This window comes from Haliotis rubra, unplaced genomic scaffold (assembly GCF_003918875.1).
Source record: "Haliotis rubra isolate DU_JTF1 unplaced genomic scaffold, ASM391887v1 Scf249, whole genome shotgun sequence".
Taxonomy (NCBI): domain Eukaryota; kingdom Metazoa; phylum Mollusca; class Gastropoda; order Lepetellida; family Haliotidae; genus Haliotis; species Haliotis rubra.
The window spans coordinates 259,553-536,529 of NW_025766547.1; the positions used below are offsets into that span (position 1 = coordinate 259,553).

At 40.8% G+C, this 276,977-nt stretch overlaps 2 protein-coding genes and 1 non-coding gene across 6 annotated transcripts; 1 reads left to right on the forward strand and 2 right to left on the reverse strand.

The window, feature by feature from the left end:
- Window positions 1-41,292: 41,292 nt before the first annotated feature.
- LOC124279263 (polycomb complex protein BMI-1-A-like) lies at window positions 41,293-146,084 on the reverse strand. Of its 4 annotated transcripts, none has more exons than XM_046715080.1 (10): window positions 145,803-146,084; window positions 98,799-98,916; window positions 51,111-51,207; window positions 49,731-49,786; window positions 48,334-48,381; window positions 46,944-47,046; window positions 45,937-45,997; window positions 45,507-45,605; window positions 43,880-43,960; window positions 41,293-43,497 (listed from the first exon to the last, which is right to left on the reverse strand). In XM_046715080.1, the coding sequence occupies exons 2-10, from the start codon at window positions 98,911-98,913 to the stop codon at window positions 42,748-42,750; spliced, it is 1,410 nt and encodes a 469-aa protein (XP_046571036.1). In that variant the 5' UTR covers window positions 98,914-98,916; window positions 145,803-146,084; the 3' UTR covers window positions 41,293-42,747. The 4 variants fall into 4 exon arrangements, with proteins under 4 accessions (XP_046571036.1, XP_046571038.1, XP_046571040.1 ...); XM_046715082.1 differs by having other exon boundaries at window positions 46,944-47,043; window positions 145,803-146,083; XM_046715084.1 differs by having other exon boundaries at window positions 45,937-45,982; window positions 46,944-47,043; window positions 145,803-146,082.
- Trnal-uaa lies at window positions 105,830-105,912 on the reverse strand. The gene has a single exon. It is a non-coding gene; the product is annotated as a tRNA-Leu (tRNA).
- Window positions 146,085-213,337: 67,253 nt separating the features above from the next.
- On the forward strand, window positions 213,338-273,018 carry LOC124279255 (telomere-associated protein RIF1-like). The gene is given in 37 exon segments (XM_046715073.1): window positions 213,338-213,450; window positions 214,970-215,098; window positions 216,082-216,246; window positions 217,764-217,905; window positions 218,425-218,519; window positions 219,005-219,101; window positions 219,103-219,192; window positions 219,833-219,922; window positions 220,350-220,485; window positions 220,745-220,896; window positions 222,394-222,478; window positions 222,701-222,881; window positions 223,260-223,372; window positions 223,864-223,922; window positions 223,924-224,022; window positions 224,736-224,819; window positions 225,628-225,701; window positions 226,643-226,823; window positions 228,580-228,684; window positions 236,386-236,535; window positions 238,408-238,507; window positions 238,744-238,886; window positions 242,577-242,765; window positions 243,758-243,984; window positions 244,563-244,668; window positions 254,282-254,467; window positions 254,992-255,071; window positions 255,550-255,636; window positions 256,867-256,954; window positions 257,233-258,694; window positions 258,696-261,574; window positions 264,819-264,914; window positions 265,535-265,600; window positions 266,806-266,984; window positions 268,071-268,306; window positions 269,439-269,576; window positions 269,831-273,018. Coding segments are annotated over 36 exon segments (8,862 nt in total). The 5' UTR covers window positions 213,338-213,450; window positions 214,970-214,985; the 3' UTR covers window positions 270,220-273,018.
- The last annotated feature ends 3,959 nt before the right edge of the window (window positions 273,019-276,977 follow it).

Below are 276,977 nucleotides of genomic sequence, written 5' to 3' on the forward strand. Positions count from 1 at the left end.
TGTGTATTATTATTATAATTATTTTATTCATTTCATCCATTCTTTGTTATAACCTTTGATTTTTAGGTGAGGTGGGTACGAAAAATAATCATAAATAACAGTTGAGTATATCCTGCGTATGCTTGAACTACCGCGCAAAAGAAATAATGGGTTGGAAATTTTAATTCGACAAAAATTACAAACTCCATCGAGACAACTAGGCTGCGAAACAGTGGACGGAACCCTGCCAACGTTAGGTCCTGCTGCCCGTATCATATGCATCGCCACCGAATAAGTATTTGTTTCTCTTCTGTTTCCTTATCATCAAGCATCAAACCAGGTATTGATTACTTTTACCCGTCTGTATATTTGAAGCAAACGAAAAGTACGAAATGCGTACGAAATATTACACGTAACATGTATCCAAATGAAAGAAATTGTAAGTGCCAATATTTAAACTGTCTTTCGAAAGGAATTACAAGTGCAAGATGTAGTCGTTAATTCTACATGCATTTGCAATCGACACGCACTCGATCACCGCTTGAAGCAGTAGAACAGTTGCACAAACATGTCAGAGCAAATGATTGATGAAATCTACATCGCTCCATCACACGCACGTTTTTCACGTGCTTTATCTTTGGCGTCTATCGGAACTACTGAAACCCGCCCGGACCGCTTTAGTCATTTGCGGCTGGTATCTGTAAATAACTTTCAGAACACACGTTGAAAGGCAATATCAATTTTCGCTTAGGAATCTATGCTCTTAATTATTTTTGTTTGAAAAAAAGCGTTTAGGTTTTCATCAGAGTGTAAGCAGTTGAAGATGATATGAGCTCATGGAACACTAAATTAACACACAGGTATGAAAATACTGCTTTTATATTTATACATCAGGATGTCTGAGACACAATTACATTGTATAATTACAAACATGATAGAACTCCACACAAACTGCATTTTATAGTTTTTGTCCCTGAATCCTATAGTGGGGAAAAAGGTAATCTCTCTGCTTTTATTATCATTCTTTGCTCAGAAAGGAATATATTATTTACACCCACCATTAATGAACACGTATAGTTCATCGTTTACCAATACCGTCGTCATGATTGCAATATTACATTTATTTTGGAATTTAGAATAGTATGAACTCATCAAGAGACGCAAAATGCGATATTATACTATTTCTGCAGAGATACACGTCTATGAATGTAAATAGCCTGCATGTCGGACGTTTGTTCTGTAAATAAATAATTTAAGATTCAAATAAGTCTGTATCATGCAAACAATTCAAAGATACAACAGCAACAAGACAACGGGAAAGTGTTGTAGCCGTGTCGTAGTCGTGTCGTAGTCGTGTTGCAGCCGTGTTGTAGCCGTGTTGTAGCCGTGTCGTAGTCGTGTCGTAGTTGTGTTGTAGTCGTGTTGCAGCCGTGTAGTAGCCGTGTTGTAGCCGTGTTGTAGCCGTGTCGTAGTCGTGTCGTAGCCGTGTTGTAGTAGTGTCGTAGCCGTGTTGTAGTCGTGTTGTAGTCGTTATACATGTATTTGTTACTGGGTAATTAATACTTATCTAAAACGCTCAATAACGATTCAGAAACATACACTACCGCGCGTGCGTACGTGTGCGTTCATTTGTTTACTTTTTATAATATGACTTCTTTGATGGGCATTTTAGAAGTTGAGTTGATGAAGAATGATGACAATTGTTATGGATATACAACTTCTTTTATTCTGTGAATATTCTGTGAATTCACAGAATAAAAGAAGTTGTATATCCATAACAATTGTCATCATTCTTCTTTTTATAATATATTTACACAAGTAAAAAAACTTGACTACACTGTGACACACTATCAGTGGGTTGTTATAAAATAAAACTTTTTTTTTTATTCGTGACGAGACAGCGATACATTTACACGGCTACAAAAGAACTACCTGTACATGGACCACCACCACCCCTCCCCTCCCCCCAGCATGTTTAACTTATGAAGATCTCTGAAGCGAATTTGCGAAAACAAATAAAAACTAATCTTTGCATTTTGCTTGCCGTTCAAGCGTAAAATCACGTTATGTCGCTTTTTTAGTTGCAAAGGTAATTAGGACTGCATGTAGAAATGGAGACAGATATCTTTATAATGTGTATTACGTCAAAATGGAATATTTATGCACGTCTCTAGTATAAACATCCATTAAATCAAATTTCAACTGTTTACTTGATCCGAAATAAACAACCCTGCAAAGTAAAGTACAACTTATCTGAAACAAAGAAGAAGTGGTTATGTGAATGTAATGTGTTTCATGTTGTGTCATAGTTGTGTTTTGGAACTCAAGTTTGCAGTGTTTCGGCGGATGTTTTAAGCCGTGTAATTATTGTGATGTTTTTGTAAAATTAAAAAAAGTGAATACTTTCTTTTGCCCGTCAATGTGTTACATGTAATTACATTTTTGTATATACACACAGCTAACACTAAACCATTTCCCTTCCTGTTTCGTGTTTTTGTATTTAAAAGTAAACAAAGAGTTTAACCATATGTTTACGAAAACTGAAAAAATCGACGTCTTTGAAAAACGTTAACTAAAAATATCTTCATATGATCCACGCATTGAGCTAACAGATATACAGTCTTAAAATCAGAAAGGACACAGTAACCTCTCACTTCAAAGTCTGTTCCCTAGCCTAAATCAGATTTTTTCCCATTTTCTTAAACAAATATTGATTGTAAATTGTTAACCTCCCCCGCCCCCGATGTAGCTCCTATTGATGCAATTTCTCGGGTCATCTTAAATTCCCTTCCCTGCAGGCTCGTGTGAGTCCACAGACAGGAGTTTAACAGACAGGAGAGTTCCGTCTGCTGAGTTTAACAGACAGCAACTCCGATGGGATTTCAACTTGTAAATTTCAACCCAGACGGAAATAGTCAATATCAGGCATCAACACTATCAGGTGAGGAGGAACTTGGCTTGTTAATAAGTCCCCTGGCCAATGTTTGGCGTACAGATATTCCTGTTTTTGAGGTTTTCGTGTAGCTTAAACAGCGGCTAATTTCTTTTTAAGGATCTTGTACGTTTTTGTCCAAAACATAGTCAAAGCGAATTCTCCATCTAAAATTCAAAACACGTAATTAGGAGAAACTGGTATATCAATTTGCCTTGAACATTAGTTTAGCCCCAGGTCTAACCCTGCATATAACTGCCACACGAGCGAAACGAGAAAGCACGTGCCTGTTAATTTATCGTATGTGTACTTGGAAGCTTCGTTGATTCTTCAACTTCGCCTAAATAGGATTCCGGTGTTCCGCCCAGGATTGTAGAACCGTCTTTGTGTGGAGTAACACTGAAAACTATGGCCTGGAGTTACTGGCGTTTTTTACTAAGAATTTTTAAGAATGTTGTAAAAATATATTGGAAATAACGGTCTGAATTTTACATATGAATGTTAGTTATTTTTTATTATTTCAGTTTATTTTACAGCTTTTAAGGGCATAAAGGCTGAATTCCAATGAAAGGAAATCCTTTATGATTCCCAAAGATTGTCTATATACATTAATGACAGAAAATATAATACATGCAGCATTCCACACACAGACACACACACACAGACACACACACACACAGACAGACACACACACACACACACACACACACACACACACACACACACACACACACACGTCTGAAGATCCTTAGTACAGATATAATTTCTCCAATTCTAACCGGTTTCACACTGTCAATGTGGTCATCATGAGAAATGAGAAATATAATTATATATATGAATAAAATAAATATTTGTGTGTGTAATAAATATTAGCAGAAAAATTGAAATATATACATTATCACCATCACTGATGGTACCTTATCTGTATGCACTCTGGATGATACACATGTTTGCATTTCAATTGATTTAATAATGTATAAGCACATTATTGTTAAATATTTAAAACATGGAAATGTTAAAATTTAATAATGTCAGAAAATGGGTAAAAATATCAATATCCGTAAGTACAGCTGATAAAAATGTTGAAAAGTAACGAGTGAAATTTCATTTATGAAATCGTAACGAACGAGAAGCGAAATACATACAGACATCTGTGGATGTAACGCTGTTATATTCATTTTAATACATATATATAGCTAGTAATTACTTGTATCTATGAATTGTATTGTGTGAACTTACCTTGTATTAATCAGGAAGCAGAAAAAATATCATGTTAGAATGGTATGGAACACGAAAACTCATTCACAGCTTTATTCGAGTGAGTGAGTGAGTTTGGTTTTACGCCGCTTTTTGCAATATTCCAGCAATATCACGGCGGGGACACCACAAATGGGCTTCACACATTGTGCCCATGTGGGGAATCGAACCCGGGTTTTCGGCGTGACGAGCGAACGCTTTAACCACTAGGCTACCCCACCGCCCCTGCTTTATTCGATCACACAATAGAAGCAATGATCCAGTCTTATACCTGTACACATATATGTCATTAGGCTCAACACACAGTATCGTAAATAGCGTACCGTACAAGCAGTTGTTTGGTTGAGTTTGAGTTAGGTTTGACGTCACATCGGCATTATTCCAGCCATATATAGAGATGAAGTCTGCATTCATAAACATTTTAAGTACAAAGTCCAAATGAGCTTTATTTTAAAAACGTATATATTAATTACATTCTTATTTAAAAACAGAAAATGTCTTTTGGAAGGGGGCTAGGGACACTATTTACATATATAGTGAGTGAGTGAGTTTAGTTTTACGACGCACTCAGCAATATTTCAGCTATATGGCGGGGGTCTGTAAATAATCGAGTCATTTACATATAAAACTTTGGTTCCGATGTCAATATTTCTTTAAAACGGAATCCTTTGTAATAGATTTACCGGAAAGGGAATTAGACCCATTAACGAAAGTCGAATGTATTTTTCGGAATTAATCCATCCTGACCTATAAGATGTGCTATTATTTCATTGAGATGTGTCAGTGAGTACCATCTATCTGTACTGTCTACATTTTCGGTATTGTTTGTTGACAACAGTTCGTAGTGATATTCCCTTAGTGAGTTAATATGGCAGAAATGACGTATGTTTATTGCTCCCGTGTGGGGAGTCAGATTTTCCGATGATGAACGATCGCTTTCTCCGACAGCTACCAACCTGTTCACACTTTAAATGTCTGTAACAATCTGGGTTGCATCTCGGTTGCATCACATGCTTAGTCGGCACATTTGAGAACAATATGTCTGAACGATACCGTGATTCATAAACAGCAGATAAAAGCGACAATGTCACGTATCACGTGATGATCACGTGGTCATATGGTTTGCTCCTACGTTCATGAGTCAGTGAAGCTGAGACTGACTGACTGGGTTTAGTTTTACGCCGCTTTTAGCAATATTCTAGCAATATCACGGCGGGGGACACCGGAAATGGGCTTCACACATTGTGCCCATGTGGGGAATCGAACCCGGGTCTTCGGCGTGACGAGCGAACGCTTTAACCACTAGGCTACCTCACCGGCCCGAAGCTGAGACACATGTCACGGGTTGAAGATGATCTGTGTATTTGTTTGAAGGGTCTGTTGTTGTTGTTGTTGTTGTTGTTGTTGTTTATCAGACAACCCCGTTTAAAAATGTCAATTTATTCTTTTCTTTCCGTGGTTTGTTATGTTTCGTAGAGCCAAACTCTGAAAGACTAATGGAGTTGATATGACAGTTACAACCACAACAACTCATCTACTAGTACAACCAATACCATCACTGCTACTAAAATCACTACCACCATCACCTACACTACAACCATCAACAACGACAACATCGACACTACCACAACGACTTCCTCGACGACCGCCACGACTACCACAACCACCCTTAGGATTTACTAACAGTAACACAAACACTACCACCATCATTTCTAACACTACCGCCACTAACACTAACACTACACTACACTACACTACACTACACTACACTACACTACACTACACTAAAATCAAATACGCTACACTACACTACACTACGCTACACTACAATACACTACACTAAACTACACTACACTACACTGCACTGCACTGCACTGCACTGCACTGCACTGCACTGCACTACACTAACACTAACACTAACACTAACACTGCACTGCACTGCACTGCACTGCACTGCACTGCACTGCACTACACTACACTACAATACAATACCACTGCACTGCACTGCACTACACTAACACTGCACTAACACTAACACTAACACTAACACTAACACTGCACTGCACTGCACTGCACTGCACTGCACTGCACTGCACTGCACTGCACTGCACTGCACTGCACTGCACTGCAATACAATACAATACAATACAATACACTACCACTGCACTGCACTGCACTAACACTGCACTAACACTAACAACTGCGCTGCACTGCACTGCACTGCACTGCACTGCACTGCACTACACCGCTAACACTAACACTGCACTGCACTGCACACTAACACTGCACTACACTAACACTGCACTACACTGCACTGCACTGCACTGCACTGCACTGCTACCGCACTGCACTGCACTACACTACCACTTTCACACTGCACTGCACTAACTGCTACCACTACACTACACTGCACACTACACTACACTAACACTGCACTGCACTGCACAACACTGCACTGCACTGCACTGCACTGCACTGCACTGCACTGCACTACGCACTACACTACACTACACTACACTGCACTGCACTGCACTACTGCACTGCGCCTCGCACTGCACTGCACTGCACTGCACTGCACTCCACTGCACTGCACTACACTACACTAACACTAACACTCTGCACTGCACTGCACTACACTACACTACACTACACTACACTACACACTGCACTGCACCACACTAACACTACACTGCACTGCACTACAGCCATACACTACACTGCACTGCACTACACTGCACTACACTGCACTGCACTGCACCGCACTCTTGCATACACTGCACAGCACTGCACTACAACTACACTGCACTTCACCGCACTGCGACACTACACTGCACAGTTTCACACTGCACTACACTACACCACACTGCACTACACTACACTATACCTGCTGCACTGCTGCTACACTGCACTACACTACACCGCACTGCACTACACTACACTACACTGCACACACACTGCACTACACACTGCACTACACTGCACTACACTGCACTCACACTACACTACACTACAATACACTACACTGCACTACACTACACTGCACTACACTACACTACACTAACACTTCACTACGCTACACTAACACTACACTACACTACACTACTGCACTGCAAACACTACACTGCACTGCACTACACACTACACTACACTACACACTACACTACACTACACTGCACTACACTACACTACACTAACACTAACACTGCACTACACTGCACTACACTACACTGCACTACACTACACTGCAACTACACTACTACACTGCACTGCACTGCACTGCACTGCACTACACTGCACTGCACTAACACTACACACTGCAACGCTACACTACACTGCACTACACTGCACTACACTGCACTACACACTACACTACACTGCACTGCACTGCACCACTGCACTGCACTACACTACACTACACTGCACTGCACTGCACTGCACTGCACTGCACTACACTACACCACTGCACTGCACTACACATAACACTGCACTACACACACTACACTGCACTGCACTGCACTGCACTGCACTACACTGCACCTACTGCACTGCACTGCACTACACTGCACTGCACTACACTACACGGCACGACACTAACACTAACACTGCACTGCACTGCACTACACTACACTACACTAACACTAACACTACACTGCACTGCACTGCACTGCACTGCACTGCACTGCACTGCACTGCACTGCACTGCACTGCACTGCACTGCACTGCACTGCACTACTAACACTAACACTAACACTGCATTACCCACCTACTCCACGAAAAGCACCAGCACTAAAAACACTTCACAACACTATTTATACTTTACCAACACTATTTACACTTTACCAACACTATCTACACTTTACCACTACTTACACTTTACCACCACTACTTACACTTTACCAACACTATTTACACTTTCCACTTACACTTTACCAACACTATTTACACTTTACCAACACTATTTACACTTTACCAACACTATTTACACTTTACCAACACTATTTACACTTTACTTACACTTTACCAACACTATTTACACTTTACTTACACTTTACCAACACTATTTACACTTTACTTACACTTTACCAACACTATTTACACTTTACTTACACTTTACCAACACTATTTACACTTTACTTACACTTTACCAACACTACTTACACTACGGTGTGTTGACCTTGCTAATGCCACATGGAAACCCAAAAATTCATACCAAGAACACAATGTGAATCATACTTTAGATGAGTATATTTTATCCAATCATTTATCTCTTGTACATCAGGGAGTATTGAAAATCACTATTTATTGTTACCTAAAAACCCTTTCGATCAGTAGTCCAAGACACGACAAGATACGGTCATTATCCTGACGATGCAGCCCCCGTTATATAAACCATATCACCAGATGCATCAGCTTAGCCAACCTCCTATCTATCCAATTCGGGATATCCTTCCGAGAGTGAAAGTAGTCCCCGGAATTTCTATGACGTCATGCGCTGCCGATTTTACTCATTGCCGGGGCTGCGCGATGGCGATAACAGAACTTTGATCCTTCATTTTGCTTCAGAGTTATGCCATTGTTTATTTGTAAGGTCAGAGTTTATCAGGTCGTGACCCCTGAGCTATGCTCTCCAGATTAGAAAGTAGGTAGTTGCGATACTCATATTGATAATAAAATCCCCTATAGGACGTAATTAGGACTGTTTGCATGTGTGAAGTTTCTTAATGTGTTTTTCGTTAAGTTGATTTATTTATTTTTCATATTAACCGCGATAAGGTTTTCTATGCGTTATGTTTTCAATATAAGACGCTCTCTCCAGAGCGCCATGTTACGTTCAGCGGTTAATTAACTACGTAATGATGGCCTGGATCGAATGACAGGGATATCGGCTCCAGTGACGTCCATTTCCTCCGCCCTGCAGAGCTACACTTCTTAAAATTACTTTTCATTAAATTCAGTTTATACGTTTTTATATGTTTGATTGCGTTACAGTGTAATGTGACGTTTCACTTCCTGTATCATATAGTAATGTATACGGTACTCCCATTGGGTACCATTTGATATAGGCACGGATATTACGATCGGTTGAGTCTTTCACATGATGAAGATATGTGTTGTATGTGATGAAGATATGTGTTGTATGTGATGAAGATATGTGTTGTATGTGATGAAGATATGTGTTGTATGTGATGAAGATATGTGTTGTATGTGATGAATATATGTGTTGTATGTGATGAAGATATGTGTTGTATGTGATGAAGATATGTGTTGTATGTGATGAAGATATGTGTTGTATGTGATGAAGATATGTGTTGTATGTGATGAAGATATGTGTTGTATGTGATGAAGATGTGTCTTGTACGTGACGAATGATGAAGATGTGTCTTGTAAGTGATGAAGATATGTGTTGTATGTGATGAAGATGTGTCTTGTACGTGATGAGTGATGAAGATGTGTACATGTTCGTGGCGAGTGATGAAGATGTGTGTTGTATGTGATGAAGATATGTGTTGTATGTGATGAAGATGTGTCTTGTATGTGACGAATGATGAAGATGTGTCTTGTAAGTGATGAAGATATGTGTTGTATGTGATGAAGATGTGTCTTGTACGTGATGAGTGATGAAGATGTGTCTTGTTCGTGGCGAGTGATGAAGATGTGTGTTGTATGTGATGAAGATATGTGTTGTATGTGATGAAGATGTGTCTTGTATGTGACGAATGATGAAGATGTGTCTTGTACGTGATGAAGATATGTGTTGTATGTGATGAAGATGTGTCTTGTACGTGATGAGTGATGAAGATGTGTCTTGTTCGTGGCGAGTGATGAAGATATGTGTTGTATGTGATGAAGATATGTGTTGTATGTGATGAAGATGTGTCTTGTATGTGACGAGTGATGAAGATGTGTCTTGTATGTGATGAAGATATGTGTTGTATGTGATGAAGATGTGTCTTGTACGTGATGAAGATGTGTCTTGTTCGTGGCGAGTGATGAAGATGAAGTGTGTGTATGTGATGAAGATATGTGTTGTATGTGATGAAGATGTGTCTTGTATGTGATGACGACTGATGAAGATGTGTCTTGTGTATGTGATGAAGATATGTGTTGTATGTGATGAAGATATGTCTTGTGATGAGTGATGAAGATGTGTCTTGTTCGTGGCGAGTGATGAATATGTCTTGTATGTGATGAAGATATGTCTTGTATGAAGATGAAGATGATGAAGATGTGTGTTGTATGTGATGAAGATATGTGTTGTATGTGATGATGAAGATGTGTCTTGTATGTGATGAAGATATGTGTTGTATGTGATGAAGATGTGTCTTGTATGTGATGATGAAGATATGTGTTGTCGTGTGATGATGAAGATATGTCTTGTATGTGATGAAGATATGTGTTGTATGTGATGAAGATGTTCGTGGCGAGTGATGAAGATGTGTGTTGTATGTGATGAAGATGTGACTTGTACGTGATGAGTGATGAAAGTGTGTCTTGTACGTGATGAAGATATGTGTTGTATGTGATGAAGATATGTCTTGTATGTGATGAAGATATGTGTTGTATGTGATGAAGATGTGTCTGTACGTGACGAGTGATGAAGATGTGTCTGTACGTGATGAGTGATGAAGATGTGTCTTGTCCTTGATGAGTGATGAAGATGTGCCTTGCACATGATGAAGATATGTCTTGTATGTGATGAAGATATGTGTTGTATATGATGAAGATGTGTCTGTACGTGACGACTGATGAAGATGTGTCTGTACGTGATGAGTGATGAAGATGTGTCTTGTACGTGACGAGTGATGAAGAGTTTATATGTGCCTTGTACCTGATGAATATGTGTGATGAAGATGAGTCTTGTACGTGGTGAAAATGCGATTGCTACGTGATAAAAAGTGCCTTTAGCCGCGCGTGCGTTTAAGTGTTTGCATGTCGTCCTAGCTAATGGGGGCGGCGGGGTAGCCTAGTCGTTAAAGCGTTGGCTCGTCACGCCGAAGACCCGGGTTCGAATCCCCACAAGGGTACAATGTGTGAAGCCCATTTCTGGTGTTCCCCGCCGTGATATTGCTGGAATATTGCTAAAAGCGGCGTAAAACCAAACTCAGTCAGTCAGTCACATACATGGAGCCAGTCAGTCCCTGTTTCATCCTCCTTATGCCTAAACCAGGCAAGGTAACAACAAGTACCGTCTGTTTGAGGCCGAGGTCGAACCACCAATCTAATTCCCTCGAGGCAAGCGTTCCTTCGTCTGTATCACAGATGGGTCTGAATCAGTTTGAGCTCATGAGTTTCGATTAGAGTTTTAAAAAACACAGAAAAGTTGAAAAGGCTATTGAAAAGCAGCACTTAGGTACTTAATAATGTGTTGACATTCATCAAAGCCCACAGACATCGGCCTGTCATTTCATTGTGGGACATGAAGCTTGTTGATCGACGCCACAGGGCATTGTGTCTTAAAGGTTTAAAACCGCTAATCTCCCGCTGACCGCCATTGCTGACCCGACCTGTGGTATGTCACCTTGACCTTACAGAGGTTGTGATTTCGCCTTCGGGGCAAGAGAGTTCTATTTCCGGCAGAACGAGAGGCCATTATTAGTCTCCGTCTATTGTGGAGAGGGGAGCTGGAAAGGGGGAAGGGGCTATTTGTTCCCCTCTTTCCTCACACACAAGGGTGATAAATTATCGAATGAGTGTACACAACAGCTTGTAAATTACCGTTATAATCGTTTAGGAGCAAATTCAAACCTGTAGTCACGAACGCAAAAACTTGTAGCTTTTTATGAATATACTATCTCTGTTACCTTGCATCAATTTGATAATCAACAGTTAATTATTCAAATTATGAAAATGTTTCTGACATATGATTATATGTATGTACCAATTTCTGTACTATTGTAAAATGCTTAATCGTTATAAAGGACAATATTTGTACGAATTTCATCTCTATTTTAACTGGAAAAATTATCACTAGGAATATTATATTTGTTGATGAAAAGTCTTTCTTAAGCACCATTAACCCCAAAAGAATTCCTTCAGACCTTATCAAATACTTTAAAGGACACCGACCGTAAGTGCTTTATTGATGTCGTGCATATTTAATCATTTAATTGTTAAATTTAACACTGATGAAAAACGATAAATGAGACTTTACAATATGCGATTTTGAGCATCACTTATGCATGACAAATATCCCTTCAGCGATATATTGACAAACATATTGAAAACGCGTCAATGAAATGTAGTATGGAGCCTACAAGATCGAGTTTATTTCCGTCAAAACTAAATTATGCAGGATTTTCTCTCAAATTAAATAGGGTTCACTCAGGACAATTACGATTAAGCACGGTATTAAAGAATGTTAATACCGCATCTCGCAACCCTTTTAGCTAAGCAAATAGCACGAGCATTGTCGTTTAGAACTTTCTTTGAAACACAGGAGATCATTATGACGCAACGGTTGAGCTAGGCTCAAGGCAGTTATTGTATTAATATTGATTTTGCCTTGCATTTACTTTTATCTTCGAAATTTTTATCTGAAAGTGTTGCTGACACAACTACTGTTTCAAAATGAATGCAATTAATTTGCCATATATTCATTATAGTTAAATAATTATGTTTAGAGGGGAATTTGTTCTGTTTTTCATGGATTTTAATTTTTTGTAATTTTTCACCTTTTTGTTTGGAAGCTGGATGGTTGAGAGATTATGTAAGAGTGTACTTGAAGCATCCACGTGTAATGGTGCTGATGCTGCCGGTGGCGTCGTCCTGATGGGGTTGCGAGAACATGTATTTCAAGAACGTCGGAAGGTGAGGTGAGGTGAAATGGGGGTTTAACGTCGCACTGGAGAATATTTTGCTCATTTGACGACGTGCATGCGTGTGTATGTGTATGTGCGGCTGCTTGTACTAGCCCAGACTGAAGCTGGTTTTATAGTGCTAGCCCACTGAGATACCATCCCCACTCAGACATATAATGCTGACACCGAGCCGACCAGTCCTTGTACCCATTAATGCCGAGCGCCAGGCAGGGACCAACAAGAACCATGTTTTAACGTCTTTTGGTATGACGCGGCCGGGGTCGTCGGAAGGGTTTGTTGATATTGTTGTTCGTTGCCATACTCATCAATATCACAGCTATTAGAAGTTGGTCGTTCATGAGTCTTGATCGTGGGTGTTTTATTGGGACTTAATAATTTTGCTAATTTCCCACGCTGCCGGAATGTGATGACACTCACTCCACCACGTCAACGACCTGACCGTCCCCATACAGGGAGTTGCCACGTATAGGAACATGGTTATTGAGGAATTTTCATGACCGTTTTTTTTAAGGTTTGGAATTTCCGGTGATAAGATGTTTATGATGATGATGATAATGATGATGATGATGGTGGTGGTGGTGACATTTTGCTATTACAGTGTTTTCTCCCAAAACAATAGAAATGGGAGACGTGTTGTAACTCTCTGGAATTTTCTAAAAGAACACATGACCTACTATGTACTTCCTTTAGCCAGACGCACAATAAGCAGACGACACCAAGTAGTTGGACACCCGGTTGTCAGACACCTACTTGCCAGACATGCCAGTGGTCAGACACCATGTAGTCGGACACCCAGTTGTCAGGAAGTGCAGTGATCAGACACCAAATAGTTGGACACCCGGCTGTCACACACCCCATAGTCAGGAAATGCAGTGATCAGACACCATCAAGTCGGACGCCCAGTAGTCAAGAAATACAGTGACCAGACATCCAGTAGTCGGACACCCAGTAGCCAGACACCCAGTAGTCAGGAAGTGCAGTGATCAGACACCATGTAGTCGGACACCCAGTAGTCAAAAAGTGCAGTGATCAGACACCAAGTACTCGGACACTCAGTAGCCAGACACCCAGTAGTCAAGTAGTCCAATAGTCGGACCCAGTGCAGTGATCAGACACCAGACACCCAGTAGTCAGAAAGTGCAGTGATCAGACACCATGTAGTCGGACACCCAGTAGTCAAAAAGTGCAGTGATCAGACACCAAGTACTCGGACACTCAGTAGCCAGACACCCAGTAGTCAGGAAATGCAGTGTTCAGACACCATGTAGTCGGACGCCCAGTAGTCAAGAAATGCAGTGACATCCAGTAGTCGGACACCCAGTAGCAAGACACCCAGTAGTCAAAAGTGCAGTGACAGACACCACTCGGACATTCAGTCAGACACCCAGTAGTCAAGTGCAGTGATCAGAGTCGGACACAGTAGTCAAGAGTGCAGTGATCAGACACCATGTAGTAATGGACACCCAGTAGCCAGACACCCAGTAGTCAGGAAGTGTAGTGATGAGCATGCGAAATGACATGACTTAGCTAACACACTGCAGGTCCACGCTATAGTTACACACTGCGGGTCCACGCTATAGTTACACACTGCGGGTCCACGCTATAGTTACACACTGCAGGTCCACGCTATAGTTACACACTGCAGGTCCACGCTATAGTTACACACTGCGGGTCCACGCTATAGTTACACACTGCAGGTCCACGCTATAGTTACACACTGCGGGTCCACGCGCTATAGTTACACACTGCGGGTCCCACGCTATAGTTACACTGCAGGTCCACGCTAGGTACACACACTGCAGGTCCACGCTATAGTTACACACACTGCGGGTCCACGCTGTAGTTACACACTCCGCTACCGCGGGTCCACGCTACACTGCAGGTCCACGCTATAGTTACACACTGCGGGTCCACGCTATGGTTACACACTGCGGGTCCACGCTATAGTTACACACTGCAGGTCCACGCTATAGTTACACACTGCAGGTCCACGCTATAGTTACACACTGCAGGTCCACGCTATAGTTACACACTGCGGGTCCACGCTATAGTTACACACTGCAGGTCCACGCTATAGTTACACACTGCAGGTCCACGCTATAGTTACACACTGCAGGTCCACGCTATAGTTACACACTGCAGGTCCACGCTATAGTTACACACCGCAGGTCCACGCTATAGTTACACTGCGCGGGTCCACGCTATAGTTAGCTTACTGCGGGTCCACGCTGTAGTTACACACTGCGGGTCCACGCTATAGTTACACACTGCAGGTCCACTACAGTTCACTGCGGGTCCACGCTATAGTTACACACTGCGGGTCCACGCTATAGTTACACACTGCAGGTCCACGCTATAGTTACACACTGCAGGTCCACGCTATAGTTACACACTGCAGGTCCACGCTATAGTTACACACTGCGGGTCCACGCTATAGTTACACACTGCGGGTCCACTCTATAGTTACACACTGCGGGTCCACGCTATAGTTACACACTGCAGGTCCACGCTGTAGTTACACACTGCAGGTCCACGCTGTAGTTACACACTGCAGGTCCACGCTGTAGTTACGGACCCCTGAAGATCCGGGATAGAATAGGTCTTCAGCAACCCATGCTTGCCACAAAAGGCGACTATGCTTGTCGTAAGAGGCGACTAACGGGATCGGGTGGTCAGCCTTGCTGACTTGGTTGAAAAATGTCATCGTATACCACTTGCGTAGATCGATGCTCATGATGTTGATCACTGGATTGTCTGGTTCAGACTCGATTATTTACAGACCGCCGCCATATAGCTGGCATATTGCTGAGTGCGGCGTTAAACAACAAACAAACAAATCACAATCACAGAATATGCCTTCAGCCCCGTTCTATCCGACACCACCTTATTTGAGAGAATTTCAGTACAATTTGAAATAATTTAATCAAAACCCCATCGAAATGAGGTTTTTGTCTATGAAGCATAAACTGCAATTTCGGAGAAACATGATTTATCTGTGGATAAATTCCTTTCTCCGCAAACACAATTTGAACATTCAGAAAGAGGGTTTAGCCAGTCTCCATAAAACCTCTTAAGTTTATAAACCTTGAATAATACTAGAGGAGATTGAGCCCCGTCACGAGAATTATTAACATGCCAAATCCTCGTCTGCGCTGCATATTTGAATAAACGTTTTAACAATATTTAATTTTGAAATGGGGCAATGCTGGGAATTCTAAGAAACAGATTAAGTGTTTCTTTCAAGATTTCATTACGAGATGCCAAGCTTTGGGTTTTCTTGAAAATACATCTTAGAATTGACGTCATCGTTGTCATGGTAACGGAGATGCTAAATGTTTTATTTATGAGATTTTAAAATGCTGTTCCTGCAGCCGAGTGCATCCCACTGTCTATACAAAGATTTCTGAAATCATCCTTTTGTCGATATCCTTGTCGCGGTGCTGAGAATGTGTTATATTGTATTTCATTGCTTTGAATCGCTGGTGGTGATGATGTCACTGGGGTTATCAATTTAATTTTGACGTTTATAAAACAGAATTATATTTATTGGTAATTGCAGCTTTGTCAGCTTCGACGTTGTTGGATTTAGACTGACCACGCCGTGCTGCATTTCACCAGAGATTCTTGTAGTTCGCTCTCTTCCCCACCTCCACACCCTCTCCGCTAGTGCTGAGCAGCACTCCCCACCCCTCCAACAGACACCCTGTTTCTCCTCACCTCCCCGCAACACCCCCCTCTCCACCTATGTATTACCGTGCATCGTGAAGAACCCGTCACTCCCTTCCTCTACCCACCCCACACTCTCCCCTCAACTAGACGTTCACCCCTGTCCCCGCCCTTTGTGACACTCCCTACCACATTGCTGTCTCACATCGCGTTCCCCTCACTCACCCTGTCACACCATCATCACTCCAGCACACCCTCACGCCCCTCCCAATCCTTGTAGAATCTTCCTCCACTGAATCGCCTCTAATGTCCATCCTTTCCCTGCCCCGTCTCATCCGCCTCCCTACGTTATCCACTGACCACACCCATGCCTCTGCCCCACCCCTTTACCCACCGGCCTTACCCTCATCGCTTTTACTGTCCCTCACTGCCCCTGTGTCATATTTCCCTCCCCAAGCATTTATTCTACGCCAACACAACCGTACCCGTGTCGCATGTACTGCCAAAACTACGAGGCATCAGTCTCTGCCAGCACCCCACCCCTACCCAGCACCCTGACCCCCATCCAACACCCCGACCCCCACCCAACCTCCATCCACCCCTGACCCCCATCCAACACCCTGACCCCACACACAACCCCGATCCAGCCACCCCGACCCCCATCCAACACCCCGACCCCTACCCCCCCACCCAGCACCCGAACCCACCCTACACCATTTCAATCTTTTCCTCCCACTACTCCGCCCGCATCAATGCTTTCTTCACAGATGACTTCCCCTGCCAACGAATTGTGACAATCTCCGTAACTCTGACAAATTACCCCCTCCCTCCCCACTCTCCCTGCGACTAGCCCGGGGGACAGTAATCTCCCCATCCCTCACACCACAATTGTCAGGTTTTTACTCGCCAGTAATTGCTGCCAGAACGAGGGACGTCGGACACGCGGGTGATTGATATCCTGGGCTGGTCACTGGGGCAGAAAACACGTGTGATTGTCTCTTTCTTCACTGGTCACTGCAACGTATCGATTTTAGGATTAAGGACCTGTGGAAAACTAGGGGTTAAGAAAAGTAAAATGACCTTTTGTGTCCACCCCAAACAAAAATCGATGTATTCATCCTGTGCATTCTGAAACCATTTCGTTGTGGGTTTAAGTTTCCTTTCAATTTCAAAATATGGATTGTTTAGTTTTTCATTTCTTCATTCTTCCTTTAAACACGCATTCGTTCGTTCTTTAATCCTTCATTCTATCTTCGGAGTCTGCAGTCATCCCTTTTTATTCTTCCTTCCTTTCTAATATATACTCATGCCAATAATGATTTTCACCCCCTTCAATTTTTTTAATTGGAGAGGGGGTGTGAGGTGTGTGTGGGGTTGGGTTGGGGAGGGGGCTGACAACCATTATTGGCATGAGTATATTATTCACACAGTCATTCTTTACAACACGAATAGTCAAAGCTTTTCGGTCAATTTGTACGTATTTTGTGGTTTATCATTCACTAAACAATTAGTTCATTTTTTCAATTAGGTACATGTTGTCTGTGAATATCATAATATTTTTCCATCACAACATCAATCCATTTATCTTCGTTACATCCCTCCTTCCTTGGTGTCTTGCCATCTAGTATCCCATTCCTTCTTTTATTAATTCCTACCATTTCATTTATTCTTTTATTAGTTTCTTCGTCACATCAGCGCACCCGCTCATACCGTCATCACTCTATTTCCTTACATTGAGAGGAATTTGGCGTACAGTGACAAAGTGTCTGGGCCGTCATCAATTTTAGTGTTTTTTATGTCCACTTGTGTGATCGCGGAAGACGGGTAATATTGTTGAACGTTTTTCTCCAGAATTCCTGGCTCGGTGTGAGATGATTGGATTGCCAAGTCACGACATGTAGCAGACTAAAGCTGAAACTTCGACTCCACATGGAATTTGCGGAACAGTCAGGTATCTGCCCGCGAGATCATCTAGGTGGATCTGGGACAGGAGGTTCTACGATCAGCGGTTCGCCATTACTGGTTGTCATTTCATATTTGTGCAGGTTCCTCTTGGAGACATTGGTGCCAAGATGGGGTTGGATGAAGGAGCGGTCGCAGAAGTGGGAGATGGATTTTGAAATATGAGACGGTTGAGGAGTTGGGTAGGGGTTGTGAGGGGGTTGTGGTGGTTACGTGGGTTTTGTGGCTGTGTGAGTGGTCTGTGTGTGACGTACTCTGACGGATCGTCTGTCATACAGACCCTGAAACAAATATATCCAAGAGTGTCTAGTCTGGAATGTGTGGCAAGTCTCGAATTCCACAGTTTCAGGAAAATGGGCTCTGGACTCCTACTCTTTATATTTTATTATTATTGTTTTATAAACAGTATTTTTTCCAGTAAAATAGGTTCATTTCAGAGACTAGATGTTAGTCTGTCTGACGGATTGAAATAAGTTGGGAATTTGTGAGAGGTTGTGAAGTGTGTGATGTGTGGAAATGACGGGGGATGTGTGAGGGAGGTTGTTGAACGGATGGGGGTTGTGTGTGGAAATGTCGGGGAATGTGTGAGGGAAGCTGTTGAACGGTTGGGGGTTGTGTGTTCTAAATGTCGGGGGATGTGTGAGGGAGGCTGTTGAACGGATGGGGTTGTGTGTGGAAATGTCGGGGGATGTGTGAGATAGGCTGAGGGAGGCTTTGATCGGATGGGGGTTGTGTGTGGAAATGTCGGGGATGTGTGAGGGAGGCTGTTGAACGGGGATGTGAAGGAGGCTGTTGAACGGATGGGGTTGTGTGTGGAAATGTCGGGGATGTGTGAGGGAGGCTGTTGAACGGATGGGGGTTGTGTGTGGAAATGTCGGGGATGTGTGAGGGAGGCTGTTGAACGGATGGGGGTTGTGTGTGGAAATGTCGGGGATGTGTGAGGGAGGCTGTTGAACGGATGGGGGTTGTGTGTGGAAATGTCAGGGGATGTGTGAGGGAGGCTGTTGAACGGAAGGGGTTGTGTGTGGAAATGTCGGGGGATGTGTGAGGGAGGCTGTTGAACGGATGGGGGTTGTGTGTGGAAATGTCGGGGGATGTGTGAAGGAGGCTGTTGAACGGATGGGGCTTGTGTGTGGAAATGTCGGGGGATGTGTGAGGGAGGTTATGGCCCGGGAAAGCGAAATCAGGACTAAACCTCCTCAATTTAGGTTTCGCTTTCGCGGGAACGTTCAAGCTACAGTTAACATTGAATTTCGCGTTCCCGGGACTCTCAGTACATAAGAAAAACAAAGAAGTGTGAGTCGTCGTCTGATACCGTAGTCATGGTAGAAATTTAATATATAAATAACAATAAATGTTTGAGCCACAGACTGTTCACCGATAAGTCACATGGATGGATCATGTGGAGGTGGAATTGAAAATATCGTGCATAGACAACTTACATCGTTAAGCATTCATTGACGTAATTTGTTACTTATTATATAGGGCGATAACAACCTAAAACTACTTTCACTTGTCAAATTTTGATTCACATTTGATATTTCGGCAATACTAGACAACTAAGCACAAAAGTTTGTTCTTCATGACACTAAATATAACAAAACTTCTCTTGGATAAAATTTTGCAGCAAGCTAAAATGCACAGAATACGCACTACCGACATTGCAAACATGCCGCCATAGAACCAGATGTTTGCTTCTGACGCTGCACTTATAACTTACTGCTGTCTTAATGTAGGTTCATACTTATTGTAAATTTAGTGTTATTTAGAATACCTGCACAGATACACCTAGATTTAATATCAAATTTGAAATCGAATGTCGGCGACAGCAATTGTCCCAGTTAACTGAGAATTAGTGAGATCTGCTCGAACAACCGTCTTTGCGCGGTGGATTAAATAAAATAGTCAAATAAGTCAAACAACAAACACATTTTACTACAAAGCTCCAATACTTCTTTTCTCGGAGGGTTTTCCTACATCGATGCTTAAACTTGTCACAGATCAAGCGCTGAAACTTGAAACAACTGAAACTTCATCTCAGTTAAGCGGCTAACAGATCGAATATTGGGGTCGCGCGCTAATCTGAAGTACGGTAATAGCAATTCGCTTTCGCGGCACTTCTAGCACAACTTTGGTTTTCGCTTTACCTGGAATAGGGAATGTTGAAATTTCGCTTTCCCGGGCCGACACCGTGAGGGAGGTTGTGTAGGGGTGGGGGTGGGGGGTTTGGTTTAGCGTTAGGTGTAGTAAGTTGTGTGGCAGATGTTTGGATGGTCGTATGTGCGGTTGTTTTGGGGTATGTACACATATTTGAGCGTTTGTGTGGTTGGTGCTGTGAGAGATTGGGTGCGGACTTGCGTGAGAGGTCTGGCAAGGTTGCCCGGAGGTTGTGAAAGGTGAGATGTTTGTGTTGGTTTGTTTTCTGGGGTTTTGTGTGGAGTTGTACGAGGGATCTAGCCAGCTGGCTACACTTTGGTCAAATCCAAACAGGTTTCCAGTCATTTAACTGAAGTAATAGGGTACATATATATCTAACAGTGAGTACTTACAAACTTGGAACTACAGCCTGGGGACCAGACCGTGGAGCAAGGTAACTCCATACCACTCAACCAGTCATAATGTTGTTGTTGTTGTTATCGTTGCTATTATTTCTAGTAGTAGCAGTAGGAGTAGTGGTAGTAGTAGTAGTGGCAGTAGTAGTAGTAGTAGTAGTAGCAGTAGCAGTAGTAGTAGTAGTAGTAGTAGTAGTAGTAGTAGTAGTAGTAGTAGTAGTAGTAGTAGTAGCAGTAGTAGTAGTAGTAGTAGTAGTAGTAGCAGCAGTAGCAAGCAGTAGTAGTAGTAGTGGTAGCAGCAGTAGTAGTAGCAGTAGTAGTAGTAGTAGCAGTAGCAGTAGTAGCAGTAACAAGTAGTAGTAGTAGTAGTAGTAGTAGTAGTAGTAGTAGCAGTAGTAGTGAGCAGTGAGTAGTAGTAGCAGCAGGTAGTAGTAGGAGTAGTAGTGAGCAGTAGTAGCAGTAGTAGCAGCAGCAGCAGCGGCAGTAGTAGTAGCAGCAGCAGTAGTAGTGAAGTAGTAGCAGTAGTAGTAGTAGTAGCAGTAGTAGTAGGTAGCAGTAGTAGTAGTAGTAGTAGTAGTAGTAGTAGTAGTAGTGGTAGCAGTAGCAGTAGTAGTAGTAGCAGTAGTAGTAGTAGTAGTAGTAGTAGTAGTAGTAGTAGCAGTAGTAGTGAGTGGTAGTAGTAGTAATAATAATAGTAGTAGTAGTAGCAGTAGTAGTGATAGTCGTCGTAGTAGTAGTAGTAGTAGTAGTAGTAGTAGTAGTAGTAGTAGTAGTAGTAAGTACCTGCTTGAACAGTTGCTTAGTATGAACTAGGGATGTTTCTAAGTCTGACGAGGTAGGTACATGTAGCTATGTGGGGTCGGGAGTACGGGAGTGGGGGGACAAGCGGAAGGTGGGGGATGAGAAGCAGTATTGATTGATACGGACAGGGACGCCCCGGAGGGTACCTTGACGTCAATAACAGAAAGGGGACTATTTAACCGAGTTACAGGAGTATTATTCTCGGGTAAACAGGCTGAAAAAGTGTCGGGTTATGTTAACGGGTATTGGAAGGGCGTGGCCAGCAGGATTCGATGAAGACTGATAAGCGTCAGTGTCAGGAGTTTTGCCTACGACTGAGTTCCATCTACAGACACAATATATTTAATTAAACGCAAATCTACTGCGCGTAGGTAACAGAAAACCTGTCAATAAAAGTTGTGTCAAGAGTTTATCTGGCTGGACAGAACGGGTCATGGGGGTAAGTTGGGGGTTACGAAGGGTCGGAGGGGGGTCATTGTCTGGTAACATGGGGCTGAATGGACGGGGCGGTCCAGCCAGAGGATGGGTGATGGGGGTAGTGAGCCGAGGAGAACTAGGGTGATTGTGAATAATGTGAAACAAAATATACGACTTAAGGGTAGTAATCAGTTGTTTACGACGAGGAGACGAGATTCGTGGGAAGTCACGTCAGGCAGCGTTCGTTTGGGAAAACAGGACCACGTCTGAAGACTGATCAACGCGTTAAATCAAGTCTATCCAGCATCGTCAAGGGTGGCGTTTATTCAAAACATAATGGTCTCTTTTTAGGATGATGGGAACTCATAGTGAAGATAACGATATTGGAAGGGGTAGAGGGCGTTATTTGTGACAGTCGGGAATTGTTGTCTATCAATATTCTTTACTAGAACATATCCTCAAGCCGAGGGAAAGGAAGTCCCGTGGGATATAAATATACCGGAACATAATCATGTCAAATAATGTACGTGGGCCTAAAGCCTTGTTACGAAATAACCTTGAATAATTATACGAATAATGCAGGAATCGTTCAAACCACTTGAATACACAATAACTAGTTAGACAGAACTGGTCAAAAACTACCGAGGACTTGTGCAACGATTACAATTTCCATCTGCAAGTAACTGTTCTGCAGAGCATTCTTATACACTACATTTATTGTTTACTTGTCGTACTTTGTTTATATAATGTGTATTATTCGATTTATCATATAGTTTAAATTTCATAGCTTCTGTATTTAAAATATCATGAATAAGTTGCAGTTTTGAATAATATTTGGTTGACCTGTGTGTTTCAACGTCGTTATTTATTAAATGTTTGCACACTGGATTAAATGTGTTTTGACATACACTAAACGCCAAAAGAAACGTCACCCTCCTTCCTTAATGACGGAGGTACCTATCTTCAGCTAGCGTTGTGATGCGAGAAAGTCCACTTCTGGGTCTGTCTACGGTGACCCCAGTCTGTCTGAAGCCCTGAATAAATCCTATAACCGTGATACGGTGGCATCCGAGGGCGTTGGCAACAGCATTGTATGTCGACCTCATCTGCACCATCCCAATGACGCTTTCTCTCTTCAGCTGAGCATTAATCATGTCCTACATCTCGTACTTGTGTATCATATCATCTTTTCTAGGCTCTCTTCATACCCTATAGAATCATTCTACATGTGAAATGGATGCAAATACCGCTTGAATATTGCTGCGTTTTTGCGATTGATATTGCTATGTGTAAACAGAAAATGGAAAAATGTTACTTTGCAAGCAAATATGTTAACAAAGACCATTGCAGAAGTTCCTAAACATTTTTTTCACAATATAAAGAAACGTTTTGCTTGTTTTCACTAATGCAAATCAGCAGAAAATGTTTTAAAATCATAGGAATGATTATTTTACAATTTTACACACTCTACAACAGTTGTTTCTTGTTTTAATACTAGAAAAATGGTGACTTTCCATGGTTTATCTTTGTCCCAAAGCAGAGTTTTATTTCAACCTTTCATTTGGACATCTAAATCACTGTTATTAATTTATTTCGGCATCGACGAAAATAGGACAATTTAAATCTTCTGGAAAAGATGCATTTCACCTAAATATGAATGCATTTGAAAATTATTTTCGTGATTTTCATAAAGTTGCGCTGTTCAACTTTCTTGTAAACCAATACCTTCTAACATATCTTTTTAAATAATTCATTAAGGTAGGAGGGTAACGGTTTTTGGCGTGTAGTGTACGTTTTTGGTGTGTGAGATGTTCTTGAGGACACAAATACGTTTTTGCAGGTGTTCAGGATCTGTAAAACACGAACTCGTGAAGATCCGGGTTAGAATTGGTCTTCAGTAACCCATGCTTGTCGTAAGAAGCGACTAACGGGATCGGGGGTCAGGGCAGAGGCGACTAATGAAGGTCATGCTCGCTGACCCGGTTGACACATGGCATCGTATCCCAATTGCGTAGATCGATGCTCATGCTGTGGATCACTGGATTGTCTGGTGCAGACCGCCGCTATATATAATGCCGATGTGACTTTAAATTTTAACTCACTCACTCTTCGAAGATGTAACGCGTACAAGTGTTTAGTACGGCTGAAGATGGACGCATACATTTTAGGTAGCCTTGCTCCAAGGCTGTACTGAATGCTCAGCCCGTGGATGTATAGTAATTCTATCGATGAGGCAAGTCTAGATAAGCGGACAGTACGACCCCGGTGTGTTATTTATTATTTTTTCGAAACTACCATCTCCAGTGTGATTTTCAAACGTGCTAACAGCTAGGCTATCCCCACGTCTCTCTGGATATACGTTATGATAATGTTGTTGTACATGCTCACCAGTTCGCAGACTGATTCTAAATTAAGAACATGTGAACAGCCTGGCAAAAGAGGTATACATTTGAAAATTGGATTTGACCAACGGTATCAAACTTTAGATCCAGACCAAACTGTGATACCCGTGTCAAACACAGAACCATCGAATACCATTGCTGTTCGTTTTATTTCCAACCACCTAAAGCAAGGGTGTCTACTTTCTGTTACCGACAGTTTACGTATAAATAAAAAAAAAAATAAATAAAAAATAAAAAAAAAATAAAATAAAATAAAATAAAATAAAATAAATAAATAAAAAAAAAATTAAAAAACGTCCTATCATAGATGGGCTTTATGGTAAGGTATTTCATTTCATAATATTGTGCAGGCAGCAGAATACCTGAGTATCTTTAGGGATTGATGTTGTAGTGTGAGAGAGAGCAGAGTCGTGCACTTTGTGATTCATTCAAGTCGGGACCAAAACGAGATCTGACGCCATCTTGAAATTGGCCGCGAACCAACATCCCATATCTTGGCTTGAAATGATGAGATGAGACATACTTTTGCCTGTCTGTAGCTTTGTTTTCTGGATGAACCATTACAGTTAAAATGAAAAATCCAGAGTGAGTAATTGTATTTCCAATTTGAAATCTATTAAGACAATAAAATATTCAATACATTATTCAAATGCACGTGCATATTATTTTGTTTGGTCCTCTGGTCGAATCATACCGAAGACACTAAAAGGTGGTACTTTTTGTCACCCTGCCTCGAGGTCGAGTTTAAGGGGACATAACTGGAGTCTGTATACTGTGAGTAAGGACACCATGTTTACCTGCGACATGGGGTGTCAGTAGATCTTAAGTCCGCAGTACCAGTACAAGCAGGCATAGCACTTGCCCAGGGGTGAAATACGAGTGAATCCGATGTTAAAGCACTCTTCACTCCCAGGGAATCGAACCGGCATAAACCCAACGCTCAACCCATTGCCCTATCCATCCTACCACTGACGGGGCGGTGGGGGTAGCCTAGTGGCTAAAGCGTTCGCTTGTCAGGCCGAAGACCCGGGTTCGATTCCCCACATGGGTACAATGTGTGAAGCCCATTTCTGGTGTGCCCCGTCGTGATATTCCTGGAATATTGCTAAACGCGGCGTAAAACTAAACTCACTCACTCACTCTTCACTTAACATCTAAATCTGAAAAATTCAAAATAATTTCATGGTGAAACTCGACGTTGACCTGGTGTTAAACCAAAACCTTCATCCAGAGCAGTTCTTTCGTTGATAATTTCTAACATGGATTCTCGAAAGATATTTATTTTTAATCGCCTTATTGGAAAACACACATTTTCATGAAGTAATTATAACGAACCGTTGATAACGTCACAATTTTAACAACTACATGCACGCTGAGTACTTTTTTCGTTAATTTCTTTTGCCAATCTGGATTCTTTAGTAATTTCCAGTAATTGCATCATCTCAAACATGTCCATTTCAAATCGACGCGTGTCAATCACGCACAATTTGTAATGCATTGCATCTCACTATCATTTCTTGTACGGGTATTTGTAGCAATAGTCTTGTCGATTGCACAAGTTAAAATGCCTATTAATGACATCGCATCAGTTTTGAAATTCACGTCAAATCATAAAAGCATGATGAAAAGGCTTGATTCTTGTGTAAACAAACACATTCCAATGTTAAACCGTAAGCAACACGAACTATGAATCAATATAACCCTAAACCGTGTTCATTTTGCTATAGCAGGTCACGCTGACTCTTAAATCGATTTCATTAAATGAGAATCCTGAGAATGGAAGTCACAGTGTGTCAATTTCAATATCACGTGCTGCAGAGAGGCGCTATCGACCGGCCAGAGAGCGCCCACGTCGATCCACGTCTTCTTCAGCAGTATAAGCTAGCTTGCGCTTAGCGTGGTCTCAAATGAAACGAAAAAACCGGGAGATTTTGTAATGAAGAATTTGACATTATATTACAAGTCTGCATGACAGCTCTGTAATGTGAGTTTGCCCATTACACTGTCTGTAACCGACTCCTATACCAGCCGTCTTCTTTTGTGTTCCTTATTGTGCAGTGGCTTATTACAGTTTAGCATGTTGATGTTTCTATTTCGGCATGTTTTAAACGAATTTCCAGGGCTTTTTTCGAACAATCTTTGTGAACTTTCTGCAACTAAACTTTGTTGAATGAGTGAGTTTAGTTTTACGCCGCTTTTAGCAATATTCTCGCAATATCATGGCTGGGGACACCAGAAATGGGCTTCACACATTGTACCCATGTGGGGAATCAAACCTGGGTCTTCGGCGTGACGAGCGAACGCTTTAACCACTAGGCTACCCTAGTCTGTCTCACAGACCCTGAACCACATTATTTCCCCTACTGCCAAACCCTCTCTTCAGTGCTAAAGCCCTAATTAAGCAATTCTAGATTTCCTCTGGTCTCCCTGGGGCTCCTTTCCAATTTAAATGGGCTTGTATGTTACTATCAAAATTATATATATTCAGAGACTAAGCATTAGTCTGAGGCTACCCCAGCGGCCCACTTTGTTGAAAGATAACGGTTTGTGGCGGTTCTGGCTATCTGGCGGTTCAGTAAAAATGTTTAGCCTCACTGTAGGTCAACCGGAAGCGTTACAAAGGAAATATAGTCTTCATTTGTTCAATAATGAACCTTCTGTTACAGACATGACTCATCAGTAGGTCCAGCTTGTTTCCCTACACTGCTCCGTTATCTCTGCTGTTCTTCAGGGTTGATAACAAATTTCATACAAACACGTGTTTTCCTTTATACATGTCACGTTATTACTTTCCGTCAGTATATTTCTTAGGTCGAAAGACTTTCTTGCATCTCGTAATATCTCGTCTCGTTATCTTGAATCTCCCGAGATGACTAAGCCAGTGTTCACCGATCACATGTATGGCGAATGCTGACATATGTAATAGTTTCTATTACGATAATTGCTTGGAAATATTACATGACTGTTTATTTTCTCCAGTCTGCTATTATTTATGTTTGCGTTGAGCCCAAACACTGAAATAGATGCACCGTAATTGCTGAGATATGCTTGATAAAATTAATTGTTTCATTACATGCCGGGGAAAATATTTTTGTCCCGGATTTTCGAGAAAACAAATTGGACAATAGACATATCAAGACTCGGTTTGTTTGAAAAATGTATATACGTGAAATTCAGAAAGTGAATACACAATGCCATTTTAGAATGTGGTCAAATAAAACACATGTTATATACTGTGAATAAAAAGTTAAGCACCACTCAGTATATTTTGCCAATATAGGTCGTCTCATAGGAAATCTTTCAGAAAAAAACCAACTACCATAATTTGGTTTAGTACTTTTAGTTTAAAAACAAAACCATTATGGAAATTATCTTTTACTTTAAACAGGATATATGCGCTTTTGGAAAACATGCATTTTGTTTTCCTCAAAAAGGTTAAATTCTTTTGAAAAGTGAAAATCAGAAATGACTGTTATATGGTCACATGATTGTCATTTTTGACAAGTGAAACCTAAGTTTAATTGTGTTGTATAAGCAGAATAGGAATAGTTATTTTGCTTTAAAAAGCAGTGCCATCATTTCTTTAACAATATTTCCTTTAATTGTAAATACAAATGATTATGATATCTCTAAATCAGTTACCAGATGAACCTTCTCTAAATATGGATTGGTCTTCCCAATTATTTTAGCCTAACACTTCCACCGCTTCACATCTTAGTTTTGACATAGGCTGGCGCTTAACTTATTATACTCGGTATATTTGGGATAACACTTTCTCAACTAAACGTGTGAGTGAGTTGAGTTTTACGCCGCACTCAGCAATATTCCAGCAATATGACGGCGGTCTGTAAATAATCGAGTCTTCACCAGACAATCCAGTGATCAACAGTATGCGCATCGATCTGCGCAATTGGGAACCGATGACATGTGTCAACCAAGTCAGCGAGCCTGACCACCAGATCCCGTTAGTCGCCTCTTATGACAAGCATAGTCGCCTTTTGTGGCAAGCATGGGTTGCTGAAGACCTATTCTACCCCGGATCTTCACGTGTCTCTCAACTAAACAAAAGTATTAGAATCTGCACTTTACTGGGAAAGTGTAATCCCAAATATAACATGTGTTACATTTGACCACTTTCCAAATGGCATTGTGTGTGTTCATATCTTCTCGGCCTTGGGAGCCGTGCCAATTTACACTTATCAGAGGGGTACCCGAAGTCCGTGGTCAAGACTACCAGTTGTCCGACTTCCATTTTTGTGGAAGCCGCGGTGGCTGAGTCGGTTAGGCACCTGACTTTATGTGCTGGCTATTTGGTGCCTGGCTCTGAGAGTGTGGGTTCGAATCCCAGATGGGACTCAGCTGAACAAAAGTACTACAATCTGTACTTTACTGAGAAAGTGTAAGCCCAAATATAACATTTATTACAAGGAGGCTATGTATCTGTAACGAGGTCACAATCTATCTGTAACGAGAAGACTCTGATGAGGAGACTGTAACAAGGAGACTATGTATCTGTAACGAGAGACGATGTATCTGTAACGAGAGACGATGTATCTGTAACCAGAGAGTATGTGTCTGTAACCAGAGAGTATGTGTCTGTAACGAGAGACGATGTATCTGTAACCAGAGAGTATGTGTCTGTAACGAGAGACGATGTATCTGTAACCAGAGAGTATGTGTCTGTAACGAGAGACTATGTATCTGTAACCAGAGAGTATGTGTCTGTAACGAGAGACGATGTATCTGTAACGAGAGTATATGCATCTGTAACCAGAGAGTATGTGTCTGTAACCGGAGAGTATGTGTCTGTAACGAGAGACTATGTATCTGTAACCAGAGAGTATGTGTCTGTAACGAGAGACGATGTATCTGTAACCAGAGAGTATGTGCCTGTAACGAAGAAATTGTAACGAGGAGCCGATGTGTACTCAGCTCCGTCATGACGTCATCCAGGGACACTGGTTCCACTGCTCTCACGCCCGTGCCTGTAGATGCTGGGGTAGACTAATGCTTAGTCTCTGAATATATATAATTTTGATAGTAACAAACAAGCCCATTTAAATTGAAAAGGAGCCCTAGGGAGACCAGAGATTCAGAACCTGAGGAAATCTAGACTTGCTTTATTTAGGGCTTTAGCACTGCAGGAGAGAGCTTGGCAGTAGGGAAATTAATGTGGTTCAGGGACTGTGAGACAGACTAATGCGGGGGGATCGTTGGAATATAACTGAAGAACTATAGATCCCAATCGGAAGGAATGCGTTGATGCAAGTTGCAGATTGTTCCTGTCACTGTTCTTCCCACCTGATACCAGTCGCAGACTCTACTGGTGCCCAAAGCCTTTATATCCAGACTATATCTAGGGTGTCAATAACTTTGTCATACACGGATTTAGACACTGCGGTTTTGTTGTCGATATTCAATTATTGTTATAAATAGACACTTCTGAGTGTACTAGCACAATGCCTGTCAAAATCTGTTTTTCTTTTCCTCAGTTCTCATGGCTTCAAGGGCTTCTTATTTCTTTGCAATTCTCCAAATCCCATCCAACCAACAGGATTTACGACAGCGACAGTACAAAGAATCTTCCTGGACGACAGCCCAGGAATGTAAAATCCGATCTCACCTCGCCTTCACTTCTCAATTGGTGAAACTGTGTTGCCCAGAGTTTATTCTTCAACCCACTGTCATGGCCCATAGAATCTCCTCGATCAGCGCCAGATTATACCTGCTGCATATACTCAGACAACTTCCTCAGAACAAACAAATCCCCGCGTTTCGTCTACACAAATGTTGTAATCTTCGCCTTGATCTTTGGCTGGGGGTGCGTCTGTGTCAGATTCGATATCTTTCAAGCCTAGACGATTATGCTTCAAATAAGATGGAAAAGTTTCAAGACAAATATGGTACCTTGCAAATGATCATAGCTCTTCCCAGCGGACTGGGTCGTCCCGTTTGTGATAATTGTGGCAGTATTCAATATATATTCATGTAGGCTGTACATTGGGTATGTATCTTTGTCAGTATCGCATCTGTCATCTATTCACATCCCTGAATGTACATTGTGATTAGACAGGAGTCAGATGTATGCTATCTGCGTCAGTACCACCTTATCTATTCACATTACTGGGTGTATTTTGTGAGTATACGTCAGTGAGATCTGTGTTAGTATCACCTTTGTTACCTATTTACATTACTGGGTGTATTTTGTGAGTATACGTCAGTCGGATGTATGATATCTGTGTCAGTATCACATTTGTTGTCAATTCATATCCACGACTGAATATCGTCTCTATACTTCAGTCAGATGTATGATATCTGGGTAAGTATCACGTCTGTTACCTATTCGCAATACTGTATATTATAAGTAAACGTTAGTCAGACGTATGATTTATCAATGTCACACCTGTTACCTATTCACAATACTGGGTGTATATTGTAAGTAAACGTTAGTCAGACGTATGATTTATCAATGTCACACCTGTTACCTATTCACAATACTGGGTGTATATTGTAAGTAAACGTTAGTCAGACGTATGATGATTTATCAATGTCACACCTGTTACCTATTCACAATACTGGGTGTATATTGTAAGTAAACGTTAGTCAGACGTATGATGATTTATCAATGTCACACCTGTTACCTATTCACAATACTGGGTGTATATTGTAAGTAAACGTTAGTCAGACGTATGATGATTTATCAATGTCACACCTGTTACCTATTCACAATACTGGGTGTATATTGTAAGTATACGTCAGTCAGACGTATGATGATTTATCAATGTCACACCTGTTACCTATTCACAATACTGGGTGTATATTGTAAGTATATCATTTATCAATGTACCTGTTACCTGTTCACAATACTGGGTGTATATTAGTCAGACGTATGATTTATTTATCAATGTCACACCTGTTACCTATTCACAATACTGGGTGTATATTAGTCAGACGTATGATTTATCAATGTCACACCTGTTACCTATTCACAATACTGGGTATATTATAAGTAAACGTAAGTCACAATACTGTGTATATTGTAAGTAAACGTCAGTCAGACGTATGATGATTTATCAATGTCACACCTGTTACCTATTCACAATACTGGGTGTATATTGTAAGTATACGTCAGTCAGACGTATGATGATTTATCAATGTCACACCTGTTACCTATTCACAATACTGGGTTTATATTGTAAGTACGTCACACCTGTTACCTATTCACAATACTTATATTGGATGTATATTGTAAGTATACGTCAGTGAGACGTATGATGATTTATCTATGTCACATCTGTTACCTATTCACAATACTTGGTGTATATTGTAAGTATACGTCAGTCAGACGTATGATGATATATCTATGTCACATCTGTTATCTGTTCCTATCACCTGATGAAATGTGTGTATAATCCAGTAAGATGTATGACATCAATGACGTTATAACATCTGTTATCTATCCATGTAGGCTGTAGACTGCGTGTATACGTCAGTTGGAGGTGTGATAAGTGTGTATGTTTTAAACATGTGCTTCTTGTCAAGTGAATTATGATGATCTTCAGTTGGAGTGTATTGAGAGGGCATGATAGTCTGAGGTATATTGACGTGCAACGTCAGTAGGATATGTGTTGTCCTGCCACGTCAATTTAGTGTCTCTTGTCCAAACACGTCGTACATTGTTCGGTCATGTGAATTGGATGTATATTGTCTTGTCATGTCAATCTGATGTGTATTGTCTTGTCACGACAATTTGGTGTGTATTGTCCTGTCATATAAATCTGAACTGCATTGTCTTCTCACGTCAGTTTGACGTGTATTGAAGTGTCAATTCAATCTTATATGTAATGTCTTGTCACGTCATTATGATGTGTATTGTCGTGCCACGTCAGTCTATGTGTATTGTCTCGTCATGTCAGTCTATGTGTATTGTCTTGTCACGTCAATCTGATGTGTATTGTCTTGTCACGTCAGTCTATGTATATTGTCTTGTCACGTCAATCTGATGTGTATTGTCTTGTCACGTCAGTGTATGTATATTGTCTTGTCACATCAGTCTATGTGTATTGTCTTGTCACGTCATCTTGTCGCGATACTTTGATGTGTATTGTCTTGTCATGTCAGTCTATGTGCATTGTCTTGTCACGTCAGTATGTGGTGTATTGTCTTGTCACGTCAATCTTATGTGCATTGTCTTGTCACGTCAGTGTATGTGTATTGTCTTGTCACGTCAGTGTATGTGTATTGTCTTGTCACGTCATCTTGTCGCGTTACTTTGATGTGTATTGTCTTGTCACGTCAGTGTATGTGTATTGTCTTGTCACGTCAGTCTGTGTATTGTCTTGTCACGTCATCTTGTCGCGTTACTTTGATGTGTATTGTCTTGTCACGTCAGTCTATGTATATTGTCTCGTCATGTCAGTCTATGTGTATTGTCTTGTCACGTCAGTCTATGTATATTGTCTTGTCGCGTCAATCTGATGTGCATTGTCTTGTCATGTCAGTCTATGTGCATTGTCTTGTCACGTCAGTCTATGAGTATTGTCTTGTCATGTCAGTCCATATGTGTATTATTTCGTCACGTCAGTCTGGTGTGTGTATTGTCTTGTCACATCAGTCTTTGATGTCTTGTGTCAATCATAACGTGTCTTGTCACGTTAATCCGATGTGTATTGTCTTGTCACGTCAATCTTTATGTATTGTCTTGTCGCGTTACTTTGATGTATTGTCTTGTCGTCAATCTGATGTGTATTGTCTTGTTGTAACGTCAGTCAGTCTGTGTGTGTATTGTCACGTCAGTCTATGTGTATTGTCTTGTCACGTCAATCTGATGTGTATTGTCTTGTCACGTCAATCTGATGTGTATTGTCTTGTCACGTCAATCTGATGTGTATTGTCTTGTCACGTCAATCTGATGTGTGTGTCTTGTCTGTGATGTGTATTGTCTTGTCATGTCAATCTGATGTGTATTTGTCTTGTCATGTCGTCAGTCTATGTGTATTGTCTTGTCACGTCAGTCTATGTGTATTGTCTTGTCACGTCAGTCTATGTGTATTGTGTCTGGTTTGTATTGTCTTGTCACGTCAGTATGGTGTGTATTGTCTTGTCACGTCAGTCTGATGTGTATTGTCTTGTCACGTCAATCTGATGTGTATTGTCTTGTCACGTCAGTCTGATGTGTATTGTCTTGTCACGTCAATCTGATGTGTATTGTCTTGTCACGTCAATCTGATGTGTATTGTCTTGTCACGTCAATCTGATGTGTATTGTCTTGTCACGTCAATCTGATGTGTATTGTCTTGTCACGTCTGATGTGTATTGTCTTGTCACGTCAGTGTATGTGTATTGTCTTGTCACGTCAGTCTATGTGTATTGTCTTGTCACGTCAATCTGATGTGTATTGTCTTGTCACGTCAGTCTATGTATTGTCTTGTCACGTCAATCTATGTGTATTGTCTTGTCACGTCAGTCTGATGTGTATTGTCTTGTCACGTCAATCTGATGTGTATTGTCTTGTCACGTCAGTTTATGTGTATTGTCTTGTCACGTCAGTCTGATGTGTATTGTCTTGTCACGTCAGTCTACGTGTATTGTTCTGTCACCATAACCTGATGTGTTATCGTATATCCCATGAGGAAGACACACAGACAACAAAATCGACACCTTTAGACACCCGGAAGTGTGAAATTTAACATTTCTATACAATACAGTGTCTTTTGATTCATCGTGAATGATCCTGCTGCCTGCCTGCATCTCGAGGCAGACATTGATGCCATTAAACACAACAAAACAAGTCACAATATTTGTACACTTTATTGTCCCTAGATCTGATACTTTGTACCCAATTCCGATATTTAAATTAAATACCACGTATTTACACTGAACGCCTGGCTGCTAGGCAGTTGCGCGCGCATGTACCAGAGGTTTATCACGTGATAAAACCCACTCTAAAACGACGTGAAACATCTGTGTCAAAATCGGAAACTACAAAGACAAAGAATCTTTAACGGTTTGATTATTTCTCATAAATAGTTCCATTTTTAAAATAGGAATAATTGTCTTTGTATTCTCCGTGTCCACCGTTTCCAACTCGCTTAAAGACCATTCCCATGTGCTTAAAATGCTATACGACCATCAAAAACTAAGACATTTCTACAGACACCGAACGCCGATGAATTGTCACCGGACAACTTGATGTCTTACATAAACTGAATTTTTTTCAGTTAATGAACAAAAAAGGATGTGTACATATTGGTTAAAACATCACACCTCTGTCCTCCATTCTGGGTTTCATACACACACTATCTGACTGGTATATCTTAATGCTTATCTACCATTCACACGTCGGAAGACGTCCGGATGCATCATTGTCCTTCTGAACAATGCTGGCAATGTAACAATATTGAAAACAATTGGACTAAATTTTAAACGGAAGATGCCGAAATCTAGAGAAAACCTAGAATCTCTGATAAACTTGAAGAGTATTGTTTTATTCAAGTAGTCTACCGATTTCTACATTTTATTATTTAATTTCAAACTTTCTAGTTAGGTAACTTACAACCCAATTCTACAATTGCACGCTCGACTAATCTTTGAGCACCTGTAACCTGCATAATACCTTGATTTGTGTTTGATAAAATACATAACTGTTGGACGGTTGGGATAATCATATTTGACCAGACTTTAAATGATACCATTTAAGTAACAAATTAATATATACTGAGGGAAACAAATAAGGGAACACCACTTCGTGGCAGTGTTCCTTTATTTATTCTCAGATTTCCTCCCATAGCGCTATTCGAATCTGGTGATGAAAACTGGAAAATATTAAAGGAACGCTTGAAGTTTCATATGTTCCTTTACTTGTTGCTCTCAGTATATATTTATGGCAATACACCGGACATTACATACACTATACGACACTGATACTAATTTCAATTATCGAATCAAACCCTTGTAAAGAACACTCTCCATCTTAAGACACGGACAAGTCATGTAATTATTATAATTCTTTACGGCTTAAACTGACGCCAACAGCGCACAAAAAGAACCAGTGTACTCTTTGTATTGATGAACGACATAGAAAAACTTGTCCGAAGGCGATCAACATCAACGTTACATTTTGAAATGTATCGATTTGCTATGAAATATGAATAGTGGGTAATCTACTAGTAATGTATTTTATCGATTACTGTCACATTTCACATGCGTTATTACGTAAAAGCTTTAATGCATTACCGAGCATGGAGATCCAGGGTGATGCTCATATGCGTTAATGGCGGCACATATCATAGAAACCACCATTGATTTTACAAGGCAATAAACATTATCACTAAATTCTTGCAAAAGCGTTCTTGTGGTTCTTATTATTCAACTGAAGAAATTAAACGATGTTCTTAAATATTAACTTTTTGTGTTTTCCAATTATACGTACATTAAATGATCAAGCTTTTCTTACGGGTCTTCTTCATTAGGGCAACGAGTACTTCCAGTAATCCTCAATATGTAGATCTTATTCTACTACAAATAGTTAAAGATATCCGATTAGTAAATATCAGTATAATCAATCTGAAATGTGGCGGATTACCCATATCACGAATTTGGAGTAGTATATTATGAAATGATCTGCCTTTTGTTTGAGTTGCAGATGTTTGTTTAGGTTGTTGGCAAGTAGGAATGGTCACGTCACGGGACAAGTTCGTAGAACGAGTTCCTAGAACATGAGAACACAAGGGAAAGGTCTTTCAAGCATTTCAATACATCTTAAAGCTCTTGAAATGGAAACGTTATTCTTAGGTTTTAGGTCATATGAAGTCAAGCAACATACGTGCAACATACTAAACACAGCCTGTAGGTGCCACACACTGACGATCGTGGCGATCGTGGCACATATCATGGTGATCATTGTGATAAATACATGCAATCGGTATTAGGATAGTCACTTTATCTCGGGTTGAAACGAACGAGTGAATACAATAATATAGTAATATCACGGCATGGGACAACAGAGATGGGCTTAATATGACGACCTTAACTTCTGTTCAAACGAATGATGTAATACGATGACATTAACTTCGGTTTAAACAAATGTGTTGAGATGACGTCTTCATTGGTTTAAACGAATGATGTAATACGATGACATTAACTTCGGTTTAAACAAATGTGTTGAGATGACGTCTTCATTGGTGTAAACGAATGATGTAATACGATGACATTAACTTCGGTTTAAACGAATGTGTTGTGATGACGTCTTCATTGGTTTAAACGAATGATGTAATACGATGACATTAACTTCGGTTTAAACGAATTATAGAATGTGGTCACTTTAACCCCGGTTAATTGGAATTGTATTGGTTTGTTTCCTCATCGCTGGTTGCATCGATTAATCAAAATGGTACTGTAATTTGGGTAAAAATGAGTTTTCCAGTATGTTCTATGAACTTCGGATGTCACATGTTGACCTATCACTGCTTTCTAAAACGAATTCAAGGGTATGTTTTGTTGGCGATGCTAGCTTTGGGGAAGCTTCATTGTGAAACTATTCATATTATCAACGGAAACAGGTTTTCATTAGTTTACTTCAGTGATTAGTTCACATAATGTTCACAGATATGTCGCCTTTCTGTCAGCAGAATCTGTTTCGGAGGATACTCAAGACATCTTACTTGGACATATTTTGATTAAAAACCCGAAACATTCAAACTCACCAGCCGAAATCAAACGTCTAAAGCAGAGCATTTTGGACAACCATATACGCAAATAAATTTCATTCCCTCAATCCGCCTGTTGATTGTCATAACAATGACTGTACAAGTGTACATATTGTTCCGCACAACCAAGCAGAAATATCATATCAGGTTCTCATCCAATTGCTTTCAGCTTGATACTGCGGTTGGAATTCATAAAATTATTCGCCAAAGGACAATCCAACACTTATCTATCCCTGTAATACTTGGTGTCCTCACAAAACCCCGTACACACTAACACCCTTTTCCTACCAAACACAGTACCTGTGAGATGAATGCAATTTGTAAACGGTTATATCTCAAAATAATATAATAACTGCATTAAATCAGTTTGACTTTATAATGATTTGCGTAATATCACGACGTGCCTGTTTCCTGGGGGAGAGAATCCCGAAGTTGTGCCGGTCGCGACGAAGGATAGCGATAGGCCAAGGCCATGTAGTGGGAATCGATATCAAGCGATTATGTACAATTATCTGGCACTTGGACAACTGTCCTGTTACTTCTGGTATTCATATCATGTTTGTCTTTTTATAGAACTTAACCACGCAGGATCTTTCGACAAGGAACATTACTACTGTTGTCAATTTTATACATTCCCGCGGGAATGACTAGGCCTTGTTTAGTATGTTGCACGTATACCCTCTTCACCTCGGTCAACTTCCATCTACTACTGAAAAACAAACTATATAAGACGAGAACAGAATAACAGGAGGAGATATACAAACATGATGCTGATTTCATTGACGTCATATCCGGTCACGTGATCATATGTTATCCTATATCTAAGCACTATATATAAAACTCAGAAAATGGAAATATTATGGGAAATGAAAGGTGGGAATGTTGGTTTTGGAATGAAATATGTTGAGGTTGGTAAATATCCGGTTTATATACTGGGTGGTTTTACAGCTTCGGTTTTTTCAGTTTTGTCTTTCATTACAAAAAAGTTAAAATCGTATTCTGACTAACATACTGAATAAAGCTGTTGCTTTGTATACATCAAGTGCACAAACCCTTTCCGGTGTGACTCGTGCGTCCCTATACATGTCTTGTTGGTTGGGATTCATTGTAGTGGTGTCCTATGTCAAGGTTGACTCTTTACCTCGAAGTTCTGGGTACCTTAGATAAAGGTGCATCGAGACTACCGTACTTCGAAATGGCTGCATTAAACTTAGTTTACCCCCAAACAATCATAAGGGGATTTCATCCACTAGCATTAAAATTCTTTGTGTAGATAAATTCAGTCATTATCTTCAATAAGTCGAAACCTAACACTTGAAAGCAAGTGTCTAATTAAATTCTGCAATTGCCACCGAAACAAACACAGACCTACAACTCAATTGTGGAATGGGTCTAATCAGACATGTCTTTTTACATTAAACCTATTTCATCTTAAACGATATATTTACATTATATTTATATATTTTAGGTAGAATTAAAGAGGGTTAACTGCAAGTAGCAACCGATTGCCGAGAATTTCTGTTATATCCAACGAACAAAATTCGAGACTTGATTAATATATAATAAATCAATTTGGTATTGCTGTGCAATTTCCCCATCCTCCATGACAACAGTGAGAGCAGCATGTCGGAAATACTCTGTATCAGCAAGACAATAATGACAATCTCTACAACTGACCACGGGTGTTCATGCATGTTGTTTTCCAACTGGTCAGCTGCCAGACCAACCCCAAGCAAAGTCCTATCCATCAGAACCCTTATCGATTTCAGCGTAAATGGCGATAGTAAAATATTGCTAGTTTGAAAATCCTTGCGAGTTAGCTCCTTCTGTAGAACGAATACACTGTAAATAATGCATCTGTGTATATCAAGTTTGTTGCAAAAGATCCTATTTCAAGGAAACATTTAACTGAGTTGTTGGTCTGCTACGATCTGCGTGACTGTATAAATCGTGCTTGTTTATTTCAAAGATCAGTTCGTAATATATAACATCTTTACTACACACCTGTTCCAATAACTCAATAACACCGTCATCAAATGACGTTTATGCCTCTATATAAACAAACTGGTATTTAAAAATTACTTTATGTTTGTCACAAAATACTTACTAACGCCAGAACCCTCGTATGTCAAGAGTACGACGCCGTAAATTTCACGGTGTACATGTCAAGCAAGATTCAGTATCACCCCATGTTTGACGTGTCTATTTCATGTACATTTCACTTCGCTGCATATTTCACCATTCCAAAACCAACAATACCAAACTAAAACGTGTCAATTTCTACTTTGATTGACAGTATTGCAGAACATATGATGTTGTAACCAATAAAGTTTTTTGTGCCATGGTGAGGGTGTAAAGCATATAACAAACACAAGGGATATTCCATTTGATATTCTGGAGGCGGGGAGCTATTGTTTTTAAAACAACACAGCCCCCAAAATATGAAATGGTTGCCCCTATGACTACAGAACCAAAACGGAGAGCCCCTTCATGTAAGAACAACATGCACGGTGATGAAGAAACGTTCATCATATGTGTTATCACATTTGTCATCACATCATTCTCAAGTGTAATAAAACTTAAATACAATTATAAAGAATATTTCTTTGTTTGTTTTAAAATACTACTTTTCATAAAACTTGAATATATTACCAAAGAATATTGAAAAAAGAACTTTTCGTTTGCTAATATCATCTGAACATCAATTCAATTTAAATGTCACCCTTTACTGTAAATGAAACATTCAAATAATAACTTAATTCAGAAATATTCTGATTTTTTTTTTCAAATTTCATATTCATAATGAATATTACTTAGTACATTTTAAATTCTGTGCATATTACGTGTACCACACAAAGCATAGCTACAGGGTCATGTCACCAATATTGACGGTAAGTAACCATAGCAACCTACAAACTAAACCTACCGTACATCTTACACAAGTACACCAATTGTTCACCAATATCTACAGACCTAACGTAGTTTACGCCATATAAGGGTGTCCGTTTTGGTTTTGTAGCCTCCCTCTAAAGCTACGTATGCCCTTATAAGGGGTCATTTCAGAAATGTCAGTAACGGTTACATGACTGTATTTAGCATATTCAGAATGAATATACTTGATCTCCAGTGATTATTTCATAGATCTATTTGACTTATTGAAAATAATTAATAGTCTGAGGGTTGAAAAACACGAATGAAAGTTCGATAAACTGAACCCCGTTTATCCAGATTTGTACCATTTTGTGAAAACGAATTAAATACGACTCTGTCATTCTATATCTATCTGGTCCAAATGTGTATCGTACGGTTTATCAGGGTTTCACTATTGTGGTGAATGGTGATGTATTACTGTTAGGTGAGTTCCTTTAATATAACTTTCAGTTTACCTTTTATAAACATCAAGTGTTTTTAAGAATTTTAAGAAAAACATTTGACGACAAAATATACAGCTGCTTCGTAGTCATGTAACCGTAAACGACACCTGATTGTACAACGAAGTATGTTCATCGACAAGGGTTTGCAAATGCAAATGTGTGCGCATTTTTTTATTTTAAAACCACCGACAACTACTGTTTAATGTTCCTATAAACAAAATATCATGACAAGAATCTGAAGAAACTCAACTCTCCCTAAAGGTGGTAGTCATGTACTGGACAACTGTACTATATGACGTGAGAGTTTGTATATACGCAAATCCCGTTTCCGAAATAATCACATCAGAAATAGAAACACACATTTAGAAAACCTGGCCCGCATTTGTTACACAGATTTCTGATGCAAAATTCGTTTTTTCTGTGGTTATATGTTAGAAAAATATTGTATTAGCCATCCCCATCTGGCAGCCATGTGTACACTAACCTGCTCCAGAGTTTAAATTAACGTGTTTTAAAAACTCGATTTTTTTTTTCTAATTTTGTTTACTTTTAAATCATTTTGTATCTGTAGATGAGCGCTCGGGATGACAGAGTTGAGTTTAACAGTGTCCATGCACTATCACAGTTAGTGAAGTTGGGAGTGAGTGAGTTTTGTTTTATGCCACTTTTAGCAATATTCCAGCAATATCAGGGCGGGGACACCAGAAATGGGCTTCACACATTGTACCCACTTGGGGAATCGAACCCCCGTCTTCGGCGTGACGAGCGAACGCTTTAACCACCAGGCTACCCCACCGTTCCTAGCTGGGAGGAAAACCCGAAGTTAGACATTTATCTCATTGAGAAACCAACGAGCACTTCTATGGTGCTGTCAAACATAGTCGGGATGGGTCTGGATTCGAACCCAGAGTGTACTGAAGTGGCCCATATGGCGGGAGAGTACGGTGTTTAACGTCGTTGATTCAGCCATATATCGACGTGATGACGTTATGGAATTCTATTCATGATTTGCAAACCCTTGTATTTGGACATATATTTTTAAGTTACCGATGAGTGTTTATGCGAATGTGCCCTGTGGGTCACAGAACCCAAAATCTTTAGTGTTTTCATGCCCTATAATGCACAAAATACTAATAGTAACGGTTCCCATAGAAACCAAGTAGTCTGTATGACGTCACAGTCAATATGACGTCATGTTAATCCAGTGAGGAGTAAATCCGATGACGCAAGAACAGGTAAATCCAAATAAACACAGCATTATCCACCAATTGAACAAGACAGGGGTATATATCCAAATATATAGGTATCCGTGACGATGAAACAGTAGGATGACGTCAAACTGTGATGTCATCAAGATGAACGTCACAATTACAAACAATACATGACGTCACATTTTATGAATATTTGAACACTGTGTATCACTCATTTAATTGGGAGAAAGAGTTCATACATAGGTCAGTTGTTTTTTCAGTTTTGTATTCCATGAATTATGGTATTGAAATGAACTCCGGGCTGAAGGGTTGAGGGGTTTGGGGCTGGTTGAAAAATGAAATTGACATGAAATCAACATCACATCTCCAGAACATGTATGGCATGGGAAACGAATACCTCCAATATGAACAAATGCCAGGATGAAATAATCCCAACAGAACACACTCGTCTTGAGTCACACGTCGTGACGTCATTCAATGAAACGTGACGTCATCCTTAATGAACTCTATGACGTCATATGAATGCTATACATGAACACTGGACGTCATTTTGAAATATTGACAGCACACTATGTATATTTCCATGATATAGATTCCATATAGCTGCGATATATCCAATGGGTGTCACAACTTTCTGAATTCGGTAACAGCATCTCCTTGGAAACAAATTAGGAGGGTTGAGAGTAATCCAGCGGCATCACGTAGGTATCTGATTTCATATCGCCAGGAAAATGATCACTCGGAACCTTGAAGTGCCCATTCATTATCAAATCATTCGGTCCGTGCCATTTGATGGGCGTCACGTGATCCGATTCGCTCGGTCGTCTGCTCTCGGTTCCCGGTGAACTCTCGTACTCCGTTGGAGAGTCGCTACACTGACTCGACCGGGCGAATCCATTATTTTCCGTGGGTGTTTGGACAGGAGAGAAGTCTTTATCGTCTTTCTCGGGGGTATCCCCTTCGGAGACTGAATAATCAATGGCGGAATCAGCCTCCTTTTCACAAACACCTGCTTCGTGCGCAGCAGCCTCGCGCCATTCGGAACAGGAAGCCGTTTTCTCAGCCTCGTTTGAGTTTATGACATCTATTTCCTTTTCCGCTTCGGCAGTGTCGTCATCAGTCTTTGAGCATGCAGACGAGTGACACGTTTCATCCGTTTTCAGACAACCGGAGACCGGCTCGGTTGTTTCCGTCGGTTTTTCGGTCTCTCCGTTTTGAAATGTGTCGGGTTTATTTGGTTTTGAAGGAACATCAACATTATTTGGCTTTGTCGACGATTGGCAGTCTGGTGAATCTTTGTGTTTCTTAGCAGGGACTTCTGGCTCATCGGTAGGTCGGGAACCTTCGCTCAGTTCCGGTAATTTCCGCTTTTTGGGAAGAAACTTGTAGAAAGAGTAAAACAGTTTCAGGATTCCTTGCTGTAAAAGGCAAGAAAAATATGCTTCGTGAAATCAGTATTTTCCATATCAATAGCACAAGTACACATCACTAATAATTCATTTGAAATTCTCAATACACTGGGCACCCGTTAATGCAGAACCAAGGGTTATTACTGTCCGCAATGACATTTGATCTGGACATTTGTTAAAGAAAGGGTTAAAGTCCGATTCAACGAAGAATCACAAAATCTGACAATTCACTTAAGACAAAAATGTAAATTTTGCTTCACCGAATCCAATGAAACCGGATCTAAATTGTGATTCAGTTTCTAAAATTTTCAATAGGTCATGTTCAATATCCTCATACAGGGCTCCAAATACAATACTGTGTGCCCTAAAGCAGGGTAACTATCACGCTCACCCTCCGCCATGAGTAGATGTAGGCCACATCCATGAGAGACCACGTGTCACGAAGAGGGGAGTCGGTGTGAATTAGGTCAATCTGAAATGTACAACATGTCAATGTCACAATGAATGTACACAAAGGTTAACGTGAGCCACCGAAACCAATAAACTCCTACAATCAAATGATACCACCTGCCATACCTAAACTGCCATGAAAAGAGCAGATTCACCAAATAACGACTGGGGCTATCTACGTCAATCAGAAATGAGCATCATGTCAATGTCACAGCAACATGTACACCGTGTCAAGGTAAACATGTACAACTGAAACCAACAACTTCCTCGTATGAAATAAGAGTGAGTGAATGAGTGAATATAGTTTTACGCCGCTTTTAGCAATATTCCAGCAACATCACGGCAGGGGACACCAGAAATGGGCTTCACACATTGTACCCATGTGGGGAATCGAGTCCGGGCCTTCGGCGTGACGAGCGAACGCTTTAACCACTAGGCCACCCCACATTATTGTGCATCAAGCGTACACTGCATCTCTGCACCCTCCCCTTCCCCTCCCCACCCCCTTCTTCTCATTTAAGGTAACCATAAATCATCCCACCTGTCATATTCTGACAAACATTGCAATCAGTTAATAACGTATAACGGCAGAGAGTTACACCTCACGACTTATCTTGTATAGTGTCTCACCAATACATGTCCTTCCACAAACGTTCTACAGCAACTATAGAACGCATCAGACAAAGAAAGAGAGAGAGACGTTCTACAGCTACTATACCTGAAGCATACAGCTACTATACCTGAAGCATCAGACAAAGAAAAGAGAGAGACGTTCTACAGCTACTATACCTGAAGCATCAGACAAAGATAGAGAGAGACGTTCTACAGCTACTATACCTGAAGCATCTATACCTGAAGCATCAGACAAAGAGAGAGAGACGTTCTACAGCTACTATACCTGAAGCATCAGACAAAAAAAGAGAGAGAGACGTTCTACAGCTACTATACCTGAAGCATCAGACAAAGAAAGAGAGAGAGACGTTCTACAGCTACTATACCTGAAGCATCAGACAAAGCATCAGACAAAGAAAGAGAGAGACGTTCTACAGCTACTATACCTGAAGCATCAGACAAAGAAAGAGAGAGAGACGTTCTACAGCTACTATACCTGAAGCATCTACAGCTACCTGAAGCAAAGAAAGAGAGAGAGACGTTCTACAGCTACTATACCTGAAGCATCAGACAAAGAAAGAGAGAGAGACGTTCTACAGCTACTATACCTGAAGCATCAGACAAAGAAAAGAGACGTTCTACAGCTACTATACCTGAAGCATCAGACAAAAGAAAGAGAGACGTTCTACAGCTACTATACCTGAAGCATCAGACAAAGAAAGAGAGACGTTCTACAGCTACTATACCTGAAGCATCAGACAAAGAAAGAGAGACGTTCTACAGCATCACTACATACCTGAAGCATCAGACAAAGAGAGAGAGACGTTCTACAGCTACTATACTATCTACAGCTACTTCACCTGAGCATCAGGACAAAGAAAGAGACAGAGACGTTCTACAGCTACTATACCTGAAGCATCAGACAAAGAGAGAAAGACGTACTACAGCTACTATACCTGAATCATCTCAGAAAGGGAATACTTCATGCGGATGAATTTCTTTAGATGTGATACGGTGACAGCGGCAGGACACATGAGATACCGGCGGTCAAACAACTGAAAAGTAATGCAAGAAAAAAATATATAAATGCCTATATTCAATGTACAAATATTTAAGTTAGAGAAAATTGCTTTCTGATTGGCTGATTTTGGCTGATGTCGACTTCTTATTGGTCGTTTCATTGGTCGGCCAAAGTTCGCGAAAGTTCGTGACCTGTATATTCTCATATCCTTATTCAGCGGTAACGAGAACTATGAATACATATTTCAATGGTTTTGTTCGGATCTCAGATTAAAACCCCACAAGCAGCTTTTCCTTGAACGACTAAGGGACGCAACGAGTGGAAATCGTGCCAACGTGAGAGATAGTTCAATCATGCGGACATACCTTTTGTGGTTCATCTTCTTCCTTGATGTGAACGGATGGCTTCCCACTAGAAACAAACAGACTACGATATGTATCAGTTACCTGTGCATTGTATGACACAAAGTGGATCGGTGTTTATTTACTGGTTGGTTGGTTAACGTCACAGTTATCATTGCCCCAGCTATATGACGTCAGTCTGTAAAATAATCAAGTTTGAACCAACCAGTCCTGTGATTGACTTCATGAACATCGATCTGCGCGATTGGGATTCAATGACATGAACCAAGTTAGCGAGGCTGAACACTCGGTCCAGTAAGCCTCTTACGACAAAAAAAGAAATGAAATGAAAGTAGCGTGACAGTCCCTATGTGTCCAAGCAAATTAGTGACTGTCTGTTGTTTAAAGCCGCACTCAGCACTATTCCAGCTATAAGACGGCGGTCTGTAATTAATCGAGTCTGGACCAGACAATCCAGTGACTGATATCATGAGCATCGATGCAATGTCACGTTTAGTGATCATAAATGTCTAACGCTTCCTTAAAAATACAGATATGGGCTATTCGAAGGTGCGGGGATGTTGTATTATAGAGTCGGCAATATTTCATTTATACACCGGTAACCCATATATTAATACATTAAAGACTTCCGGCAAACTAGAGACCGACGGCATGAGCACCAACACAAGAAAACATAATTGGTCTTCAGAAACCATGCTTGTCGTAAGAGGCGACTAACGGGATCGGGTGTCAGGCTCGCTGATTTGGTTGACACATGTCACCGTATCCCAATTGCGTAGATCGATGCTCATGCTGTTGATTACTGGATTGTCTGATCCAGACTCGATTATTTACAGACCGTCACCATATAGCTGGAATATTGCTGAGTGCGGCGTTATACAACAATCCAACCAACGAACAAGGCCTTCCCCTTGAATACACATGTGGTGAGATTTCGAAAAGATTTTCGAAACCGAAACTGATTCACCTCAAATATAGAACAAGGTTTATATATTGTGAAACAAACTTACTGGCTGCAGTGTTCGAGTGACAAGCTGATTTGTTCGTCAGGAGAATGAATCACTCGGTCTGTGGTTTTGAAATCCAGTTCTTTCCCTTCGCGTTTCCGGGCTTCTGACGAGAAAGGAACGACATATGAAATCGGCATTTGCCCACAATCAGAGAGTGAACAGCATTGAACACAGAGAGTGAACCGTTGAACACAGAGACTGAACGGTATTTGAACACAGAGAGTGAACGGTATTGAACACAGAGAGTGAACGGTATTGAACACAGAGAGTGGACGGTATTGAGTACAGAGACTGAACGGTATTGAGTACAGAGACTGAACGGTATTGAACACAGAGACTGAACGGTATTGAACACAGAGAGTGAACGGTATTGAACACAGAGAGTGAACGGTATTGAACACAGAGACTGAACGGTATTGAACACAGAGAGTGAACGGTATTGAACACAGAGAGTGAACGGTATTGAACACAGAGAGTGAACGGTATTGAACACAGAGAGTGGACGGTATTTGAACAGAATTCTGGTAATACCACATGTCATCTTGATGCTGGAGGAAACCCCCAAGTCATGCAGTCATTTTGGAAAAAAAATCACCGTGGAAAAAACACACAAGCGTGGTTAAGGTACTGACAAACCGAGACACATTACCGGGGTATTCTTGCACACGGTCCCACGATCACCAGTTTCTGGTACGTCTAAGGGACGTAACTCAAAGCGAATTACTACGACAACTAACTGGTCTAAATCATTGCCAAATAACCCACGCCCACAGAAACGTCCATGAAATCCGATTAAAGAATTTGAAATCGACAAAATGTCAGCTCAGGTTTATTCGCTTTATGCAGAATGCGCCACGTTTATCCAAAGCTGTTCCAGGAATTAAGTCTAAAAACGGATGGTTTCTTTATAAACATGTCATCTTTTTATACAGTTATTTATACTTAATTTTTTTGACCAAATATAAATATTTTGAAGGTGGGCTGCAATGAGTATTTCCACACTGGTAGATTTATTACAATTTCATTTCACTGCGCATGCCCAGTGTGAGGTGTTTAATACAGGGCGTACATCACTGGCTGGGCATCACCGATAATAGGAACTACATTTCACTTCCTGCAATGTATAATCGCGTTAACTGTCACCAACGTGTCAATTTGGAATAATTAATTGCCGAGCGTCTTGATACAATCACCATAGAAACGAAATTATTTCTTCAAAGAACCACAAGTTATAGCAACTAGGATGAGAAAAACAGATATCTTGATATAAATCCATAGTGTAGTATTACCAGGGGCCGAGCCGTCTGTGACAAACGAGAAGTGTACTTATTATCGAAAGGCGTGTATTTCAAAAGAAGTCAATAAAGATAGAGAAATAAACAATCCCTACCATAGCACGGGGTTTGTTCGTAGAACTCTCGCCGCCTTTTCATTTCATCTGAAATGTACACGAGTTAATATGTCAATGGCAATCAATCACACTCTATGAGTATATATGTACCAGTGTAGCAAGATGTATATTTCATTCCCTGATGGAGGGGAGTTTGTGTGGGTGATATTTGACGTATCGGTGATACGGGATGTGTATATCACCATGTTCGGGGATTACTGGCGTTACTGGTCTTATATCACATCGTTTAGAGATAACATATATTTAGAGTATGTATATAATGTTCAGAGATTAGTGTTGTATATATCACAGTGTACAGAGATTAGTGTTGTATATATCACCGTGTTCCGACATTAGTGTTGTATAGATCACAGTTTTCAGAGATAAGTGTTGTATAGATCACAGTGTTCAGGGATTAGTGTTGTATAGATCACAGTGTTCAGGGATTAGTGTTGTATATATCACAGTGTTCCGACATTAGTGTTGTATACCTCACAGTGTTCAGACATTAGTGTTGTATATATCACAGTGTTCAGGGATTAGTGTTGTATATATCACAGTGTTCCGACATTAGTGTTGTATACCTCACAGTGTTCAGACATTAGTGTTGTATATATCACAGTGTTCAGGGATTAGTGTTGTATATATCACAGTGTTCAGGGATTAGTGTTATATAGATCACAGTGTTCAGGGATTAGTGTTATATAGATCACAGTGTTCAGGGATTAGTGTTAAATAGATCACAGTGTTCAGACATTAGTGTTGTATATATCACAGTGTTCAGGGATTAGTGTTGTATATATCACAGTGTTCAGGGATTAGTGTTGTATACGTCACAGTGTTCAGGGATTAGTGTTGTATATATCACAGTGTTCTGGGATTAGTGTTGTATACATCACAGTGTTCGGGATTAGTGTTGTATACATCACAGTGTTCCGGGATCAGTGTTGTATACATCACAGTGTTCAGGATCAGTGTTGTATACATCACAGTGTTCAGGGATTAGTGTTGTATACATCACAGTGTTCAGACATTAGTGTTGTATATATCACAGTGTTCAGGGATTAGTGTTGTATACATCACAGTGTTCAGACATTAGTGTTGTATATATCACAGTGTTCAGGGATTAGTGTTGTATATATAACAGTCTTCAGGCATTAGCGTTGTATACATCAGTGTTCAGGGATTAGTGTTGTATATATCACAGTGTTCCGGGCTTAGTGTTGTATATATCACAGTGTTCAGGGATTAGTGTTGTATACATCACAGTGTTCAGGCTTAGTGTTGTATATATCACAGTGTTCAGAGATTAGTGTTGTATATATCACAGTGTTCAGATATTGATGGTTTACGTATGACAGTTTACGTAGCGCATATATTCTGACACATATACTTACTTTTAAACAGTCCTGGCACCATTTTATATACTATATTCTGTAGCGTTTCATCATATCTGAAATAAACATGTCATTTTATACATTCGGCACACGTTTTGTACAAGAAGAAGTTTCCAGTTTTTTTAGAAAAAATAATTTACACATGTATAAATAAAGAAAGAACGAAAGAGTGAAAGTAGTAAAAACATATAAAATAAAAGAAAGAAAGAAAGAAATCAGAACCGATTATTCATCGATCGCCGTGGTCGTCATTTCATAACTGCAGCGACAAAAGCCCTCACTCACTATAAAGTGTTACACTGATAACATGTTTTATCCGACAATGAGGTTGCGTTTCTGGATAAAGCCCAACATGTGTACACGTTGTGGTAAGTGAGGAATAAATCTGCTCTCACTGTCACACCAGGCACAGGACATGTAATATCAACAACACTCTCGCCTGATGACATGCCATTATTGATAAATATACTGCTCTGCCCATCACTGAACCCAAATCGCTTCCCCACTATATAAGCGAGTGATTATGGCTTTACGCCGCTTTTAGCAATATTCCAGCGATATCACAGCGAGGGACACCAGAAATGAGATCCACACATTGTGCCCATGTGGGGAATCGAACCGGGTCTTCGGCGTGACGAGCGAACGCTTTAACCACTAGGCTACCCCACCGCCCCCTCACTGTATAAGTGTGTTACAGCAGCAGCAGTTTGTATTCCCACAAAGTGAATCTACAACTCGATGCAGAGTTGAACCCAACTCACTCACTCACTGTTCGGGATATGGTGTTTGTGGAAGAGGTCTTGGGCGTATAAGACGAGGTGACTAAATAGAAGACATTGGGCTTTCTTGTGTAATACCGTTTGTCTAAAGATACAGCATTATGCAATATTCGGGCCACACATATAATTAAACATGTTTCGTTTAGCAGATGTAGTGAACAGCACATAAGCCGATTTCTAAAACATCCTGTGTGTGATAAAGATGTACGCCGCATACTTAGTGGGTATAATGTTACTCCGATTGTAGTAATATTCCATCCAGGGTGATCACGGCTTCAGAGACCGATATAACGGACTTAACAGTTCACATACGAACCAGGCTAGCTATTCTCGAAACGTTCGTAGCCCTACGAACCTCTTAAGCCCATTCTCAACACATTGGCTACGATCAAAGTTAAGAATTCATAGGGCTACGAACGTTTCGAGAATAAGGGCCCAGGGTCCCCATCCACAAAGCGTTCGTAGCGTTACGACCTATCGTAACTATACAGTTTATCATAGGATTACGAATGATGTTGCGCTACGATCGCTTTGTGGCTCGGTCCCCAGGGTCTGAGACGTGACGAGGGAACACTTTCACCACTATACCACCCTTGTTCACCTTATATTCTGCCATGGTCGAGTCTTGTGGATGAGGACTTCACAGATGGGGCAATAGTTGCTGGTTTCCAGGTACCGGACTATACACGTCTTGCAGACTGAAACATACAGGGACATCACAGTGAGAACAGAGAGTGTTGAGGGTGACATGTACAACTGCTGAACTGGTCACATAAAACTTAGGGTATACATGACGTGTACAACCTGGTCTATACATGAAATGTACAACATGGTGTATATTTGAAATGTACAACATAGTTTATACAAGAAATATACAACATGGTCTATAGCTGAAATATACAACATTGGTTATAAATGAAATATACAACAGTGTATACATGATCCCGGCAATCTGTGGTACATATGAACTGCACAAGAACAGTGTATACTGACTGACTGAGTTTGGTTTTACGTCGCTTTTAGCAATATTCCAGCAACATCACGGCGGGGGACACCAGAAATGGGCTTCACACATTGTGCCCATGTGGGGATTCGAACCCGGGTCTTCGGCGTGACGAGCCAACGCTTTAACCATTAGGATACCCCACCGAACCTAGAATAGTGTATACAGTCGGTTAGTTGAAATACAACATTCGGATTGGATTGCACATATATCAGCTGCAGTAATATTCGTAGGGCGTACAACAGAAGATTTTCGGAATCGTATCGGAAGAAACTAGATCAACCCCATGAAATAGGTCTAATTACTAGTTTCTAAGATAAAGCTACAGGGACAATAATCTACGAATCTTAAAAACGTATTGGAACTTGTGTAAACTTGGGTTTAAATGTATGCGCTTTTTACACTCAGTTGCCGTCCATCTCCCTCTTTCTTCCCCTCCTACACATGTTACGGTTTCCAAATGGGGTCACGTGACTTGCCCCAAATACGTTGCGGACAATTACCTTTGAGAACTGGATTTGCACGTGCAGAGAATATATTAGCAGCAGAAATTACATAAATGTTAAAGCGACAAAGCCATAAGAAGAAATATCTGCTGAAACAGATTTCACAGTACGAATCAAAAAGTGAAAAAAGCAATATAAAAACGGGTCAATGTTTATGTTAATTTCCGCGAAGAAATACTCCTGGCTGTGTCTGTGGGGAGTGATATATAACTCAGGTGAAATTATTATCTCGTCCACGTGTCGTTAACGTGATGTGAATTTGACATACTGTCTATTTCCGTGACAAAACTGTGACATAAATCTTCCTTAACTCCCCAGTCGACGTGAAATCGGCAACAAATGTCGCTACTCAACAGTCATAATTGAAGCTATAAAAACAACTTTTCAAACATTTCAAAATTGCATAAAAAAGAGGAATTATCAACCATTTGCGAGATTTAAAATACATTTTGCTTATTCTCTCGAAAGAATAAGATAATAATTTCGTGAAAGAATAGAAGCTTAAAAAATATGGCATTTAACACACGTTCAGTGGGTTTAAGATATATCTACGCAATAGTCCGTTGCTATGACGACAGGGAGAATAATATTACGCTTCACGAGACAATTTCATTTCGGGAATCGAACGGATTTTTGTTGCTGAGGGCGAAGCTATAACCACGTGTCTACTTCCCCGTGCGCCAGATCAAGGAAGCCAGCAAATGAAATGTGACCTTTGGCCAAGACCACGCGTTTATTTGTTGAAAGAATAAATAGTTACACTCCAAGAAATAATAGAATTTCCGCACGCATGATAATACATTTTTAACATCCGCAATAAGATGGGAAATAATGAACTCCCCGATAACAAACGGATATAATATATTATTTACGATATCTAAAATTCAGTTGGTGTGAGCGCATGCGGAGACATGATCAGGGTGCACCAGCCAATTCTTTAGACGACCTCTCGCAGGGCACAAATTGGGTCGGGCCCGTGTTCTTTTCTCCCGAATGTAATTTCCTTTTATCGATTAGTACAGTCAGCAAGGTTGTACCAAGGGAAATAGAGCGACGAGGTGATATTAGAGCTAGGAAAATTGCTGAAAAGATTCTAAGGGCTTGAAGTGGACTAGAGGCTGGAGTTATGTTAAGACAGGCCTGTACCTCCGGCCGCTTGGTAGAAAGTAATTATTTGCACAGCTCAGAAGGTTTAAGAGATGGATCAATCCATGGTAATTTAATTATATGTTCCCAAACTTCAGGTGAATAAGGAGCGAATGAATTGCGTTCCAATCTCAACACATGGAGCAAATATGTCTCAAAATTACACAAATTCTTCAGAGCAATTTCCAAGATCATAATCACCTTCATTGTTAACACTATAACAGTAAAATATGTATGTCAATATAGAACGTCAATGTTAAAGAGTACCCTGGCCGTCCTAAGAAAAAATTTTTCCGTTTTGTGTAAAGGGAAATAGCTGCGTACAGTATGTGAATGTTCGGCCCTTTTCCAGTGATAAAAGTGATTCATAATGTGATTTAAACACATGATTATAATGCCGCATGCCTGTTGAGAGAAATTTTCGTTTTCTTACTTTCACTCGCGTCTCCAAGCTAATTCATTATGCATCAACATTCACAGCTATCTATGCTCCTCTATGTTTTATAGGTATATCGCAGCCTTTCGTGCCCATTGGCTAAATTTTATGAAACGTCCAAATTATTAGTTCCGGATATCACTGAGTTAGTGAGGGAGTTATAAGGCCACTCCTGTGTACTGCCGTCATATCAGTGCGTGTACGCCTGATGCAGGGCGACCGACTCTGTGGTCTAGCGGGTAAAGCGTCAGCCCGGACAGCGGGAGGTTCGGGTTCGATCCTCCTGGATAGAGGATGGATTGGTCGCCTCAGAGTGAGCATGATGTGTGTGTCGTGTATGTAGAACCGCCATTGCACTGGTGTACGCACGCATTCACTCACACAAACTGACACACACGACACACACGCACGCACACAGAAACCTCACTCACGCACGCACGTAAAACTGGATCATTTCGCCATAAAAACCCCAGAAATTTGTTCTGACAATAAGTATTTTGTTCGGGTTTCAGAATGACGACGGAGAGGTTAAACGACCCTTAACCGAAATGAAACCTAACAATCTGTGACTGATATGAAGGGACACATTCAGATACAGCGCGGACGGATTTGGTTTCCTCCCTAAAGCAATATCTAGTCGAACCTTTTTCTTATGAAACCTATTTCGGAGGCGCGTCAATGTGATGTTGGCGTGAGAACCATTCCTTCATCTCCGACTGATCTAGATCGCCGGTTAAGCTTACTCCGCGGACCTTTAGCACCTGGGTGCTAAGTACACCTTTATGAAAATTGATGATCAAGGGCTTTTCTCGTATTACTGCTAGTCCGTCGCTTCCGCAGTAAGTTTACAAACATATCGCGGAATCTGTGTATGTGATGATACCTGTGGGTAAGGTCCGTGATGAATCATAATAAGGATCAATGTTTACTGTTTCCATGTTAGAACCGACATCCAGCCCTACCTGCAAAGAAATGGCCCATCCTCTTAACACCCGGCAACACCTTGCCCCACCCTCCTACCGCCAAGTACCTCCATATAACATGCTCTTGGCTCCAGACCACACCTTTACCCATCCTCACTACCACTACGCAACAGCTTGCCCTTCCACCACCCCACAAGCACCGCCGTGCCACGCCCTGATACGACTCTACCAAGACATGCACGCCATCATACCAGCAAGCAACACGTTGACACCCCCACCCCTCCAACTGCCGCGTAACATCTCGCCGTAATACAATATATGCTCTTGCCACCAGATCCCACCTTCCCTACCACCATCAAAACCTTGTCCTGCCCTCCAACTTTGCCCCACCCTGCTTCGACTCAACACAGCCATGCCCCTCATACCACCAAGCAACACTTGCCCCACCCTCCTATTACGTACCAACGTTTGCCCCTCACCCCAGCACTCTCGGAGCCCAATCATACTTGCCCCACTCTCCAATCAGCAAACAACAGCTTGCCCCACCCTTCCACCACCATGCCCGATCCTACTTCCATCAGCGACATCCACGACGTTGGACCTACAACCCGCACAGGGAAAAGGTCGTAACAGTCGCAGTGAACCAATGTCACCAAGACCCTACTAGCTTAACCTACTCCTGAGTCGACAGAAGATCAAAGATTAGATTACACAATCAGTGCACAAAGTTCAAACCGTAACACTTAAACCAATTCGTATTTTCAATTATCAGACAGCACAATCGACCATTGATTCAAGATCGCTGGCCAAAATATTTTCATTTGAACTTTCACATCGTAGATGGCACAGAATTCACGCAGCAAACTGCAAGGGGCACATCCTACTGCGAGACGCCCCCGCATCGCCAGCCACATGACCTCTGTGACCTTTCACCAAGCGTTAGTAAATATGGAAAGGTCGTCCACATAACGTCGCCGTACTAGCTTCCCGAGTGGACGTGCCGCGTGAATGGAAGAGGTGCTGTGGTCAAATAGAGTCGCCTGCTTTGTCGAGTCCCCGACATGAAGTGTTGTCGTTCAGACACAACTGGGACAGAGTGCATGAATATGTGTGGTGTTACATTTCACCCTGGCTCGAGATTATCTCAGTGCGTGCGACTAAAATATCTCAAGAGACGCTTTGCTTTGCGGCTACAAGATACCCTTGAACTCTTTTGTATTCGGATGAACTGTAGTAGAAGCTGTAGTAGAAGCTGTAGTAGCAGACAGAGTAGACGTTGTTGAATGAATAATGCAATCAGTTCACCTATTTTACTGATATGTTGAAAATGAGTCAGAAAGAATGGAATGAAAACGAATGGTTGATAACATAAGCGTGCCATCGATGCCATTACTGCCCAGACCAACAACTAGTCTCTGAAATGAACATATTTTACAGAAAACACAGTTCATAGTCAAACAAATAAAATGTATTGAAAAGGAGCCTTGAGAAACTGTGGAAATCTAGACTTGCCACATATTCTAGACTTGCATGGGTTTTCTTCGATATATTTGTTTCAGGGTCTGTATGACACACTAAATACTGTGGAATCCTCAATAATCTGCTCTTGTGCCAAACATACTCTCAGGAACGGCTCGTACAAGCAGGTATTCACAACACACAATCCGAGCCACACACAGTCCAAATCGTCAACGAATATTCAGTCTCCAGCATCTGCCGAAACAATTCAGTACTGTCACCAGGCAAAATAGTGATCATATTATATGGATGGGTCGCTGAAATACTGACACCAGGCGTTCGTACAAACAGTAAGAAAGGACACCAGTCCTTGCAACAAAAATATAGTCCTGTGGGCGGTGAGTGTGTGTGTGTGTGTGTGTGTGTGTGTGTGTGTGTGTGTGCGTGCGTGCGTGTGGAGGGAGGTATGCAATGCAAACGTAGATATGTGAGTTTAACGCAGGTTTTAAACAATATTTCATTTTCCGTGGTGCACCAACTTGTCTTAAAGGAAAGCCAGACGTGGTGCATGTCGCTGAGGTGTACGACGTTGGTGAAACCCCACGTGTATGTAGGTGCTGACGGACACAGGGGCATTATCGCGGAGATCCGGGGATTCGAACCCAGGACAAACGGATACTGACATGTCTGTGGGAAGCAAATATGTACAGCCCATGGAGGCGCCCCAGATGACTGAACACCCGTGGTTGTACAAGCGGTGTCAGTAGTAATATAATAGCAGTCTTTCTACTCGAACCAGCTCTTAGTCAACAAAGTGAGCTTGTTCAAACTGGATGTCAAACAAGTGACCACAGTGGACCTAAGACCAAGGCTCCCTTCGACCACGGGACATAGTGAATGCGTGGGCGATGTTAGTCTGTCTACACAATATTTCAGCCTGAACCACATTATTTTCCCTACTGCCTAGCCCTCCCTGCAATGCTAAAACCCTAAATGAAGCAAGTCTAGATTTCCTCAGGTTCTGAATCGCCCTTTTCACGGGGGTTCCTTTTCAGTTTACAAGGATTTGTTTGTTTCTATCAAAATCATATATATTCACAGACAAAGCGTTCGTCAATAATTTTGACCATAACGTAGAAAAATGTCACTTCCGAAATGCCTCTTTAAGTAAAATTTGTCGTTAATGCTTTAAATCCCAAATTGTGTGAACTATCAGCATAACATTTCAACTATTTTGTTAAAGAAGATTTTAATTTGGTCTTTATCAGTAACGACAATAAAGCGTAGATTCCGCAAATGGTCTTACAGAATACCAATCGCATCAACAGAGAGATGGTCCACAGCGCAGACAGTGATCCATTGTCCGGGCTCACGTTCCATTGTAGAGTGCTGAATCAGCAATTAATCAGACTCCACTGTATTGGGATCCGCTGAATCGCGATATATCCCCGCTCTCGAGGTATGTCTCCAATCACCTGCCCCCGGCTCGCATCTATCTAATCTATGGGTATTTCAGCCAAATATGCTTGTTTATACAGAAGCTAAGAGTCAAACTTTGCTAGAATATTTTAAAACAAATTACCATCTGGGAGAGATAACCACGCAGGCAACAGAACTATCCAATCGGATTAGTCGTTACGTCAATACAGTCACGTGTCTGCCAATAGACCAATCGCATTAACCCAAACACATTTTCGACGTCCTGCAACTTAAAAACCGATAACGGTGTCAAAGACTGATACGATATTGATATCACACAAAAAGTGAATAAAATGTATTATCTAATAAGTCGACGTTTATGAGTGAATGAGCTAATATCTAACGTAATCGGCATTTATTAAGTCGTATGGCGACCTATATTCATGAACTGTTTGATTGACATTTTAGAAGTTGGTGAGTAAGAAAATAATCTATACATCATTGCATCATATATAATAAGAAAGTTGTTATCCATAAAGTATCTTACTTTCTCATATTTATGAAACATGTAGAGATGCATACGGTTGCTACATGCCTGTGGTTTGTTCAGTTATATTCACAAGCTAAATGAACTTTGATATTTCAACACTGTAATCACGTTTCTGGTGATACTAACTTAACGTCGTGCTCACATGATTTCGCCATCTCGACACCTGTCCTTCAAAACTCCTTTGATGTCGGGGTGGTGATTGTCAGGTTTTAATTACAAATGTTTGTTTATTTCTAAGTCGCGTGATAAGGTGAAGGGGTATTTGCAGTATCTAGATGACAGTTTACGTTGAAGTAGATATCGTCCAATAAACTTTCGCTTATTGTCCCACGCTGCATGTGCTCTCCTCACACGTCTAAAAGGCTTCGCTGACACCATAATCTCATCACCTCATCATTAACTCTCCACTCGCTTGGCAGTGTTTGGAGTTTACGAACCCCAGTTTATGACATACGGGGGGCACCTGTCGGCAACTTGAAAGGTCAAATTGTTTAGGTATGGTCGATTTACAGTCTTTGATCTGGTAATACCTGTTGAGAAGCGGGATTGTTCAGTGTATGGTTAAGTTTATACAGCGGATAATATTTCGCCAATTGCGAACGTTAGCAGGGCTTTGTTGTTGCAAATTAACGTCTTGTTGCTAAAGATCCCGAAAAGTGACCGTGATTTATTCATGCCCTTGGGTTGTAGATTTTCAAAGGTGAAAGGTCAGAGGTGAATGCGATAAAGTCGAGATGTGAGGTTCTTATTAACTTTGTATGTTTCGCGTTACGACGTCAATGATATTCTGTTTCAAATAGACCTGAGCCCCTGGGCGATCAGGGCTGCGGGGAGAGACTAGTTACGATGTTAATGAGGGTAGGGGGCGTCTCACGAGTAAACAGATACCTACTTGTAACCCGAACGTCCTTATACAACACGATGCAAAATTTGGTTCGACCATTATTGAGTGGTCCGACTTTAAACGGCCATATGTAATGAAGCGTGCGACGTTATGGCTAACATGTTTCTTGTTTATTGCATCGAGCTCTGTTATCTATAAGTCGTATGCTTTATTTTCGACTCAACCAACTTCTAGAGTGCCGATCAAACATTTATCAATAGGTAACTATCGTAATCATGACATAATAACCACAGAAAATCGTTTCACCTAAAAAAAGGAAATTCTGTTAACGAAATACAAGTACACAAACACACAGTGTAACTCTTTTTAACAAAATGGTAATGTAGCTCTCGAAATATTGAACATTGAACAGTTTTCCATTCAGACATGACTAATAAACAATCTCAACATCTTAATATTGGGCATTGTTCCCCGTAGAACAAACGAACGGTGGTATTTAGTGGATCATACAAAGGGTCATAATTTACTGAATACGTATGGATCAATGCTATGAATATATAGAGTAAAAAGATAAGAAAATTATTTAACATTCATAAACTGTCTCTAAAATTGTAAGACAAGATATATTTATTGCAAATAAACTAAAACCCATAACAACCAAACAATATCCCCAAAACATCCCATTACGGAGAGGCGGCAATTTCCAAATGTACGGGTACTTAATATCACATATTTGTTTCAAAACATGTAATGTATTACACAGTCTAAAAATCGATTTAAACTGTTATTGTACAAATTGAAAACGATCCATTTTAAACGCGTGTTTGCCCGAACCTCGAAGTTACATGTGGCTTACCTTACATTTACTTTCGGGTAAAATAGCACAACGCCAAATATCGTCTAAAAAATAACCAAGACATATCCAAATACACGTACAGTATAACTATCGGCTAAAAATAAAGTTATACTCTAATCGCCCCGTTATACAGTAATTGCAGCATGTAAGTCCGGCCAGTCTGTTTAACGTATGGGTGTTATAATAATTATACCACTGTAAACAGGCTGTCGGCGGAAGTAGGTCACTGACCTGTAGGCGCGGCGAAGGTTGCATTTGATTGACAGGTCACAATGCGGATAACCAGCCTTGCGCACGAAGAGCGCGTGCAGCACGAGAAAGGTGTGCTAGCTTGTCAAATGTTGGCGAATGAATATTTTATAGAAGGGTGGGGCGGTGAACGCATTATTTCTAAATGAGCAGTTTACATTTATGTAATGTTTAAATCCTGACTAAACAAGGACGCAAGAATATTATATTTCATAAAGGACGAAGCTGAAAAATGTATACATTTGTAATCCTGTTTCCTTTATGAATATGTACGCCTTTCTGTGCAAACGAAACATTAGCCTGGCCAACTGCTTTAAATAATGTTCTTTATCATATTATGAAACTCCAGGCAAACAAAAATGCATTTTATCAAGTTTCGGTTATTAAACGAATCCAAACTAGAATGCATAGTATTGTATAATTATTTGCTGATTAAGTTTCCTTGAGACCAAGTGTGGGATATTAAGACAGATGCTAGCGGGATGATTGACAGGTGTCCGATGAAAGTGACACTCGTGGATGTTGGGGGTATACACCAGAAATGGTCTTCACTCATTGCACCCGCGTCGGGAGTCGAACCATGGCCTTCGGCGTGACGAGCGAACGCTTTAACCACTTGGCTACCCTACCGCCCCATTATCACAACAATAACAGGAGCAGTGACGTGGGTGGAAGAGGGAGTGAGGGGGGTTTAGCGCCACCATGAACAGTATTCCCTTCATATTACGGCGTGTCAGCTATTGGGAGGAAAGACGGAGGTGATGTAGGTACAGACATGTCCCCTCTTTGGTGAAACCAAGGGGCACTGGTACCGTGCTGACAAACCTAGAAACGTAATCGGGGCGAGCCGAGATTCGAACCCATGTTCATAGGTTCCTGGTATGCCCAAGGCACGTAACTCTGCACAACGAATTGTAGCGTAATAGCCACACTGACCAACTGATTACAACGCCAAATTTGGCAGGTCTACAAATACGTTGTACCGAAACAACGGGAACAAAGGAGAGACCACCCAGTAGATCAAGAAACAAGGGAGATTACCCCGTAGAGCAACATCAGAACACCATACAACACGCGTATCGCTCACCCAACCATCAGACAGGCTGAGCTGTTGATCGCCATAACACGTGGTGTAAATAAGTACGGAGTTTGATTGCGGGCTTGTTTTATTGTCTTCAGAGAACAAGAATAATAATAGGACATCGATTACCGAATACCTGAAATAAATCACGTCATTGGGTATTTGGAACGTGAAACATGTCACTTCACGAGTCATTGTGTGTGATTAATATAACCTGATCAGTATAACCGTTGTGCAGATTAATGTCATAGATTTGTTTTGTAAGGTAGGCTATATGACTCCAGGGTTCTCAGGTGTCGAACCCCGACCCCCAGGCACAGAGGCCACACCCCTGCAAGACTGGGCATGGGAGCTGTTTCTAAGAGACTCGTATCGGGGCTTGGTGTTGGAGTTCACAAAAACACTGTAAACAATCTCGCCAGAGTCATGAACACTCTTCTCCAACACAATGACAGCAATATACAATTACACGTGGTGAAATTACACCACTACCGCCTTGTTAGGCGGACAAAAGGAAGTAATCACTGAATCGGTGGAGATCGGAGTTTGATTGACAGTTATAAACACACTGTGTGAAATATCACAAGGCTAGAGAGTCAGTGATACCCGCACGACTGGCGCTATGTTGAATCCCAGGGGTGCAATAGACAAGGGCACGGGGAGGGACGGGTGTGAGAGGGCCGCGTACGTGCAAGGGGGCATCTCAAAGGGGACTGGTTATTTAATAGAGAGTTCTGTACTTGTGCGACCTATAACTCTAATATGCAATAACAGTAAAAAGTCCCAGAGCTCATAAAAAGGCATTGCTCTTATCAGGGAGACTATATAACGATTGTAGATTATCCCTGCTCTTATACACAAAATCAAGGTTCATGTTAATTTTGTGGATGTATGCCAACACACAAATTATCTATAATGAGGACATTTTCGCGCCTTTATGACATAAATATATTTTAGGTCCAGAACATAAATCTATTCCTACACTAGAATATTTAAAAATATTTTTTTAAGAATTAATAAAACACATGACCTCCATGGATATGGATACCATCACATGTTTCCCATGGGAAAACGCGTACGTGTCTGTCATTAAATCTCGCACGCCGTTTGAGACGACCCCTTATAAACCGTATTTAATTCTGGATGAGGTTCAGCGAAGCTTGATTTAAATCTGGGGGTAAGGGGTCACCCGAGCCCTTTGTCATGGTGGCGTCAGCGCGGACCATGACGTCAGACGAACACTCATTTGCATAAACTGTAACTGGAAAGGTCAGCAATTTTGCACGAGATCTCACGAGAACTCTATCACCATATTTTATTTTTCGACGAAGGGGGAGGCAAGGAGGGGCTGGGAGGGGATTGGATTTTCATGGTGTCCCCTACCCCGTCTCCTGTAAGTCATGGGGGCATTATTGTGGTAGATATCGCGAAACACTAACAATTAATGTCAGCAATAGTCAATACAGTTATAAAGAGATTATGGGCTAACAGTAAATATTTGCACAGTGTCAAGTTTATATCTCAATTGTGTTTGAATAATTAATTTAATGTTCGGTTCTATGTCGAAGGTAGCTTTCCCATGGGAACGCGGGACATACTGCTAATTGATGATTGGGCAAATGTCACCGCTAAATGCTTCACAGAGACATTAAACGACGCTACTTGGAGTTGATAAAACAAAGTGGTTGTTAAATCTTTCAATAAACGAACGCGACTCGTATCTTTGTTGTAAAGTACCGTATTATTAATTCAGTGTAGGATTCCAGAAGAACGATGACGTGCTATCAGTTCAATCTGGGAGACATCGTGGGAGAAAAAACACGAAGCTACACAGTCAGTAAGTATCGATAAGTGTCAGCGGATCCTGTCTCGACGAAGGGGCAATAGTTATTCATCTAAAGGTTAGGACACTGCATTACGTTCATCAACTCCGATCGCACTTTCTGTCCTTATCGGGCCACAGCTAGCCTATTGGTTCAAGCGGTAGCTTGTTGCGACCGAAGCACGGGTTTAATTCCCCACATCCGTACAGTATGTGAAGTCTGGTATTGCTAGAATATTACTCAAAGCGGCGTAAAACCCGAGTCACTCACTGAAAGTCGTTTGGAATGATTTATCACTTTCCCCATATTGACCCCGCCCACTCCCATCCTCACCCTAACCCCAACCCCCGCCTCCTTTCATTCAAGGGACTGAACACTTTAAAACACTCAACCAGACCTCATTCTACACCCAGTACACAACTCCCGCACCTGACTTCTACATGTCACGAAGCCTTCGGAAAACACGTATCGTGTTTCGCGCTCAATTGACTATCGAAATGAGATGGTAAATTGTTTTAATTCGTTCTAATTACCATAACCAACAAAGAACGTATTTTAATCAAATCCAATCAGCATGCATTGCGAGAACTAACTCATCTGGTCACGTGGTCAGGGTACGCATGTGCACGCATACACTATGTCAATTTCATCATGGACTCAAGTGTCTCGTGTCTGTTTACTCAGGTGTTTGTTTTCATGAGAACATTTTTCATGTATATTCTATTTGTTCGTTCATGTCGTACTTTACCACGTGTATAATTAATTGCACATATTTCATCCAGTTAGCAGCTCGAGCTGTGAGCTGAAATAAGCTGTTAATGGAGACAGAACATGTCTTGTACACGCAATCAAAGTCTTAATTTACATACATACATATTCACAGTATTTTTGCTAATTTGAATACGTTTCATGTCTCGGCTTGTTCGTGCGTACATTTCACAAACTGTTGACATTCTGACCCCGCGTGACGAAGGCTTGGGGATTTGGGGATTTGGGGTTTATTAAGAGGGTATAAGGACCAGGACATTTTTTCAATAATGAAACGCCACATCGCACCATTTCTCAATGATTTTCAGATTGTGTTAAGCAGTATTAAGGATTCCGAGGTAAACAATGAGACCCGGGTAGAAATTACTAGGTTTTGGGGTACAGGTGAGTGGGATTTGGCACCTCCGTAACTCTACAAAACCAACACAACAAAGGGAAGACAGGCAAAGAAAACGTCTACACATACCGGAAACGATCATTCTCAATACAGGATATAATTATGTAATTATTTATAGGAAAACTTCCAATCAGTCAAGTCTGATGTGTAAGATTATGTCGTTTATGAAAAATTGTGGTTTTCGAGCTGTCGGCGATGGGCAATCATTGACTTTATATCGCCTATCAAATACCCATAATTTGTCCCGTGGCACTGAACATCTGATGAATGGGTCTATTTTGTCTTCTTTCTTGCTATATGTGACACTTACCAAGAAATGGATTAGCGTGAAGCTAATTTCATCAGACTGAGAGTCTGCAGCCTAAGACCCTTAATACCCCAATCGTTTTAAGGGTATATTTTGTTGAAACGCTATTCCGTTTAGAAGCGTTCATCAAAGCTAACGCTATAAAAAGTTTCACAAAGTGCGGAAATGCACCGACCTTTTCCTTCATATCATTGTTCAAGTTTGACATTTACTGCACTTCATGACGTAAAGTCGTAAAAACACAAACTTCTCCTGATTCTACTACAGCTATGACAAGTAGTGACATCCCATTAAAAGTACCCTCCTTCATCTTCCGTGCATGACACGACGTCATTCGGCACATCTCGGTCAATGCAATGCATGAAGAGGTAAACAAGATCGGACTTGTTTGTTGCGATTGAACTTCGTCCCAAATTCATTTCAGCGGTTGCTTGGCTCGGATGTATTTTACCCCGATTAACGTTTGACCTGACCCCTCGGGTGAAGAAGCCCCGGGGTGGGGACGACTCACTTGACCATTGTATTCTGTGTAGGGGTGACACGATGACGAGGCCTGATAAGATATGGAATCATCGTTCCTACGTTCCTTACGTGACAACGATCAACGCACTTTCTTTCCTTGAGGAGGCGGAAGGGTAACACAGTGGTCAAAGCATTCGCTCGTTACGCCACAGGCCCTGGTTCGATTCCAGCCATCTCATTCTCATTCTGTGAGGTAATTGACTCCAGAATATATGGGTAACTCTCGCTTGAAACCTTATTGTGATATATCATTATCTTGACGTTGTTTTCTACAAGCCTTTTCTATAGAACAACCACTGTTAATGTCTATGAATTAGTTGATTATTTTATTAATTTCGGTTCCTTTGAGAATGCTTTCGTTGCCATCTGATTCACATCACCAAATCTCGGAACCTGATTCATCCGAACTACGCCTCTTCCCTGTCCATTAGTGAGTGAGTGAGTTTACTTTTACGCCGCTTTTAGCAACATTCCACCAATATTAGCAAAAATGGGCTTCGCACAATGTACCCATGTGGGGAATTTAACCATCTTGTGTTCTACCTTTTTCCAATCCCAATTTATCATGAAAAAACACACACACACACACACACACACACACGCACGCGCACACACACACACACACACACATGCCCGAAACAATAAGCACACTCTTCATGTAACAATCATTTTGGATCCCTTTTCGCCTTCAGTCAAGGTTTTCGATAAACATACGTATTCTCAAATCTCGGCAAGATCTCCCGGATCGCGTCTCGGACTAGACCGAGAACCACAACAGTAAACTGCCACGGCAGTGACGAGAGGTAAACCCATCATCTGAACTCAGCCTCGTTAGACCCCTCGATTACTTTCGCACTCGAACAAAGCAAATACGAGCGAGGTCTGTGACGAGATCCAACGACCTCTAAAACATATGTGAAACCACTAAACTCACACGCCCAATTACAGCTACGCGTGGCCCTAACACACACGTTTATGGATGTTTTGGAAGCCTGGTTCCTGACATTGTTCTTTCATTACCATGCCTTCGAGTTTTTCTTCGGGGTTCAAATGCCAACGCGAGCGCTTTAATGGACATTAGTTTGAGCCGAAACTTAGGTTATTATTTCTCAAGTTCAAAGGCCTGTCTTCGCCTGGACCATTACGTTTTTTCTATTTCCAGATGAAACCATCCTTTTGTGTCTTGAAAATGGATGTTTTAATAAGTAATTTATGTTTTAATGTTTTAGAATGAATCGCTGTTGGATTTAAAGAGCAACATTATTCGTAAAAGATGGACATTGTTTTGTTTTTATTGTAATTGAATTCGACGGTGTATTTAATCAGTCGAAGTTGCGAAGTTTCAAACAGTCGTTAGATGATCGTATTCTCGTTAATGATAACAGAATCTAAAATCTGTGGAGTTAAAAAACATTGATTAAAATACAGTATTTCCGTATCGCATGAGAAAGATTCATGCCAGATAAACAGAGGTTTTAGCACAGATTAACCTTTGTGATATTTCTACAAAAGATCGTCGATCGGATAAACCAGACATACACCATTTTCTTGCGCGTAGAGCACCGAATATAATGAGATTCGATGTGTAGATTGCAGCATGGAGGCATGTTTATAGCATGTTTTTGCGCGAGGTTCCTGGAAGACTTTCTTTTTGGTTGCCGATTAGCACGTAGGGAGGAATTCTTTGAAAAATAAGATTTCAAATGTGTTATTCATTGACTTGCCGCCGGTTGCAGTCGCCTGGCCATTATGCTCTGCAGATTATAGTTTCTTTCTGCGCAGTAAAACGCCCACGTTTCCAACGGAGGCGATACGTTGCCTGATAGATGTGAAATATACAAGCCTCGAGTTCACGTGATGTGATAACGAGACGCAATACTGATTCAACCCAGGCTTGAAATTAACACTTGGCCACAGATTACGCTAAAAACACAATTTGGGCTTTATCAGAATTGAAACTGTATAAATCGCTAATGCCTGATAGGTATGTGGACAAGTTACGCAGCTTTAACCAAATTTTGCAGCTGGGCTGAAAATGTGCAGAGAATCGAGATCAGCTCACCAGCTGAAAAACTGTAAAAATGTGTTCTATTTTTCAGATCAATTTGATTGGTGGTTTTCACGTGGCTACACATCTTTCTCGTTTCTTTCGCGAATTTTATGAAAGAAATCGACAGTATGTGAAATACAAATCCGAAATGACACAGAATATAAAAAAACAATTCCAATTATTCGAGAATCTAGATTCAAAGAACGTCTCAAATTCCCGTTTCCATAGAAGCGTCTGAATTTCAACTGACATTTAACAAAGAAAGTAGATTGGGTTGCCCTCAAGGAATTGCCTCGAGAGCTTGGGAACTGGAAATATAATCGAGACATATCGGGAGAATTTTGACAAAGTTCGCTGTGCTTTTTTCCCCCAGAAAAACAATGCTGGTGTCAAGCATGCACGTTGTTGCTGTGGATTGATTGATTGATTGATTGATTGATTGCAAGAGATATGAGGACTCAGAGAGCTCCAAAACATTTTTACTGGTTTTCTTTGATACACAAGTACTCTTGGGCAACTGGGCGAAGGTACGCAGTTTTAGAGCGAATAAATGGATTTCACGTAGAACAGCGATAGAATATGATGATGTAGTTTCACGACAATGGGAGCATTTTCTCGCGTGATGGTAGCATTGTATTGAATTGATAAAATAAAACAACTTTGTAAAGATAATTTGTGTTAGGTGACCTAATTTTTGATTGAAGATGAAGACATACGCACTGAAATGTCGCAGCAAGGTGCCCCATTTACTGTGACACGTCACATAACAAACGCTGGTACGTGGGGACTCGGGGAGAAGAAGTAACCAGGTGGGGTGGGGCGTCAGGAACGGTGATCGCAGGGGGTAAAGGATTCATTTGTTGACTCTCGTATGGAAACAAACACGTTTCAGAAAGGCGCAGTTTGGCAGCGAGTGTTGGGGTGGGGGTGGGGGACGGGGAGGTGATGGAGTGGGGGAGGTGATGGAGTGGGGTTACTAAGGGATTGGGGTTACTGTCAGCAGCGAATCATGGACATGGACATGCTGTTAGATGATGCAATTTAGCCGAATGTTGCCGAATTTAGCCGGATTTAGCCGAATGTTGCCGAATTTAGCAATTTAGTGAATGAGTGAGTGAGTAATTCTGTCATATTTCAGATACATCTCCGTGGCTGTAACGATCAAGCTCAGACTAACGCTTAGTCTCTGAATATACATCATTTTGATAAAACAAAACAATATTCCTTTTTAATTGAAAAGGAGTCCAAGTGAGATTGGAGATTCAGAACCTGAGTAAATCTAGACTTGCTTCATTTAGAGCTTTAGCTTTGCAGAAGGGGTTGGGCAGTAGTGACAATAATGCGGTTGAGGGAGTGTGAAACACACTAGACAAAGCTCTCCACTGGATTTCTCACGAGCAACGTTCACGACTGGACAGCGGTCACAGCAACCCACGTCTCACAGAAGTCCTGTTACAGGTGGGAGGGGCAGAGGGTGGGTCAGTGTCCAAGGGGTGGGACGATAATTGGAGGGTAAGAGAGTAATCACGAGTCAGATACAGATGGCAGGAGTCTGAGTGCGGGATCGTTTACAAGACGTGAGGGTCCACTGTACTACGTACCCATGTCATTATGATAAATAATTAAAACGAGCACAAAGAACTGGGATATGATACTTAGGATGACCAAGGAATATCAAGGATATCATTTTATAAGGATGGTGAAGCATCATATGGGAGTCTACATATAATAAACGTAATAATATTGGGACTTATGACCTTTTCGGGATAATTTGCATTGAAGGTTGAGCAAGCAGTTTCATAAAAACTCTTAAAATGATGTTTATGACCCTAACATATTTTGTATAGCGTAGATGAGTACGTGCGTAGGAAGTTACAAAAAAAGTCAGAAAAGAATGCGAATTCCCGTTAAAATGATCCCCCTGGAAAGGCATCCCTAATTACAATACTCCCCGGGGACACAAAGCAAAATATGTTCGTAAGATGTCAATGTTGATACCCCAGCCTGAGGCGACGCTGTTGCAGGGGTGCAAGACGCGTCACAAATGTCTCGCAACAGGAAAACCCACAGCCGAGACATGTTCAAGCAGGACAAGGAACACAGCCCAGCCCAGCCCAGCCCCAAACACCCGCTGTCCTGACATTGGGGATTACGACCCCATAAAGCAGCCCTCTTAGCACTTATGGAGTTCAAAGACCCACGAGGTCACGGGGATTGGCAAATTTCTCAGGGTAATTACTGAGATTATTTATGACATTTGGATGGCACTCGACATGTCCGCGTGTCTATTTCAGTGTTCCAGTAGTCAATATCAGTCGACTGCTTGTAACTTTCAAACACGGTGGCTGTCGTTCCGACAATGTTAGCAATCAATTCTGTAAGGTGGCATCTTTACAATTAGTTGGACATATAGAATTTGCCAATGGATACTGAGTGCGTGTTTGCCAAAGATTTCATACGCCTTGATATGACTGAAAAAATTACTCTGGCATAAAACCTCAAACAAAGCTAAATTTGTACGATAAATTTCAGCACTGAGTTTTACAAAGCGGGACAGTATCACTGATGTTTATAGTGTTTACACTTAAACCACATAATTGACAAAATACTAAAAAAAACAATGCACCTAACAGTTCTGTTAAACGTGCGAAAGAAATGAAATATTTATTCGCCGGTCTGTCTGTTAATTACTTTTCGAAACAATCATTAATTTGATGTAACTGTTTTTGTTAAGCCACCTCCGTGGTGTAGTGGATACCACGTCAGTGGGGAGCGGAAGGTGAGGTTCGATCCCCACGTCACCGGGGAGCGGAAGGTGAGGTTCGATCCCCGCCGTGATGTATCACACCAAGAAACGTTGGTGTAGTGGATACCACGTCAGTCCGGAGAGCGGAAGGTGAGGTTCGATCCCCCGCCGTGATGTATCACACCAGGAAACGTTAAAGATGGTGCTTTTTGTCACCCCGCCTTGTGGTCGGTATTAACAGGATAAAACTGAAACTGGTCGGCTCGTCTCAGTATTATGTAAACGTGAGAGCTATCCATGTTTAACTGTTGCATAAATCCAGAATAGTGAGTGAGTGAGTTTAGTTTTACGCCGCACTCAGCAATATTCCAGCTACATGGCGGCGGTCTGTAAATAATCGAGTCTGGACCAGACAATCCAGTGATCAACAAGATGAGCACCGATCTACGCAATTGGGAGCAAGCACACGCAACCACGTACTGTATAAGTGCTATTAACCTGAAAGCGATGTCACCCCCATGTAACTATTATTTACTACAGAATTAGCTTACTATGTATTCTCTCGCATTGCCAGTGCTCCATTAAACACAACATATAGTTGTATTCGAGTCGAGCGAAAATACCAAATTTCCATTCGTGTTCAAACCAGTAAAAGATTGAAGGAAAAAGTGCATATCGAACACTGCATCACGGAACACGACAATTACGCAATAAATCTTATTTCAAACGAAACTTGATCAATTCCCACCAGTGAACAAGACCGACCCTCATCGATTACCCGACAGCCTTTGCGAATGCAATTTACTAAAGTCCATCCACATTTCAACAAAATGTTTCAAATGTAATTCATTTCCAACGAAAAAAATTCTAGAAACCGACTTTCCAATGCTCTTCTAAAAACAGCCCAGCGGATCTAAATCGTGAAAATATATGAGTCCCGTGCGAATCAATTCTGTGTTAAAAAGGTATAGCCTCTGGCTATTTCCGATTCCGGTCTTGAAAACCTTATAACTAGTTGTTAGGAAAGATCGATGTTGTTCGGAATGTCAAGATGACATAGTGATTTCCTTACAACTGAAAAAGATGATTTATTGAAAGGGCCTCGAATGAACTTAACTTAAAAGGGCGTTGAAAAATCTTGTCGTTTTGACATTTCCACATGATTTGAACACTGGCCCGAACAGGAATGACATTTATTTAATGGATGGATTTCATTGGCTGAGCTGACATTGAAACCCATCTATATAGTTGCGTTACGTTCTAAATCTTCCACGTGTGAATATTTGTGATGGATAAGTCCTCATGTCATACGGAATGTGTAGATTCAGCGAGCGGTAGGGTTTAACGGCTGTTTCAAGAGAATCCCAAGTGCCACCAGTTAAAGCAAGTGACGCGTTATAACTGGCATGCTCATGAGTGAGTGAGTGTGGTTTTACACCGGTGTTAATAAAATTCCATTAACATCACGATGCAAGACACAAGAAATGGGCTTCACATCTTATACCCATGTAGGGAATCGAACCCAGACTTTCGGCGTGACTGAGCATTGCTTTAACCACTTGGCTACCCAACCCGTAATGAGTGAGTTTAGTTTTACGCCGCTTTTAGCAATATTCCAGCAATATCACGGCGGGGGACACCAGAAATGGGCTTCACACATTGTACCTATGTGGAGAATCGAACCTAAGCGAACGCTTTAACCTTTGAGCTACCAAAACGCCCCCGTAATGAGAGAGGAAATCATAACGGGAGTCAAACCGTGACTTATAATCAAAACGGCCTTGCATTCAAAACAACGTGGAAGACTCGCCAGAACGATGACCAGCCCGGTCTCCTGTGTGAAGAGACATCAAAACATGGTGAAATTGTTCCCAAAATGGATCCATAACAGAAATATTCATAATATAATAATAATTAATTAATTAATAATCAAGGAATTGGAAACAGCGATAAGCCCAACACTAAACAATACGGTTTACCCAGGAATTGGAAATTTGTTTCATGTCCGTCACGTTGTATTAGATGGGGCACAAAGAACGGGGAGAAGAAAAACTCAGCTGTAATACGTAGAGCACGTGGAAGTAAACAGCTCGACTCCTGCAATGTACAACAGCTGATATGCTGCAAATTTCCATCATTTTTGCACTCTGTACAATAACAAACACCAGGCACTACCGGAAGTCTCCGGCCGCCCCAGTTTAAGGCTTCCCCGTAACGCTGTAACGGAATTGCATAATATTTATGTGCTACACTGGGCCGTTCAGGTTCTGGATAATATAATTCGGTGCATTGATAATAAAAATAATAAAAGATACAAGAATCCAGTTCGTGTAGTTGCTATCAGCTATATGTAAATAACGAATCTATTCCCTTATATACTGGAATGCAAAGATTTCGCCTTCAGGGTTTGTGAATATTGAATTGGTAAAAATTCCGTACGGGTACGGGTATACGTGGAACGCTTTCAAACGGTTCTATACTTTGAATATATTTAGCGCGTCGCGTCGTATAAAGTAAAACATGTGTCAAGTGTTAGAGCTCGTGAGTGAGTTCGATCCGGTATGTATTTTCTAATCCATCGTGGTGTGTTAGCTGTATGAGTGAGTGAGTGAGTGTCTTAATTCCACAATAAACAACAGGTCTGCCAGACCACGGCGTTAACGGATGAAACCCACGGGTATTGTGCTGGCAGATACAAGCAGTGAAAATCTGGGATTCGGACCCTCGAATATATATTCCTGGCACATCAAAGGGACGCAACTCCAGATGAAGTCGCATTTGTCTAAAATAGTATGAGACGTGCACAGTACCGTATATAGTACATTGGTAAAGAAATGTAAAAATACTTGTAAAATGTTCAACAGTCGTTAGATATCTCCACTGTCATTTTGGTTTAAACATATTTTATTATTATTTATGAAAATGAATTGGGATTGGTGAAGTATTACTGCTTATGTTAACACCGCTCCCATGCAACATAACATATAAAATGAAATATATTTCTTAAACTATAGCTTGTAGTTTCGGAGACGGAGTAAATCTGAGTAGGTAAATTAATTTCTCTTTGATCACGAAGTTACCTACACAAAGTGTTTAATTATTAAAGACATTTACCTGAGTATGTTAATCAATTTATCTTATAAAGTTTCATTAGGTTACCTCCACAAGATTCAGTTACATAGCAAATCAGTAATTAGCTAGGGTGAATCCATTCTATCAAACAGGGGAGTATGGTGTGTTTTCGTTGTTAATAACCTACTCCACTGTCTCATAACTGGGAGTCTCACAACTGGGAGTTCTCACAAATGGGAGTAGACCGTAAGAAGAGTACGATTGTGACAAAATCCAAAGCAGGTGTCTATGACGCATGACCACACGATGGCGACACCTGTCGGGACACCACATAAACCTGGGCAATGGTTAGTTAGGTGTTCAGTAGAAACCCATGGGAACACATGATACAACACGAAATTGTAGCCATCATGTCTAACACTGATATTTCAGATTAGGACATTTGGAAATACAGTGTACATGCCCAGTATGAAACTTTGAAGATTTACTAGACCCTAGACTGTTTTAGCCCTGCGCACACACATCTTAAGCCGGAAGTAAATAACGGAGCAATGTTGCTGCGTGTTCTAGTGTTCTACATCTCTAGCCCAGTGTCGCAAGTGTTCTACATCTCTAGCCCAGTGTCGCAAGTGTTCTACATCTCTAGCCCAGTGTCGCAAGTGTTCTACATCTCTAGCCCAGTGTCGCAAGTGTTTTACATCTCCAGCCCAGTGTACATCTCTAGCCCAGTGTCGCAAGTGTTCTACATCTCTAGCCCAGTGTCGCAAGTGTTCTACATCTCTAGCCCAGTGTCGCAAGTGTTCTACATCTCTAGCCCAGTGTCGCAAGTGTTCTACATCTCTAGCCCAGTGTCGCAAGTGTTCTACATCTCTAGCCCAGTGTCGCAAGTGTTCTTCATCTCTAGCCCAGTGTCATCTCTAAGTGTTCTGCATCATCTAGCCCAGTGTCGCAAGTGTTCTACATCTCTCCAGTCCCAGTTCTACATCTCTAGCCCAAGTGTTCTACATCTCTAGCCCAGTGTCGCAAGTGTTCTACATCTCTAGCCCAGTGTCGCAAGTGTTCTACATCTCTAGCCCAGTGTCGCAAGTGTTCTACATCTCTAGCCCAGTGTCGCAAGTGTTCTACATCTCTAGCCCAGTGTCGCAAGTGTTCTACATCTCAAGTGTTCTACATCTCTAGCCCAGTGTCGCAAGTGTTCTACATCTCTAGCCCAGTGTCGCAAGTGTTCTACATCTCTAGCCCAGTGTCGCAAGTGTTCTACATCTCTAGCCCAGTGTCGCAGGAGTTCTACATCTCTAGCCCAGTGTCGCAAGTGTTCTACATCTCTAGCCCAGTGCCGCAGGAGTTCTACATCTCTAGCCCAGTGTCGCAGGAGTTCTACATCTCGAGCGCAGTGTCGCAGGAGTTCTACATCTCAAGCGCAGTGTCATAAGGCCTCTACAGCGAACTCTGTCGTGTAAAGGCCGGACTTGCCACGAACGGCTGAAAAAGAGTACGGTCTACAAATGAACAAGCGAACCGTCTGCCGATGCACTGTCAAGATACCCCTTAGGATACCCCCGAGAGACCCCTCACAGTGTCTTTAGAGGTAAAGTGGTTGAATATTCTCTCTGACTGTCTCGCGATGGAAGCGGCCGTGATAAAGTGTACACAGTGTCTTACATTCTCCAGACTAAATACTCCATCACTGGTCGATGCTGCAACATTTGCTGAGCAACATACTCGATGTCCTTAACCTAATAGAGCCGTTAGGCGATCGGAACGCTACAGCAGTACGTAATTGATGACCAGGAAGCGAAATCGATTCTCCCATTCTGCATTTCCTAATGATTGACACTTTGACCGAAGTCACGCTGTGACGGGTATTTTAGGGATGGTTTATTAACGGATTACCTTTCAATAATGGATGGAGAAGTAACCCGGGCTTCCTCGAATTAAGAAGGTTGTTCATTTCAGAGTGAAATAGACAAGTTGCGTCATTAGTAATGGGCGGATTTACCCGACAGCAGCTGGTTTGAGGTTAATTAAACCCAGCAACACATGAAGATATGCTATTTGCATAAATCATTCAGCGCCTTAACGATGTCTTAAAACAATTTAGCTTGAAATATTACTTTTCCTGATTTATATCTCCGTTTGGAAACCTTTAGAGCAAAACGGTTAAGCTTTTACTGCAGCTAAGTAGCATTAAGCCCCATAAGATAGCTAGCCATGTTTGAAACTTTATAAATTCAAAATGTAATTTCAAACTGACTGACTGAGTTTGGCTTTACGCCGCTTTTAGCAATATTCCAGCAACATCACGGCGGTTAAAGTATTAGAGATAGATACACTAGTGTTTATTCAATGTTACAGTTACTTCATTACTTGTCAGTCTCATGTAGAAGAAAGTCTGAAGAGATGAGGGTCTCAGATGTTAAGGCGAACCACCCCACACACCCCCACCCCTAAAACAAACAAAAAAACTCAACCCCAGAACAAAATAAAATACAAAAAAAACAACTAAACAAACAACAAACAAAAAATAATAAACAACAGAAAAATGCGTGTCGTCCACCCAAACCTGGAAACATGACCCGAATATAGCAAACGGGCATTTGAGTGAGTGAGTGAGTTTGGTTTTACGCCGCTTTTAGCAATATTCCAGCAATATCACGAAGGGGGCACCAGAAATGGCTTCACACATTGTACCCATGTGGGGAATCGAATCCGGGTCTTCGGCGTGACTAGCGAACGCTTTAACGACTAGGCTACCCCATCGACCCAACGGTCATTTGAATTCACTATCATAGGTTTCTATGGATCTTAAGGGAACAATACAATGTTAATGGGAAAAAAAACAATATAATTAAAATACCAATAAAACAATTCCTCTAAATACCTTTCAGTATAAACTAGTGGTGGTCCGATTAATTGAAATAATCGAAGATTGGTCGCAGTGACTAAACGACCAAGCAATCGATCATGTTTTCTCATAATCGAACACAAACAATTCTGGAACACTTGTTTTCATTAACAGTATATTTCACTAGGTTGGTTTTGTGAGTTACATTTCATAAGCACTACAAGCTCGTTCCAAGTCATGATTGAATTTATCTTAAAGACTGAAATTTTGCCCCAAACCCCCAAAGAACTACATGTTTTTTGCCTTATTTTTTTGTGCATTAACAAATTTCATAAATGACGCTAACCAATTATTTTCGATGATTGATCGGTTGTAATGAACCAATCATCAATTATGAGATTTTAACCAATTCCCAACACAAGTATAAACAGTACATGGGCGCCCTTTATCAGGTCCCTGGTACTCCCTCACTCATGCGATCATGTAGTTCAATACCAACCACAAGCGAACACCGTTATGTCGACGTAAATGCTTGGTCCCTTCACGTTCTTTGTTTATTTTTCGGTTGTGTCGAACTGTGAAAAACTCGAAGTATTAACCTGCTTCCCATCAATTTGGACACCATGATGTTTGACTGTAATTTCAAAGTCATCTACGCTTGATCACATGCGAGGTATTAAATTCTACATTATTAATCTTGTCGAGAATACAAAATTCAAAGAAAATTCCAATCATTCCACTGAAATTACAAAAGCATTACACCGCCGAGTTCTTCACGTGTCTCCGTGAATATTTCGAATGAACTAAAATTGTAAGGATTGAAGCTTCGCATCTTGTCAGGCAAGACTATCAGTTCTGGTTGCTAACATAAACCCACCTTAAGACAAAATCACACACGCAAATACCTCTTTGGGTATCACGATAAGCCGTTGCCAAGTTGTATTGAAGTCTGGCTTTACGCACTGACCTTGAGGTAGCAAACAGCTCGGAGATCGATGTCAATAGCAGTGTCTTGACAAGCCGACTGACAGCTGATGGGTGCTTATTTCAATAGTCTGAGGTTATACGCGCTACTTTGCCGTGAAAAGCCATGTAATCGAATTTCCGTGGTGAAACCTGGACTGTTTTTATTGCCATATCTGGATTATTATACCACAGAACAACCAAGACAAGTTTAGGAGGCGACACACAGGAAAATGTATTACAATTGGAGTGACCATCACGTGACCAGGGGCGGTGAGGTAGCCTAGTGGTTAAACGGTTCGCTCGTCACGCTGAAGATCCGGGTTCGATTCCCCACATGGGTACAATGTGGGAAGCCCATTTCTGATGTCCCCCGTCGTGATATTGCTGGAATATTGCTAAAAGCGGCGTAAAACTAAACTCACTCACTCACGTGATCAACATTGGCAATGTTTTGTATAAAGACATTGGGACGATTTTAAGATTTGCTAAAAACCTAACTGGATCACTTCATACACAAAAAAAACCACATAAAAATCCAAACAGAAATAGAACCGCCAGGGTATGACAGTTCTCTAAATGTGAAATATACAAGGAATAGACAAAGGAGCGTGCAGCCCCACTATAAGCATAATGGATCTGGCATATTTTCTTATCTTGTTCTCTCACCTAATGGTAAAACCATGTAAGTTAAGGCGCGTATCGCGTGCCCGTTAGCCTCTCGTATATCCTTCACAACAGCTGATCCGGGATATCTATATCTGTCAGTCATCCCCATTTTTGGAAATCCCCTTGAGATTCAAAAGGGGCGATGGCTTTAATGAGACACGGGGGGCGAAATACCTCATAACATCGGAACATCTGTTTTAATTTGGTTTGCAGATGTGAGGCTAGGGTCAGGCTCGGGTTAGCTGCATGCATGTCCATGGGCTGATTGTTTATCAAACAATGACATATATCAAATGTCAAAAATAACGGTTTAGTTAAATGTCAATTTCAAACTAACTGCAAGCGTGAATTAAAATATGGGAATGATAGGTAAAGGCTGAGCTCCCATCACGGGGCGGCTGTTTTGAATGTCAACAACGCAGGTTGTCTGCAATTCAGTGTCAAGCATGTCGACAATGTCTGTCTGTACAGTGAAAAATAATTATTATTTGGTGTCAGGTTGTCGTGCAATAGCAACGTAAGGTATAGACATCGCGTGATTTATGGGAATCCGACATTTTCATATTGCACGTGATGCACGTGTGTGCATTGCAGCAAGGTGCGCCATATATTTCACGCAGTGTCGCAAGGTGCGTTATATATTCACGCAATGCCGCAAGGTGCGTTATATATTCACGCAATGTCGCAAGGTGCGTTATATATTCACGCAATGTCGCAAGGTGCGTTATATATTCACGCAATGTCGCAAGGTGCGTTATATATTCACGCAATGTCGCAAGGTGCGTTAAATATTCACGCAATGTCGCAAGGTGCGATATATATTAATGCCATAAAGCGATCGCAGTGTCGTTGGTTCTGAGATGAATACTAAGAATCATGTGCAATTGATTAGAAAACAGACAATGATAAATGAATAACATGTTTCTACACGACAACCAGATATGGCGATTTATCATTCAAACTGTTAAACCCGCATCTGACACGAATACTGCCTTGACCTTGTGCGACAGGTTTCACGAGAGAGGTCAAGATTCTCAGAAATCAACAACCTGAATCAACAATGTAAACAGCACAGTCATATATGCTTAGTTGGTTTTGTCTCGAGAGGACAAATAATTAATGTGGCACCGTTGAGTAAACCTGTTTTAGTTAGATGAAGTTATGTAGACACATTATTGCAAAGATTAAGATTAGACTCGACTTACTTAAAACACCAATGACCAACCGTGATACAATATTGACAAACATCATGGATCTAACGTTTCGATACCGATTCTTGTACTGCTGTCAATCAGGAATGTCGAACGTCGAACTCATGAAATAGAAGTTGTTATCCATAAAGTTTGTCAATATTGTACTTCCATGGTTCTAAAATGCCACTCAAAGAAGTTACATCGTGAGTATCCTTATCAAACATTGGATGATGAACGATGTTTGCCCTGCATGAACTCCTTCCGAAGAATGATGCTGTTATATTAATTTACGACCACAGCAACCACTAATGGCGTTAATATATCGAACTGTCCCCGTACAGAATGCCAACCGTAATGTGGAATTTGCACAATGTGAAATTGAAGACCTCCTTGTGACGTATACAGCCTCTAAAAGTCCTGTATTCCAGACCGAGGAGACTTCACATGTAATAACCCATTTATTCCCTTGACAAGGACGAATGATAGCGTGGGTTTCCACGTGCGACCGCCATGAAGGACTGAAATGTGCACCTGGAAATGAACAGCATTTGTGAAATGTACATCCCCGGATGCCACCTGCGCTGTCCTGTGATGAAGCGAGTCCGTGCCACAAGCTGACATGAACATGCCTTCACTGATGTTAATTGCATGTCAGTCATGTAGTGAAGCACTGTTACCTCGTGCTGGACGTTATTGACAACACAATCCCCAGTGCTCACTGCATTAGCCAATGAAATGAATGTCAACTGTCACATGAACCGTTAATATATACAACGTCATACCGTTAATCAACGAGAAGATCTCATGGAAGGCAAAAACAAAATTTCGAAGAACGAGGTCTTTCGTTCCAACTATGACCTCTTCGAGTTCAATACATAAGGTCCAACTGCACTAGTGTGACGTTCTAGATTTATTCCATACCCTTTTAATGACAAAGACTTTTTAATCTAACTGTAAACGTCAGTAGGCCCTACTGAAGCTTCCGCATTGAGGTTACTGAGTGTCACTCGCTCAAGGGGCGTATCTACATGTACACGTGAGATCGCATTCCTCCGTCCGATGTCATCTGTCATGTGCCAGGTTCTGATCACGAAAGAAACAAACAGAACAATATTTTTCAGAAAACAACTTCATTTAATACCTATGTTTCAAAGATTTTATTGGCGACACCCTTTAGAAGTCACACCGCCTGTCGAATGCTTTTGATGTTCAAGGTACGACTGACCCGTGAAGATCCGGGGTAGAATAGGTCTTCAGCAACCCATGCTTGCCACAAAAGGCGACTGTGCTTGCCGTAAGAGGCGACTAACGGGATCGGGTGGTCAGGCTCGCTGACTTGGTTGACACATGTCATCGGTTCCCAATTGCAAAGATTGATGCTCATGCTGTTGATCACTGGATTGTCTGGTCCAGACTCGATTATTTACTGACCGCCGCCATATAGCTGAAATATTGCTGAGTGCGGCGTAAAACTACACTCACTCACTCACTCAAGGTACGACTGCAGTGCAATAATGGAATCGGAGCGCAATACGGAAATTGCCTAAGCTCGCCGTATTGCTGTGGTAATATTAAATGGGTATGTAATAATATCATTGTATCTCTCGGTTGTATTGTATGACATAACAATAAGCTAGTAGGACATCGCTTTTCGTAGTTTGCCACATATGATACCCGAAACGCTCGAATGTATGTTATGTGAAACCCAGATCGTTACGCTAGGTATCGTATTAGCATCGCGAAGATATAATTCATCAATATTCATTATGTCAATTTCATATATGAATAAATTATATTAACACATGACTATAAAACAATGGAACATGAACATCCGGGTAATTCTGCCAGTATTTGTATCATAATGGTTATGACACTTCCATTTATACAATATTCCATTACAGTCAACACCGTGGGAGGGTATTCGTCCCTAGTAATAGAGAGAAAGGCTAAACTATGCCAGGACGAATGATTCATTCTCTGAAAAAATATCCCGGTAAAAACAAGAAGTAATCAACTTGTCTTCTATATTGATCAATCTCAATAATTGTTTTCTATCAAGTTGCACTAAAGGTTTAATTATTACATATGCATAAATCATTGATTCCAGTGTCACGTAGCTGTCATCGTATCTTTTGATCCACGAACATTCATTGACACCATTCATAAATAAATCATAATTTCATCGTCCTCCTCGCTTTGTGCGTCAAATAACTGTAAGTATTATGTCTGACTAGGAAGATAGAGAATGCAGTATAATTAGACGTAAGTCTGTTTGGAGTAAGTGAGTGAGTGAGTATTTCTTATCGCCGCTTCGGCTATTTCTGTTTGGACGATACATCTTAAACTGCAACGAATGTGTAGTTAACGTTCTGATCTCACAAAATATGGACGATCAATTACATAAATCAATTCATTATTGTAAACAAATATATTTTACCTAATAAGATATAACGTGTTTGATAATACATTTGCAGTTCTGTAACTGGTTTTGTTGTACATTGTAATCAGTTTCATCTTGTTTTAATATATATACTTTACGATATTATCATATGTTATCACTGGATTTATTTTGATATTGACATGAAATTGACACAAGGTCTGACATACGATGCGACAGAGATCGTTATTAAGCGGCACATGGTAAGAAGAAAGTACATGTAAACGACCCGGTCATAAACCAAGAAATACGATGACATTTTTATACGCATTCATTACGGTGACATCATGGCATCGTTTGATGTTGGTCCTGATACAAATTTCAATTTTGCTATTGACAACCTATTAGCATCTGTCCCGGCTAACGAGGTCCACAAACCAGGCGCGTAACATCCACGGACATAAACCATCATGGTTGTTGATAATCAATGGGGATACAGACGATTTGAATGGTCCAACCGCGGCCAAAAACATCAAACTGGCAATAAAATCCCCGCGCCTTTTCTGGAGCATATTGACGCAGCTCCGATGATTATGATGGTCCGTGGCACGAGAGATGTCCAGTCCTCTCCGCACGGACACATCATGGTCCATGTGGAGGACCTGAGGCTAATGTCCACTGGATGACGTCTTGAGGACCTGGAATCTGGAAGTAATCCTGGCTATCACAGAGCTATTTGTTGAATGCCCTTTATTGATTTGAACGATGGGAAACCTGCAGGGGTTTCGTATCCAAATGCATAGCGATGGCAATTTGCAGTCCCCTTGTCCAAAGTCGTTTGGGGAATTGGGTCGTTGTTGGTATCGTTGCTGCCGCTGATGCTGAAGAAAATCTGCCAATTAGTTCAACAAAATGAGACCTTGCAATGCCCTGATAGCATTAACAGCTTCCTATTTAAATATTTAAGTGAATCCTTGAAACGAATGGGCAGCGCGGCGCACTATCAACCAGGGAAATCTATCAATGGACTCAGCCTTCGCGAACGATGACCCGACTTCTCTGGTAGCGCTTCTGATAGAAATTAGTCCAACGCATCCCCTGATCTAATTTCTGGTTGATCGAGGTCGAAATGACCTGGATAATTGATTGAATTCTCCATGCTGAGAAGTTATTTGGAAAGAGTTAGCGATCCGTAAGTGGAGGAGACTGGAAGCATTACGTTAACAGCTTCTGTAATCTGTTACGCAATCGGTCGCTGAAATTGGGCGGCTGTGATGTCCACACCGCCCCTGATTGAGAATATCTATAGTTATCTGAGCCTATCATCATTGTGTAAATAGGTTAACCATGGTAAGGGCAACACATAGTTCCTTATTACAGCTGTTTGCTGGTAATTATCACGAATTTAGCTACTCCTGTGATGTTAAATCCAAGTAAGGACAGGGAGCGTTACAGCTCCTACTAACACAGCCACTTTACGTTGAACGTTTCATATCTCAAGTACATTCATCTCGATCAGGGCTACCTGTCGGTTCTCAAAGACCCATTTCAAACTGAAGCTTAAAACGCCAATCATTACACGAAACACGTTCATATGACACACACATTCTGTAGCAGTTCTTGGCCGCTACATTACCCACCATTTATCACTTACACGGCGTGGGAATAAATAATGTTGTACCTCTGTACAAAATTTTCCATTTATTATGGAAAAAATATATTCTTCAAAGGATCATATCGCTGAGTCAATAATCGATCGATCACTTGTTCGCCTACAATAATATAACACGGATATTTGAAACCAGTTGAAACAGAAAAAGACTGCATAATCCAAACTCTTATGGCATCTAAACGCAGATGACAGAGTAGTCTGCTACTTAAGATCAGGAAAACATAAATGAATGCGATTGTTGTATCTTACGACAAAGGGACAGCAGGTAGCCTAATAGTCAAAACGTTTGATCACACGGCAAACAGGGTTCGATCCCACACAATACCATATTATTGGTGCCTTTTAAATACTGCTGTAATATTGACAAAAGCGACGTAAAAACACACCATCTACCCCCGATTTAAACAGAACAACTGGACTCCTTACGTCCTGAGTGAGTGAGCGAGTGTGAGTGAGTATCGAACGCGGGCCTTTGATGTGACGTCCAATCACTACAGGCTCCCCAGAATTCTTTATTCAAGAAAAGAACCTGAAATGAACTCGAGGGAATACATTCGCTATAAACACCAGTCGTTTGAAATCAACACGATATTGACAAGATATTCCACCAAACAGCAGGAGGACGTGTGGTCGTGACCCCGGGAAAACCGTGCCATATACCTCCTGGCCCTGCTAACACGATCTGTTCACATCAGATCTACCAGGCAATGACACAAGGGAGTTGATTGCCCGCGACTAACTAGCAACCACTGGTTCCAGTCAAGTGTAATAAGCCATACCCAGTTGAGTGTCACGCCTGGCTGGGTTCATGTGTAAAGCATTGTAAGAGCATTCCGGGTCTCGTTCATATCACCATCGAAGCCTGTTCACTTTCAGTAACTTTATTGTCGACGTAATACCTCGAGTTACGCGTTATAAGCTTTAGAATTGTGTCACGCAAATTGGAAATTAGCTTGTAAACTCACTCAGGTGTAAACGTTTTGGGACAGACAGACAGACAGACAGATAGTTTATTTAGGTCTCACCTCGTGCAATGCAACATAAAAATAAATTATTATACATAAATTCATTGACGAGCCACCCATATAGGGTTACGAGAGACACATAAACAATTAGAAAACAGTATATACAGTAAAATATATAAAGTGTTTACACTACTATCAAATACTCCTTCTTTCTAAAATAAACATTTTGGCCGATAAAATTAGTCACAGGTGAGAGTTATCTGCCCTTGCCGTGTTCTTTGATCTTTGGCTAAAAGGTCACGTTTTACAACCAACTACGGCTGTGAGTATTACTAACTCACAGCAAGCTGTAAGCAGTTTCACTCTTATTACACAAAAAACATCCTTATTCTTTGACGTAAGTCTTGATCCATCCTTGTGTTTGTTCGCGAGTGTTAATAACAGCTTCCTACTAATGGATCTGTGTCCAAGACATAAGATGCTTTGCTGGTCTTCTCAGGTACTTAACCTTTAATAAACTGCTCACTGTGTCTCGCTATTACATCGGCCAGTCTCGGTAATAATCGTGCAATGTCGGCCATGAGTAGATGATAACAAGCCTAATCGTACAGACAAATGGTCGGTGTATTGTTATCAGACACCGACCTCGTTGAGCATAGTAAATTAATCGCGTAATTCAGTTCCAAGCTATGCTATCGGCGACAGATATCGCCGAGTTTTGTACAACACCATTCATTAGAAAAAACGTGTCACGTAAACTGAGCGGGCTGTATAGCCGGTTTACTCAATTTCATCTTCATCCCGGCGCAGAAAAAAATAGTGCTACGGGAGTTGAGGGAAAACTCGCCCACGAGCAAACATGAAAACAGATAGCTTTTTTAGTTTTTATGGAACGTGGAAAGATTGTCGTCATATTTCAGACAGGAACAGTTAGAGTCAGAACGGCGCGTAATTTGTTGTCAATCCTTTGAGATCTATACTGAAACAAAAAAGAAACGCAATTCCGTCTCCAGTGAGTGCGAGGTACAAATATCGCAATACCATTGAGATCTCTGAGACAATCACTGGAGCCTAGAGATGTTTTTCCTTCACGTTTTAACATTTTGCACTAACTATCCCCTACTCTGCTCTCTGTGCCAATCCGGATCCGGTGAGTGAAAAAGATTATCTCTACTCAAGCTAAAAGAAGTTTAAAAAATATATATATAATATGATTTTCATTACTGGACATGTGACTTTATAGTTTTTTTAAAAGCGTCACGTGTTCAAAATTTGTTCAGCTTATCATTTCAGATAACAGTAATATATGTCTTGAGGAAAAACATCTGATATGAAACATCCCCGCACAAGGCTTTTCCACACGTTTATCAACGTAACGGACATTGACCCGTCATGCTCGATACAATCAACTACGCATCTGTTCATATCATCGTCATACAGATACGATGAATTTCAACCTCACCTGTTCATATCACAGATATAATCAAGAACCCATCATATCAATTTCGGCCTGATGTCGCTTTCAAATTTCTATATATACTTACTCGTATTAGACATTTCAATAAATACATTAATTCATCGGAATAAATTGATGGGTTCAACGACCGGGATTCGGTATATATCACGTGTAGTACAAATATCTAGCTGATACAATATCCATGGTATGTACGCCAGTCTTTAGAGATTAAATTAAAGTAATTTAAATGAAAATTTAAAGGGGAAACGAGTCCAACTGGGGTTAGTATTTTTTGGCAAATCTAAACTTAATCCGCTCCCGAACATTAAGAATTGTTCTGACTTCTAATTTGATTTAATTTTATATAAGTGTGAAACGATTTCCATGTTTTTAGACAAGATGTTAGTCTAGGTCTAACATTCCAACGCCAGTCTTCACGTGTTTCTCGTAGCTCCTTTAACAGCGTTCAGCTGGTTGGTCTCTTTTCGCAGGAGACACACAATCTCTACTATCACAGACAAGCACAGACGAAAGCATGGGCGTGTTCGATTAGAATAACCGCTGTGAACCCGGGGTTCGGTTAACCCGATCACAGGCCCAGCATGACTGTGTTTTCCTTGTAAAAATGCATATTTGACGGTGAAGTTACAAGCTGGGCCTAGTCGTGAGACAGAGTCGTAAACCTCCAATCGAATTGACTTATCATACAACAACACCTGTGGCCCCACACTGCAGATACGTGGTATAATCTGTTTGGGAAAAATCTGGAGCGGGAACAGGCAGAAAATATGTCGTGTTTCTCTTGTAAAACGATACGACGTTGAACAGAGAATGTTCTCATTCTAATCACAGTTTGATGCATATAAACGAAATATATATCTATTTCGCGTTTGCCCTTCAAATGTATATATCGTTGAAAAGCACACTGAGTGACCTAATACACCGTAAATGTAGATAATTGTACACAATTCTTAAGTCACCCCCTTTAAACGGCTCAAAGGACGTTATAATTATTACTAATAATATTATTCAAAGTTCGTAAAAGATTCGATAAGTTGTGATCATTTAAAAAAGTGTTATCTCGTCCCATCCGCGAACTTGGTTGTATAATGGGTACCAGGAAGTAGATTTGAATTAAACTGTAGCACATCCAGTGATGACCACATCCACACATCTAAACGAAGCGACCTGTTCATGCATCGGAGATTAACTACATCGATATTACCAGATATCGAGTACCAGGGTTTGGAGTCCGATATGTTCCATATAATCCACGAACTCACAAAACCAGGAGCCTCCGTAGGGAAGTGGACACAGTGTCTGCCCGGAGAGCTCAGATTCCTGGTTCGATGGCGTGGTTGCGTCATATCAAACGATGTTAAAATATGGTACTTGTTGTTGCCCTGTCTAACGGGTTAAAAAGTCCTTTTCGGCTGGCTCCTTGTCGGTATACTTTCCCCGAATGGGCTGTCCGTGTTCAACTGCGTCATGTCATCGCTGTGGGCTCGTACTATCAAACAGGCGTAAGTCGTAGTCTAGTACAAACAGCCACACACAAACTTGAATGCGTTGCTGTATCTTGGAAACCACGATAAACCCTATTACAGCCACAGACCCATGCAGCGTAATGTGTCACGTGATCACAGAACGTCGTCATGCTTTAACATATAAGGGCCAAAAGAACACACTATTCCGGTAGTTCCTTACATTTATCTCAATATTTCAGTTCAGGTCGATCCTGTCTCAAGCGTTGTCTGAGGCAGCGTGTTTAAACAAACTTCATCACAAAACACCATTCAAATGACAAACCACATTTTCCTGAAGATCACTCAAGGTCTGTTTCCAGAGATCGTCGCTTAAGTTCAATTAAACTGAAACCGGTAACATAATACGGCCTCTCACGACAATAGACCATCACTCCTTATATATCATTTACAATAGTACATTACCAGTATCGACTGTGAACACCGTGGACATATTTGGTGTCGTGTTTCCATGGCCCATCTCAATAGCATCCTGAATTGCGAACTATACTGAAATTATTTAAATAAAATGTCAAAGTTTAAAGCTAGCTTAAATTTCTCAGATGACAGTAACTCAATTCTATCAGGGCAATATCGCTCAGATTAGACCATTTACCGCTAAGATTGGCAGAGACGCTCAAACCAGGCATTTGAACCGCTTAAAATGAAATGGATTTCCATTCATTCTGATATAGAGGCCTACGTGATAGGTGAGTAAGCTGGGGGATTATAGTCGTATAGCCGTCGTCCAGACACATTGGTGGATGATCGAATATCACTGAATAGACATATCTGGGTGATATTGCAAGGATTTACATAACATTATGGGTATTTTATTACGACTTGTATGTTTATGAGATTCAGTATATTTCACTACTTCCTTGCTTGAGCGAGTATAGCTGGTGTAGCGGTCCCATGTCTGTATAACCGCATCACACACTGGGATAATGAATGTTTTATTTGCGTTTTACGGGGAATATATCCCTATGATCGATTACCGTGTCTACAAATCATGTCTGCGTGTGTTGTTCGATGAATGAACAGCCTTTCAATGAGGACGGAGTTTCCCCTCCATTGCCTTTACGAATAACAACTCGTATTTAGCCAGTAGATGCAAACATTCCGAGGTAAAATCAAGAGACATTTATAACCACTGGAACTGTTATTATTAATAACTGCCGGTGGAAGGAGAGCGTTTGGTTTTAGGTAGACAGGGTATACTAACTTTGGGTGTTCCACGCTGGGAATCGAACCCGGGACTTTGGCTTGATGAGCGAACAACCCCTAAATGCATATAGATAACGACATATATAAATGTCGCTATTTGTCATATCCAGAATTCTCTAAACAGTACTTCCACGTGCCCTGTACCCCATCCCCCCACCATCCCCAATAAAAATTAATTTAAAAAATCCCATAAGTTGTCATATCCGACTGTTTCGGAGAACCATCTCGTCACATCAGATGGTCCAGCCGACAACACTTCGGCATATCCAAGTGTAATAATTCGTCACACCCGAGTCATAATTGACAGCCTTTAGTTTTCATACATTCCATTCCACACGGGCTATGTCAACTTCGTCACATCCGATTCACGACATGAGTTTCGGCAAATCCGATTCACGACATCAGCTTCGTCACATACGATTCACGACATCAGCTTCGTCACATCCGATCCTCGACGTCACATTCTAAGCAATCAGTAGCATGCGTATTCAGCTCCAACCCCACACAGTGTTAACAAATGAGCAAAAACTTCAAAACATCGAAAATATTTTCCAAAGCGGCAAACAAAGTCGTTATTCATTACAGACGGAATTCTCCTACAGCATCCATACCCAGTCCACAAACTCCACAGATAACAATCAAGACAATTTTATTCCAAGCGTATGCTAATAATCTGCTCGTAAAACATTTGGCATTAAATCTACTCCGCTGAACAATAGGATAAATTGTCCCATATAATTTTCTCTACATTTCAAAGTTCAAAATAACAGTCCCCGAGAGCGCTGAGCCCTTGCAAGTATTTATTAAATAAACATTGAAAGAGGTTAAATTCCACGTGGCATTTCAAATAAAGCGGCAATGACTACATAGATATTCTCTTCAGATCTCCTTCTTGGAAGGCTGGGCCACCATAACAAAGTTATTTCAACCGAATTAGATTCTGACTCTTAGAGAGCATGCTATTTCAAAGCAACGTCAAAGATTGAGAACACTTGTGAAATCCCAAGATCATTATCGACGCGTACTGACGCGTATCAATACGCACTGATGCGTGTAAGGCCCTTAATAAGCGCCATTACTTGTCTGAAGATTCACCTGATAATGTTTCGGAATAATAAATCCACACGATTCATATCGACAATATTCATGTTATCCAAACAAGGTCATTTGAAATAGATATAGATGCATTCATGAATGAAGTTTGATTTTATCCAGAAATTTGAAATTTCGATGACTTTCATTCCTACGCTCTACATCTAGTTACGTCACTCATCAAAGCTTCTTCTCAAGCTGACGTGACATTGACAGCAATGCTCAGCAGAGTTCAAGGACACAGTTTATGGACAAACCTGTATTATCAACATCTTATAAGGGGGCGTGGTGTCTTAACGCGGAGTTACTGTTATCCGCAGGCTACGAAATACAGAGTTTGTTGAAACAGACAGTGAATTGGTTTAAACAGTATTTTAAGGACAGAAGCAGTTAATTGATTAATTGTAATGGAATAAAATCTCCCTTCACTATTGCAGAGGTGTTTTAAAAGTCAAGTATACTCAGACTTGATTGTATACATGTCCCTGTAAAGCTGTTCAGATCCGTGTCAACGTACATGCACTTACATCATGATCGAAGTATTGAAGAACGGGTGTTTTGTAGAGATAAGTATTCAGCTTCCGTGTGAGTGATGATTGGACTGTAGCCCTTGGTGAGGATGTGGATGAGTCTGATCCTTGTCGAGAGGGCTGAGGCGTTACTGTGATCGGATGCTAATGGAGAATCAAGTATGACCGCCATAAATCATTCTTTCATTACACCCTGTCAATTAGTACGATGCTGATATCTTAATCGTTGTTATTAATGCGCATTCGGGGCTACAGATCACCGGATCATGGCCCCGATTCCAGCATGGATGGAATACAGTCACATGTCTAACGCGCCATGTTATTTTCACATTACACAATACACAATATACGAGCTTTATGACTTCTTTGATTGGCATTCTAGAAGTTGGGTAGATGAGTGAGTGAGTGAGTTAAGATTTAACGTCACATCGGCAATATTTCAGCCATATCGTGATTGGGTAGATGAAGGATGAGGACTAGTTTTATGGATATACAACTTCTTTATTCTGTATAGGCGATGTTTCGACATAGATTCTAATGTCGTTGTCAAGTTTTTCCATAAAAATAGTCCTTATCCTACGAGCTTTATGTATAAACTAAATGAGAATAATTTACCCGCTATTGGTAACAAGGTCCCCTTCCGTGAAAGTATATATTTAGCGATATTACAAGATAACAGATTTCGAGATAATGCAATTCGACACAACGTCTTTTCAGTATTAACGCTAATAATCCCCTTCACATCAATACACGTCAGTCAGTATAACTATTCAACATGTTCAGGGCCAGATTGAGTACGCCATGGCCCTTAATTAGCACACCAATATGCCTCTCTAGAACCACACCAATACGGTATTACACGATGCGGATATCAGGGCTGGTGATGGTGGGAACATGGCCCCTAACATGTATATTCATCAGATACGTGTATACGATCTACACTTATGCTAATCAGAGATGAGTGAAACAATGGAGCTGGCATAATGTCGGTCACGAACTGAGCGTAAATGTCACTAGATGTTACACCTTTCCGACCGGGTCTTCCGTCATGTTTGTTTCAGCCTCTGTGTGTCCGGAATGAATGTCCATGCATTGTTGTCAACTATGTATTAATATCAGGATCCGGTGTCAAGATACAAGATAGATATTTATTGAGCAACCGTTCCATGTAGAATATTCTATAAACTACATAAACAAGACAATTTTCAACCCTTTCAGAATATAAAGACCCTTTTCAACTTTCCTTCGTCAAAATGTGATATCCAGAAAAATGGTTATTAATCTCACATCATATTTATTTACCTATCTGAGACGATGTGTATTAACTGGGACACTCTTTCTGTGGAATTACGGTACCCATTCATTTAGAAACGCCAGACAAAATACAATTAGAGTTAGCAAAAAGCTGAATCAAATTGTTTCCTTAACAAGCTCAGCTTCCAGTCAGAGTGTCGGTGTTCGTGACAGTGTACGTCTTCAACTCGCTGCCTCATCACGGTCTATCATAAATCGTGTGTCGATTTCAGAAAATCCTGTCTCGTCTATTTCAGTGCAAGTCTCCATTTCATTTCCGTGTCTGGTCTAAAGTGTGTTCACCTTCCTCAATAGTAGCTCCCCGAGTTTATTGACCGCGACAAAACCAGTCTCGCCGCAAGGCAGCGCAAACGTCAAAGGCAATATACAGTCTTATCATCACCATCTCGGTGTTATCATTTCCATCGAGCTGTTATCAATTGAGAAGGCATTTCTACATCAAAGATACCACGAGCGGACACGGATGTTGCTTTCAGTCTCAGAAAATGCCCATTTTCACAACAAACATGCATAGCGACCACAACATTTGGCTTGCGTTCTTCACAGTTGCAAAAACAGCCCAATTGAATTGCCCGGATTGTTCCAATGCTCAGCCCGGCATCTACAAGTTGGCGTGTTTTAAGCACCGACCGTTGAGCCTCTGGTTGCCTGGGAGGCACGTGAGAATGCTCGAGCTAAATTGAAAACCTTTGTCTGAACAAGTTGCAGGAGAAAACGCTACATGCGTTTACTTCAGGACGCTAGGTGGCGGGGTGAAGGTCTACGTCGGTCTAGACGAATGTTGGGAACACTCGAACGTTGACCGTCATATGGGTCAAATAGTACTCGTTCACGTGCTTTAGCTGTTTATAAAACAATTGTTACCATGTGTTTGAAGTAGGTATGTTGATCTCTGTGTAATTGGTTTGGGGAGTCTGGTTTGATGGGAGACGTTTCTATGAGTGAGTGAGTTGTTTGAGCCCTATTCCAGTCATACCATGGCGTGTCTGTTTGATGTGGGAGGAAGACCCGAAGCAATGTAGGTCTTAAAAAACCCACACTGCGATATGGCACTGACATGTCAACACTCACTCAAGACCAGACCGAATCTAGGATTCGAACCCACGACTTGAACATTCTGGTTAAGGGGCACATACTGTGGCTTAATACTCACAACCCAATTTTCTATGTTATGGAAACGATGTTCATTTCGAAAAATCTTAATCGCATATCATTACTTTGTTCTGTGAAGAAAATGTATCATGTATTTTTTTGGTCGCTATCATTGTGGGTATCAAGAGCACTTGTTCAAATGACCAGAATTTGGAGCCCCTAAAATGTCGGTTCACGCACAGATGGATCTTCAGCCTTCTGAGATTGTCATAGACATAGCTTCTCTCCAGTGTTGGTCACATGACCAGATTATGAATGCGGGTTCAACACGTGACACTGGCAGAACGTACAAATTGAATACTACTTCACAACTATATACGTACGTGTCAAAAGAAACATTTTGTGTTTTAAAGAATACAAAATTTAAAGGCGTAAAATGCTGCAAACCCTACGTATTCAATGTTGTAGTGTCTCAGCATCTATAACCGTATTCGTCTCTTTCCGAGGAATCCGTTTCTGGACTGGCACTTTAACGGGAGAATATGTCCTGGTTGCCTAAGTATCAACAGCAGCACTCGTACGCCAGGACGGTGGAATACATATTTGACAAAATATGTTTTCTCTCAAGGCGAAGGTGAGTCTTGACCAAACCATGGATCAAAACTAGAAAAGTCCCGTTTCGTTGATTCTGCTATGAGACGGAGGATGAAAGGTTTCGCTTGAAAACAAAGGTTATTACTTTAAACTAAATCTTAGTCTACATAATTCTTTTGAACTCAAGATCTCTTCATTGAGCCCCAAATTGTAATTTGTTTTACTGACGATGAATTCAATACGGACAGGCTTTTCTCAGCGATCCAAATCGACTTTGGCGAATGCCACACAAAGACTGCCACGAGAGTTGATTTGCTGCGAGTCGGTCCTCAACGCTACATTTGATCTTCACAAAATGACGTCACTTTGGGGAATACATAGTTCCAGTAAAACCATTACCCTTAAATCTCGGCATATGTCTTTTATCAAGCCGGTCCCCTGAGAGATACGACACACAAACACAAGAAATGAGAATATTTTAACCCTTTGCTGACGGCGACCTCATGATTTGTGAAACCACATTTGGAGGCACCATGATGCCAAGGCATGATTCCATCCCGTTCTGAGTTTTTTTGTGAAAACATCAGTGAAGTTTGACAACAAAAATCTCGTCATTTCTCCACCATGTGATTTCATCTCCGATCGATGGGACAACAGTGCTCACATCGTGGTTGTAGGGAAAGAGAGGGAACGAGATGAGATATTATGACAGTGGAAATTATAGAAGCATTCATTTAAAGAAATATGGTCAATAAAAACCGTTGGTTCCATGTCTCATCTGATTGGCTGCATCCTGGCATGTGGAGGTTTTTGGATGTTCATTAATTGTCGTAGAGATTAATAGTCCCCGTGCCAAGCAGCGGTAATGAGGACGGGCCGAGACCCTGGTTGTAAATCATTTGCAATGGAATCCTTATTATAGAGATGGGGAGTTTTGTTCAAGATAAATTGTGCGTTAGAAATTGTGAGATGTTTCTGTTGTCGTTTTTATGGTCTTTGAAGTGGCGTCTCACACAATTGCCCCGACGCACCCCTCAGGCAAAAGTGCATCTTAACTTCATGTGAAGAAATAATGGTATTTCATTGCCATTGGTTTGTCATTAGCTTCGCCAAAATTCAATCTGTGCATTTTCTGTTATCTTCTTAATTTGTGGGGCAGCACTGTGGATAAGGTGTTTGCTCTTCGCGACTAGTCTGGGTTCGAATCCCCTCCTAGTTGCAACATTCCTGGTTGATGGTTAAATATTCCTTAAAGCAGTGTACAGCTACATTTACTCTCATGGTATCACAGATTACGGCACTACACATATTTCGTCCATCACCATAATCATCATCATCATCATCATCAACAGCACCATCAGCAGCACCATCACCACCGCCACGTCATCACAGCCGCACTACCTACTCTGCTGACAGAATGCGGTGGTGCAAACTGAAATTTTCGAGTGCAACTACGTTCATTGACGTGCCTATCCTGGTGATCTAGTCTGATGCCTCTCTCACAGCCACCAAAGCACTTCACACATTGTCCCTGAGGCGACTATGTCTTGCGGGGTGTTTCGATGATCTGTTAAGGCCTGACTACGACCTTTGACCTTCACCACCGAGTCACAACTTTAAGCCAAACCCATAAACTAAGTTCAATACATGAAGCCAACTGTTTCCCTTAATCAAGAATAATTCAAATTTAATCCAGTAAGACAAAGAGAATGTGATTTGATGTTTCCAGATATTTCATAAAAACATTTTACTGATGTAATTCTTCTAAATTGTCGTCATAGCCTAACCCGAGGATTACGAAAGGTGCCGTTAAAACGTACAGATTCACTAAAAGAGGTTATATTGGTTTCTGTTCGACATAAGGGATACCCTAGTGGTTGAGGTTCACGACGCTGACGACGTGTGGAAGTTCAATTCCACACATGAATTTGAATCCAATTCCAATTCTCGGTGTCACCGCCTTGATCAAGCTTAAATAGTACTGAAAACGCATAAAACTCCACAAAGTGGCGGTGAGGTGGCCTACTGGGTAAAGTGATTCCTCGTAACTCACAAAACTAACGTTCCCCGAGTTGTCATAACGTGTGAAGTCCAGTCCTTCGATAGCCGGCGTTAAACTGCCCAAATCCATCCTCACTCTCTATGGAAAAGGCATATATTCTACATCAAAATATACTACCAAAACCACGGACAAAATATCACAGCAGTGTTGATCCCAAATGGATATGATTACAGAAAGAGCTTCAATCCCATCCCAAACGAGACCCAGCGGGTCAACCATATGCAGAGATTATGCAACTGCAATTCAACCCACACATACAACCGTGGAACTGAAAACAATTTCCAGCTATTATAATACACCTACATTTAGAATACAACACACCGCCGACGCATTGTGTAACTGTAGGGACTTGCGTCAAGATTTGTATTACATTTCATACCGAGGTACATTTGTTCTCAGCGCTGGGGAGAAGATCGATTGGCCTTCACTGATTTGATCATCGTTCTGCTTCTAGTGCAATAGCTGAATCGCTTCCTGGTGTATCACGTGACCTTCAAACTGACCTTGACTCGGAGACATTTTGAAATGTTGGCTTTGACATCATTTCTTGACGCACGGCATATGTAAGACCGAGGATTAAGTTTTGATTGACAGGTGATGGGCGTACATGTACGGTTTGAAATACAATGAGAAACCATGATCTCAGTTAGATTATTCTGTCTAATACGGCAGAGTAAATTTGAAAATAACAGTCTCTCTGAAGTCTGATTCGACGTAAAAAGGACAATCATATATGCATGTCGATTACAGAAAAATACGTTACAATAGAGCCCATGAATTCATAATAAGAAAAAATACACGGTATCTTATGTCATTAACCGCCATGCTGTCCAGACCGACTTTATAGTACGGTCTGAACAGAACGATAATGTTTGTTATCATGTAAACACACCACACCAATTACTGACACTTAAATGTTTATTAAAGGGGCAGAGAAAAGATATGTTCGTGTTCTCATATAGCGGGCGAAACGTGTGAAAATCCGGATTTTCTACATGACCAAATCTTGACCGAATCTTAAAACGAATTATGGCCGCAAATTGTTAACCGCAAAATATGCGGAAATTTCTCCCAATAATACGCCAAGGGTTGTTTGTGGTTGGTTGTACCTTCATGCATTATACATTAAATAGATATGTATGAAGTAACCGTCTGTTTGGATAACTGCCAATAATAACAGCAGATTTATTATATCTATTAGACACCTTGTACAAATTAAGTAAGGCAATAACAGTAAATATTCCAGCATAGTACATGATCAGTGTTCGGTCATGATCCTCTGACAAGGGTACTACTGTCTATTCTAAACTTGATATTCAATGTAATGATAACTGAGTAACTTGGTCTTTAGAATATCGCGATTGCTGACACTTCGTGGTTGTGCGCCTGCGATTTGTGCGCCTTCATACAGTGAAACTGTATTTTAACTCATTCCAGTCGTGGCTATTTCTGAACACAATTTCCCATGCACATAATTAAAACGGTTCCAAGACATCTTACTTTGCTCAAACATAACTGGATTTGTGAAAGATGAAAATGACTTAACGATCACCAATGCATGGAGGCGCGTCATTAGGAACCAAAAGAAATATCCCATGATCAATATTGAATGAATGGAAATGAGCCAAGCATGTCAGCTATACGAGAATTATCCCACTTGACTAGCCAAGTGGTTAGTGTGCTCCGTCGGTCCGGAGTTCCGGTTCGATTCTCCACGCGGTAAAGATTTTCAAAGCTAATTCGGAATATCCTCACTTATTGTGTTTGATAAGAATGACAAGCACTACTGCCTTACAATTCTACTTCATAATGAGGACAAACATCATCGGGGGTGAGTGAGTTTAGTTTTACGCCGCACTCAGCAATATTCGAGCTATATGGCGGCGGTCTGTAAATAATCGAGTCTGGACCAGACAATCCAGTGATAAACAGCATGAGCATCGATCTGCGGAATTGGGAACCGATGACATGTGTGAACCAAGCCAGACCACCCGATCCGGTCGTTTGTCGCCTCTTACGACAAGCATGGGTTACTGAAGGTTCATTCTTAACCCGGATCTTCACGGGTCCCAACATCTTCGGATGTTCGTTGACATCAGCATAACTTAGTAGTCTCGGACTAGCGGAACAGCGTGTATTTAGACGGTTGTCTCTTTGTCTGCTAACGTTAAAGGATGTCGGTCCCCTTAACGTATGCAGTCATTACACAGACACAATGTCTCAGGTTAGTGCGGGGTATCTCCTGACAACCGCGTCTTTTATCAGATGGAGCGGTGGGGTAGTCTAGTGGTTAAAGCGTTCGCTCGTGACGTCGAACACCCGGGTTTGATTCCAAACATGGGTACAGTGTGAAGCCCATTTCAGGTGTCCCCTGCCGTGATATTGCTGGAATATTGTTAAGAGCGGCATAAAACTAAACTCACTCACTCAGAAACAGGTCACCTAACCAGGAAAGTGACAGTTATTCTGTGGCGTACGGATCCATATTTCCTACCTTCAGCTTACGGCCCCTCTTACTGTTGAAAGTGGCAAACTGATTCTCATAACTTGTACAACTGATCGTTCGATTCGATTGCAAGACCGCATACACCTGTCACTGAGCGTTATAAACCGTGCTTGTAATGCAGTTTTAATGCATCTGAGTGGGAGGACGAGCTGTTGACAGATACAATGTAACACGTGTTGTACACCAGCCAGCTGAGCGGGCACTCAGCAATACAAGTACAATAGGCTAAACATTTTCAACAATGGCATATCGATTGACACACTTACAGCAATAAACTCTCGCAATGGTTGACACATATTCTGATTTCTGTCCCTGGCTCTGTAGTGGGCGGTTAGAGTGGGGGGTCGGTGGACAGTTGACCTGTCCTTGTGATGGGGAAAGGGGTCGTGGGTATGAGAGTGTAACGTTGAATGGCGGTGATATTGTCATATTGCGTTGAATGTTGCAGACATACTCTTCCTGCGGTGAATATTGAGTGAGTGAGTGAGTTTTGTTTTACGCCGCTTTTAGCAATATTCCAGCAATATCACGGCGGTGGACACCAGAACTGGGCTTCACACATCGTACCCTGGTGAATATCGAGGACAGTGACATTAAATAGCATGTTATAGTTTTAGTTATAAAGCGCTGAATGCTACCTACATGGTGATTTTGCGTTGAATGTTGCGTACACAGTTATACAGCGTTGAATGCTACATACAAGGTGATTTTTTGTTGAATGTTATGGTCATAGTGATGTAGCGTTGAATGCGAGGGACAAGATGATTTTGTCTGAATATTGCGGACATAATGACATAGCATTGGTTGTCGTGAACATCACATACACGCAGCAATGTGGTGACTATAGGTTCGTGTAAGGTCGAGCTGTGTTGAATGTCACGATGGTGTTGAACTGCTTCAGAGAACACCTAGATAGTGATACCTCTAGGGTTGTCAGTTACAGGCAGACAATGAAGATCTGTGGGCTGTAACGCTAAGTGATATAGTGGCTTAACCTACTGAGCACTGTGACTTGGTATTTCATGACACAACGCTGCATGATCGCCAGGTCAAACAGTATGATGCACTTATCTACCCTCCACGTACTGATCGCGTGGCTTCTAGTGACGGGAGCATTCACTTCCTTAAACATTCATGGTATGATCCGAGCTCACATGGTATGTTATGGTATGTCAGTGTAGTCAGCAAGTGGATATACTGTGTGATGCATATCACGCTAACATTCAACCAGGAAAGTTTTACGAAAGCTGATTGACTCTAGTCCTCACTCTTGAATCATTAATGTGAAAGATTTTTCACACACTGTGGACTTTGCTAAGCACGGACATTTTGGTTCTCGCCCAGGTAAGTTCTCTCTGAAGTTGACATACCTGGTCGGTATGATAGGGTAATCATTACAGACTGACACAAATTACAAAGGTTGTGTTATCAACAAACACAATGTGTTGGAGATGAACTAATCGACATATGTTCTAGAACTGCCAACAGGCTCGAGCTAGCGTTAAGTGTGTACACGTTGGAGAGAACTGTTGAAGAGATTTGTGTAGCATAAACAATGTTTAGGAGAGAATAATTAATGATAAACCCAGTCTGTACAGAGAGAGTCCCGGCGTACAGATATGGATCCGGGTGTGCTCGCGTTGTGATGTCTGTACACATATTTGGGTCCGAGGTCACCCACCAAGATTTTTTTGTTAAATATAACAATTCATCGTACATCATCAATTGGTTAACAACGGAACAGTCAATAGATACTTAACGTCCCTTCACAATAAAACACCTGACACAATAAAACATCGTAAAACTCATCAAGTTAAATCCAACAAACAACTCAAGACCTCAATGGTTCTGAGTAAAGGGTGTACACATTGCCTGTATAATAACAAAATACATATGACGGCATCACAATGAAAATGGGGGAAGCCTCCCCTACTTGGGGGGACCGTGACAGAGGTGGGCCGTCAGCCAGGTAATCCCAGCTCTCTGTAGATTGTAAACAACAAATCTGACCTCATTCGCCGTCGCTATAAATCAAAGAAAACTGGGTACTCACACGAATGTAAACACTCCACGATAGTTGTAGCGTCCACTAAGTATCCTCCACACAGGGCACAAAGCAAATGGGGGTTTAACTCCGTAATTCGCATCTTCCCATTCGCCGGATCCATGTTCTGAAAGAGGAAAACTGGTATATGTTTGTTGTTGATGATTCAAGCCTCTACCGAGCTCTGGATGTTGGACTCAAGAGCGGGCATATCGTAACATTCACACAACACGGACACCCATGGCTGTCCGCATTCCGCATTTTGAAGCACACACGATAAGGTTCACAGTGGAGCTAATGACTTCGACTTTCTTCCAGCTCAGCTAAACACGTAATACTCCTCGCAGCTCCGCTCAAGCAGCCAACATTGTTAGACACTGTAACCCCAGTGAGCGACCAGCCTCGTTTTCACGTAGCGGTATGTTGCTCGCCTATCGCTCGCTCCGCAGCGAGAGGCTAGTCTTCGCGAGGTTTTCCCAGGGTAAAATATCGAGTAAAAGCTCCCCTCTTTCAGACTAGTCTTGTCACGTACTTGGCCAGTGTTCTGTTAATTTGCTATCGCCTCTGATCCCCGATCGTTACTGCTGCAGAGCTTTCATAATTTCCAAATCGCAGACGTATGGTACCGTTAGCGACTCTCGCAAAGGGCACGATTTTATTGGGACTAGCGTCATCGATTTTCAAGTACTCGCGTTCGCTTGAAAGCGCATAGATTTGCCTTGAGCTTTTGCAGTCAATAATGTCGAGATACCGATGTGTTTCTGTCGCATTGCTTGGTTTAATTAAAAAGTGCACGAACATCAATCTTCTGAGCGGGGAAAATTCGACCAATGGAGATTAGAGGGAGGACGCCTCATTTCATCGGAGATTGGTCACGGGGCTTTCATGGTGCCAGAACGTCGACTGATTGTCTAAAACCGGTTTTAGTCAATATAGCAATCAGGAAGGTTGGCACCTTTGCAATCATATCATTAAGACATGTTTCGTCATTTAGAGCCCATTTCTGGTGTCCACCGCCGTGATGTTGCTGGAATATTGCTAAAAGCGGCGTAAAACCAAAACTCAGTCAGTCAGTCATCATTTAGATGTAAGGTATACTTCAACAGAAGCCCATCTTAAGTACGTCACAATGATAATTACTTTATCATGATGATGTTGTTTGATGGTGATGGTGACATTTAACAGTTCGTTAAGATATATTATTATGTTTTAAATTTTTGTTTCGCGAAAATTATTAGGAGTGATAGTGCATGTTCTTGTAGCCTCTAGTTTCAGAAGTGTGTTTGTTGTTTTATCGCCGTACTTTCAACGCTATATGACATCGGTCTGCAAATAATCGAGTTTGGACCAGACAATACCATGATCGATATTGTAAGCAACGACCATGACACGTAATCTACAAGGTCTACAATCTACAACCAACGTCGCCTCCTACGACCAGAATGTGTTCCCACCGAGCAATTCCATTCCGATAAATCCAGAAAATGTCCCCGGAAGTGTCCTCATACCCTTAGTTTGCCTTCTACTACGTATATTACTGGTATACTAGAAGTAGGAAAACCAAGTTATGTGGATAGTCAACTTCTTTATTGCAATGAGTGCGGCATTTCGGTGTAGGTACTAACACCTTTATCAAGCAAGTGATCTATGGATAGTCAACTTCTTTATTGCAATGAGTGCGGCATTTCGGTGTAGGTACTAACACCATTATCAAGCAAGTGGTACAAAGAGTTGTAACATGGAGAATACCATTGCAATAACGTAGTTGACTATCCATGGAACTTGGTTTTCCTTCATCCACACAACTTCTAAACTGCCTCTCAAAGAAGATACTAGAAGTAGTTTACTGACACGTGCCCTATCAAGTGCGCTGTCGATTAACAACAGTTAAAAACACCAGAGAGTCGAACTGTGATGTGTGGAATTTACGACTGTCTCGAACTATAAGCTTGGTCTTGTGTATCCTTTATTTAATCATCTGTACCGCTGTGTCGCACCTCGGATAGCTCGGCGTATTTGCTGGTGGCTTCAGCTTCGACACAACGTTATTTGTAGTTGCTGGAGTAGTTGCTGTTGCTGCAGGTGTTATGATAGAAGTTACAGCAGTAGTAGTGAGTTAGGTTCAACAGCGCTGGACAGTGCTGCAGTCGTTTCCTAGCACATTGGTTTAACTTGAGAGGGCAGACAAATGTCAGATACAACAACTACAAATACTGGTATAGTGAGTGAGTGAGTGAGTTTGATTTTACGCCGCTTTTAGCAATATTCCAGCAATATCACGGCGGGGGACACCAGAAATGGGCTTCACACATTTTGCCCATGTGGGGAATCGAACCCGGGTCTTCGGCGTGACGAGCCAACGCTTTAACCACTAGGCTACCCCACCGCCCCAAATTCTGGTATAGAACAATAATCACAATCAAATCGAATCTTGGCCTCGAACCCTTAACCTGTTGAAGTTCACAGAGATGTGTGGCTATTGTCCAGTAAACAACCCTAAACCCTCGGGGTAAGCTGCCATTAAAAGTTCTCTCAGAATATACTGTCGGTGTTCAAAATATATGTCGGCTCCATTAATGACAATACATAAATCTTCATCAACCTGTCCAAGAAAGACGCACATTCTTTCCCAGACCTAATGTATCTCCGACACTGAAAGATTTACCAGACCACCCTGATTACCGAGAAACGATGTCAGCTACACAAACGCCCGTACATACACCAGCAGCATAACGCCATATTATCTTAATAACTTAACTGTTTTATCTGAAAAGCAGATGCCCAATTTCTCAATTACCAGAACTGACATTTCACAAAAACACAGACAGGGCGAAGTGACTCAGTCACTAGTCTGGTCAGACATGGTTCAAGCAGGTGCACTAAAACTTAAACACCGAGTTCAATCTGAACTCGATTGAACGCCAACTGCCGATGCAAAATTGTCTGCCCGAGTTTCAATTTAAGTATGCCATCTTTCCCACTACCACTGATAACCTATTACGTCATCAATTTCTGTTGTTTACAAATGTCCTGTATCGTGCGACTAGATTGGAGGTGTGACGTCTCGCCGATAAACTGAGAAAATAAACGCCCCACGATATATCATTGGTGCTCATTGGAGCCACAGGCCATTACGCTGGGGTAAATGAATGTCTGCGGTTTGCATACACAGTTGGCTTAACCACAAACCACATATGTGGCTCCGCGTAGGAGGTCATAGGTTACAAGCTCCGCCACCCTGAATTCCTCACCGCGATAATAGGCAGCGCACAATAGTGTAATAAGTAGTTGACTGCTCACTGACCCTGTAACAAGAGTGCAGAGAGCACTGAGAAAATATCGCTACAGTTAGATAATCATTTAGTCCAATTTATTAATAATTATGCAAACTAGCTCTGCAATGATGACGCGACAAAAGACTATAGATTTTATTCCTTTATAGTACTTTTATAAAATGTTTGTAATCAATGTAATAACAATTTATTACTTTCTCAATCGATTTTAATCGTCTTATCAAATGCGTGTTTAAAAACTTGACTGTCGAATGAAAAAGCGGTATGAATTCGTCTACATAGTACTGTCAGTTAATGTTATCATTATCGAAATTAGAAACGCCTGATTCGAAGAGAATCCCAGACAAGCCCAACTGTGACACAGATTAAGCTCCGCACAGGTCCACATTTCTTGACTCTCAGTCACTAGAAACTGAAACACCCTTCCCCATGACGTAACGAACACGACATTCATGCTCTGTATGAGTCTACAAAATTCCAAACCAAATTCGAAACAATACACCCCCATTACTTGAATGCTGACTTAACTGCCCCTTTAAGATCCCGACGCTGGGACGCCCAATGCCAACCAGCAGCCGGAGTGCTAAACTTAACCCAGTATAAATATTTCTTAGACCGTGTGACAACGTCGGCAAAAATGTCATTATCCCAAACGCCTCATTAAACACACCGCTGCTATTAAACCCTAATAAAATATAAACATTCAGTCAAACTCAAAACGAAATTTCTTCTTTTGTGGCAGCTACGGGAATAGAGGTTGAAGCGCTTTCGCTTCGTTTCTCGCAATAATTTTCACCACGCATGATCAGTGAGCAATTAAGGCACGTGACATCCTTGTCGCCATTTTCAGATTCTATTCTCAATTATAAAATTGTAAAATTTATTTCAAAAGCGATGATCACTATGTTCGGGACCATTAAAATCCCAAGATTGTCGTAAAATTGATTGTTTGCATCAGGAAGCGCAATTATCTTAAAGACCCGTTTGCCAATGTTTTATGCAACTTATTTTGATAAAATTAATAGCTGGTATCAATAATTTATGTTGGTTTGTATCTCGCGGCTGTCTGAATTTTCATTTTCATTATAAAGACGTCTTTCGATAAATACGGTAAATGTCATATGTTTCAGACATATACGAAAATATTGAATTAACGAGAGCAAGTTCGTGAATTGGAAATATAACATATGATAGCGGAATATGTTATTAAAAACACGATGGCTGTCTCGGATATAATGCCCAGCTGATTAATGTTTATCTAGAGATACTGAAGTATAGACGATATTGGCTTCCTCACAGAAGGACGGGAACCTGTTTTATTAATTACAATATTAATGTACAAGAGATAGATATGACTGCCGGACAAAAGAAAAATAAATGATAATTTACCGAAAATATTGCAAATGATAAAAACGAGAAAACGTCAAACCGAATGCAAAAAACTCAACCATGTTCCCCGTATCAAATACACGTATATCGAATGAACACTTTAAACATTGGTGCATATGATGTATTGCCCTGTGGTATATTATTAATACCAGGCAGAAGAAATGAATGATAAATTGTCAGCCTTATTTTACTGATCACTGAATACAGGACTGACTGACTGAGTTTAGTTTTACGCCGCTTTTAGCAATATTCCAGCAATATCACGGCGGGGGACACCAGAAATGGGCTGAATACAAGTAGAACAGCTTTTCGAACACATCGCTCGAGAACATAATGACATTAAACCGCATATAACGAAATTCGAGGTGACTTTAATCACTTCGTTATGTGCAAGTTTTTTTGCGTAGAATGATCCCTCGTAAGCCGATATTCGTAACATCCGACTTCAATTCAAATGTGACTCCATAAAACAATCTATTTTGTTCACACTATATTTTAATTTATTTACATCATACTCAAGTTTCTGCAGTGTAAATATTGTATATTTTTAATACATCTGAAATATTGATATCGATATGAGGCTTCAGAACAAAATATAGCATTCAGTTACATGATATCTGTACTGAAAGACGTTATTTCTAATAAATGAGTTTTCAGCAGCGACTGGATAGCAGCTTTGTATGTAGTTTATATATATATGATTAACCTATTAGTAAGAAATACATCTTCGCAGAAATTTGCCACCTTCCCTTAAACAGATGAATTCACCGAAAGGAATGAATTTCCGAGAACTAGTTTTACGTTTCATTTATTTCCGAAATTCGTATCAGTCATTCATTTCCGAAATACGTATCAATGTCATTCATTTCCGAAATACGTATCAATGTCATTCATTTCCGAAATACGTACATCGTCATTCATTTCCGAAATACGTATCATCGTCATTCATTTCCGAAATACGTATAATCGTCTTTCATTTCCGAAATACGTATCGGGGCGGTTTGGTAGCCTAGTGGTTAAAGCGTTCGCTCGTCACGCCGAAGGCCCGGGTTCGATTCCCCACATGGGTACAATGTGTGAAGCCCATTTCTGGTGAACCCCGCCGTGATATTGCTGGAATATTGCTAAAAACGGCGTAAAACCATATCAATGTCATTCATTTCCGAAATACGTATCATTGTCTTTCATGTCCGAAATACGTATCACGATGTGTTATAAATTGCAGTTTTGTACGACAGAATAATTCCTGATTACCTGAAGAAAACAAAAAACCGGGGAAATAACCAATAGTTTATTTGAAAATGTTCCTTGTTTTAGAAGATAGGTGAGAGGGGAGTGGTGACGCTGATTTGATTGTTTTTACTTTCACGAGAGTCAGAAATATCCACGAATACATGTGTACAACACAGGGTGTACTCTAAAGCTTAGTCTGTCTCACAGTCCCTGAACCACATTATTTTCCCTACTGCCAAGCCCACTCTGCAGTGCTAAAGCCCTAAATAAAGCAAGTCTAGATTTCCTCAGGTTCAGGAATCTGAATCTCTGGTCTCCCTAGGGCTCCTTTTCAATATAAATGGGCTTGTTTGTTACTATCAAAATTACATATATTCAGAGACTAAGCCTTAGTCTATCTAAAGCTGTACTGAATAAAATACCGTATGCTACACAGATAACGCCGCTGAAGAGCTAACATTGTCCAATTGACGTACGTCGACAGTGACATAATCTGACGTTGTAGATTTTTGTGTGTTACAGATGTCCTAGATCACGAGGGATTGTTCCTTCACGGGCATTTTATTCAATCATCCTGTCAACTCTTATATTGATGTTACGTTCATATATAATGTTATTTCTGCATCTTGCCGACATTGATTTATTATTATTCCCTATTCTGCCTTTGTAATATTGAACTCTGTTGCCTCAAATGCGTGGCTATGACTTTCAAATCCAAATTACAGACGAATGCAAGGAAGATCAAATCATATCAGTACATAATTAGGTGTGAACGAACCTAGAATTAACATGGTTAATGAAGCATTAAGACCGAATGTGAATTTGTTGTCGGAAACATTAAATAGCATCACTACGTTTGCTCCATGCGTGATGATACCAATCTTTCTCATTGTTTTGGTTATTTTTCTTCAGGCGAAGTCATAATTCAATCAATTTAGCAGTAAACACAATTTGCTCGCCCTAGGGATATTTTAACAAAACGCTTTGATTATCACAATGTACAGCCTTTCCAAGCTGTTAGTGGTTTATGACCCTTTAATTCTGTATTTCAAGCCCGTCGACCGTACAGACACCCTTTATTATGTCAAATGCATCTGCACATCATGTAAAATAAGTAAAAAATATTAGCACGGGTGGGGTTCGAACCCACGCGGACATACGTCCATTGGATCTTAAGTCCAACGCCTTAACCACTCGGCCACCGTGCTGCCGTTGCTATATGGGAAATTAGGCCATAACATGCTCAGCCACATATGCGAGCCTGACTCAATCGATAAACTCGCTTGGGTCTGTGACTTGCTCTTAATAGAAATGTAAAAATAGAACTGTGCTGTTGGCTATTGTATGGGGAAGTAATATATCGCTGTTGTAAGTATACACATCGCGTTTAATTATGGATCCTCACAAGGGAGGCGATCGTTACAATCCTTGCCTATTTAAACCAATTATAGCTATATATCAGACATTTTCCAAAGCGTATGTAGTTACCCTAGGTATACTGTACGTTATATTTCACTGGTTTGATCTCTGTAACAGTAGTTATGTAAGTAACAATCGAGACTGATGAGATAAGATCGTAAGGATTAGATAGTAAAGTGACTGTTTTATTAGCGTCTATGGCGCCTTAAAGTAAGGGGCAGTGGGGTAGCCTCGTGGGTAAAGCGTCCGATCGTCACGCTGAAGACCCGGGTTCGATTCCCCACATGGGTACAATTTGTGAAGCCCATTTGTGGTGTTCCCTGCTGTGATATTGCTGGAATATTGCTAAAAGCGGCGTAAAACCATACTCACTCTAGCGCCTTCCAAGCAGTTTATGTTGTGGACTCCCTAGGGAGCTGAGATATTTAAAAAAACTGTGTGCACACTGACCGGACTTATGATAAATCTGGATGCGGAGCACTTTATACGCACGTTATTAATAATAAGAAATAAATTGAAATGGTGACTTTCGTAACGGTGCATTTTGTTTATACGGTTAGATTTTGGTTTGACAGTAATTCAAAGATAAATTTATTCTGCGGCTGTATCATTAGAAACTATGTCAATAACCTTTGAAATAACAGGTATCGTTGTATATGCCATCCAATTGCGTAGTTCACTGGATCCAATTGTGTTGATCACTGGATTATCTGGCCCAGACTCGTTTATTTTACCACAGCCATATATGACTGGAATATTGCTGAGTGTGGCGCTAAACAAACAAGCAAACAAACAAACAAACAAACAAACAAATAAGCCATCTAGGTTGCGTGTATCTCATTACATTTACACAAATAATCCGGAGTCTGACGCAATGGGTTACGCATGTTTTGTTACCATCCTGATATCATTTCGAAAATTCAAAAAATCTCACTTGATGCTACAAAAACTACGCAACACCAGGTCAGTTACTACACATCGGGAAAGTTTACTGAGACGAACGTGTTTAATTGACAAATGTTTTAGAGAAATTGGTTTAGATGATACTGGTCGAAAATAAACATATCTGGCGATGATGGGTTGTGTATAACCGAAATATTGAGAACCATTAAAGGCGCTCCGAAAGATCATCATTTGCACAGGGGAGACACATCCCGGACTAATACTTCTGAGCGGTCGACAATATAAGCATGTAAGGAAAGGAACTACATTGTTTTGCCACCAACTTCGCTTCCGCTTTCTTTAAGCAAATATTCTCAAATTGATCCTCTTTGGAAGATATCGGCAGTTACAATCACTAAATCACGCGCTCAGCACGTTCTAAAAGGTCACGTGTCGGTAGCGCGTGCCGATAAGAGAACACATTCAATAGGGAGCAATCTCACAGACACCCCTTCCAAATAAAAGAGGCTGATAACACCGACACAATCTCTATCGAGGCAGTATACACGTTTTCGGTAGGTCAGATAAACTAATTCCTGCAATATGTCCAAACAAACCCGCGAGTGAGAGACATCGCGGCCATCTTGACAGCTCCGCACCACAACGCATGCGCATTAACGTGATTGGAAGCAGATGGTTTGGTCAGCCGGCTCTTGAATTTGGTTTTGGACATGACAGCGTCATGGTAACGGGTGCACTTGGCCTGATTGGATGGATCGCTGTCTTTTAGAAATTGGCAATAATCATCCAGGGGCTGTAAACAGAATCAGTTCTAAGAACGAATAATTAACAAAATCCCCTGTCCACTGCAACTTAAGCCGAAAACTGTCCATTTTTATTCATGAATGAGCAGTCTGTCCAAACCGCTGTTTTTAAGAAATGAAATCTAACGGTATTCTGGGCCTGAGGATTCATTCACATATAATTATTCTTCTGATGGTAATCCTAAGCTTGGATGTTCATATCTTTGTCTGTTTATGCTTGCTATTAGTTTCTGCTTTTTGTAGAACTAACTGTATTTTTCTGGCGCATTTTGTCCACGCAAAGTTTTAAATGATTCGTCAAATTAAGCCCGAGTAAATTTTATTGCAACAGAGATAGCTCCGCAGATTAGGAATAATGACATCTGTAAAGTGAATAGCCATTAAAGTAATTACACAATTGTGATGGTGGCTAAACATTAAACAACAATTAATGGTTACTATGGTGATACGGGTATCACATGTTTAAGTTGGCGGTGTTTCGGTGAATGTTTCGAGTCGAATGACGTTTTGATGACGTCTTTTTTGGTTGTGTTGGTCGTAGTTGCGTTTCAGATGTTTGGTATTCAGTGTTCCGTGGACAGCGGCGGTTTTTTCGGTTAGATAATGTTCCGATTTTTGCAAGAAAGGTATATATTTTTTTGTTAAAGTCGCATAGAATATATACTCATGGAAACGAATAAGGGAACACATGAAAGTACAAGTGTTCCTTTATTCTTTTCCAGGATTCTTCACAAACTTTCTACTGCACTGTGGGTGAAATTCTTGAAATTAACAAAGGAACACTTGTACTTTCATGTGTTCCCTTATTCGTTTCCATGAGTATAATTCACCCGACAGTTTAGATGCCAAAACAAGTATGCTACTTCGGGAGACTCATACAAAGAACTCGAGAAAAATGATATGAATTAGTCGTCACCAAATGAAAGCAAAATCAAATCACATCGTTTTCAGTGTTCATCTCACGTTGAAGAAAGACTTTGTATTAAAACACCGATACAATTGATATATGTTAACGTGTCACACGTCCATGACATCACACACGCTTTCAAACGCAAAAGGGAACGTCTTTCAGTATAAGTGCCTCTCGCCTTTCCCAGCTAAAAGTCCATTTAACCCTTCAGTTGACACGATAAATTTCAAGCTCACAAACGAGACAAATTCTCTGCTGTGATGATAAAAACTTAGCTGCCACTGCAGCTGAAGTCGCGATCGGGTCCAAGGTATTTAGGAAAGTGAAATTGGTATATACTACCAAGGATAATAGAAGATGTGTCACTCAATGTCTCGGTCCGTGCACATGCCATCAACCACCAGTTTCATTAACCAGGTTCATACAACCACGACTTCAACAAAACACATTTGTGCACTCGCTAATTTGTCATACGATACGTTCATCAATGTATCATTTTCTGAAAAAGAGCGAATTAATATATTAGCATTTTAGAACTGCAATATTATATGACAGTTTATTTAATAGGCGAACCATTCACTTGAATTAATCATTTTTGCGATCTCTACGAAGACAGCGGATGTGGAGGTGAAGACACGACAGATAGACAGCATGTTAAACGCTTGACTGGACTGGGAGTACTGCAAGGTGCTTGTATGCCTCCGTATTTATTGGCTACTTCAGCGTCGAATTACGATCTACTTTACAAAGAATGAAGTACAGTTGCTCCGACCACATTAATACAGCCTACAGGCTTGGTATTTGTAGACATGGTCTGTAGCTTCCGTTTATTGTCAGATTCCACTAGACCCTAATGTCGGAGATAGCCGAATGTCACTGAAGGGGTATTATCCCGTTGGCTCCAGTGAGTTTATTTTGCATCGCCAAGATTTCAATTAGTTGCCGCTTTATGTGGACTTCAATGTAAGTAAAGGTGTTTGAAATATATGTGTGGCATGAAATGAAAGATGGTTTTGACAACTTGTACATAAACTTACAGAATGTGACAATTGTGAATGGGCTGTCAACTGCGTTTTGTAAGACAGAACGGTTGATTTAACTGGTTTGTGATTGCAATAAGGAAGATAGATATACGTACATTGTCCCGTCCGGGATATTATTATTTTGTTATTATTCAGCAACACTGTAATACATATGGCATGGACCCTCTCTGAGCAGCGTGTCATAAAACTGTGTCATTGGCTCTCAGGTGGGTTATTTTGTTTATTAATGTATCTTAAATTTATTTAGTATAACTGTTAAAATATAGTTTTAATTATGATTTGAGTGATTTTAAAAAATCTTATCATACTATATATAATCCCCTTACAGTCAGAAACTAGAGAATCTAGACTTGCCACGTTATTTAGGTTTCTTTGTGATTTTTTAACATGTTTTCAGTTCTGTTGAATTGGTGCGAGTGTTTGAGAATGCTGAGTACATCGTTGAGGCAAGAATATATTCAACACCAACAAAAGGAATAAAATATCACATTTTCCAAATACCTGAAAAAATATTGAGTATTCTTGATAGGTTCTGAAAATGTGGCCAAAATCTCATCTTGCACATATAGTTTAAGTTTAAGCACGTAGTTTTGACACACATGCGAAATTATTTAAATTGAAAAACAATTATTTGGTCAGTCATCAGAATTGTTAAAAAAGATTAGAATAGCTATGGACCTAAGGGAACATAAACAGAAAGGTGTGACTTTGTCTGAAGGTATTAATTCATGACAACATACCAGTTTTCTTCGGGGATTATACTAAAGGCAAACACAAGTACATGTAAGTAACATTGCTCATAATCAGGTTTATCCTAAAGTTGAAACAAAAAGAAACAAAGCCCTTTCCGTAATCACAGAAAATCTAGCTAATACAGGATTCCATAGTCCGATTCCGGCCATATCATCAGAACGTGTCAATTATCAGATGGGGATGGTGCCAGGAGACTTTTACCAATACTGATTTCCCCTCCATTTGTTGGTTATAATTCTGTACTACCAGGATAATTGTCACAATTATAGGAATATTATTTCCACTTATTTCTTTCAATTTAAATCGATGTCATTACGCCTCTCATTATGATATAGAAGCGCGGGAAAGTGTTGCGCCTTCTTTGTAAGCAGTGTATTTATATTGTCTTGAAGTAAGGTGACGGGGCGGTTCCAAAATAATGGTAAGGTTAACGATCGGAGATTGCCACTGAAAAAGACAGATGCATTCCTCCAGCATATCTCTTGTTCTTCAGTTAGATAATTACCGCCAATAATATGACAAACGAAAAAAGACGCGGAAATTGATTTCAGTCCAACAATGGGGGTCATTACCAGCTTAGTAATGAATATTGATGAGATGGATTTTGGCGTTTGGCGTTCTCCTGCCCTCGTGGGGGGTCCCAGGAGAGCCAATCAGCACACGGGGGGAACGTGTACATATTAGCGTTCATTATGGCGAACAAAAGACAGAAATTCAATCAAATAAATCAAAGAGAAAATCACTCAGTTGTCGGATGTGGAGTTAATTCAAGATAATAGAGTTGAACATAATAAACTAAGTATCCCTCAAAGAATTCCTTTTAGAGAATCCAAAAAAATTAGAAATGTATGACATTCTAATTTTTGTATGTTGAATTTTCAAATATTATTCGTGGCTTTAAAAAAAAATGCTTACTACGAGAAGAAGCATAACTATTCCCATTATTTATATTTTTTGGTGTTTATTAAATACATACATTACGATGGCTGCATGTATTTCTGCGTAAACTTCCAACGATATATCTGGTTTTATACAGCAATTTTATATAATACTGTATATCTGTACAGCCATAGAATTACTTCATTACACTTTTCAATGTCCATCTCCTTGAACTTTGTTATGAAGCTTGTACAACCAGCTGATGCCTGTTCGTACCCATGTGATTGTACCCATTATGCTGGAATAAAAAAAAAAAAAAAAAAAAAAAAAACTTCCAACGATATTAACGGTTCTTATATAGCTTTTCTTTAGTTCTCTAAGGTAAACTATCCACAAATCAAAGTGTTTTATGCATTCTTAAGAAAACCATAATCCATCAAGTGAATTAGTGATATTTTTTCGATTTTTCAATATTTGTAAAAACGGACATTTATGTAAGAAGCGAATATCTCTTCAGACTTCAACACAGTCCGCTGACGCTGATCGTTCTATTTCTATCATTCATAACAAAAGCAAAACAATGATAATAATAACACATCTAAGAAAAGCAAGATTTATGGATTTATGGCTGTCCACTTCTTTATTGTGAATAACACGACGTTTCGGAGTGTATGCTTGCTCCCCTATCCTAAACACATATATACATTATCGTTCATCGACATGGCAAGTCCACATTCTTGTCGTTATTGCTGTAATATTGCTGAAGGCGAAGCAAAGCTATACCCATTCTTTCCCAAATGTCAACAGCTAAATATTGTGCTCAAATAGTAACCATTCCATCGTCTATCTAGTCCATAATTCGCAATGTGGCAACATGCCAATATATCTCAATGGAGAAATTTGTTTTAAAGTTTCTAATTTTGTTACTTCCGTCCCCACACTCAACAAAATACCTGCACAAATATACAGCCAACGCCCACAACAAACACACCCCAGCTTCCTTCTCATCATATACGAAGCCAACTGCTGTAGGCTTTTGTTATCAACTTCGACACACTTTTCGTTTCGTTTGTTTACCCTTCCGGGTTGGGGCCACCATGGTGGATTCAAAAGTTTGCACTGGCATATTTACTCCGAGCTAAGAGACCTCTAATCGGTAAACACTTTCTTTATTCCCCTTCCGAATTAATTCATTGTCCACATTCCACAATAAACCGACTGAGACCGGAAGAGTATTTTTAAAAACTCAGGTAAAGAAAAAGAATTGCCGTAAAAAAACATAGTCGTGTATGTTCACACTCAAATATTGCCTTTCGATTTCATATAAAGATACCATTTCAGAAGATTATATCAAAACTTGATTGACAAAGCAAACCAGTATACTCAGAAGCAAAAGCCACAGGTTATTTTTTTAATACTAGTGTATATATATTGATCATAAAATAAATATTATTTTATTAGCGGAGACTCTTTGATCTGAGTATTTTTTCAGAATAATCGGAATATAGATATTTGTTTACACAGTTTATATACGTGTTATGACGGTTTGATTACATGGTTATTATGCAGCATTTAACATAATATTGAACATCATGACGTCACAAAGATGACGGAACAATTTGTTTATGAAATCGACAACTTCTTTATTGCAATGGGTGCGACGTTTCGTGTAGATGCTAACACCGTTATCAAGCGAGACTTGCGACACGTCCCATTCATTACAATAAAAATGTTGTCTATCCATTAAAAAATTGTTCCTTTTCATCATACCAGCTTCTAAATGCCATTTAAAAAAGTCACCAAGATGGCTGCAGTGAAGAATTGTGAAGAAGGTATATAAATGTATGGCCATTTAATACATGTCTAATAATTAAAACGATCAGTGACAAGAAGGGCAAGCTTCTGTTCATGTCACCGTGGTGATATTAACAAAATCGACTGAGTATTCCAATTACACCTTAAAACACTATTCACGTATACAGTCAAATACATGTATTTACTACCATTATAATTCCTTTGTATAATAACGTCATAACATGTATACAGTAAAATCTGTCTAAACCGGACTCGCGAGGTACGAAACGTTTAAACCGGTTGCCACAGCGGTTTGTGCAAGATACATGACAAATTAACATGATACATTCGGGACAGTCGGTTAAGCCTTATATTGGCATAGAGTCGGATGAGTCCTGATTCCATACATTAGAACCAACCATGTGATAGATGCAGAAAATGGCAACAGCAGTTCCCGGAAATTCAGCATCACGTTTCTGAATTATTTTGGCGTGAAATGTTCTTTTGCGGAAATAAGTGCAATTTGCAAATCCAAATACGGCAGCCATCGCCGCTGTATCCACGACATGAACGACGCCACAATACTGCGTTGTTGTGAAGTGTTCTGTTATATTAGTTCAGAGTTAAGCATTCGGGTGTACTTTTAATCCAGACCTACGCAATCCTTAGCGCATCTGTATCCACTTGCTATTCTGTTTCCCGTCGGACATTAAAAATAATATAATCTACGTTCAGAGTATTAATTTGTAGGACGTCCTGTCGAACCAATTCTCGGACTTCACTGCCAATTTCCTCTTCGTCAATGTCAAATCCTTATCAATCATATTCATAGTACGCCCCAGCCTTCAGACAGAAGCAATCTGAATGCCAATCTGGACTCGTGAATATAGAAATTAACAGGTTTCAATAGAGGAATTGTCAATAGCACATCCATTGCTTGTACATTTCACGTTTATTGACGGCCGCCCTTCTGTGAATTAACAGGCGGATGGTTTATGTCATGTCGATTTCAGGCGCTGTTTAACACGAGAAACAGACACCAGTTTCATTATCAACAGTAATTGCGTCCGTTAATTAGCCGTACGGAGTCATCTATTCTTCATTTATCGGATAGTTTTCTAGCATAAATGTGGTTATTTGATGGAATGTGTAACTACAATACGTCAAATAAAATGGTAATTGTGAGGAAATAAAAACTAGGCTTTTCTAGCCTTGTACATTTACAGTTTAGTTGGGCATTTCGTCACATCGACATTATTGAAGCCATATAGTGACGAGATCAAGTCTGTATTCATAAATATACATTTCTTACACACAAACTATACCTGCATTTAATACAATTCACATCGTTCTCCCCTCAAACCAATGAACCAGCAGTGTAATGAGCAGTGTGACGATTTCAACCAAGGACATCGCTATTCGTATTTTTAATCGGACAGAAAAAAATGTCTATCAACGCAATTTGAAATACATTGTTATGTATTGATTTCCATTTTATCGTAACAATTTATTACAAGTAAACAGGAAATCACAATTACTGGCAAACCTATTATCTGAGCCATTCTACTTTTTACAGTTTTCTGAACACAATTCAGCTGCGTTTACAGAACGACTTTAATCAGCAAAAACTATTTTTCAACGAATAAAGTGAGAGCGTAATGAGCTGAAACGACATTGACACAAACAAACAAACGCACTTGTACCTGGTTCCGATCGGAAGTGTTTCCGATAAGCTGAAATCCCTCGACAGTTCTCCGAGTAGAAATCCATATCAATAACTCCAGCATAAGAGCTCGTATCACACTTGTCGACTGTTAGGTACACACCATCTCCAATAGACAGCACAGATCAATACAGCTACCTTTGTTGGTCGTGATGCACTCGACACAGGGAACGGTTATAACAACAGTTCTACGAAGGGCCCAATAATGACAGATACGATTTGTTATAGGGTTAATTAAATACGGCAACAATCGAGTTAACGCGAGTGTTTATTCGACGTTGTAAAACAGTAGTTGATGTTCTCCCCAAGGGTAGTGTAATCTGATAATGGGAATATAATAGTGTATGTCGAAGTACCCGTTTTTGTTTATATAATATGAGCGCGTTACGTGTATGTTTATTTATTGTCCAGTTCCTCTCGGGTGGAGCTGAGACAATAACTCATTGTACAGAGACAACTTTCTTGAGTAAATGAGTGAGTATGGTTTTACGCCGCTTTTAGCAATATTCCAGCAATATCACGGCGGAGGACACCAGATATCGGCTTCACACATTGTACCCATGTGAATCGAACCTGGGTCTTCAGCGTGACGAGCGGACGCTTCAACCACTAGGCTACCCCACCGCCCCAACTTTCTTGAGTGTGGGTTACAACGTGTATCGATAATTGATTGATTTCTCGGCGATTTGAAAACGTTTTACTGATTCATATAAACTAGGCAAAAATCTGTAATACCTTCTTTCTAAAATGATTAGCACTGGCTGAAATGTGGTTACACTGTCTTTGGAAACTTTGTTCAGGAAACCACCTCAGGTTTGATGATGCTATTTTCAGAACGATGCCTTGACACAATATTGTCACTTTGAAAAATATGGTTAAAAGTAAAGTTTATATGGATAAATATGATATTGTACTCGTCCAATATCTAATGCAATCTCTGATTTAAGACATTGCGTTTTGAAAAACTAACTTCAGACAGATCAAAATGCGAACCGACAGCACGCAGGAGGTGCGTATGCCAAAATACAAACATTCTTAAACTATAACTGATTTTAAAACCATTTTTTAAGAACAGTTTTCTTCGCACCTGATGGGAATAAATAACTCGGTGTTTGTGAAATGGAAACTGGCAGACACTTCAAAGGCAGGAGATTAAAGGCGTTCACAGAGGAACTTCTTCCACATATACATCGTGTTCAGACGTAAACAGCTTTGAACTGTTAGCAAAGCTTTGGAAATGAATGTTTTCGTTAAAAAACTGTTTTGTCTGAATGTGTCCGTCTCACGTTAAGAGATTGAGATTTGTTAAAAACGCGTTTCCATGGAAATACTCCCACTTGCCAACAATAACATAACGGTAGCCAGCCACGTGGTGCCAGAAAGAGGATTATTCTGAAGTGTGCCAGAATTCTTTTATCGCTCAAGTAATATAGAGATAAGACACAGGTAAACTGTCGGGCAAAAGTAAGTACACCCATGTTTGACGGCGGCAGAGAGGGACACAAACACGAAATTGTTATTCAATGGTGAAGTATTTGATACGGGTATCACTTATGTATTTTCAACTTATATTCAGCGTAACGGCGACTGTTTCCATCAAGTCTAGGAACATTTTGATAACGTTTGTAATTTTTGGTCAAGTCCGAGTTTCTTTTTGCCGTTAGTTTAGATGCCAAAATTTGGCATATGACTTACAGTTTGATTCTACCATTTTAAAACATCAGCAGATGAATCAGAGTTTGAGATGGAAATTTAACGATGAATTCCGAAATGTTAATTACAACGACAAAAGGGAACCATTGGTACTAGAATCGCGGTCGATGGGAATGTTGAAGAGAATCGCTCGCCAATCGACGTCAAACTGACCGCAGGCAAGGAGAACAGTCGCTTTCATTTCACCCATGAGCGTTAGACACACGGAACAACTCCAATGAGGATCATTTGCTCGAACAAAAGTGTCTAGTCGTTAGTTAATGTTATCTCTTTGTTAAAGAGAATCAGCCACGAAATGACAGAATTTTAACAGAAGCCACATCATGATGCCACAACAGATTATGGAAAAAATGTATCCACGCAGCTACCAGTATGTTTGTGTACATATACGCCGAAAATAAAGTTAAGCACTATCCTTTCTGTTTTCATACAAGAAATCAAAAGAAATTAACGAACAAACGATTTTAGACGGCTATAATGTGTTTGTCACGACTTTGGCTATTGAAACACAAAGTCTTTAATTTGCGGTGTTCCTTAATTTGTTTTGAGTAGAATATTATCATTCTACGCGTACATTTTTGAAACATTTAAGCATGAAACTGATATCATTCAATAAATGACTAAAACAGCACAACTACTCGATCACTGGCAAATGATGTCTGTCCGTTATATAGATTAAGCTGTATTGGGAGATTAATGGGTTTCAAGAATGTGATCTTGTAGTGGGAACTATACAATTAACGGGGGTTGTACTTTTCCCAGGTGTTTATATCTCGTTATTTTGCACTAAACATTCTTACAGGCAGAATATGTAGAAAATACAAATACAAAAGGAAAACGTATGGTCCTGAGACATAGCCTTGTCTGAACCCAACTAAGAGGCTAAGCGTTCCCTCTTTAATCGGAGTCCTGGGTTCGATTCCCAGTACAAGATGCAGTGGCAGTCGTCGGTGTTCACGCACTGACTTTAATGGCGTATTGAAAGACGTGGGTCAACCAACAGCAGCTCACGTAAACCTACCCCCATAACTTCAGCTTCCAGCTTCCCATGAAAGTATCAAGGAAGTGAATTCAGTAACCGATATAGCCTTCGCTAAACACTTGGCATCGCTGTTGGCGACTGCCCAAGACTCGCTAGCACTCACATCAGCATAGAACTGCGGTTTGTTAAACAACTGCGGCACCACTTGGAATCGTTACGTCATTACTACAGCATAATAGTTTGTTTATTGGAGTATTCGTTTAACACAGATAGAGTTGTACGAATAAATAGCCGGAATGGATGTTGTTTCACGTGGCCCAGGCTTTCTAGCCAGGCGAGGATGTCATTATGTTAGCGGGACTAAATATGCGGTGTTAATTCCGTTTCTTTGAAGATAAGCACTGGTTTTATCACGTTCCAGCGTCTTTATCTCAAAGATGCATTAAGTGCAACGTTTAGTGAATGACAGTGAAGAAATTATATACCGCTTTTACATAAATGAATTATATTACGACTGGGACTCGTTGATGTCTCCTTCAATAATATATATGGCCAAATATATTCTCAAAATGGCCACCATGGGTTTTGTAGAACATTGGAGGATTAGTGGCAAAGGGAAAGGCCTTGTTAAAATGACGGGAACTCGACAGCTATACATAAAATGGCACTTTACAGACCTTTGGAAATATATGGTCTGTGGTCCGTAGAGACGTGATCTTTCGTTATCATTAAAGGGATTATTTACACTGGGAAAACACTTCACCTTTATTTTCACATATTCCGCACTTGCATGCATCTTTAGGAAATATATGTCTATGACTTTGAGCTCAGTATAACGGTACATGTGCATGATTTGACCGATACCCGATGAACAGTCGGTGTATTTCCCTAAATGAGCACAAGTACTGGTTGATATGAGTTGATGGTGAGTGAGTGAGTGAGTATGGTTTTACGCCGTTTTTAGCAATATTCCAGCAATATCACGGCGGGGGACACCAGAAATAGGCTTCACACATTGTACCCATGTGGGGAATCGAACCCGGGTCTTCGGCGTGACGAGCGGACGCTTTAACCACTAGGCTACCCCACCGCCCCAGAGTTGATGGTAGTGAACGGAACAATAAAGAGCATATAATTAGGAAAATAATTAAGCATCGTGTTATATAAAATAAAATAAAATAAAATAACATTAAATAAAATATGACATGACACAGTGAAATAACGCACAGTCGTGTATTGCGGAGCCCTGTTTATCCGTACGGCTCCGTTTGAAGTTGTCCGGATTACCGGAGGTCTGGAGTAATGAGTCAATGTTACAGAGTAATTTCCTTTGACTGCTTTAATGAATAACCAATGTAGTTATGTTCTAATGCACGGCCATTGATTCTCCACAGCCTCCATACAGTTAATGTGAATTAAAACACAATAAATCTTATCGACATAATTATATTCCTTGTGTCCCGCTGGTGTTTTATTGCATTAGCATCCACCGGCGCAGGAAAATGTCGGTATATCATAAAACACGGACTTTTTCTTATATATAAAAAGTCAACGCCAGGGAAACGAAATAAGAATAAATATCCAATAGTTTTATCACCCGTGCAAACAATTATTTGCTGTGTGAACATTTACGAGGGCTTGAGCGGGGCGGGTTTGATGCTATGTTGAACAATATTTAGTTACTGGTTTATCTCGTGGCTAACGTCCCTCCCACTCATGTAATTCCTTGTAAACGGTATCCCTCAACAAAACACTTGAAGGTCACGGTGACCTCACTAGTATCTCGCTAGGTCAAATGTAAATGTAAGAGTGAGTGAGTGAAGTTTTACGCCGCTTTGAGCAATATTCCAGCAATATCACGGCGGGGGACACCAGAAATGAGCTTCACACATTGTACCCATGTGGGAATCGAACCTGGATCTGTAACCAAACCAGTGGTTGATGGCATGATCAAGTAGCAGTGCCGTTTGAATACGATGACCCAATCTCTCAGGGTCATATGGGGATGTTTATCTGGACGATTTGCGTTCATAAATCGAACCACGATTAAACTAATCCTGATCTCCGGCTACTGTAGATACTCGAGGTATTTCAAATTTACTCAGAACGATACCCTTATGTCCACGGATATTGCAAGCATCTATGCTTCTTAGCAGCGAATTTCTGCTCTTATAGTAAGAGTGAATGAGTTTTGTTTTACGCCGCACTCAGCAATATTCCAGCTCCATGTATATGGCGGCGGTCTGTAAATAATCGAGTCTGGGCCGGACAATCCAGTGATCAACAGCATGAGCATCGATCTACGCAAATGGGATACCATGACTTGTATCAAACACCCGATCCCGTTAGTCGCCTCTTACGGCAAGCATGGGTTACTGCAGATCAATTCTAACCTGGATCCTCTTCTCTTGCAGAGAGACAAAGTGATGCATGATTAACATATCATTTTTAAGTGTTTATAAAGTCAGTAAAAGTCTATCGTGTCAGTGAGTTGTCCGTTCCAGACCGACTTTCTATCACGGCACAGCCTGGTCCAGACGTACTATCACTGGATTGTCAGATCCAGACTCACTCTCTGTTCTCGGTTCGATGTTTTACAGGTCAGCGTGGTATGACAGGCGTATTGGTTAAAGGTGCTAGGCAATAAACATTTTAAAAAATCAAATTGTATTAATTTACATTTTAATCAGGAATTCTTCAATGAATATATCATGTTAGGAACGTTACATGACATCTTGGATTGGCTGTAAAGGGTTGTCTCCCCTAGGTGTACTAGGATCCATTGGTCGTGGTTTCCAATACCAGGAATTCGAGCCTATTATGAACCTTTTGTTAGTCAGTTTTGTTTAGTCAAAATAGAGGCATTTGACCCCATGCCACGTATAAGATTTACTGGATTAATAAATAGACGATACCATGTATCGCCGAACAAGGTGCTCCTCTTGTAAAATCTGGGGAAAAAATGGAGAAATATATCATCAATCAACTTATAGGTTTATGCAAATCGTATACCATGTCCAACTGACACTTTCCTATGTGCTTATACGCAGAGGCGTTTCAATCCGCCAACCATGGATGATTATTTTGGGACCTCTCGCCTACTTTAAACAAGCCACGTGCGAAATAACTTTAATACCAAACAATCTGGCTTCTTGCTTTCCTTTGAAACCGAAAAAAGCCATACCTCCAGAAACAGGACACTGTGCTATCACCCGCTTGTAAGCTCCTTACACATCGCGAACTCATCGCGACTCGCGTGGTACTTTTCTTGTTATAGAAGCAACAAACATTGATTTTTTTATCTCGGCAGTTCGTCTCAAACAGCTGTGCGAGATTGCAGCTTCTGTGTGTTGGGCTGGATCATGAGTGGGAGAAAATTACGCTAGAACGATTTTATCAAGCACCCACACATCTTTATGTTCAGAGTAAATATACAGAAACAAATGTCTCGTTGATAACCAATGTCCTAGATGCGGCAGGGTAAGATCAGGTGTCATGGCGGCCTCTTCAGGAGATAGTATAGATTTCTCTATATGAAATTAATGAGATAATATATGTTTACATTTTCATGAACTATATATTCGATCCATAATGATATTTTGTATTTTGAAAATATCAGTATGGGTGGAAATAAAAATAACATGAAGTTTCAACATTTATTCATTTTGACATAAATACCATATAACAATATTCCATATAGAAACAAACATCAAGTATTACTTTCTTCATGACATGCTTTAGTATGGCTGCACTAATCAAGTTTTATTGATCCTATTTAATACACAACAAATAATAGCATTTTGTTTAAATAAGGAAGCACTATTTTGTGACATACATAAGTTTACAGCAACTTTTCAAATTTTACTGATATTGACATGTTTACATGTTTACTGATATTGACAAGCACTATAGCGTGAACTACTTTCAATTCAAGTTCGCTACATTCTAATGTTGTGGGCAACACTTCGTAGGACTTACTGACTGACTGAGTTTGGTTTTACGCCGCTTTTAGCAATATTACAGCAACATCACGGCGGGGGACACCAGAAATGGGCTTCACACATTGTACCCATGTGGGGATTCGAACTTCGGCGTGACGAGCCAACGCTTTAACCACAAGGCTACCCCACCGCCCCTACTTCGTAGGAAGTCTATACACAGTCTGTTAGGGTATGTTTGCACTTAAGTTCAAATTTCATCAAGCTGACATTTTATCAAAGTCAATTTTACATCAAAGTGAAAAATTCATCCAAGTCAAATTTCTTTAATGTCAAAATTTCAATATTTTATCATTTTCAATATTACACCAAAGTCAATATTTCAAAGCCTGGGTGAGAATTGTAGTGAAAATAACTGGGTGGGAATTTTCGTAGGTGGGAATTGTCCTAGGTGGGAATTGCCCGGGTAGCATTTGTCCGGGTGGCAATTGTCCGGGTTCGGAATTGTCCTGATTCCCGGAAATTGTATGTGTTTACGGTCACATATCTGTCGTTGGATTAATGAATGAATGAATGAATGAATGAATGAATAAATGAATGAATGAAAGCTCAGAGAAGCCGTATGAAAATGTAATATCATATATTTCTACTGACTATACTTGATCAGTATTCTAATATGATGAATTGTTTCTTGGTATAACAAGTATAGATTGGCTTTTTTCTGAACTGACATTAATAGTGATAAATTTTCTGACTTTATCAGAAAACGCATTTTAATACCTCCGCTTTCAAATAAAGCGCACCGATATTCCATGTCGAAGTCCAGCAAGGATAATCTACTGAGACAGATAGTACTGAATTGGAGCCAAAAAAACTCGCCTCAGTACCCCCTTAAAGGCACTATATATCACACAACACTTCTCTAAAAAAAATTAATGCATTTCTCTCAATAATACCCCCACCCCACCCCAACCCCATCCCCAAAATAAATTAAATAAAATAAAATAATAAATAAAAATAAATAAAATGAAAACAAATAAAAACGTATATAGATTACGATATAACATTAAAAAGTTCGAATGAATTAATGCAACGCTGCATTAAATCGACTCTCGCGCCCTCTACCGGCCGATCATTATTTCAAGCGAGACCCATATTTGGAAGCTGTTCCATAGTTCGAAGTTTCAATAATCAATTTCAGGCAAGTCGTAAGGGATAATAAGTCTTTTATTGCGTCAACGGGAAGCTAAAGTGAGTGCATATGTCCAAATATATATAAAAGAGGCCAAAATATTGTCGAAAATGTGTGAAATTGTGCCTTTAATGCCGAGCGCCAGGCACGGCACAAACAAGTAACATCTTTGGGTATGGCGGGGTTTCGAAACACCGACCTTCCGCTCCCAGGGCAGACGTTCTATCCATTCAACATGGATGCATTACAGTGACTGCCGAACTATCAACAACAGACCAGTGTCGTAAAGTGACTGCCGAACTATCAACAATAGTCCAGTGTCGTAAAGTGACTGGCGAGCTATCAACAACAGTCCAGTGTTGTAAAGTGACTGCCGAACTATCAACAACAGTCCAGTGACGTAAAGTGACTGCCGAATATCAACAACAGTCCAGTGTCGTAAAGTGACTGCCGAATATCAACAACAGTCCAGTGTCGTAAAGTGACTGCCGAATATCAACAACAGTCCAGTGTCGTAAAGTGACTGCCGAATATCAACAACAGTCCAGTGTCGTAAAGTGACTGCCGAACTATCAACACAGTCCAATGTCGTAAAGAGACTGCCGAACTATCAACACAGTCCAATGTCGTAAAGAGACTGCCGAACTATCAACACAGTCCAGTGTCGTAAAGTGACTGCCGAACTATCAACACAGTCCAGTGTCGTAAAGAGACTGCCGAACTATCAACACAGTCCAATGTCGTAAATAATGTAGGCTTCAGAGCTATCAACAACAGTTCAATGTCGTAAAAAAGTCGACGAAACTATAAACATCAGTTCAATATCGTAAAATGACCGAACGTTCAATAACAAACCACTGTCGCAAAGATATTACTAAATATCAACAGACCAATGTCGTTAGGAGATTACCAAGAAACAACGAGAACTGTCTACGCCAAAGAGAAAGACACTCTCAAGCGTCAGATACAAGAATTCAATTACCTACCACTTCAAACGCGTCAGTCTTGGCGAAAGATAAGTTTTTAGCCAATCTTTCAAGTGCATTTTAGGGAGCGATGTTACTACGCAGTATAAAACCCCCCGCCATTGTCTTTCATTATTACCAGAAGGGATGGTCTCAAGATCAGAAGAACTCTATTAACGAACAACAACGTTTATTTATTTTGGCAGATACAGACTCTGCTTATAGTACAAAAACAACGTCAGTTTTAGATCCGGGAGCGAATGAACTGGGCGACAAACTGGGCTCAGAAGTAGGACCATCCTTGTTTTTGTGTAACTATTAATATAAGAGAAATACAATTCCCAGTGCTCCAGCACCAGAATGGTCGCGGAGTGTACATTGCGTAATAATCTGCGGCAGTAGATGCATCTGAGCCACCGAACACCCCTTGACATTTGCTGTAAAGGTTTACGTCTCGTAATGCTCTTTGCTACGAGAAAACAACTCGTGTTTTTTACACACGGTGGAATAGGAACAGCAAGTTTTAGAGTGAGATTGAGGCGGAATCATAGACTTGTACACACTTGTGTTTTGTGGAGAATAAGTTTTTCAGTAGGGATATCATCTTTTTCGCAGCAATATTACTTCAGTTTTAACATTTTGTAATTTCGTGTGGTTTGACAACTATGTCTATTTAGTTACAGGTACATTTGTATATGGGGGCGGTGGGGTAGCCTAGTGGTTAAAGCGTTCGCTCGTCACGCCGAAGACCCGGGTTCGATTCCCCACATGGGTACAAACTGTGAAGCCCATTTCTGGTGTCCCCGCCGTGATATTGCTGGAATATTGCTACAAGCGGCGTAAAACCATATTCACTCACTCACTCACTACAGGTATATGATTACGTGTCAGTTTCAGATGATGCAGGTCCTAGACTCTTACATGTTTTGTGAAACCTCCTGAATGACTCTGACAAACATAGACTCATAATCAGGTCGCAATGTAGCATCGATCAGTCCCATGGGCAGATAGCATACGAGTGAGTGAGTGAATATGGTTTTACGCCGCTTTTAGCATTATTCCAGCAGTATCGCGGCGGGGACACCAGAAATGGGCTTCACATTATTGTACTACCTTCCATGTGAGGAATCGAACGTTTTAACCACTAGGCCACCGCCCAAGATTACATACGAAGGGGCGAATCAGGGATTCGAACACGTGTCACCGAATCCTGATGCGGGAAATGGGCACAACTCTTTACGCTTGACTCTTCATGTAGACCGGCTGTCTAACAATGCCAACCCACAACCCTCCAATCATTTGTTGATATAAGTGGGATACTTCTACGGATATACACATTCTTTATTACAATATACACTTGTACATCACAACAATTTCTAAAATGCCACTACCCGTGAAGATCCGGGTTAGAATTGGTCTTCAGTAACCCGTGCTTGTGGTAAGAGACGACTAACGGGATCGGGTGGTCTGGGTCGCTGACTTGGTTGACACATGTCATCGTATCTCAATTGCGCAGATCGATGCTCATGCTGTTGATCACCGGTCTGTCTGGTCCAGACTCGATTATTTACAGACCGCCGTCATATAGCTGGACTATTGTTGAGTGCGGCATAAAACTAAACTCACTCACCCACTCACTCTCTGAAATGCCATTTATTGTAGGTTATTTAAATACGGGATGGTACATAGTCATAACAGCGACTATTGCCCAACAGCTCGAAATTGAAACCACCCACGTTGGCGTTCATGTTGCCGTCCTTAGAACGTGTACGATGATACACCTCCACATACTGTTATGGCTTTCATATTTTAAACATGTTTGCGACTGAATGGTCCTGATTTAGGACAGCGTTGTCATGGTATTCTGCAGCTGAACCGTTCTGTGCGTGCTGGCATCACTGATGTGCAGTAGATCGATAAATATACGCTGTTGAGTTATTACGTTGTTATACGTGGCAGTTAAACCGACATAAATATTCAGATAGGTATTCGCGTTTTCGCTGCGTATGTCTGTTAGATGTATTCTCAGTACCTGTATGTTGGGTGTATTCTCTGTGCCTGTATGTTGGGTGTATTCTCTGTGCCTGTATGTTGGGTGTATTCTCTGTACCCTGTATGTTAGGTGTATTCTCGGTACCTGTATGTTGGGTGTATTCTCTGTGCCTGTTAGGTGTATTCTCGGTACCTGTATGTTAGGTGTATTCTCAGTACCTGTATGTTAGGTGTATTCTCGGTACCTGTTAGGTGTATTATCTGTACCTGTATGTTGGTGTATTCTCTGTGCCTGTATGTTGGGTGTATTCTCTGTACCTGTATGTTGGGTGTATTCTCAGTACCTGTATGTTGGGTGTATTCTCTGTGCCTGTATGTTAGATGAATTCTCAGTACCTGTTTGTAAGATGTATTCTCAGTACCTGTATGTTGGATGTTTTCTCAGTACCTGTATGTTAGGTGTATTCTCTGTACCTGTATGTTGGGTGTATTCTCTGTACCTGTATGTAAGATGTATTCTCAGTACCTGTATGTTGGGTGTTTTCTCAGTACCTGTATGTTAGGTGTTTTCTCAGTACCTGTATGGTGGGTATATTCTCTCTGTGCCTGTATGTTAGGTGTATTTCTCTGTACCTGTATGTTGGGTGTATTCTCTAGTACCTGTATGTTAGGTGTATTCTCAGTACCTGTATGTTGGGTGTATTCTCTGTATGTTAGGTGTATTCTCAGTACCTGTATGTTGGGTGTATTCTCTGTGCCTGTATGTTGGGTGTATTCTCTGTACCTGTATGTTGGGTGTATTCTCAGTACCTGTATGTTGGGTGTATTCTCAGTACCTGTATGTTGGGTGTATTCTCTGTATGTTGGGTGTATTCTCAGTACCTGTATGTTGGGTGTATTCTCTGTACCTGTATGTTGGGTGTATTCTCTGTACCTGTATGTTGGGTGTATTCTCTGTACCTGTATGTTGGGTGTATTCTCTGTACCTGTATGTTGGGTGTATTCTCTGTATGTTAGGTGTATTCTCAGTACCTGTATGTTGGGTATATTCTCTGTACCTGTATGTTAGGTGTATTCTCTGTACCTGTATGTTGGGTGTATTCTCTGTTGTCTCTGTATGTTAGGTGTATTCTCAGTACCTGTATGTTGGGTGTATTTCTCTGTACCTGTATGTTAGGTGTATTCTCTGTACCTGTATGTTGGGTGTATTCTCTGTCTGTATGTTAGGTGTATTCTCAGTACCTGTATGTTGGGTGTATTCTCTGTACCTGTATGTTAGGTGTATTCTCTGTATGTTAGGTGTACCTGTATGTTGGGTGTATCTCTCTGTATGTTAGGTGTATTCTCAGTACCTGTATGTTGGGTGTATTCTCTGTGCCTGTATGTTGGGTGTATTCTCTGTACCTGTATGTTGGGTGTATTCTCAGTACCTGTATGTTGGGTGTATTCTCTGTACCTGTATGTTGGGTGTATTCTCAGTACCTGTATGTTGGGTGTATTCTAAGAATTACCTTTATGGTAGGTGAATCTGCGGCAGTAGATGCATCTGAGCCACCGAACACCCCTTGACATTTGCTGTAAAGGTTTACGTCTCGTAATGCTCTTTGCTACGAGAAAACAACTCGTGTTTTTTACACACGGTGGAATAGGAACAGCAAGTTTTAGAGTGAGATTGAGGCGGAATCATAGACTTGTACACACTTGTGTTTTGTGGAGAATAAGTTTTTCAGTAGGGATATCATCTTTTTCGCAGCAATATTACTTCAGTTTTAACATTTTGTAATTTCGTGTGGTTTGACAACTATGTCTATTTAGTTACAGGTACATTTGTATATGGGGGCGGTGGGGTAGCCTAGTGGTTAAAGCGTTCGCTCGTCACGCCGAAGACCCGGGTTCGATTCCCCACATGGGTACAAACTGTGAAGCCCATTTCTGGTGTCCCCCGCCGTGATATTGCTGGAATATTGCTACAAGCGGCGTAAAACCATATTCACTCACTCACTCACTACAGGTATATGATTACGTGTCAGTTTCAGATGATGCAGGTCCTAGACTCTTACATGTTTTGTGAAACCTCCTGAATGACTCTGACAAACATAGACTCATAATCAGGTCGCAATGTAGCATCGATCAGTCCCATGGGCAGATAGCATACGAGTGAGTGAGTGAATATGGTTTTACGCCGCTTTTAGCATTATTCCAGCAGTATCGCGGCGGGGGACACCAGAAATGGGCTTCACACATTGTACTACCTTCCATGTGAGGAATCGAACGTTTTAACCACTAGGCCACCGCCCAAGATTACATACGAAGGGGCGAATCAGGGATTCGAACACGTGTCACCGAATCCTGATGCGGGAAATGGGCACAACTCTTTACGCTTGACTCTTCATGTAGACCGGCTGTCTAACAATGCCAACCCACAACCCTCCAATCATTTGTTGATATAAGTGGGATACTTCTACGGATATACACATTCTTTATTACAATATACGCTTGTACATCACAACAATTTCTAAAATGCCACTACCCGTGAAGATCCGGGTTAGAATTGGTCTTCAGTAACCCATGCTTGTGGTAAGAGACGACTAACGGGATCGGGTGGTCTGGGTCACTGACTTGGTTGACACATGTCATCGTATCTCAATTGCGCAGATCGATGCTCATGCTGTTGATCACCGGTCTGTCTGGTCCAGACTCGATTATTTACAGGCCGCCGTCATATAGCTGGACTATTGTTGAGTGCGGCATAAAACTAAACTCACTCACCCACTCACTCTGAAATGCCATTTATTGTAGGTTATTTAAATACGGGATGGTACATAGTCATAACAGCGACTATTGCCCAACAGCTCGAAATTGAAACCACCCACGTTGGCGTTCATGTTGCCGCCCTTAGAACGTGTACGATGATACACCTCCACATACTGTTATGGCTTTCATATTTTAAACATGTTTGCGACTGAATGGTCCTGATTTAGGACAGCGTTGTCATGGTATTCTGCAGCTGAACCGTTCTGTGCGTGCTGGCATCACTGATGTGCAGTAGATCGATAAATATACGCTGTTGAGTTATTACGTTGTTATACGTGGCAGTTAAACCGACATAAATATTCAGACAGGTATTCGCGTATTCGCTGCGTATGTCTGTTAGATGTATTCTCAGTACCTGTATGTTGGGTGTATTCTCTGCGCCTGTTAGGTGTATTCTCGGTACCTGTATGTTAGGTGTATCCTCGGTACCTGTTAGGTGTATTCTCTGTGCCTGTATGTTGGGTGTATTCTCTGCGCCTGTTAGGTGTATTCTCGGTACCTGTATGTTAGGTGTATTCTCTTGAGTACCTGTATGTTGGGTGTATTCTCTGTGCCTGTATGTTGGGTGTATTCTCTGTACCTGTATGTTGGGTGTATTCTCTGTACCTGTATGTTGGGTGTATTCTCTGTACCTGTATGTTGGGTGTATGTTAGGTGTATTCTCAGTACCTGTATGTTGGGTGTATTCTCAGCACCTCATGTAGTGTATTCTGTACCTGTATGTTGGGTGTATTCTCTGTACCTGTATGTTAGGTGTATTCTCAGTACCTGTATGTTGGGTGTATTCTCAGTAGTACCTGTATGTTGGGTGTATTCTCTGTACCTGTATGTTGGGTGTATTCTCTCTGTATGTTACCTGTATCAGTTGGGTGTATTTCTGTACCTGTATGTTGGGTGTATTCTCTGTACCTATGTATGTTGTATGTGGGTATTCCTCAGTACCTGTATGTTGGGTGTATTCTCTGTACCTGTATGTTGGGTGTATTCTCTGTACCTGTATGTTGGGTGTATTCAGTACCTGTATGTTGGGTGTATTCTCAGTACCTGTATGTTGGGTGTATTCTCAGTACCTGTATGTTGGGTGTATTCTCTGTACCTGTATGTTGGGTGTATTCTCAGTACCTGTATGTTGGGTGTCTGTACCTGTATGTTGGGTGTATTCTCAGTACCTGTATGTTGGGTGTATTCTCTGTACCTGTATGTTGGGTGTATTCTCTGTACCTGTATGTTGGGTGTATTCTCTGTACCTGTATGTTGGGTGTATTCTCTGTACCTGTATGTTGGGTGTATTCTCTGTACCTGTATGTTGGGTGTATTCTCTGTACCTGTATGTTGGGTGTATTCGGTATGTTGGGTGTATTCTCTCTGTATGTTGGGTGTACCTGTATGTTGGGTGTATTTCTGTATTCTCTGCCTGTATGTTGGGTGTATTCTCATGGTAGTGCCTGTATGTTGGGTGTATTCTCAGTACCTGTATGTTGGGTGTATTCTCTGTACCTGTATGTTGGGTGTATTCTCTGTACCTGTATGTTGGGTGTATTCTCAGTACCTGTATGTTGGGTGTATTCTCAGTACCTGTATGTTGGGTGTATTCTCAGTACCTGTATGTTGGGTGTATTCTCTGTGTACCTGTATGTTGGGTGTATTCTCAGTACCTGTATGTTGGGTGTATTCTCAGTACCTGTATGTTGGGTGTATTCTCTGTACCTGTATGTTGGGTGTATTCTCTGTACCTGTATGTTAGGGTGTATTCTCAGTACCTGTATGTTGGGTGTATTCTAAGTACCTTTATGGTAGGTAGGTGTTTTTCCGTTTTTGATTCATATTGTACTGTACTGTCGAATAAACATCACATGATATAAAATGAAAATATTCGTTAACTCTTGAAGTTTTCGTCTGATGTTGGAACATTTGTTTTAACACCTTAGAAATACTAATATCCTATCATGATTCATGCTGTGCAGCAATCCTACTTCCTCTGGCCATATTGACTAATATGTCAAACTGCGGTCCGCGCACACAAAAAAACACCACTCGGATATTGATTAGAAAAGAGTAGCCGTTCGTTTTCAATTTAGATTTTGACATTGATAATTTCTACCAAACTTGTCATAGATCCATTACAAACTAGCTGTGTGCTGTGCCCCAGACATTTAAGGCGCCGCATATTGAGTTGTCTCCCTTTGGCATGATGGATCCTATGATTGTAGGTGCATATAGCAAATTCGACCTAATTAGGATTTGTGGTTTGGCACTCGTGTAGGTTTCCCGAACGTGTAGGTTTCAGTCTTAAACTGATATTGTGTTTGCCAATTCAAGTATCACTCCTATTGTCATGCAACCACGTGACGACCACAGCACCGGATCTCGCTGTGCGTTCCTTTGCTGCTGCAGCTGGTTTGAATCCCAGACCTGCTCTGACTGTGCCCGTGGTCGCGACTAAAATCATCATCTACCAACATCTGATTCGGAGTAAGTGAGTGAGTGAGTTACACCGCTTTTTGCAGTATTCCATGCAGCAATACCACGGCGGTGACACCAGAAATGGACTTCACGCATTGTACCCATGTGGGGAATTCGGATTTTCCCCTTTCATGCCTGGCTGTGATATCACTGGACACTGCACGAAGCCTCTCTATGAATATGTATGTCACCACTGTCTGGATATCGATGAAACGATTATATCAATCCACGCTATCAGTATATCAACGACCCGATAACATTCACGAAATAACCCTATTAACGACAAAAGTATTAAAACGCCATCAACTTATCAACGACACAAGAATAACAACGGAGTAAGTATATCAATGACAAAAGTTTTAAAACGCCATCAACATATCAACCACAGAAGAATATTAACACCATAATCACATCAACGGACTAACTGTATCATCCCTTCAAGTACATAAACGCATCACCACATCAAAGACATCATCATATCAACGAAATAGCTGCATCAACGCGACAAGTATGTAAACGCCATCAGTGTATATCAATCGACGTAAGTATTTCAACGTTGTCAGTACCAGGCACGCCAGTATCCACAGCGTCAGTTGTCAGTTTCATCTTGCCACTGTTAACGTCTTCATGAACGTCGTCAGTATAACTGCCGTCAGTTTTAACGTCTTGATTATCAGTGCTACCAGTAAAACGACAGTTACAACGCTCTCATCATAAATGTAAGTTTCAATGTTGTAATGATGATTGTCTTCCAGCCATTGCCAGCGACATCGGTGTCAGATCAGCGGCTTGTATCGTTACGTCAGTCGTAACGTTGAAAGTTATTGCAGCCAAACTCGCACATGCTTGATCTGCAAAAGCATTGGGTTGTCATACGTTGTCCTTTTAAATCACGGTACCTTTGGCAGTGTTTAATAATTCACAAAATTAAGTGTACAAAATGACGGAAATTTGAAGTGACAGAAGATGAAATGTTCACTACACAATTTGTGCATCAACTCGTTCCTCTCAAGTACATATCTTCCGAATTCCGGTGAAATAAAAGAATAAACATACATCATTGTCATTTCTCATCCATTGTTTAAAATTAAGTCACAGACATTGACTTTTGAGTTTAGTTTTAAGCTTCACAATATTCCAGCAATATCACGGCGGGGACACCAGAAATGGGCTTCAAACATTGTGCTCAAGTGGGGAATCGAACCCGGGTCTTCGGAGTAAGTCACAAGAAAGATAAAGTAACCCTTTGAGCAAATATGATCTTCATTCCCCAGTATACCCACAATCCAAACACATTATCTGTATTTATTTGAAAATTACCCTGATAGTGTCGGGCTTTGTTTATTAAACGTCTTCCTCATATGATATCGTTGAACAGAAATGGAATAAAAAGAATATTCAAACGCTGTATTATCTTACTTAAACAAAACAATATGCAAACCAACGTAAATTGTCCTATCACTGGACAAAGCTTCCATCATATGTGCCTTGTCTCCGTCCCGGTGCTTAATAATGAGGTCATATTCCTGTGAAATACATCACGTCTCTCAATCCACTTTTCAAAACTTATTAACATGAATGAAAAAACAATGAACTCGAAACAAAGAAAGCTAAAAAAATGTTAACAAAAAACATCAATGATAAATGGGGACAAAATGGAGGTCATATCCTTTCGGCTTTGCAACGAATGACCGCGTCGGATTTTAATATCACAGTTGCTTCGATTTAAGCTGCCCGAGTAACAGCGGTATTTCGGGGTCGTAGCACGCAAATGAATGTAACAAAAGAAGGCAGTTTTCTTGATTAAATAAATTCTCCGCAGATTAAAATGAATGACTTTGTTCGGATGCCTTCGCAAGGTGTTAATCGGCTGAAGAATAGGGCGATGACTCCGGTGTTGGTGCAATTATTACCCTATGACATAGTATCCTCCCCGTCCGTTGGAATCCGGGCTTTGAACCCGCCACGAACCCGAATAAAACATCCCGCTTGGACGTGTAAAATGTAATTAATATTTCAAGTTGAGGCTGGATGTGACTTGCACGTGCATGAGATATCGATCTGCGCACGCGTGTGACCCAGTACAACTCACAAAACATTAAACACGGTTCGCGTCTCGTGTGTGAAGTTGGTTCCAAATTGCCTGAGGGAGAGACATAAATCTCCTACGAATCACGCATGCGCACTCTCCGGTTTCCGGTGCTGCAATTTTGGAGAGAGCTTTACCCTGGAACTTCCGAGTTCACTGCATAAGAGATTGTTCAAAGGGTTTGACGATAACGTTCTATAATGCACGCACTAGATGAGCTACAACCGATGTACACAACATCTAACAAAGTTCCCTGTGACCAATAAACCGGACCAAATTATCATTTTTGAGCAGTTTAATGGGAACATTTAAGAGAATTTAGGATAGAATGATTTAGTTTGAAGGCTCCATTTTAACTACATTGTAACTGCGCATTGCTCATTGGGAATGACAGGGTAATATCGATAATTTAGTTCTACACAAACAACAGAGTTGTTTTTGGTGATCAACACCAATGAATCTGATGTATCGAATTCAAGTAAGAATCAGTCTAAATAGAAATAACTATATAAAACCCCGATATTTCGAAGTTCGACCTAGAGTAATAGTAACAGTCCGCTTATAAGGCGCTCATATCCAGGCACATTGCCTGCTCACGGCGCTACGTACATTACCAGCTTAGCCAAGTTAGATGTAAATATAAAGAGGCACCTAATGTCCCAAAGTCTGAGGTGGAATCAGTCAGAAGGAAAATAATGTACACTCGATGGCTCGAAGTTTACGATACAATCCAAACAAAGCGGTGCGAAAAGACAACCCTCTGAATCATAAATCTTCCAGATGCTATAAACAGTTTTTGTTGTAACTTCGCCAAGAAGAGTTAGATGTAACTTTAGTAGTAGTTGCTGGCCCAGTGGTAGAGGTAGTAAGGTCCATGTTTGACTCCGGTATGGGTTTACTTGTGGAAGCCCGTCCGACAAAGCTGTATTACTGAGGTGAAATTACAAATCCAGCAAATCACTATCTGTTCATGTGGTTTCACAATAAAGAGTATGCGTAGTCATTAAGCCAAGAATGTCTTGACAGAGTCAGTATGACACTACATCTTGTCTGTATGACGCATGCAGGATGCATTTGTATGACGTATGAAGTATTTCATAAGAGAGGCAGTGTGACGCTCACAGTAAATGCACATTGACAGTATGGTACTTGGAGTACGTATATATTGATATTCACAGTATGGCGTTCACTGTAATTACATCTTAATAGAGACAGTATGGTGCTCACTGAAAGTATAACCTAATATTCAAAGTATGATGCTCACTGCATGTACATTTTAATACAGTCAATATGACGCTCACAGTAAGTATACCTTGATCGTATGACGCTTGGATTACACGTCTTAATAGTCACAGTATAACACTCACAGTGAATGTCTTAATACTGTCAATATTACACTCACAGTAAGTATATCTTAATAATATTACGCTCACAGTAAGTATATCTAATAATATGACGCTCACAGTAAGTACACCTTGATAGTATGACGCGTGGATTACATATATCTTAATAGACACAGTCTAACGTTCACAGTAAGTATATCTTAATAATATGGCACTCATAGTAAGTATATCTTAATAATATGACGCTCATAGTAAGTATATCTTAATAATATGACGTTCACAGTAAGTATATCTTAATAATATGACGCTCATAGTAAGTATATCTTAATAATATGACGCTCATAGTAAGTATATCTTAATAATACGACGCTCACAGTAAGTATATCTTAATAATATGACGCTCATAGTAAGTATATCTTAATAATATGACGCTCACAGTAAGTATATCTTAATAATATGACGCTCACAGTAAGTACATCTTAATAATATGACGCTCATAGTAAGTATATCTTAATAATAAGACGCTCACAGTAAGTATATCTTAATAATATGACACTCCCATATTGTCTGTAGATATCAACTCTTCACAGCGTTTGGAATACTACTATAGTATGTTATTTGTTCATTTAATGGATTTGAACGGAACTCGACTCTTTGCACCGACACTCTGAAATATACTAGAGTTCAACACACAGCAATGATCCTTAAAAGCCTGGAAAGGTATTTAGTGTCCAGTTGCACAAGTAGATGTGTTTTTTCCGATGGGACACTCAGGTAATGGATCAGGAATCCCTAAAGAAACGAACTTGGCGTCATGATTACATCGGTTCTAGTGCTTTAACGAGCTGAATCAACAGACATTAGACTCTTGCCTGTAAAACAGCTTCAAGATCCTATTTGTTAGAAAGTTCCACTGTTGGTCAATATTCAATTACTCTCTTGCCACCATGACCCATCCAGCTTCATTCTTCCTCTCTCGACACGTGGAGGCTTTCTGCCATTGATGAGTCTCTTGATGCGCGGTTTCTGGCTTGTCGTTAACAAGATTTGCGAACCTCTTATGTGGCGAACTCGGAAACATTTCGAGACAATTAAACTATTTTTCTTTCATCTCAACATGGTCCTTTTGACAAATGATGCCCAATTGGACAGCAATAAACTCTCAGATGCGCTGTGAAAACTACGTCGATAATGGATGACCTTCACCTTGAGCATAATCATTTACGTCAATTTTACGACATCCTGATATCAGTTTTTGGTAATTATCCTAACGAAGCCTTGATTCTTAGACTTGAATATCTCATTTACAGCATGGTGGGGCGTGATATCTGATTTCTGGGGTATTAAGCGAAATAGCCAAAGGAAAAGTTCGGTTAGGGCCCGTTTGCAGCATCAATGGCTCTGAACATGTATTGACAAGAGTTGGTTGAAATATCGTTGGCAGTTGTTCGATTGAGTAAGTGGCACAGCTGTCTGAAAGTGATACAGGGTCAGCAAACAAACTGTCAGACCCTGTACGTTTATAGCTTCTTGTCAAACACATCAGCTGCCCCGAGAATACAGCATATATCAACCGTTACAGTAGAGATTACTTAGTTACAAACACCAACGTCTTAACATTATACGAAGAGCAATAAATCTTTAAAGGGGCGCTCGGCTCAAGCGAATTACCATTGGGAGCCAGATTGATTCTAATATAGAAATTATGATAAAGGAATTTGCTCCTTATTGTTCTGCCAAATAATCTGTAAACTATCTTGCCGGTCAACATGCGCTCACTTTGAATACGTTTGAATGAGTGAGTGACTTTTGAGCAGTATTCCAGTTAACACGGCTTTTCAGCCTAATTGTTGGGGGAAACCCAGAGTGATACAGGTCTCTGTTGTTTACAGGTTTTGTGAAACCACGGTTATGGTGCTGCCAAACACAGACGATCAAGATGAATCTTGAGTGGATCCTTCATCACTAAGGGAGGCAACTCTTTACAGACCTTTGTAACGCCGAAAGATTAAACATTCAGAAGCAAAGTTGAAACTATTTCATTAAAAGCAAACACCATTAAAACCCTTTAATTAATTACATGATTATTTCTTTCTTTATTTTATGTTATATATTTTTTCCATCAACGTCGTATTCCCCATGTTTATATTTCACGACTCGGATATAACCTTTCTTTCGCCAACGCAATGCCACAACGAATGAAAATACATGTATGGTGCTCGAGTACGTCACGCTCCCCTGGACGGCCTTCACGGTCGAAACAACTGACAGAGAAATAAAAACTAATGATAATACCAGACAAGCACAAGGCTAAACATCTCACTCTCTACTGTCCTCATGATTCTTTCACACAATCATTTTGGGAAGAGCAAAGACAGGGCAATCAAACAAACGTGCCTGAATTCTGAAACCCGTTTAACTAAATACTTTTTCCAAAGACCAGACCCTCAGCTTTATTAGGGTTTTGCAAACTGTTAAAATGGGGTCTAGTTTCACGGTAAAACTCCCACCCTTACTATCATCGATATTAACAATTCCAGTTTTAGTTCGTAAAAGGTTATTATTTCGTTCCGCTCCGGATTACATGTTTCGGTTTTATTCAATAACTATTATTATTTCTACAAGTATTTATGTGCAAGGTGCTACCCTGTCTCCCGGCCACCAGGAATATATTTCCGAAAAGAATGAAACGTTGTTAAATCATTCTGAAGTTACCAGATGTATCCATACAATTGAGAATTGTTGTATTTAATGACAAAATATACGTTTCAGCCTTTAGCCTTCAACAAGGGCCATGAAGAATTCCTGTGTGCCAAAAAGAAGGTTAAAGGTTTCGAAGACTTAATTTATACATATCATACAGCATTATTTTAATTGCTGGCTCCTAGATAAAGGTGGCACGCCACACCAAAGAAAATACAGCTTTTTTTTGCTCACCGTCATGTTCATAGTGTTGTTTGAGTTTAACGCTACAACCAGCAACCGGCATTAAATAATCAAGTCTGGACCAGACAATCCCGTGATTTACATTTTACATCACGAGCATCGATCTTCGCAGTTGGGATACAATGAAATGCATATATCATATGTCCAAAGATTGTAAGCGACTGGAAGAAAATACTAGTCTCCCAACTTTCATATTACTACATTTCAAATATTTTCTTGACTACAATTATTCATTTCAAGTGGGAAAATAGAAACAGTGTACCACGTCCTTTCACGAAATTATAAATATTAGTTAACATTTTGAAACAAAAATATTAAACCGATACATCCTCATCATATTTGAAACTGTGGCCTGAAATATCCATTAATTAAAATAAACATTTTTTTGTGTCTCATAAACTATATCGGTAGGTTTGTTCTACTGAGTGTGCCAGACGTAATACCGTTTCCTATTTGTCGTTAGACCACAATTTCAAAACATTATTCCAGAAACACCAGTAAGTATCTAAATTTAGATAACTTTCATGTTTATCAGAAACACGAACTGTTTTAATAGTTACACACCATCAAATTTGCACTAGGGCACGCTCAACCGTTACTAATATGTTTTTATAACCGTAAAATGGCCCGCTCAAGTTTCGCTATTACATTTGCGAAACCATTTCGGTTTTTTAACCCCCGCGACGAGAAATAGATCCACAAACAGACCTATCTAACGAAGAGACTTAACGATGATAATTTCCATACGACTTCTCTTAAAACATTCGTTGCACGGCATTGGAAATAGTTGTAGAATCAGCAGTCTGTAAGTGGGAGAAGAATGACGTCACAAGCGGAATTAAATCTTTTATCAACGTCAAAGTTTCGGCATTAAAGTAATGAAGTAGGAATTTATCACCCGACGCTGTGTATGACGTGGGAATTAACGGCCGAAGTTTCCTGCTATCATTCATATTTACAATATTAGCGGAAAAAACATATTGACATGTCTAATTTGGTTTCTACATCATCCCGAGATGCGCAATACCTAATTTAAAGGATTATCTCCGTTAATAATATAAAATCTAATATGTTTATCTCAACACGTTTTATCTTCAGTAGAACCGTTTTTATCATTTAATCATTTTTACTAATTTTGGGAGGTTTTATAAATATTTTACGCATCCGTATTTTAATGATTCCATTTCCTCAATATGACATTAGATAGCTTTATGGGTGAGTCGCATGGTTTGTGCAATGTCGTTATGTGCATATAAATCGTACTAATATCTTTATACAGTGTTCTCATTAAGATGAGCTCTATCTTTAAGAGCAGCGTAGAGTTAATGTGACGCCAAGACGCAGACTCGACTGAAGAAAAAATAATTTGAAAAAATACAAACATTGACGTTTATGTATTATACATGATATCTGCACTACACGAATACAATAACCTCTCACGCTCTCTGTGATGCTAGAATTATGAGGCAATAATTGAGAAATAGTTTTCAATTGTAGCTATTTATTTATCATTGTTGCCGGGGAACTGTCGTGATAACCTTTAGAGAGGATAAGGGGTACACAACTAGTAACACGTGTAAAATGTTGGGAAAATAAAACGCATCCATGTTTATGAAATTGACGGCTGTGTGTTCGATACGAGGATCACAGGTGCGTTTAGGGGCGACTGTTTGCATCCTTGTAACGTTTTACCACGTTTGTAATATTTCGAATAAATGAGTATTCAAATGTATACTTCCCAGTTGTTTATAAATTGTCAGTGTATGTGACTGTGATATAATTACAAATTTATGTTGAACGTCAAACAACGAAATATTCCCCTTGCCACACCCTGGTCGCACCGTGATAGATGTGTACACTAAACATGGTATATTAGAATGGTATACAAAAATATCTACTTCCAAAATATAATTTTGATCGCTTTTTGCATGGCGCTTGTTCTTATGCCGACGTAATATTAATAGAAAAAATAATATTTAAAATATTAAAACCATACTTCATATTAGTGACTGTAGTTTATGATGGATTAATTATTGGCAACATATGGCATGTTGGAGTTATATCGGCATTCCGTCAATAAACTAACTGCCTCACAATTGCCTAACTGCAAGTATATACAATTGAAAATTCGATTTGTCCATTTACAAACGTTGTGGAAACGTTGCTAGAATTAAAGCGGACGCTGAAACACTACAAACGTAAGGTCCAATAAACAACTTTGACGCCCGTATTAAATGCATCAGCGTCGAATAACTGTTATCTATTTTATATTTAACGTTGTATACCGGTACTTTCTTGTACCTAACAAATTATACTGGGATATAATTAGGTGCGGACATCGTTTTTCCGCGGGTGCCAACTACCTACAAAAACATTAATCCGGTTAACACTGAAAATAATCTTGAAGCACCTTTACTATGTGAATTAAGTATGGTTTTATATACGAGAAACGCTAGAAAATATCGATGTTCAACTTATCTACTTAGTACAGAGAACCAATGATGAGTGTTGATTAATGAGATAGCTAACTTGTATAGAACACTGTCATTGAAAAACACCATCAAAAGTACCATACTATCTTAAGAGGAATTTGAGATATGAGATATTCCGTTTTTGCAATATTGAAGTCAGATGAAAGCGACTTCACATCATTACCACGCACGCAAAGACCAAGCTCGCCCGCAGTGATTCTTTTACATTTTAATAGCAAACGTTTAAGTCAAAAGGAAAATTCAAAGATTTCATTTTAATCTACTTAATCTAAGTGAATTGCTGCAATTCAATTTCAGTTGTCTGTTCGTTTCGGTTTGTGAGACGATCGTTCTTTACCCTTTTCCACAACTTATATTATTTTAAATATATCAGAAAACATTTCCATACTATAGATACAAGTCATATCATACTTAGTTTTATTGGAATTGTGATTTCTGGGAAATCTTATTAAGATAAGATTATACTTTATCATCCCGAAGGAAATTTGCTGCACACGATTGCATATTAACATTGAAAACACATACAATACAACAAAAAATACATATACATGGACCCCAAAACACCAATACATGTTAACTATTATTAATATAGCTGGCAACAACTTCCGATATCTGAGGTTATGATAAAAGGTGGATACATAAAACAAATTGAAGATTTAAAGCTACAGTGGCGACATTAAAATTATTCTGATGAACATTAGCACTAAGAGTATATTAAGATAACACTTTGAAACAACTGACAAAGTATTTTAAGATGATTAACGCACATTAAAATAATTCATTTAAAGTAACAAAATATTGAGATTCTATTGAGATACATTTATTGAGATTCTAAAGATATTATCAAAGTTAATTATTATGTATTTTCTAAAAAGAGATTATTCGTGTTACAATCTAAACCACATTAAGTTGCTGTGTATCATGGGAACGTTTCAGAGAATCAGATACAGCGGAACCTTAGACAAAGGCAGTTAAATAAAAAAAATCTGATTTCATTCGTCTTCCTCATTTTTCAATTTTCCAAAATCGATCTAAATGCCATGAAGAAACTTGAATCTCAAAATGAAATAAAACACACTTCTAAAGTTACAGGCGCATCTATTAAGGAGTTCTGTTCGAGAATCTATTTTGACGGTCGGCACACGATGCATATAATGATGTATCTTACGTGACTGTCAGTTCCTGTGAACGAAATGCAAAAGAACTCTCCCCCCTAATCCGGATGACATATTTCGTGATTACGGGGCAATTGTGAATAAATAGTATGTACATTTATATAATTGCACCTCGAGATATATAATTATTGACAAAATACAGTACATAATGTTATATGCGCAATTGACAAGGGCGTAATGTATATGTCAATGGGTATTATGTGATTGTGTTCTCAATCAGATGATATCGATCTCCAGCGAGTAATAGATATCCCAGGACTAATTAGTCTTAATTATTTCAAAGACTTTTCGCAAATTACTTATAATTATATTTGACTTTAGTTTCGGTGTTGTACAAATAGGATAATGATATCAAGATATGTCATTAAACCAAAGAGCCGATTTAATACTCAGTGAATAGCCATTAGCTTTGAATCATTTTGTCATTAATCTCAATATTTTGTTACTTTACACTTAGAGTGGTATAAATCCGTTACCAAATCATCTGTGAAATAAAAATAACTGCGTCCAGTTGAAACAATTCCGGTTTTTATTATTTTTTTGTACCTTCGCTGTATTTGGCATTTGCGCAAAAATCAATTATCGTTGAAGATTTTTTCTCTCGAGAAATAAAACATGGATTCCTAACACGTGAACAGGGCTCCGTGGCATTCGATGTTGCGCGATGACGTCATCGCCTTTAGAGAAACTTGATGATCTTGCAGAAATCAATAACTGTTTAGCACAGACCTCCTGGTTGTCGCTGAACGGGATTGCGGTGTGCTGATAACTACAAATTTCAAAGGTGCATTATTCAAATAAGGTCTTTTTATGGACCTTGGATAACGTTACTGCGTTATAACCACCGGCGCGTGATGGAAGGTGTCAAATTACATAAACGAAATATACAATGTTTTTTTAAATATTTCTTCATGTTGGGTTCCATTCTGAAGCGCGTACAGTGCCTTCTTGGTGAGTTGTGATTTGGCTGACAATTACATACACATGGTTTAACATCGTCAATGTAAGTGAGAACATGCGACTAACGGTGACGATATACAACTGTTTCGCTGGTGGTGTTGATTTCGTGGTGGGTTAACGTCACTTTGACGTTTTCTTTAACATCACTTTGAAGGGTTTACTTCGTACTTTACCATCACTGTGGAAAGGTTTATTTTGTACTTTAACATCACTTTGAAAACATGTACTTTGTACTTTAACATTACATTGTACTTTAACATGTACTTTGTACTTTAACATCACATTGTACTTTAACATGTACTTTGTACTTTAACATCACTTTGTACTTCATCATCACTTTGGAGAGGTCTATTTTGTACTTTAACATCACTTTGTACTTCATCATCACTTTGGAGAGGTCTATTTTGTACTTTAACATCACTTTGTACTTTAACATGTACTTTGTAGAGGTCATTTTTAACATCACTTTGTACTTCATCATCACTTTGGAGAGGTCTATTTTGTACTTTAACATCACTTTGGACTTTAACATCACTTTGAAAAGGTTTTCCTGTGTGGTTTGACATCACTTTAGGAGGATAACTGTGTAACAGATAAGATTATTCTGGTTTAACATCACTTTTATAGTAATTCGTTGTGGTTAAAATTTTCTTTTTATAGTATTTCGTTGTGGTTTAACATCACGTTTAGGATTATTTCGTGGTGGTTTTAAGAGCAGCAAGCAGTACAATATAGAGAATGAGGGGTGGGCAGAGTGGGTGAGGGGTGGGATTAATGGAGGGGGTGGGGGAGGTTCAGTGAGTGGATGTGTATCCGTGATATGTTATATTGGGAATGTACTGGGGTTCCAGGTCTCACACTGGGTCCTGTGCACGCGAGGCCGGTTTAACTACAGATTTCAACTAAAGAAATTCTTGATAAAATAAAACTCCATACGTCCCGAAAAGCCACACCAACCCATCGGTAACATCAAGGAATAAGTCGAACAACTAGCCGACGCTTATTGAAATAGGGGTAACTTAAGTCAGCAAATCTGAAACATATCTTCCGCGAACAACGCACGCAAAGCCTGAATGCATAGTTTGTCTTCGTGAGAAAAACTTAACTTCAAATTGAAATATATCGTAAAACCTGAAAGTCGGGTGTTACTGCACGCTTGAGTCAGCAATATAGACGCTGGCGATATGTTTTGTTCAGATAAAAGGCTCAAAACAGGTTCGCTTTCAGCTCAGGTGTCGTATTGCCGGATCTCTCTCACAACATTAGCGATATTAATACAGGTTTATGCGAGAGGCAAGCCAGGCTGTAAAATAGCAGGCGGGGCTAGTTTGTTCAGTGATTTACATGTTTATGTAATGACTCACCCGAAAAAAATCAGTTTTTGAATTCGCGTTGTAATTGGAGCTAAACGATGAGGCTGTAGAGTGAAATAACTATCGCATACAAGCCATTTAATCGTTGAGATGTTCATTGTAATATCAAAATATTCATAGTGCATATTTTCAATCTGTTTAGTCATTCGATGCTGTTTATTATAGACTAACATTCTAAATCACTGGGTGACGAATATATTCTTTAAACATATATGTTCTTGACGTCAGGTTAGTCTGTTATTATTTATGACTTTTATATGATCGTCTATACGGAGTCGTTGGAAGGTAAATTTAACGTATCAAACATATATTAATGTCAGTTAGTGGAAATGCCAACAGAGCATGCCGGTTTAAACGGCTTGATGTGTCTTTCTTCGTGTGCCGTGAACTGTTTAGGTATGTTTCCTCCGATTTCGTTTTAGAAAATGAAATAGCGATGTAATTTCACACTTTGTCCAGCCAAATAACTCATTCGGAATAAACTGGGATTTGTTTAGTGCTAAACATGACGCCGAGATTAGTCAATGTGCGGCAGAGCCTGAGACTGTCTGGACAGTCGGTTATATGGCTCAGATGAAATCGACATCACGTTCGCGCGTGCGTCACAGGTGTCTCGCACGTGCTGCACGAGATATGGGGGCTGGGCTGGGCTCATTTGTAAGCAATGCTCAAGAAAAACGTGGACCAAAAAATATGGTTCCCCTTTCGAAGGCAACAAGCAGGAGTTTCCGATATGCGTCTCGCTTGTGTTTATATAGCCCCTGGAAAAATTCTTTCATCCAGCAATTTGTCGGGTTGTGTTTTTCTTGTTTTCTGGGAGGAAAATTGGACCACCTCTTCACGTCTTTTTGTGTAGCAACTCAACGCTAAATAACTACTCTGTTGTAAGTAGCAAGATTTCGAAGCAAGTAAATGTGTTGGCACATGCATGGAATTGATTCGCTTTTGTTTACAACCCGGTAGAAACAAACAGGTTAATAAGACTGCAAACATAGAACTCTCATGCTCATTGACGCAGTACTCCATATTCTCCACTCGTCAATTCAACTCGGCTAACCGTTATATTTCAAATATTGTTCATCAGCGTTGATGTTCCTTAATGTCAGCAAGTTACGTGATTACCCGTGTGTGAGGACAAGAAAAGACAAGGGTCGATCTGCGGAAAACATAGCTTTAAGGCAGTTTATGAGGGTAGCAGGTACTTTGTTCATGTTTTTTAATTTTCTTTTTGTGTGTGTGTGGTGTGTGTGGTGTTGGGGTGGTTTTTGGGGGTTTTTTGCTTTTTTTCTTAACGTCGCACGCAGCAATACTCCAGCTAAATGGCAGTGGTCCTTAAATAATAGAGTCTCGACCCAGTGATTGACATCATGAGCATCGATCTAGGCAACTCAACCAGTCTAACCACCCGTTGCCGTTGATAGCTAGTCCGTGCACATTGTTGAGAGTATGTTGAACTTCTTATGCCTCGAACTTGTAACATTTTAATGGATTATTTCCTGTGTGAAAACATATCTTCTGAGAGGGGTGAATTAGATTGGGGACGAGGATGCTCCTCAAAATGACAACTTCAACACTCCATCAACAAATCGATTAACAGTAAATAACATCATTTTGCTTGTCAGCATCAACCACAGACGGTGGCTGTGGCTACAGCTCTATCACGACCCTTGTTTCTGTTTCCTATCTTTCAAACATTCCAAGTCGCCACGTTTACATACCAACGCGTGTAAAAGAAACATGAAACACAGATAACAGTAAACGATGTTAATAACTGTCATGTGTTTATTTCACATTTTCCTCACAGTTAAAACTTGACGATATGTCGTAATACGAAACACGCATAACGGTAAACAAGGTTATTAGCGTTTCTTGTGTCTATTTCACATTTAAAACACATTTCAGATCTTGACGTTTCCATGAGAACGTGTGCATCCGCTGGATAAAACTGGAATAACAGGACACGATGTCAATAGCGACATGCACGCACCTGTCAGTCAAAATAACACTGTATTCAACATGCACGTGCAGAACGTGATTGAACCACATCCTACCCTAGTTGCGGTTGTTTGTTTTTTTAATGTTTCGCAGTAAATCAAAGTGTGAGATACATACAGCTCTTCCTGACATCCGCTAGGGGTCGGACATGACAGGCATTGCGTCACAACTGTAGCCTATTGCTGTGATGTTGAAACAGAATGCAGGAGCTGTCACCGCTCTCAATGCTACTACTGCATAGCAGGCTCACATGCGAAACTAGGCCTTAGGATCAATACTCGACCTGAACAGTCAGCTTGTATGCGGTTTGCCGTGGACGCCATTTTGCCCGAAAATAAACTCAACCGGCTTCGTATAGCGGTGAATTTGCTGCACGGGTTCGCGTGCTCGAAAACTACATACATAGCCTAGCGAAAGAGTAGAAATCAACATGGCTTACCTCCGAGTTTCAGAGCTTCGCGTCCAGGGGAATAATTCAGATAAATTCACACATCCTCGCTAGATATTATTCCGAGTCCGCAATACAGATCTGCCTCTCTGAACGGTCACATGACTTGGTTAATTGACACAGCGTTGGTTCGATCGACATTCCGTCAAAGGGTTTACTTGCTTTTAGGCTGGTAGGAGCATTTGTAGCTGTCTGTCTGCGCACTCTCGGGCTTGTTTTCATGAGAGGGTTATTCACAGAGATGCATTGTGTTCACCAACTGCCTTGCTTATTACAACAGACTCAGCGATGCATTCCTGCACGCTCGTGCACTCAACGAAAGGAGGGAGCTGTTAGTTTTTAACTCACTTGCATAAACATGATATGATCTGCAATGTGCACAAAGTGCATAATTACGCTAGCGGTTGCACATGCATCAAACAGGTTTGGATAATAACTTTTAACAGATTGCCCGTGATTATCCAGCCGGGTATTTTCATTTTAATTATGTGGGCGTTACCTTTCATAACACCCAAGGCCACAATGTTAAGAAGCGTTTTTAATTTTTTTTATACCTGTTTTGCATTGAAATAGTTTGATTTTATGCAGCTTAACAAAAGACTGGTAATTGTTAAAACTAATTTTATTTAAAATTCACATTTATATTCATGTTTCTTTTAATTCTTGAAGCGCAAAATAATTCCTCTATCTATTAGTGCGGTTTTCAAACTACATGTTTAAATTGATCATAATTCATATTTCTGTCCTATATCTGTCAATATATGACGATTGACACGAATGACCGATCACAGATGACACCTGGATATTTTAACCCAACTGTAACTAACTGTTTTAATCTAACAGATATTTTCACACTTCTAATTACTCACATTAATATCGCTGCAGAACGAAATTACAGCCAACATTTAAAAAAAAGGCAAATAACTGTTTGATTGTCCTTTTAGCATTTCAGTAACACGAAAACATGCAGCTTTGTTGATAAAACGTTCTGGTGTATTGCATGTAGCCACTTTTCTATGTTGATTCTTACACCGTTATCATTGCAGCGAGATAACGGTAAACGAATCCTCATTGAAACGTCGCTATCTGCTATAAACAGACAGAATTTATTCAATTTTAAGTTCTTAGGGCCACACAGCATACATCGGAATTTTGGTATAGATTTATGCATGCATAATAGCGATTACATTGAAAAATATTAATTATGCGGTTTTAAATACGTAGCTATCTGTTTTATAGACTAGAAACAGTAAGCCATAAAGTTGAACGTTTTCTTATAAAGATTATGTATTTCTTAAACTGTAGACTAATGATTCATTTGTTTGTAACTCCCCAATGAAAACACTTAAGCTTGATTGCCTAAATGTGCAAGGTGTTTATCGATGTATAATAAAGTCCGGTACTACGTCTGTGAAAGGGCATAAAGACATAGCGACCCGTGAAGATCCGGGGTAGAATAGGTCTTCAGCTACCCATGCTTGCCACACAAGGCGACTATGCTTGTCGTAAGAGGCGACTAACGGGATCGGGTGGTCAGGCTCGCTGACTTGGTTGACACATGTAATCGGTTCCCAATTGCGCAGATCGATGATCATGCTGTTGATCACTGGATTGTCTGGTCCAGACTCGATTATTTACACATGAACTGATGTATTTTAAAACAAATTCGTAACGTTGACAAGATTATTGTCATGAGTTCAATAAATGATGAAACTCAGTGAAAATTGGCGAATTCTTAACAAAACTTTACACCAAAGCGCAGCTGTTCATGCACGATATTTGCACATGCTTTTCAGCAATTCTATGTATAATGTGTATGATCAACGTGCAATTCATCTGCATAAAGATTGCAGTTGGTTCCCCGACTGACTGACTGAGTTTGGTTTTACTCCGCTTTTAGCAATATTCCAGCAACATCACGGCGGGGGACACCAGAAATGGGCTTCACACATTGTACCCATGTGGGGATTGTTGGTTCCCCGAAGTTAGTGGAGAAATTCATCCTCGATGTAACCATATATATTTACATAACATGTAGTGGGTGCTTTAAGCGAGTCGAAACTTTTGATGGGTAGTATACTTGCCATACGAGGCTCTGATAAAAGCATTATATACCATATTCAAGTCTTCTATGTTTACTAAGTCATGTGTTTCCGAATTTGATATATTATATTAACTACCTTCAAGTTTCACCTCTATAAATGGATGTGAAATTAACCTTGTTTTTTTCGTCGTAACATATAAAATAAATGTGAACAATAACTTGTATGTATTACAGGCTACAGTCCAAGCCAAAAATAATTACCACATTCTTTGTGGTACGCACGAGAGTTGTACTGGTACAGATTCCGATATACAACTTAAAGGATACCTCTCTCACGATGTATTGTGTTAGGTTACGTCTAAGACTCATTTGCCTGTTTAACATATGTTATATTTGGAGAAATAATTAACATAACTCTGTACTAAATAAATGTCACGCTGGTTCGTAAAATATATTCATATATACATGTATACAAGAATTACCAAAAAATAACCCACATATTTGAAAATTCAAAAAAACGCCCGTGTACATATAGCATTTAAAAAAAATATTTATGGAATTAGGCAACCCAACACATAACTGAACTCAACATATATATAATATACATATATATAATTATTCACCCCCAACTCTTTGCTGAATCCAAACTGAAGTCCATTTCATTTGTCCGTCCCCGTGACATTGCTGGAAAACATACTCACTCATTCACTCATTTCTCATTCACTCACTCACTCACTCACTGAATCCATATGTAGCTGGTATATGCATCTTGTTTTGCTATATTTAGAATTAATCAATAAAAACCATGGACTGAATCCAGGACACACTCGTTAATATAGCATATGTTTCATATATATTGAATTAATCGACCCAACACATCAGTGAATTCAAGACACACATGTATCTATAACATGTCTAGTGGGAGAAAAAGCTTACACATTACTTACTGATCAATATTTTAACACATGTTATATAGGAAAGTATCTTGGAATCAGTACTGGGTGTGTTTGATCAATCTTATATAAAACCACGTTCTTTGCGATTTATGCTTTTGTCTTTGACTGCGATAGCAAATTGAAAGACTAAGAAAGGTGAAATGCATGGATTAGTCTGCCATACAGACCCTGAACTAAATATATCCAAGAAAGCCCACGCAAGTCTAGAATATGTGGCAAGTCTAGATTTCCTCTAAAAATTAAAAAAGCCTCAGGGCTCCTTTTCATTATATATTTTTTTTTTACTATGAACGTTTTTTTCAGTAAAATATGTTCATTTCAGAGACTAGTTGTTAATCTATGCATGCATTAACTCTCTTCGTATTGATACTACAGCTAAAATGCCACATAAAAATCCCCGACAAAGTAATATTCATTCAATAATAACAAGTAATCTCTGCTAACATGATAATATATTGTACGATTCCGATTACATCATAAGAATATGTTTATATATAGAGATTATTACATGAGCAAGTGTGTCATACGACTGATACGAAACGAGTGTGAAACCGTGTATTGCCCGAGCGAGTTTCGTATCAGTCGTATGACGCACTTGCTCGTGTAATACTTTCTTTATTATACATTTTATTCATGTACATTTGTGCAGTAAAACACGGTAAGCAAGTGTGACGGCCCTGTTCATTGACGTCGCGTTCCATTGTTTAATGACGTCACAGACGGCGAAATACTGAAACAATGGTTGCTAGGCAAAAGTGATATGTGCACATGTGGATAATAAATATCTGGGCCCCTATTTTCGAAAGGATCCTAGCCCTAGGATATCCTAACTTTCATCCTAGGGTCTTGGGTAGGTGTCCTACCTTATTCTCGAAATGTATCCTAGCGCTAGGATATCCTAACTTAGGACAAATACTAGGATAGGTTCTGACTTGTCCTAAGTCTATCTTAGTGGAACTCAACGTGGTGTGGTTCTTGTTTGTTCACCAATTTTGACGTTGTCAAACACAATAACTCGCCTAAATTACATTTAAATTTACAACAGCACACACACAGTTTTGATGAGTTAAGAAGGGTTTTAAATGTCAATGTCTAGGCCAACTTGACAGGCGAAGTAACTTCTGTTAATTTCCTAGGTGATTTTTCAGTTTGTGAGATGACGCATAATGAGAGTTCAGGTCATGATTAAACATAATTTTTTTTTTTAAAAATGAAAATATTATGTGCACATTTCTTTTTGGCATACTTTCAAACTATGAAGTAAAAGTGTTATCTCCTTGTCAAATAAATGAATTTTCAAGAACTTTAAAACTACTATAGTGTGATGAAAATATCGAATATATCAACATTTAATAATACTTTTTTCTGGAAGTATGGTAATTCGAACGAATAGATATTAAAAAATCTCATTAAATATTTTAAATCTATTCAAGTACTAAGTCACTCTATATTTCTTATAATTATATAATTATAATTTCTTCTTGATCTACTAAGTGCACCAAAAGCTGAATTTCACCGCTTTCAAGCTTTTTACATCGATTTCTAGTCTTACCATTTATCGTGTAAATGAGATTGTAGTTACCTTTATTCACTGTATGTCTGTGTTTTATGGAATGAATCATGGGTAATATTTAGGGGAATCCCCAACTTAATGAATGTTTTTCTATCTCACCTGCTGAAGAGCTCACTATCCCAGCTAGGATCGGTAGCTCAAGTTAGGACAGAGGTAGGATCGTTTCGAGAATGGGTCTTATCCTAACGGTAGGATGTCCTAACTTCTGTCCTAACTAGTTAGGATCTGTCTTAGCTGGGACACTTTCGAGAATAGGCACCCAGTATTAAACAGTGACGGCACGAGTTCACGAAAATGGTTAGCGTATCCTGAACCGTAGTCTGTCGTACAGACCTTGAAGCAAATATATCCAAGAAAGCCCACACAAGTCTAGAAAATGTGGCAAGTCTAGATTTCCTCAGCTTCAGGCAGAAAGTCTCAGGGCTCCTTTTCATTATATTTAATTTTTTTTACTATGAACTTTTTTCAGTAAAATATGTTCATTTCAGAGACTAGTTGTTAGTCTACCTGTACCGCGGTTGTCACCACAGGGGTTCGAAGCCCTGTGGTTCGCACCTCCAAACACCTACAGAGACTAGTTTACCAAATGATACACATTAGGAGGTATAGTATAACTCATATGGCATCGCATTTGCCACTGTTGCGTCGAACTGGAAACACGTTCTACGTCTGTACCGTAAAACCCCAAATCTTCACTGAGGTTTTATTTGTTGTAACGATGTTTTTGTCCAAATAACAAAATGGACACGGACTGGCTATATGTCAGAAAAGGCTACCTCTCAGTTGTATCTCCGGTTTCTGTTATTAATGAGTTACTCTCCCTTTGGTACAATTATGGTCGGAGTCGAATACTAGACAGCTTTTAGATGATATTTATCATGATTATTGACGCGGTATATTGATTTCATGGCGCCGTGATATTGCTGGAATTGCTAAAAGCGGCGTAAAACCATACTCACTCACTCATTGATTTCATGTATGTGACCGTGTCAACGACTTCCATGAGTTAAATACGCTGAGTTTGAAGCATTACTGTGATCAATTCCTGAAATGGAATCTTTGAGTACGTATTGTATTTTACCATTCTGCGGCTAGCATCATATTGTCCATTCGTTCTCCAGTTTTACTGTTATTTTTCCAAATGTGAAACAGACTGGATGCAGTAAAGCTTTTAAAACGTTTTATGGCAGATGTACGGATGATATTTCTGTTGTACTGTGGGAATCGCTCAATAGACTCCGCTTTTAGCATAGAACTCTGGTGGTTATGGAAGGTTTATTTGATTTACAACGTTTATTCTTTAGAAATTAGTGAATTCATCACACATAACTTCTACAGTTTCATAAAGACGAATGAGGCACTGTCAGGACTTGGTAATCAACCGTTATATTAAAACGACGCTGAATTAGATTTTAGTTATCTTAAATCTATTCAATTCACCGAAATAGCAGGAGGTTTTTGATAAATATCTAAACTGTCAACAAAGGACTGTATACATTTATGTTTGATGATGGCTAACAATGAAACCAACATGGAATGCCTTTTACAAAGTGATGTATTTGATACAGTAACCATGGTAACGTTTTTGGATCTCAAGTTGGCAATCTTTCAGCGACTTTTGTCAGCTCAGAAACGTTTTGTGAATTTTGGGTCAAATTCAATTTCAATTTCATCCTCATTCCTATTTTCCTTATTTCATCCTTATTTTACATTTTCCAAGACAGTTCCAACCTCGTGTTATATCAGATTTCATTATGTAGCTTTTGCAATAAAACGATAAAATCCTTCCGATATTCCTGAGTAATCTCCACGAACATGCAGCGTCAATTGTACGACACGACACCATAAACACGTGGCCATGAAACACTATAAAATGATGATGGAGCCAGTTTGTGAAAGCGTTACTGACTGACTGACTGAGTTTAGTTTTACGCCGCTTTTAGCAATATTCCAGCAATATCACGGCGGGGGACACCAGAAATGGGCTTAACACATTGTACCCATGTGGGGAATCGAACCCGGGTCTTCGGCGTGACGAGCCAACGCTTTAACCACTAGGCTACCCCACCGCCCCTGTGAAAGCGTTAGCGATTCATGTAAATTAAAAAATGTTACATACGAACATGTAATAACTATTTATATATTTACACTGGGATTCGAGTGAGTGAACGCCAGGCAACTGGACTTATGGGTTACGCATATTAAACACATGTTCAGAATCGAACCCAGGCTGTTGCGCGACGACCGACAACATTAACCATTAAGCTACCCAGCGCCCTTAGACGAGATTGACACAGACGTTTATCGTTATATCCGATTTCGTTACATCCCGGAAAGGCGATTCTTTTCTTTTCTAATATGGCACACTTGAGATAGATCTGTTAACAGTCTTTGCGTGCAGTAGTTTCACGGCACGAGCCATATTATGATGTTTGATGGGTACGTTAAAAAACTATAAGTTCACCAGGGCAAAACACTTCAACTGCATTAAAGCAGACTCGGGGATGAAGAACCCAAGAGTGCTTTCTTTTATGTAATGATTGTGAAAGAAACTTAACAGTAAACGATGATGTCTGTTTTAGTAATGGCTCTTAAATCACCAGGTTTTGGCAATAAAGATACTCAGAATAGCCAGGCAAATTATAAACAGTTTCTGCAAATTTTAACGAGATATCTATAACATTTATGGACTTTAACGTTTTAACTTACCAGCCGGGAGACCCAGTTACCATCAACAGTTCCACAGGGGAACCAGATAATGGAACAAGCGTTACCCGCGATCTGTCACATAAAAAAAAATAAGACACGCGCTGATCTGAGCATGACGTCACACCTGGTAATCTACTAATGCCCTAAAACCGGGAGATAGTAAACGGCGATCTTCTCCAGTAAGCACGTAGGTATATCTGACCTATATCTCTGTAAGTGATCATGCTATCTTTTCGTGCTGTTTTTTTCCTTCAGCATTTTTTGGTAATAAAGTGCGTAATAGTGATTACGTGCCTTCTTGGAAGCGGTCATGTGAAAAGTGGGACACTATCTTAGTTTCCACTGTTACTTTTTCAGCAGCAATCATTTATTTTTTACACAAATGTTGTAAGTTGTACGTTGGGGGCGGTGGGGTAGCCTAGTGGTTAAAGCATTCACTCGTCACGCCGAAGACGAGGTTCGATTCCCCATATGGGTACAATGTGTGAAGCCCATTTCTGGTGTCCCCCGCCGTGATATTGCTAAAGTCACTCACTCAATTACGTGGTACGCGCTTCCGATATAGCAGTGATTCAGGTATAGAATTTTCATCAATGCTTGTCCCTTCAAACACCCACTGGAGAGTTGCAGCACATAATCGTGACTTGTTCTCCTCTGGCTTTGACGTTTCCTAGTTACAATGATCTGTTGTTGATGGTAACATAGCCGTGGTGAGCATCGTTTATTTATTTATTTGTTTGTTTGTTTGTTTGTTTGTTTTTCCGCAGTGGAGGTGGTTTCGATTGATTGATTTTATTTCGGAAATGTAGGTCATCCGGCCCATAATTCACATACATAGTCATTTAATAAACTTGACAGAGCACCTTGTTATATAATTTATGACGTTTGACAATATTTCAGTGTTTTGCCAACAACGTTTAAATATGCTTACATGATACATTTAAATCATTTACAACTGTTTTCAATCCAGTTTTGTCTTAATGTAAAGCTGTAAAATATAAAAGCTCCTTAGGGAGGTATTGGGCTGAGTGAACAAGGAAAGAACTTAGGTATTCAGATGTTAGCAATCTGTACTTGTTGCAAACGTTGGCCTAATTTGTAGTCATTTTACTTTAATCCATGACATCATTTCTGAAATCTTTCCATTCAGCGATCTGTCCATCAATGTTTTACACCAGAACTATCAGCTTTGACACCAGAACTACCTTCAACACCTTCGCTGTTTCTGTGTAAATATTGTGTTTAATGTTTTTAATTTATTGAATTATTCAAATTATTGAATTTGTTGTCATATTTCCGTATCAATACTGATCAAAACGTTATGCTTCTCTTTCTTTGTACGGAGGGGTTCCTCACATTGAGAAGGTGTCCGGAAACAAAAGGTTTCAATTTCTATGATGTGATAAACATTGTAAAAAAAAACCCCGTATAAACCCGCATTAGGTTCGTATAAACGTATGTACCTCATACGCTATATCTAAATTATAGTTTGTATGGACCTCGTATACACCTCATGCGTATTAACACCATATAAAGTTAGTATTTACCTCGAATACAGCTGAATATATTTCGAGAAACCCCCTGTAAAACCCATTTAAACCAGGACTCGTATCATTTCCGATGTTTCGTTCAAATAATACACTTTCCAATCATACCTTCCAACACCGTGTGTGTTAATGTCGATATCTCGTGACTGGATGAGGGTGTTTCCAACCTAAATGTGTAAGTGATTTTATTTCGTAAAGTACCGAAGTATTGCCTGATTACACAATGTGGGCATAGTGTCATGAATTCAGTTATGGAAGCATAACAGGGCCACAGTCTAAACTTATCATCATCTACGTAAAAGATACATTCATCACACTGAAGATTATTACGATGTACAGTACAGTATATTCCCAGCGAATTATTATGTATGCATGGTATCGTATATTCTATACGTATTATCAAATATACATGTATGCTATATTCCCTGCATATTATTATGCAATCATGCATTTTATATTCCCTGCGTATTATTATGCATGCATGCATTGTATATTCCCTGCGTATTATTATGCATACATGTATTGTATATTCCCTGCGTATTATTATGCATGCATGTATTATTGTATATTTCCTGCGTATTATTATGCATGCATGTATTATTGTGTATTCCCTGCGTATTATTATGCATGCATGTATAGTATATTCCTGCGTATTATTATGCATGCATGCATTTTATATTCCCTGCGTATTATTATGCATGCATGTATTGTATATTCCTGCATATTATTATGCATGCATGTATAGCATATTCCTGCGTATTATTTTGCATGCATGTATTATTGTATATTCCCTGCGTATTATTTTGCATGCATGTATTGTATATTCCCTGCGTATTATTATGCATGCATGTATTGTTTATATCTGCGTATTATCTTGCATGCATGTATTGTATATCCCTGCGTATTATTATGCATGCATGTATTGTATATTCCTGCGTATTATTTTGCATGCATGTATTGTATATTCCTGCATATTATTTTGCATGCATGTATTGTATATTCCCTGCGTATTATTATGCATGTATGTAGTGTATATTCCCTGCGTATTATTATGCATGCATGTATTGTATATTCCCTGCGTATTATTATGCATGCATGGTACAGTATTTTCCTGCGTGTTGCATACAAGGTATACTGCATATACAAGTATAGTGCAACATCAGTGTGGTATAATATGTTCATATACATATAAGTATAAACCATTAACACATTAACCGGACTCATAAACACATATTAGAGATCGGAGGTTATTTCTCAGGCGTTAGCCATAGTTTGAAAGTTTCCTGTTTCGATTTCGGGAAAGTATATACCTTGGTGAAAGTGGTTTCCTTTTGTTTATATTTAATGAAACATTATTGCCCATTTTGACTTTGTTGAAGCGTAGCTTTATATTTAGGAGACGCGTTCGGTTTTAAATCAAATTTAGATCTATTATAATTTCGTTATGTACCTCTGATTTTTCAACACAGTATGTTTATCTCCATTCTACCATAACCGTGTTATTAAGATTTTTTTAAAATACACACTGTGTTGGAAAATCAGAGGTATATAACGTGATTACTGAAGGACTTCAATTAGCCAATCACAATCCAGTACTGAAGTCTTGGTAGAGTTGGTGTTATCGTGTCTCTAACACGTGGTGGCATTTTAAGCTTGAAATGTAGTTTTCTAAATCAAGACGTTCATTAATTATTTCCTTGCAACCAATATGTCATGGGTACAGTGTGTGTGAGCATTCAGTGTGTCGCCAGTTACTACATGGCTTTGCAAACGTTAAACGTGGCGTAAAATCAAAACTGACTTACTCAGCGACTGACAATTTGAAGCTGTATATGGGATACCATTCTCTTCCCACAGAGGTTACTTGTCATATCTTCCTACGAACCTCTGTTCTAATACGGCCATATTTCCCGGTTCTCGTAAAATCCCCTAGCGGCAAAAGATCGCAACACGAATTATCTCCCTTCTTTCTATCCAATCAGAACACGTGTTACATCGACTTAGATTCAACTTGACTAACACAAGCAAATGTGGGGCCACAAATATCCCCCCATCTGCCGGGGACTTGTGTTGATGTTACACACAAGACGTTTAATGGCTAGCTTGTCCATTGTCAACGAGGGCGATGGAGACGCCACTGATCCGCCATAACATGACTGAGTTCTGTCTAGAAGAAACGTTTGCGCATCGCGCAGGGGAAGAAGTTTAGTTTTCTCGAAGCATACGGAAATTACCGAGGCCTTGCGAATGATCACTTTTGAAACAACGTCGCTGATTGCACAACTTAATATGATTGCCTCCAATCACGAGCCTTGAACGCTCACACCATGAAAGGGCCGTATTAGAACAGAGGTTACGTAGGAAGATATGACAGGAGTAACCTCTGTGGGAAGAGAATGATGGGATACAAGCTTTGGGCTCTGTGTCGTGAGATTTCGTCGCAAAGTGTAATATTTTAAAGAAATTCCCATGAACGCCATTTAATGTTGATACATACGTTATACCATAACAGACAATGCATGGGTTGGACAACTCTGTGGAAACTAGAAATTGGATCTCTATCAATATCCCAAGATGTCTTTGGAGACAAAGAGTATCTCCCTTCTTTGTTGTGTTTGATAGGAACACCATGCTACTGTGAGCTATATAGATGCTCCTTCTAGCGTAGTTCTTCAACACCTGCACACTGTAAATCCTTGTTAATACGGACACAGTTTATTCTCAATCACCACTTGTGGGGGTGTCTGCATACATGGAACCAATCCTTATCAATAATACTTTAAATCGGAACCTTGGTAATCTATATTCACGTGAATGTGCGAGCGTTTGCCTGAGTTTACCGTTAAGATTAACAGAGTTCCACCACACACCCTGAAACATGTCAGACCAACTATACAAGCTCTGAGACAATCGAACCCACGGGTGCTGACTGTCTGTTGTTGTAGGAGGAGAACGACCTTCTATGAGAGGAGAACGACCTTCTGTGAGAGGATAACGACCTTTTGTGAGAGGAGAACGACCTTTTGTGAGAGGAGAATGACCTTCTGTGAGAGGAGAACGACCTTCTGTGAGAGGAGAACGACCTTCTGTGAGAGGAGAATGACCTTCTGTGAGAGGAGAACGACCTTCTGTGAGAGGAGGAGAGGACCTGACCTTCTGTGAGAGGAGAACGACCTTTGTGAGAGGAGAATGACCTGTGAGAGGAGAACGACCTTCCTGTGAGAGAGGAGAATGACCTTCTGAGAGGAGAACGACCTTCTGACGAGAGGAGGAGAATGACCTGTGAGAGGAGAACGACCTTCTGTGAGAGGAGAACGACCTTCTGTGAGAGGAGAACGACCTTCTGTGAGAGGAAAACGACCTTCTGTGAGAGGAGAACGACACGACCTTTGTGAGAGGAGAACGACCTGAGAGAGGAGAAGGAGACCTTGTGAGAGGATGACCTTCTCTGGAACGATGACCTTCTGTGAGAGGAGAGAGGAGAACGACCTTCTGTGAGAGGAGAACGACCTTCTGAGAGAGGAGAACGACCTTCTGTGAGAGGAGAACGACCTTCTGTGAGAGGAGAACGACCTGTCTGTGAGAGGAGAACGACCTTCTGTGAGAGGAGAACGACCTTCTGTGAGAGGAGAACGACCTTCTGAGAGAGGAGAACGACCTTCTGTGAGAGGAGAACGACCTTCTGAGAGAGGAGAACGACCTTTCTGAGAGAGGAGAACGACCTGTTGTGAGAGGAGAATGACCTTCTGTGAGAGGAGAACGACCTTCTGTGAGAGGAGAATGACCCTGAGAGGAGAACGACCTTCTGAGAGAGGAGAATGACCTTCTGTGAGAGGAGAACGACCTTCTGAGAGGAGAACGACCTTCTGAGAGAGGAGAACGGCCTTTTGTGAGAGGAGAATGACCTGTGTGAGAGGAGAACGACCTTCTGAGAGAGGAGAACGACCTTCTGTGAGAGGAGAACGACCTTCTGTGAGAGGAGAAGAGGAGAACGACCTTCTGAGAGAGGAGAACGACCTGCTGTGAGAGGAGAACGACCTTCTGTGAGAGGAGAACGACCTTCTGTGAGAGGAGAACGACCTTCTGAGAGGAGAGGAGAACGACCTGCTGTGAGAGGAGAACGACCTTCTGTGAGAGGAGAACGACCTTCTGTGAGAGGAGAACGACCTTCTGAGAGAGAGGAGAATGACCTTCTGTGAGAGGAGAACGACCTTCTGTGAGAGAGGAGAACGACCTTCTGTGAGAGGAGAACGACCTTCTGAGGGAGAGGAGAACGACCGACCTCTGTGAGAGGAGAACGACCTGCTTCTAAGAGAGAGGAGAACGACCTGCTGTGAGAGGAGAGAACGACCTGCTGTGAGAGGAGAACGACCTTCTGCGAGAGAGGAGAATGACCTCTGTGAGGAGAACGGAGAGGAGAACGACCTTCTGATGAACGACCTTGTGAGAGGAGAATGACCTTCTGTGAGAGGAGAACGACCTTCTGTGAGAGGAGAACGACCTTCTGTGAGAGGAGAACGACCTTCTGTGAGAGGAGAACGACCTTCTGCGAGAGGAGAATGACCTGCTGTGAGAGGAGAACGACCTTCTGCGAGAGGAGAATGACCTGTGAGAGGAGAATGACCTGCTGTAGTAGGACAATGACCTGGTCTAGTAGGACAATGACCTTCTCTAGTAGGAGAATGACCAGCTGTAGTAGGACAATGACCTGCGCTAGAAGGACAATGACCTGGTCTAGTAGGACAATCACCTGCTGTAGTAGGACAATTACCTGCTTTAGTAGGGCAATGACCTGCTGTACATAGTAGGAGAATGACCTGCTGTAGTAGGACAATGACCTGCGCTAGAAGGACAATGACCTGGTCTAGTAGGACAATCACCTGCTGTAGTAGGACAATGACCAGCTCTAGTAGGACAATGACCTGTTGTAGGAGGACAATGACCTGCTCTAGTAGGGCAATGACCTGCTGTACATAGTAGGACAATGACCTGCTGTACATAGTAGGACAATGACCTGCTGTACATAGTAGGACAATGACCTGCTGTACATAGTAGGACAATGACCTGCTGTAGGAGGACAATGACCTGCTCTAGTAGGACAATGACCTGCTGTACATAGTAGGACAATGACCTGCTGTACATAGTAGGACAATGACCTGCTCTAGTAGGAAAATGACCTGCTATACATAGTAGGACAATGACCTGCTGTAGTAGGAAAATGACCTGCTCTAGTAGGACAATAACCAGCTGTAGGAGGACAATAACCTGCTTTTGGGAAAGAATGACCTGCTGTTTGGGGAGAATGTCATGATGTAAGAGAGAGATATTCTGTAGATGGAGAATGACCTGCTGTTTGGGGAGAATGTCATGACCTGCTGTTTGGGGAGAATGTCATGATGTAAGAGAGTGATATTCTGTAGATGGAGAATGACCTGCTGTTTGGGGAGAATGTCATGATGTAAGACAGTGATATTCTGTAGATGGATAATGACCTGCTGCTGGTCGAGGATGTCTGATGAGGTTAGAAGCTGCATACTGCTGTGTAGATGTGGGATCAATGATGACAAGACTTGTTACACGCATCTCTGTGATCCAGCCGTTACCGTAACTAGCTGCACAGTGCCCGTGATGGCGCTGATGTCATACAAAGACGTTCCCGACAGTAATGGTATAGGAGTCGGGCGGTCCGGAATGACGGTATTCAATTGTACTAAATGGTCGTCTTGGATAAACGTAACACAGAAGAACACAGATCAATTCGGCGGGAGTCGCGCCAAGGCCTTTCACTTGTTTCATGTTCAAATACCGCTCGAAACTTCTGAAAAATCTGGAGCATTATCATGCGTACCAAATTAGACAGTCTGCATAAATAATCCTCGTCTCCAAGAATCTTTCTTCATTTTATCTTTAATTAAAATTCCCTTTTTAATTGTGTCTAAAGTTGGAAGGTTGTTATTCTTGTGTTAACTAATCATTACAACGACATGTGTTTATAATACCGTATTTACTCTACTATGAAATCAAAGTCATTTCCAAACAATAAACATTTCATCAAACCACAGGCAAGGAGGATGAATTTTGATACAAATGTAACATGTTTGTTTTACTAGAATTAAAAAAAATATTTGTTTCCCTGAAAAGTATGTTGGACAAAGGAGTCTGAGACAGGTCAACACAGTGAGATTTCGAGACATAACCCCACTGTTTTCTCATGTATCTTTCTCTCCATACGAATAGAACCATGGATGAAAAATTTACGATAAATTCTAATCGTCACATCGAATGAATACAACTACATTTAGGAAGTATAAATAATTTACCGAAAGAAATTCAAACAGATGAAACAGTTTGTAAACGATGAGAATCGTAATTACTATCTGCCGCGCCTGTTGTAAACATGTTTTATTCATTCTGCTCCGCGTTCGGTTAAAACGTGTTCCGAATTTTAAAAAAACTAAACTACAAGAAAGGCGCTTTGAGAGTTGATCATGCAAAACAAAAAAAACGCCACACGGCGTTGAAATATTAATAATTTAATGTTTGGTCCTGATTTTGTACCCCCTGTGAAACACAAAGTGACTTCCTCCTTTCAAGACATTTTTAGTAGTATTTATGAGCGGATTTAGTGAATATTTCAAACGGCAGTAAAATGTGCAGAATGCATTTGGCAGATAATTGAATTACCTAGTGCATGTGGATGGTCTCTAATATCAGTTTTTCTTCCATATGAATGCATTTTATGACTGTTACGAATCCATTTTTGAAAATTGTTTTTCTTCCTTCAGCGACGATGCGAGAATATTCGCTAAGGAAATTTAATTAAATGTTTATAGCTTCCACATCAGTTTCTAATTCTGTGTTGTCAATTTATTGGATTCCTTATGTACGTAAAATGTTCGGTATGTAATATTTTCAAACATTACAGGCATTACACAAATACACAGTTTCATTATTGGCAGTTTCCCTTTTGAATCCTGAATACAAATTCGAGATTGACCTAGATGTGAAACTGGAACGATTTCAAGTATTCAAATTTATTATATTTCGTTATTTAATATGTAAACTGTATGGGGTGATCGGGTATGTTTCATTCAGCTGTCACCGGGGCATAGATGCCCTGAGGCATAAAGCTTGTAAATTTTTATTTATTTTGGGGAAGGAAAAAAGCGCCATGATAGATTGTGGTTTATGATATATATTTGAATTCCATTGGAAACATCACAGCTGTTGTTAGTGCATAGCTGTAAGGAAATGTCACGCTCTCTGTGTAAAAAACATAATTTCTTCAGTTTTCAGACAATTCTGACAACGCTGGCATCTTAAAAATATTCCTCGTCTCGAGCGGATCCTACCTGGGATGATTTACTAAGCTGTATTTATGTCAAGGTGTCTTTTCTCAGCTTGTTTTATATTTACCAAAGAGATATATTTTCAGAGTAAAATATGAGAGCGTGGAGGTATCTTACATTCGCGTGAACTGTAATCGCCGGAATAGTTGATTTTGACAGATGAGAAACTTGGTCCTGTTAAATCCTCCCATACTTACATACATTAAGAAGTTTTTGTTCAACCTTTCATATTAATTCTTTTTTTTCAACGTCCTATAGACTGCTGAAACTTGCGTAATGGTCGGTGAGACACAGTACATGCAGAGAATCTCCCATGATCCCCATAGTAAATTGATATCAAATATATCAACGCGAGTCTTTTAACGTCAAAAACGCTGAGGTTTGGCAATGAGATTAAATTTTTATAAACGTGTGTACTATCTACAACTAACAATGGGTTTAGTGACAAGAGTTAGTGATTCATTTTATTATGACTCCAAGATAACCGATCACATCACAAAGATGTACAAATCATCGTGATGCAATTTCATTGTAGCGATCTGGTTGATGCCAAGTGTTTGATATTACCCACGCAATATCTCCTGTGGAAGCCAGTTTGAGATGATAAATCAATAAAACAGTTACCTTGTAAAACACATTTCAAAGGGGATACTGCATTATTTCACATCAGAAACAACTGTCCAGTGATATGTTTAAGAGCGGAAGTGACCGTCGGGGAATTGAAACGCTTTTAACAGTTTTGAAATTGTTTTTTAATATTTATATTTTTTTTAATCTATATGAATAGGGATTAGGAATTAAATACAATCTCATCAGTACACGAATAGTAGTCCATGCATATCCATGATCAATATAAATAATTTGGTCTTGTTACTTCAAAGGCTACATTTCAAAACATTGTGCTATTCTCTGCTATCGATCAGAATATTGGTGATTGACTGGCTGTATCGTTATTCAGCGAAGTTACAAACCTTTCCATATTCATGAAGTATCACGTGGCGTTGGGGTAGCCCAGTGGTTAAAGCGTTCGCTCGTCACGCTGAAGACCCGGGTTCGATTCTTAACATAAGTACAAATTGCTGGAATATTGCTAAAAGCGGCGTAAAACCACAATCACCACGCATGAAGAATCTCGGCTCAAAACCGAGCAGATTGTACGATTTCACCAAACTGAATCATAAAGTGTGGTATTGAATGGTTTCCAATGATGATACAAGGTGTTCGTGAAAAAGTGAGTAGCTTTGCCCAACCGATTACACCTGTCAGAAGCACGTGCATAGGCTAATTAGTTACCTGATCAAAATGAAATGATGATACAAACCTCCCCGGTTTAGATTATCAACGTTGGGGATTAATACACAGCGAAGAAGTGTCATATGCTAAACGGGGAGGTCACGCGGGTCACCTCCCGCATTAGTGAAATCCGTCTTACAGTCAGTGTGGTAGTCTGTCATGCAGTCCCTGTGGTAGTCTGTCCTTCAAAGGCTACATTTCAAAACATTGTGCTATTCTCTGCTATCAATCAGAATATTAGTGACTGACTGGCTGTGTCGTTAATCAGTGAAGTTACAAACCTTTCCACATTCATGAAGAATCACGTGGCGTTGGGGTAGCCCAGTGGTTAAAGCGTTCGTTCGTCACGCTGAAGACCCGGGTTCGATTCTTAACAGTGGTGAAATCCGTCTTACAGTCAGTGTGGTAGTCTGTCATGCAGTCCCTGTGGTAGTCTGTCACACAGACCCTGTGGTAGTCTGTCACACAGACCCTGTGGTAGTCTGTCATACAGTCCCTGTGGTAGTCTGTCATACAGTCCCTGTGGTAGTCTGTCATACAGTCCCTGTGGTAGTCTGTCATACAGTCCCTGTGGTAGTACAGTCCCTGTGGTAGTCTGTCATACAGTCCCTGTGGTAGTCTGTCATACAGTCCCTGTGGTAGTCTGTCATACAGTCCCTGTGGTAGTCTGTCATACAGTCCCTGTGGTAGTCTGTCATACAGTCCCTGTGGTAGTCTGTCATACAGTCCCTGTCGTAGTCTGTCATACAGTCCCTGTGGTAGTCTGTCATACAGTCCCTGTGGTAGTCTGTCATACAGTCCCTGTGGTAGTCTGTCATACAGTCCTGTGGTAGTCTGTGGTAGTCCCTGTCGTAGTCTGTGTCATACAGTCCCTGTGGTAGTCTGTCATACAGTCCCTGTGGTAGTCTGTCATACAGTCCCTGTGGTAGTCTGTCATACAGTCCCTGTGGTAGTCTGTCATACAGTCCCTGTGGTAGTCTGTCATACAGTCCCTGTGGTAGTCTGTCATACAGTCCCTGTGGTAGTCTGTCATCATACAGTCCCTGTGCAGTCTGTCATACAGTCCCTGTGGTAGTCTGTCATACAGTCCCTGTGGTAGTCTGTCATACAGTCCCTGTGGTAGTCTGTCATACAGTCCCCTGTGGTAGTCAGTCATACAGTCCCTGTGGTAGTCTGTCATACAGTCCCTGTGTAGTCTGTCATACAGTGGTAGTCTGTCATACAGTCCCTGTGGTAGTCTGTCATACAGTCCCTGTGTAGTCTGTACAGTCCCTGTCTAGTCTGTCATACAGTCCCTGTGGTAGTCTGTCATACAGTCCCTGTGGTAGTCTGTCATACAGTCCCTGTGGTAGTCTGTCATACAGTCCCTGTGGTAGTCTGTCATACAGTCCCTGTGGTAGTCTGTCATACAGTCCCTGTCGTAGTCTGTCATACAGTCCCTGTGGTAGTCTGTCATACAGTCCCTGTGGTAGTCTGTCATACAGTCCCTGTGGTAGTCTGTCATACAGTCCCTGTGGTAGTCTGTCATACAGTCCCTGTGGTAGTCTGTCATACAGTCCCTGTGGTAGTCTGTCATACAGTCCCTGTGGTAGTCTGTCATACAGTCCCTGTGGTAGTCTGTCATACAGTCCCTGTGGTAGTCTGTCATACAGTCCCTGTGGTAGTCTGTCATACAGTCCCTGTGGTAGTCTGTCATACAGTCCTGTGGTAGTGGTAGTCTGTCATACAGTCCCTGTGGTAGTCTGTCATACAGTCCCTGTGGTAGTCTGTCCCAGTGGTAGTCTGTCATACAGTCCCTGTACAGTCTGTCATACAGTCCTGTGGTAGTCTGTCATACAGTCCCTGTGGTAGTCTGTCATACAGTCCCTGTGGTAGTCTGTCATACAGTCCCCTGTGGTAGTCTGTCATACAGTCCCTGTGGTAGTCTGTCATACAGTCCCTGTGGTAGTCTGTCCTACAGTCATACAGTCCTGTGGTAGTCTGTCATACAGTCCCTGTGGTAGTCTGTCATACAGTCCCTGTGGTAGTCTGTCATACAGTCCCTGTGGTAGTCTGTCATACAGTCCCTGTGGTAGTCTGTCATACAGTCCCTATGGTAGTCTGTCATACAGTCCCTGTGGTAGTCTGTCATACAGTCAGTATGGTAGTCTGTCATGGTAGTCCCTGTGGTAGTCTGTCATACAGTCCCTGTGGTAGTCTGTCATACAGTCCCTCCCTGTGGTAGTCTGTCATACAGTCCCTGTGGTAGTCTGTCATACAGTCCCTGTGGTAGTCTGTCATACAGTCCCTGTGGTAGTCTGTCATACAGTCCCTGTGGTAGTCTGTCATACAGTCCCTGTGGTAGTCTGTCATACAGTCCCTGTGGTAGTCTGTCATACAGTCCCTGTGGTAGTCTGTCATACAGTCCCTGTGGTAGTCTGTCATACAGTCCCTGTGGTAGTCCGTCATACGTCACACAGTCCCTGTGGTAGTCTGTCATACAGTCCCTGTGGTAGTCTGTCATACAGTCAGTATGGTAGTCTGTCATACAGTCCCTGTGGTAGTCTGTCATACAGTCCCTGTGGTAGTCTGTCATACAGTCCCTGTGGTAGTCTGTCATACAGTCCCTGTGGTAGTCTGTCATACAGTCCCTGTGGTAGTCTGTCATACAGTCCCAGTAGTCTGTCATACAGTGTGGTAGTCTGTCATACAGTCCCTGTGGTAGTCTGTCATACAGTCCCTGTGGTAGTCTGTCATACAGTCCCTGTGGTAGTCTGTCATACAGTCCCTGTGGTAGTCTGTCATACAGTCCCTGGTAGTCTGTCATACAGTCCCTGTGGTAGTCTGTCATACAGTCCCTGTGGTAGTCTGTCATACAGTCCCTGTGGTAGTCTGTCATACAGTCCCTGTGGTAGTCTGTCATACAGTCCCTGTGGTAGTCTGTCATACAGTCCCTGTGGTAGTCTGTCATACAGCCCCTGTGGTAGTCTGTCATACAGTCCCTGTGGTAGTCTGTCATAACAGTCCCTGTGGTAGTCTGTCACACACACCCTGTTGTAGTCCGTCATACAGTCCCTGTGGTAGTCTGTCATACAGTTCTTGAACCACATTATTGTTCCTACTGCCTAGCCCTCCCTGCAGTGCAAAACCCCCAGATGAAGCAGTCGGTTAATGACTATGGCGTTTCGCCGCTTTTAGCAATATTCCAGCAACATCACGGTGGGGGACACCAGAAATGGGCTTCACACATTGTACCCATGTAGGGAATCGAACCCGGGTCTTCGGCGTGACGACCGAACGCTTTAACCACTAGGATACCCCACCGCCCCTATAAGATGAAGTTTATTTGTTACTATCGAAACTATATATATATATTCAGAGACTAAACGTTAGTCTAACCCATGAAAGTATAGAACATGTGGTAAGTGTAGTTTATTTCAGAGACAATGCGGACAATCAAATGTGTTGAACGAATCATGTTATAAAAAAACAGATGGTGAAGAACCTGGGTTGTTGCGAGGATGTTACGATTGTTAAGAGGTGTAATGATGTTTACATTAATGTAATATCGTGGTTAGACTACAGATCGTCCTCAGCGGTATTTCAGTCGATGTCTCAAGACTACGCACCAGATATCTGTAAAGAGGAATCGGAAAAAACGTCAGTTTCGCGTCATATTTCAAAAATGCTGATTTGAACAAAAATAAACGTTACATGATACGATGAAGTGGAAGATGACCGAACCTAGGTAGGAATCATCTTGTCTTCAGACGCGAATGTACTCCTGATGGTGCTTGCAATAGGCTCATATGACGTACACGGTTACTTGATGATAGAAGCAGCAGCAGCAGCAGTAGTAGCTGTAGGGATAACAGTAGGATAGCCGACCAGTGTGTGTGTATTAATGGAGTGTGGGTGTGGACCAACAAGTGTATTTTAGTTTTACGCCGCACTCAGCAATATTCCATCTATATGGCGGCGGTCTGAAAATAATCGAGTCTGGACCAGACAATCCAGTGACCAACAACAGGAGCATCGTTCTACGGAATTTGGATACGATGACATGTGTCAACCAAGTCAGCGAGCAATAGTAGCAGTAGTAGTGTACCGTAATGCAACATTTTACTTTTAAACATTTCTGCGGAGAAACCTAACTGTTTTACCTCCAATGTGTCTCGCTGCATGCGTTATGGGCCCATGACTTACTTTAATTGACGTCTAATACCACTTAGCTGTGCATCATGGGGATACACGCGATATAGACATGCGTATATCTACCTCTAAGTCTCTTCACCATTAGCAGACAGACACATTATGGAAAAATATGGATTTATCACAATGTTACCTTTTTTATTATATTTTCTTCATTGTTTCCCTTTCCGTAGCTCAGCCAACATAACAAATTGCAATTTTCCGAGTAGAATCGTGGAACCTTTCCCGTGCAAAATGTACATAGCTGAGAGGTATGCATTGCATTTATCAATGACATTTCGGTAAGGGTCCATTTCAAATGAAATTCGGCAAAACAAATTTTAAATAGTTAATATCAAACTTTTTTCTAATTTATGAACGCATTCATGCAGCAAATATTATTTTCTATTTGATATTACTCAACTTGAATTAATAGTATTTTTTTGTGACGGGAAAAATAATATCCTAAAATATGCATAACAATGTTTTGAGACGCTCCCTCTTTCCGACAAATTTAGAGTATTGATCTGTCTGGCTTGGACGGATTGTATTAGCTGATATAGACAAGGCGAGCCCTGATCTATCGACAAGGATCCCTGAAATTGACAACAGTCTCTGCCAGGGATCTTTGACTGTGATTGAGGGGAGCTGGGTCTTTTGATGTAATAAAAGATTGAAATTAACGTAGTATTATTCAGGAGGCGCCATGCTTTGGACAAGATATTTAGTACGGTTATAGCGCCATCAGCAACATCAACGGTAATTTCATAAAGCCTGAAATATACACCGTAACCTTGAGAAAGCTATCAGACAGACGCACGAGGTAATTAGTTAACCAGCTGTATAATTTCCTTCAGACTATAAAGGATTTTTTAAAACATATTTTGCAAATCAAATTCACAAATTGACGTCATGTACGAAGTATGCATGACTCCAGGGCGACTGGGAAGAATTCCTTAATAAGACGTGGAAATAACGTAGCCGTATGTACAAATACTGGTTTATATTACCAGTTTTCTCGATGCAGAAAATACTTTTTTTTATAAATTAAACGGGAATGTAGCATGTGTGCTTTCCGAGGCAACGATATCGTTATTATATAGTTTCACATAATACTTTCCGGTATGTCTGCCCAAACAATCATCTAAGTTGTATTTTTTTTTTTAGAAACTGATTTTTTTTCTAAAAAGAAGTAACAAAACCATTGTCACATCTGTAAGAAATCTCTGCTAAAATCAGAATCGATTGTACATTCCGGCTGTCATGAATATGTGATGGTTTGTTTGCTTGTATAACGCTGCCCGCTGCAATTTTGTAGCTGTATGTTGGCGATCTGCTCATAATCCAGTCTGGACCAGACAATCCAGTGATTGACATCATATCATACGGTGACAGAGCACGTGTTTATGAATCACTATTAAATAATTAGGCTCTTCGAAAACTTGTTTAAACAGCATGAAAGTAAAATCAATTGTTTATTCAGGTGGAAAACAGAGTAACAGAACAGCTTTCAGTGTTATTCATTGACTCTACGGATTCTGACTATCATCGATAAGAAAATACATAGAGTTTTGAATATTTCGTTTTTGTGAAACATACGATATATTTCCTTATCTGAAAAGTATATATTTTATTACACTGTATGCGGTACTTATGGAAATAGTATTGCCATGCCACTCAAGAAAAGCCAAATGTATTTGTCAAAACATGTTTTTCACAGATAATGATTCGTATTTTCAGTAATTTACATCATCATTACATATATATATATATATTTTACAAATAGTATAATTTAACATTTCTTGAATATTCTGATCACTTCTATATTTTTTATAATTTTATCTTTAATACATATATATCTCACAAATAGTATATTTTCATATTTTGTATAAATATATGTATGTATATCACTCACGCCATGACTGCATATTTTCTCAATGAATATAACCCTCAGTTTAATAGTTTCAATTTTCATCAATATATCACATTTAATAAAACTTTATATTTGTATCAATATATTTTACACATGATATAATTTCTCATTTCATAATTATATTTCACAAATCGTATAACTATACAGATTTAGCTATATCTATCTGACTTACAGTAATTCACATATATCGCTATTTATCAATCTCCTGATAACACCTCTCACAAACCAACATAAAAACGCCACCTATTGCATCAATTATATTTATTTCCGAACTGACAATAATTTGTCATGTTTTTGTTTTTGTAAAATAACCACCATACCTTGTAAACAAACGCACTCCGAAAACGCCGCACCTTATCAAGGTGATGGGAGAGGCTGTCATCAAGACTGGTCTAACTCTGAAGATGAAGTGAGTGAGTGAGTGAATGACTACTTTTTAAGCCACAACAACGCTGTTATAATCACATACAACTATTGCAGTGTCTTCAGTCTATTTCGCTACCAAACATTTCTTTTCACGTTTTTGTATCGATTATGTTCTTTTCTTTTAAAAACAACCGACAAAAATGAATGAAAGGTTATTTATCCTTTAAAAATATCCTCCTATAATATTCATCGTTTTACTTTCAACGACTAAACTGTCTATAACGGTAAAATCACCGAAATCATTTAAGCTTGCGGCTGTTGTGACGTACAATTGACCGGTAATGTGTATATGCTTAGCTTAACGGTGTTAATGTTGAACGTTTGCGTGTAATTTACAACGCTTGTGTTAACATGTCTGGTGCTGAGTGAGTTAACACACGCTTACAACATATTGCTAATACATTTCATGGTTGTTCTCATTGTGTGTTAAGACCATTTTCTTATTGATTACAAAACCATTGCCGTGTTCATCCGCTGTACACGAGGCTAAGTGTGTCTAAAAAACACACTATTATCTTTGAAACATCAGCGGCGGAAACGAGTTGAGGGATTTACACGAATCGTTGATTAAGAAATTTGGTGAACTGACAACAATTCAACAGAATTCTCACTAAATACATGTGTTTGTCAGCTTCGGTGTAAATAAAAATATGGAACAACTTTGTTGATGTTTTTTCTGAAAAATCCCCCGTTTCAAATTGAAATTGTTATTATTCTTTTCGTTTTTTCAGCATCTATATCGGACAACCTCAGTCCAATATTTTTTACACGCAGTTACCTATATCAACTATATTGAGCATAGATTCTTTGGACGGTATTGGGAAGTGTCACACATGCCAGGCGAAGGAATAAGAATATACTTCGAGACGTCAACATACAAGCTGACATCTACAAAATCGCGCCGTTATTTTGCGCAGGGCAAGAAACCTGTTTGGGGAAACTGCTGATTAAATTGCATAGTCTTAAACAAAATACTAAAGTCGCCTCCATCGAAGTTTTTAAAAGTTTTTGAACAAATAAATGAATTGTTTTGGTAATATTATCAAAGATCGGAAACGGTAAATTTAATTGATATTACTCGGGATAATGACATTTGTCAGTTATTTCTTACTATGAACTCGACGTAATGAGAATCGTTTTTGTATCATGGAAGGGTAAATTATCCTTATCAATAGTTGAGCGGTATAATTATAGGGGCATTACCATATGTCGGTAATGCAGGTAATGAGGTTTTCACATCAAAATGTCAATGTCCGGAATATCGTGTTATCTTTTTCCATCTGTCACAACGACTATAACGAGGTCATCGTTACTCTTGTCTCATTCGAAAATACATTATGATTCTAATATGAATTTTCATGATCTCTTTATCTCTTCAAATATAGAGCCTAAACCTAATCGCCACTCAAAAGAATCTAAAACGAACTTTAGGACATTAATTTTGGATAAATTGAAGTCAAAGATTTGATTTTTTTTTCTGAGATATCCGATGACGTCAATGATAAGAATTTAATTAGCTTACAAAATCTTTTCATACTTGTAATGGGCATGGCGTCTTCACAGATTGATGACACATATGATCAGCACGATTCTCAAGGTAGTGAGGGGGCGGATAATGAAGCTGTGACGTCATCGACAGAGCCGACCGATAATGCGCTATAAGTGCCGTCAGGTTGATAGCATCCGCGTACAAGACGACTTATTATATAGAAAGCGCCCCGAGTCTTGAAGCTCTGATTACAGCGTGGTGCTCGTTGTGTGTCACATAGGTTATTATAGCAGCACGGCATGTCATGACGGATATATACAAGCTGCCGTTTGAAAGGATTATATATCACAGGCCTAATTTGTGTGGTGAGGGGCAATTTGAACACAGAGAGAGAGGGAGAGAGAGGGAGAGAGAGAGAGAGAGAGAGAGAGAGAGGAGAGAGAGAACAGAGAGAGTGAGGGAGAGAGAGAGAGGAGGGAGAGAGAGAGAGAGAAGGTGTAGGATATAACAGTAGGATATTACTGTTGTGTGAAGGTGTAGGATATTACAGCTGTGTAGGATATTACAGCTGTGTGAAGGTGTAGGCTATAACAGTTCTGTGAAGGTGTAGGATATAACAGCTGTGTGAAGGTGTAAGATATAACAGTTGTGTGAAGCTGTGTGAAGGTGTAGGATATTACAGCTGTGTGAAGGTGCAAGATATAACAGTTGTGTGAAGGTGTAGGATATTACAGCTGTGTGAAGGTGTAAGATATAACAGTTGTGTGAAGGTGTAGGATATTACAGCTGTGTGAAGGTGTAGGATATAACAGTTGTGTGAAGGTGTAGGATATAACAGCTGTGTGAAGGTGTAGGATATTACAGCTGTGTGAAGGTGTAGGATATTACAGCAGATGTGTGAAGGTGTAGGATATTACAGCTGTGTGAAGGTGTAGGAAGCTGTGAAGGTGTAGGATATTACAGATATGTGTGAAGGTTTAGGATTTTACAGCTGTGTGAATGTGTAGGATATAACAGCTGTGTGAAGGTGTAGGATATAACAGGTGTGTGAATGTGTAGGATATTACAGATGTGTGAAGGTGTAGGATATATACAGGTGTGTGTAGGTGTAATGGGTAGAGAGTGCCTCCCTTAAGAGGTAATACGCGTGTATGTGGGTGCGATGTAAGATGTCAATAATACGTATGTATGATGCGCAAGGTGAAGTGTCGTGGTCAATGCGTTCAGGAGCGTAGCAAGCCATATTTTTCGTGGAAGACCGATAGGTTGCAAAGCTGTATATTTAGATAGTATTGAGGGCTTGCCCAACTTTCATTTTTATGAGACCTGAAGTGTTATCGTTTGACGTTTGATGACTTCAATAACTTATTGTTATCGTATCAATATCATAAGAAGGTGAACTAACAGTAGTCTACCATTAATTCAGACAGAATAACCATTTCATTGAAATGTGACTTCCTCATATGCAAATGTGTTTTGACATTGTTATAACGCATGTTTACTGCATTGATACAGTACCATGCATGGAGTATTTGGAGGTTGTTGTATTTTAAATGAATGATAAACAAATGAAAAATTAACAAAGATGAGTTAAGTCTTTATTCAACGGTGGTTATGTAGTGTAATGTTTCAAACTGTTGCGGAGGACTTCAATGAAGCCACAATATCACTTAGTCTTAAAAGGACATCATTTTTCTCTTGTTTTGTCTGGAAAAGACGTCAACAACCCTCTCAATGTCAATAGGAATCTCCTGGTGGATATTCAGCATTGCATATGAAGAATAGCATGTTTACTGGTGACAATATCGCTAATACTTTGTTATCAAAGAATATTGTAGTCAATATGATTCATAGAGGGGGTACCATTTTTTAAATTGTTCTGATAACGTGTTTGTAGGTATTTTTGGCAAGAATTAGAAGATTCTGTTTTTTTAGCAAAATATCATGTGTAAGCCTTGTTTTTTTATAATAGTAGCTACGCCCTGACGTAGAATTATATGTACGGTGTTCCTTAGGCATGATGCTTCGTGAGTTCGAGTCCAGTATCGTCTTGATTGTCATCACTGGTTTGTCGGTACCAGGTTCTCGTCGTTTCCACCAGAGTGGTCAACCTCAAAGACCCGCGTCACACCTCCTACACCAACAGGTCGTGATAGGCTTGATGTAACGCTGTGGTGTAATTACAATTTCACACTAACTCACTCACCCTATCGCACTCTGCTGATTCCTAGCATTCATATACCTGTCATGTCACTGCGGTTTGGAGGTGAGATGTAGAATTTGATAGGATGTATTCATCTCTCTCTCCCGCGGGGCGGTCGGGTAGCCTAGTGGTCAAAGCGTTCGCTGGTCACGCCGAAGACCCGGGTTCGATTCCCCCACACATGGGTACAATGTGTGAAGCCATTTCTGGTGCACCCCGCCGTGATATTGCCGGAATAGTGCTAAAAGCGGCGTAAAACTAAACTCACTCACTCACTCTATCCCGTACGCCCTCAAAAGCATGTTTCTCTATCCAGTTGTCTAACCTTCCCGTAAAACATTAAGTCGTGTTGGGAGTATGACAGTGATCTGACCAAACAGCTTTAATTACATCACCGCCCTAACTGATTTCACTTTTATTGACTTTCTTCCTTAATCTCATTAGCAAATATTTTCAATACATTTTGTTTCAATATTTAGACTCAATATGAATAATACACGAAGTTATAACTTTCCCACCGTGTCTGTTTGCTAACAGGCCAATAATCGAAATTTGACACGATGCAATTTCAGAGATATTGATTCCAAAGACCACACAATTATCCAAATGAAAACAAGTCTTGCGTGATTGAGTACTTTTTGTAGTTTCTCATGTGCGTCGTAACATCTTCAGAGTCAGTGTTTGCTGGGTGCCCCTGCTTTGTGCAGTACACAAGGGTACAGTCTAGAGTGAGTGAGTGTAGCAATATTCTAGCAATACCACGGCGGAGGACACCAGAAATGGGCTTCACTCATTGTACCCATGCGGGAATCGATCTCGTGTCTTCGGCCTGACGGACGAACCCGTTGACAACAAGGCTACCCTCCGGCCCCGTGTACAGTCCAGAGAAATCTCTCTTTGGTTTGTCATGTATTTGTATTGATTACAGCCCCTTTGTCGACTGCAGGATCCGGACAACTCGCTATTGGTCGTTCCAGATGTATCCTCACTTGTCATGGGTGGGGAGACGGTGGTGTACTGGGCGGGATGTACTGAAGGGGTGATGGATGTACTGGACGGGGTGTACTGAAGGGGTGATGGATGTACTGGACGGGATAGGGTGTACTGAAGGGTGATGGATGTACTGGACGGGGCGGGTGTACTGAAGGGGTGATGGATGTACTGGACGGGGGTGTACTGAAGGGGAGGGGGTGATGGATGTACTGAACTGGGTGGAGGATGTACTGGAAGGGGATGGTGTACTGGAGGGGGATGATGTACTGAAGGGGTGATGATGGATTGGGCGGGGATGTACTGAAGGGGTGATGATGTACTGGACGGGGCGGGGTGTACTGAAGGGGTGATGGATGTACTGGACGGGATGGGCGGGGTGTACTGAAGGGGTGATGGATGTACTGGACGGGATGGGGGGGTGTACTGAAGGGTGATGGATGTACTGGACGGGGCGGGTGTACTGAAGGGTGATGGATGTACTGGACGGGGTGTACTGAAGGGGGTGATGGATGTACTGGACGGGGTGTATTGAAGGATGGGGTGTACTGGACGGGGTACAGGGTGTACTATTAGAAGGGGTGATGGATGTACTGGACGGGGGCGGGTGTACTGAAGGGGTGATGGATGTACTGGACAGGGCGGGGTGTACTGAAGGGGGTGATGGATGTACTGGGAGGGCGGGGTGTACTGAAGGGGGATGATGTACTGGGCGGGGTGTACTGAAGGGGTGATGGATGTACTGGATGGGGCAGGGTGTACTGAAGGGGGTGAAGGATGGATGTACTGGACAGGGCGGGGTGTACTGAAGGGGTGAATGGATGTACTGGACGAGGGTGGGGTGGTACTGGGGTGTACTGAAGGTGATGAAGTATGATGTACTGGACGGGGCGGGGTTTACTGAAGGGTGATGGATGTACTGGGGGTGATGGATGTACTGAAGGGTGGGGTGATGATACTTGGAAGGGATGTGGTATACTGAAGCGGATGGATGGTGTACTGAAGGGGTGAGTAAAATGGAAGGATGTACTTACAGAAGATGTGGTGTACTGAAGGGGTGATGGTGTATAAGGGATGTGCTGAACTGAAAAAAGTGATGGTGTACTTAAGGAGTAATAAGGGATGTATTGAAGAGATGATGGATGTACTGAAGGGTGATGATGTACTGAAGGGGTGGATGAGGGATGAGGGGGTGTACTGAAAAGGTGATGATGTACTGTACAGGTATTGGGGTGTACTGAAGGGATGTGGTGTACTGACAGGGGGTGATGATGGATGTACTGGACAGGGATGATGTACTTAACAAGGGGGGATGATGATGTACTGGAAGCAGAAAGGGTGAAGTATGTAGTGGACGGGGCGGATGTGATGGATGTACTGAAAGGGCGGGGTGTACTTAAGGAGTGATGATGTGTACTGGAAGGGATGTGGAGTGTACTGAAGGGTGATGATGTACTTAAGGGCAGGATGTACTGAAGAATTGATGGATGTACTGATGTACTGGAAAGGGATGTACTGTACTGAAAGGTGATGCTGTACTGGAAGAGGGTGATGATGTACTAAGGATGTGGTGTACTGAAGGGAAGGGTGATGGATGTACTTAGGGTGAGGATGGATGTACTGAAGGGGGTGTATAGGTGTACTGAAGGGTGATGATGTACTTAAGGGATGTGGTGTACTGAAGGGTGATGATGTACTTAAGGGATGACAGGGATGTGGTGTACTGAAGGGTGATGATGTACTTAAGGTACTAGGGTGAAAGGTGTACTGGACAACTGATGGGGAAGGGTGATGATGTACTTAAGGGATGTGGTGTACTGAAAAGGTGGTGATGGATGTACTATGTACTGATGGAGTGTGATGTACTGAAGGGTGATGATGTACTAAGGGTGAAGAGATGCTGTACTGGAAGGGTGATGATGTACTGAGAAGGATGTGGTGTACTGAAGGGTGATGATGTACTTAAGGGATGTGTGTACTGAAGGGTGATGATGTACTTAAGGGATGTGGTGTACTGAAGGGTGATGATGTACTTAAAAGAATGTAAGGGATGTGCTGTACTGAAGGGTGATGATGTACTTAAGGGATGTGGTGTACTGAAGGGTGATGATGTACTTAAAGGGATGTGCTGTACTGAAGGGTGATGATGTACTAGAAAGGGATGTGGTGTACTGAAGGGTGATGATGTACTTAAGGGATGTGCTGTACTGAAGGGTGATGATGTACTAAAGGGATGTGTGTACTGAAGGGGTGATGATGTACTTAAAGGGATGTGGTGTACTGAAGGGGTGATGATGTACTTAAGGGATGTGCTGTACTGAAGGGTGATGATGTACTTTAAGGGATGTGCTGTACTGAAGGGTGATGATGTACTTAAGGGATGCAAGGGCTGTACTGTGATGATGTACTTAAGGGATGTGGTGTACTGAAGGGTGATGATGTACTTAAGGGATGTGGTGTACTGAAGGGTGATGATGTACTAAAGGGATGTGGTGTACTGAAGGGTGATGATGTACTAAAGGATGTGCTGTACTGAAGGGTGATGATGTACTAAGGGATGTGCTGTACTGAAGGGTGATGATGTACTAAGGGATGTGGTGTACTGAAGGGTGATGATGTACTAAGGAATGTGCTGTACTGAAGGGATGATGGTGTACTGAAGGGTGATGATGTACTTAAGGGATGTGCTGTACTGAAGGGTGATGATGTACTAAGGGATGTGGTGTACTGAAGGGTGATGATGTACTTAAGGGATGTGGTGTACTGAAGGGTGATGATGTACTAAAGGGATGTGGTGTACTGAAGGGTGATGATGTACTTAAGGGATGTGCTGTACTGAAGGGTGATGATGTACTTAAGGGATGTGGTGTACTGAAGGGTGATGATGTACTAAAAGGGATGTGCTGTACTGAAGGGGTGATGATGTACTAAGGGATGTGCTGTACTGAAAGGTGATGATGTACTAAAGGATGTGGTGTACTGAAGGGTGATGATGTACTTAAGGGATGTGCTGTACTGAAGGGTGATGATGTACTTAAGGGATGTGCTGTACTGAAGGGTGATGATGTACTATAAGGGATGTGCTGTACTGAAGGGTGATGATGTACTAAGGGATGTGGTGTACTGAAGGGTGATGATGTACTTAAGGGATGTGCTGTACTGAAGGGTGATGATGTACTAAAGGATGTGCTGTACTGAAGGGTGATGATGTACTAAAGGGATGTGCTGTACTGAAGGGTGATGATGTACTAAAGGGATGTGCTGTACTGAAGGGTGATGATGTACTAAGGGATGTGCTGTACTGAAGGGTGATGATGTACTAAGGAAGGGATGTGCTGTACTGAAGGGTGATGATGTACTAAAGGAATGTACTAAGAAGGATGTGATGGATACTGAAGGGATGATGATGTACTGAAGGGTGATGATGTACTGAAGGGATGTGCTGTACTGAAGGGTGATGATGTACTAAAGGATGTGCTGTACTGAAGGGTGATGATGTACTAAAGGATGTGCTGTACTGAAGGGTGATGATGTACTAAAGGATGTGCTGTACTGAAGGGTGATGATGGATGGATGTGTGCTGTACTGAAGGGTGATGATGTACTAAAGGATGTGCTGTACTGAAGGGTGATGATGTACTGAAGGGATGTGCTGTACTGAAGGGTGATGATGTACTTAAGGGATGTGTACTGAAGGGGATGATGAGGATGTGCTGTACTGAAGGGTGATGATGTACTTAAGGGATGTGCTCTACTGAAGGGTGATGATGTACTAAAGGATGTGCTGTACTGAAGGGTGATGATGTACTGAAGGGTGATGATGTACTGAAGGGTGATGATGTACTGAAGGGTAATGATGTACTGCAAAGAAGGCTGGGGTTGCCATGAAGGCGGGAGTCCAGGAAAGAGAACGGAGTGTAATAAAAGGTTGGTATGATATTGGAATGTGATGCTGAATCTTTCTCTTGGGAAATCTCCTGCCACAATGGAAATTGATCTCTTTCGAAATAATAAATGAATAGTTTTTGTTCCGTTATTGGGTGACACGTACAGACATATGGGCATCACAGCCATCTCGTAATACATATAAGCCGACTCCGATCTATACGCAATAAGAGTGAGTGAGTGAGTTTAGTTTTACGCCGCTTTTAGCACTATTCCAGCAAAGTCACGGCGGGACACCTGAAATGGGCTTCACACATTGTACCCATGTGGGGTACGCAATAAGAGAATATACAAGATACCATTAATTTGGCATCTATCTCTTCTGACAAACCGAGAAAAACAGAAAGCAGTAAATGAATATGTACTATATATGTTACAAATACACATGCATGTGTTTGATGTTGGATGATTTATTCAAATAGAATGTTCTGTCTGTAAAGGGAGGTATAACATAATGTGTGAATTATTGCGTCTGGTGCAACAACGTTAAACAATAAATACTCCTCGACACAAGAAATAGAACCATGAAACACCACGGATGACAATGAACAAAGATATCAGCATGCTCTTTAATAAAAATATAATCCAGTGCTCTGATACTTACTCGTGACACACATCACGTGACTAACAATCCGCGTTAGGATACACAGTGACGTAGTTTGCGAGCGGCGCGCGCATCTTGAACCAGGAAATAACGTTTTATGTACCACATCACCAGGTTTTTTTCAACTAGTTCGTGTTTGTAATGCACGTACTTTGACCACGCAGCCATGATTTGTCGAAATGACGCCACGTGATTGTTGACCCTTTCCTGGAGTCTTAAAAACGCACTTTTCTATTTGTATCATTGCCGTAAAAAAAATTGTGTTGTTTTTTATCGCCAGAGTTAATTTTTCACTTTATAAGTATCAGAACTCGTAGCTATTTTCGTTAATGGATCATCACCATGTTTCGTGATTCTATTTCAAGTTGCTCGGATTCAGACTTTCCGTCACGTGACGGCCCGGAAGCTGGATTTCGGAGGAAGTACGGAAATGGTGCGGGTCTGACAGTTGCTACCTACATCTTCATCAACACCGAATTTGACCACACTTGAATATTGGATTGAACCAAAACACTGCAGCGATTCTTATCGACTTTGCGGAATCATGATTCGAGATGAACAATAATTCGACATGACTGATAAACAATAAGTTAGACAAAATTTATATGATAATAATTCCCGAAAAAAATTGCATTTTTAAAAAGTTCAAAATAAATTTAAACGTGCACAGGCAGTGGAAATATACTTAATAATATGTGCTATTTCTTGATTTTATACGCTATGATAAATCAAATATTTAAACATTCCAAAAGTATTTTTACACCTGAAATTTCGTTTTGTCAGCAAATATTGCAACACGTTATCACATGTTACCCGTCTAAAAACAGTCCAAGAACTGCAAATGTTAAGTCCAAAGTAAAACTATGGTACAAAATACACCACCATCGAATATATAGTTCTTTGTTTCAGACGCAATATAACGTCGTTGTAAACTTTCTTTTCCCAGTCAGTATATATAACTGATATCTCCCTGTTCTCGTGCCGAGTCTGTGTCAGGTGTGCAAGGTGTTCCCGCTACTGTCTTTGTGATAACGATACAGTGACAATGGCTACTGTTTGGGTAGACTAAGGCTTAGTCTCTGAATATATATAATTTTGATAGTAACAAACAAGCCCATTTAAATTAAAAAGGAGCCCCAGGGAGACCAGAGATTCAGAACCTGAGGAAATCTAGACTTGCTTTATTTAGGGCTTTAGCACTGCAGAGAGAGCTTGGCAGTGAGACAGGGGAAAATAATGTGGTTCAGGGACTGTGAGAGAGAGTACTCTTTGGGCAGCTACCGATTTCTTTCTTTATCTGTATTCGTCCATAATCTTTCCTTCGTTCTTTTTTTAATCCGCCCCCTTTCTTTTTGTTGGTATATATCAGCTTGTCGCTCCCCTCTTCTTTCACTCACTCCCCCTCGCTCTCATTACTTTCAGTTTTCATTCCGTCCTTATTTTCGTCTTCCTCTCTTTCCTCTTCCCTCACTCATTCTTTCCATAGTTCCGTCTATCCAAACATCAAGACATATTTTCCCAACCTTCTTTCGTGCCCGTCTTTCTCCTTCGCTCGTCCTCTGTATTCCTTTCACTCTGCCCAAGGCACTCAGATGAATTTAAGTGAAGATTTTTTAAATACATTTGAACGTATTTTATAGGTGATTTGTTACCTGGCAACCGTTGTATAAACTGCTCGGAAAGTTAAAAGCAAAGACATTTGCATAGCTTAACGGGATAGCGCCCGCTGTTCGAGCACAGGTCAATTTGAGCGTTTCAATATACAGCTGAAGAAAGCAACTAGCCAATTCATGCCCCACTTAAAACCTGATCGCCTCGCAACACTCGTCGGCTGAAGCCGGTACAGCGCATTCAAGTAAAGTCACGTGATTTCAGAAAGCTGCACTTGAATTTCAAACTTTAGACTCTTGATGGGGCTCAAGATGGGTGGGTACTACGGAGGTTTTTTATATGTTGCCGTAAAGGGGGTGTTTTCCGTTATTGATATATTCCTTCAAACTATCTGAGGGTTATAGCTTTTAGGTACATATAGTCGGTGACAAAGATATTTATCAGATATTTTTGAAATGCTAAAAAAAAGACTTTAAATAACGAAGTACCTGTGTTAGTCATACCTATGTGTATTTTTCACCATTATGGGCAAACATATTATTTGTTGTTAATTAGTTTTACAAATATATTGTCTTATTCATACACTATGCCTTACGGTTTAATAATCTTTCCGTTTCATGTCGCAAGTATCTGTTTTCTAAATAAAACCTTGACCCTCTTAATCTGACCTCGACCTACTCGGCCCACAATAGAAGATAGTGTTACGAGTTTCATATCATATAGGATAAAGTAGCATATTGTTACTGTAGCGTCACCTTTATGAGTGAGTGAGTATGTTTTAGCAATATTCCAGCAACATCACGGCGGGGGACACACATGGGCTTCACACATTGTACCCATGTGGGGAATCGAACCCGGGTCTTCGGCGTGACGAGCGAACGCCTTAACCACTAGGTTACCCCAGAGCCCTCACATTTATGACCAATTCTAGCATGACGAGACTTTCATATAAAGACATCATACGTATTGAAATCCGTTGCTCTTTGATCCATACGTATGTATACTTTATTTGTCAAGGTTACATACAGATGCTGGTTATAACCGATATGAATTTACATGTCAAGAATGATTATTAAATTAACTTCCAACAACAGAGTCGCTATGTGTTGTACAACGACAAGAAATGGTTAGTACAATATTGTCACAGTGACACTGTATATCTAGAGTGACAGGCTGATTAAGTATTAAGGAAATGGTATTTTGAACCTCAAACGGAAATATTTCAATGGCGCGGTCACTTCACGTCTCACATACTGCGATATAAAACATTTGGTTGTACATCTCTTGAAAGTGAGAAACTGAAATCTACATGAACAGTGAAATTTACATGCACGATATGGGATCATCTCTGTAACATAATTGTAACCGCAGTCCAGACCTGTAAGGTGTGATTAAGGGGAGTGTGTGGGTTTCTAGGCGAATCCCGGTCAGCTCTAAGAGAACACAGAGGTTTCTAGGGTAATCCCGGTCAGCTCTAAGAGAACACAGAGGTTTCTAGGGGAGCTCGGTCAGTTCTAGGAGAATGCAAGACTTCTAGGCGAATCCCGGTCAACTCTAAGTGAATACAGGATTTCTTGGGAAAACTCGGTCAGCTCTAGGAGAACACGGGGATTTCTAGGGGAATCCCAGTCAGCTCTAGGAGAATGCAGGGTTTCCGGGGGAATCCCGGTCAGCTCTAAGAGAACACTGGGGTTTCTAGGGCAATCTCGGTCAGATCTAAGAGAACACAGGGGTTTCTAGGGCAATCTCGGTCAGATCTAAGAGAACACAAGGGGTTTCTAGGGGAATCCCAGTCAGCTCTAGGAGAATGCAGGGTTTCCGGGGGAATCCCGGTCAGCTCTAAGAGAAAACAGGGATTTCTAGGGGAATCGCGGTCATCTCTAAGAGAACACAGGGGTTTCTAGGGTAATCCCGGTCAGCTCTAAGAGAACACAGAGGTTTCTAGGGGAGCTCGGTCAGTTCTAGGAGAATGCAAGACTTCTAGGCGAATCCCGGTCAACTCTAAGTGAATACAGGATTTCTTGGGTGAAAACTCGGTCAGCTCTCTAGGAGAACACAGGGATTTCTAGGGGAATCCCAGTCAGCTCTAGGAGAATGCAGGGTTTCCGGGGGAATCCCGGTCAGCTCTAAGAGAACACTGGGGTTTCTAGGGCAATCTCGGTCAGATCTAAGAGAACACAGGGGTTTCTAGGGCAATCTCGGTCAGATCTAAGAGAACACAGGGGTTTCTAGGGGAATCCCAGTCAGCTCTAGGAGAATGCAGGGTTTCCGGGGGAATCCCGGTCAGCTCTAAGAGAAAACAGGGATTTCTAGGGGAATCGCGGTCAGCTCTAAGAGAACACAGGGGTTTCTAGGGGAATCTCGGTCAGCTCTAAGAGAATGCATGGTTTTTAGGGGAATCTCGGTCAGCACTAAGAGAATGCAGGGTTTCTAGGGGAATCCCGGTCAGCTCTAAGAGAATGCAGGGTTTCTAGAGGAATATCTGTTAGGTCTTAGAGAATACAGGGTTTCTAGGGGAATCTCGGTCAGCTCTAAGAGAAAACAGGGTTTCTGGGGGAATTCCGGTCAGCTCGAAGGAATACAGGGTTCCTAGGGTCGTGGTGAAGAATACAGGGGAATCTCGGTGAGAACACAGGGTTTCAAGGAGAATCTCGGTCAGCTCTAAGAGAATGCAGGGTTTCTGGGGGAATCCCGGTCAACTCTAAGAGAATACAGGGTTTCCTGTTGAGATGCTGGGCAGTTCTATAAGTGAACACAAGGGTTTCTAGGGAGATGCCGATCAGCTCTCAGGGAATACAGGGGTTCCTAGGGTCATGCTGGACAGTTCTATAAGTGAACACAGGGGTATCTAGGGAGATGCCGATCAGCTCTCAGGAATACAGGGGTTCCTAGGGTCATGCTGGACAGTTCTATAAGTGAACACAGGGGTTTCTAGGGAGATGCCGATCAGCTCTCAGGGAATACAGGGGTTCCTAGGGTCATGCTGGACAGTTCTATAAGTGAACACAGGGGTTTCTAGGGAGATGCCGATCAGCTCTCAGGGAATACAGGGGTTCCTAGGGTCATGCTGGACAGTTCTATAAGTGAACACAGGGGTTTCTAGGGAGATGCCGATCAGCTCTCAGGGAATACAGGGGTTCCTAGGGTCATGCTGGACAGTTCTATAAGTGAACACAGGGGTTTCTAGGGAGATGCCGATCAGCTCTCAGGGAATACAGGGGTTCCTAGGGTCATGCTGGACAGTTCTATAAGTGAACACAGGGGTTTCTAGGGAGATGCCGATCAGCTCTCAGGGAATACAGAGGTTCCTAGGGTCATGCTGGACAGTTCTATAAGTGAACACAGGGGTATCTAGGGAGATGCCGATCAGCTCTCAGGGAATACAGAGGTTCCTAGGGTCATGCTGGACAGTTCTATAAGTTCTATGCTGGACACACGGGTTCTAGGGAGATGCCGATCAGCTCTCAGGGAATACAGAGGTTCCTAGGGTCATGCTGGACAGTTCTATAAATGAACACACGGGTTTCTAGGGAGATGCCGATCAGCTCTCAGGGAATACAGGGTTCCTAGGGTCATGCTGGACAGTTCTAATTGAATACAGGGATACCTTGGGGGATGACGATCATCTCGCAGGGAGCTGACAGGGTTGCCTCGGCAAGTACGTTGTTGCCGTATCAGCAGGAAGACATTCAACCAGCAGGCAGATAATGTATTCAAACACGCAGTCTCACCGCTGCAACGAATTATCTGCGTGAGCTTTCGTTAATGCACCGTTATGTATTAAAGCGCCCGCGCACCCATGTTTCTGGTTAACCATATGTCACCGTGACCTTTACTGCATTTAGACGCTTTCGTATTTGCGGTTTGAATTTTAATATTTAGAATGCGACGGACATAGTGTACACAAGGTGTAGAAAACGTATACGGGTGTGATGTTTACAGTGGTGGTTTTCTTTAGGTTATACCATCATAAACACTCATCATGATTTGCTAAGGGCCAACACAGTCATGTTTAATGAACTGTTTGATCCTTAGCAAGTGCTTAGGAGTGTGTTAACATTGACTGATTGCCACCTACAATATTACATAATATTAATAAAGTAAGTTTTTTTAATAAGGTTTTTTTCTTATTTCATTATATTTACTGACTGACTGACTGAGTTTAGTTTTACGCCGCTTTTAGCAATATTCCAGCAATATCACGGCGGGGACACCAGAAATGGGCTTAACACGTTGTGCCCATCGTTATATTTAAACAAACCTAACAAAAAAACATATTTAGTGTTCAACCTTATTCAAAGAAGGTTATATTATCTTAAACAAGTATGTTAATGTGTCAATGTATGAAGTTAAGATTTGTATTTGTTGAAATATACAAAAAATATGCTTTCCATAACCCGGAAATATAACCAGAAAAAATCATATTTTAAATTATTTATGCTTGTTGAAATTATTTTTGAAATTTAGATAAATAAATAAATGATTATGGAATAATGATAATAATTATCTAGCGCATTGTCTTAAAATGTCCAGTTTCGAGTTAGTGTCCCACAACAAAAGGTCAACAGGTAGGTGTGATTTTTACAAATAAGACTAATAACCTTTAAACTATATTTATCGTATTTTGATAAGCGAGAAAACTGTCGTGGCTTACATTTAAAGAATGCGGTGTACAATCTTGGTGGACAGATGCGTTGCTATGCTGATTTTGCAAACAAGCAGATTTTCCTCGTGGAGTGATGTGAATTTCGGCCCTCCAAAATAACATTTATAACCATCAATGTACACATGCTGTCGACTGTGAGCCGTGCACACACACTAGAATGTTGAAAAGTCCAGATAAGACTGCCTCGAACAAGTCAAGTGGTTAGCGTTTATACTACTCAAAACTGTTAAGGGCCAGGCTCTCTGAGGCTCTTTCATATTGCAATCGTTAATCTGTCATGCAGTAGTTATATCAAACTATCAAAGAATCGATGACAGATTAACATGAGTAATGTGAAGAATCTGATGGTCCTTAACGTTTCTCAGTGGTTATACAAACCTTGAGTTAAGAAGAATAGATTATCAACGGATTGAAAAGAATCTTCTCTTTCAAGTAATTTGTGAACATACCTTCGTACAAAATACACCCTTTCAATCATTTTTAATAATATTATCTTCGATCTTGTGCATTCATATCACATAATTCATCAGAGGAAATAGTTTATTGCCTAAATCTTATTAACCCGGATTACTGTCCAAACCGGACATAGATGTTGGTTCCATAATGCTGACATAATGTATTTATCGTTATTGTCCATATTAAGGAGTGAGTGAGTGAGTGAGTTTAGTTTTACGCCGCCTTTAGCAATATTCCAGCAATATCACAACGGGGGACACCTGAAATGGGCTTCACACATTGTACCAAGTGAGGAATCGAACCCGGGTCTTCGGCGTGACGAGCGAACGCTTTAACCACTAGGCTACCCTACCTCCATATTAAGGATGGATGATAGGTAACTTTGTATGTAAGTGTTTCATCATTGCTGGCACATACACGTATTCTGTTTTACTGTCGCTGCTGACACACAACCAAGGACAGGGACCGCCTCCGTGGTGTAGTGGTTAGAGCGTCCGCCCGGAGAGCAGCGGAAGGTCGCGGGTTCGATCCCCGACCGCGTCATACCAAAAGACGTTAAATTTGGTACTTGTTGGTCCCTGTCTGGCGCTCGGCATTAATGGGTACAACAAGGACTGGTCGGCTCGGAGTCAGTATAATGTGTCTGAGTGGGGTATTCATGCTTCACTGCGGCATGGTATCTCAGTGGGCTAGCACTATACAACCAGCTTAAGTCTGGGCTAGTACAAGCAGCCGCACATACACATACACACGCATGCACGTCGTCATATGAGCGAAATATTCTCAAGCACGACGTTAAACCCAATTTCACCTCACCTCACCAAGGACAGGTGACTTAACAGCATAATCGTAACAGTGAGTTAGTAACAGCATAATCGTAACAGTGAATTAGTTCTGCGTTCACGTTGTATCGATAATAAAGTGACTACATCGGGTTGAGAACACGATAGTCTTTATTGGCCGCATGTTAACAAAGGACAAAGAATTTTATCTGCTCTGACAAGTTGGTCGGTTGGTTTGTCGTTTAACACCGCACTCAGCAATATTCCAGCTATATGGCGGCGGTCTGTAAATAATTGAGTCTGGACCAGACAATCCAGTGATCAACAGCATGAGCATCGTTGTACGCAATTTGGATATGATGACATGTGTCAACCAAGTCAGTGAGCCTGACCACTCGATCCCGTTAGTCGCCTCTTACGACAAGCATGGGTTACTGGAGACCAATTCTAACCCAGGTCTTCACGGGTCTCCTTCACGAATATCATGTCGAATATTAAAACCCATCATCAAATTGTGGTGCCAGTCACATCAGTTAATCCCCATTATGACCATCCTCTCACTTGGCACGTACACAAATACGCACATAGCAGGGGTTTCTAATTTAAGAAATGAAATATATTTTTTTAATGTGCTCTTTATCATGCATCATTTGGGGATAATAGGTCGAAAGTACCAAAATTATTTCATCACTGAGCGTTAGCGATCCCTTCCTATAATGTCATTGGATATTTTCTATTGCACGCCCAATGGAATCGGTTTCGGCGGACAATGGAGGCTGGATATTCTCCCGTAATTTATATTTACACATGAGGTTGTCATGGTGAAGTTCCTATAAAATGGGGGGCGGTGGGGTAGCTTAATGGTTAAAGCCTTGGCTCGTCACGCCGAAGACCTGGGTTCGAATCCCCACATGGGCACAATGTGTGAAGCCCATTTCTGGTGTTCCCCGCCGTGATGTTGCTGGTATATTGCTAAAAGCGGCGTAAAACCAAACTCAGTCAGTCAGTCGTATAAAATGGAGATCGACGTTTGATAATTTGTATATAGACCTCAGCGTTCTGAGCAAATCGTGTGTGTATGGACAAATTCATGTTCATTGACTGTGAGCAGTGTGCTGAAAAATATATAATTTCTTTTCGCATGTTTCGTTCATTTCCGGATCCATATCAAACTCCCGGAATAATAGAAGTATACATAACAAATTAGATTTGACTGAAATTAGAATGGTTATGAAAACTTTATTAGGCTGAAAATAGTCACGGAAACAATGCAAACTTAGGGTCTGAAAGGCAGCTGTGATCGTCATCACCGTCGAATACCCATCATCAATTTTATGTACGCGTTGTCTTCTACAGTTCTTCAACAACAAAGTTTCTGAAGACAAACGACTCGGTCGATATAACTCTCCTTCCAAACAGGTGAGAAAACGTTTAAATATGTTAGATTCATTGTCATAAAACCATAATTTTATTTTAATTACTCTGAGATGTACTGGATCTTGAAATTGAAACAGGGCAATATAACTTAAGCAGGTATAAGATTGGTTTCTATGGCAACCGCAGTTTGGTAAATTCTTATAATGATTTACACAATATATAATCGGACACATGCCGATCACCATACATGTCAAGTGGATATCGCCTAGATACCAGGTGTCACAGTGTTAGGAAGTCGTTTGAAGTCTCAATTAAACGGTTGCAGTCAGGTACAATGTTACCATGGCAACGTCTTAATTGTGCCCATTAAACATTTTAAAGGGACATCTGGAGTTTATGGTAGTCATCCCTTCCGGTACACCGCGAGAAAACAGTGACGATACTGACAATAATCGAATAAAAACTATTAATGAAGAATTTTTTATGCAACAAAGAGAATCCCTTTTGGACATTGCGTAGAGACTGGCTATATTAATTTATGTGGACATTTCGCGCACACAGAGTATATAAATGGGCACTGCGTATACACCGTCTAAATATATAGACATTACGTGTGTGTGTGTGTGTGTGTATATATAATATAATATAATATATATACACACACACACACACACACGAACGCACGCATACAATGTCAACGTGCGTATAGGTAGGGACAAGATTTGCATAAGACTCTAAGGCAATAGTGATTATGTCATACCATAATGTCTATATGATATAGACAACTTGAACACAGTGTGCCTTGACAAGACAGGTGTCCTTATTAATCTCTGCTCATGTGGACTTCTATAAGGATAGAATTTACTATACACCCATGGACTTAGTATCCAGTACAAACTAGTTGGAACATCAATTTTACAGAGGGTATTTGTATCGAGATTAATATAGCAGAGTGTATGAATGGTCGTACATCTTACAGAGCAACATCATTTTAACAATGGATGTGTGCATAAACTTTAATTTCACAATACACTATCAATTTCTCAAGACGTATGTGTGGTTTTAACATAAAATGGGTTGTATTTATAGTCTGTTTTCAGTGAAAACGTACCGATGAATTTCACTTTAAACAAAAATGTAAATCAAATAAAGTGAAATTAAGATTGCGAATCCTCATAATTTTACTTGCCAATTGAACATTTGAATCTCAGAATTTTATTCATCTTAGGATAAAAGTTGTTTAACAAACGATCATAGATTCAAAAATTGGTTTGTATCAAGGGGTAAGCGCAGAGTTGGAACACTGAAACAAAAATCTAAGGCTTATTATTGGCCCATTTATATTTGAGATTCAGATATGTTTACTTTGTAATCCGACCCCCAAAGTGAGTTAGTTTTCTTGCAGATGTTAACAGACCCTGAACCTGAGGAAATCTTGGCTTTTATTTAAGCACTGAAGACAGTAGGGAAATTAATGGTTCAGGGACTGTGAGACAGACTAGTGTGGTACGTGATGTGCGTTAACTTAGACCAACCTTACTTGTTCTCGGTGTTTCATTTAATGTGCATACACCCTTGTAATACAAACCAATAATAACGATTTGAAACTATGATCGTTTGCTAAACAACTTTTATCCTAAGTTTAATAAAATTCTGATATTTATATGTTCAGTTGGCAAGGTAAAATTATGAGGATTCGCAATCTTAATTTCACTTTATTCGATTTACTTTCTTGTTTAAAGTGAAATTCATCGGTACGTTTTCACTGCAAACAGACCATAGACATAACTTTAACTGCAGGGACTTGTAAGGGATATTGGTTTAACAGCTGGTATTTAACACACATGCATTACAATTTACACATAAGGTTATACGTATATTGCTATTTATAAAGTGAATATTTACTGTAGATTGGGTATTTACATTGTTTTTATTAGTATGCATATGAAAGATTTTGAATTGTACACCTTTGACTGTGTGGACCACACAATCCGGTGATTTTTCAGCAGGGGCTACGATAACACGCCACCAAGCAAGTCATCGTGCTACGAATACAAGAGCCCGTGATGCAATGTTTTAGTAGATATGTGGACAGATATGGACATTACAGCGGATATTCTTAGCGGCATTAACTTAACAGGGATGTGCGTGGAGACTTTGAGTTACAGGTGCGTGATGTTTATGTACAGATAATTTATAGCTTAATAAAAGCAACGAATAAATTGTATGATCTTGTGTTAAGGACATTGCACAAGTAACACTTCACTGTAAATTGGATCTTAACGTTAGGAACAACTGCCTGACTTGATAAATATTTTGTAAACACTGACAAAATTGTCTGTTTCAATAAGCAAATGTATGTATAACATCACTGAAGATGAAAAAATCCCAATTTGAAACCCTATTCGCCACTGTAACATACAACTCACCTATTAAATATCCGAGTATATTTTCTTTGAAATATATACCGAGGCGTATTTCTTACCACTAAAAATAAATACGACGAAATCGGTAACATAAATATCACTGTCTGTTTTTAATCCTATATCATGGATTATATCCACATAACAGATGGTAGATATAAATCAAATTAATTACAACTGAAATAAACGTCATCGAGGTCTCGACAACGGGGATTAAATCTAAATAACGAAGCCACCACTAGCAGGTCATTCTGTGTCCAGATGAACCATTGGTCAGTTTAAGGTCACGAGAATGATGAGTTGCCGTTGCCAACATTAACCTCGTCTTAACCTGAGGCGGGGGCTATATACATGTTATCTACAAGCTCGTCTGCCGCGGGCGCTGTAAATTGACAAGTGCGTGTCACGTGGCATTGTGATGTCGTGTACATTTCACTCTGCCACGTGTTTCTTTGGCGTGTAGATTTATTTGTTGATTTAAGACTCGAGCTGTTTCATTAACTTTATTTATGAGTTTCTTTTAACAATGGATCTTGATGCATGTTGGCTGAATTGATACCGGCTTCTGTATAAAGGAAGAATATTGGATTTTCGGATCACTGGTTTTAATTAAAATGTCACATGTTATGAATTTAAATACGTTGATATCAATGGTAATCTTGAATTGAGGATATCTGATTAATAAACGATGCCAGTTTACTGTTGATATAATATTTAGATAACCATTCTATTTCTGAGATTTGTTTGTCTCCAAATGATGTTCAGGGACTAGATTTTCGAAGCTCTCTAAGCGCTAAGATAGTCGTAAGTTGATGTTAATGTATGCCCTTACGACTATCTTAGCGCTAAGCGAGCTTCGGAAATCTAGGCCCTGGTCTATCAGAACGGACACATCAGTATCGTGAAATGACAAATAATTATCACAAAATGAATAATTTTAGAAACCGTTCATTGGATATTCCAGAAATATAACCTTCACGATTACTCGTTGAATATCAGTTACATTTGTTCTATTCAATAGTAAATTGGGTTATACGCAAATGTATATAAGCAAATGTGATAGTGTATATCTATACCACTCAACTTTGAAAGAGGATAATATATATGTCAATATCTTTCAATGTACACTTCACATATTATGACAACCGGTTTTGTGTATACTGGAAATCAATGTCCCTATTCTTAGGGGAGCTGTGTGTGACACATTTAACAAATGTAGTAACTGATGTGGCGACGATGTAATATTTTCCTTCAGGTGAAAATTCAGCTGTCGTACTGCTTAAACAGAATAACTTATTAAGGACATTTTTAATCAGTCGATATTCAGTACAGTTTGGAATGACTACAAACACGGCATCAATTGTGGCGTGGTTTGGACACTGTAATGATACCCACCGGCGAGAAATAAATATATTTCCATATGATATAAATATAGTCGCGTGATATAAATATACAACCACGTGATATAAATATATAGCCACGTGATATAGATACACAACCACGTGATGTACATATATAACTACGTGATATAAATATATAACCACGTGATATAAATATATAATCATGATATAAATATATAACCACGCGATATAGATATGTAACCACGTGATATAAATATATAACCACGTGATGTACGTATATAACTACGTGATATACATATATAACCACGTGAAATAAATATATAACCACGTGATATAAATATATAACCACGTGATATAAATATATAACCACATGATGTACATATATAACCACGCGATATAGATACACAACCACGTGATGTACATATATAACTATGTGATATAAATGTATAACCACGTGATGTACATATATAACCACGTGATGTACATATATAACCACGTTATATGGATATATAACCACGTGATATAAGTATATAACCATGTGATATAAATATATAACCATGTGATGTAGATACACAACCACGTGATGTACGTATTTAACCACGTGATATAAATATATGACCACGTGATATACATATATAACCACGTGATATATATATAGCCATGTGATATAGATATATAACCACGTGATATAAATATATAACCATGTGATGTAGATACACAACCACGTGATGTACATATATAACCACGTTATATGGATATATAACCACGTTATATGGATATATAACCACGTGATATAAGTATATAACCACGTGATATAAATATATAACCACGTGATCTAAATATATAACCACGTGATATATATATAGCCATGTGATATAGATATATAACCACGTGATATAAATATATAACCATGTGATGTAGATACACAACCACGTGATGTACATATATAACTACGTGATAAAGATATATAACCACGTGATATAAATATATAACCACGTGATGTACATATGTAACCACGTGATGTACATATATAACCACGTGATATATATATAACGACGTGATATAGATATATAATCACGTGATATAAATATATTTGACCATGTGATATAAATATATAACCACGTGATGTACATATATAACCACGTGATGTAAACATATAACCACTTGATAAAATATATAACCACGTGATTTGCGTATATAACCACTTGATATGATGTATAATCATGTGATATAATATATAACCACGTGATGTAAATATATAACCACGTGATGTGCATATATAACCACGTGATATAAATATATAACCACGTGATATAAATATATTACCACTTGATATAAATAGTCATAGAAATCCCGCTCTGCACTGAACAACACGGGTACAACTGCCGGCTGAAATACACTTGCTTCCTGTTTTGTAGAGAAAACAGCGCTTTCAATGGGCGTTATCACAATTCGGGGGCATGTTCATTATGTGTCATCATGTCTGCCTAAAGTTGGGAGGAATGCCCAAAGTAGCGCCGTTTTATCTTTAGCAGATAAGAACAAAAACTCATTTCTTCCTTATTCCTGAGTTTATACTGTATATATACACATTTCAGTTTTATCCCATCAAACTGTATCCTATACATTCGCAAAAACACATTTACTGAACAGTTAAAACGGAAGAATATGGTTTAAACATATTTATTTTCAGAAACCTGGGTTGGTAAACAAGCATTTTTATGCTTATATAAATACCGCCCCAGTAACAAAACAATTCCAAAATTGTGATGGTTACAAGTAAACGAAAATAATTAACAACTCATGTGTTCATAGATAAATAAGCATGTGTTCATAGGTAAATGGAGTAAGGATGCAATTAACAATATGATAATAAGTACTGCAATGACGTCAAGTAAACGTACAGGCATACAAGAGTTCTAAATGATATTGACATAATTAGATCGGGCAGGTGAAGATCCATAGCGTATTCACATCACGTCATGACACTTGGGACAAAGCATCCAATAAAATTCAAAATAATTGTATTTGTTGCTGTCTGAATACATATAAAAAGTTGTTTACTATGAGTGAGTGTGTTACTTCTCCCCCTGTTTGCAATATCCAAACAATGTCCCGATAGGAGAACCAGACATGGGCATCACACACTGATCCCATATGTAGAATCAAACCCGAGTCCTCGGCGAACAGCTACGAATGCTCTTTTTATCTAAAATCCTGATTCAAGATCACGTTGGCTGAAATATAAACCAGGCATTACCTACTTTGGTCTTTTCGTATCGGTAGAATAGTCCAGCATTGTAGTAAGGCTGAAATCACTCACAAGGACCATTGTTCAATCCTAAGACTTGAAATGAACATACATTTTGGCCTTATTCAAAGGGTTGCTTTTCATAAAGCTTTAGGGATGTTTTTGATCGTATTTCGGCGGGAGAACTTGTTTATTTTTACTTTAAATCCTTGTGGTAGTTTCGAACCCTGATATCCGTCAGGACAGAGAGGTGTTTCACCACTAGACTATCTACCCAACTGGCGCTACGCTGTTTAGATATTAGACTGGCTTCTCCCTGTCGTCGGCGAGTCCGCTGTTGGGATCTAAACTCCTGTCTCAATCAATCAACTTATTCCCAAATCGAATATCCAAACTACATTGGACTAATTTACCTAATGAGTCTACTGAGAAGTAATTAGCTAATCTATCTCTGTACTAAAATATTTCCAACCACTTTCAACACACAGAGATGAAACATTTATCCACCCGTATCGATAATAATTCCTTTTCATTAGTCATAGAAATACTCTCTGTGGATTGTCTGTTTTAATATCAAAATTAATAACCTCCGTCACCCACATATACACCTCCCTTCAAGTCTCTTCACCCACATGCACACCTCCCTCCAAGTCTGTTCACCAAAAGTCGACCCCTCATCGGCGCTGATAATGACGTCCCACCCTCCCTCAATGCACTTTCTCGCCTCAACACTGCGGCCTCCCCTGCCGTGGAATCCCCTTACAAATAGCTCGTGCGTCGCGACATTTTTAGCACCGGTGGATATGAGTTTTATCACACCCCTGGGTATCTGTTTATTACAATACTGTGTGGTCGCTATTTAGTCCGTGCATTATTAAAGAATGCCAGAGGCGTGACGTGCATTGATGTGAAATGGACTACACTTGATCAATGACAAGGGATGGGATGTACAACACTTCGAGTGAAATCGACATTTTCTATAAAGAATTATCGGCATGCATTTTTTAGAAATATGCGATTCTAATCTTTTTCTGGTTGGATAATGGTTGTACTGAAACCATCTCCATGACGGCAGACATATGTTAATATATAGAGGGACATTTACATTGCCGTACTTGGAGTCGCGACACACTTAATACGATCGTGATATATTTCATATATGATCGATATATACACTGCCTGGCTGAATATCTCAACCTCCTGACTGTCATGATCAAAATAGACACCTCGTTAATGACATAATTAACATAGCCACACCAATATGATCAATGCATCCATATCCACACCAATATGATCGCTACATCAACTTCCACACTAATATGATTGATACATCTACATGTACAATAATGTGGTCGTAGAACGCTGGACTTATTTGACGGACGTCTGTACATATTCGAGCCGGGCCCGGACAATCCAGTGATCGACATTATAAGCTGCGTCGATCTGCTCAATGAGTTGCGATGACATGCCGATATCAACGGTATATCCACCTGCTTTATCTACCAAAACATACTGAGAACTGTATGGATGAATTGTTATCACTATAGTCTGTTTGCAGTGAAAACGTACCAGATGAATTTCACTTTAAACAAGAAAGTAAATCGAATAAAGTGAAATTAAGATTGCGAATCCTCATAATTTTACCTTGCCAACTGAACATTTAAATATCAGAATTTTATTAAACTTAGGATAAAAGTTGTTCATCAAACGATCATAGTTTCAAATCGTTATTATTGGTTTGTATTACAAGGGTGTATGCACATTAAATGAAACACCGAGAACAAGTAGGGTTGGTCTAAGTTAACGCTCATCACGTACCGCACGTGCATTTGTTTCAGTGTTCCAACTACTGCGCTTACCCCCTTGTAATACAAACCAATAATAGCGATTTGAATCTATGATCGTTTGTTAAACAACTTTTATCCTAAGATGAATAAAATTCTGAGATTCAAATGTTCATTTGGCAAGGTAAAATTATGATGATTCGCAATCTTAATTTCACTTTATTTGATTTACTGTTTTGTTTAAAGTGAAATTCATCGGTACGTTTTCACTGCAAACAGACAATAGTCTTGTCATTTTCACTGCAAACAGACAATAGTCTTGTCATATCACGTTGTAATTCTGGCCCAGGAGCGGTGCATGGGTTGCCTCGGTGGTTAAAGCGCTCGCTCGTCACGCCGAAGACCCGGGTACATGACGTCCCCCGCCGTGACATTGCTGGAGTATTGCTATATAAAAAAAGGCGGTGGGAGGTGGGACTAAACTCAGTTATTTTCTAATTCCTGACCAGATCCATACAGCGAAGTCAGTGCACGACTGAACATGTATAACATGCGCGACTCTTGGATTCTTGGACATCATGGAAGACAAATGCTCACCCTATCAATCACCCGTTTGTCGCATCCAGGATCGTGCGTGCAGTCCTCCTTGTTTCAGTACGTAATGATGAAGTGATATGTGCAATGCTTGAATTGAAATTGACATGACACGTGCAGCTGTGTAATCAGCCGATGCAGTCAGTCGGTTAACCTCGATGTCCTTGTCAATATATTACTGAACACTGTGATCGGGTAGGTCAAATGATGGTTGGCGAATAAAAAATTACTAGACCCCAAATCTGTATGGATTCCCAGTGGATACTTTCGCTTTAATTTAATCCTTCACGAAGTTTTTAAAAAATGTGAAAAGAAATCCCATTGCTGCGGGTATCTTCTGTTACTTACACGATCCAATGGAGTTTCGTCTTCAACCCTGTGGGAAATCGAAGCCGTACAATCTGTCTTACGAAAAGTGAGAAAAATGAACATGCATGAGTTTGAGGACAATCAAATTTGAAAATCGAAATCTTTAATATTTCTTTAGACAAATTAGTCCGGTGGGCTGTTTCTCTTCTCGGAGTTCCATTTAGACTGACTGACTGACTGAGTTGGGTTTTACGCCGCTTTTAGCAATATTCCAGCAACATCACGGCGGGGGACACCAGAAATGGGCTTCACACATTGTGCCCATGTGGGGATTCGAACCCGGGTCTTCGGCGTGACGAGCCAACGCTTTAACCACTAGGCTACCCCACCGCCCCAGTTCCATTTAGAAGCTGGTATGATGAACATGAACGATTTTTAATGGATTTTATGGATAGACAACTTCTTTATGCGACGTTTCGGTGTAGATGCTAACACCGTTATCACATGCTGGATGAAGTTGTTAGCATCTACACCGAAACGTCTCATCCGCTGTAACAAAGAGGTTGTCGTTCCTGTACGCAAGGAAGGTTAAACAGGTGCCCGCTGGATGTGGAATCGGGCTGTCTGTATTCTACAGGAACATGGGTGAGGAAGAACACACGGGAAGAGCATACAGCCAAGACTCGTTTCACCAGCTTCCTTATTGATTTTGTACATATATTTATTTTATTATCACATTACTATTTTTTTACATGAATGTTTCATAATATTAAATGTTATACGAGGACAGTTAGAGATTATGACCGTCATAAATCAGGAAATAAGCACCTCTACTTGGGGAAGGTAATTCTGCCGATTCGGCTTGAATGTGAAAGGATACATGTATATTTAGTTAGTATTATATTTCTACTTGATACAAGCAACGGTGTCGGTGGGATTAGTTGCTATGACAACTGAGATTGAATGGGGTTGGTGTCATGTCATTTTGAAATGTATTTCAGGTATGTGTGTGTTTGTGTATGTGAGTGAGTGAGTGAGTGAGTGAGTGAGTGAGTGAGTGAGAGAGAGAGAGAGAGATTAAGAATAAGTATAAGCTTAGTCACAGAGCGGATTGCGGAATTCCTTCACGGGCAGCGTAAACAATTATTCATTAATATTATACGTCCAGGGTTAAGCTTGAAGTCTAATATAATAGTCCCCACTACGTTGACATCAAATGAATCGTTTATTTGAATAAGTCTTTATACACCCAATGTTAATTATTCATCTCAACCAATGAAACGGAATAGTAGTAGTAGTAGTAGTAGTAGTAGTAGTAGTAGTAGTAGTAGTATAGTAGTAATGGCAGCAGCAGCAGTAGTAGGCCTAGTAATGAGTGAGTATGGTTTTACGCCGCTTTTAGCAATATTCTAGCAATATTAAGGCGGGGACACCAGAAATGGGCTTCACACATTGTACCCATGTGGGGAATCGAACCCAGGTGACGAGCGAACGCTTTAACCAATAGACTACCCCACCGCCCCAGTAGTAGTAATAGTAGTAGTAGTAATAGCAGCAGGAGTAGTAGTAGTAATAGCAGCAGCAACAGCGCCGCCTGCACCACTCTCCGCCTACATATCTGCGCCCACACCACTCTCAAATATTCTATCGAGTTATTCCCCCTTTTCTAAAGCAACTATGAAATGTGTTAATTTCCTTTCGGTAATTGAAACGTGTACTATAAAATGCGTTTGATTAAATCTGTGAAATACAGCATATTCCAAACGACAATTCTGACATATTTTATTGAATGACGTCAACGATTGTGGCGAATTTACGCAAACAGATAAAATATTCTGATTCCATGCCTGATTTGCACTACCTCAGACCAATATCTCCATGTGCTCCAAGACCACGCGGCTCCCATCTTCTTCCAGCCCCACACAGCTGCCTCTTACAGACACAAATCTCTTAACTAAAACCTCTCAATCGTACAGAGCTATCAAAAAATTACTGAATATTACGGATTTTCAGGCCGCGAGCGGGAATGGCAGCCTCGCAATAACATTAACGATGTCGAAGTCTCCAGCGACGCCGAAATGCCGTGAATTTGAAAATTAAATCTTAGGAGCTCTTTCACTATTCGTGGTGGAGACATCGATTTGCTGGGAGACAGGGAACGACATTAAAGTTTGATAAATCCCTCGCCATTGACTTGCCCTGTGTCAGCCACATCGGTTCGCGTAATCAATTTATGGCTAATTTCACCCGAAATAATCGCTTCACACACGCGCGGCTATCATCGAAACCCGACAATTATTCAGCAAAACAGCCTCAAGCCCATCCTTATCTTCTTTCCAAGATGGCCGCCTGTCAAACCCCTCCAGTCCATTTTTGCGTGTGCAGCACGTGCATTGACTTTACCTCGTGACCTAGGTTTGCACGTGAAAAACGTGGACGGCGAATGTAAACATATTTCTCTCATTCCGCCTGCACGCGACTCGGCAATCCCGTCCTCATAACGCGTCGATACACCGCTAGTAAAACAAACATTAATATATGGCTCCTCATTGGCTGACCGGTCGTTACCATGGAGACGATTTCCCTGAGGGTATGCTGAAAAGCAGGAACCGTTGATGGGGGATTGGAAAATGTGCCCGTCGCACTGGGACAAAGCTTAGACGGAGAGCTATCAGGCAAGCTATCTTAGCGAAGATTCCTTATTAACCGTTCCTGCCCAAGGCAGGATGAAATGGGACTCGCTCCATCACGTTCTAACACTGCCAAGTTTCAACAGAAAAAGAAAGAAATTAAATCTATTGATCCTTGTCAGCAAGAAAAAGATGCAAATGCGTTGCTGTGGTCACTCTGTAAATAATCTGACCATTTATAGTGATTGGTGCATTATGAAATCCACAAAGGTCGATAATGTGACATTTGGACCAAGCACGTGTGGCTGCAAGCTGAAGGACGAAAGGACAAGGAAGTTGAAGGAAAAGCCAATGTACCTGAAAACCATTAGGCATCGATTTTTCTATCTTTTCCCGACAATCATTTTTAGATGGGCGATATTTCCAGTCGCAGATGACGCTTGATGTATATTTGCACGAAAAGACGCTTTAAGAATCACGTAGACAATTCGGTTCGGTCATACAATCTGAATAAGAAAAATGACTTAATTCACTGTATTACTTTAAGGGCGGCAGGGCAGTAGCCTAGTGGTTAAAGCTTTCGCTTGTCTCGCCTAAGACATGGGTACAATCAGTAAAGCCCATTTCTCGTGTCCCCTCTCTCTCTCTCTCTCTCTCTCTCTCTCTCTCTCTCTCTCTCTCTCTCTCTCTCTCTCTCTCTCTCTCTCTCTCTCTCTCTCTCTCTCTCTCTCTCTCTCTCTCTCTCTCTCTCTCTCTCTCTCTCTCTCAATAAACATTCATTTCCTTACTTGGAGAAGTCGTTTGTACCGTAAGTTAGCGCGCGATAATACTAATGTTCCCCGGAAAATAACTTTTGCTGAAACTGTTTGACACTATTGTATAAGTGATGTCCCATTCGGATATAACGAACTGTCCCTTGAAATGGAGGTCGTCACATCCAGAGTTGGAAGTAGTGTATTCTGTATTAATACTGGAACTTGTGTCGAGAGATCGTGTGTGCTACGAAACAACCCATATGGCAGTTGTATCTAAATCACAAAAACGCAAGATCACACTACAGCGACACTGTCCGGCAAAAGAAGGCATTCAAACCACTTTTAGTGGCGGCTAAAATGAAAAAAGAACAACACTTATTCGATTTGACACGAGTATCGTAGGCGATGTTGCGTGAATCATATCAAGAAGTATCTCTCAACAATGACGCGAACGTAACGTGTCAAGGACCATGGTGTCACATTTCCATGTGTTTTACCAAGTGTATATTTTCTTAAACGGCAGTATATGTCACACAAATACCACAACAACATCACACCAATATCGGCACCAGTATCACCTATTTAGTATATACCCATGTAATATTAGGACAGTAATACAGCGGTGCAATACGGGTGACGTGGTCAAATTCCGTATTGCACCCCAGATTCCGTATTGAACCCCTGTCGGTTCTACTTTCTCCAAAGCTCCATTAATGCAAGATGAGAGGGTATATAATAAATATAAAACGTCATACTAGTGCATTAGGATGTTTTGTATTGAACTCGAAGATGTCATGGGAGAAGAGACACAACGAGTTCGAAGTATGCTGTTCTATATATGTATATTGCACTTCTATGACAACGATATTACAGAAACTGCACAGCAATATTTTAGTTATTTACCATTTAATGTAGCTATTTATATATTACAATACCACCTCTGTATAAAACAGTTATGTTACTCCTCAAAATATCAACTCTGTCAGATATTCCGATCTTATTTGACGAGAAAATTCAAATATTTCTCTTAAATGATAATTCCCAATCATTTCAGACATGAGAGAAAGAATCGTTCCGACAATTATCATTTTATTATTTGATTAATTTCTAGAATTACCGACTTAGCTGTTCAACCCAAATGCACATCATCTTGAGACAAAGAATGTCTGGAAACGAACACAAGACTAAACGAATTTGACGTCAGTCATGTGATTTCTTAAACACAGCTTGGTCTAAATTAGCTAAAGATTTATGTTTTTCGGGCTTTTTGGGGAATTTTTAGCGAATTGCATTTTATATATTCTATATAGGTCTTATGTATTACACGCAAATTATTTCAACAAAAACGAATAAAATTATAAATCACAATTAATCGATAATGTTATATCGAGATATAGCTAATGGATGTGTTTGACAATTGTGTGTATGTGCATTTCAGAGAATTTATTCCGATGTGTGTGTTTTTCTTTTGATAAAAAATCAACTCTTGCCGGGAAAGAATTATATACATTTTCATAATTCAGTTAAATGTGCAACCGTGAGGAGTTCAATATGTTTATTCGTCTATATTATATTTGTTCAAATACAGAGGCAGATTTTGCAGAAGAGGGACAGATGAGAAGAGATAATTGTGAGTAGATTCTGAAATAGTTAGATTTGCACTAAATAAAGTGTTTGTCCAATAACTAGTTCACCAGCGGCGGCGTCATTTTGACTTGAAATATCCTATCACCAATTCTCCGCTATCACAGATGTTCAGAAACGTAAGAGTTGTTAATATAAACTGTCTATATGTTTTAGATCGTGCTTTTATATGTATTATGAATTAATACTCTTTACCAAGGCGTCACACAGACACATGCATTAACCATAAAATGTGAGCTGCTGCTTAAAGAACACGTGGTACTGAATGTAAATATTATTTCAAGCCTTTACGTATATAAATAATGTAATGATATCAAAATGTTTGGAAATGGTTTTAATTTCCAATTTAAATGTGTATATGTACACGCATGTCAAGCTGTCAGTCTCATCATTGTCGATATCTGTGGTCGTCAGCTGGGGGTGTTAATTTCACGTGTAAACATCTCTGAGTCAACACTATCACGTGTTTGTAAACAGTGGCACAAGATCTGGGACGCGCCAAGAAGAAGTTGTACACTCCACCTGGTGGTACCGCCTCCAACCTATCTAACCACGGATTAATCCGATACATGGAGGTAAACAACGACTTATCTCCCTTGCTTGATTGTTTATTGTGAAGGGTGAAAAAGTGCTTCGTTGGCACTTTACGGTCTGGACGTCTTGTATTATTGCTGTTGCTGTTGTTAAAACAGTTTTGGAAATAATCAGCGGAAATAATTATAACAGTTGATGCCAGACATTTGAAGGAGGAAATTAGATTTCGTTTTGACACAAATTAATGACTATCTACAAAGAATAGACGCCATGAAGTAGCAAATGCGTAATAATCTGCTTTTGGTGCTGTTCTTCGGTGTCGCCGCCGATTGTGATGATACTACTAATAACAGAAATAATTTTAAAATACAGTAATTGTGGTAATACAAAAGGTAATGAATAAACACAGAAAATTGGAATAAAATCTAAGGCAAACATATGGAAAGCTATTTGATTCTTGTTAGTGCAAATGATGTGAAATGTCACAAGAAAGTTTATTCTTAAAAAATGTATTTCACCAACATATTACAAATATCATCAAAACGTTTCAAGACTCAAAACAGTCTCCGAAATACTGCAAATTTATTGTCCTAAACACAATAATAAAGCAAACGACTTTATGAATAAAACAAAATCTTGTTTAGAGTACTTTTCGGTGTAGATTCTTAGACTGTTTTCAAGGTAAAAGCTAAATCGGTGTAAGAATCTACACCGAAACATTGCTCTATGCAATAAACAAGAAGTTGCTATCCATAACGTCGTATGTTTTATTATTGACTCACCAACTTCTAAAATGCCGATCAGTGTTCAACTTTGACAGAAGAAGAAGAAGTTTATTTGTGTACCACACCATAAAACTCAACAGGTACATACAGTATCAGAACATGATACAATTACGAGTGTAGGCCCAGCCAATCAATCTCTTATGAGACATATGTATACAGAATAAACAATCCAAATATTAAAATATAGATATGATACAAGACAACAGCTTCTTGATTATTACTATCTTGTATTACTACATCAACTTCTAAATGCCTTTGAAGAATTTCAATATAGATATGGTAATAAGCATGCAGAAGATAAAAGTATGCATTCACGTTATGATACATATTAAAATGAAACACATTATCATTATTAATATAAAAACAGTGCAGTTAATGATGTTTCCTTTTGTACATTCGGTAAAGAGTGTGGAAGCTTAAAGCGGTTGCAATGAAGATTGATGAAAAATTGCAATAAGTTGTAAAGAAATAGCCATATTTCTAAAAATGTTACTTTCCTTTTCCTTTTCAGCAAGAATCAAAAGGTTGAAACGTAAATCCGACATTATGTCGTTGCATTCACACAGGGCTGAGATATTTCTGTGTATATTGTTCAATCGTTCTCTAGCATTTTACGCTAAGATATACCGAACTTACCAACACAATTCTATGATCTTTCCGACATAAAAGGCCATTTCATTGCTTGTATGAAACTCAGAAGTGGACAATCTTAATTTCGATTGTATTCCCTTTGAAAGTCGTATGCCACAATGGACAATTGTACGCTATATCAGGTATGGCTCAAGTGAAATATTTTCAAGTATTAAAACACATGCAATTTCCCATCCGACGGATTTCACGGAGTATCGGTGTCCCCCTCCGTGATATTGCTGGAATATTGCTAAAAGCTGTGTAGAACGATAATCACTAGTTTTTCTATCGTTAAGGACGCGATACTTTGAGTCCACAAAACCTGCATTACATTATAACTTAGTAATCCTTACATTTAAACAAAATGATTTGTTCTAATTGCGCTATCGTCATCAATCTGCTGACGTAACATTTATTCGAGGAAGAACAATTATAATGTGTCTGTTTACCTTCACAACATAATAACCAACCAGTAACCCTGCTGCTGAGAAATGGGTAAATGGATTTATTTACCCTCATGTATAATTCCGGACACTTCGGTGAGTGAGTGAGTTTTGATTCTATGTCGCTTTTAGCAATATTCCAGCAATATCACGGCGGGGGACACCAGAAGTGGGCGTCACACATTGTACCCATGTGAATCGAACCTGGGTCTTCCGCGTGACGAGCGAACGCTTTAACCACTAGGCTACCCCGCCTCCCCTTCGGACACTAGGTCTTTGCCGTGTTCCACAATAGAAATTCGATAGAACAAAGCCTAAAAACTGGCAATTTAAGGTAAAATTCGTTAGCAATGTTGCATCTGTCAGTTGGATAAGTCCAGCCATGTCGTTGTTGCTGACGCGGATGTCGTTGCTGCTGTTGTCGTTATTGTTGACATCGTTTTTGCTGTCGTTGCTGCTGAATTCCATGATGCCACTGTTGTTATTGTTTCTCTCACACACGTACTGGAGAAAAAATGCGATTTTCCGTGAGAACGAATCAGAAGGCAAAGAAATGTCACGTGACGAAAACTTTAATGTACTGTATATTGCTGTACAGCTTTGCATTAATAATCAGTACAGTAGAATCTCACGTGGTATCTCATAACGTATTACATATCTTTATATTAAATTGCTTCAAATTGCTCAAATTGCTCAAATTTTTCGCTTGGCACAGTCATCCAGTATTCTCGAATTACACTGACTGACTGACTGAGTTTGGTTTTACGCCGCTTTTAGCAATATTCCAGCAACATCACGGCGGGGGACACCAGAAATGGGCTTCACACATTGTACCCATGTGGGGATTCGAACCCGTGTCTTCGGCGTGACGAGCCAACGCTTTAACCACTAGGCTACCCCACCGCCCCTCGAATTACAGTGCATATTATCATAGTTTATTGCATTTCTGAAACTATTTTTTTTGTAATAGATATACTCAAGTGTTTGAATGAATAACAGCATTTCAATTTCCGGTTTGTTGGTTCACTATTGAAATGTCTACTGTATTATGACATCTGTAAAAATAGTCGTAGTTGAACGCAGACAGACAACCAATACACACAACTAAATAGAATACAATTTGCGACATTGTCGCGAAAACGTTAATAAATAGTGATCGGTAAACACCAGTGAGGTGGACAAATATATCTCGGAATTATGTTTTAATTCACATTAGAAAAAAGCGGCCGCCTCCAGTGAAGGGAGTTGGCTGACATCAATATAGTGGCCACCCGTTAGGTTAGATCCATAAATGGCTGTCGCGCACATTCGTACTCATTTATGTCATTGCTTCAAAAACAATAATAAACATTTAGTCAGTTGCTTATTCGATATAATCGGTACTTTAGTGAACCTATCTGTTTTCGAGTTCAGAGATTTCACTGAGATACTCTTTGAGGGTTTTATTCCTGACAGAAAATATTCTTGTTGCAAACTGAGCACGTCGAAAACAGACAGAAAATATTCTTGTTGCACACTGAGCACGTCGACTGACTGACTGACTGACTGAGTTTGGTTTTACGCCGCTTTTAGCAATATTCCAGTAACATCACTGCGGGGGACACCAGAAATGGGCTTCACACATTGTGCCCATGTGGGGATTCGAACCCGGGTCTTCGGCGTGACGAGCCAACGCTTTAACCATTAGGGTACCCCACCGCCCCCTGAGCACGCCGAACACAGACTGGATCTATGCATTGTTGCTCAATGCTTATACATTCTGATAACTAGTCATTTCTGTACTCAATTGCGTGGATAAAAAGTTGGAGACTTCTAAATATTTTAAGTTGCCCGTGGGGATTACAGGTTACAGACATCCCCATTACGACATGCTTTGTTATAAGAGACGACATAGTTGATAGCGTATCGTCCTAGCAGCGTGGGTAGTGTCTCACTATATCGATCACTTGATTATCAAGTTTAGACTGGAATCGGGATTTATTTTCTGGATATATAGATACTCGCTTTCTATACGTATTACACGAAATTTGGATATTTTTTAATTGCGAAGACAATATTTTTGGTTTAGTAAATCAAAACCGATATCGAGAGCGTATTCTATTATATTCAATATGTTCCGCAGATAATCTCAATGTCACACTATGTGGTGGTGGTGGAATTGGGTTTAACGTCGTGCTTGAGAATATTTCGCTCATATGACGACGTGCATGCGTGTGTGTGTGTATGTGCGGCTGCTTGTACTAGCCCAGGCTGAAGCTGGTTTTATAGTGCTAGCCCACTGAGATACCATGCCGCAGTGAAGCATGAATACCCCACTCAGACATGCACATTATACTGACTCCGAGCCGACCAGTCCTTGTACCAATTAATGCCGAGCGCCAGGCAGGGACCAACAAGTACCATGTTTAAGGTATTTTGGCATGACGCTGTCGGGGATCGAAACCGCGACCTTCCGCTCTCCGGGCGGACGCTCTAACCACTACACCACGGAGGCGGTCGTCACACTATGTAATCTAATATGTAACACCTAAGGAATAATATATGTATATATACGCCCCGAACACGCGTAAGCCGTAACTACAACCGTTAACTGAACTGAAATACACTGATGAAACATATCCATTGTAAAATATATATATAAATAATGTTACACACGGGGAGAGCTCAGCGCGTTTATAACCCACAAAGTATCTCACACAATAGACAGACTTACGGAGTCGGCATGAAGTCGGTTTGTGGTCTAAGGGCAGATAAATGGCATCTGATTATTGCAGAGTCGCAAGGAGTTACTTCCCTTAGACCATGCAGTGTTCAGCTACTGTCCGCTTTACAATCAGAGGTCCATTTGGAACTTTGGAATATTCCTGGGTTATGTGTCTAAAACTTATAAAACATCGCACGAATTAGACAGACCGGAGACTAAAAACAATATTTTTACAAACTTTGAGAGAAAGGTGCAGATTGAAAGCCGCTGATATCTGTTTAAAAGCCGTTCAGTGTTTCTAGCTGAAACCTCGACCTGTGTTCTCGTTTATGTTTTTGCAATATTTTGAAGTGTTGTTTTAAATCAACAGCCACGCCTTACTAGCTATATATTACCACCGTTCATTCCACCAACATTTCAAAACAAGCAAAAATTTTCGTGAAGCTAAACATGGTCTTCAGCCAAACGCGATGTAATATGTACTTGAATTATTATTTGACTTTAATTCCAAAACACAAAAGTCGACACAAACTCAAGGGGTCAACATCATGGTGTGAAACGTTTCACGTAGACTAACATCTAATCCCTGAAATGAACATTTATTTAAAACAAAACGGTTAATAAATTATCTTCATAAAATATAATATAAAGGAGCCCGGAGAATTTCTTCATTTTCCAAACTGGGGCGGTGGGGTAGCCTAATGGTTAAAGCGTTGGCTTGTCACGCCGAAGACTCGGGTTCGAATCCCCACATGGGCACAATGTGTGAAGCCCATTTCTGATGTCCCCCGCCGTGATGTTGCTGGAATATTGCTAAAAGCGGCGTTAAAACCAAACTGTGTCAGTCATTTTCCAAACTGAAACTGTAGCAATCTAGACTTGTCTCACATTCTAGACTTGTATCATCTGTATATTCGGTGTATGTGTTTCAGAGTCTGTACGACAATATTTCACCCCCGCTATAACAGTGTACATGTATTACAAAGAACAATCCTGGTCTGTTTCTAAGTTTGATATTTGAGGTGTGTTGCAAGGGGCATCGTTTTGACGTCAAGGTCGTCGTAAATATTTCAGTTAACGAATACGGCACGCTTGTTATATGTTTAAAACTGAAGTAGCCCCCCGCTAGCAGACAGCATGGTAGTCTGGCTGAGTGGGCCTGAGATTGTTGTTTGGAACAGAGTGGGTTTGTTTCGTTATGGGATATTTAGGTGTGTATTTTTCTAAATCCGGCCTTCATTACATGTATACAAATTTGACTGCAGTTATCTGTCAGTTATAGTGAGTGTATATTTCTGGTGTAGGACGTAGTGTGCAACCCTCCCATTTTTCAACAATCCTGTATCACACTCTGCGTTACACCTTTTTCAGTTTAAGGCGGCTTGAAATTGTAACGGTAAACTAGTCATCAATAGTGCCATGAAATCCCACTGTGCGCTATATAAAAGCATTTTTACATGGGCCCCTGCAGTTTGCGCCAAGGATTGGCCAGTCGTTGGTTGCGAAAAATGATGGATCTGCGAGGATGATTGTCTAGTCGTCGTTTGTGAAATACAAAATGATATATTTTCCCCTATTAAAACGTAAAAGTTAACCGGAATCAGTTCGTAAGAGAACAAGGCGTGACACCACCAAACATCAAAGAAATTAGCTGTAATTAACAATTGTATTCCTAAAAAAACCTAAGTATACAAATCAATACAAATTCAGAACAAAACTTGCAACTAGACCTGACAGGGTATGCTGATCGTCACACTCACTGGGGTTTTCTAGTAAGTGTGAGTGAGTGAGTGAGTGAGTGAGTTTAGTTTTACGCCGCTTTTAGCAATACCCCACCGCCCCAATCCAACTTGCAACTAGACATGACAGGGTATGCTGATCGTCACACTCACTGGTGGATTTCTAGTAACTTGAACAGACTAACATCTAGTCTCTGAAATACACATATTTTACAGAAAAAACGGGTCCTAAATTATAATCATAAGGGACAGTTCATAATTTGGGGGGACATCAATTTTGTACACATGCACTGGGGGGTCAGCAATTTTGTACATATTAATCTTAAAAACTTAAGCTTATAAATTATTAGAGGGGTTTCATTCACATTGTAATTGCTTTTTCCTTAAAAATCGTCATCACTGCCCCTAGCCATAAATTATGAACGGTCCCTAAATTATAATGAAAAAGGGACCAGAGACTTTCTTCAATTCCTAAAACTGTGGTAATCTAGACTAGCCACATATTCAAGACTTGCATGGACGGTTTTGGTTATACATGTATTTGTTTCAGGGTCTGTATGACAGACTAGTAACCTGACATGTATAAAATGAGATGAAAGGGAAAAACTTGCTCCCCTTTTATACCTAAGAAATACACACATTCCATTATAGTCTTGACGGCATTTGATTCTAAAATAAGCTTTCCAGATCAATTTACACTGTTTAGTGCAGGGGCTTGCGTAATTCCGTGAGAATTACATGTTAATTGTTTGAACCAATATTACTAATAATCACTATTGTGTATGGATTTAGGAAAAATATGGTTCCATTTCTTTCTGTTTGCTGTAAGTGTCATTGTGGGGTGATTGAATATGAGTTCCCAAAATTGCTTGCGACAACATTTCGAGAAAAAATGTTTTCATAAACCTATTACAACATAGTCATGTAGCATATCAAAAGGCAGCTTATGATGTATGACATAGAGATAACCACATAATATGCTTCTAATTTCAATTTGGTGACATAAAATATGACATAATCATATAAATTAATCAAATATTGTCTTCCTTCATCGGACACCAACATTGTAAGTATTGGCCTATATTAATGGAAATAATTTATTCAATTAATGTATTCTCCCATTTCATAATATATACTACCATGACACACTTTAATATCATATAGTCAGGCCTACCGGTACAGTCAGGGTTGACATATTGACACTCGTGTCTGGGTAATTAATTGACATAAAGCCAAATCTGCAGTCGGTGTAAACTGAATGTATTAATACAGGAGTGACAAATCATATCATAGTGAACTGATAACTACATACTAGTATTACAGGACCGCCTCCGTGGTGTAGTGGTTAGAGCGTCCGCCCGGAGAGCGGAAGGTCGCGGGTTCGATCCATATTTTACCAAAAGACGTTAAAATATGGTACATGCTGTTCCGTACTGTACAGTTTGACCGGATATCCTCCGAAGTCCGATGCTGTGCTCTCACCCGTGGCAGTACGATCACGCAAATGTAGTACCCGGATCGATGTACCGATCTTGTGCTGCAGTGGTGACTCGAGGTCTGCCTGTACGGGGACGGTCATTTATTATACCTGTTTGGTTGTAACGAGCTGCAATCCGTGACGTCGTGCTCAGACTAACATTCAGACGCCTGGCAACAGAATATTGGTAATCTTCAGCGTGCATTGTTTCAATGGCGATGTTCCGTGTCGCAGCGTCAAGACGTGGCGTAATGATTTGACCTTGAAACTTCTTCAAAACGAATGTCGATTTCCGAAAGTAATCTGGATTGTTATTTGCCAGACAGTGCATACTCTTTGTTGCACAATTTCAACTGGAAGGTGATTTCTGTTGCGTTGTGGCGATGCCTTTTTAATCCTTGTAAGAAATCTCATCAAAATCAACATTTTCAGGAAATGTCGATTTTTTACTTGTGCAATTGTGTAAAATCATGTTACCAACACTTTAGTTACATATTTTGACGATTGTTTGAACACAATAGGTAATTGATAGATTTTAAAAAATACAAATCGCCTATGCGTTTCTTTTTTGGATAGTATACATCACTGTTATTACTATTTATGAAAATAATATATCTGCTTCGAAGATTGGCTAGTCGCTGGTGAAATACGAATATAATATATATCTGTGAGGAATACTGGTTAGTCCAATATTGAACAAGCTAATGGATAACAGCTTCTTACATTACGTGAGAGCGACGTTTCGATACAGATTCTTGTACCGTTGTCAATCAGTCACCAGAGCTCCAGATAAGAATTAGGTCATGTGGGTACTGTACCCACTGTATTTTTTTGGAGTGGGTATTATGAATGTTGAGTAGGTATTTCATTTTCCGTTACCCACTGCTTTCAAATATGTGGGTATTTCAGTCATTTTACTCACCTAAGTATTATGTCATTGAGTAAGTTTACTAAGCAGGTATGTACTGCCTTATGTCATACCTAATCAAAACCAACTTAAATATAATGGAAATGATTTCATAAAAAATCACTCATCCTATACTGACAGTACAACACTTGTCCTATACTAACAGTACAACTTGATAGCAATCGATGTCTTTTTCATTACGCAAGCGATTTTTATAAATATACTCTGTACGCATTTGTTTTAAACTTTTTGCGTATCTAACATTTTAAATACGTAATTGGTACGCAACAATTATTTTTTCAATGCGTAATTGGAAATTTTCTATGCGTATTTTACCCGGATACGCAGCTTATCTGGGCCTCTGAGTCAAGCAGGAATGCCTCTCAAAGAAGACTGGCTAGTCGTCCGTTGTAAAACGCGAAAATGATAAATCTGCATGGAAGATTGAATAGTCGTATCTTATGTGTGGGAGACTGACTAGTCGTCGTTTGTGAAATAGGAACTGATACATCTCCGTGAAAGATTGGCTAGTCGTCGGATTTTGAACACACACTCGATCGTCCCCGTCCCCTGAGAAAGAATCACGACATACTGTTATGATTATTTAACGATACCTGCATGTGTGCTGATATTAATAAACTGAAAACAAACCAATCTGTTTATTTGGAATATCTTTTACACACATGACTAAAAATGCAAATTATTCTTAAAAAGAAAAATCCAATTTGTTCGCCATTAACATAATCACTGAGTTTAGACCACGTGGTTTACAGCCCGCCTGAGGACAGTCAGTCAGGTGTCAGCGAGTGGTTCTGTTTAGCAGAACGAACATTTGAGAACATAACGTTCAGCTGTTTTATTGAAATCTACATTGATCAAGTGAGAGGGACCGCCTCCGTGGTGTAGTGGTTAGAGCGTCCGCCCGGAGAGCGGAAGGTCGCGGGTTCGATCCCCGACCGCGTCATACCAAAAGACGTTAAAATATGGAACTTGTTGGTCCCTGCCTGGCGCTCGGCATTAATGGGTACAGCAAGGACTGGTCGGCTCGGAGTCAGTATAATGTGTCTGAGTGGGGTATTAATGCTTCACTGCGGCATGGTATCTCAGTGGGCTAGCACTATAAAACCAGCTTCAGTCTGGGCTAGTACAAGCAGCCGCACCTACACGTACACGCGCATGCACGTCGTCATATGAGCGAAATATTCTCAAGAACGACGTTAAACCGAATTTCACCTCACCTCAAGTGAGAGGTGTCGTAGCCTTGATGTTAAAGCGTTCTCTCGTCACGCCGATTAGTCTGGGTTCTATTCTCCACATGGGTACAATGTGTGAAGCCCATTTCTGGTGTCCCCCGCCGTGATATTGCTGGAAAATATTTAAAAGCGGCGTAAAACTAAATTCACTCACTGCTAAATGTCACCGCTCGTAGCTGGCTGTCGATTCTTACCCGTTGTACCTTGTGATGAAAGGCAACAAAACAATTTTAGCTTCAAACGAAATCTCAGCTTGTACGAATCCTTCTGTCATACTCCTATAGTGTTTAAAATCTTTAAAAGATACATCCTTTGTCGCCGGTATGACTTGTTTTCACTTTGTAAATATAACGAAACTGAATGACATATACTCCGTCATTCCCAGTTTCTCGTGGATTATTGCCTATTTTTTTAAATTCCACAAACATATGATGGTACAGCAAAGTGTGTAATTTCTGAAACATATTGTACCCCGACAGCATTAGTTACACAACATGTGATTATCGCTAATATTTTCATGCGGTGTTAAGCGGCAATTAACACAAACAATTAACACTATCATCATCAACCCAGTAACACGAAAATGTAATAAAAACATCGCCAAATCACACCGCGAAATGTTCCAGAAATGTTTTTAAAAGGTTTTATTCACGTGAATTTGTATGGTTCCAGAATCGTTTTAGAAACAATTTCGTAAACATTTGACTATAATATTTTTTAAAATGTTTTTGTTTCCGTTGAGAAATGCATGGGCACCAAGTGTTTTGAAAAACGGTTCTATATGTTAATGTGTATTATTGTTCCAGAAATGTTTTAGCAATGTTTTCTATGAACATTCGGTTATAACATTTGAATAATGTTTTTACAAAATATTCCATGAAGGCTTCTGAAACATCATCATATCTCCAAATATCATCGTCGTCGTCGACATATCATCATCATCATCATCGTTACAACATTGTTAATGCAAATACAGGGAGTCACTGATTAATTATAGTATCCTCAATAACTCATATTATCTTACCAGTGATAAGTACTATTATTGACACTTACTAATAAGATTTTATGATCGCTACTGGGCGCGAGTACCAGCATGTCCGATGTAAACACCACCACGTCATTTCCATTTCTGACAGCCAATCCGCGGCTATTTCCGGTGCGCGCATGACAATTTCCCGCGAAACACTTTCATGGCGGAGTGTTGAACCGCGCTAGGGAAATAGCAGTAATATATGTTGTCAATGGATGATGTTTGGTGAACGAAATTACACAAGCTGGTGCCTAGGATACTAAGGTATATATCAAGTGTCTCCCGGGAGAATATTGTTGTCAAAGTTTGTCGGAATGTTGAGGTGGTTGCTGACGATAGTCACCTGATGCTGATCTTGCGAGTTTTTCGTTTTGTTCACATCGGTCTTCACACGAGTACGTCAAATACTTTCTCGATCACGATAATTTTGTTAGCATTTCAGAGTGATATTCCAGAGACCGCTGGACTATTTTACTGAGAAGTAAACAATGACATAGTGTATTTATTATACGACCTGTCCCAAAACATCACAGACAACGTGCTCTTGAATGGTGAAAGGCATTTAAATGTTTAATTTTGAAGGTGTATTTAATTTACGATTATTTGGTCCCGAGTATGTATGTCTGTTATAAATGTCGACACGGAATCTCTCGTGAACAAGATGTCAAAATAAAGATATTACATAATACATATGACGTAGGCCTACATTGTATTATATATTGTATAAACACAACTGACCACACAACAATGATCTTCTCGTCATCTTTGTCTCTGCTCCTATGGAATCGTATGGCTGCCAGTAATTCAACTGTTGCAGACATGGCGTATTCTGTGAAAGTATCCTTGTAGTTTTCAGGGATTTACCTAGAGTCCTGTATTTGACGGTCCATGGGACTCATGCTTGTAATTTTCAGGGGTCCTGGACAACAAAATGGGGGTCCCTGACACTTGAATATTATTATTAATACTGTAATTGTATTGTGTATCATGATCATCACATTGTTACAGTAATTAAATTGCAAATGATACCATAACCCAGCTAGTAGCAAGCTCAGTGATAACTTATTGTTACTTGATGTGAATTTTTACAAAAGTATTTGGACTTTTTCTGCGTCCATGTGGATGCGTTAATAAATTTTGTTGCGTCCATTGTCAATTTTGATGCGTTTAGGATACAGGAATTTGGTTTTGTTTACCAGATTCATTCCAGGCGTGTTGGCAGTATAACTGCTTGTGCAGGGCTTAAGAGATGTTAACCCACTTGCACCAGGTGCAACCTAAGATAAAAACCTAGTTGCACCAGTCAAATTCCAGTTGCACATTTTTATTGCAATATGTAATGAAAGAAATATGCTATTGAATTATTTAGATGTTTTATTCAGAAGTTTACCCACTCAAAAATTGACTTGCACCTGGTGCAAGTTAGACTAATAACTAGGTTGCACTTTGTAATATTGGGTTGCACCAGTGCAAGTAACAAAGCACTAAATCGAGCCCTGTTGTGGCTTTCAGTTCTCCCATATCAAGCTGAATGATTAACCTGAAATATTGTACAAAGTGTTGTGAAACCCACTGTTATCATTTGATTCCATGAATGAAAGCTGTCATACAGTTGAAATATAGAGAGGCATAAAGCTACATGCAAATGGTACTACCCTTTTGCGGCGTTGGTGGTCATTGAGATTATTTAATCATGATTCTTGTTTTGTTCTACAATGCTATACATCACTTGGAAAGAATGTAATGGAAATGTGAACTATTTTATAACGAATCTTTGTTCCAGTTAATGTCAGATTAGGATGGTAGCAGCCTCCTCAACGAGCAGCATGAATCTGTCGGTCATCTTGACAACGCTTGAGTCCAAGAAAACCAACTTGGATGATAAGATCGAAGCCTACACAACTCTCTCAACGTAGGTGCCGAGCGTGATTCAATATGAACTTCTACATCATCACGGTGGGGTAGCCCAGTGGTTAAAGCGTTGGCTCGTCACGCCGAAGACCCGGGTTCGAATCCCCACATGGGTACAATGTGTGAAGCCCATTTCTGGTGTCCCCCGCCGTGATGTTGCTGGAATATTGCTAAAAGCGGCGTAAAACCAAACTCAGTCAGTCTACATCATCAAACAAATGTGTATTCTGAAATACTTGTCCCAAATTCTATGAACTGTCAAGTTCTCACTGTTGAATATTAACAATATAAATCATGGTGTTATGGTCATAACCTAAATTTAAACACCAGAGTTTTAGGGGAGATTTTACATCATGACTACTTGGGTTAAGATTGGTTTTCAGCAACCCATGCTTGTCAAAAAGAGGTGACTAATGGAATATGGTGGTAGGGTCAGACTGAATGACTTGGTAAATTTATGTGATCATGTCTCAGTTGTGTCCAGGGGTGCTCATGACGTCAATCACTAGATTGCCTGGCATGCAATAGCATATTTTGTTTCTTCAATATAGATCACTGGATTGTCTGGTCCAGGCTTGACTTTTTATAGGCTGCAGTCATATATTTATCATATTTCTGAGGGTGGCTTTAGACAGCAGACAAAGTGTGCAGGGCTCCAGATAAGGGCCGTATCGGTAGCATGTACGGATAAAAAATATGCGCACCACAGCAATGCTGTACGGTCTTGGAATCATTTACAGACGTAAGAGTGTTGTTTATTGTTTATTGACCTGTTTACACAAGAGTAGCAATGTTGTGGTGCATATATGAAACGAAACACAAGATTACTGATACTCCATTAATTCCATTCAGTACTCAAATGTACTCTTAAGTTTATCCAGTACTCCTATATTGAAAAAATAAGAGTACATACTCCTGATGTTGAAGAATTATCTGGAGCCCTGCTGTGGTATGTATCATGTTATATACTCAATGCTTTTCCAGACAATTACGAGAAAAGGAGTTGAGTTTCATCAGCCTTGACCTTACAAAGCAAGCTGACCGAGTATTGACGGTGTTGAAGAAAGATATACAGAATGAGTCCAATGCTGTCCGCCAAGGGGCGCTGCAAGTGCTCGGCTTTTGTCTCCACGATACAGAAATAGTCAGGTATGTCTGGAATCTGGATCCCAAATTGACGTCAGTTTTATCAACCAACCCCATTCTTGACTGAGTCTTTGGTCCTAAACCATATTTTACTATCTTGTCCATCGTAATCATGTTTATGGTGAGTTAAAATGTAAACTTGCACAGTCATTACAGATTTATTGATATCACAGTTTAGTATGATCTCCCAAGGACTCAGGCCAGTGCTGTCTGTGTTAAGCTCGCTACTGACCATGCATAGCCATTGATATTCACGCTGGTCTGTTGATCCGCGTCTACATAATTGAGTTGAGGACAAGTAACAATACAATGATTGTCATTCTCATAGAGCAACAGTTTTATTGGGTGATAATTCTGAACTAGAAATATTTTTCATAAGTTTTCCGTCATGCATGCACATCTTTATCTGAAGTTTTGCTACAGAGGTAAACCTTTCAAGTTAGAACTAAATACTAAGACTAGTAGTAGCAGGGAAGCAATAATGTTGGTCCGATTAATAGGAGAAGAAGAAAATAATCGAAGCTTGGTCTATGGTGATTAAGCGACCAAGCAATCGATCATGTTTTCTCATTTATCGAACACAAACAATTCTGGAACATTTGTTTGCATTAATAATATTTTTCACAAGGCTGATCCCTTTGTCTGTCATTAACTATTTACACATATTCAACATTTTGAAGAAAACATCATGAGATGAAGCTCAGGTGTTTACATTAATCACTTTAATCACTACAAGCTCGCTACCCTTATTTTTCATGTCATGATTGAATTTTATCTTAAAGACTTCAAGAAATTTATGTTCCTAACATACTAGTCATCCTTTAAAGATGTGAAATTAACAAATGCATTTTGTGCAATTTGCGAAAAAAACACCCCAAAGAACTACATGTTTTTTCTATATATTTTTTTTCATTAACAAAAATAACCAGGAAAATTTCATAAATGATGCTAACCAATTATTTTAGATGATTGATCGGTTGTAATGAACCAATCATCAATTATGAGATTTTAACCAATTCCCAACACTAGCAAGCAATCATGTGATCAAACATGGCAGCGTAATCAAAACATCGTCAGCTCAATTCCATTCATTGCTTAACAAGCTCAATTCAGGTTATTTGGTAAATAACCAGTGTGAAAAGTAGATGAACAACATCAAAGATTCAGGGTGTCATATTTTATCATCAACACAGATTCCTGAGTTTGCATTAATTTCGTGACGCATTTTAGACTAGACCCTCACACTCGCATTAAATTCATGACGCATTAATTTCATGATTTACAGTAGAACTAGCTGTGAAAATGCATACAAAGTTTACAACATTTTTGTCTCATTCAACCAGGACTAGCGTCAAAGTGTTATTAAAAAGAGCTTTAGATGAGTCCCCCGGGCAAGTATTAATCTGTGTTGGAATCTTCCTTTTACCATGTCAGAGAGCGGTTGGGTAGCCTCGTGGTATTAAAAAATAGAATCTTGCTAAACGTGGCATAGAACTAATCTATCTCACTTACATTGTCAGGTTCCTGACTCCGGCCTCGAGCTGCGAGCTCCTCACTCTGCTGCGACAGTGTGTGGAGAAGACCGAGGACAAGACAACAGCAACTCGGGCGCTGTGGTGTCTCAGTCAACAGCATTTTGCTGAAGCCGTGGTTGTGAAGGAGGTGAGGCCAGGGTCTGATCACAGCTGTAGCCCGTGGTTCAGGCTTTGAATTGCCCCGCACAACCTGTGCTCGTCGATGTCATGTTGATCCCAAGTCAGAATTGGTCCTCGGCAAGAATGGCCTCAATAAAGCTGTCGTCTTGTCAGCTAAGAATACAAATATATACCAACATTTTGATTCTGTCATTGAGTCATTGTCTAATCACTTTAAGAGTTATTGTGGTTGAGATGTCCATTTAACAATTAGGCAGAGTTTTCTTTCTTAAATCTTTGATTCTGGTTCAGTATTTCCCGATTGTATTTTTATGAAACTTACAGATAACACATAAGCAACAGAACTAAAACTGTAAAGCTTGTTCCTACTGTCTGATTGTACAGTGATGGTTGATTGTCCTGAACGGTTTGTTCATCCTTCATCTTAGTATTTCGTTAACTTGTCATCCTGAACAGTTGGTGCGTCCTGTACATTAAACTTGTGCAGTGAAATGATCGTCTTGAATTGATGTTGGAATCATTTCAGCTGCCGGTGTTACTAGTCATGTGTGAGCTTGCTTTTAGCAAGTGGAAGAACCAGTCTACTGCAGTGGAATACGAAGCTCTCAATGTTGTCTCCAGGTAGGGCTGTCGTCAGTTAAGCCTCATGTTTTCTTCACCTAAATATGAGCTCATAGTATGAGTCTTCAGCCATCTGTTAACACTCTTATGTAAAATATTTAGCCAAGTGGTAGATGCATTTGTTTGTCATGCTGAAAACCTGGTGCAATTCCCCACATGGGTAAAAGGTGTTCTGTATTCAGTATCCACAATTATGATCTGACTAGAACGTTGCTATAGGCTCACTCACTCGCTATAATGTGCATGCCCATGGTTTCGGGTAAATCATACAATGTTTCTCTTCAGAAAATACTTGTGCTTATCTGGTATAATATTATTGCCTTGTAACTATTGTTGAATTTATTTTTTAATTTCCTTGAACATTACCTTTGAGAACAAATTTAACGTGATCTTGCAAGCTGTTGGGAAGTGCTGTCGGCCATTCATAGTTATCCTTGGTGTCTGACTCTGTGTTTGGGACATAATATATTGTATTTTTCTGCCAGATTTGTGGACCAAATTCCTGCCGAGATGAAGTCGAGTTGTCCGAAGTGGGCCAAGCTGGTCGTGACCCTCGTTGCTCACCCTGCCATCAAGATCCGGGGAGAGAGTGCTTCCTCTGCTGGACACATGTCTGCCCTGGATGGTCAGCAATAAGGAGCTGAGGACCGGACTTGTCCAGGACTTCCGAACGGTAAGTACCGTCCTGTATAGGGGGGAATAGTTCACATGGTGTTGACCACACAGGTCTGTTACTGTAGTAGCCTCTTGTTTCCAGACTGTCATCTGATTATGTCATATAATGTGTATGCTGATGTTTCTCCGACGGGCCAGTTCAGGGGTAGTGTTGTCTTTCAAAGTGTCATAATGTACTGTGCAAAGCTGCATTCTTTTCGTAAGCTATAAACTTTGATTATGGGTTCGAGCTTATGGTGCCTTTAGTCAGCACCAAACTCATGCTCTCAGTAACCGTGACGATCCAGGTTAGAATTGGTCCTCAGCAACTAATGCTTATAAAAGGCGATGAAAAGGATCGGGTGGTCAGGCTCACTCGCTTGGTTGACACATGTCATCATGTCCCATTTGCATAGATGGATGCTCATGTTGATCACTGGATTGTCTGGTCAGATTATTTACAGACCGCTGCCATAGTGATGGAATATTACAGAGTGTGTTGTTAAACAACCAACCAACCATACTCACGGCTTTCACCAAAGTGGTGCACACCTGACATGTTATGACTTGAGTCTGTCTTGTGACGTTAGGCTGGGATGCAGTAATAAGACTGAAATTCTGTTGAAAGCAGGTACAATAAAAACTCACTCTCTCAACAGAAACAGTGTCCGGAGCTGAAGAAACTGTTCCATGGCAATGAAATCTACGTATTGAGAGTGTGGAGGATTCTGGTGAAGCTTTTCGGAGAGGTAAGTAGAAATAATATCTACATCGGGTCTTTTTAAGAATAAACACCAATTCATCGAAGTGATCTTTGAATTATGGTTGTTACAACAGTCTGTTCTTACGTTCCATGGTGGACTAAGACTTCTAAATTATTTGGTTGAGTTATTTGCGAATGAATTAAGCCAGAAGGTCACTTTACGTAAAATGTGTGAGAAAGATAATCGCAAACCTAAGATAATTATGATAATATGTGTTCCATTCTCAGACAATGAAGGCTTGTTTCGAGGCTTCAATAACTCGAATCTGCTAAGCAAGTGCAGTCTACTGATGATTTCAACATGCTTTTGGCAAAACTACTGAAAACAAACAAATAAAATCATGAGTAAAATTTATCCAAGTTAGTCCCAGCTGTTGTGTTGTTGTGAATATAACAACTGTGTGGTGTTCCAGGAACTCCACCATGGGAGCTTCATCAACCACATGCTGCCGCTAGCAGAGCTCGGCTTCAAACATGCCTTGGCGGAGGTGAAGATTGAAGCCTTCAAATCATGGAAATACCTCATAGACAACTTTGCTCTCAATCCAAGTAAGCATCACTGGTTTCCCTCATCCTGCACTTCACGATTACCAGCTGCTGGACCCCAGGGGATACTATGAAGAATTTGTACCATCAGAAATCAGCTTTCATAATGCATTGTTGAACAATGTTTGTCGTGATAATGTCCACAACTCAATAGTCAGCCATGATACTACTAGAAGACATTCTGTTTTAGTTCGTATGTGCTGTTTATTTAATCCATTTCTGTAGTGTTTCATGTGATACAATTATTCGTATTAATTTTCAGGTATAATCAGTGATCCAAAGAGGGTGAAACTCATAATGCAAGTTTTCAAAATTAATAATGCCAAAGTGGAAAGCGTTGCCATGGAGAAACTTCAAATATGGTGGCATTTTGTCAGAGCTCTTGGTGCCAAAATATCCCAAAATTTTGACCAGGTATGTTTTAGATTGTTTTTGTTTTTGTTGTTAAATAATCAAAATACTAATGTATCGGTCTTATGATCAGTATGTAACTTGAGAATATCACTACTTCAATGATACATTAAGAGTGTGTACACTTTATTTAGGCCAACTTTTCGTTTCAGTCATTGTATCAATAGTGATATCAATAGAAAGCAAGTGAGCAAACTCAGTAAAGTATGGTGTAACTTGAATCCATCCACCCACCCATCCATTCATTCATCCATCCTTCATCCACCCAGCCATCTTCCATCCACCCAACCATCCTTCATCCAACCATCCTTCAGTCATCATGGATCCATCCACCCACCCAACCATCCTTCATCCATCCCTTCTCCATCCAACCATCCTTCATCCATCATGCATCCACCCAACCATCTTTCATCCACCCAGCCATCTTCCGTCCATCCAACCATCCTGTATCCATCCATCCATCATGCATCCATCCAACCATCTTCCATCCATCCAACCATCCTTCAGTCATCCAACCATCCTTCAGTCATCATGGATCCATCCACCCACCAAACCATCCTTCATCCATCCCTTCTCCATCCAACCATCCTTCATCCATCATGCATCCACCCAACCATCTTTCAGCCATCTTCCATCCACCCAACCATCCTTCATCCAACCATTCTTCAGTCATCATGGATCCATCCACCCACTCAACCATCCTTCATCCATCCCTTCTCCATCCAACCATCCTTCATCCATCATGCATCCACCCAACCATCTTTCATCCACCCAGCCATCTTCCATCCATCCAACCAACCATCCATCCATCCATCATGCATCCATCCATGTAACCATCCTTCATCCATCCAACCATCCTTCATCCATCCAACCATCCTTCATCCATCCATCTAACCATCCTTCATTCATTCATCCATCCATCTATCCATCCATCCATCCAACCATCCTTCATCCATCCAACCATCCTTCATCCATCCATCTAATCCATATCATCATTCATTCATTCATCCATCCATCTAACCATCCATCCATCCAACCATCCTTCATCCATCCATCTAACCATCCTTCATTCATTCATCTAACCATCCTTCATTCATCCATCCATCTAACCATCCATCCATCTAACCATCCTTCATTCATTCATCCATCCATCTAACCATCCATCCATCCAACCATCCTTCATCATCCATCATGTATCCATCCAACCATCCTTCATCCATCCATCCATCCAACCATCCTTTATCTATCCATCCATCCAACCTTCCTTCATCCATCCAACCATCCTTCATCCATCCAACCATCCTTCATCCATCCATCCATCAATTCAACCATCCATCCATCCTTCACCCATCCATCCATCCTTCATCCATCCACTCATCAACCATCCTTCTTCCATCCATCAATTCAACTATCCATCATCCGTCCAACCATCCATCCATCCATCATCCTTCCACCCATCATCCATCCATCCATTCATCAGTGCTCCCTTGTGTCCACCAGGTGGTGCTTCCGCTGCTACAGTTCTGTATTGGCGGCAGCAGAAACAGTTCCGTCCACCCCATGACGCCGACAACACCACACATGGGTTTGTAGTTTGTTGAGTAAATGAGTACCTAATTTCATGTGGCGACAAATTTCATATACTAAAATCACAGCAAGTATTTAACATTACGTTGGATAGCAATGTGTAATATTTGGTGATTCTGACCTCTTGCAGATGTAGGTAATTGTTCCATCATCTTGAATAAATCTTCAGATGTCGAATGTTGCTAAAAACTACTTGCTGACTCCTTAATCCAAATTTCAGGTCTAAAGAATGCCATGTCCAGTCCGGTCACTCCACGCCTCAACCTATCGGTCAGCAGCCCTGGGATGTCCCGCCCCGTCTTCCCCGCCCTGCAGCTCAAGGGCTGCGATGTCCTCGCCCACATCCTGGTGTGCCCCAGCAAGATGCCTGACCTCCCCAAGGTCGTCATTTCACTTGGTAAGTTTGGAAACACTTGGAAATATTCGATCCCAATGATGAAAGGATGGCACAGACTGTCCAGTGATTGTTATTGGTGAAAACAAGCCATGCTCGGTATGACAGGTGGGTTGTGGATGGTCCTTAACCTTTTCTTTACTAGTATATATGAAGATTTGTCCCTACATTAAAGCAAAGGTAATAAGATGGTGCAGCTGGTACATCAAAATGTACGAGTCAAATAACATCAAAATTCACAGAAAATGACCCGCAAAGTCACCTTTCAGTTAAGGACTGTAAATGGTTTGGAACACTGTTAAATCTTACTTTATTTAGTCTCTATTTGCTTAGTACAGCTGTATGATATTGGATGTTATTTAATTTGACCTTGGTTGTGTTGCAGATGGGCTGTCATGAGCGAAGTGGTCAGTGGGACGCCGATGTTCCTGAAACATGCATCTGTGATAGTGTCGTGCAGTCTCGACCTCATTGGTGCACAGGGATCGCACATACCAGGTAGGTGGTCTGCAGGACTTGGAATATTCAGTATGTGTCTTGGGATATTTGTGGGGGGTCTTGACATACTGGGTACATGACCCGACCCAGCTGGGACTGTGTTTCTTGGAGAGGAGTCTGTGAAGTGTTCTGTTTGGGTCAGACAGGCATATAGGGCTTTCAACCTCATTGTCTATTGTTATTGTTCTATTGTTCTATTGTTCTATTGTCTAGGACCTTGTGATTGTTTGCTTTATTTGGCACAGTGATGAGAAAAGCAGTCCAGTTATTTTCAATTTTCCATGTAACCTTTTCGAAGGGAAAGGGAGATAAGCATATACCATGAGTCAGGATAAGTATAAGATATCAATTTTATCATAAAAATTACACATTTTCATGGATGTTACTTTAGCTTCAGCAAATCATTCTAGTTCTAGTGTGCTCCCCAAAGCTCTTCCCCCAGCCTACAGTTACCTCCTTCCCTTTTCAGTCACTCACTCACTCCGTTTCAGAGTCCCTCCTGATGTACATCTGGCACTGCCTGCTGCACCACCTCCGGTCTGCCATCGAAGTCGTCCTCCAGGTCAGAGAACAGAGAAGCCTTGTCCAGCTTCCTCGGCCACTTCCAGACCCTCGTCTTCAGCCAGAGTCTCACGCCCAAAACTATCATGGTAGGTGCTGAATACATTGTAGCCAGCTGTCGACGGTAGGGATCATACAGGAGTTGTTCATAATAGTTACCTTCATTACAGATATGGGGCGGTGGGGTAGCCTAGTGGTTAAAGCGTTGGCTCGTCACGCCGAAGACCCGGGTTCAAATCCCCACATGGGTACAACGTGTGAAGCCCATTTCTGGTGTCCCCCGCCGTGATGTTGCTGGAATATTGCTAAAAGCGGCGTAAAGCCAAACTCAGTCAGTCAGTCATTATAGATATGGGCGGAGGGAGTCTGTAGGATCAACAGTAATGGACATCTGTTGCATCACAGTTTGTTTCCACACATAAAGACTTAGGGGACGTTGCTCTCTATCATGTGCATAAACCTCATGTGTGGACAAGTGTATTCCCAGGAAAACGGTCAGCCATCTAAACCCTACACAGATCGATGTACTGTACCAAACTTGAATAAATATATGAACCTGTATACAACTTGTGACATGACGGATACAGCATAGTCCAATGGGTGAAGTGGTGGCTTCACTCATCGAAGCCAAGGTTTATTTCTTCCATGGTGACAATGTGAAGTCTGAGTATTGTCTTGACTGAAGCTGCTCAAAATAACACTTGTGATGTTTCCTGCCATAATCCTCATCAGTATTGCCTGGTCTCGATGTGTCTTTGTGTATTTGAATGGTAGGAGTCAGTTTGCTGTTCTCTGTTTCCAGAAACTGTTTGTGCCTGTGTGTAACTTGCCCCAGAAGGCCCTCGCATCAACGGCATACAACATCAACAGCGGCAAGGTTGTTCGGGTAGGGGAACTTAGTCACATCTCACTTAAAAATAATTTAATTTTTTTAGTGCTCACAAGCAGTGGTGCAGATATCGAAATTCCTGTGGACAAGTAAAAAAAATATTTTTCCTTATCCTGACTCGTGCCTTATTGCTTTCTCATCCTCTCTTCCGAACAGTCAAGTGGAAACTTGAATCCCTTCAATTGTTTGAAGCAAACGTACAATCAATCACCCTGAGTTACCTCCCTTATTCCCGCTAAAACCGGCACGTGACCACCTCATGCTTGGTCCTCACTCTCTCTATCGCCCTAGTGGACGGTTGGGCAGTCACTTCAGGGTCCCTTTGCGGCTTATAACTTCAAAATTATCATAAAATTTACATGATTTTAGTCCTTGTAGATAAGTAGCATTTAAGGTTTTGAAACCGAATGCTTCAATTTTGTTACAACAATTGGAAGGGAATAAAACTAAAAATAATGTAAATATAGTCACTTGTAAAACAGTTTGTTTTGTTCATGCATGATTAACTACAAACAGAGGATAAGTGATACAATATTTGAATAGATTCCACCTGTCGACCAGGGTGACTTGGTTGATACCATGAGTACAGAGTGGATTGTTGTTCATAATGTCAATCACTAGATTGCCTGGTCCGGACTTGATTATTTGCAGGCTGCTGTCACAGAACTGTCACATTGCACAACATGGTATTAAACAATACAAACTTGTAAATGTCAGGGACATGCTCATTGCAGCATTGTTTCATGTTAAAGACGTTGCTCTGCTTACTGCGCGGTGTGAGATTTACCTCTGGTTCCTGTTGCAGGGCACACCTGCTCTGTTTCTCTGTGAAGTTCTGCTGGCGCCAACACTTCTTAAAGATTTAGCCAGCTCGGAAAAGTGAGTTGAATGTCTGCACATGTTGCTGACCATGTCAAATTTTTCACTTAATTTTGGTATGAACTGGTATGGGATATTTCAGTATAAGCCAATTATACCTTTCTGTGTCAAGATGTGAGCAAATGAGAAATGTTGATGGGAAGACACTGGATGATCCTCTCTATAAGTCATTAACAAGTCGCAGTTCTTAAATAAACGTGTTTTAAGATTGGTGGGTTTAAGTGAGAATTCCATACCTAGAAAATTCAACTGTTTATCAGGTGCTCTCTTTCTCCGTCTTAGGTGAACTATCACAGCCATGTAAAATGACGTCACTCGGAATTCTGTCACGTTCATTTTGTAATTAGATGATGTTACATTACAATGGATGTACATGATATATTTTGTTTTCAGTTGAAATAGAGTTGTCTAAGGAAAATTCATCAGATGAAATAATTGATTAACAACGTATCTTTTTTATGGAGCTAACTGACACGTTTTCCAAATTTGGGATCAAATTTAAATTATTTTTTTTACTTATTTGGAAAAGTTTTAGTATGCAATTAATAGGAAAATATCTGAACTTGTTACCCTTATTATTGTAGTTTTCCACAATCAATCTGATTGTTTTACATGTCCCATTCATTTGAAGTGATTATCCAACCAGGATATGATATTGACATCCTTTAGCATGATCAGTTACCTGTAACCAAGGTAAAAAGATACAGTTTTGTTGTGGCATTATTGTCAACCCTGAAAAGCCTGGAAAATCACATGAATATCTTGAAAACCCTTGACTCTTTTGGTCGTGTGACTAATGCAAGGTATTTTGGATTTAACAAGATATTGGTAACTGACCCTTGGTACCCTTCTAAATATGCAATCAAAATGATCGTTAAAAGCCTTAAAATGGCATTGAACATATTGTCACATATCTGTATGTACCATTCTATCATCTCCAGTTTCATCAGCCTGTTTTCGACTCTCATCAACTGCGGCACCAGCACAGTGACGGGTGTTCTGGAGTTTTGCCAGGCTGTGACCAACGTCCTCAATGAACAGGCGTCCTTCATCACCAACCCCGACGCCCTGTGGCGACTGTGGAGCATCTTGGCCAACACTCTACAGGAACATGTAGTCAAGGTAGGTCTAGATGGTTCCTGTCATCTTGGCCAACACTCTCTAGGAACATGTAGTCAAGGTAGGTCTAGATGGTTCCTGTCATCTTGGCCAACACTCTCCAGGAACATGTAGTCAAGGTAGGTCTAGATGGTTCCTGTCATCTTGGCCAACACTCTCCAGGAACATATAGTCAAGGTAGGTCTAGATGTTGTGTCATGCACACTTTGAATCTGTAGTCAACAAAAATTGTTTAAATGTTGGTGATGTTCCTCAACCACTGCAAAGGGGACGTTAACTCTTTCAACACCAGTCAACCAGAGGCATTTACTGCCATGACACCGAGTTCCCAGAGACTCTGAGGTCATAGATGAAGCCTATGTTTATGAAGGAAATTATAAGCTTGTAAAACGTTATTGCTACTACATCCCATACACCATTTAAAAGATCTAATCCTACTGTTGATAAATATGAAGTTTATTTTTATAATATTATTCAAATAATACAACTACAACTTAAATAAAATTATTTTGAATGAAAATGCAAGCTTACATTTATAACGCCCAGATAAACCACCTAAAGAAGCAAAACTAAGGCGATTTTTTCCATTTGTGACATGTCATAACATGCCCGTGCCTTTTCTTTTTATATTTTCACTTTTACGTAATCAGAAAATTATTATAAAAGATTTCTTAAATAATATGTATGGTCGCCTATTTCCCCGATATCTGTGGCTTTCCCGCCGGTAACATGACATAACAACGGAAAATACCTGCGCGCTCGGCTTCGTGATGAATAACATGGGAGGCTTAATCGCTTGATGCCGGTATCGCTCGAAAAGCTCTGAACATCAACAACATCACTGAACCCTTGCCGAGAGTATTTTCACAGTTGTAAGAAGCGATTTTATTGATAAAAATTGGTTTCTAATGACGCTTTTCGCTACAGTCTGCTATAAGGGTCGTGGATTGGTCAAAATCAGACACGTGACCTAAGGCAGCCAATCATATTACAGCAATGGATACCGCCCTCGTGAAACGAAAACTTTTAGATTTAGACGAAAGTTTTGGGTAAAATAATGCTATTCTGAACATATTAAGCAAGAAATCGCTACATATAACGTGAAATTATTGGACTTATTGGACGATCGTGCTAGGTTTTGACCTGTGACAAAAATGCTTCATGCATATATTTTCGCATTAAACATCGCGGTCCGAAGCTGAAGATTGAGGCGCGTAGAGCCGAGATGTCACTTGTCAGTGATTTGACTTGCATTACATGATCGCACAAAAGATGGAAAAAGTAATTTTATATGTACGTTTGACAACTTTTATGAATGCAGTTGTTGATTTTATTCATTAGTTTATTCTATTTATTTAATCATTTCCTCGAAACATCGTTACTTTGCTCTTTGACAATGTTATTGTGGACCCGCCTCAAGCATGTGTCCGAGAATCGTTGTTTTCAATTACATTGCGAAAAATAGTTTATAATTTTAATTCTACCGATAATATATGATCAATTGAAATTTAATAAGTGTTTCCAGACATTGTGAAATGTGATGGATTTAATATATGAATCATAAGTCAGGTAAGTTCCTAAAATTATGTCTCATTTTGACGTGACTACTGCCTGGCCGCTTAAGCGGCCTCCGGTGTCTGGGGACTCATAACGTTGTGGCCGCTTAAGCGGCCTGCGGTGTTGAAAGGGTTAAGTGATCTTCATGGTGAATTATATTTGCATGATGTTAAATGATTTTTTATGTGAACTGTATTTCCAGACAAACGAAGTTAATCAAGGTGACTCTCTGGAATACAACTTTGACTCCTTGTATGCAGCCTTGCTGTTTCCTGTCAAAAACAACCTGAGCACCCGACTCAATCAGGTAAGCATTTAATTTCATCCAGTCATCTGAGTTGGAGTTTTGTTAAAGTTCAGGCAAATAACTTTAATATAACCCGATGTATGTAAGTCCTGAATGAAGAAACAAAAATTAAGAAAGTGCACATATTTTTATCCCCTGCAAAGCGTTTTGCGGGGGGTATTAAAATGGACTCAGTCCGTCCGTCCGTCCGTGCACATTTGTCTTTTCCGGAGCATAACTCTAGAACCCTTCAATGTTTCTTCACCAAACTTGGCACATAGATAGATCTGGTGGTGAACTGGTGCCTTTGGTAGTTTGGGATTTCTGAATAAAATATTTTTGGCGTTTCCATGGCAACAAGTTTGACTTAGACTGAGATTGGTGGTTGCGCTCTTTTCCGGATCATAACTCTAGAACTGTTCAATGTTTCTTCACCAAACTTGGCACATAGATAGATCTGGTGGTGTACTGGTGCCTTTTGGTAGTTTTGGAATTCTGAATAAAATATTTTTGGTGTTTCCATTGCAACAAGTTTGACTAAAACTGAAATTTGTGGTAGTGCTCTTTTCCGGAGCAGAACTCTAAAACCGTTCACTATTTCATCACCAAACTTGACACATAGATAGATCTGGTGGTGTACTGGTGCCTTTTGGTAGTTTGGAATTCTGAATAAAATATTTTTGGCGTTTCCATGGCAACAAGTTCTACTATTTTTCCTTATCCTGACTCATGCTCTTTTGCTTGTCTTCTTCTTCTTGCGAACATAGTGGAACACTTGTATCTCCTTATTTGAAGCTCCCTTCAAAATAAAATCACTAATTGGTACTCACCACGAGTTGCTCCCCTTTGTCTCCCCTGGCGGGAAAGGTGTCGCCACCCTCTGGCCATGTGCTTCACTCTCTCCTTCTTCGCCCAGTGAGCAGGATGTGAGAGCGCCTTGTGTCTCCTTACACACCATATCCTTTGATAATCTCTTAGTTTTTACCTCTCATAGGTTACTATAGAGGTATAGCTAGTATCCTTTACTATTTGTATTGATTAATTATCGTATTTCTACTGTTTATTCACGTGTATTCGTGATTGTTCAGCTAGCTTTACGTTGATGAAAATCTGTACGATTTGTAGATTACGTTTTTCTGCCTCCGATCCACATGTAATATGCCCTAGTTGTTCTACGCCGTGTGCGTTTAATTCACGTTGCAGTTACTGCATTAATTTATCTCATTCTGCATTTAATAAATATCATCTTTGCGTCTTAAGACGTGCTGCAGATAGATCACGCAAACAAGGGCAAAACATGGCAGAGAGTCCAGATATTCCATCCAGTCAGCTGCTAGCGATCGACCCTCTCCCGTCTGGTGTTCTGCTAGAGACCCCTGCGGTAGAGGAACGTGGGACGCAGTCCGTTACCTCGAAGAAACGACCGGCCTCCCCAGACATCCCGTCATTGCAGACCAAGTCTAAGAGGGCCTCATCGTCGTCTCAACGCAGATTGAGGACACCCAGGGCAGCGCAGACTTCCAAAGGGAAATCTACGAAGACAGCAAGAACTTTCTCAGCCGAGATCGTTCCAGCAGCAGAATTGGGCCTCTACGATGATCAGCCGATAATCATCCCCGACTTACGGCAGAAGAAGCGACCGGTGTCAGCGACTGTGACTTCTGCAGAGATCACCATGCAGCCTGATGCCTCTACACCGACGTCAGACGTCATTGATGTGAACCCCATCGCAGAAAAGACGCCGACGACTTCGTCACAGATCATCCCAGAAGACATGATGCGGCAGATTATGAACATCATGGAGGACCACTACAAACTGCGCAAGCAGGGTCCGAGCCTTAGCGAAGGCTCCAACGTAGACAGCACCCCAGAGGCACCCCCCGTCAACGTAGCAGCCAAGACGATGTCACCTTCGCGAAGGAAGTCCCGCACCACCTTGACGAAGGACCTAGATGTACAGCCTTCGCGAAGGCCTTCGCGGCGGGAGAGATCATCACCATCTTCGATTTCATCTCTAGATATGGACTCAGACCATCAGACATCACGGAGGCCTTCGCGAAGGTCATATCATCGATCCCCCGGACCGGACGCAAATGAAGCTTCGCGAAGGCATTCGCGAAGGACATATGATTCCAGATCCTCATCATCTAGAAGAACATCGAGGGACTGCCGAAGAGCTTCGCGAAGCTATCAACATTCACCTCACAAGTCTCCGAGAAGATCATCCCATAGACGATCTCCACTTCGTTCATCACCAGGTCGATCACCCGTCAGATCTCCACATAGAGCGGCGCACAAGTCAACTAGATCGCCACAAACCTCATCAGATATACAGACAGCTACACGCAGTCCCGAAGAGCATCTACAATTTGTTAATGATGATGGTTTTGAGGATGATGGAGGAATCATATTTTCTGATGCAGAGATACGGTATTGGATGGTCAATAACCTAGATCTCACATCACCATCTAAAAGTGGCAATACAGCGCAGACGTATTTGATGAAGGAAGATGATCCAGATGCAATCACTCTACCCCCGATCGACCCGATTGCGGCAGTGCCACAGAATCTAGATGCAGCTTTCCAGAAAGCTACGAAAGTTCAGATACCACATCTGCCCAACTTTCAAGCCAAGAAGTTCTCCACGCATAACATGGACTCCTTCTACAAGGCCCAGGACATCGATGAGAACTATAAGATCATCAGCGATGTAAAGAACAAGATTTACAAGATGGATGATCGCAAGTTGGCTCATATAGAAACCATGACGAGACGTATGTTCTTTGGGTTAAATAGATCTAGGACGATCAATGAGACTCTTATTACTAGATTCCGGGATTCCACGACGGAAGATGATAGAATGATTTATTCTGCCTTACTTATGCAAAAGAAAGATCAGCAGTTTTTAACGGATCATCTTACATCTGTTTCAGCAGCACTGACCTTAGCTCGTCGTCAAGGCCTCCTCGCCTCCTGTAATTGGGGGGAGAACTTTACAGCCCCACTTTATACAGCCCCGTGGTCGACAACATCCATCTTTGACGGAGAAATCGACAAAGTCGCCAAGGAAGTCTCTAAGGATTCCAGGGAAGTCCTTATGATTAGATCGATGGACACACTAGCCAGCGTCATTCGTCAGACTTCACAAAGATACTCAGGCAGATCTAAGTTCACGGGCCTACAAAGAGCAAGAGACAGGAAGATAGCCAGCTCTAGAGGTAAAGATTCTTTTCGTCGCCCATATGGCAACTATAGAGGAGGATCAGGAAGAGGCAGGACACCCAGAGGTTCCCGCAATTATAGACGCTGAAACACAGGTTCGGAACGACTGGAGTCTTCCACCCCCCAGCCGTTCCAGTACAGCCAGCTCAAGTGGGTGGACGCCTCCAACTACACTGGGAAAACTGGGGAATATTGCAAGACCCTTACGTCTCCAACATTCTTCAACACGGATTTCGTATCCCTCTACAGGCCAAGCCTCCGCTGACAATCAAACCCCCCAAGTTCGATTTACAAGCGCAACAACTACCAAAGATAAGAGAGGCTGTTTCATCACTCCTATCCAAACAGGCCATAGAAGTAATAGATCAAGCAAACGTCGAACCAGGTTTCTACTCCCCAGTTTTCCTAGTTCCCAAGAAAAACTCCACGGAGAAATACAGACTCATCTACAACATGAGCTTTTTCAACAAGAACTATCTACGCAAACCACCGAAGTTTCGCATGATACATTTACCTCAGTTACGCCAGATGATTCGTCCTATGGACTACATGGGCAGCATAGATCTACAGGATGCCTACCTGCACATCCCCATTCATCCCGATTCCAGGAAATACCTACGATTTACTCTAGAAGGGCTACATTACCAGTGGAAAGTACTCCCATTCGGAATATCATCAGCCCCCCTGGCTATTCACGAGGATAACGAAACCGATTATCAAATTTCTACATCGTCAAGGGCTACGCAGTGCGTTTTACCTCGACGACGGGATACAAGTAGATCAAGATCCACTGCGTCTCAAACTACAGTTAAATTACATCATAAAGCTACTAACACAACTAGGTTGGTTAGTAAACTTACGCAAGTCGGACCTAGTACCATCGCAAGACCTGCAGTTCCTAGGTATTCGATTCATCACAAATCGCAACCGTATTATGGTACCAGAAGACCGTTGGCTCAAGATACAGCAGACCATTCCACCAGCTCTACTCTCTCCGTTACCACTGCGACAATGGCAGAGCCTACTAGGTCTTCTCACATCAGCCCAAGACATGACTGTCACAGGCAGATTACAGTTACGTCCCCTACAGGTCCTCATCAACGCACATCTCAACGATGTACAACCATTCAGTCTACCGAAACATCTCAGACCGCATCTACTATGGTGGACCAAGAAATCGAATGTCTGCGAAGGGATTTGTTTAGCAGAGCAGGAATACAAAACCCATCTGTATGTAGACGCGTCACTCCAAGGTTGGGGAGCTCATCTCACCAACCACACGATATCAGGGTTATGGAATCAGCAAGAATGCAAACTCCATATAAACAGTCTAGAAATGAAAGCTGTAATCAACGCCATTCTACATTGGAGCACATTTCTACAAAATGCGCGCCTAATGATCCATACAGACAATTCGACAGTGGCGTTCTACATAAACAAGCAAGGCTCAACGAGATCGATGAACCTTTTGAACCTAAGCTTTCAACTGTTCGATTTAATACAAGATCTAAATCTACATGTCAGAGCAGTGCACATTCCCGGAGCCAGAAATATACTAGCAGACGCTCTCTCTCGGCCTCATCTACCATCACCGACAGAGTGGATGATCAACAGGAAATTTTGCACAGATAATCAAGCAATTAGGAGCGCCGCTAATAGACCTATTCGCCACGCGATTCAACAATCAGCTACCGACATTCGTGTCACCAGTCCCAGACCCCCAAGCTTGGGCAACGGACGCTCTAAGTCTATCATGGGAAGGCCTCAATGCGTACGCGTTTCCGCCGCCAGCAATAATACCTCAAGTATTACAGAAAATCAGACAAACACAGAGCCTACAACTCACTTTGGTCGCGCCCTACTGGCCGGCCAGAACGTGGTGGTTCCCATACTAATTCAAGAAATCGGTCAACCAACACTGGAGCTACCCAAGCGCGCAAACCTGTTAATTCATCCTCACACCAAACAAGTGCACGGAAACCCAGCAATGTTCCAACTACACGTATGGACTGTATACAAATGTGTTTAAACAAGAGAGGATATTCTGCCAGGGCGGCAAAAGCAGTCACGCTTGCCTTACGTTACTCAACTCGTAACTTGTACGACGACAAGTGGCACAGTTTCGAAAATTATGCAACAAAGAAAGGGTTTACAGCAAGAGAGGCTTCACAACCTCAAGTGGCAGACTATTTGTGTTACCTACGCCAAAACAAACATTTAAAAGGTTCAACGATATCAACATATCTTGCCGCGCTTAGTTCTGTAATCACCATGAGAACGGGTGTCAAATTGACAAGATCTCCAGAGTTACTGGCCTTACTACGAGCTTTCCGATTGGAGGACCAAAAGCGGAAGTTCCACGCCCCAGCTTGGGATCTGAATGTAGTGTTACAACACCTCACGAGTGAGGTCTATGAACCTTTGGAATCGACAAACTTTGAATTTCTCTCACAGAAAACACTGTTTCTGCTATCGCTAGCCACAGCAGCAAGAATGTCTGAAATTCACGCTCTGGATTACGAGAGGATACAGTTTGATGACAATCATAACACAGCGCACCTCGGATTAAGATGGGATTTCATCGCAAAAAATCAACTGCCAGGTCAACCAGACAGATTATTCCACATCCCGGCGCTATCCTCTATTCTCGGATCACAAGATACACAAGACCTATCACTGTGTCCGGTAAGAGCGCTCAAAGTTTATTTACGACGATCCAAAACAAGGAGAAGATTTCTCAAACGTTTATTCATCCCCTTATCGCCTACGAATCAAACAGAAGTGTCACGGACCACAATATCTATTTGGATAAGGACTGTCATTCTCCGTGCCTACAAGGCAGCAGGCTTGGACCCACCAACAGCATCAAATCCACATGAGATCAGGGCACTGGCCTCTACCCTCGCCCTACACGGTAACTGTTCCTTGAACACGATTATGGAAGGATGCTATTGGAAATCTAACATGGTATTTGCTAATCACTACCTGAGAGACATCACTACAGAAGATGTCTCTGGCATTCACCATTTCGGACCACTGGTCCTCGCTCAGCAACTGACAGTCCCTCGTAGGCGTTAAAATATTATCCTCACAAGATTAATATGTATTTTATACATACTCATCTAGCTTATAACTCTACGGAGTTTTAGGGCTATGTATATATGTTCAGCTTAAGTATTCAACCTTAAGCATATACTTTGGTATAGTCAATTTCAGTGCCTCTATCAGAGTCACCTATATATATATATATAATTTATATGTATTGTTCAATATATTCATAATGTAATTCCCCTTTAATGGCTTTATATAACCTATGGTTTTCTTTATACAGGAAACATCCTAAATCTAAGCCTTCATGAAGTTCCCGTAGGGGATATTACAGTATATCTATACAAAATCACTAATTATAAATCCAAAGTATTCTGTTACCCACCTCCGTTCCGTAGGATGCTACAAGCAAAAGAGCATGAGTCAGGATAAGGAAAAATATGTAATTTTTAGAGTAAAATTGATATTTTATACTTATCCTGACTCATGAGGTTAGCTCCTCCATCCTCCCCACATAACACTTTGGATTTCCCTGTAAATTCAAGTGTTGGGCTCGCTAAATCAGGAGAGAGTGGAGCACATGGCCAGAGGGTGGCGACACCTTTCCCGCCAGGGGAGACAAAGGGGAGCAACTCGTGGTGAGTACCAATTAGTGATTTTATTTTGAAGGGAGCTTCAAATAAGGAGATACAAGTGTTCCACTATGTTCGCAAGAAGAAGAAGACAAGCAAAAGAGCATGAGTCAGGATAAGTATAAAATATCAATTTTACTCTAAAATTACATTTTGGTGGTGTACTGGTGCCTTTTGGTAGTTTTGGAATTCTGAATAAAATATTTTTGGTGTTTCCATGGCAACAAGTTTGACTAAAACTGAAATTAGTGGTAGTGCTCTTTTCCGGAGCAGAACTCTAAAACCGTTCACTATTTCATCACCAAACTTGACACATAGATAGATCTGGTGGTGTACTGGTGCCTTTTGGTAGTTTTGGAATTCTGAATAAAATATTTTTGGCGTTTCCATGGCAACAAGTTCGACTTTGACTGAAATTGGTGGTAGTGCTCTTTTCCGGAGCAGAACTCTAAAACCGTTCAATATTTCTTCATCAAACTTGGCACATAGATCTGGTGGTAGATCTGGTGGTGTACTGGTGCCAAGTTTGACTTTTGGTAATTTCCGGAGGAATTCTGAATAAAATGGCACCAGATTTTGGTGTTTCCATGGCAACAAGTTTGACTTAGACTGAAATTGGTGGATAGTGCTCCTTTCTTGGAGCAGAACTTGAATAAAAACCTGTCAATACTCTCCTTCCACTTTTCTATATACACACCTAAATATTTGACATAATCATAACTCGTAGACATAATCATGAAGAGTATTTTGCCATTGCGGGGGATATTGATGACTTTGTCTTCTTGTTAGAAATGTCCTGATTTTCCTGTGTGCTCCCCAGCCGATCTGTAAGTCGTTGCTGAAGACGTGGGGAGAACTGTACCGGAGTTTCACTCGTCTCTCGGCCCTTGTCACAACAGCCGAGGCCAACATTGCATGCGAAGAATTTTGCCAAAAAGTCCTCCATTGTCTGGAAGAGGAATCCTCAAAGGTAAGAAAGACCGAACGTTTGTTTTACTGTTAAAATTCCCAGCAGGACAACTCGAATAGTCGTGGTTGTAAGTGGAAGTTTGGTGGTCGCACGTAATTCCTTGTATTGTTTTCCGGCTCCTGTTATATTGTGTTGTTACAGACATAGTCAGAGCTCCAGATAAGATTTAGCTCATGTGGGTACTGTACCCATTGAATATTTTTGGAGTGGGTATTATGAATGTTGAGTGGGTATTTCATTTTCCGTTACCCACTGCTTTCAAATATGTGGGTATTTCAGTGATTTTACTCACCTAAGTATATGTCCTTGAGTATGTTTACTAAGCAGGTATGTACTGCCTTATGCCATACCTAATCAAAGCCAACTTAATTAGAATGGAAATGAGTTCATAAAAATTCACTCATCCTAAGACAGTACAACACTAGTCCTATACTTGATAGCAATCAATGTATTTTTCATTACGCAAGCGTTTTTTATAAATATACTGAACAACAAAAGTATTGCAAATTTTTGGAAATTGTATTTCATTTTCAACAAGTAACACTTGATGCTATAATTCATTACGCATAGAAATAGAGTGACCATTTGACCGCACAATGGAAGTGTCAAAAGACGCGTTCAATCCAGGACGTCAAGCTGACGTTACACATTGTAGGGTAGGGGTAACACGTTCCAAATGACAAAAACGCCTACAACCGGACGTCGGGCACGTAGGCCTGCTGCATGGAGACGCCTACGGACTGTCTGGGGGTGAAAATTTGTATCCGTAGCTTGCCGCAGCTCGTTGGCCAGACGTGGGGCGCTTGTTAACCTGTGTCGTCCTGATGACGTCACTATGTGGCGGTCTTCCTGTGGGGTGGTAGAACGAGGCCTTCCTGGCCTTGGTCGGTCTCTAACTTGGCCAGTTTGTTGGACCCGTTGCCGCAAACGAATAATTGTGCTGTAATGCACTTGGAAGTGCCTGGTGACGTCTCTTACTTGCTGGCCAGCACGTAGTCGTCCGAGGGCTTCATTGCATTGATTTTCTGGCATTCCAGGCCGGCGACTCATGCTTCAAACTGAACAATTCTTTGCGGTTTCAGTATACTGATACTCCAGTGTGTCATGTCAACCCTGTTATAGACCCCAGTTTGCATGATTTTTCTGCCGATGGGCATAAACACGTTATGCACATACACCATCATGGTTTTTACAACATTCCAACAATCGAGTAAAGTGTGTCATCATGTGTTCACGTTTGGGCCAAATTTCATTATTTTGTCTCGTATCATTCTTTTGATATTAATTGTAACAAAAATGTGCTAAACTTTTGTTGTTCAGTATATATTCCGTACGCATTTGTTTTAAACTTTTTGCGTATCTAACATTGTAAATGCGTAATTGGTACGCAACAATTATTTTTCAATGCGTAATTGGACATTTTCTGTGCGTAATTACCCAGATACGCAGCTTATCTGGGCCTCTGAGAGTTCTGTTGTTGTTCTATGGTAATTTGTGTGTCGAGTCCGTACAGTTCAAGACAATTTGTGGCCACTTTTATTTTGGAAATCAGTTGCTGTATTGGATTTTTTGAATGATTGTCTTTTCTCACACCCATGGGAAACTTGCCGTATATTTTGTGATATAATTTAGAATGATTCTATGGTCATTACTTGTAAATGCTTTGAGTGATAGTGCCAAATTGGTCTGAATCCTTACATGGGTAATAAATGAGAACGCAGTTTGTGATACCCACGCTCAGATGCTGCTGGAATAAACAATAAAAATGACCTAAAACTTCCTTCACTCTTGTAAGTTAAACTGATCCACTAAACCAGTTTTAACCTGATCCACTAAACCAGTTTTAACCTAAACACTGCTTGTTTCTACCAGGAGAGTGCAGTTGTGGAGTTTGTGGCTCAGATGTGTCAGGTTGTGGTAGACAATGTCGACTTCTCGTCTCTTGGTAGCAACAATGGGTTTGCACATGGAGGTAAGACCAAGTTTATGTTACGTGTTGATTTCTGTGACAACAATGTTTCCGTGACTACTGACAGATGGTATGTTTTTCCACCAGTAAATATTGTTTTCAAGTAGATGTCACCCCAGTTCTTTTGTTCTCTAACATTCTGGGAAGGTGTGGTTCCAGATCATGAAACATCTCGCGCTGTAACACACATTTTTTTTATTACTTGGAAATTTATGTCATTTTTTTTAATGATCTCCAAGCTTCTCTGAGTCCGTCCAAGTGGATCAAGCGGAAAAACAAACCGATGGAGAATCTACAGTCCTTCATCAAGCTCTTGGTCCACCTGCTTGAGGATCTCGCAGAGTTGACAGAGTCAGGAGAGCCTACTCTTACTGCCAAGCAGGTATATGTCATAATTACCTTCTAGAGTCTGACAGCAAAACATGATTTCTTCTCTTTCCGAATATGATTAATAATTTAGAGTTTTCAAAAATTAGGTCAGACGTGAGGTGATGATGATGATGATGATGATGATGATGATGATGATGATGATGATGATGATGATAGGATATTTATATAGCGCACATATCCACACACCTAGTACATGCTCAAGGCGTTTGAGTGTTCCCTTGATCAACGGATGTGTTTTTTCTGGCATTCTTTTAACCAACTCAACTCCCTGGGGAGTATTCAATTGGTGGCATATTGCTGAGTGCCGCATAAAGCTAAACTCACTCACTCCACGTTTATTAGGATACCTAGTGGGGTTACTTGAGAGGGGTACCGTGATGGTGGATTAGCCTAGTGGTTAACCCGGGTGGATGCCCTCGCATGGTCCTGGATCTACATCACGTGACAGGCTTCGATAAAATTACACAGAAATGTAGAATATTAAATTTCCTATCCGTTGGTATAAATATAAGTGCAATTACCTAGGTGGTTTGAGAAATAGACCTTGCTGAATTTGTCCACATTTCCTATTGTTGGTATAAATATAAAAACAGTAAATGTGGTTGCTCCAAATTTATTGTTACATCAATAAAAGCACTGTGCTTCATTTTTTAATTTGACATCTTTACGGAAAGTGTGAGCGAGGAAAATACAGCCTGATATCTAAACGACATAAGTGTATATGAATTGGGTTTATGTGCTTATGCAGAACGTTATACGCTCAACATTAAAAAATATGTCAAAACTAGATTTTCTTCTATGACGTCAAACGACGACAGAGAGGTCATACACGTATAATGATAAGGGGGCATAACTCCGTTATGCTTAACACTAGGTCAGTGTAACTCAGATCACATGGAGAGAATTTGTTGTGGATACGGACACTGTATTTTCGGTATTTTGTGTTCTCAGTGAACCAAACTATTCCAGTTCAAAGTTCCCCAATGCGAGCGGATATGCTTTGGTAGTTTCACAATTTATAAGAAAAGATGGCAACGTACTACATGTGAAATCACGTAGTAGCGATTTGGATGGCCCTATCTGATATATAAGTTAGTTCTTAGATTCCCATTTTCTCCTGTTTGTTTAGATGTATTTTGACTAATTTTGCTTCGTTATTACCAGAGTACTAGCCATATCTTCAAATGTAATGAAATTGCTGAAAATAATACAACATTATTTTGCGACGTCAGCAAAAAGACAACATTGGGATGCTGATTAGTATATATCTCACCTAATTTCCATTAATTGTATGAAAGGTCTCGGCCTCGATGTCAGAATTTAACACTCTTTAGACAAAACAAAAAATGAATGATTTTTCCATTTAAATAGTGTCCTGAATATGTATTGACGGTATGACTGTGTATCTTATTGTGAGCAACACACGCACCTGTTTGGCATCAATTTAACGTAAATGAAAAGTAATATTTCACAACACCCAAATATTTTGTTTAGGATAAGAATTTTCTTTGTTTATGATTATGTAGCTATTTCTCTTCATAAGTATGCAATGGAAGATGCAAAAAGATAGCTTTTATATATGGAGCTATATATTAGAATATAGATGTAAAATTTGTCCAAAACATGAAATGGTATATATATTTTAAAAAAAAAATTCATATAAATATAGTTAGAGTTTGAAATCCTATCATCACAATATGTTTAATCGAATATGAATTGATTATTTTATCGAAAACATTGATAAAGAATCACAAAATGTTTCCGAACAACGCCAACCTGGCCAATCAATTTACATTATTGTTTTCTGTTTAAAACGACACAAAAATATGCAACGAACAAGACAATACCTTAAAATTGTGTGCATATACATTTCCTAATATATATAAATCATTTCATTAAATATTATCAGTGTTACTTATAAGGTTGAATTAAATCGCGTTCATTTACCTGTTCATGTGAAACTGCAATACTAGTCCAAATGCATTGAATATTGTACATCATAGGAACTAAAGTAGTTGCAGTTATGGCTACGTTTGATCTTCTAACACTTGTGTAAAGGTTTAGAATAGAATGTACTGCACTAAATGTGTCAATTTCTTATGTAAATATTATTCAAATATTCAAACAATCAAAAACTTTCAAAGAATAAAACACTGTAAACCCTATATGCACGTATGATATGATATTGAACAAGGCTAAATGTAGATACTGAAGTCAGTTTCATGAAAAAATATCTGAACTACACACAAAATATACCCCATAATACTGACAGTGTAATCGGGAGGATTGAACGATTGTGTTTACTCTTGTTCAACTGACCTTCACCTCAAAGAAATTGCCTAATATGTACAACAATGTTGACGTAAGACATCACTACCGCTGACCTATTTCTTAAGGATACACAGGATTTTGCGAGGACCCTTCCATTCATTCAGGGATCGTTTGTAAATAAAAATGAAATGTAAGTAATCAGAATGATTCTGACTAGCTGTGTATAGTTATATGTTTTTAAGAAGTATGAGAAGAAGACAAAAATGCTGATAATTACAGTTGTCGTTCTGCGTGATTTTGTGTCATATTGCATTGTATCTATTTATAATTTCCTATTTCTGGCTACGATATTCTTTCCATGCATATTCCAAAGGTATTGAGCCATTCCAAGCAATGTATAGATGGATGAATGTTGGAAAATTTCAGAAAATGCTACGCAGTGTAAAATCGAAATTTGTCATTGTTTACATTTCAAACAAGCGCAGTCTTTCGAGCACAGCGTTTGTTTTCACACCCATTATGTTTCATCTCTTTTTATCTAGACAGTTGGTATTGGTGACAAAGACAATTTGTAATTTGATTCTAACATGTATGGGGAATTCAGATATGCATTTTTCGAAGCTGAATATGAAATATATGTGATGTAATAGGCGTCTCAATACCGGCTATCGCGAAACGGGATTTTGTAAACACTATCCAATATGGCAGAAAGCACTCTTTACTGCGTTCATGTAAGTGTATTTTCGAAAACATCCCAACCGATTCTAGATTCATCGGCAACGTTTCAGAATTATGATTAGTGATTTCATGTAAAAGTGATATCAGTGATCATGAATATGTTATTTTTGTAAATTCAGTATTTCCAGTAATTTTCCGATTTTCACATTTCAAAACATACAGCAAATAACGCTGTGAATCGCAATTTCGTACTGTGTAAAATATGGCAACATTTTCGATGAAACCTATTTTGAAAGGTCATTTTCAGCACTTGAGCTTTGTCTAAAATAATAGTGGATGGTATCAAGCAACAGGAGATTTCCTGCTGAATTCGAAACTGTGAAGTGTATTTGTGTGCGTGGGACATTTTGATTTTCATTGGACTTCAACGTGAGGGTTGAAGGGGAAGGACATGTATGTCCCTGTGGCACCCAGGGGGTTAAAGCCTTCGCTCATCAAGCCGAAGACCCGGGTTCGATTCCCCACATGGGAACAGTGTGTGAAGCCCATTTCTGGTGTCCCCCTGCCGTGATATTGCTGGAATATTGTTAAAAGCGGCTTAAAACTGAACTCACTCACTCAACTCACTACTTGAGAGGGAACGGGTGCTGAATACTTTAAACTGACAGCCCTTGTCTGAACTCATTTTTCTCTGAATCTTGAATAGTTTTTCATGCAGAAACTGTTGTTGCAGAAACCGGCAAATGTGACGGCAGGAGCTACATTACTTGTGGACGTGTTGTCAACGTTGTTCACGCACATCACCGTGTCGACCATCATTGCGAGGATGCTCGGACAACTGGCCACACCCATTTCCTGGTTCTTCTCAGGGTCTGGCAGGAAGACGTGCAGCAAGCTGTTTAATGCAGCATTCATGCAGAAGGTAGGAAGAATAGTAGAAGAGCTCTATTTGTTATAATTTGTTCTCCACAAAACTGAGTGAGTGAGTGAGTTGAGTTTTACGCCGCACTCAGCAATATTCCAGCTATATGGCAGCGGTCTGTAAATAATCGAGGCTGGACCAGACAATCCAGTGATCAACAGCATGAGCATCGATCTGCGCAATTGGGAACCGATGACATGTGTCAACCAAGTCAGCGAGCCTGACCACCCGATCCCGTTAGTCGCCTTTTACGACAAGCATAGTCGCCTTTTATAGCAAGCATGGGTTGCTGAAGGGCTATTCTAATAGACCCGGACCTTCATGGGTCTCCACAAAACTGACAAAACGTTCAACCATAAGATAATACTTTTCCCTCACAGATAAGATACTGAAAATTGTGTCTGTGTTATGCTTCCCACTTTCCAGTTTTGTTTTGTTGTTTTTGGGAGGTGGGAATGACAAATGTCTTGAATAAGAATCTTTTACTGTGTGTGTGATATATAACTGCTTCTGATATCGGGAATTTTGTCAACTTCACAGTCATGTTTCTGCTCAGCATGCTGACTTGTATTTTCAATACTGGTCACAAAACATTGTTGAAACAGAAGTCATGAACTGATACTCAGCCGTTTCAAACCTGTTGCAGAAGCACCTGTTTTTAACCAAAATCAGAATATTTTGAAAGATGCGACAGATCATCTTTGAAGAAAGGAAAAAATTCACACAATTTTCAAACTGAATTAGGCTCTTTCTTCTTGGTGATTTTGTCGTGTTGTGTTTGTTTGAAGAGACTCAGTTTGTTTAACGGAGTTACCTCCCTTTTCAAGCCAGGATTCGATAATCATTGGCCCAGAAACTACATTAGCCCTTATATTGATCTTTGGTTGGTCAGTATCATACACATGTTTTTCACTGAAGTAGGTGATATCTGAGAGTCTAACCTGCCCTGATGTTTGTTTGTGGTTAACGTAGTTCACTGGCTTCTGTTTCAGTTGGAGAAGCTGTGGCTGGATATCTCGACCTGCATCCAGAGTCGGTACACGATGCAGTATGACACAGAGTTCCTGACGTGCGTGTCGCCGCTGCTGCAGGAGACGTTGCTGCACCCTCGCCGACAGATTAAGAACCAGTCCCTCATCCTGTGGAAGGCCACCTTCAGTCATGTTGCAGGGATTGGGATGAGAGAACCATTTTTAGCCATCTACCCAGAAGATCTCAAGTGAGTGGTCGGGGCTGTGGGTTAGTCTAGTGGTTAAAGCGTTAAGGGACAGTAAGGGGTATTTAGGTCTTCAGCATAGAGCCCATCAGATGGGACAGCTGTCAAGTCACTAGGGAACATGCCACTACTGGCAAACAAGGACAAGTTGAGAACCGACCCAACAATTGACCCGTATTAGCATGTATGAGTGCCGCCAAATGTGCTTGCCATTGTTAGAGAAGGGACCCATGGTTGTCCGTGATCATGTGTAGTGCAACTTTCTACACTGACGTGAGAGTCTTTTGAGCAAGGCGTGTGCAGCAAGTTTGTCCTGTCCAGACTACAGTCACGTAGCTGGAATGATTTTTATAGTTTCATGTAATTTTCCTTATCCTGACTCATGATTATTTGCTTTCTCATCCTCTCTTCTGAACGGTTAAGTGGAAACTTGAATCCTTTCAATTCCCTTGAAGCGAACATACAATCACTCACCCTCACTTACCTCCCTTTGTTTCCCGCCAAAACTGGCACGTGACCTCGCCATGCTTTGGTCCTCCCTCTCCCCTCTATATTTAATTGTTCACTGATGTGTGCTGCAGACCTGTGTTGATGAAGGTGAAGGAGAAGACTCCCATCATGCTGCCAGGGTGGGTGCAGACGGACACCAACGTCATCGAGGAGACGCCCTTCAGCCAGTACAGTCAGGTAGTTCACTAGAGTTGTCCCCCCTTGAGATCGGGGTATAATTTGTCTCCACAACGCATGCTTGTCATAAGATGAATACCGTATATGACTGTCTATAAGATGACCCCATGGATAAGACGACCCCCAAACTTGACCCTTAAAATCAGTGTCAAAATGGTATGTTTCGTGCATAAATCGATCCCCCGTGATGGGGTCCCAATCGCGGCAAACACAGACAACTGGCAGCTACCAATGGTTATAACTTTGGTCCACATTATTCAAAGAATTCACAATCATATATATTGTGTCTACTCACGGATCGAAACGAAGTGTAGTTGACAGAAAATGCATAATATATTTTGCTTCTCTAAATATAATTTTTATTGTAACAACAAACTGGCTTGCTTATTTTACCTCATTCAACAATCACGAACTGATTACCGCCTCGTTTTCCATTGACTGCTAGTTTACAGTAACATCGGTAAAAATGTGTGGATTTAAATGGCTTCCATATTTTACCCCATTCCATGTGCATACAACTTCTGCTTACCACGTTCATGAGGGTCCGTATAACCTTAGTGTTGATTACATATATTTTACATAAAAACTGTAACTAAAATTACAGGATATATTTTCTTTGGGTTAGATAATAGTATTCTGTATTATATTTTACTAATGACTATGTCAGAATTCATCCTGTTATATTATCTGTGCATGTTTGAACTTGATCGCCGGGGAAAGTCGTCTTCTGTTGTTTGTTCATTTTAAGTGATACAATGTTGTTTTCTTACCCCCTGGAAAAAAGTTTGACGAAAGCGTAACCCATGGATAAAACGACCCCCTTCTACAGACTGCTTTTTTGGTCCTTAAAATTCAGCTTATAGTAGGTCATATACTGTACCGATGGATTGGTTGATACATATCATTGTATTCTGTTGATATTACTGGTTAATCATGTTGATAAATTCACCAAGTGTCATCAATGCAGTTATGTTGAATATATTGTGAAAATCACCAGTAGTTTTGGCGAGTGGTTGATTTTTCATGCTGGTTTTGGTTGCCATTGTTATCCCCCCAGGATGTAAAGAGGGGGGATATAGTCGACACCTCGTCTGTCTGTCCTTCTGCAATCATTTTGTTTCCGGACATAACTCAAAAACTGTTCAATATTTTTCAACAAAAATTGGTATATATATCAAACAGAATCTCAAGTGGTGCTTTTTGCTATTTACAGATTTTTGTCATTTATTTTTTTCTCGGTTTCCCTGCAAACGATTCGGACTTAGTCACATAAAAGAGGGGTGGGCTTCGTTTCCGTAGAATAACTTTAAAAAATCGTTCAATACTTTCAACAGAACTTGAAAAGTACATGAGACAGATCCCAAAGTGGTGCCTTTTGCTATTTACAAATTTTTGGTATTTTCACTTTTCCTGATTTCAATGGAAATGATTTGGACTTATTCAAATTTAGTCACAGAGGAAAAAAATATCAAGTTGGACTTGGCAGATTTAACCCATTCAATTTTCACTTTTCCTGATTTCCCGCCGCATTCGGATTTAGTCGATAAAAAATTTGCATTCAACACCGCAGGGCCGCTTAAGCCACAACGCTATGAGTCCCCAGACACCGAGGCCGCTTAAAAGCGCCGCCAGGCAGCAGTCACGCCAAAATCAGACATAATTTTAGGAACCTACCTGACTTATGATTCATATATTAAATCTATCACATTTCACAATGTCTGAAAACACTTATTAAATTTCAATTTATCATATATTATCAGCAGAATTAAAATTATAAACTATTTTTCGCAATGTAATTGAAAACAACGATTCTCGGACACATGCTTCGGCAGTGGGTCCACAATAACATTGTCAAAGAGCAAAGTAACGATGTTTCGAGGAATTCATTAAATAAATTGAATAAACTAATGAATAAAATCAACAACAACATTCATAAAAGTTGTCAAACGTACATATAAAATTATTATTTTTAACTTACCTTACCATAGGTCTTATGCATATTACCTCAAGCTCCGCTTAAAGAGATCAGACAGTCGTTGATTCGCCATTCTGTAGAACGCCACCTCGCGGTATCGACGAAAGTGTACAGGCAACGGAAGTGACGTTGATCTCCTCGCCAGCTAAAGCCGTCCATCCAAAATCACTTTTACTCAAGCCGCCTTGCTGGTCAGACGCTTTTGGTTCGCTAAGTTTTCAGACACTTACTAATAGATTTCAGATATTAAAGTTATTGGTATGTATGTTTTTCTATCTTATGTCTCTTCTCTGTGGGTGAAGAACATAATTTACAAGTAACTTCACTTTACCTGGCTACCCTGCGTGTTTATGTTTTCACTCTCGCTTGGGTGTGTCCCCATCGCTCCGAAGTTTTTTCCACGCGGCATGTTTGGGTGTTTTGATACCCCTAGGGTTCTTCCACCTTCTGTTTCATGCTTGTTTTGTGTACCTTCTTTTTTCTTGCCTAATTTGTGTGTTTTTTCACGCTTTTTCGGGCTCAGTGTGGGGGCAGCCATCTTGGTTGTTTATTAACGACTGTCCCACTTACTTGGGCTGCCCATTCTTGTGGGAGGGTGCTTCCATTTTTCGCCTGCAGGGGTTGTTTCTAGGTTTTTACGCTTCACATTTGTGTGTTACAGCTTTTGTGTGCATGACCCGCAGTTTTGTTGCATCTGCAAGGTGCAGAAGTTCGCCAAGGACCCACACCCCTGGTGCCCAGACTGTGCGACTGTTGCCTGTTCCATTGACGAAGCGCTGTCACTTTGTAATTCGCTGTCCGTCGCAGATTTCAAGGCCTACCTCAGCGCTTAAGAAGAAACGCTTTGTCACAACGGAAGAGGAAAATGTCTTCCCTGTTTCTTCTGTGGACTCCCGGTCTTCTCCCTCAGACGCCCGGTCGGACGCTTCTTTTCCTGTGATAGATCAGCCGGCCCACCCCTGCGCCTCGCTTGCTGACGCCTGGAAGCCTGCTTCGTCTGACACCTTTGTTGACCTATCCCACCCGGACGCTTTGTCGCATCCGGAGGTTCAGAAGTTGCTTCGACGCCTTTTGCCGGCAGCTGCCGGAGCCTGCTAGCACCGCTCCAGCGCCGCTGCTCAGCTTTGTCCCCGGCGCTCGACGCCTGTGGCAATTTGATTCTCCAGTTGCTGACTTGTTGCTTCAACCAACGCCGATGCTCTACGCCGACGCTTCCATGCGGACGCCGCGCTTATGCCGACGCCGACGCTTCATGCTGACGCCGACGCCTGTACCGGACGCCAGCGCCAGCGCCAACTCGACGCTTTGGCAGACTACCGTATCCCCAGGAAGGCTACAGTGTCTAGAGAGGAGAACCTACAACGCCAGTTAATGGAAGAGCGTTCTCGACGCCAGGACGCCGAAGCGTTCCCATCGTTCTCGACGATCTCGCTCCAGGTCTCCTCGGCAGCATCATCGGTCTAGGAGTCCTCGCCTTAGTTCGATACTTTCTTCGCCGCCGCCGGTCTGACTCAAGGTCTCGCCTCCGTGACGCTCCAAGGATAGGAGAGGCGCCACGGTCACCGATGCGTAGGTAGGCGATACCGCCGGGTCCCGCTCAAGGTCACTCCTGTTCGCCGCCGCCGCACGCCCACGCTCCCCGACAGTTACTTTGAGTGCTGCTTTCAGTTGTCATCGGTGGCGCCCAATCGGCCTGCTGCTTCGGTCAACGATTTACTGCTCTACCGCGGTCCTGGGAGGACACTGAGGAGCTATTTTTCTCCGATTATAATGAGGAAATGTTGCAAGAGGATGATGATGATGGGGCACCTACCTCTCCCTCTCTGCTGTGTTCGACTGGATTGCCGACAGCCTGCCGGATTGTCCTTCTCCCTCTTCAGGTTCGGGCCGACCCGAAGGCTATTCGGTCTTCTCCGAGTTACTCCTCCCCCCACCACCCGATGGTGGCTGATGCTGTGGCTTCTTTGGACGCTGATTTTGCTACTTTGTCTCTCAATACCACGATAAAGGCTCCTAAGTCACGCAGCAAAGGAGACTATAAGATTCATAGTTTGATTTTGCCCGATGGAGGCGCCGCTCATGACGAAGTCCCTCGCGCTTATCGGCTTTCCCCACAGGCATCCTACCGAAAGTGCAGGACTCCAAGATGTTGGCCATTGATGCAGAACTCCTGCCGGATGTTGAAGCCGGTATCAGCGCTGGCCTCGGCAACTTCGGGCTGCTGCTTGGGATCTGACGGAAGACAACATCAAGGTTAGAACATCTTACCACCCTGTTTCAATGGCAGGGCAAGGTGTTGCATGATTTGCTGGCGCCACCAGGCGGCTCTGGCCATGACAACGGTTGTTCGGGCGGATGGGTTTCCTGGAGCCCTGTTCTGGCAGGAAGAGTTTAAAAGGAAACTGTTAAGAGCCCCTTTATGCGCGCTTCGCTTCTATAAGGATAAGGAACACGCAGAGCTTACCAATACGGAGGTTTCTTTGTCCACGCTCAAGCTTTGAGTTCGGCCTTCGTGGCAGATCATCTGCAAGGGGTAGAGGGAAGCGCCGCTACGCCCCGAAGAAGAGACTCGCCCGCGACGCCTCTGGAAGAGGACGTGGGCCGTGGCAGATCCGGAACCTGTTTTTCAGCCGCCAGCAGGATCGTCCTGGGACCCCTTCGACGCCCGGCAGGGGTGGGGGAGACGAGCCTTACTTCGGGTCGCTGAAGTTGCGACCAACACGACTGGGACCTCCCGCCCCCAGTCGTGCCGGTTCGGCCCTCTACTCCAGTAGGCGGAGACTGGGGATCTTCTGGCCCAATTGGACAATCCTGAAGACCCGCTTATCACCAACATTCTCAGGACCGGTTACAAGCTGCCAATCGCCGTGTCGCCGCTTCTGACTTCAACGCGCCCAGTCACGTGTGTATGCTCTAGACCAACAGTTACTGCTAGCAGACAGCATCCACACTCTGTTACGCAAAACAAGCTATAGAGACAGTGCTAGACCCCCACAGTCCCCGGGTTCTACTCACCAATCTTCCTGGTTCCTAAGAAGGACTCCAGGGAAACTACGATGATTCACAACATGGCAGTTTTCAACCACCTTTATCTTTCGAACCGCCTCACTTCTCGCATGGTGTCCCTGGAACAGCTCACGAGCCAAGCTTGCAAGCTCAGGGTCTGGCTGGCCAGCCTCGACCTTCAGGATGCCTCGTACCTGCATGTGCCCATTTACCACCGCCACAGAAAGTACCTGAGGTTCTTTTTCAACGGGTCCCACTACCAGTGGAAAGTGCTTCCATTTGGAATTTCCACGCCCCTGGCTTTTTACCGGATTACCTCGCCGATCACCCGTTCCTCCATCTCAGGGGCATCGACTTCGACCCTTATATAGACGACTGTCTCATGAACCACCCTCGACCCTCAGTTGCTTCGCAAACAGATGCACTTTGCCATTCATCTCTTGCAGCAACTGGGATGGATTATCAACATAGACAAATCCCACCTGGAGCCGCCCCAGGAACTGACGCTTATAGGAGGCCTCTTCCTGACACATTGCGCACTTTGTCAGGATTCCGCTAGATCGCTGGAGAAAAGATTGTCAGTTTCGCCAACCGAGGTCTATCCCAGCCGCCGTGCTCAGGGAGTGGCAGTCCCTCTAGGTCTCCTCACCTCAGCCCAGGACTTGACGCTCAGAGGTCGCTTTTGATGCTTCGGGCCGCTACAGCTTCCTGTTGCCTTACATCCAGGCGGACGACCTTCAGTTGAGGTTCCTTTGCCCTGCATCTCCACGCTTACCTCCGCTGGTGGACTGTCGAGTCGAACATCTGCGCAGGAGTCTCCTTGACAGAGTTTGTTCACGCGATCACGAACTGTTCAGTAGATGCGCTCTCTTCAAGGTTGGGGTGCTCACCAACGACCAGACCACCTCGGGGCTGTGGTCAGGCACCGAGCCTAGGATGGCACATCAACAACTTGGAGCTGCAAGCAGTCATTTTAGCGGTTCGACACTGCGCCTCTTGTTATGGAACACCAGGCTCCTGATAGCGCCGGACAATTCCATGGTGGTGTGGTTGATTCACAATCAGGGAACGCCACCAGGTCCAAACAGTTGTTGGAGCAGACGCTCCAGCTGGCCAGTCTCCTGGACGATAATGGCATCAGCGCCAGAGCCCGACACATCCCAGGGTGCAAGAACGTTTTGGCAGACGCTTCAAGGCCGGGCAAACCGCTCCAACAGAGTGGATGCTACATCCAGAAGCGTTCAAACTTCTTTGTCACAGTCAGTCGGGCCGCCCTCTGATCGAACCTGTTTTGCGACTTCGCTTCAACACACAGCTGCCGCTTATGCGTGTTCTCCGATTCCAGATCCAGCGGCATGGGCGGTCGACGCCATGTCCTTGTCGGGAGGGTCTGGACGCGGTAACACGCCTTTCCACCACCAGTTCTGTTGCCAGCGGTAATAGCAAAGGTCAAGCGGACAGAGACGATTCGCTCTGCTTTTGGTCGCTTTGGTGGCCAGCTAGAACCTGGTTCCCAGATTCGGCGCCCGTCGGCGCCGAAGAAGTCCGCATAACAGTTACCAGACTGGCCTCACCTGCTCAGGCATCCCCACAGTCGACAGTGGCATCCCGATCCGACTCGGTTTCATCTGTCGCGGTTGGATCATCTGCAAAAGGTGCTGAAGGCCAAGGGCTACTCCACGGGTGTCGCCAAGGTTATTGCTCGTGCTCATCGAAGTCTCCACAAGATCACTCTATGATGATAAGTGGGTTTTCTTTTGAGAAGTTTGTGCACAGAAGTCCAAGGACCCATTGAAGGCTTCTCCTCAGTTTATAGCAGAGTTCCTTCTCTTTCTTCGAAGTCCCGGCGCCTCAAGGGCAACACTATAGGAACTTATTTATCGGGCTCTTAACTCCGCTCTGGCGGTCAAGCGCGACAAAAAGATTTCAAGGTTGCCAGAACTCATCGCCGCCCTCAAAGCGCTTAAGCTTGAGGACCAGAAGGCAAAGCTCCGGCCTCCTCCGGCTTGGGACCTAAACGCCGTTTCTTAGGTCATCTGAGAGGTCCCCTTATGAGCCCTTTGACACGGGCTTCTTTTGAGAACCTCTCCAGGAAGACAGCCTTTCTCTTGGCCCTGGCCACAGCAGCTAGGGTTAGTGAGATCCACGATTGGATGTCACCAGGGTGCTTTTGAGCAGTCACGGCATGGTCTTGTTCATCTCTCGACTGCTTTGGGATTTCGCGGGCCAAGAACCAGCTGCCGGACAACCGGATAGGATCTTCTCCATCCCTCCTTTGTCTTCCATTCTAGGACCTCAATGCACGCTGAGGAACAGCTGCTTTGATCCCGTGAGGGCACTTAAGATTTATATTGCCAAGTCATCTTCCAGGAGGCAGTCTCGTGAAGAGACTGTTCATCCTGCTGTCTTCTGTGGCCAAAGGTGAAGTTAATAAGAATACGCTTTGCGCTCTGGCTTCAGACCACCATCCTGACCGCCACGATCGCGCAAGATCTGCCTCATCCTACAGCCACTAATCCGCATGAGATTAGGGGCTCTGGCATCCACCATGGCTCTCCACAGAAACTGCACCGCCTCCAGCCATCATGGAGGGTTGTTTTGGAAGTCCTCTACTGTCTTCGCTAGTCATTACCCTGCGGGGATTTGGCCGTCGAGGGCGTGGAAGGTCTTCAATCGTTTGGTCCACTGGTGGTTGCTCAGCAACTCACCCATCCTACCGCCCATTAGGTAACTACTTCTTCTTACCTTCTGGTCTTCAGGTTAACTTACACTTTGGGTGTATTTGTTTTCCTTAGGGTTGCCTTTAGTTACTATCTGTCTCCTGTTCCAGGCCTCCCATGACAGTCTGGCGACATTCAGTAGTTTCTTCTGGTTTTCCCTTGGCATGTGGGTTTTTCGTGGACGGTCCTCTGGAGCCCGACACCGCCCGTCCTACTGTCGAATCCATATGCATAAGACCTATGGTAAGGTAAGTTAAAAATTTATTAAAATCTAAATATTTTAGATATTTAAATACTTACCTTACCATAGGGCGGTAACTCCCTCCCAACGCTGGATGCTCCTCCCCTCTCTGGGCTCTTCGGACCTGGTCAGTAAAAGTGATTTTGGATGGACCGCGCTTGCGCGGGAGGGGAGATCACGTCCCTTCCGTTGCCTGTACACTCGTCGATACACGAGGTGGCCGTTCTACAGAATGGCGAATCAAAGACTGTCTGATCTCTTTAAGCGGAGCTTGAGGTAATATGCATAAGACCTCTGGTAAGGTAAGTATTTAAATATCTAAAATATTTAGATTTTAATAAATTTCCATCTTTGCGATCATGTAATGTAAGTGAAATCACTGACAAGTGACATCCCGGCTCTCGCCGCCTCAATCTTCACGCTCGGACACGATGTTTAATGCGAAAATATATACATGAAGCATTTTTGTCACAGGTCATAACCTACCACGATACGTCAAATAAGTTCCATAATTTAGGTATAGGTAGCGATTTCTTGCTTAATATGTTCAAAATAGCATTATTTTACCCAAAACTTTCGTCTAAATCTAAAAGTTTTCGTTTACAAGGTGGAAACCATTACCGTTATATGATTGGCTGCCTTAGGTCACGTGTCTGATTTTGACCAATCACGACCCTTATAGCAGACTGTAGCGAAAAAGCGTCGTTCGAAACCAATTTTTTATCCAATAAAATCGCTTCTTACAACTGTGAAAATACTCTTGGCAAGGGTTCAGTGATGTTGTTGATGTTCAGAGCTTTCGAACGATACCCGACATCAGACGATTCGTCTCCCATGTTATTCATACGACGCTTCGAAAACGGAGGTATTTTCCGTTGTTATTTCATGTTACCGAGCGGAAAGCCACAGATATCGGGAAATAGGCGACCATTCATATTATTTAAGAAATATTTTTATAATAGTTTTCTGATTACGTAAAAATGAAAATATAAAAGAAAAAGGCACGGGCATGTTATGACATGTCACAAATGGAAAAAAATCGCCATAGTTTTTGCTTTTTTAGTGGTTTATCTGGACGTTATAAATGTAAGCTTGCATTTTCATTAAAAAATAATTTTATTTAAGTTGTAGTTGTATTATTTGAATAATATTATAAAAATAAACTTCATATTTATCAACAGTAGGATTAGATCTTTTAAATGGTGTATGGGATGTAGTAGCAATAACGTTTTACAAGCTTATAATTTCCTTCATAAACATAGGCTTCATCTATGACCTCAGAGTCTCTGGGAACTCGGTGTCATGGCAGTAAATGCCTCTGGTTGACTGGTGTTGAAAGAGTTAAGTAACAGTCAGATCACTTGTTCTTTCAAATATGTTGGGGCCGGTGTGATTCGTCATCTTCTGACATCTTGTTACAAATTGTCATGTTACCATACTTATTGGCAGATGCGGTTTCCATGGCTACTGATTTCATAACGGGCTTACTGTTGTTATTGATGTCACTATCTGTTGTGAGGAATATATTTAATTTAGAAGGCGAGTTGATTCCGAAAGACTGTTCATGAAACCTTATGCTGGAAAATGTGGTGTGATGAGGCAAGCAGTCCTATTTCAGGTGATTGTTTTAGAAATATTTGCAATTTTATATCAAAATAATCTCCTTTGTAGATGGACTCGTTCACCCCAGATGCACGCCTCCCTGGCCTACCCTCCCCCCACAAGATCGTGGGCAGCTTCATGCATAAGGCTGTGTCCCCCAACATAAAGAAATCCCCTGCTAAACTGCCCCCTCCTGATGTCAGGCCTGTCGGAACTGCAAGGAAGAAACTCTCTGTCAACGACTTCAGAGATGAGGTATGGATGGACATGCTTATTCCTCATTGGGAATCTGGTATTGAATAGTAACACAGCACTCACTCACTCACTCACTATACTTATTTGCTGATTGTGGATTGTGGTTGCTTTTGTATCATAGCTGGTTGTTGATTCTGATTGGTTGTGACCGCCTCCGTGGTGTAGTGGTTAGAGCGTCCGCCAGGAGAGCGGAAGGTCGCGGGTTCGATCCCCGACCGCGTCATACCAAAAGACGTTAAAATATGGTACTTGTTGGTCCCTGCCTGGCGCTCGGCATTAATGGGTACAAGGACTGGTCGGCTCGGAGTCAGTATAATGTGTCTGAGTGGGGTATTCATGCTTCATTGCGGCATGGTATCTCAGTGGGCTAGCACTATAAAACCAGCTTCAGTCTGGGCTAGTACAAGCAGCCGCACATACACATACATACGCATACACGTCGTCATATGAGCGAAATATTCTCAAGCACGACGTTAAACCCAATTTCACCTCACCTCACCTGATTGGTTGTTGATTGTCTTCAGGACTTTGTGGTCATCAAGATGTCGCCCAAGAAGAAACGAGTTTTGACGGAGCACCAGAAGGAGGTGATGAAGGAGAGAAGGTGACTTACATTATCACTTGTACAATGTGTATTTGCAATTTCTTTCCGCTTTCAAATAATGTGTCCTGCTGTCATTACTATGAAGGTTCAAGTTCCAGAACAGTCACAATCTGGAGCACTCTGAACCTCTTTTCTTGGTTTTCTTGTGTTGCACCAAAGCTATATAAAATTTTTAACAGTAGCATGATTTTGTGTGCTTCACTATAGGTAAACCAGTCATTATCTTGAATATGTTGCACTTTACAGTCGTATGAAAGGTTTTACTGACAGTGTGATTGCTATTTTCCTATCAAAAGAAGTGAGAGAGAAAAACAAACTTTACCAAGCAATTGTTTTTAGCCAATACAGAAAACGTCTAATTGTTTTTGCCTGACCATTGTTCCTGATAGGTGAGTTGGGTTTTACTCACTCATTTTGCTCATATCACTCACCCTCACTCACTCACTCCTCACTCACTCTTCACTTCCGGTTTCTCCAGGACACTCCCAGTGATGTATAACAACCTTGACCTCTCCCAGGACGTGTCGTTGATGGCCTCCCAGTTCAACACAGACACACAGCAGGAGTGAGTTCCAATAGACTATCATCATTTGTGTTTTGAATCATGCAGTTAAATATTAGTTTAAAATTTGAGATATACAGTACCATTTGAAGGCAGGTGAAACATGAGGTTTGTGTGTGGACAGTCTTGTTTCTTTGGCCTCATAGAAGGCAGGGGTGGAAATAACTTTAAAATTGCTAGTGTACTCCGGTACAGTGGCACATGTAAAATCACTTGCCCTGATAATTTTTCCACTATACCGGCTGTTTTCTTGTTGATTTTTAAAAATAAACAAAATAATTAATATTGGAAAGTCAACTGGACACCGGTACAGTGTGATATACAAATTTGCTTGCCCGACAGAAAAACACACTGGACTCGGGCGTCGGGCAATGGGTTATTTCCACCCCTGGAAGGTAGATGTTACTTTTTAGGAATCATAATATTTTGGACCAAATATGTTACAGATTTTGTCCCGAAACATCATGTAACTTAAAGTCGATACTGACCTTGCTGTTACTATTGTCCAACAAAATTGACCCATGAAGATCCAGGTTAGAGTTTTGTCATAATTGGCAACTAACTGGTTTCATGTGGTCCTGACTTGGTTGACACGGGTTATGGTATGTCAAATGCCAGGTTGATGCTAATGGTGACTGTCACTGGATTGTCTGGTCCAGACTGGATTATTGAGTTTGTTTGCCCACATCTGTTCTCTGTCTGAAGCCCATTTCTGGTGTCTCTCCACCCATCATGATATTGCTGGACTATTATTGGAAATGGTAAAAACAACACTTACTCCACCACCCACTACAATATGCCCTGACATCCATAGTTGACTCCAAATGGTCTGGTCGCTTTCGTCAGTAGCTGGTCTACTTCGCCTTACATCATGGATGAGAGTATCAGTCACTTGATTGACTGGTCCAGATTCGTATATATTACAGCTGCCATCATACAGTTCTTTCAGAATATTGATCTTCAGTAACCCATGCTTGTCATAAGAGGCAACTAGTTGACCACGTCATCGGTTCCCAATTGCGCAGATCGATGCTCATGCTGTTGATCACTGGATTGTCTGGTCCAGACTCAATTATTTACAGACCGCCGCCATATAGCTGGAATATTGCTGAGTGCGGCGTAAAACTAAACTCACTCACTTACTGCTGAGTGCAGTGGTAATTAATACAAGAACAAATGTGTTTGTCTTGGATCATGTAATGGTAGTTCATGTGTTTATGGTTTCTTTTTCAGTTCCATCACTATGCAGTCACAGCCACAGTCAGATAATTCAGTGATAGTCATTAATTCAAGCCAGTCACAAAACCTTGAACATGACAAGGTAAGGACACTCGGCAATAGTCAGAAACTTGTCAGAAATTACAAGTACAGTTGGATACATTTTCCAAGCTCAAATCCGTCATCCAAATCAATACAATTTGCTGTTCTGAGTTGCCTCCCTAAACTAACTTGAATCTTATAAATAATCGTTGAAATCTTGATCCACCTTTCATAATGTTTATCCTGTTGTTCTATATAGAAGTAATAAAAGAGCTAAGTATTCTTTCACTCACTCACTCACTCACTCACTCACTCACTCCTGTGTGATCTTTCCTTCAGGTTCCAGCCACTGTGCCAAAGTCTTCAAGCACAGAGTCTCTTGCCGATGATCCCACGTCAGACGGAAAGAGAGGTCGCAGGCGTCGTTCAGTGCGATTCAGCAACGATGACAGCCAGGAAAAGGAGGGAGAAAAGTCTGAGATGAAGAGCCCTCCCAATGCGCCTCCAACTCTCCGGTCTCTGAGGTCGAGAAAGGATACGAAACCGTCGGACGAGGAGCAGAAGTCAAATGAGAAGGAACCGAAATCAGCAGATAAGGAATCAAAGTTGACGAAAAATGATTTCGAAGGCTCAAAAGATAAGGAGGCTTTTAAAGATTCAAAGGTGAAAGGAAATAAAGATGACGAGTCGGTCAGTTCAAGTGTTAATATTGACTCCAGTGAACCTTCAGCGAGTCCGTCCTTGAAGCAGAACCTTATGCACGCACTTGGTGATCAGTGGTTGAATACCTTGAGAAGTTCATCCAGTTCATCCCTGGGAAAAAGTGACTCCTCAGTGGGGAGTAAATGTGAGGAAGAATCCGTGAAAGAATCTGGCAACTCTACAAGTGGCTCCCAGAATTCCCAGGAAGGAAGTGTGGAACATTTCAGTCCGTTCAAATCAATTAGTCAGTCGCCACCAGAACGAAGGTCAAGGTCACCAGGGAAGAAGTCTCTGAGCCAGGAGGTGACAAGCTCCGCGAAGTCGCCCAACAGGAGCCGAGATCGAAGCAAGAGCACTCAAGCTGGTAGTCTGGATAAATGGTTGGTGAAATCACCTGCCAAAGGAAAGAGTCCTGTGTCTGATCCCAAGTCTCCAGATGAATCCTTCGTTCCCGATACTCAGTTGTCAACCACAATGGAGGTGTCGTTGTTGCACGCTGTAGTCGAAGATACGATGTCTCCATCGAAGGGCACACACATGTCACGCAAGTCGTCTCACTCGTTCGTTGAAGACACACAGTCTCCCTCAAAGTTTAGTGAAAAGAATCTGTTCTCCCCTGATATTAACGCTTCGATTGAGGAGACACCAGTGAAAGATTCATCCAGTGTGTTGCCTGGACCCTTATCACTGCCCTCCAGTCGCAACTTGTTTGGGGAATGTGACAAAATAGAAAGTCAGGACCAAGAATCGGATGACAAAGAGAATGATGTCAAGCTGGGGACGCCTGTTTTGAAAATAAAGAAACTGACTACCGAAGAGATAAATGTGTTGTCTCATGGTTCCCCTGAAAAAGCAGTGTCAAAGGCTCTGTTCAAAGAACCCTTGTCAGTTTGTGAAGACAGCGCGTCCCAAAACGCTGATGTCCCGTGTTCACAAGGGTTTCCGACAGCAGACACCAGGGAGGACTTGGAAACAATGGAATCGCAATTTAGTCCTGTGTTTCCAAGGATATCAGGAGAGAGGCCGGACTCACAGATAGCTGTAAATTCAGATCCTGACTCGAATCGGCATTTTGAGCTTTGGACAGAGAGAGGAGTTGATTAATGCATCGAGTTCATCCTCTAACTACAGTGTCAGTGTTCTCAATCCTGACTCAGTTAAAAGAAGTTCTCAAGATTCCATTTCTCAAAGTTCTGAGATTCCTAAAGACAAAGAAGCAGAGATGGAGACAGGGGAAAAGTTTACAGAGGAGCTGTTTGAAACTTGTCCAACTGACACTGTGACTGCATACAATCCAGACTCAATATCGACCTTGAAAGAAGGTTCTTCCCAAAGTACGACTGCTTCAAGCAGCTCTCAAAGCACCAGTTCGAGCCAGAGCTCACAAGCAAATTCAGAAGCTGAGACTATATTGTCTGAAGGGTCGTACAAGGTCGACCTTGTTTCCACTCTGGCTGATGAACCAGCATCTAGGAGGAGGAAGCAGGATACACCGAAGAAAATGGGTCTGGAAGATTTGAGGAGGACACCGAGACAGAGGAAGAAGAAGACTTTTGATGGTTTTGAAGTCGATGGAATTTCCAAGTCTGAAAATCCTGCTGATAGTACTCCTTCCAGAAGAGGTGCCCGACCTCCTAGTGCTAAGAAAAGGTTGGAGAAACAGTCTGAGGATAAACAAAGCTCTCAGGAGAAGGAACCTGAGAAGGAGGAAGAGTTGATAAATGGAAAAGAGGAAGGGAAGAAGAAGGTTGGACGCCAAAGAAAAAGTTTGAAAGAAAGTGACGAGATTGACAGTTCTCAGGAGAAGATTGCCGAGAATGAGGAAGATGTGTTGCCTCATAGAAATATAGAGGAGGTTAGGAAGAAGTATGGACGAACACGAAAAGTTGATGTTTCTAGTTCGCAGTCAGAGCAGGACAGTCAAGAGAAGACTGAGCCCAGAAGAGGAAGGAAACGGAAAGCAGATGTTGAAGAAAATGATGAGGAAGAAGATGATCTTCCTTTGTCTCAAGTTAGTCAATCAAAATCTGCATCAAAGAGGCAAGGAAGAAATAAAACTGATTTAGAGGAGACTGAGGAGAAGACGAAAGAAGCACCCAAGAGGAAGAGAACGAGGAAGAGTCTAGCTACTGAGATGACTGAGTCCGAAAACCTAGAGTCTCAAGCAAGGAAGAGAAACCCACTGGAAGAGTTGGAGAAAACAGATTTGGGTCATGACTGTAACCAGAAAGAAGGGGACGAATCTAAAGCTGATGTTGATGAGGAGACCAAATCTGATTCCCAGGTCAAGCAGACTTACAGGAATCCACTGAAAGTCGATGATGCAGCTTGTCCAGAAAGTTCCAGTTCTGGAGGTGATGATTCTTCTTCCTCGCAGGGAAAGAAACCGAGGAGAATTCAACCCCAGATGGTTGACCCTGGTCAGGAAATGATTCATCCTGCATTTACAGTTGGTACAAAAGAGACGCCAATTATTTTGGAGGAGAGCTGTGTGAATTCAGAAAGTACTGACTCAAAGGAAAGTGATAGACAGACAGAGGAAAGTCAGCAAGGTACAGAGGTTATTATAGTCGGAATGGAGTTTGACAGTTCCAAGTCACTAAATGAGCAGACACCAGAAGAAAGCCAGATGTCTAGTGAGGACATATCTAAGGAAGGCGAGCAGACGCCGTCTGCCAAGCCCTCACAAGTCCCCGTGAGACGCAGTACCACCAAACAGAAGATCGAAGCTGCCAGAAAAAGGTCCATTTCCAAAATGTCAGACAAGAAATCTGAGGATTCGAGTGTGGATGATCCAAATGAGTGGACAGAGAGTAAATGCAGTGCAGTGAAAACAGTTTTGATACAGGAAAAGAATAAAGATAAAGACAGTGATAAAGTTGACAGTCCGATGGATGTTATTGACTCATCACAGACTCAACATAAGTCAATGTTTGTTAATCTGGACCTGTCATTTTGTAAGGACTCCCCTCGGGCAGCTGAACATGACAAGATCAAGGGAAAGGTGGATGAGATAATAAGTAGTTTGGCAAGTCCAGTTCCTCCTGGCAAAGATGTTGCTCTAGGCAATAAACGAAAGAGGAACATGTCGAAGCCGAAAGTGTCGTCTCCAGTCAGTGTACGACTGCGGTCCTCAAAACTGGTTTTACGAGCACGAGCCAAATTAGCAGGTAAAACCGTGTCCAAGGTTTCACCTTTAACTTTGGTAAGAACAAGAAACAGACCATCTCCCAGACCAAAGAGAATTCTGGAAGAAAAAGATTCAATAGTAGATTTGGAAGTTGACACAAAATGTATGGTTAAAACAGATGATAGAGACGAAGTGACTAGCAATTGTGATGTGGTTGCCTTGGCAACAATTGATAACTCTGGAAGTGCTGTAGAAACTGAAACTGGTTTGGAACAAATGGAAATCGGTTCAGAAATAACTGAAACTGATTTAGAACAAAGTACAACCTGTTTAGAGCAAACTAAAACTGGTTTGGAAAAAGATGAATCTGTTCCAGAGCAGACTGAAACTAGTTCAGAAAAAATGGAAAATGAACCTGAGAAAACTGAAACTGGTTGTGTTGATGCTACTGACACCTGTGATGAAAATACAAGTCTTGCTAGTGCTCCTGTTCGACCTAAGACTGTTGATCCTCTGAATGATACTCCAAGGAAATCGGCTGAAAAGCCCAAGCGCAAAGTGATCCATGCTCATCGTGGCTTTTCTGATTCCAAAGTGCTCAGCTTGAATAGAATTCGGGCAAGAAACCGGTTGGCTGATCGTGGAATGAGTATTGTGAGGCGCAGCATACTGAAGCAAAAGAACTCCACAGACAACAGCAGCCCCTCAAAGAGGCCATGTGACCCAGACTTTCAGCCAATCAAAGTGTTCAAGTTTCATTCACCGAGTGCCTCCCCAAGTGCTGGGATCTTGAAGAAGCGTCGACTTATCTCTGACACCCCAGTCAACTCTCCCTCCCCTCCTTCCAAGGTGAGTTTAAATATTGAGGGTGATAATTTCTTATATCCTTGTATGAGTGCAATATTCAGGATATAATAATTTGTTCCTGAACAATCTTGAAAAATATATCTTGTTATCAGGTTTGCAGTGTGTGTGTGTGTGAAGGTAAAGGGGGCTTTAGTGCTGTAACGATGCATCCAACTATCGATGGATTGCATGTGTTGAGTCTCCGATAGCAATTAATCGATGGTAGAACTGAAAAGGTATCGATGCATCCATAGTATGTGTGACTATCGATAGTTCAGTAACTGACTTTCATTGAAAAATGTGCAGCGCAAAATACTGGAAGTACCAGATTCATTCACTTTGATTTAGAGTTGTGCGCCCCTGTTACCTCTTAAACAAACTTGATGTCAAGTTTCTTGTCAGTTATTAAAAGAGACTGAAACTACTCCAGCTTGCTTTTATTTCATATAAATGACTTCAAATGAGACAATTCAAGGAGAGAAAAAACTATTGCAATACTATTGTAATAGTTGGTTGCAATAGACTATCACTATTGCAATAGTTGGTTGCAATAGTATGTTGCAATAGACTGTCACTATTGCAATAGTTGGTCGCAATAGTATGTTGCAATAGACTGTCACTATTGCAATAGTTGGTCGCAATAGACTTTCACTATTGCAATAGTTGGTTGCAATAGACTGTCACTATTGCAATAGTTGGTCGCAATAGTATGTTGCAATAGACTGTCACTATTGCAATAGTTGGTCGCAATAGTATGTTGCAATAGACTCACTATTGCAATAGTTGGTCACAATAGTATGTTGCAATAGACTGTCACTATTGCAATAGTTGGTCATAGATGTCACTGTCACTATTGCAATAGTATGTTGCAATAGACTGTCACTATTGCAATAGTTGGTCACAATAGTATGTTGCAATAGACTGTTGCAATACACTATCACTATTGCAATACTATTGCAATAGTTGTTGTAGACTCACTATGGCAATAATAGACTGTCACTATTGCAATAGTTGGTCGCAATAGTATGTTGCAATAGACTATCACTATTGCAATTGTTGTTTCCCCTCAATAGTCACCCCAAGGGGCTCAATTGACAGAGGATTCATCATTCAGTTTTTTTTTAATATGTTACACATCAGATTTTATTCTCCGTTTGTCGGCTAATACCAATTAATCTCGGTTGATATTTCCCACATCAAGAAAACGAAAGTGTCGTGGGAGAAGGCTCCGAGCATAAGTTTTCAATTACAATTGGGTGTCTTTTGACTGAAGCACATTTGGAGCTTTAACCATGTTAACTAGTTATGTTTGCACCAGTAATGTTGCACCCGTGAAGGTCCGGGTTAGAATATTGATCTTCAGTAACCCATGCTTGTCGTAAGAGGCGACTAACGGGATCGGGTGGTCAGGCTCGCTGACTTGGTTGACACATGTCATCGGTTCCCCATCGCGCAGATCGATGCTCATGCTGTTGATTAATGGATTGTCTGGTTGTCAGACTCGATTATTTACAGACCGCCGCCATATAGCTGGACTATTGCTGAGTGCGGCGTAAAACTTAACTCACTCACTCACTCAGTAATGTTGCCAACAAACATAGTATTGACACCACCAGAAACAATGATAATTTGACATGATGGGATTTTTACCATTAAGCTGGGTGTCAGTGTTTGGGATGAAGCGGAGCCTGAAATTATGTTTTCATATTTACTAGTGCTGGTCAGGGTCAATATGGCAGTAATGTTTCACAGAATGGATGTTTTTGTGACCAGTTATCAGGTTTGTTTGATTTGGCGGAACTTTATTGTCGTGCAACTTCTGCACAAGGTGTATATAAATGCAGAATGTGTTTGTGATCAGACATTATCTTGTAAAAATGTTGCCCCACAGGGAAGATAGGGTTAGAATTGATCTACGCTGATGGTAAGAGGCACTCGAAGAGGTGAAATGCCCAGTCTGGTTGACTAAGTTCAGTGTGTCATTTTACTCCAATGATGTGGGTCATTTTAATCATGGGTTTGTCTAGCCCAGACTAAACTATTAAATGCTGCTGAGTAGGGTGTTAACAAGCAAACATCAACCTTGTCCAGTGCGATTGTAAGAAGACGTTCTCTCAGTGTCAGTTGTGTGTGAGTGTATGACAATAGAATGCTGATGTAACCTTGTATAGTATGACCAGAAATTATTGAGAATTTGAGGAATATGTTTAATTGGATTTCTAGTATAAACAACCTTGACCAGCTATCAAGTGCTTGGTTTCATTCAAGAGAGACAACTCCGTTAATCCTTTTTCATTAGTTTGTGAAGAGTTATCCCCCTTTGTTTACTTGCTAGCAGACGACATTTTCAGTGATCCTCAGTATGGATGATTTAGAGAAGAGGAAGTTGATTTTAGAGTATTATAACAAGGACATCAGATCAGCTAATGTGATTTCAAGTAGAACAAGCATCCCTTTGCCCACTGTTTATCGTGTTTTGAAAAATATTGCAAATGGATATGGCATTGAGCACCAGGGAGGCTTAGGTAGGCCCAGAAAATTGACTGTCGGTGACAGGAGGTGGCTTGGTATTCTTGTTTCTAAAACAAACGAAGGAGTTTAGAAAACTTAAGGCTGGATATGATTGATAGAGGAACTGTGGCTGTCTGTAAGGAGACAATTAGAACTGAGCTGCATGCAATGGTTTCTAGGAATTCCATCACCTATCATGAAACCTGAACAAAAGGAGACAAAGGTTGAACTGGTGCTTACACATAGAAATTTTAACTGGGACAATGTTATTTTCTCTTGGATGAAAGTTCTGTGTGACTGTTTCCTAATACACTGAAATTTTGGACCAAACAAACTGAAAAACCTTTGACCCAAAGTACATCCAATAGAAAATGTTTGGGGACTTATTTGAAGGGAAAGTGTCAATAATCTGCTCACGGTTCTATGGAAAAAATCTGACAAAAATATTACTGAAATGAAAGAAGAAGGTGTCAATAAGAAAAATCGATATTGGGACAGCATGGGACCATGGGACAGCATGGACTTTCTAACTTCTTTGATCAGTAGTATGCCCCGCCGCATTGAAGCCTGCATTGCTGCCCATGGTGACTTGACAAAATACCAACTGTTCACCTGTCTTTGAATCTGGAGTTATGTTCAGCTAATATTCACATTTAATACATGAGTAAGGAGTGAAAAAAAATTAAAAATTACAATCTTAAATTCTCAATAATTGTGGTTGTGCTGTATGTTGCAGAGGCGGGTGTCGTTTGCCGAACCCATCATCAGTGGAGAAAGCCCTCACCGGAGAGTCAGCATCGACTTCATCAAGTCCAGGAGTGCTGCAGGAAAGGTAGCCAATCAGATGACAGCTTATATCTTTTCCCTGTTACATATATGGCATTTCAGTCATATGCTTATGCTGGCTCACTTGTGGTTTCTTTGCTTCTCTGCTTATCAGTTAAAACTGCTTTCTTGGCCTCAGTTATCTTAAACTATTGTCTCATCTTGTTGTGTCTGATTTGCAATTGCTTGCAGGGTTCTGATCTGACCTTTGCATCATTGTTTGCCTACTTACTGTACGATTTTGAGATAGGCTTTAGAAACATCTTGAATTTGTCTTGCTTACCTTAACTGTGCACTTGCAGAGTTGCATCCCTTAGGTTGACAGAATTCTATGACCGCAGGTTCAAGTCACCCTGAATCTTTTCAGCAACAGAAATGTAATAATGTGATTCACTAATTTGGCACCAGCATCACATACAATTTTCAAGCTTCTTTGTGAAATATATCTTTGCTTTTTCATGCTTGATATTTTCATTGTTTTGTGTTTTTTTTTTCATGCAAGAGATTAACATTGCTTTGCTTATTTCATGCTTGGGCTCGGCTTGGCTTGGCTTTCGCTCTGCTCTGCTGTTTTATGCCTGGGCTTTGCTTTTTCATGCTTGAGCTTTGCTTTCCATTTGTTCACAGCAATTGTTCAGTGTTCCCCGAAGACCTAGCAACAGCCTGCGGGCCCCCCTCAGCAGACCCAAGAAGGTTCATCTTTCACATGTGTTTTTGTCAAGGACATGGAGAATCTTTTTTGAATCAAATATACTGAGGGAAAGAAATAAGGGAACACCTTTTCATGGCAGTTATGCTTTATTTATTATCAGATTTCCTCCCACAGCACTATTCAGAGCTGGTGATGAAAACAGGAAAATATGAGAAACGCTTGAATTCTCCTGTGTTCCTTTATTTGTTTCTCTCAGTATATATCAACACGAGTCCCTAACAACATCTTTATATCATCTGCATCATGAGGAGTTTTAGACTTTTGACTGTTGATGTGTATTTGTATCTAATGCCGAAGGGTAAAGTTCTAATTATCTTCCAAAGTCTTCCAACAGTTTCTCACTTTGTAGCAGCAGTAGAGCGCCCACCGAGAACCAGGTGTATGAATAGACCAAAAAGACTTTAAAATATGGTACTTGTTGGTCCCTGCCTGGTGCATTAAAGCACAAGGACTGGTCCGCCGAAGTATAATGTGTTGAATTCCTTCACCGCGGCATGGTATCTCATTGCTAGCACTGAAGCCCAGCTTTCTGGTGTACAAGCAGCCGCATGATATTGCTGGAATATGAGCTAAAATTCGCACGCGTTAAAACCAAACCTCACCTCACTCACTCACTGAATAGAGCAAGCCAGCTTCAGTGGAAGGGAGATGAGTGATGTCATTTGATTGTGATTGTGATGATACCATGGTAACTGATTACATCACAATGATCTGCGATCTGATGCAATGCCATTGTTTTACATAAACAACATAATTAATATTGGAAAGTCAACTGGACACGGTACAGTGTGATATACAAATTTGCTTGCCCAACAGAAAAAACACTGGACGGGTTTCATTCCCCACGCTTGGTACAATGTTGTGGCCGGGATAATGGGTTATTTCTAAACCTGTAACTGCATCTTGTCCCTTGTCATATCACTAGATATGGTATTGTGACTCTAAACCTTCTAGCGCCTCATTGGCAGCTTCGGTTGTCGACTTCCCAGAGACCTGAGACTGAAGTTTGAGAGCTCACTAATGCATGGACATGGATTATTACACTGTAACCCTGTGACCTCTTGATCTACTGAATATATGTTTACGTTGATTATTAGTAAACGACCTCACTCCCTATTGGATCTTTACACCTGTTAAATCTTTATATATATTTTCCTTCCATGCTAAATGAACCTTATTTTCACAGACGGTTGTTGATGGAGGCACAGACTCACAGCCCAGCCAATCACCAGTCAGCCAATCACAGGCCAGCTACCGGAGCACGCAGGAGTCCCAGCTGAACAGCTCCGACCCGGTGTACCCAGATCTCATCACCTGCACAGAGTCCGTCACGAAGGTCCTGCCCCAACTGACGTCGTCCGTGTGGTAAGATGACTTTCAACATTTGAACTATTTTCATTTCTTGCTAAACTGTCAAACTTTCTTTGAGATTTGAGGTTAGAGTTGATCCTCCGTAACCGATGCTGGTTGTAGGAAGCCAATAAATGCCCTTGTGGACATGATCACTGTATAGTTTGTGTCACTGTACACAAGTGATGTGGACTGTTGCTCATTATATCAATCACTGGATTGTTTGGCCCAGACTTAGAGGTTATATCAGTTTGGTTGAATGAATGATAATTGTATCAGAGTGCTGGAATTTTGGACATTGTATCAGTTTAGTTGAATGATAGAGGATTGTATCTGTTTTGTTGAATGATAGAGGATTGTATCTGTTTGGTTGAATGATAGAGGATTATATCAGGTCGGTGGTTGAATAATAGAGGATTGTATCAGGTTGGTGGTTGAATGATAGAGGATTGTATCAGGTCGGTGGTTGAATGATAGAGGATTGTATCAGGTCGGTGGTTGAATGATAGAGGATTATATCAGGTCGGTGGTTGAATGATAGAGGATTGTATCAGGTTGGTGGTTGAATGATAGAGGATTATATCAGGTCGGTGGTTGAATAGTAGAGGATTATATCAGGTCGGTGGTTGAATGACAGGATTATATCAGGTTGGTGGTTGAATGATAGAGGATTGTATCAGGTCGGTGGTTGAATAATAGAGGATTATATCAGGTTGGTGGTTGAATGATAGAGGATTGTGTGAGGTTGGTGGTTGAATGATAGATGAATGTGTGAGGGTGGTTGAATGATAGATGATTGTATCAGGTCGATGGTTGAATGATAGAGGATTGTATCAGGTTGGAGGTTGAATGATAGAGGATTGTATCAGGTTGGTGGTTGAATGATAGAGGATTGTATCAGGTCGGTGGTTGAATGATAGATGATTGTATCAGGTTGGTGGTTGAATGATAGATGATTGTATCAGGTCGGTGGTTGAATGATAGATAATTGTATCAGGTTGGTGGTTGAATGATAGAGAATTGTATCAGTTTGGAAGCTGAATGAGTAAGACCACATTTATTAAGTTGAATGTTACGGTTTAACTATTTGTAACTGTTCAGGTCCCGTGGTCTTGGTCAGCTGGTGAAGGCTCGCAACATCCACACTGTTGGAGATCTCAGCAAACTGACGGAGGTCGACATCCACAATCTTCCCATCAGGTCACCCAAGGTCGTCACAGTGCGCAGAGTTCTGCATGACCTTGAGCAGCACCTTGAGGTGAAAAGGTCAAAGGATGTCAAGGCCACAGATTCTGAATCTGATCAGGAAGACAAAGCTGAAAGTGCACTTTTCAAAGGTAAATACTGCGGTCTAATTTTAAAACTCAATGTTCCTTTCAAGACTTGGGGTGGTGGGGTAGCCTGGTGGTTAAAGCGTTCACTCGTCACGCCGAAGACCCAGGTTCGATTCCCCACATGGGCACAGTGTGTGAAGCCCATTTCTGGTGTCCCCTGCCGTGATATTGCTGGAATATTGCTGAAAGCGGCGTAAAACTTAACTCACTGACTCACTTTCTAGACTTGGAGCTTGTTTGCTCTATATTTGTTTTTCTTGTCGTCTGGTAGAACATACCATGATCCGATACCCGTGCTTCAAGCAGTTCAAAATTACCATTGTGGTGTTCAGTAAGATAAATATGTTGTGCACTGGTCCCTTCGGGCTCAAGGAACATAAACAAATATCGACGGGTAAATCGGCCCATGTACCCAAGAGACCAGTGAACAACTTAAAATGACACCCTGCATTCAATTTCCAACATGAGAACAGGTGAGGTGAGGTGAAATTGGGTTTAACGTCGTGCTTGAGAATATTTCGCTCATATGACGACGTGCATGCGTGTGTATGTGTATGTGCGGCTGCTTGTACTAGCCCAGACCGAAGCTGGTTTTATAGTGCTAGCCCACTGAGATACCGTGCCACAGTTAAGCATAAATACCCCACTCGGACACATTATACTGACTCCGAGCTGACCAGTCCTTGTTGTACCCATTTATGCCGAGCGCCAGGCAGGGACCAACAAGTGCCATATTTTAACGTCTTTTGGTATGACGCGGTCTGGGATCGAACCCGAGACCTTCCGATCTCTGAGCGGACGCTCTAACCACTACACCACGGAGGCGGTCACATGAGAACAGAAAGTGTGAAGTCCTTTTCCTGGTGTCACCTACAAAATATTGCTTGAGTAATAAATCCCATCTCTTTTCCTCACCCTTTCACATACCTATCTGGTATCGATTGGATCTCATTTAGACCTCACAACATGTTTGTTTGCCTGGAGTTAAGCTTCATTAAAATTTACTAAGGCAAATTGTGTAGGTATTTTCTTTGCATTAATTTGTACCAAACCTCTTCAGCTTACGTTGAAGCAAATGTCTTAAAGCTAATATTGCAGTAATTTGAACTATATTTTAATGACTGTTTGTTGATAGTGCCAAGCATGGCTCCCATGCAGTCGCTGGATACAATCGAGGAGGATGGGGAGACGGAGACGAAGGAAACGCGTGAAGAGGAACCTGACTCCCTCCCAGACATGGAGGTTGCTCTGGATGAACTTGTGCCCAGAAATGGTAAGAATGTTTCATCCATCTGGCCTTAAAAGGTGTCACTTTAGTTCATGGGATCGCATGGTCAGATTTACTGTCATGGCTGACGCATGTCATTGTGTCCTATTTGTGTCATCAATGCCCAGGATGTTAGTCACTGGATTGTCTTGCCCAGATGTGATTGCATACAGACTGCCATAATATTTCAATCTTGTATATCGTAATATTGACATATTTTTTGGGCTATGTTTGTAATATCTGACATTTCAATTTTTCAGCAGATGATGAACTAAACAGCAGCATTGAGGCTGAGCCTGAAGTGACAGCGGAAAGTGTAGTGGAGTCATGTGACCAACCAATTAGCCAATCACAGAGCTCAGGCAGTTCTAGCCAATCAGATTCAGTATTTCTACCAGACTCTGCAGCTGATGCCCAAGGAGGACCTACACCAACTGTGAAACTGGCCTCAGCTTCTGCCAGTGCTGAAGATCCCGGTGCCAATCTGGCAAACATACTGGAATCTCTTGTGAAAGAAAATGACTATAAAAGTCTGGCGAAGATGAGAACTGGGGACTTATTCAAGGTTCATCAGCATCTTACCCATCTGTCAAACATTGTTGTCACGGCGATGAAGAGTCGATGTCATTCACCTACTAATTCTCAGTGAATGGTTCAGTATGGGGATTAGATGGTTAAAATGATCGCTAGGTATGGTAAGTACTGCAATATGTGATAGAAGAAGCAACTTGACATCACCGACAGTCTTCTGATAAGATGACGGCACAATATCCTACAACTGCAACCACCAGATGCATGGAGTGAGGACCAAGGCTGAAATAGAGTATAACTTGACAGAAACAGCTGTTGAGAATGATCAAAGTGATTCTGAAGTGACATTTCCTACAGTACCAGATTCAAGATATTGTTGATACACTTTGTCAGAGTGGCCATTGACTGTTGTTACACTACAAGACCCAACAAGGAACATCCTCGATTAGCCAGGACAGTAAGATGCATACCCTGGACTCATACTCTACCAGAGCTTTGTTTGTAAAGTGAGGCCATCTCTGTGTTCATGTTTCTTATGAGTAACAGATTTTCTCTTGCTCATAAGTGTAATTCGATCAGAGGCTAGTTTAAAGAATATTTTACATGATGGTATATTGTGTCAAATGGTTTGCAGCACGGTGTATTGTGTCAAATACTTTTACGTAACGTCATTGGGCACCTGTCATGTAATTCACTGGTATTCTCTTGACACATTTGCATCCTTTAAAAGCAGTTAGTTGGTTCAAATCCCAGTAAGCCCTGATTGTTTAGATTTGTGATCATGTGTTTAAAGCAAAATGGTAAACGTCAAAGACCTGCGTCACTTCTGGCTTTTCACACACATAGCCTGCACTCTATTCTAGCTCAAGTTAGCAACATTGGTGCTCACTCTGTCAACCATTGGTTCTGTTTTGCCTTGACTCACCAGGTATTAATTCACGGTCAATGATTTTCAAGATCTATCTTTATTTTTTGGATTGATTTATTTGATCTTAGTTTAGTGTGCAGCATGAAGACGGACATCTTGGACACATTTTTTTAGCAATCATGAATTCAGAGACATTCATCAGTGAAAACTGATAGTGGTGGGCATATTGGACGTCAGTGAGGAAGTGAAAACAGATCATTTGTAACTTATAGAAATGTGTTTATCAGAAGGTCGTGAGTGCATGTAACAGATATCACTGGTAGTCGAGTGAGAAGAACCCTTGCACCATGTTATATTTGGGACTACACTTCCTCCGTACAGTACAGATTGCCAGTTAGGAACGTTACAGATAGTGTGATGGGTGTGAGTGCTTGCTGGAACAAGGACTTGGTTTCATTCTGTTCTTGTTCTTGAGTTACTCAGCTCACAGCAGGTTATTAAACATTGACAGTTTGTGGTCAAGTATGGGAACAAATTTGTCTTGCACAAGGCCTCGCTGTGATTTGCCTAGCCTTGCTGAGACAAGCCCATTTCATGCAGAATCATTTGGAAAACTTCACAAGAATAACTTAAGCAATCACTGAGGACGACTAATATCGTTTTCTAGATTTATGATCAGAATGTAAGTGTTACACAATCCCAGGGCCCTATGGAAGTATTCCATGAGGTTTCCACATCCGCTTGTTCCAGGAGGATATTGAATGGTGCTGTTATATGAATAAAGAAAGAAGATATAGTGTGGAGAAGCAATATGTCTCCATTTCTCCATAAACAAAGGGGCCGGTGGGGTAGCCTAGCGGTAAAAGTGTTCACTTGTCAACCTGAAAACCTGGTTCGATTCCCCACATGGGTACAAATATTACAATGTGTGAAGCCCATTTCTGGTGTCCCCTGCTGTGATACTGCTGGAATATTGCTAATAGCAACGGAAAAAAATACTCACACTTTATAAACAAAGTTTTGATTGTTTACGTTATTTGTCATGGTTTTAATAAATTTCATTGATTTTAATCACAAAATGCACAATTTCATACAGAAGTAACATTTACCAGTTTACTATCTTTGACAGGGATTTCGCATGATTTATTTCACCAACTGCACTGGAGCTTCACCAGAACATTCAGTGTCCTATAAAATAAACGGATGAGAAACCCTATGTCAATAATCAACGTTGGTCCTCATGTCCAAAGTTTGAGCCAAGACAGGCTTCTCTTTGCTATGCTAAGCACCAATGAGTCATTCAGTGGGAAAGAAAAGAGCTAAACTATTTTCTGACTCGAAGTTCAGGTTTCTAAAACAGGATAGCTAATAAACATGAAATGCACAATATTCACGTTTCCAAATCGTTTTAGTAAAGTTGGGGTAGCTTTGTGGTTACAATAGATGTGGATGTTGTATACAGTACCAATCACCTGCTTGTCTGGTCCAGACTCTTACCCAGCTGGACTCTCAATTACAGTGGACCACCATATAGCTGGAATATTGCTGAGTGGGGCGTAAAACTACTCAATTACAGTGGACCACATATAGCTGGAATATTGCTGAGTGGGGCGTAAACCTAAACTCGCTCAATTACAGTGGCGTTCAGCAACTAATTAGTCAGCAAAAATCTGAAACCAGAATATCACATTTAGTTTTTAGTTTTTTGTTGGCTGATTTATAAGCGAAGTTTTAAAATATGTCTGCCTAATATAATATACGACTGTTCCTTGGACAGCAGAACGTGTTTGACTCCGGTAAGGGCGGATGTATAGTGCTGTAGGACCGTGGTTGCTTAATGGGGCGTACGCTTGCAGTGGATAGTGAGAATGAGTCTTTGAGCAAGTATTTATCAAGTTTGTGTCCTGGGAATGTATATATGTTTGTTCTTAATCCTGTTGATAGATTGGTCATTTTGTATGCTATAAATAGATACAACTCACAGTTTATGCATATGTAGATATTTCTTGTATTTTCATGAATTTGATAAATAAACAAGATAAATATTTATTGTGCATTGTCATCTGTCAGGAACTCCGGTCGTTCTTCTTTTTAAATTCATATTTATTTCTCTTTTGTTGATTGTCTCCTTGGGTTGGTACATGGGACGTCACCTCGAGAACCGCGAAGATCTGGATCCGGGTTGCAACCCACACTAGTCCGAAGAAGCGACCAACGGGATTAGGTGGTCTTGCTCGCTGACTTGGTTAACAGGTCGTATTCCAATTGCGTAGATCGTTGCTCATGTTGTCTTTCATTAGATTGTCTGGTCCAAAATCGATTAATTACCGCCGCCATAGAGGTGGAATATTGCTGAGTGTGGCGTAAACAACTACCAATCTGCCAGGTGAGAAGACCGTCGGCTACACTACTCCAAATGACATTAAAAGATGGTTCTTGTTGCCCATCTTGGGTCTCAATATCGAGGGAATATTAAGCAAGGGTAATTTAACACAGCATGTCAGTGAGCTAGCCTATAGTACCCTACACGCAGCCTGCAATCGCTAACATCTGAAGGGATGGTGTAAATCCAGCTCGGGTCCATGCAGGTCTCAAACATTGTTCGAAATTAATGACTGTCCTTAGGCCCGAAACCGACTGAAAACCACTCAGACCCACAGCTTTTGGTTTCTTCGGGCCCTTGTGGCCTTGTTTGCTGGGACTTATTTATACTGTAGCTAAAACATAGGGCATTCTGATCAGGACCCACAACTTGTTATGGTTGTATGTCCTCAGGGCCTGCAGCTTGTCAGGGTTAAGTGCAAACACTGTAGAATAAGTATACAGGTCCCCCATGGTACCTAGTGTGGTGATCTACCTTCAGTTGTTGGCGACCTATAGTCTGTCTATATTGTATTGTATTAATAGTAATCGGTAAAGGATTGGCAGCTATGATCACGTAAGGTGTTTTTTTTTTCAGTTGTTACACAACGGTGTCCTGTCATAGCACACGTGACATCTATGGTTCGTCATATCTACGCTACTTCACGAAAAAAACCCAACCTTTTTGTTTGACAATAATGAGCAACCAATCAACGGATTATCGGCTAATCCTTTGACTGACTGACTGGCTGGCTGAGTTTGGTTTTACGCCGCTTTTAGCAATATTCCAGCAACATCACGGCGGGGGGACACCAGAAATGGGCTCCACACATTGTACCCATGTGGGGATTCGAACCCGGGTCTTCGGCGTGACGAGCCAACGCTTTAACCACTAGGCTACCCCACCGCCCGCTATTCCTTGGAACTCAACTGACCATTCCTCTCTTCTTGTTCTGAGGGCGGTGGCGAAGCCTAGTGGTTAAAGCGTCCGCTCGTCACGCCGAACACCCGAGTTCGATTCCCATATGGACAATGTATGAAGCCAGTTTTAGGTGTCCACCGCCGTGATAATGCTGGAATATTGCTAAATAGCGGCGTAAATATAAACTCACTCACTCACTACGTGGTAACCATTTAGTCAATGGAGTTGAAACACCGGCACCAAATTACCGGGACTGCCGCAAGAACCCGGTGTACTGCCCCTTTAACTCCGCTCAGTGGCTTTAGGGGGAAATAAGGATAGGGTGTTTGCAGAAATGTACGACGTGTCTGTGTAATCACATCTCGACGGCATTCGTAGTCGTTCTGACTATAATCCAAGGTTTTGCCGTATATTATTATACACTCGGTTAATTACAGACGGCGTGGCATAGCTCTCAATGTTCCACTGTGGCTCTAAAATAGCCTAGCGGTTAAAGCGTTCGCTCGTCACGCCTAAGACCTGAGTTCGAATCCCCATATGGGTACAATGTATGCAGCCCTTTCCTGATGTGATATTGTTGGAATAGTGGTAAAACAGCGTTAAACCATACTCACTCCACAGTGGCTCTACATTCTACCGGGCGGTGGGGTAGCCTAGTGGTTAAAACGTCCGCTCGTTCCGCCGAAGACCCGGGTTCGAATCCCCACATGGGCACAATGTGTGAAGCCTATTTCTGGTGTCCCCCGCCATGATATTGCTGGAATATTGCTAAAAGCGGCGTACAATCATACATACTCACTCACTCTACATTCTACCCGTCCGGCAATCCTGCTGCTCATGCTGTCAACCACTGGGTTGGTGACACATGTTCGATACAAGCGTTGAGGTCGCGGTGACAGCAGTAACATTTTCCTGTGCTTTGGAAGGACAAACACCTTTCACTACTTGATGTAGTGTTAAGGGCAAAGACGCGTGTCTGTGATATTTATACACAGTTCTAAGCTGTGTTTGTCCCTGGAAGGTTGGCTTTGTAGCCGCTAAGAAAATCTGTACAAACACCTCCGGTCTATATGCCACAAACAAAGACCCAAGACACCTGACGCGAGCGCAGCTTCACTCTGAATGCCGTATTCTGTGTGTGTATTCAGAGCTAACCTTTGCAAATACTGTACAAGTTTGCCGCTCTCCATGTTTTCTCTACCGCCGAGCTGATAACTGCTGAAAGCAGCGTTAAACAAAACTCACTCACTCACCCGACCAGTGCCTGATTTTCATGTGAAAACGACCTAAGTCTGCAGCTGCTAACACGTTTTCCTTGACCATCATTACCAAAACGGCGAGGTGTGACCTGTGTCACTCAAGGCCTTCCTCCCCCGTCAAGCAGACCACTGATATAACTGAAACATTGTTTGAAGTGGCGTTATGTCAACATCACTCCCATGAACCTGACAAGCCGTTATGTTATGGATTTTTGTCGAAATTCTTATATCCAAATGACCCCCACATCAAGTAAACACACCGTGATATATACTCTCCAAAACAATAAACTCACAGGTGTGTTTCTACGAAATTAATCTGCTAACTTTAAAGTGAGATAACAATGTAATTCTGGATCAGTTGCAGCCAAATTTCACAGTATAAGTGTCGGTGAACATGTATAGCGTATAACAGTTCACTAAAGAGGTGTCCGTTACCAGTTAGGCGTGGCCACAACAGAGCCCCCCAAACTGCTCCGCACCGTCTCGGCATGGACTGAATAAGTCATTGAATTCGACCTTGTAAATTCTGGCAGATTCCCCTTTGCAATGCCTGCGACAGTTGATTTAACGACTGGGGCGCTGGTTGACCGAATAGAAGTTAAACTGCCCAGAAGGCACAGAACGTTAGATTTCTGCGTGTAGGATATGTTTCCCCACATCGTGACACTCTCACCACCATATCAGTCCGATTTTCCTAGGTTGAATCTTCGATCTCACTGGGTGTCCTTTTCAATTTAAATAGAATTATTTTTTCTGATTTCATAAAAATTGTATATACTCAGAGACTAAGCTTTAGTCCTGAGCTAAGCAGTGACAACGGACAAGATGGCGCTCACCAACCGGTACCCGTAATCCAACTCACCCATGTTATACGGTATAGTTCCTGCTCTGGCACCTGCTGTGTGCCATCGGATCATGTTACGAAGTTAATCGTGTTGGTTTATTGCATCGGTAACTCGAGCCTTTATATGATAAGAAAGGTAAAGAATGGTGTCTCGCGTTTCTGGTTCAATTTATAATGTCCAGCTCTCATAATTAGCTCAATTGACCCCAAGTCAGTGACGACCCGTGAAGATCAGGGTTAGAATTGATCTTCAGTAACCTATGCTTGTCGTAAGAGCCGACCAACAGGATCGGCTGGTCAGGCTCGATGACTTGGTTGACACGTGTCATCGCATCCCAATTGCGGAGATCGATGCTCATGCTGTTGATCACTAGATTGTCGGGTCCAGACTCCCATTATTTACAGACCACCACCATAACTGGAATTTTGCTGAGTGCGGCGTAAAACAACAAACCAACTAAGTCAGTAACCCAGTTATCATCATCATCATCATCATCATCATCATCATCATCATCATCATCATCATCATCATCATTTCTTTTTACAAGATCTAGGGAGCTGAACCTTCATATGAATAATCCCAGGTATGGCGTCTCGCAATCGTGCTCACAGTATTCTGACC

Excerpts from the sequence above, each read along its gene's own strand:
- LOC124279263 (XM_046715080.1), bottom strand. The coding sequence starts at position 98,913 with ATGGATCCGGCGAATGGGAAGATGCGAATTACGGAGTTAAACCCCCAT. Across the intron at positions 43,961-45,506 it reads CCCTTTCTGAGATGATTCAG|ATTGACCTAATTCACACCGA; the intron begins GTATAGTAGCTG and ends TGTACATTTCAG. Across the intron at positions 43,498-43,879 it reads ACATCTACTCATGGCGGAGG|CAAGGAATCCTGAAACTGTT; the intron begins GTGAGCGTGATA and ends TGCCTTTTACAG.